The 288,358-nt window shown below is 42.9% G+C and overlaps 3 protein-coding genes across 11 annotated transcripts; 1 reads left to right on the top strand and 2 right to left on the bottom strand.

Annotated features, from left to right (window-relative positions):
• Positions 1–20,413: 20,413 nt before the first annotated feature.
• Positions 20,414–40,451, bottom strand: SGO2 (shugoshin 2). Its single transcript, XM_074966878.1, is given in 10 exon segments — positions 20,414–20,519; positions 23,056–23,203; positions 27,036–29,075; positions 33,460–33,698; positions 34,003–34,112; positions 35,094–35,171; positions 35,655–35,830; positions 37,046–37,203; positions 39,665–39,766; positions 40,383–40,451. Coding segments are annotated over 9 exon segments (3,156 nt in total). The 5' UTR covers position 39,766; positions 40,383–40,451.
• Positions 40,452–61,030: 20,579 nt separating this feature from the next.
• On the top strand, positions 61,031–77,864 carry KCTD18 (potassium channel tetramerization domain containing 18). Of its 3 annotated transcripts, none has more exons than XM_074967876.1 (7): positions 61,031–61,134; positions 62,747–62,949; positions 65,064–65,275; positions 67,039–67,232; positions 68,958–69,052; positions 69,366–69,465; positions 72,932–77,864. In XM_074967876.1, the coding sequence occupies exons 2-7, from the start codon at positions 62,793–62,795 to the stop codon at positions 73,485–73,487; spliced, it is 1,314 nt and encodes a 437-aa protein (XP_074823977.1). In that variant the 5' UTR covers positions 61,031–61,134; positions 62,747–62,792; the 3' UTR covers positions 73,488–77,864. The 3 variants fall into 3 exon arrangements, with proteins under 3 accessions (XP_074823977.1, XP_074823975.1, XP_074823976.1); XM_074967874.1 differs by having other exon boundaries at positions 69,357–69,465; XM_074967875.1 differs by lacking the exon at positions 61,031–61,134 and adding an exon at positions 61,587–61,702 and having other exon boundaries at positions 69,357–69,465.
• A 1,117-nt stretch (positions 77,865–78,981) lies between these two features.
• SPATS2L (spermatogenesis associated serine rich 2 like) lies at positions 78,982–210,166 on the bottom strand. 7 transcript variants are annotated; one of them, XM_074967868.1, is made up of 14 exons: positions 209,984–210,123; positions 181,267–181,336; positions 169,694–169,821; positions 135,923–135,984; positions 125,467–125,575; positions 121,849–121,898; positions 120,543–120,783; positions 113,547–113,747; positions 112,727–112,862; positions 90,567–90,625; positions 85,245–85,354; positions 83,890–83,992; positions 81,116–81,336; positions 78,985–79,809 (listed from the first exon to the last, which is right to left on the bottom strand). In XM_074967868.1, exons 4-14 carry the CDS (start codon positions 135,959–135,961, stop codon positions 79,411–79,413), a joined length of 1,668 nt encoding a protein of 555 aa, XP_074823969.1. In that variant the 5' UTR covers positions 135,962–135,984; positions 169,694–169,821; positions 181,267–181,336; positions 209,984–210,123; the 3' UTR covers positions 78,985–79,410. The 7 variants fall into 7 exon arrangements, with proteins under 7 accessions (XP_074823972.1, XP_074823973.1, XP_074823967.1 ...); XM_074967871.1 differs by lacking the exon at positions 125,467–125,575 and having other exon boundaries at positions 78,982–79,809; XM_074967867.1 differs by lacking the exon at positions 169,694–169,821.
• Positions 210,167–288,358: the final 78,192 nt, after the last annotated feature.

Genomic DNA, 288,358 nt, shown 5'->3' with positions numbered 1-288,358 from the left:
GCCTGACAGAGACTTTGATTTTTATTTTGATCTATTTTTTTTATTGATTCTCTCTCTGACTTCCATTCCAAGGGTCAAATATTGAGATTATAGGAGGAAAAGTTTCTCTGTGCCTGTTTCAAAGTTCAAGTCATTACAGTTAGACAAGCATCTACCACTGGGGAATCTGCAGTGAGATGTTTGTCTACAGTTAAGGTATGTCTACACTGGAGCTGGAAGGATAATTTACAACTTGAGGAGATATACCCATGTTAACTCTGATTGAGCTAATGTATTAAAAATAGAAGTAGAGCCACAGTGGAGTGATAGGCTAGCCACCCTGAGTACATACCTAGTGTCTCAGATGAGATCATACTCAGGGCAGCTGGCCCCTAGTTATGCATCCGGGGTGTAAGACAAGGCCATGTAATGGTATGAGGATCAATGATCTTATTGTAAAGTCCCTAAAGAAAGGAACTGTTGTGCTGTGAGTAAAACATACCATTAAAAGGTTAGACCCTTACTCTGCAAAGATTTATGTGCATGTGTGAAGTAAAGCATGTGTGTAAGTCTGTGGAATTGGGCCTTATTTAGTAATCATACTATTTTACATGATTAAACATATTTTAAAAGTGTTCTAATATTATGCAAAACACCATGAGTTTCTGTTTGGGGTAGAGGATCGTTTTTATTTTTAACGTAAAAAGCTCTACACAGTAAAGACAGAATTCTGCCCTCAGCCTCATGCAGGGCTTGTAACATGAGTTAAACATTTTAGAAAGAAACCAAACTCACTGTTCTAGTTCAACTAAGAGTGTTCTAATAATCAAAAATCATGTTGGTCAGGAGGTTATCGTGATAGTGTGTGCTGCTGAAAAGGGCTCGAATGTAGTGCGTAGTGCTCGCCACTCAAACAATTAATAGCAGACACTGGTTCTACAATCTACACCAGCTTCTTTAACATTCAGACATCTCATGTCTCAGGAGGGAAAACAGCCCACTCTTTGATCATGGGAATTTCAGCAGAGTAGGATCTGTTGTGTAAAATGATACAACATTAAGAATTAGTATGTTTAGGTAAGTTCAGCTGACTGACAGCAATACTAGCCTTACAATATACTTTCCCCCCATACTTCTTTTCCATTTGATCTCAGTTTTCTCTTCCCTTCTTGTCTCAACTTCTTTGGCCTTTTTCCTTTCTTTCTCTCTCTCTGCTGATGGGCTGCCGATAACAAGGGGAGCTCTCAAATATGATCTTTCTTCCTCTGTGTCCCAGAGGAGCATGAGCTCACAGGGAGAAATGGATGGAGGGTTTTACTGTCTCTGAGTACAGATAAAAAGAAAAGGAGTACTTGTGGCACCTTAGAGACTAATAAATTTATTTGAGCATAAGCTTTCGTGAGCTACAGCTCACTTCATCGGATGCTGTAGCTCACGAAAGCTTATTCTCAAATAAATTTGTTTGTCTCTAAGGTGCCACAAGTACTCCTTTTCTTTTTGCGAATACAGACTAACATGGCTGCTACTCTGAAACCTGAGTATAGATAATGAATTGTGGGGATATAGCAGAAGGCAAAAAGCACACCTTTATCCTGCACCTAGGAAGTGAATGTACAGCACGTTTACATTCATGAAAATGGGATCTCTGCCTGCCTTGATAGAAAACACTGAAAAAGATTTTGGGTGAGATAAAATTTCTTTGAATAGGAGCTTAGCCTGTTGTTTAGTCTCTAGAAAACATGTTATAATTTTGTTTTATATGTAACCTTATTCACTATCTCTTGAATCTTTGATAATAAACTTATTGTTGATTACACTATAAATATATCTAATTGCTGTGGTATTAAACAAGTTGCTGATCCTGAGCTGAATCATACAAACTGGTGTACTCTGTTCCTTTGGGGACAGCAGACCTGGTACTTCTGTGAGTGTCCAGTAGAGAAGGGGCTGGACACTACAGGGGAATGAATCAAAGCAGCTCAGGAATTGAGATACACCTATTATTAACCTGCAAGACAAAGTGATGACTGGCATAACCCAGAGGAGATTGTTTGGATGGCTGGTGGTGCCACAGAACTGACACTGTTAAGTATAATGAAGTCTCCCTCTTACTGGAGGCTGGGGGCTAAGAAGGTGACTCACAGTCTAGGGTACCCCAAGAACCATCACACTTCTGTTTTGTAGCAGAATTTTGATCTCAACACCTCCCAATCATAGAATCATATGACTTGAGGGACCTTGAGAGGTCATCTAGTCCAGTCCCCTACACTCTGGCAGGACTAAGGCTATGTCTACACTACCGCGGGTAAGTCGACCTACGCTACACAACTCCAGCTACGTGAATAACGTAGCTGGAGTTGACGTACCTTAGGCTGAGTTACCACGGGGTCTATACCGCGGGGGTCGATGGGAGAAACTCTCCCGTTGACCTACCTTACTCTTCTCGTTGGGGGTAGAGTACAGGGGTCAACTGGAGAGCGATCTGCTGTCAATCTGGCAGGTCTTCACTAGACCCACTAAATCGACTGCTGGTAGATCGATCTCAGAGCATGGATCCTGGCTGTAGTGTAGATGTAGCCTAAGTATTAATCACCTCACTCCAGCAGATCACACAGACTCTCTCTTTTCCTGCCCTCACTGCTCCTTCCAAAGACCACCTAATTTGTTCACAGCTGATCAGATTAATCAGAAAGTAGGATTTCTCAAAGTACTAATTTTGGGGAGTTTGGGGAGAAAAAACGGTTACTCACTTTCTCATAACTGTTGTTCTTCAAGATGTGTTGCTCATATCCATTCCAATTAGGTGTGTGCGAGTGGCATGCACACTCGTTGGAAAGTTTTTTCCTTAGCAGCACCCATCGGGTCAGCTGTGGAGCCCCCTGGCACCTCCATGGCGCTCAATATATGACACTGACGACCCGGCGCCTCCTCAGTTCCTCTTGCCAGCTACTCTGACAGAGGGGAAGGTGGGTGGGTTTGGAATGGATGTGAACAACACATCTCTAAGAACAACAGTTATGAGAAGGTGAGTAACCGTTTTTTCTTCTTTGAGTGATTGCTCATATCAATTCCAATTAGGAGACTCCCAAGCCTTACCTAGGTGGTGGGGTTGGAGTCATGGAATTGCTGATTGGAGCACCACTCTGCCAAATCTGCATCATATCTGGCATGCTGGATGATGGCATAATGAGAGGTCAGTGTATGCACTGAGGACCAAGTTGCTGCCCTGAAGATTTCTTGGATAGGGACCTGGGCCAGGAATGCCACCGATGAGGCCTGTGCCCTTGTGGAGTGTGCCATAAATGTTGGGGCTGGTGTCTTGGCCAGTTCGTAGCATGTGCGGATGCAGGATGTGATCCAGGAAGATATTCTTTGAGATGAGACCGGTAGTCCTTTCACGCAGTCAGCCACCACTATGAACAACTCGTTCGATTTCCTGAATGGCTTGGTGCGTTTGATATAGAAGGCTAACGCTCTCCGAATATCCAAGGAGTGCACCCTCTGCTATGAGGCTTCGGATAAAAAACAGGCAGAAATATGTCTTGGCTGGTATGGAAATGTAACACCACCTTAGGCAGAAAGGCCGGGTGAGGTCTGAGCTGCCCCCTTTGTGGAATCCTGTATAAGGTGGGTCTGAGGTAAGGGCCTTTAACTCAGACACCCTTCTTGCTTATGTAATGGCAATTAGGAAGGCTCCCTTCCACAATAGGTAGAGAAGGCAACAAGTCACCAGCAGCTTGAATGGGGGCCCCATTAATTAGGAGAGGACCAAATTAAGGTCCCATGCAGGAACAAGCTGTCTAATCTGGGGAGGTAGCTGTTCCAGACCCCTGAGAAACTGTCCTACCATGGGGTTGGTGAAGATGGAGTGTCCAGAGACTCCAGGGTGGAAAGCTGAGATAGCCACTAGGTGTACTTTGATGGATGACACTGCCAGGCCTTGCTGTTTCAGGTGCAGAAGATACTCCAGAATAAGAGGTAACAGCGCCTGAAGTGGGGGTGTATGATGCTGGTCACACCAGCACGTGAACCTCTTCCACTTCACCAGATATGTAGCCCTTGTGGAGGGCTTTCTGCTGCCAAGTAATACCTCCCTTACCTGCTCCGAGCACAGAAGCTCCATGGGGTTCAGGCATAAAGCTTCCAGGCTGTGAGGTGGAGGGTCCAGAGCTCTGGGTGAAGAAGACAACCGTGGTCCTGAGTGATCAAGTCGTGGAGGAATGCAATGTGATCGGACTGTTGACTGACAGATCCAGAAGCGTGGCATACCAGTGTTGTTGAGGCCACGCTGGTGCCACCAGAATTAAGGTCTGCAGAGACAGGGCAGAGATAAGTAGGACCTTGTGCATGAGAAGGATTGAGGGAAAGGCGTAGAGCAGACGGCCTCCCCAGGGTAGCAGGAATGCATCCACGGTTGAGCCCGGGCAACTTTTCTGGAAGGAGCAAAACACTGGGCACTTCCTGTTGCTCCGAGTGGTGAACAGATCCACCTGGGGAAACCCCCACCTTTGGAAGATGGAGCGTATGACATCCGGCCAGATGGACCATTTGTGATTGTGGAAGGACCTGCTGAGGTGGTCTGCCAGTACATTCTGGACTCCTGGCAGATAGGACACTTCCAGGTGAATGGAGTGGGCTATACAGAATTCCCAGAGTCTGAGGGCTTCTTGACAGATGGGCGAGGAACAGGCTTCACCCTGCTTGTTGATGTAAAACATGGCAGCGGTGTTGTCCGTCATGACTGCCACGCACTGGCCTTGCAGACGAGACTGACAAGCCTGGCATGCTAGTCGCACTGCTCTCACTCCCTTGATATTGATATGGAGAGAGAGCATGTTCTGTGACCATAGGGCCCTGCGTTTGGAGGTCTCCCAAATGTGCACCCCATCCTAGAGCTGATGCGTCCGTTACTAGGGACAAGGAAAGATGAGGGCTGTTGAAGGGGACTCCTTCGCAGACTACTCAAGGATCGAGCCACCATTGGAGGGACCCTAGTACTTGGTGTGCAGGGCTGGCCTTACCATGAAGCGAACTGAGGCGGCTGCCTCAGGTACCAGACTGTGGGGGGGCACCACTAGGACTCAGAGTGTAGAAAATTGTGTCTGTTGCTGGTGCCTATGTATTCTCTCTGCTCTAGATGCACAGAGATGGTGGAGTGCTGTGCTGGAGGAAGGAGGGCACAAGAGACATAACAGGCAGGCAGGAGAAAAGGTGAGAGGGAATAACAGAAAACAGCAGGAGCTGCAGGGAGAGAGAGGAGGAGGAGCCTCTTATGTACCTCTCTAGCACCCCCAGGAGCCCGGACTGATTAACACCTGCTTCTCAGGGAGCTTCCTGTTTCCTGCTCCTTCCCTTAACCCACTTGAGGAGAACAGGCAGTCAACTGAAGTAGTAGGAGCCAGTTAGCCCTTAAGACGCTGATATCTTCCCTTACTCAGGTCCTACTACCAGCCTACTTATTTGACCCCTTCAACTGAGTGTTGAGAGCCACTATAGCTGGCACAGAACAGCAGTCATGAGTGAAAGAAGAAAACGCTCCTCTGGGGCAGCCTTCAGAAAAAGAAAGAAAGCAAAGGAAACTTTTCTATCTAAGCAGGAAGGAGCTCTCCTGAGACACACAGACACAAACTGTTCACGGTGAGCCTTCTGGCCCCAGTGAGGATGTGAGAGGTGAGGAGATGCCTGATCTTCCAGTTAGTCAGAGTGCAGGTGACCTGGAAGCTACTGCAGCATCCATATCTCCATCTCAAATGAATGTAACCATGCACATTCCTGAAGAAAAGTGTAGATCAGAGAAGAGTGTGGTGGAGGCACAAGAAACAGCTGCTGCTGAGTTTAGTTCCTTAAGTCTAGATGATCCAGGACAGTTGACCCACTTGAGCAGTATCCTGAGGGACTTCCTTGTACTGCATGGGCCACAGCAAGTGAAAAACTTCATGTTCCCCAAAGACAATGAAAATAGAAGTTTTCATCCAACACATTACTGGCGTGAAATGCCCAATGGTGACAAAGTGGAGAGGCCATGGCTTATGTACTCAAAAACCCAGAATGCTGCATACTGTTTTTGTTGCAAACTCTTCCAGTCTAATGTTCCAGCCACATTGGGTTCTACAGGAACAAAGGACTGGAAAAATCTGGCTAGAAATCTGGCATGCCATGAGAAGGCAGCAAATCACCAGAGAGCATTCCATAGGTGGAAAGAGCTTGAGATGAGACTAAGGTTAAAGGCCACCATAGGTGATCAGCATAAAGAGAAGATTGCATCAGAGTCTCTTTACTGGCAAAATGTTCTGAAAAGGCTCACTGCCATTGTAAGAATGCTTGCTACCCAAAACCTAGCACTGCTTGGCACTTCAGATCAGCTGTATGTGCCAAACAATGGAAACTTCCTTAAAATTGTGGAGCTGATGGCTAAGTTTGATGCTGTACTCCAGGAGCATCTAAGTCACAGCCCAAGAAATGTATACACACCACTATTCAAAGTGAGAAAAACAATTCAAAGTGAGATCATACAGTTACTGGCAACAAAAGTCGAACAGAAGATTGTGGCAGATCTGAAGTCAGCAAGAGATTACTCTATTATTCTGGACTGCACATCTGACATCAGCCATATGGAACAAATGACTTTAATGGTGCGTTTTGTAACAACAACAGAACCTAGTGAAAATGTCCCTGCAATGGTGACTGTCAGAGAGCATTTTCTAGAATTTATTGACACTGATGATACTACAGGAGCTGGTATGACAAATGTGCTTCTTAAAAAGCTGGAAGATATGGGAATTGCGACAGCTAACACGAGAGGTCAGGGCTCTGATAATGGTGCCAACATGAGAGGAAAGAACAGAGGAGTGCAGACACGGATCCGAGAGTTAAACCCTCGAGATTTTTTTGTCCCATGCAGTTCTCATTCATTGAATGTGGTGGTCAGTGATGCAGCATCAGCTTCTAGTGAGGCTGCTGAATTTTTTAATGTAATTCAAAGCATCTATGTATTTTTCTCTGCATCAACTCATCGATGGCAAATTTTGAAGCAACATCTGGGAACATCCTCTCTGACACTGAAAACACTGAGTGCCACACGATGGGAAAGTCGAGTGGAGGCGATAAAGCCTATCAAACACCAAATTGGGAAGATAGATGATGCCATAGTTGCCATTATGGAGGATAATGCTATGACAGGAACTGTTCGTGGGAGAACAGTGGCAGAGGGAAATGGAATCACCAGAAACATACATAACTTCAAATTTCTGTGTGGCTTAGTGTTGCGGCATGACATACTGTTTGAAATAAATGTTGTAAGCAAGAGACTCCAAGGTGTTAACCTTGATATATCTGGAGCAATGGAACAACTGGACAAAGCAAAGTCATACCTACAGTCTTACCGGTCAGATGAGGGATCTCAAAACGTTCTGAAGAGTGCACAGAAGTTGGCAGAGGAATTTCACACTGAAGCTATTTTCCCACCCATTCAAGAATACAAGAGTCACTGAAGAAGAAGACATTTTGATTATGAGGCACGGGATAATCCCATAAGAGACCTCAAACAACAATTCAAAGTTGAATTCTTTAACCAGGTGCTAGATTGTGCAATACAGTCAGTTGAAGAATGCTTCATGTAGCTCAAGGAACACAGCAGTATATTTGGGATGTTGTCTGATATTCCAAAACTCCTCACTATACCTGAAGACAACCTACACCAGCAATGCAGGGCACTAGAGACAGTGTTAGAGTCATAGAATATCAGGAGTAGAAGGGATCTCAGGAGGTCATCTAGTCCAACCCCCTGCTCAAAGCAGGACCAATCCCCAATTTTTGGCCCAGATCCCTAAGTGGTCCCCTCAAGGATTGAACTCACAACCCTGGGTTTAGCAGGCCAATGCTCAAACCACTGAGCTATCCCTCCCCACCATGATGACACATGATGACATGCGTGATATTGATGCGAGTGATTTAGGTGAAGAACTGAAAGCCCTTTCAAGATACATTTCAGCAGGATCAACTCCAAAGGTTTTCTGGAATATATGTACACAAATAAGATGACCACCTCTTTCCAAATGCTTTTGTTGCTCTGTGCATACTTCTAACATGTCCTGTAACAGTTGCCAGTGGAGAATGCAGCTTCTCCAAGCTGAAGTTAATCAAAACACATCTACGCTCCACAACGACACAGGAGAGGCTGGTCGGCCTTGCAACCATCTCAATAGAGCATGAGCTGGCCCAGACTGTGGACCTTCAGCATGAAGCAGTTCAAATCTTTGCAACCAAGAAGGCACGGAAAGCACCACTTTGATTATTCAAACAGATAAAAATGCCAGTGTTTGCTATGCAGACAAGAAAAGTTACATTTGCTGTTCAGGCATTTGAAAGTTAAGTGTTACTTAAAATTTTTGAACAAGGCATTTTAAGTTGTTAGTTCTCCTTTATTGGAGTAGGTAGCAGAGCAGTACCATGAGAGGAGTAGAACAGGAAGAAGGCAGAATTGAGACCTTTCAAAGTTTTGGCCCAAGCAAGGGGGCCTGGGGGCATCATTTGAGCTCCCCGCCTCAGGTGCCAAAATGTTTTGGGCTGGCCCTCTTGCTGTGGCACAGTGACCACTGAGTTCAGGCTGTTGTGCCCTGGGCAGTGGGCCAAAGCGAACCATGCCTGCAGAGGCCTGAGCCTCAGCCTCAGCCTGGCATGTCGGCCCACATACGTGAAGGCAGCCATGTGTCCAAGGAGACTCAGGCAACTCCTTGTGTAGTGGTCGGATACTGCCTGAGGCTTTCAATGTCTGTCATGGCTTGGACTTGGGACTCCAGCAAACTTGCTCTTGCCTGGACTGAGTCCAACACCACCCCAATAAACTCTATATTTTGGGTCAAGACAAGGTTGACTTGTTCATGTTGAGGAGGAGACCCAGTCTCTCGAAAGTGGATCTGACTAGATGGACCTGAGACTCCACCTGCTACCTCGTGCTCCCCCTGAGCAGCCAGTCATCAAGGTATGGGTATACCTGCACCTGCCTCCTTCAGAGGAAGGCTGCTACAACCCACATGCACTTGGTGAACGCTCGAGGGGCTGACAACAGGCCGAAGTGGAGGACTATGAAGAGATAATGTTTTTGGTTGACCATGAACCTTAGAAAGTGTCTGTGTGTAGGCCGAATCGCTATGCGAAAGTACTCATCTTTCATGTCGAGGGCAGAGAACCAGTCTCCCAGACCCAGAGAAGGGATAATTGTACTGAGGGAGACCATGCGGAACTTTAACATCACCATGAACTTGTTGCTTGCAGGTCTAGAATGGGTCTGAGAACCCCTTTGGCTTTGGGGATTAGGAAATAGCGGGAATAGAATCCCCTGCCCCTGAGGAACCTCCTCCACTGCTCGCACGTCCTGGATAAGGAGTTGCTTGTGAGAAGGGTCCCTGAAGGGGATTGGGGGGGTAGGAGCAGAATTGGAGAGAATATCCCACTTCTACCATGTGGAGAACCAAGTGGTCCAATATTATTTGGGACCATGCACGGTAGAAGCGGGACAGACGATTCAAAAAACACGGGGAAGGATCTGGTGCTGAGACAGGTGCTCTGTCCTCAGGCGCACCTTCAAAATGCCTGCTTTGAGCCCAACGAAGGTTTAGTTGGGCCATGTCCCTGTCCAGATGGAGGATGGGAGGGCTTCTGCCTGCCATTACTGCCCCTACATCTGTAGAAATCCTGCCAGAGGATATGACTGCTGTTGCTGTGGTTGGGGCTTAAAGGGCTTTCGTTATGTTGCTGGGGTGTGCATACCCAAGCATTTCATTGTAGCCCTGGAATCTTTTAGGCTATGCAGCCTGGAGTCAGTCAGTTCAGCAAATAGACCCACCCCATTGAAAGGTAGATCCTGCATAGTCTGTTGAATCTTGGGTGGAAGCCCCAAGGCCTGCAGCCATGACCTACACCTCATGGCAATTTCTGAGGACAAGATGTGCACCGCTGAGTCCGCACCATTCAGTGAAGCCTGTAAAGAGGTCTTTGCCACTGCCTTGCCCTCATTGACAATCTCCCCAAACTTCTCCCTGGACTCTGCTGGTACCAGCTCCCTAAACTTCAGCATTGAGTTCTAGGAGTTGAAGTTGTGTCTACTCAGGATTGCCTGCTAATTGGCAATCCTGAGTTTCAAGCCCCCGTGGAATATACTTTGCATCCGAACAAATCCAGGTGCTTGGCATCCTTGGACTTAGGTGTTGGGCCTTGCTGTCCCTGTCTCTCCTTCTCATTCACCACCACCACCACTAATGAGCACGGCTGTGGGTGTGTGAATAGGTATTCATACCCCTTAGGGGACGAAATATTTCCTTTCCACACCCTTAGCGGTGGGAGGGATGGAGGCCAGGATCTGCCAAATGGTCTTTGCATTGGCCTGGATAGTGTTGATGAGGAGTAGAGCCACCTTAGATGGTCCTTCTGGTGCCAGGATATCAACCATAAGGGTCTTATGACTCTACCACCTCCTCGGCCTGCAGGTTCATATTCAGTGCCACCCTGCACAGGAGTTCCTGGTGGGTATGGCTATCTATAGGGGGCAGCCCTGAGGTGGAGGTGCCCACCACCGCCTCATCCGGGGAGGAAGACAAGGAGGCTAGTGGGGGAACTGGCTCCTCAGGGACTTCCTGACTTGTGTCTAATCCAGGGTCAGCCACCCCAGGGTCTGCCTCAGGAACAGGGGTGGGTTCCAAAGGCGGTGGTGTTGAACTGGGACCAGAGTTGACTTCTACTTGTTTATCAACAGACCCAGTGCCTGGAAGGTGACCTGGACCGTACTGATGCTGTGCTGCACCTGAGTCTGCGACTGACCTTTGATCAGACAGTCGTAGAGGTATGGGTACACTTAGAATCATAGAATATCAGGGTTGGAAGGGACTTCAGGAGGTCGTCTAGTCCACCCCCTGCTCAAAGCAGGACCAATCCCCAACTAAATCATCCCAGCCAGGGCTTTGTCAAGCCTGACCTTAAAAACTTCTAAGGAAGGAGATTCCACCACCTCCCTAGGTAACGCATTCCAGTGCTTCACCACCCTCCTAGGGAAAAAGTTTTTCCTAATATCCAACCTAAACCTCCCGCACTGCAACTTGAGAACATTACTCCTTGTTCTGTCATCTGCTACCACTTAGAACAGTCTAGATTCATCCTCTTTGGAACCCCCTTTCAGGTAGTTGAAAGCAGCTATCAAATCCCCCCTCATTCTTCTCTTCTGCAGACTAAACAATCCCAGTTCCCTCAGCCTCTCCTCATCGGTCATGTGTTCCAGTCCCCTAATCATTTTTGTTGCCCTCCGCTGGACGTTTTCCACAATTTTTTCACATCCTTCTTGTAGTGTGGGGCCCAAAACTGGACACAGTACTCCAGATGAGGCCTCACCAATGTTGAATAGAGGGGAATGATCATGTCCCTCGATCTGCTGGCAATGCCCCTACTTATACATCCCAAAATGCCACTGGCCTTTTTGGCAACAAGGGCACACTGTTGACTCATACCCAGCTTCTTGTCCACTGTATCTCCTAGGTCCTTTTCTGCAGAACTGCTGCCGAGCCATTCGGTTCCTAGTCTGTAGCGGTGCATGGGATTCTTCCGTCCTAAGTGCAGGACACTGCCCTTGTCCTTGTTAAACCTCATCAGATTTCTTTTGGCCCAATCCTCTAATTTGTCTAGGTCCCTCTGTATCCTATCCCTACCCTCCAGAGTATCTACCTCTCCTCCCAGTTTAGTGTCATCTACAAACTTGCTGAGGGTGCAATCCACGCCATCCTCCAGATCATTAATGAGGATATTGAACAAAACCGGCCCCAGGACCGACCCTTGGGGCACTCCACTTGATACCGGCTGCCAATTAGACATGGAGCCATTGGTCACTACCCGCTGAGCCCGACAATCTAGCCAGCTTTCTATCCACCTTATAGTCCATTCATCCAGCCCATACTTCAACTTGCTGGCAAGAATACTGTGGGAGACCATGTCAAAAGCTTTGCTAAAGTCAAGGAATAACATGTCCACTGCTTTCCCCTCATCCACAGAGCCAGTTATCTCTTCATAGAAGGCAATTAGATTAGTCGGCATGACTTGCCCTTGGTGAATCCATGCTGACTGTTCCTGATCACTTTCCTCTCCTCCAAGTGCTTCAGAATTGATTCCTTGAGGACCTGCTCCATGATTTTTCCAGGGACTGAGGTGAGGCTGACTGGCCTGTAGTTCCCCGGATCCTCCTCCTTCCCTTTTTTAAAGATGGGCACTACATTAGCCTTTTTCCAGTCATCTGGGACCTCCCCCGATCGCCATGAGTTTTCAAAGATAATGGCTAATGGCTCTGCAATCACATCCGCCAACTCCTTTAGCACTCTCGGATGCAGCGCATCCGGCCCCATGGACTTGTGCTTGTCCAGCTTTTCTAAATAGTCCTGGACCACTTCTTTCTCCACAGAGGGCTGGTCACCTGCTCCCCATGCTGTGCTGTCCAGTGCAGTAGTCTGGGAGCTGACCTTGTTTGTGAAGACAGAAGCAAAAAAAGTACATTAGCTTTTTCCACATCCTCTGTCACTAGGTTGCCTCCCTCATTCAGTAAGGGGCCCACACTTGCCTTGACTGTCTTCTTGTTGCTAACATAGCTGAAGAAACCCTTGTTGTTACTCTTAACATCTCTTGCTAGCTGCAACTCCAAGTGTGATTTGGCCTTCCTGATTTCACTCCTGCATGCCTGAGCAATATTTTTATACTCTTCCCTGGTCATTTTGTCCAGTCTTCCACTTCTTGTAAGCTTCTTTTTTGTGTTTAAGATCAGCAAGGATTTCACTGTTAAGCCAAGCTGGTCACCTGCCATATTTACTATTCTTTCTACACATGGGGATGGTTTGTTCCTGTAATCTCAATAAGGATTCTTTAAAATACAGCCAGCTCTCCTGGACTCCTTTCCCCTTCATGTTATTCTCCCAGGGGATCCTGCCCATCAGTTCCCTGAGGGAGTCAAAGTCTGCTTTTCTGAAGTCCAGGATCCGTATTCTGCTGCTCTCCTTTCTTCCTTGTGTCAGGAACCTGAACTCGACCATCTCATGGTCACTGCCTCCCAGGTTCCCATCCAATTTTGCTTCCCCTACTAATTCTTCCTGGTTTGTGAGCAGCAGGTCAAGAAGAGCTCTGCCCCTAGTTGGTTCCTCCAGCACTTGCACCAGGAAATTGTCCCCTACACTTTCCAAAAACTTCCTGGATTGTCTGTGCACTGCTGTATTGCTCTCCCAGCAGATATCAGGGTGATTGAAGTCTCCCATGAGAACCAGGGCCTGCGATCTAGTAACTTCCGTTAGTTGCCAGAAAAAAGCCTCGTCCACCTCATCCCCTTGGCCCGGTGGTCTATAGCAGATTCCCACCACGACATCACCCTTGTTGCTCACACTTCTAAACTTAATCCAGAGACTCTCAGGTGTTTTTGCAGTTTCATACTGGAGCTCTGAGCAGTCATACTGCTCTCTTACATACAATGCAACTCCCCCACCTTTTCTGCCCTGTCTGTCCTTCCTGAACAGTTTATATCCATCTATGACAGTACTCCAGTCATGTGAGTTATCCCATCAAGTCTTTGTTATTCCAATCACATCATAATTCCTTGACTGTGCCAGGACTTCCAGTTCTCCCTGCTTGTTTCCCAGGCTTCTTGCATTTGTGTATAGGCACTTGAGATAACTCGCTGATCGTAACTTGCACACCTCAATGACTGAGGAAGGCTGCTACCATCACCATCCACTTCGTGAAGACTTGTGGAGCTGCTGATAGGCAAAGAACGGAGCAGAGAATTGGTAATGGTGTGGATCCACTACAAACCTGAGAAATCTTCTGTGACCATGGAAGATAAAGATGTGGAAATAAGCATCCTTTAAGTCAAGGGCAGCGTACCAGTCTCCTAGATGCAGGGAGGGAATGGTGGAAGCCAGGGAGACCATGCGGAAGAGAAGGTTACTCACCTTGTGCAGTAACTGAGGTTCTTTGAGATGTGTGTCCCTGTGGGTGCTCCACTCCAAGTGATGGTGCGTCCCGGCGCTGTTGATCAGAGATCTTCGATAGCAGAGCCTGGTCGGGCCACGCGTGTGTAGCTGCTATCTCGGGACATCACTGGAGTCTGTTCAGCATGCGCATGGCATGACCCCCTCAGTTCCTTCTCAGCCATCCTTGGCTGAAGATAGAGTTTGGGGCAGTGTTGTAGCTTCTTCCCCTATTGACAGAAAAATTACATATGATTAACCCAGCTTTACCCTTCCCTTTAGATAAGTTCGTTAATAGTTAAAAGAAACAACAATTCCCCTCCCTCCTCACCCCCCCCCAGTTTTCTTCAAGTTCTCTGCTCCCCGTGAAGCGAAAACCCTACTATGTAATTTCTGGTCCACTGTGACCTCTCCTTTTTTAATTTCAACATGCCAGACTCTCCTGGTTTTAATAGACACAGTTTCTTGAGATATTTGTTGAGGTGATGCAGGTCCAGGATGGGTTGTAACTCCCTCTCCCCCTTGACCTGAGGGATTAGGAAATATCGGGCTTAAAACCTCTTCTCTCTTAAACCTTGAGGAACTTCCTCTACAGCCCCCACAGGTAGGAGGGCTTGCATCTTCTGGGCGAGAAGCTGCTTATGAGAAGGGTCCCTGAAGAGGGACGGGAGTGAAGGGTGGGAGGTAGAGGTTGATGAAAATTGGAGGGTATAACCCAGTGTTACTGTGTTCAGTGCCAAATGATCTGATGTTATATATGACCACACTGGTCTGAAGGGCGACAGGTGGTCAAAACAAAGGCGGGGATGGATCTGGAGGCGATCAAAAGGCCTGCCTGGTCCCGCCAGGGTATCTATGTGAGCCTGACTGGGAGGCTGAGGTAGGAGGGAGGGGTTAACATCACTTATAACCATTCCCTTTTCTTTTGTAGGGCTCCTGCCTGGGAGGTGCCATGAATCTGGGAGGCTACTGGGGCCTAAAGTGCTTCCTGGAAGCTGGAGGCGTGTAAAGGCCCAAGGAGTGAAGGGTAGCCTTTGAATCCTTGAAGCGTCAAGTCAGCCTGTTCAGAGAACAGGGAGGTGTCCTCAAAGGGGAGGTTCTGGGCGGATTGCTGAACTTTGTGAGGAAGGCCAGAGGATTGGAGCCACACACAATGCCTCATGGTGACTGCCGATGCCATAGTTCTGGCTGCTTAGTTGGCCACATCCAGAGCTGACGGGAGGGAGGTCCTGGCCACAGTCTTGCCCTTCTATAGGATGATCATGAACTCTTCCCTTGACTTCGGTGGCAGGGAGTCCTTAAATTTGGACAATGAGACCCAAAGATTAAAATTGTACCTCCCCAGCAGGGCCTGCTGGTTGGAGATAATATGTAACTGGAGACTGCTAGTCGAATAAACCTTACATCCAAACAGGTAAGTCTCTTGATCTCTATTTTTTGGGGTGGCACTTGGCTGCCACTGTCTGTCCCACTCATTCACCACCGACACTACCAGGGACCCAGAGGTGGTGGTGCAAATAAAGGTACTCAAACCCGCTGACTGGGACATAGTATTTCTTCTCTGTCCTTTTTGAGGTGTGGGGCAGAGAAGGAGGAGTCTGCTATAGTGTTCTTACGGGGCCCATCACTGCTTTGTTAATGGTCCAGGCCACTCTGGAGGGAACTACTGCAGCCAGGATGTCGATCAGGCTGTGTGCTAACTCCTTAAGTTCCTCAACTTCCAGATTCAAGTTCACAGCAAGCCTTTTCAGGAGCTCCTGGTGGGCCCTGAATTCATCCTGCGGCAGCGGGTTACTAGGGCCTGCGACCACCTTGTCCGGAGATGATGAGGCCTGTGCTGGAGATGGGGCTCCCTCCACCTCCTCTAGTTCCACCATGTCTATTAGGGCCATTTCTGGACGTTGGCACTGGGGTTGGTACTGGAGTCAGGGTCTGGTGCTGGATAGGAAGAGATAGTAGCCTACCTTTCTGACACCACTGAGTATGAGCGGTGGGAGGGCGGCCCAGTACCGTGCGAAACCCCCAAGGATTCCAGTACTGACACTGCATTGGACAGTGGCCTGGTGGCCAGATGCTGGCAGGAGGGCCAGTACCAAAGTCTGGTGTATAGTCTGGGTACTGGTAGGTTTTGGGTGTAGCAAAGGATTCCCCTTCTGACTCCAAGGTGCGTTGTTTCTTATGCTTCTTCCTTGGCACTGGGGATGGAGAGTGGTGCCAGGAGGAGCACAGTGCTGGGGGAGTTGAGGTGCTGGTCTGAGGGCCACCTCCATTGGAATGGCTTTCAGCCAAATGTCCCAATCCTTTTCTCATGCGAGGTCTGAAGTCCCTGCAGATAAAGCACTTCTCTTTAATGTGAGACTCCCCCAGACACTTTAGACAGCAAGAGTGTGGGTTACTCATGGACATCAGCTTGTTGCATGAGGCACACAGCTTGAAGCCCAGGATATGCCCAGACCCTAGAGCAAAAAGTCCCAGGACAACAGGGACAACTACTAACACTACTCTTCTTTGCTTTTATGAGTTTATATTAAAAAAAAAAAGGAGAGAGGGATCAGTTGTAATCAAAGAGGTTAAATAAACCCCTTCACTGATGATAGTTTCTAAACAACAGATTAATAAATATAGGCAATTAAAATATTAATAGATTTAATAACACTTTCCCCAAATCTAATTTACAGCCCTCAAGCACGTTATCTTTAGTGTGTATTCCAGGTAGAGTTTAATGCTATCATTTCAAATAAGCAAATCCTTAATCTTATCAACATCATCAATTTTTTCTAAAGCTGTGGTATATTATTCTGAATGTATGATTTTATTTTGGAGTCTGATTTTGACACCAATAGTATAAAATGTAGCTTGAAGTGTTTCTATTGTGGAGAAAATATTCTGAAGTGAATTATTAGGACTGGATTATGTTGAAGAAATAGAGTCAGATTTCTCTAACCACTGATTAGAATCCATTAATTTAAGGGACTAAAGAGAAAAAATCATTTCTATTCCCCACGGTATTAGCCCCAGCTGGAGTCATGGTATGACTGGTGATAAGTATATATACAGAACTTCCCCTTTTGACAGATAATGAAAAAATGGATCGGCGGTGCAGGGGAGAAAGATCCTTAAAGCCAAGAAAATTAGGTAGTAGGAGAATATCTCCTTAAAATTGTAATACTTGTCTATGATGTGCCTCACTGCAGAATTTTGTCAAAGACAAAAAGAAATACCTAGAAAAGGCAAAAAAAAGTAACAAAAGAAAATTTACATTAAAAATGTGTATAGCTCCAGGCAACAACAGTATAGTCTGCGTATAAAGTAGGTGGAGTATAATTAAAGTTTATTTTGATGCTTAATTACTGAAATTCTAACAGTATTTTGACCAGATGTGATAATGGTTTCAAAATTATTTGAATGGCTTTTGCTATTTACGATGAAATACAAATCTCTTAAATTGAATGAATTCTTTGTAAAGCAACCCATCTCAGAACTTTTTTATCCTGCCCCTTGTACTTATGTCTTAATATTTATCAAGAACACTCTCATGACTCCATTAAAAATATCCAGTGAAGATATGCATCCGATGAAGTGAGCTGTAGCTCACGAAAGCTCATGCTCAAATAAATTGGTTAGTCTCTAAGGTGCCACAAGTACTCCATTTCTCAAAAGGATTCAAACAATGAAGACCACATTTCACTTTGTTTTTTCTGTTAAGTAGTATTCTGTATTGCTTTAGCTGACATCCTGAAGAATATTTTTAATACTATATTTAATTGGAAAACTATCTATGACTTCCAAGGAATTGTTAGGGAATCCCAGGAATTCAAAATAAACTACAGGTTTATATTTCTTTTGATTTGATTATATGTTTTTGCAGGAGGAGTTTTGAAAGAGGTGCAACTCCCCTGGTTCAAGGCTTAATCTCTAGATAGTGTCAAAGGGCCCAAACCTGGAAGATGCTGTGCATCCTCAACTCCTGCTGCACTTATCTGGAGATAAGGGTGCACTGCATCCTGCAGGAGATGGTCAGCGTCTACTGGATCAGACTCTAAGTGAGCACATTTGTGATCACAATGAAGGGGAGAAAAGTTTCTGTTAGATTGTCAAGCCTGTCCATTTCATAATGGCCCAACCATTTGACACATAAAATTACATTTGGGAACTCAACTTTTGTCCTTCGTCTGTGACATGGAAAAAGTGCTTAGCCATGGAGGAAAGTGATATGGAACAAGTCGCTCTGGCAAACTTTCACATGTATTGGGTAAAAAGAAAAAAGAAAAGGAGTACTTGTGGCACCTTAGAGACTAACCAGTTTATTTGAGCATGAGCTTTCGTGAGCTACAGCTCACTTCATCGGATGCATAGACCCTGGGTCTGTGTTGTAGCAGATTAGTGTATCTGGCTCAACAAGACAGGGTTCTGGAGTCCCAAGCTGGCAGAGAAAACGGGCTCTGAGGTAGTCTCAGCACACCAGGTGACAGTCCCAAGGGGGTCTCTGTGATCGAACCCGTCACACAGAGCTCCAAGTATTGCATATTTATTTAAACCTTCTTTTCTCAAGAAGTAAGTTTACAATAATTATGAGGGGGAAAAAATCCCTCTAAGGCCCTAGATTCTGCAGTCAAATTTGTGTGTGCAGTCTCCTGTGCTGTTGCAGTGCCCCACTGAAGTCAGTGAGGCTTCTCAGGGGTACACATGCATGGATCTGATTGCAGGGGAAGAGAACGGTGTTTTTAGTCTTGTGAATTGTAAAGCCCCAAGAATACTGTCAGTGCTAAATAACAGTATGATACATACTGATCTACAACCTATCCTGGAAAACAATCCATCACTCTCCCAGACCTTGGGAGACAGGCCAGTCCTCGGTTACAGACAGCCCCCCAACCTGAAGCAAATACTCACCAGCAACTACACACCACACCACAGAAACACTAACCCAGAAACCAAACCTGTAGCAAACCTCGTTGCCTACTCTGTCCCCATATCTCCTCTAGCGACACCATCAGAGGACCCAACCACATCAGCCACACCATGAGAGGCTCATTCACCTGCACGTCTACTAATGTTATATAGGCCATCATGTGCCAGCAATGCCCCTCTGCCATGTACATTGGCCAAACACTATGTAAAAGAATAAATGGACACAAATCGGACATCAGGAATGGTAACACACAAAAGTCAGTAGGAGAACACTTCAATCTTCCTGGACATTCTATAACAGATTTGAAAGTAGCTATATTTGAACAAAAAAACTTCAGAAACAGACTTCAAAGAGAAACAGCAGAACTAAAATTCATTTGCAAATTTAACACCATTAATTTGGGCGTGAATAGGGACTAGATAGGAGTGGCTGGCTCATTACAGAAGCAGCTTTGCCTCTCCTGGAATTGATACCACCTCATCTATTATTGGGAGTGGACTACATCCACCCTGATCGAATTGGCCCTGTCAGCACTGGTTCTCCACTTGTGAGGTAACTCCCTTCCCTTCACGTGTCAGTATATTTATGTTTGCATCTGTAATTTTCACTCCATGCATCTGAAAAAGTGGGGGTTTTACCCATGAAAGCTTATGCTCAACTAAATCTGTTAGTCTTTAAGGTGCCACCAGACTCCTTGTTGTTTTAGTATGATACATAGAGCTTCTTACAAAGTCTTCAAACCTTGTCTAGCAACTCTCCCAAGCTTTGTACCCCACTCATCTGTTCACACATTTTAAAAAAATAATTAAATAATGAATAAATCAAAAAATTGGAGGACCAAGGACTTTTGCAATTCTGAACTAAGAGAGGAAAACAAGTGGAAAATCTTTGAGTGAAAAATTATATTTTTTGTATATGCTTTTCACAACTCTTTCCATCACAGAAAAAGGGAAATTCAATCTAAAACAATACAACACAATTCATTAAAATTTCATCAAGATTCCAACAAATCCACAAAAGTCAAGGAACTCCAACACATTTTGTTTTGCTCTATGTTTTATGAAAGGATTATAATTTTGTAATTAAAAAAAAAAAGAATGCATGGGACTGTCTCCACCAGATTTAGTCTGTGATGCCTGTGTCAGAATGAGAAAAAAATCTGCGTAGTATAGTGAAAACTCCACAATGGATTTCCCCCCAAAATCTAGTGATTTGTTATTCTTAGTAAAACTTCCAACTTTTTTTAAAATTTAAAGATGGTATGCAATCTTGAAACAGATTAAAGTTATTGAGCAAAAGTTCATAACACAAATGTGGGGTCTCTAATCCTACTTGCCTTACTCAGGGAGGTATTCTGCCTAAGGAGTGTAAGACCAGGACTTCAGTCACAAAAAACTCCACTTTGGAAGGTAAGCAGAACAAGCTTAGTTAAACAAAAGAACAGTAAGGAAAATTTATCCAATTTTGAAAAAACTGATATTATATATTTTAAAATTTGTATTATTCTTAAAGGCAGTTCTCTTCTTGCTTGTCTTCCTCAGATTAGTCTTGATTTACTTTTGAAACTTCTTTTATTTTTAACTTTGAAGACTGGGGAATTCAAAAATTCCATATCTGTAAACTGATCCCCACGCCTCAATTTACTGCAGAAAAGAAAGAATTAAAATATTAATGCCATTTAAATAATGAGAGGTTATATCACAACCCTTAAAATGGTAAACAACAGTTAGGGCTTGGTGCACTGAAGTTGCCCAGAGGCTTTATGGAAAGCACACATTTCTGAAATTCCAGTGTACAAACAAAAATTACTTTAGAAATTGACAACCCTCAAAACTTTAGTACATATGTATCTATATGGCACACATCACCTTAGCATCTGAGCGATTTCCAAGTATTTAAATGTAGAAATAATATTTTTCTTTTTTGCTTCCCAAACTGTAGGAGAAATAGCTTGATTAATTTAGGAGGTTCTTTTTATTTAATTATGTTCATGTCTGAGGGAGTGTGTGAACAACTTACTGGGGGAAGCCTAAGTCTAAAAAAGTGTTTTGCATTAAGTTATGAAAAGGGTGAGATGTGTGGTCTTTCTTTGGACTTATCTTATCTGTAGCTCTTCTATCCCACAGTTTAGCTGGATGTCACTTCCCTTTTTAGAAAAACTGGAACAAGGCTGTATTGCCACTGTGAGGGCTCTTTTGCTGCAACAGAATGATTGACACACAGTATGTCTACACTAGAAAGGTAAGTCAACCTATATTAGGTTGACTTACAGCCACAGCAGTAATTACTGTGGTGGTGCATGTCCATACTACCCTCCTTGGGTCTGTGGTGCATGTCCTCACCAGGAGCACTTCCATCGACCTAAGAGGGACAGTGTGGGGAGCTGAGCGCCTAGCCTCTCAGCTTTGCTGGCAGCTCCCTGCCAGGAGCCTGGCTGCCCCACAGGCTCTGGTGAGCTGCCCCTTTCCTCCCACCCCTGCTCTGTGTTCTCCACTGGGAGCAGGGGAAGCCACTGGAGGTTTCTCTTCCCCGTTCCCTGCCAGAAGCAAGAGGAAGCTGCAAAGTTTTGTCAATTTCATGGCTCACCTAGCACCTGACAAGGCTGCCCAGCTCCTGGCAGAGACCAGGCAGGGGCCCCTCAGACTTCTTGCCCGGAGCTGGGTCCAAAGACGCCCCAGCTTCTCACCCCGGGTCCCAGCCCAGAGCTGGGTTTGAAGCCGCCTAGCTCTCCAGGGTAGCAGGGTCTTTCTTGTCAATTTCAAGGCTCCTGCTGTGAAATTGACAAGACAATGGATGTAAGGGACACAGTGCCTACACAGACACGGTATCATCCTAACTACACTGACATAAGCCTTATGCCTCTCATGGAGGTGGAGTTATTACGTTGGTGTAGTAGGGCACTTACATCAGTGGGAGGAAGGCTGTAGTGTAGACAATAGCATAATTAGGTCAACATAAGCTGTCTTATATCGACCTAACTATGTAGTAAGAAAAGAAGGAGTACTTGTGGCACCTTAGAGACTAACAAATTTATTTGAGCATAAGCTTTCGTGAGCTGATATCTGAATGCATCCGATGAAGTGAGCTGTAGCGCACGAAAGCTTATGCTCAAATAAATTTGTTAGTCTCTAAGATGCCACAAGTACTCCTTTTCTTTTTGCGGATACAGACTAACACGGCTGCTACTCTGAAACCTGTAACTATGTAGTAGTGTAGACCAGCCCAGGCAGTCCTTTGAATATTAGAGAGAGTGCCCACACATCTATCCTGTTTAGTAAATACACAGAAACATTTTAATTGTTTTTATATATAAATTACATTTCAAAATAGCAGTGATGTTTTGGCCATCAATGCCCCAAGACTCACTGCACTTCTACTATAGTTAAAACCACTGGGACTTCAGTCTTATTATCATCTAAGTCATGTTACAATCAACCCAAAGTGACCTGCTCTTATGCAGCCTTAATCCTTACATAAAAGATGGATATTCTTTCAAAATGATCTTGGGTAGTACAATAGAAGAAATGGGAAGATGAAGCATCAAATAATTAGCTAATTAAACATGAGCTAGCTGAGAGATCAGATTTCCAAAAGCAGCAAATGTAAGATTGGACATAAAAGGAGCACTGGAGATGGTTAAAGGGTAAAACTAAACTCAAGACACTACTATATATTCTGAAAAAAAATCTAAGTTCAATAGGAATAAAAGGAAAAACTCTTTGCAATTCTTATTCACCAAGAAGTCATGTCAGCACACAATCTACTCTTGATATACTTTAAAATGCTAGCCTTCTTAATGAATACTGAAAGTCCAAATGTTAGGTATCTTCAACTATGTGTGTACACACCCTATTACTAACTGTTGGAAACATAGGGCCTGATTCTCTACTGCATTACTCCAGTTTTATGTTGGCAAAACTACACTGACTTCAGTGAGTTATACCAGCATAAAAGTGAAGTAACACAGGAATGAATCAGGGTCGTTAACTCTTCAATTAAAATACTAACTTGGGAGTTTAAACATTACCAATCTAGCTATTCAGTACAGTGTCCCAGACATTTTAGATATGACATGCATGTCAAGAAATAAACCAGAGAGATATCTGATAGGGATCTTTCAGTAACACTAATGCAATAATAATTTGCTGAAAGAAAAACAAATACTTTACTTATACCGACCTGCTTATTTTGGGTTCTTTGTAGCAAACAGTGGCTCGTCTCCGTCTACCTGGTGTTGTAGAGTTTTCTTCTAAAATATTCCGGAGTTTAGGCAAGGAAGCGTGGGAGTATAAACTGGTATTTGTCTGATTTTGTAGGGCCTTTCTACCTGTAAATACAGTTATGCTTCCATCTTTCATTTAAAATAATTTCTGAATCACTGATTAAACCTTTTAAAAACACCTGAAAGCTAATATTTGTTAACTGAAGTTCTCTGGGTACAGTTCCTATTTTGGAGTCACATGGACCTGATTCTCACTGAATCCAAGTTCCACTTAGCACAGGACTGATGGATAGGGATGCAGAAATATTCTGGAGCCAGTTGAGGGCTAGCAGGCTAGAAAAAGCCTCAGGGCTGCTGTAAATTGGGTTGGGTTGGCTTCCTATGACCCAAAAGGCTGTTGTAGCAGTTGGGAATTGCCAGAGTACTGCTGTGCTACACTCATGGCCTCAAATGCCTGGGGATGCAGAGGGATGGCATAGAATCACCATGTGGAGACTCCCCCTATTGCCAAGGGAATTCCCTGGATGCAGCATCTGCTAACTGTAATGTCCATACACGCCTACAGAGCTTCAGAAAGGGGCCATAGCAAAATGATGAATTGAGTCACATATTCTTAAATTGTGGAGAGACCTAAAGAGTTTGGGAAATTTCTCAGCTCCCTTCCTGCCATAAAGCATATAATAGGGAAACGTAAGTATTGTATCAAAAAATTAGACAGCTTTGGTAGGAAAATTATTTTTTCATTTGAGCTTCCCCATAGCCTTCTGAGTTTACTAAGGACATTTCAGAATGCCATTCAATCTTTTCAACAGCCACTTGCATTTGGAATCAGAAGATCAAACATTTTTAATAATTTGGAAATACTGAAATGATTTACATTTCCTTATGCAAGTTTCAAAGATCTTCACCATACATCATATTTCCTCTCAAAATCCCTAAAATGATTTAGCATATAAAGGAATACAAGTTGAAATAATGTAGAGATTCTCTAAACTCTTGGGAGAACTGAGAAACACACTAAACGTTTCTGTGCCTCCTCTGTGGTTTCAGACTCAATGCATGTAGATGGGTACATCTTATATCTTGCTTTAGAACTCAGATTGGGGCAGGAGTAAAAATTGTTACTTGATAATCACTTCCTGCAGTTTGAGGTCAGGGTTCACATAGCTGTGAGTGGTCAAGCACAGTGGTTGGAATTGGGAATGAGGAACTAGAGCCAGGGGTCAAAGATGGAGTCAGAGTCAGGAGTGAAGCCAAGGGTTGAAGCTGGAGATGGAGTTAGGGGTCAAACCGAGGGTAACCTTCCCAATCCATGAGGTACCAGAGTTTGCCTTGTCTGATTCTGGCATCAAGTATCTTGTGGACAATATACTCACTGTGGTCTTGAACACATACTGAAAAGGGGAGTGGTTGGGAGTGGTGAGGGAATGGGTTTCAGGAGTTGCATATGAAAATGGTGTATTAAGAGGAAACGGTAAGTCAAATTCAAAGGTGACTGAGTTAATTTGCCAGTGAACTCAGTAGGGGCCAAGGAACTGGTAGTCCAATTTGTGGGATGGCCTGTCCATGTGTAAGTGCTTCATCTACAGCCATACCCTCTGGCCTATCCCTCCTATCATTGATGCTCTGCATATTGTTTATAACTTTTCTTGGCATCCTCCAAGCTGCACTTTTTGGTCATCTTGGGTTTGGTGTATCTGTTGTACCCAGTCCAGGGCTGCTGGAAGTTGTGGTAGAACTGATGGTGGAACCCACAATTTGAAAAAAAAGGGTTTTGCTGCGTGTTCTGTGTTATTGTATTAAAGTTCTTCCTGAGGTAGCATAGAGGACCAGTTGTTCTGGTGGAAGTTTATGTAGCATCAAAGATACTGCTCCAGGATCTAGCTTGTTCTGTCCGATGACCATGAGAAAGTCTTGCCTAGATAAACTGTTTTAGATAAATCTGAGCTGCCTTCTGAGTGGTCTTGAACAAGAAAACACCTTGCATTACTATGTTAAAAACTGTACTGGCTTCCTACTCACGTCTAGATGTAATTTAAGGTAGTTATACTGTCTACTCAGGAATTCAGTCATTATCAGTCCAACATAAATTGAGGTTGCTGACCTTCAGTGCATGGGGGAAGCCCATCTGTTTTCTAAGACTATTGAACAAAGAAGTAGAACTAGGGAGTACTGATGTTATGTTTATTCCTGATTTATGAAGTCTAACTAGTTTAACAATGATTAACATAATTTGTTTAAACTGTAAAATTTGCAGAGACACTGATAAGGGGTGCATTTTTATTTATAAAAGAAAACCCACATGTATGAGTCAGAGCTGCTAGGTATGCCAGGTGCCCTTTGAACATATCTATACAAGGTAGACCTCAACTATATAGGCACACTTATGCTCTGAGACCTTCAAGCTAAACATTGTAGCATGTTTAAATATTGGCACAGATGGTTCCATTATATGACTATCTCCTGTAATGCAGAAGTACAACAGTTTAATGAGACTATAAATTGTAAGCAATTTCAGTATTCCTTCCAGACTATTGAAAAGTTTGAACTTCTTTTCTGTAAAGAATATTAGAAAATAGGCTGGTACTTCAAAGTATCCTTATAGACAGATATCAGAGAAGTTCTGAACAAGGTATTCTTTGCAAAGTTCTCAGAATTCATGTTGAAGTTAGGGTATTCTTAAAGAAATTTCATACTGGTGGGAACTGTAATAGCAGTAAATGGAAAATACTCTTGGCTCTATTGTCCATTTTCAAGATGAGTCTAATTAACCTTTAAACTGTTATTTGCCCCTTATACAGCAGTGAAACAAATGGCAGCTTGCCCTCCTGAACTGTTCCATTTTAAATATTCAAGAGCAAATCTTTCAGTGTAAGTCTATCATGTTCATTGCAAAGATAGTAGAGGCACTGATTATGGTTGATCTCTTGAGACTGTAAACAAGTTAAAGTTCCTTGGCCTAAACATGATCGTGGGATATATTATAAACCAGTAAGAATATTAGCTACTGTAACTGAAGAAAAACCCCTCAGTGGTTTTCAGTCCTTCCAATTCTACTCCTGTATTACTAAGCTTTGATGGTGCTTGGAAATTTATGACTAAGAGTGGGGATCTATACAGGCAATACTAAAAGAAGTTACCTTTCCTTTGTACAAGGCATTACACAATCACAGGGCTTCTCAGGACAATTTTTGGTGGCCTCAGAGTGCGGCGACCAACTCTTGCTGGTGGCAGCTCTCACATTTTTTTTCCTAAAATACTTGATTAGCTTTAGGAAAACCAAATAAATATGCACATATATACATCCAAATCATTGTAAATTATTTATTGCTAGCTAGTAAGTCTGTTGTGAAAAGTGATTCTTGTATGTTTGTTAATATCACTTTTCACAGCAGATTTACTCAGCCCTGGCAAGCCTGGGGACAAATTAAGCCCTGGACGGAGGGTTGGGGGTGGCAGTGGGGACCATGGGGGTGGGGGTCTGGAGCCTGAAGCCCTGTGGCCAGAGCCTGAAGCCCTGCGGCCAGAGGACAGGTACATGGATGGAGCCTGGAGCCACGTGGCTGGAGCCTGGGGCCTGCCACTGCACAGCCATAGTCCAGGGCTGGAGCCCGAAGCCGCACGACCAAAGCCTGCTGCCCTGCCACCCTAGGGCTGAAGCCCAAAGCCTGAGCCCCACCACCCACTGGCTGCCTGCTCCTCCAGCATTGTGCCTCAGGTGATTCCAGAGGGGGGCAGGGCCCAATCCCTGCTGCTGGCCCCAGCATCTAGGAGCAACAGAGGTGGAGTGGGCTCTACTTTGCCTTCCCCCGCCCCCATCACAGCCCAGGAGGTGTGGCCGCAAGAAAAGCCCCTGGTGGCCACATGTGGCCACGATGGCCGCATTTGAGAAACGCTGAAAAAATTTCCTTATCTCTTTCTCTACTCGAATACTTACCACTGCCTGTTCTTGAGAGTTTTTGGCAAGACCCTTTAAAATCTGTCTCCATCTTCTTTGCTCTATTAGCACACAATACTTCCTCATAGTTAGTTTTTTCAAAGATTTCAGAGTTCTTCAGTACAGGGAAGTTTTCTGATATTTTATGGAAGTCAAAAGCAGAGAGCTCCATGTGAGGGAGACCCTCCTCCAAAAAGTTGCATGAATTAAATGGCATATCCTTAGAACAGGTCACAGGTGAGAATTTTAAAAGGCATGGTTCTTCAATCGTAATGTTTGTTAATACTGATTTATTGATCAACTTGTTCATGAAGGGATCTCTTCCTGTTCTGACCGTTTGGTCACCTAAAATATTCTGTTCCACCTGGTCAACTTGCCTGATGTCACATTCTTCTAGCCTGGTCTCAGAACTAAGTCTCTCATTGCTTTTAATCTGATCATCTGGATAAATGACAACACAAGTCTTTTTATTTGCCTTTGATATACGGTCTACCCCTTTCTTTAACATATGAACATTATATTCATCCACCTTCTTCATGGAAGATCTAGCCCATTGTTTGTTTACAGTTACACTGCTCTTAATATCTGAAATTCCCTGAATTTGCTGAGTATTTGCAGTTTTATTTCCATGAACAATCTCAGTGTGCAACATGGCCTCATTTTTTAACTCTTGTCTTACAGAGAGTGTGCACTGGGTAAAATCTTCTGGCTGTATGTTAGTTTTCAGGCTACCTTTTGCCAATACATACTTTGAACTGCCCAGCGAAACCTTATTACTCTTTCGTTCTATTTTTTTTATATCTACACAGTGACAAGAAGTCTGTGTTTCTCTCCTGTCATTGTAATTATCTTCTTTGTGACATTCACTCTTCTGGTGTTTTGTCTTGCAATCAGGCTTGCATGCCTTTGCTCGAGGCCGTTTTGAACTACTTGCCGAATGCTCCCCAATTTCCTCTCTACGGTAATTTGTTTTGCTTATTGTAGAAGGAATTTGGAAAGTCTTGCCATTTCTTTTTGGTTTGATATGTTTCTCATTTACATCCACTAAGTCCTGCTGCAAAGACAATACACTGGAGATGTGGTTTTCTATACATGGCACACTTTTAGTACAATAATCTTTTGATGGGGCCTTGCTCTTAGATGAGCTAGAATCTGAGTTTTGGAACTTGTCCATATTTTCTAATCTTTCTGAGAGAGTTTGTTTATTTATTTTATGTTGTAAATAATTTTTTTGTTGTTTACTTGGGCTTGCTAAATTAACTAGATTTGTCTTTCTGGTAGCTTTATCATTGTATTGGGAATTCTCTACGTCATGTTTATTGGTCCTTTGTAGTGTCAGCTCTCCCAAAGCATTCCTTTTAGCCACTTGTTCTGCCTCCAACTGAAACTTTGGAGTGTCTGATTCATTAGTGTTTGAATCTATAATCTTTTCAGTATTTGTGTGTCTTTTTTCACTATGAAAATCTGAACTGCCTTTAGGATCGCTTTTAATTTTCTCTTTATCTTTTTTTCCTTTGTTTGAATACCTCACTTTTCTCAAATTTGCTGAAATTTTAAAAGTTTTGGCATTACTATTCCTTTTATTTTTGGCTTTTGATGTAATTGTGAGTATCTTACCCACATCACTGGCAGTCAGTTCCATTTCAGTATCATAAACAGTTTCCTCAGGCTTTAGCTGGTTACCAAAATGCACCTCATTTGAATTTGTCTTAAATTCACTGCTAGGTTGAAGTGGTGAACCAGGATGAGACAACACATTTGGTTTTGCTTGCAAACTCATTTCATTGGTGGTGTCGCCCCTGTCAATGCTCCAATCTGACATATTACTTGGGGTCATTTTTTTATTAAAATCCACTATACCTGCATGAGCGTTTGATCTACAAGATGTTGCATGTTTTTTCCTTTCAGTCACATTTCCACAGAATGGTAATGGACTATCATGTGGTTTTGTAAACTCTTCAGACTGTCCCACAGATGGCACATTATCCAGATCAGACATGAGGGCACTACTGGAGCTTAGTAATGTACATGGCTGATTTTCTGCAACCAAAGCAAGTGAAAGTCAGTGACTTTGAAAAAGAAATAAAAGTATCCAAAATGTGCATTTCACACTTACTTATAGCTTTCAGACTAGCATGGATTACTGAAGTTTGCACCAGAAATATGCAGATGCCCATTTTAGGTGAAGTGTTGTACTATACTTTATACATAGTATACTGTACCATATATAGTATACCACTCTCCCACAGAGTCTATCAACAGCCTTCCACAGTGTCAATCATGAGGTGCTGCTGAGTAACTTTTGAATTCTAGGGGAACAATGATGCTGCTTTAGTGTGACTTTATTCTTTTTCTCTTGGAGATATCACAATGGATAGTTATTGGCAACTGCTCTGTCTCTCCAAGGGCTCTCAAGTTAGGGTTGCCCATATAATTACCCCTTCTATTCAACAGCATAAAGCAGTGGTTCTCAACCTTTTTACCACTGTAGGCTGCATATGCATCTCTCTGTGTGTTATGTGAGCCACATCCATACAATATATATATTACCTGTATGGCCCCAAGGATGTCACATGGGCCGCAGCTGTGTGCTGACTGAGTCAAGAACCACTAGTATAGATCTTATAATATCAGTATGGACATCTGATCTTCACCCATTGCCAGAAGATCACAGACCAATACATAAAATGTGCCAAAACCAGGCGTGTTCCCAGAATTACCAGGGTCAAGGAGATTCAAGGCTCAAGGTGCAAGATTTTGGCATACAAATAACATCCAGCTTTATATCTCCCCCTTTCTCACTCATTCAGCCCAGATAATATCTCTGAACAGCACAGATAACATCTGGTTGAGATTGAAGTATAGATGGTCTAAAAAACCTCAATGCAGACATGACTGAAGTGATAATAGTATGTTGAGGAAAAAGATCTGGAGGATATGACAGAAGTCCTTGGGGGTCCTGTTCTACCATTGTTTGCCCAAGTTTGCAACTAAAAAGTGCAGTTTGAGCCCTACTTGCACAACAGCAATGACCTGGAATACATGCTTATATCTACATCTGCTGAAGAGGATACAACCTTTACTGTCAGAAGTAGATGAGTTTACTTACCTGTAACTGGAGGCTCTTCAAAATGTGTGGTCCCTATCTGTATTCCACTGTGTGGTTACACATGCACAACATGCCTCTGGAGTCGGAGAATTTGAAAGTAGTGTCTGTTGGTCCATGCATGCACCCTAGCTTGCCTTGTGCCTCCGACCAAGGCAATAAAGGGCAGGGCCGACCGATCGCCTCTTCAGTTCCTTCTCCACCATGAATCAGACAAGATCCAAAGTAAAGGATGCGGGTAACAATAGCAGTTGCCATGGCCCAAGAAGAAGACAGGCCACATTGACACCAGATTGGAGGGCAGTTCAGGATATTAACTTTCCTTCCTCTATCACAGCTTGGAAATGAGTATGATCCTGCTGTGGGAGGCTGTTGGTGAATTCCTCTTAGCATAGTTCAGGAAATCATATTTAGCCAATAGGTCTTGATAACTGGCTATCCTGAACTGAAGACTGGAGGACAAGAAAACCTTCCTCCCCGGGAGATCTAAGTGTTTACCCTCCTTCTCTGTGGGAGCAGATCTGGGGTGCTGTTGCCTGGACCTTTCCAAAGCAGCCTGAACCAACAATGAGTTGGGAGCTTGGTGAGAGAATAAGAATTCTGAACCTGTAGCCAGCACATAACAACGTCTCTCTGCCCCTTGAGGGGGGTAGACGTGCCAGTGGCATGGGTGTGCCACACTGTCCTAGCCGGCTCTAGTATGGACTCATTAATCAGTAGGGCTACTCTTGTACGTCCATAGGTGTGGAGGATGTCCTAGAGCCTGTGTTGGGAGTCCTGGATCTCCTCTATGCAATCTGAAGTCCCCCGGTGAGTCTGCACAGCAGATCTTGGAACTGCCCGAAGTCATCCAGAGCGAAAAGCGATGTCGACGTCACTGCTTCATCCGGCAATGATGATGGTTGTCCGGCCTGTTCTGGTGGAACCGCCAGAACTGGAGTGTAGCATTCCTCCTCCTTGATCAGATCTGGGGTTAAATTGATGGTTCCCTCACAGGGGAGGCAGGCAGCAACTCCCTGGAAGATTGGATAGATTCTGAAAGACGGCACTGGTGCAAGGGTCCCCAATATGGCCAGTAAGAGGGGTCAACAGGTGGTTATGGAGATCCCCATGGCATGGGATACCAGTGACTCCTAGTCACGTTAGGCGGTGGTTGGTCCCAGGGCATATGGGGCTCCTGGGAAATGGGTAAGGGTGGTACAGGAGGAGTGGTTCCTTCAATGGTTCCGAATCTCCCAAGTACTCCCAATCTTCTGGGAGTACTTCCTGACTAGGCCCCACCCTAGGGTCTGTGAGGGTAGATTCTCCAGCACCGGAATAGGACTTTGCAGCAGGAGGCGCACTCCTTGCTGATTCAGGCCGATGTACAGGGGCATTCCCCGGCCTGGGTCCAATTGGAGTCTCATGGCCACCTGCATGATACCTGCAGAGATGAAGTGCCTGCCCTTCCAGGGTAGGGTTGTGGAAGGCCTGGCAAATACTGCACCGAACTGCGATGTGAGTTTCTCCCAGTCACTAGAGGCAGCGTTGATGGTCATCGCTGACTGAGAAGGATCACGGGCGAGAGATGCAGGGTTTGAAGCTTGGAGTTCTGGGCATAGTCCATGTCAAGGTTCCTTCCCAACTCTGAACTCTAGGGTACAGATGTTGGGACCTGCATGAAAGACCCCCTAAGCTTACTCTTACCAGCTTAGGTTAAAAACTTCCTCAAGGTACAAACTTTGCCTTGTCCTTGAACCCTATGCTGCCACCACCAAGCGTGTTAAACAAAGAACAGGGAAATAGCCCACTTGGAGACGTCTTCCCCCAAAATATCCCCCGATGCCCTGGGGAAGGCTTGATAAGAATCCTCACCAATTTGTACAGGTGAACACAGACCCAAACCCTTGGATCTTAAGAACAATGAAAAAACAATCAGGTTCTTAAAAGAAGGATTTTAATTAAAGAAAAGGTAAAAGAATCACCTCTGTAAAATCAGGATGGTAAATTCCTTACAGGGTAATCAGATTCAAAACATAGAGAATCCCTCTCGGCAAAACCTTAAATTACAAAAAGACACAAAAACAGGAATATACATTCCATTCAGCACAGCCTATTTTACCAGCCATTAAACAAAAGGAAATCTAATGCATTTCTAGCTAGATTACTTATTAACTTTTTACAGGAGTTCTGAGCTGCATTCCTGATCTGTTCCTGGCAAAAGCATCTCATAGACAGACAGACCCTTTGTCCCCCCCCCCCCCTCCAGCTTTGAAAGTATCTTGTCTCCTCATCGGTCATTTTGGTCAGGTGCCAGCGAGGTTATCTTAGCTTCTTAACCCTTTACAGGTGAAAGGATTTTGCCTCTGGCCAGGAGGGATTTTATAGTACTGTATACAGAAAGGTGGTAACCCTTCCCTTGATATTTATGACAGTCTGGTTCACAGAAGAGTGGTCCGGAGTCCCCCCTGTTGCCTAATCTAACTCTAAAAGATACTAAAAACTATTAAAACTACTACATCTATAAAAGTTATTAAGAACTATTAAAACTATGAACTATTTGCAACTGAATTAATATTGTTTTTCAGAAAGACGTCAGAGAGCTGAGGACACTAAAGGTTAGGATCCAGACCATGTGGCGGAGAGAAGGAACTGAAGGGGCAGTTAGTCTGCCCCTCCCTTTATCACCTCAGTCGGAGGCATGAGGTGAGTCAGGGTGCATGCGCAGACCAACAGACACTACTTTCAAATTCTCTGACTCCAGGTGTATAGTGCGCATGCGTAACCTCATAGTAGAATAAGGACCATCACTCAAAGAAATAGGGACCATCACTTGAAGAAAAACTTGCTATTTCACAATAAGACTACTGCAATGTGCTCTACACCTTAGAAACATTTGGAAACTGAAGCTGGTGCAGAATGGAGCACCGCTCTATTTAAGTAGTGTTTCTTGTCGAGAAGACAGGATAACAATGCTCTGAGATGTACATTGGGTTTTGCAGGGAGTTTAAGGTGCTGGTTCTGATCTATAAAGCCCTAGATAGCCTGGGATTTTGCTAATTAAAACCATCTACCTCTTTATGTTGTATTACCACAGTTGCAGTCAGTGAAAGTGCTCAATTGTTGATTCACGCATAGGTGTGGATGGGCATCCTTGTTTGCAATTAAATGACAGAAAATATTAAGGCTTATGAAATCCCCAGAAGTCTCCACTGAAATGAATGGTGGCTTTTATTTATCATGTATATGTACTGTATCTCACCATAATTAATTTATTTTATATACTAAACATAGTAATTTCTAAAAACAAATTGATTACAAAAAATTAATACACCATACCTCTGAAAAATATATTTGAGTCAAAGATTGTTTCCATTTTGTCTATTTCATTTGACTTTTGGTTATTCTTCTCAGACTCTAACAACAATTCAACACTGATCTGAGCTGGGCAAATTTCATTTGATACTACAGAGGTGAGGTTACAAAGATCTTCTGATTTTTCACACAATAAAGGGCTGCCTTGCTGTTTTGCATTATGTACTGCAATTAATGATTCCTTCATTGGCATTCTTACAGATCTGAAAAGAGGAAGTTTTACTATGAAGGAGAAATATAATGTATAATGTATCACGTAAATATATAAAAGTGAGCAGAAAATGCTACAGAGAAATGACCAAATTTATGCAGACAACAGTTTTGCCTATTTGTATATTTTGCTACTAATTTGATGTCTCAAACCATCTTTTTCCAAACTAGACACAAAAGCTTTCTGATTACCTTTTTAAAAAAAATCTCTCTTCTTTATTCTAGAACAGCATGCAGCAATTAGGTCTATAAAAGCCCCTGACAGATTTTAGCAGAATTTCACATTTGCATGCTCACCCAGTTTGTGAAACAGACCCATATTACCTAACTGAATGATACGAAGTCTTGGACTGATGATCAACAGAGCTGCTTTGACCACTTGTCAGTGTAAGAGGATTCTGAATATGCTATTAAAAATAAGAAAAAAAGTGAAGTAGCGATGTTAGAAACTGCTCAAAGGTCTGGAGTATTATACATAGTCCCAAGGTAAATCAATCACTGGACAGAGAACAGGTGAGGTGATGAAAAGTGGATGATATATTGCAGTTTATCATAGAGCTATTACCATTGCATATGTGATATGCATATATATATATATTTATACAGCCTAGAGAACATTCCTTCAAAAGAATACAACTATTTCAAAGAAAAAAATGTTTTATGCCCAAACAAACCTTTTTTTTTTATATTTACAGATTATTTTAATCCCAAAGCACATACACATGCAGAAATTATTTCATACATCACTGAAATGCAGAAGCTATACAAGAGTGCACAGCAATTGAGTTCAATAGTTTAGAACAGAAAGTGAAAAAATATTGTGTTGAAACTATATAGGTATAAAGGAAAGCAAAATGTATGACCTAAATTGGAATTCTGCCACGATACCAGGGCTCATACCTCATTTTTCAGGCAGAGGTCTCATCTAAAAGGGGAGAATCCCCCACAGCACAGTTCCCTCTAACACCACAGGAGGTTAGAATAGTACTAGCTCTCTGAGGAAGACTGCCACCTGTTAATTTACCAACAGCACTTCTGCACAATGTGGCTTCATCAGGATAAGTAGCTAAGTAACTTTAGAACCAGGTTCTCGAAATACAAAGGGTGAAATCCCGGCTTCTTTGAAATCAATTACAAAACTCCCACTTACTTCACTGGGGCCAGGATTTCATCCCAAAAATCTAAACACTTGGGGTAAAATTTTCAAAAGCACCTAAATGACTTAGAAGCCTACATTCCATTGACGATCAATGGGTCTTAGGTACTTTTGGAAATTTTACCCCTGGTCAAAAGTTAAATAGTATGGACTATAAGACTAAGCAGCAGACACGATAGCCTTACCCCCTTTTATTTACAACATTGTAAATATTCAAACGAAAGACACTTACCTCAGAAAAACTGCTCATTTCAATTGCTGTTAAAAGGTTGTTATTCATAAATGCTTCTATTTCTATGAGAGTTTTATTCTGTATATAAAAATATAAATGAGGCCTTAAAGATGGAATTCTCTTTTAAACAGTTAAGCCCTTACATAGGAAGAAATCATAAATAACAGTAAAAATATTTTGTAACCTTTTCATGGTCAAGGCAGAGGAAGAAGCAATTTCTACATTTGATTAATTTGCTTACAGAAAAATACAAAAGTAAAACTGGGATTAAAATGGCCACACAGAGGTGTGTTGTTGAGTTCCAGATCAGTCAGAAGCATGAGGTGATCTTATAAAGGAAAAATGAATTCTGAACAAGAATTTTATTGAGAGATAATATATAGCCCCACCTTTTTCCATCCTGTTGGCAACTGTGTATTTGAAATAATTACTGTAGATAAAATATTTTTAAATGTTCTAGTTAAAAAAATTGAACTAATTTTCTCTGAAGTTTCCACTAAAATGTGATATTTGTTTTTTAGTTGCTCAGAAGGTTTAAGTATTATGGTAATTACAGCATACCAAACAGTTTAATTTTTGACGAAGCACGACATTATAAAAATGCAACTCCTCTACTTCTTTCTGTAGAAAGATCTTCTCATTCTTCAGCCTCCGAGTATTTTCCTTCTCCAGAGTCAAAGCCAGAGCCAATGCTTTATTATTATGTTTTAAAGATATCTTAAAAATAGAAGAGTTGTCTGTAGAAAGAAACAAAATAATCATAATTTTCTACTTTTTGCTCACTCCTCACTTTCTTCCAATCAGTCTGCCTCTGTCTCAGCTACAGTCTATGACATTACTCATAGTTCTGATGAAGCAGTAGCAATGGTTACAGTTGACCTAAGACACATTACAAACCTTTGTTTCCAGTTGCTTTATCACTTTTTGGCCTAACAAAAGCTGTTCTGGGCTGGGAGCAAGAAGACCTTAAGTTCTGGTTGCGCTTCTTCCAGTACCTATGTTACTAATTCTGTGACCTTCAAAATCATTACTGAGCAAGGCCTCACACTTCTGCCTTAGGAGACAGATAAGTATTTATGATTTTCCCACATTTTAAAGCTGAGATATTTGAAGATCTGAGAGGTTGCAGTGCTGGGAATAGAATCCAAGTTTCTAACACAACAAACCCGTCTCATTCATATATCTCATTGCACTGTCTCTCATAAAGAACATGCCAAAACTATGTGTTTAGCTATGGAGTCTGTAAAATGACGCTATTCTTGACTCATTCAGTGCACAGGTCAGATACTGTTCAGAGAATAATGCAGCTGTTCAAGAGTTTTGGTTATCCTCATCATTCAATTATGGCCCCATGACTTATTTACAACCCATCATATTTTGCAGATGAGGAAAAGTGAGGCACACAGAATTTAATGTCAACATTTTAAAATCCACTAATTTTGGTGGCCAATATGAGAGAACTACATCTTGACTGTAGACATGCTGAACAACCACAACTACATAAGAACATAAGAATGGCCATACTGGATCAGACCAAAGGTCCATCCAGCCCAGTATGCTGTCTGCCAACAGTGGCCAATGCCAGGTGCCCCAGAGGAGCACCCAGAGGGAGTGAACCTAACAGGTAATGATCAAGTGATCTCTACCACTGAGGCATCTGAAATTAGTGTGCACTTTTAAAAGGCTTGGCCTAGCTGACTTGCCAAAGGTCAAGGACAGAAAGTCTAGCAAAGAACCAGATAAAGAACACAACAATTGTCATTCCAAGTAACATGTTTTAGTCACAAGGCCATCTTTCAATTCTCAACCTTAATATTATATTAATGAAAATCCTCTTTATTTAGGCAATTTAGCAAACATTAAGCACATCCATCACCCCATTTACTTCAATGGTGTACACAGTATATGGATTAAATTGCTGTAACAGTTTACTTTAAAGTAATTACACTCACTTATTATTTTAGTTTTGATTTTAGATGCAAGACAGGCATTCAGTTTTGCAGCTTTTAAAGCTCTATCCTTCTTCTCTGTCATGTGCCCTCTAATGGAACCCTGTGTGAAAATGGAGGATGTTTCAGCAGTTGCTTTGTTCGCCATTGTCCAAAAGGCCCTGTTTATCACAAAGAAAAAAATTCCAAAAGGATACAATATAAAGATTGCTTGCAGGGTTGTTATAGCCATATTGGTCCCCAGATATCAGAAAGACAAGGTATGTGAGGTGGTATCTTTTATTGGATCAACTTCTGTTAGTGATAGAGACAAGCTTTTGAGCTCTGAATTCAAAATGGTACGCCCACACCTTGAATACTGCATGCAGTTCTGGTCGCCCCCTCGCAAAAAAGATATATCAGAATTGGAAAAAGTACAGAGAAGGCCAACAAAAATTATTAGGGGTATGGAACAGCTCCATATGAGAAGAGATTAAAAAGACTGGGACTGTTCATCTTAGAAAAGACATGACTAAGGAGGGATATGATACAGGTCTATCAAATCACAAATGGTGTGGAGAAAGTGAAGGGACATGTTATTTACCCCCTTTATATAACACAGGAACCAGTGGCCATCCAATCAAATTATAGGCAGCAGGTTTAAAACAAACATAAGGAAGTACTTTTTCACACAACACACAGTGGAAATCATTATCAGGGGATACTGCGAAGGCCAAAAGTATAAGTAGGTTCAAAAAAGAATTAGATACATTCATGGCAGATAGGTTTGTCAATGGCTATTAGGCAAGACGGTCAGGGATGTAACCCCATGATCTGGATGTCCCTAAGCCTCTCACTGTCCAAAAAAAAGCTGGGACTGGACGACACATGATTTATCATTCAATAAGTACCCTGCTCTGTTCATTTTCTCTGAAGCATCTAGCACTACTCACCGTTGGAAGACAGGATACTGAGCTAGATGGATCACTTGTCAGACCCAGTATGGTCATTCTTATGTTCTGTTCTTATCCACACTATAAAGACACATTTATGCTTGTGCTTTTAAAAATAAAAAGTAACAGGTCTCACTTTAGGGTTACTTATCCCTCTTAACCCTAGAGATAGCTCAGTTTTCAGAGATCTCAGGGCTCTCAGATAAAAATGTCAAGTTAGCTCAGTTGTCCCTAATGGTTTAAGAGTAGCAAAGTATTTAACAAACATGTAAAATGAATGTATCACAGTTTTTGGATCTTGCTAGCTCCACTTTATTTTCTGATTCACTCAAATTTACATTTAAAAAGAAAATATATTCTAGCCCACTTCACTGCTGAGGATTCAGAATGTAATTAATCAACTGCTGTTCTGTTAAACCAGCTTCACAAAATTCTGCCTTCATTTTAACAGCATTGGAGTTTACAGTATTTCCAATCTGAAGTATTCAAAAATCATGTCAGGGTTCCAAAAATCATGAGATTGGCTTAAAAATTATGAGATTTCAAAATATATTTCAGGTTTTGTATTTACCCTCTTGATTTCTGAGCCTCTAAAGGGCAGTTCAGTCACATTTTCAGGCTTAACTTTGTAACCACATGGGCTAAAAATCTATTTTTAAAAAAAATGAATGCTCACAGTCACACAACTTTAGAAGAAGGGTTTTATGAAAAACATCCAACACTACAAGACTTTGCTAAAATTAAAAGAGTTGGTAACTTGGGACACATTTAGTTTGGATGAGTGTCCCATCATGTTCTGACTGGTCGTTTGGGTTTTATGGATACAGTCTCCATGTACCAATTGACAAAGATGCACACTGGAACCTCACCACACACAAAAAAAGTAGGGAGACAGGTGAAATAATAAAAAGAATTTTCCAACTACTTTTAGCAGGATATTTTAAAAATGAATATTATACAATTTAAATACAAAAATCAATCAATTCCTTCATAAACCCACTTGATGCTGTTAGCATGTAGGTAGGCTCATTTAACCTTTTAAGCTAAATTTTAAAAAAACCCTGAATTAGGAGACCTAAAATAGCTCCCAGTTCAGCTTTATAACTAAAACTTAACGCAACCCTGACAGTGCGGAAGAACTGGAATTGGACTTGGGGGGAAATGTCATGGTCTCCTTTGAGGTTCATCCATTTGGAGGACATTTATCAATGGAGTCATCTTAAAAGATCCAGAACAGGGGCATAGCCACAGGTGGGCCACGGCCCACTCACTAGCATGCAGGGCCATCCCCCAGCCCCGGCTCTGCCCGCCCGACACTCCAGCTGGGGAGTGGGGCGGGGGGGCTTGCCCCACCCCACCCGGCACTCCAGCCTGAGAGTGGAGCAGGGCAAGCCCCCACACCCTGACAGGAGCGCTGAGCAGAGGGGGTGCAGCAGGCAGGGGCACCCATTTGTCTAGGGCCCCCCAATTGGCTGGGGCCCCTGGGCACACCCCTTTGGCCCAGTGGGTGAGCTTCAGGTGACCCAGTGGCAGAGTGTCCTTGGCCCCCCGCAAGGCTGGCTGGAGGAAGTGGGGGGGAGACTACACCACTGATCCAGAGACATATGAATGATCACAATCTCATTACATATTCCTGAAACAGAGATTAAAGGTTTACACAACAGCTGTTGGTATCCGATTGTGCTCACACCTTCCTGAGACTCCGTGATGATTGTGCTTCACATGCTGGGAAGTGCACCACGCCAAGCCCACTTGGGGGAGGCGGGGAGTTCCGATACCGCCCCAGGCCATACTGGAGAAGTAAAATATGCCAACTACAGCGATGAGCAGAGCAAGTGGCCGTGCACGGGGACCGGCGGTCCCGCACTATGTCTACCACTCCTCTACTCAGCAGAGCGAGTGCCCAGCTTTCCAGCCGCCCCGGGCTTGGCTTGCACCCACCACCCTCCGCCGAGCGCGCTAGTGCCGGGGTCGGGGCATCAGGCAGGCCAAAGCCCCTCTCACGGGGGGCAGAGCCGCCGGGGAAATGGGCTGAAGAGCACGGGGAGTCGGGGCAGCGGGCGGTCCCCGTCAGACAGCGCAGTGTCAGAGAAGAGCCGTGTGCGGCGGCGGGGAACCCTACGCAGCAAACGGCCGCAGGCGGGCCAGAGCTGTGAGGAGCCCCACACCCCTCCCTCCGGAGGGGAGCTGTGGGGCAGGCGGAAATCGGCCCAGCTCACGCCAAATCCCGGCCCTTGGCCAGGCTGGCGGGCCTGCCTCGCCCGGCAAAGCCTTTGGCCAGGGGGCGACCCAGGCGCCACTGCCCGCCCCTCTCTCCACGAAGTAACCTCCTTGCATCCCCGCACCCCAGACTGCAGGCGCAGCTTAGGCTGGCCGAAAGGCCGGACGTGAGTCCGTAGCCCCATCACCTGCTTCCCCCGGCCCGAGCGGAGCAGACTACAGCTGCGCGACCCCTCACGCAACTGCCGTTAAACTGCTGCTCCGCTGGGCGCGCGCAGCCGCCTCTCGGCACCGCGCGCCCGAGACCGAGCTGCCGGAGCGCGGGGACAAGGGAAGCGCGCGCGCCGCTTGGGTCGAGGCGGAGGTCTGAACGTGGTGGGGGCGGGGCGGAACGGAACTCCCATGGGGGCGCGCGGGCAGGGCAGGCGGCCTGGCTTGCTAAGTCGCAGAGCGGGAAGTAGCTTGCGCAGGGATCGTGGGGATGCTGGGCGCTGCAGGCTCCTCGGGGCTCGCAGGTGACCCACCTGCCCCCATAAGAGCCCCAGGGGTCCGTGGCCACAGGTTGAAAGCCACCCGCCTCGAGGAAGCAGCTGCTGTCTCCCTTATGCCTAGCAGTTGCCCAGATAAGAGATGCTATATAATTGAGAGGTGACTAGTATAGACGCTCAATGACTACACATCAAGTATTTTTTCATTTACTTTTTTTGTCATAATTACAAATTCATAATCTTCTGAATGTGTTGCTCTAAATTGTTTTGGGTGAATTTAACCAAGTACATTCTCCCCTGTTCAGCACCAGCTCAGTGAAAAAAGCTGCAGGATAACTATAAAGCAGAACTTGCAAAATAAGTTACAATAATTCAAAAACACTTCCTTTACTGTATTTGATTCCTTTAATACTGCAACACTGAAAGTTAAGAAAAGCAGTTTTATTGCCCTAGGTTAGAAATATGCAACTGGAAAAACAGTAGATTAAGTACTTTGGAATTAATTACAGAAGGAAAACAAAACGTGTTTGGGAGTTTTTTTTGGGGGGTGGGGAGAAAGACAGGAAGGATTGAGGGTACTTTGGAAATAAAAAACAAACTACTTAGATTATTATAATACAATAACATTTAACTATATAAAATATCCACAATAATAACCAGAACCATAAATATCCACAACAAATGGTTACAAATAGTTTTAGGCACAATAAATTATGTTGTGACACTGGAAACAGCACCTACTGATATTTTCATTCACCAGCTAGGTTAGGAAAGAACAGTATGGCAAGTGCAGAACATTTTAATACATCATACATAGTACATGCTTTCTGGATCACATGGACAAATAAATATTAAACAAGTACTGTTTAAATTTACTGAAAGTCCAAGAGAATGGTCTAATCCATAGATGAATTAAAACATGACTGCAGCAATATACTGACACATAGGTAAAGAAAATACTCATTAATTTTTTGTATGTTTTGTAGTACCAGTGCAATATTATATTGAAAAAGTAGTATTCTTGATTCATAATCTTCTGAATTTGTTGCTGTAATATAACTAAGTACATTCTCCCCTGTTCAGCACCAGCTCAAAAATCTTTGTGAATTTGTTCTCCAGACCAAAGGTAGTTGATTATTTGTCAAGGTCCAAATTTCTTTGTCAAGGCATAACCAAGGTCCAGACTCCAGAGAAAAATAAAAAAAAACAAGTAAATAAAAAGATTTTGGGGTCCATTCAAAAACATCTGGCAATCTTGATTTGGCCTATGGTCCACCTATGGACTACCCCTGCTCCATATCTAACTGGAGTTATTATCTATAATCAGACAGAAAATATTTAAAATGGAATAGAAAGTCATCTTTGTTTGAACCAAAGGCAAGATGTTTTCTTAAAGAGTTTGGAGATGATGCTCCCAATCCTACAACTTGATCTGCACAGGCAGTACTCCTGGTGGGGGAATTCTGGGTCACTATTCATGTATAGAATTCACGGCCCCTGCAGATTTCTTTGCTTCTCCAGAGAAAATGATGGGGAAGCAAAGGGAAGCCACAAGAGCAGTCACAAGCAGTGCGGGCGCATCATTTCGGGTGCCTGGAGCAGCCAGCAGAGAGGTAAATACTGACGAGGGGGGCATGTTTGGGGATGCCGCGGCCAGTGGCTTCTACCCTGCGCTGGGCTCAGCTGCTAGTCCCAGCTGGGGTGAGGGATGACAGGACTTCCTCTTCCCCTGCAAGGAGTGGCTGAAACTGGTCAGACTCACCCCCAGAAACCTCCCCCAGCTTCAGGAGGCTCCACACCCCCTCCTGCTTCCTGCCCCCATTGCTTCTCAGCTATGGAGGGAAGGATTGCTGTATGGGGAGCTGCTCCACCATCCACCCAACCCCTGTGCAGCCACAGCCCCTCTGAACCTGGACACTCCCCCCCCCCCCACTGAGCCCCACCCTACCTGCATCCAGACCCCCTTCCCCAAGTTCCACCCCCTGCATCTGGGCCCCAGTCCAGCTCACAACAGAGGCTTAATTCATTAATAGTTCTGGTAAAAGATCCATAGATGGAAGGTGTTATAGAAATGCAAAGTAGTGTTACCATTACCTTATTGTCTCCTGTAAGAGAGTCAATTTTAACCTCAGAGCAAGCAGTTCCATAAACAAAATATTCAAATGGTCCACCTTCCCTATATCCCAGTCCATATTTGGACCAGAACCTTTGATAGAGGAAACAGTTTTTTGGTAAGCCTTCTGTGAGTTTTGGAACTATGACTATGTGAAACTTATTCAGTGATACAAAAATTTCATAAAATCATGTTTCAGCATATGACAAATCAGCCAGTTGCTGCCAGGGCTGGAGTCACATATCTCCCAGCCGAGGTAGTTAACCTGAATAGCCTTCCATTCAAATGACCGCACATTTGAACAATGGAATAATGCTGCCTAGGGGAAAAACCAGTTCTACCCAGGTTGTCTGCAGGTGGAATGGTTGGAGCAGTGGAAAATACCCAGCAGAAGAGAAGGAAAAAAGAAACAGTGTTGGAACAGGCTTTCAAAAACAAAAAAAAAAAAACAAAACAACCTGTCATATGACCCAAGGGTTAAACTAAAAACCAGGGTACCCACAAGGGTGTTGCTCTGGGGAAGTGTGCTTGAGCCACTGGAGTAGCCTGGGAGCTGAACCATAAGGATCCATTCCCTAGAAGTGGCACCAGATAGTGAGTCTGTGCCCAGGAAGCATGCCTGAGAGGTCAGAGACTGGAACTGAAGCCTGTCCAAAACAGTGTTTCCTCTAATTTTTGACAGGCCATGTGCGCAAAATATTTTGTGCACACAACAATTTGCACAAAACTTGCACAGAAGCATGGTGTTTTGCCATGTGTGCGGCGTTTAGGATCTGTGTGCGCACACACAGCTTAGTGGGAACAGTGATCCAGACCCAAAGGAACCTAGAAACACACATCCAGTTGCCTGTGCCACAAGGGGGAACTCAGCCAGGACTCTGATGCCTTTATATTAACACAAATGTTAAATACCAGTAAACTGGATTTTAACAATTGTCAAAAATTTACACAAGTAATTATTTCAAAGTTTGTTTGCATTAATACATCAAATGCAAGTGGATATAATGTCCCAGGCATATACAGGTAATAGGCATGTCCTATGGTCACCTCCTCTATAGCCAAACACCCTAGAAGTCCTGGATTTCCTGTTCGTTTGGATGAATGGTCCATTCAAAACTACTGAGACACATGTATAGTCTAACAGCCCTTGACAGGGCAAATACATGGTCTAATCCACAACAGTGGGAGTGAGTACTGCCCAGGGAGTACAATAATGGCCCTTCAATTTCCACCCTACGGGTTTATAAGAATGAAAAGATCCTTCATTTTGACTAGGGAAAAATACTAAATGCTTTGTGTACATACTAAAAATAGTTTATAGGCAAGTGCTTGCTACTGTAGCTCAGTTTTATTCTGAATATGCAGTGGCTCCTCCATAGTTCCTATAATATCCCTTACTTTTGGGCATGCCCCCCAAAATCCTCAAATAGAGGACTGTCAGCATCAAACCACAGGGAAGGTAAATTTTTCTACAATAGTTGAGGTAAGTTGGTTAAGTGTTCCTTATTTATGATACCTTAAAAATTTGACCAAGAGTCCCAAAAGTCTAAGTATTTTGCCACTTCATAGCAAATCCTTTCCCTACCCTCCTTCCCCCTGAAAAAAGACAAAAAAAAAAGATAGGTTAGTGGATTCACCTAAGTAAAAAAACCTAGGTTACTTGGAAAGGAACAAAGGAAGGTTGAAATTGTCAAGGGGGCAGAATTAAAGTATAATATGTCTTACACTTAAGTGTTTTCATTTCTTGTACTTTTAATCATAACCTTGAATTTTCTGACTTTTTAATGTTTGCTTCTTGCTAACAACCTTCTTGTAAGGGTTCCCACCCCTCAAATATTAACTAGGTTTGTATATGGGAATCATAACTAAAGTCAACTGAAAACCTCATGAGACTTATGTTAAGTGACTTTGAGAACGATAATGAATTGGCCTAGTTAGCACTGACCCCCCCCCCCCCCCACACACACACGGTAAGGCAACGCCCATCTTTTCATGTGCTGCATCTATATACTGCTTATTGTATTTTTCCACTCCATGCATCTGATGACATGGTTTTAGCCTGCGAAAGCTTATGCCCAAATAAATTTGTTAGTCTCTAAGGTGCCACAAGGACTCTTTGTTGTTTCAACCTGCACAGACGTCTGAGGGAAGTTTACAAGGTATTGTGACAAAGTTCCTCCTCTGCCTCAGTGGGTCCTGCGCTTATTAGCAGATTTGCTTGCCTCAGAGATTCACGGCAGCCCTCAGTTTGGCCACTCTTGCTAGTGGCTCAAACCTGCCGTCCACCCGGCTAACCTCATCACTGGCCAGCACGGGGGAAAATGGAGAACAATCCCCGCAGCCTCTGTGTCCCACCTAGTGGGTTGGGGACAGGGCAGATCCCTTTCCAATTTAGGCCTTCCATTCTGGTGTTTCTCACAGACCAGGTCAACTCCTCCTGTGTCTGATCAGGAGTTGGGGCAATGGAAGAGAACCCGGGCCCACCCTTTACACCAGGTTCCAGCCCAGGGCCCTGTGGATGGCAGCTGTCCACAAGGTTCTCTGTATCAGCTGCATGACAGCTACAACTCCCTGGGCTACTTCCCCATTGCCTTCCCCCCCAGCACCTTCTTTATCCTCACTGCAGGATCTCTCTTGAAGCCTGATCACGCTTGAACTCTTCACTCCTGCAGAAGCATGCCTTCTCACTCCCTGCTCCTGGCATGCCCCCTTACTAACTGATGGAAGGTCCTTTTTAAACCAGGTGTCTCGATTAGTCTGCCATAATTGAATCTAGAACATTCTTAAATCAAGACACCTGGAGCCAATTAAGAATGTTCTAGATTCAATTATGGCAGACTAATTGAGACACCTGGAGCCAGCTTGCCTGTCTTAATTGGTTCTGGTAGGTTCCTGATTGCTCTAGGGCAGCCCCTGCTTGGGTCACTCAGGGAACAGAAAACTGTTCATCCAGTGGCCAATATATTTTCTGCAAAATTTTGAGCAGATCTATTCGCACCCAAACCCTGGGTCCTTAGCTGTTGCAGTGGTACAAGAGAAATCCAAGACAAAAAAAAGGTATATCCCAAGGACAAAGAACCCCAAAAGTTGGGCCTGTTTGGATGCAAAGTCTATTTGTTGGCCTTGCTGCAACTACAAGAGTCAAATCAAGCATTATTTGCCAAATACAATTTTCAGACATGGGAGAGTAGGAGACTTTTTTAAATTCAAGTTGCCTCAAAACTAGGAAGGAGCTGAAGAAAATTATATAGGGAGGCCAGAAGGTTGTCAGAACAAATCAGCAGGCAGACATGGACATCTTGGACACACCATAAGGTTGATGGCCAATGTTGTAGTCATATTGTAAGGCCTAAGGCCTTAGTCTGCAGCCATATTAGAAGAGCTGCCATCATAAAGCTTATACAGGGTAAACTCAAATTGTTCACCCTCCAAAACAGAGAGGCATGTACAGCTGTTTGCCCCCTCCACCCCCAGGTATTAATACATACTCTGGGTTAAGTAAAAAGTGATTTTATTAAATACAAAATGTAGGATTTAAGTGATTCCAAGTAATAACACACAGAACAAAGTGACTTACCAAGCAAAATAAAACTGAATACAGATAAAACCTCACTCTCAGCAGTTTCAATAAGCTATCCCAGACTGGATGCCTTCCTGGGCAGGAGGCGGTTCAGTCAGGGGAGCTTGGATTGGGGGGTGCAGTTAGTGGTAGGGCTGTACTGAGAGGGGGCAGTCAGGGGACAAGGAGCAGGGGGGGTTGGATAGGTCAGGGCTTCTGAAGGGGGCAGAGGCCAGGCTGTTTGGGGAGGCACAGCCTTCCCTACACAGGGGTAGTGTATTAAGTTGCTCCCCATAGGAATGTGCTACTTACACATGCCAGCCCTGGTGCTCTGTTAAGTACCACGTTCCTACAGGGAGCAGTTTAATCACTACACCCAGTGGCTCGCGCAGCCGCACGGCCCAGCAGGAGATCAACATCCAGAGCGCAAGCAGCACAGCGAGCTGAGGCTGTGGAGGAGAGACCAGGGGCTGGCTCCCTGGCTAGGAACCTGTGGCAGAGCTGCAGCCCTGAGCGCCTCTCCAGAGAGGAGCAACCATAGAATATCAAGGTTGGAAGGGACCTGAGGCAGTCATCCCCTGCTCAAAACAGGACCAATCCTCAATTTTTGCCCCAGATCCCTAAATGGCCCCCTGAAGGATTGAACTCAACCCTGGCTTTAGTAGGCCAATGCTCAAACCACTGAGCTATCCCTCCTGCAAGAGACAGAAACACAGAGGGAGAGTTTTTCCCTCAATTTTAAAAAGTTCAAGCCCAGTGTGCACTCATTTCCTCTGACCTATGCAATACAGGGAGACTTTTGAAATGTTTACAGGTAAACAAAGTAAGTAGAGAACAGCTACTAAGATGGCTGCCAGGGTGTCCATGAAAAGGGAGCTACCTCCCCGCCCCTTCATTTCTCACAACATCATTCTGAAACTGGTGGCCACAGGGGGGGGTGGGGGTGGGGGGCTGCTGCTGGATCTCAAGGTACACACAGTATTAGTATAGGGCAGCAAGAGTCACATGCAACGTAACAGGAATAAAGCCCCACTTTCGTCACATCTCTCCCCCCTCCAAGACCAAACTGCACTGAGCCACTTTAGCCAGTGGCCTGGGGAAGTTCCTGCCCCCCTCTCCGCAACAAATCGGCTCTAACCTTGGCTCTCCCCTTCACGTGGATCACCTCCATGGTATAATCCTGAAGCTGGAGCCTCCACCTCAGGAGCTTGGCATTGGCCCCTTTCATCTGGTGTAGCCTCGTCGGGGTGCGTGGTCGGTGTACATGGTGAAGCGCGGCCCAAGTAGATATTGCTGCAACTTTTTAAGGGCCCATACCATGGCCAGGTGTTCCTTTTCTGTGGCTGCAGAGTTCCGCTTCCAGGGCAGCAGCTTTCTGCACAGGTACCCGATGGGATGTGTCTCCCCCCTTCCGTTGATCTGCATTAGCACTGCACCCAGCCCTTTTCTGAGGTGTCAGTGATCATAATACAGGGCTTGTCAAAGTCTGGGTTTACCAGCACCAGGCCCTTGACCACAGCCTCCTTCAGAGCACAGAGAGCCCTCTGGCACTGCTCGGTCCAGACCACATTATCTTACCCCCTTTATGCCGAAAGGTAGGACCAGGAACTTGTCTAACCCCAGATAGGTGATAAAAGCAGATTTTAGCCAGGCATCCGGATCCAAAAGGTACTTGCTGGTAGCCCTTGGCGAGATCCATAGTAGTGAGATAACAAGCCCCCCCCCCCCCCCCCAAGCTTCTCTAGAAGCTCATCAGGCCTAGGCATGGGGTAGGCATTGAACTTGGTGATGGCATTAAGCCTCCAGTAATCCATACAAAACTAGATTGACCCATCCTTCTTGGGGGATCAATGCCACAGGAGAGGCCCAAGGGCTGGATCACCCCTAAAGCCAGCATGTCCTAGAGCTAGAGATCTCCCCCCCTCTGTTCTGGGCTGTTTCCCCAGTGACCCGGAATGGGGAGCATCTTACCAGGGGTGGGCTCATGTCTCCACCTGGTGGAGAGCCAGGTTAGCAAGCCCAGGCTAGTTGGAGAACAGCTGCTGGTAGGAACACAGCACCTCTCAGATCTCAGCCTACAGGGCAGGGCTTAGCTGGTCTGAGAGGGGAACTGATTCTGGTGAAGGGCAGTCCCTGTCCTAGGGAATCAATCCACAAGGGGGGTTGTCTCCCTGCTCCTTCCACTGGCCACACACGGCCAGTATCAGATTCTCCCCGTCAGAGTATGGCTTCATCATGTTGACATGGTACATCCGGTGGCTCTGAGCCCAGTTAGACAGTTTCACTACATAGTTTACCCATTCAGCTGCTTGATGACCTTAAAGGGCCCATCCCAGGCAGGCTGTAGTTTGTTCTGTGGATGTGACAAAATGGGGTTTTATCTATCTTGTTATGTTGCATGCGAGTCTTCCTGTCCTATACGACTACTGTGTGTACCTTAGTTTCCCCAGTCTACTGCACCAACACTTAACTGGTGGGAATTGGGTGTTTGATTTTGCTGAGGCCTTCAGGACAGGTGAGACTGCCCAGCTATTTGCACCTATGTAGCCTGAGACCCAGGAGGGGGATGTGACCAGGTCACATCCTTTGGCCTGGGAAGCAAGACAAAGAAGGGGCATCAAGGGGCATGTCTGAGGTCAGGTGGCTGGAGGCTGGCAGTCTGCGTTGGGGGACTAGAAAAGGAGAATCCTGGGCATCTGGCCCAGGATTCCCAAGATGGACTCGGCTGAAAGTCACAGATGTCTGTAATAGCAAGCTCTGTTCTACGCTGTGTTCCTGTTGACGAATAAACCTTCTGTTTTATGCTGACTAAGGGTCACCTCTAACTGTGGAGTTGGGGTGCAGGGCCCTCTGGCTTCCCCAGCAGCCCCGCCTGTGTATACTCACTATGGGAAGCGCACGGTGTGAAAAGGGGATGCTGAATGCTCCAAGCTCAGACCCAGGAAGGTCGAAGCTGTGTAAACATCTTGCCCTGGAGACAGTATGCTGAAAGAGAGGAGGCATGCTCCCACAGAGTCCTGACTGGCTTTGTATGGAGTAGTTCCAGAGCATTGCCCAGTGACTCCGTGACAACTGGTGGCAGAGGTGGGATTAAATTGCACCCCGTGGACAGAGCATCCTGCAGTGACTGGGGAGCAATAAAACAAAGCAGGATTAGCAAAAGACGGGTGTGCTGGAGGCTCCAAGAGGTGCGATTCCAGGAGGCAGAGGAGCCTACGGCTTAATCCCTGAGAGAGAGTGGACCCCTGAGAACGGCTGTCGCACTGAAGGGGTTCCTCCCAGGGACTGTGGGGAGCTGAGAGGGCACAGGCTTGTGAGTCCGTGACCCCTTGGGAACAGCATGGAGATGGCCTATAACCATCTCCTTAAGAAAGCACAGCTCTACAATGTCAGAGAGAGGGCTGTGCATTGGAAAATTCACCAAGGCACAGCTGATTGCCCAGTTGGAAGAGAATAATCGCTCTAAGGAGATGGTTCCTGAGCCAGCTGGGGCCACAAGAGAGGCTGGGAGCAGCCAGGCAGCCCCAGGGGTCATCCCAGCCACCGACCCAAATGGGGATGCGGGAGGGGCTGAAATCAGCCAGACAGCCCCAGGATCCACCTACCCGACCAGCAGGGAATCTTCCCGACCGAATTCCCCGTTGGTGGAGCTGAGACGGTTGGAGTTGGAAAAGGTACTGAAACTGAAAGAGCTGGAGGACTGTGAGAAGGAACAGCAGGACCATGAGAGACAGAGGCAGCATGAACTGGTGATGGCAGACCTGAGAAGCAGAGAGACCCCTACCATGGTGAGTGCGGATGGGCCCAGGGTGGCTAAGCCCACAGGGAACTCAGATATAAGAGTGCTGCCTCAGTTTAAGGAAGGGGATGATAGAGATGTCTTCCTCACTGCCTTTGAGAAGGCCTGCAATGTGCACCAGGTTGACCATGCAGACAGGCTTTGGCATCTGACCCCCTTACTGGGTCCCAAAGCCATAGAGATGTTCAGCCAGATGGATGAGGTGGAAGCAGGTGACTATGAACTGTTCAAACAAGCCCTACTGAGCAAGTTTGAGCTGACCCCCAAGGTGTACAGGAAAAGGTTCTGGAGCGTGCAGAAGACCCAGGGGATGACCTATCTGGAACTGGTCACGCTGATGGGGGAAAAAAAAACACCCGCAAGTGGGTAAATGGGGCCAGGGCCCAGACCAAGGAGGACGTGATTGAACTAATGGGGCTGGAGCGACTATATGAACTCTGTCCCCCTGACCTGAGGATGTGGTTTGTAGACAAGAGGCCGAAGGACCTGCACCGCGCAGGGCTGCTGGCTGACGAGTTTGTAGCTAGCAGGTCGGGACATGGAATGGAATCCCAAGGGGACAGGCCCATATCAGTGTAGAAGGGGGGTCACCCAGGGGCTTCCCTGAAGGGAGTCTTGGATAAATCCCTCCCGAGAGGCACAGCCAATACCAGAGCTGACCGACTTGCCCCAGGGGACCAACAGGACCTGAGGTGTCATTACTGTGGGCAGAGGCCACAGATGGGACCAGTGCCATAAGCTCAGGGACAGGATGAGCAAACCGAGCCCTCCAAGGGTTAACTGGGTGGGAGCCCAGCCAGAGGAGAGGCTGGCTCCCCAGGCAGGTGGGTCTGGCAGTTTAGCAATGGCCCAAGAGGTAGGAGTCTCCCAGGCCAGCTCCTTGAGGAGGCTTGATGCTCTGGATTCAAAGTTCTCAGTCTACAGGGTGGGTGTGGGGCAGCCCCTGAGGAGCAAGTGCCTCATTCCCCTGGAGGTGGATGGGAAGCAGGTCACTGGGACACAGGTGTTGAGGGGACACTGGCCTGGCTCAAGGTGGTGGCCCCCAAACCGGGTGGTGCCCGAAACCTACCTAACCCTGATGGGCGTGCGTGGGCCCCCATTTAAGGTACATTTAAGGCAAGGGTACATCTGAAATGGGGGGCCAAGGAGGGGCCCAAAGATGTGGAGGTGCACCATCAGTTGCCAACTGAGGTGCTGATGGAGAGTGACCTGGCAGATTGGCCGGGTGGCCCACAGAGCGCCTTAGTCATCACGCATAGCCAAAGCCAGGGAAGGGCATTCTGCTCTGACACCGGGGTAGTGCCCTGCCGGGGGTGCAGGTCCCTACCCCGGCGGGAAAGGAGTCACTGGGGACAGGACTTGGTGGGGCTGCAGCCTCGGACCCAGCCACTGAGAGGGAGCAGGTCCACATCCCTTCCCCAGCTGCTGAAGGATCCCTCCTTAGAGAAGCTAAGGGAACTTGCTGGCCACAGCACGGCAAAACCCCTGGGGGAAGGCTGCTGGGAAAGATTCCTGTGGGAGAAGGGATTCCTGTACTGGGAGTGGGCTCCCCAAGGGGAAGTGGAACCATGGGGGGGGGGGGGGAAGATCAGGAGACAGCTAGTGGTCCCCCAGAAGTACAGCCACAGGCTACTGTACCTGGCCCATGATGTCCCTCTCTTGGGACACCAGGGAATCCAGCGCACCAGGCAGAGGCTGCTACAGAACTTTTACTGGCCTGGGATCTTTGATGCCATCCAGCAGTACTGCAGGTCCTGTGACCCCTGCCAGAAGGTGGGGAAGGCCCAGGACAAGGGGAAAGCAGCTTTGAGGCCCCTGCCCATCATAGAGGAGCCTTTCCAGAAGGTGGCCGTGGACATAGTGGGACCCCCTCAGCAAGGCAACTCGGACAGGGAAAAAAAAAAAACCAAACATTCTGGTGGTGGTAGATTTTGCTACTCCCTATCCTGAGGGGATTGCCTCGATAGAGGACAAGGCCGATACTGTGACAAATGCACTGCTGACCATTTTCAGCAGAGTGGCGTTTCCCAAGGAGGTCCTTACAGACCAGGGCTCCAATTTCATGTCAACTCTGCTCCGGTGCTTGTGGGAGAAGTGTGGGGTCTGACACACCTGGGCCTCAGTGTGTCACCTTCAGTCCAACGGGCTGGTGAAGAGGTTCAATGGGACCCCAAATATGATGCTGAAAATCTTTATGAACCAGCACAAGTATTTACCCCTGCTGCTGTTCATGTACCAGGAAGCGCCCCAGGAATCAACAGTGTTCTCTCCTTTGGGGTTGCTGTATGGGAAGATAGTGAGGGGACCTCTGGACTTGTTCAGGGACGAATGGGAGGGGAAGGCCTCCCGCGATGGGAAAAAAAAAAAAAAAAAAAAAATCAGAGGTGGAGTATGTACTGACTTTCCGGGGAAAGCTTGCCGAGCTCATGGACTTGGCCGGGGAGAATTTAGCCAGGGCCCAAGGGAAGCAAAAGGTCTGGTACAACCACTCAGCGTGTGCCCACTCCTATGCTATCGGGGAGCGGGTGATGGTTCTCATTCCCATAAGAACGAGCAAACTACAGGCTGCCTGGGACGGGCCCTTTAAGGTCATCAAGCAGCTGAATGAGGTAAACTATGTAGCAAAACCCTTGTGGCCAGAGTCAGGCACCAGCACAATGAGAGTCCATGAAAACATTACATTTCTTCTGGGACGATTAGATCCTCAATAGCTGAATACATCTTTATGAAACTTATTCAACATAAGAATGGCCATACTGGGTCAGACCAAAGGTCCATCTAGCCCAGTACCCTGTCTTCCAACAGTGGCCAATGCCAGGTGCCTCAGAGGGAATGAGGAAAACAGACAATCATTTGATCCACCCTATCGCCCATTCTCAGCTTCAGGCAAACAGAGACTAGGGACACCATCCCTCTTTCCAGCAGATCTTGCAATTTAAAGCAGATTCACCCAGTCCCTTAACTGTCATCGTAAAGGCACACATACATATGCTGGACATGGACATTAGAGAAGCAATCTGCCACAAATAAGTGGAACAACTTTTACATTTCTACCTTTCTTGTATGACTCTCCGGGCCAAATGTTTAACAGATCTCCTTAAAGGCTTCCTCAACATTTGTAGGCAGATTTAGTTGCATAGCAAATTGGTCAGTTACATGTAGTTTCTGGATTTGCATAAGGCTTTGTGCAAATGCCGAGGTTTGGCCCTAAAAGATCTGTTAGCTAGCACTCAAACAGGAAACTAAAACCTACTTCTAAAGCAGATAGGTAATTTATTGACTTTGAAATATTGGCTCCACCTCTTCAGTATCTACCGCCTGTCCTTTGTCCTTCCCAGAAGGTCAGTAATAATATCCACTTTTATAAATAAGATATTCGCATGCCAAGAAGGGACACCATCAAGGTGAGTTGTCCTAACTGCCTACAACAAGTTATCATGGGTATGTTAAATTGAGGGGAAAACAATCGGTAAAGAAACAGATTTTTGTTTTGTACTTCCAGGTATGCACAACAGATGCAGGAAACAACCCCCCTGCCCATCCCAGATGAAGCCCTGGCTGCAGCAATACGTGCTTTTACTTCTACTCTACTTCCTCAATCAGTCCAAGCTAGATGAAGCTTCAACTGGTCCAGCACGCTGGAAGAACTCCTGACAGCATCACCTTGGCAACAGCTTATTCGGCCACGTTCAATGCACTGCAGTGTCTCCCCAGTGCAGGATTTGCTTTGAGGTCCTAGCCCTAATCTCTAAAGCCCCACTAATGTGAGCTAGATCAGGGGCTCTGTGCAACCCTTAAAGAATACACCAATCTGCACAAGGAATGAGACTGACAGAGCTTGGAGGGGGAAGACAACACTCACTGCTCAAGTTAACTTTCCCCTGGAGCTGAGAGCCCTTGCCCGTGGGGCATCCCTCTGCTGGAGATCACGAAGAGCCCATATATTTGACAAAATAAAATGCTGGAACATCCTTGAAGGCCTGCCCCCAAGAGAGGGCAATGGAGCAAACTGCAAAAATGTGTCTCATTCCATAAATGCACAATACATCCCATAGGGCTCATTTACTATACAGCAATGAACAATTCTTTTTTTATAAATAATGGTTTTAACCTATATAAAGTACTATGGTGATGATTGTTTTACTCATGGCTAGGGTGGATACATACTCTGCAGCAGTTGGACATGGCACCAGCTGCACAATTACCTAGTGCGTCTATTTTGTGAATTAGACTGCGGGGGGATGTGATCCTTTATTTGGGTTTATTTTCTTGTTTGGGGAATCATGGCTTGCTGTGCCAGTGAGCAAATGAGTCAGGTGATCTCAGGTTCCTGTGCGCATGGAATAGGCACATGCATACGAACGAACGTCTGCATGACTATGTTCTGCTTCACCCCACTCCCACTTCTTTTTGCTGTCCAGCATCTTAAGTGACAAACACACAAGCAATCCTGAACCATGCAGGTCATGGCCTCAAACAGGTAGTGAGCTGGTGAAAAAGGAGTATTTAAGAAAGCCTATAATTACAGGAAAATTTAAGTTACACAGTTTTTGGAGGGAGTAGCTATAGTGAGGCTAATGAAACGGAGTCATTTAGACATACATGCGTACCTGGTTGGATGGTCTCTACACTATGCTGTTTAAGACCCTCTAGCAAGACTTTCCAGGGCTTGGCATTTATACCTGGGAAGAGAAAGAGTTCTGATCTGAGGTTGAAATAATCCTGGGAAATGTCGTTTGGCAAGGGACTACAATCATTTTAATTAGCTGAATTGCAGCATCAAGTCTGCTCTATTATCCTGAGCTACAGTGTCTCAGAACTACTCTACATAAAAGATCCCACATTGCTTCTGCCTTTGAAGAACATAATTATGGCACTGAAACATTTAGCATCAGATTTTCAAAAGGCTAGAATGGTGGGAGCTGGCAGGTATGGAGCACTTTGAAAGGCCTGGCCACTTCACTAAAGCACCCAAATGGGAACGGAGCTCTTGAAAACGTGGCAACAAGGGATCAATTCTGCTGCAGCACACACTTTTAGTGTCTTATTAGTAAAGTTTCCCACTGAAATCAGGGGGATGATTCATGGAATGAAAGTACTGCTCAGTGAAAGTAAAGGAGAGAGGAAGCCAGCCCTTAATGCACAGAATGTGCCTTTTCTAGTTTGGAGTTTATTTATTGTTCCAAGGCAGCACAATCTCTGTAGAATTAAAAAAAAAAAAAAACAAAAACACCCCACAACCAAATTCAGGCTAGGCCAGGAGCTAAATCAATTCAAATCTTAGCAGCACAGTTATTTATATGACTTACCCACAATACTTATCCCATCTCAAGTCAGCAATCTTTGATTTCATTTTGTATGAAGTTTTTTCTAAAGGACTTACGGAAGTAAGAATTTCAAAAGCAAGTACAACCTGGAGTGATTCTCCCCCACCCCCTTAACCTTGTATCCAATATGGACAAAGTAAATCACTTTGTGTTAATTTGCTGCTGAAAGAATCCCTTCTGCAGATCAGGGTCTGGCAGCACATGTACTCATGCAATATAAAAGTGGCCAAGGACAGTCAGTCATTTACTGTTTGCCAAAGGTGCTATCATCAGCTGGATGTAGACTAGGGCTGAGATACAGTGCCTGCCATGAGGTGTAGGAAAAGAGCGAGGGGACAAGGAAAACTACAAAAATGGAATTGTTTCAGACACCCTGCAGTTAAAGTAATGTAAGAAAAAGCATTGTAACAGGGTTTACTCACCACTATGCACTTCCTCATGGCCAGGCATGGCATCACAGTGTCCTTGTGGGGTAGCAGCCCTTGTCAACAGTCACTCTGGGGCTGGGATGGTTTCTTTCAGAGAACTCATCCCACCAGCCAGGGCCCAGTCTTTAGCCCATTCCTTCCAGGGTCAGCTATCCACACTAACATTTAGAACTATTTTAACAGAAATAAAAAGCTTCCACCCTCTCTACAGCTCTTCTTCAGCGAGGGCACATTCAGCCTGCAGCCCCCTCGCCGGGCTCAGCTACCCTTGTGCACCGCTTCCTTGGGGCTGGTAGGGGAATCCAGTCCCCACCTCAATTCTGGGTTACAGCCCAAGGCCCTGTACTGCACAACTACATCAAATCCTCTACCCATATTGCAGTTTTCCCTGCACCATTTCCTTCCTCACCTCTTTACTTCCCTTCTAGGTCTCCCAATCTGTTCCCTGGGTGCTCACTCAAGACCCTGCAGGCACCTTTTGACTCCCTGCATTCTCTTGCCTCCAGCCCTTCCTCAGCTGGGCCCACTCAGTAGTTAAACCTGGAATCACCTAATTTCTCTCTGGTGGGGTCCATTCTGTAATCAGGGCTGGCTTAGTCAGGGGCTCTCTATTATCATCTCAGAGCTCCTGATGATCTCTGAGTGTTGATCTCTCTCTCTCTCTCTCCATATATATATATATGAATTTTATTGTCAGGCTCTGTCTCTGACTCTCTTACACCAATCACCGGAACTGACTTCTACTCCGAGTTATCTGTTTTCTCCTAATGATACTGGGCCAGCCAATGGTGCCAGGCTGCATTCCATGAGCTGAGGATGTGGCCCATTGTTCTCATGTTGGGTCAGATTCTGCCACCCTTACGTTGACTAGTCCAATACCCCACAAGCAAGCCCCATTAAAATCAGTGTTAGTAGAGAGAGGTATAACTCCGTGTGAGTAGGGGTGGCAGAATCTTGCCTATTATGTCTAACTATTCTATCTACACGTAGCAATGTAAATTAAAGGCTGTTTTCTGAATACTACACTTTTAAAAGTAGATTTTTCTCCCTGCCTAATGCAGCTGCCATCTTGTCCTTAAGACGCAGCATGTTACAGTCACTATGTTTTCTCTGTCATGGAAAATGTCTATTTGTTCAGTCTTTGGGCCCAATTCTGAGAAGTGCTGAGCACCCACTAGTTCAGTGGGAGTTCAGGGTGCTCAGTACCTTGCAGGAAGCAGTTAGTGCCTCTTAGGGCTAAGCCCCTTTCTTTGGTGTTTTTCCTTGACCTGAAATGAAAACAATCTAGCCTGAAGAGCATGTTTTACTCTGTGAGTATGAGCATGAATGATTTAGTTGGGATTGGTCCTGCTCTGGGCAGGGGGTTGGACTAGATGGCCTCCAGAGGTCCCTTCCAACTCTGTTATTCTATGATTCTATGAAAAACACCGTTCCTGCAACTTGGAATCACCTTTGCCATAGCCTGTGGAGGTTCTTTATCTTGTGTAAGATTTTGTGTTTAGGTAACAACTGTAGCACCTCTGTCTTGTCTATTTATGTCCTTCTGCTTGTACGTCAGTCTGTGTTGTGATCCTGTGTGTCATATCAGTGCACTTACATTTTCTCATACATTTTACAAAGAAGTATCTGACAGAGCATTCCATCTCCTGTGGTTTCACAGAAGGAAGATTAAATTGCAAAATGAAGGATATTGATGCAAAAAAGTTACAGGAAAATTAGGAAAGGGTTAGACCTTAAACATTGTTGACATTATGTGTTTCACAACCCTGTCAGCTCATGTTGGATCCACATACATACAGGCTTTTTATCATACCTTAATTTCTATAATTTAAGAAAATCATCCACAATTCCAAAGTGGTATGGAAAAGACCTCCAATTCGTCAGCCAGTGCACTTCCCATTCATATTCTCCTTCATCTGAGAGACAGAAATAGTTTAGGAATATTTAAAGTTTGCTAGGCATGGAGGAAGTAAATGTGGTAGGAAAGGGCTAGGCCTCCCCAAAATATTGGCAAATCTCAGCTTTAACCATTTCTTCCAATTTAGAAGGCACATTTAAAATGTAGACAGCACAAACCATCGGTATCTTCCTTCTGTGAAACCACAGGAGATGGAATGCTCTGAGAAAATGAAACCTTAACGTATTGTTTATTTCCAGGTCTTTATATACATACTGTAGCTGAGGAATAGATGCCGTTGGAAGGTGTGAATATCATGTCCTGTTGATCACTCCAAGTAGCTGACAATAGTGAAAAGTTGAGAATAATTCATAAAACAGGATGAGCAATTAGTATAGTAACACAGGCTACAGAGGTACCCACATGGATGACTATGATTTACAATGTGGTCAGAAGGAGGTTATGCAGAGAAGTCACATTATGTATTTTTTTTACCAATTGTGTCCCTCGGATGAAAGAATTCAAATAATTTTAAGGAGCAGATTTATACCACACAGATTTATACATGGGGAGAATTGATGCATTCTGACTTGTATATATAGTATATGTTTTTGAAAGTCATAAAATGTCAACAGAGAAGATAGTTTAACATTTTATTATTTTGCAAATGTCAGTTGCATACATGCTGCAATGATCTGTGCATTTGACCATCACCAGCATGAATACAGTCAAGTAATTAAAAACAATCACCCCACTAGATATGAAATGGTTCTTTTGTGAAAGGAGTTGTGCTGAAGGGTTGCCACGTTGTCAGAAGTTCAGACGAATATAGGTCAAGATGAGTTTGCCCTAGAGACAGTATGCTGAAAGAGAGGAGGCATGCTCCCACAGAGTCCTGACTGGCTTTGTATGAAGTAGTTCCAGAGCATTGCCCAGTGACTCTGTGAAAGGGGGAGAGACATCCCATCGTGTACGCGTGCAGAAAGCTGCTGCCCTGGAAGCAGAACTCTGCAGCCACAGAAAAGGAACGCCTGGCCATGGTACGGGCCCTTAAAAAGTTGCAGCAATATCTACTTGGGCCACGCTTCACCGTATACACCGACCACGCGCCCCAGACGAGGCTACACCAGATGAAAGGGGCCAATGCCAAGCTCCTGAGGTGGAGGCTCCAGCTTCAGGATTATACCATGGAGGTGATCCACATGAAGGGGAGAGCCAAGGTTAGAGCCGATGATTTGTTGCGGAGAGGGGGGCAGGAACTTCCCCAGGCCACTGGCTAAAGTGGCTCAGTGCAGTTTGGTCTTGGAGGGGGGAGAGATGTGACGAAAGTGGGGCTTTATTCCTGTTACGTTGCATGTGACTCTTACTGTGTGTACCTTGAGATCCAGCAGCAGCCCCCCACCCCCACCCCCCTGTGGCAACCAGTTTCAGAATGTCTTCAGAATATCTAGCACCTCTTCAGTCTTGCCGTCTTCCATTGCAGTTGCAAATTTCAATATTAAGATAGTTATGTTCTATTAAATCCTGTAATAAATGTGCAGAAATAAATATAGTTAGAGCCGATGATTTGTTGCGGAGAGGGGGGCAGGAACTTCCCCAGGCCACTGGCTAAAGTGGCTCAGTGCAGTTTGGTCTTGGAGGGGGGAGATATGTGATGAAAGTGGGGCTTTATTCATGTTGTTATGTTGCACGTGACTCTTACTGCCCTATACTAATATTGTGTGTACCTTTGGCACCTTAGAGACTAACCAATTTATTTGAGCATAAGCTTTCGTGAGCTACTGCTCACTTCATCCGATGAAGTGAGCTGTAGCTCACAAAAGCTTATGCTCAAATAAACTGGTTAGTCTCTAAGGTGCCACAAGTACTCCTTTTCTTTTTGCGAATACAGACTAACACGGCTGAAACCTGTGTGTACCTTGGGATCCAGCGGTGGGCCGGCCCCCCGATGGCCGCAAGTTTTGGAATGATGATATGAGAAATGAAGGGGGCGGGGAGGTAGCTCCCTTTCATGGATACTCTTCCCCAAATGTCCTGTGGGTCTTCCCCTAGTGATTTCTTTTAGAATCTTTTGTTTTTGTCATCGGTCTCTTTGTCGACCTTCAGTAACTTTCCACTTCTAATCCACATTCTCCTTAACACCAAGTTGGCCAAACTGCTTCCCTACTTAGCATAAGTATGTTGTCATTAGAACACAGTTTTAAAGTTAAGTGTTTCCCATTGTCCTCAGCCTAGTGAGTACCTGCTGTAGGTCCTGTCCAACAGGATGGATACACATAGAAACAGGTTTCCTATGATTAGGAAATTTCATGACAACAACTTCATAATATTAACTAGAATTCATAAGTCTTACAGACAGACCCCCTCCTCCCCCACCCGACACGCACACAAACAAATCAAGCCATGTGAATCAGGTTTGTGTACACTCAAGTCAGCAATTCTATCCCTCAGTTTTCTGACCAACTGGTGCCGCCCCTCCAGACCCTCCAAATCAGGCTTGTGTGCTCCTTGCCACCAACAACCAGTTTGATGTACAGAACATATTAAACTTTCAGAATTACCTAAATCCAACATTTAAAATTATAGTAATAAACCTGCTGGTGGCATCAGATCTAGTGAGGATCCACCTCTCTACCAAATTTTGTGTAGGTGGATCGTAGTTCTGAAAATACTACTTGGCACTGGAAGGACAGGGGCAGGGAATCTAATGGGACCAGAGCTGAGACAGATGCTGCAGATCTCTGTGTCTGGCAACACCTTTTTGATCAGTGCAGAAACCACAGAATCTGCTGGGTCTGCAGATGGAAGGACAGACTACAATTGCCCTGTTCTGCTCCTTCCCTTTGAAGCATCTGGCATTGGCCACTGCCTGAAGACAGGACAGGGGGCCAGGCAGACCATTGGTCTGATGCACTCTGGCCGTTCTTATGTTCTCAAGCATATAACCAGAGTGTCACTACAGGGACCTCGCTCCGCTGGAGTCTGCAGCTAGCCTGAAACTCCAGCGCTGAGAAACGTGACCAGCCCCCCTCAGCTCACTCCCCAGGTAGGGATGAGAGGGGTAGCGGATGGGGGGGTCACGACACAGTGTCACGCCCAGCACAGTTGGGGCAGATATGCTGTTGGGGAGTCGCGGTGCGGGTCCCCGCCCCCCATGGGGCATACGGGGCAGTTTGCTGTGCAGGGTGGGGGGTCCCTTCTCACTCCCTGGCCCCACGGCCCGGCTCCGAGGCGCAGCCGCTGGGCTCCCCGGCCGGCGGGGCCGCAGGGCGGCGCTGTGCGGACTACGGACAGTCCCTGTTGTGGCGGCGGCGGCGGCGGCGGAGCAGGTACCGACTCCTCTTCACGCCCGCCGGTTCGCGCCCCCCAGCCCCTCGCTGCGGCCGCTCAGGGCGGGCGCGGCCTGGCTTCTCCCGGGGGCCACGCTGAGAGGGCCTGAGCGGAGAGCCCGCCCGCTCCCTTGCTCCTGCGCTTCACCGGGGCGGCGCGCCCGTTAGGTGAAATACGGCCCTCGCCACGGCCGGGCCCGAGCGCAGGAGGCGCTTCGCCTCCTCCCGGGGAGCCGGGCCGGCGTCTCCCCTCTGGAGCCCGGCAGCGCCGCCGCCGCGCCCCGCTGGGCGTGCCGGGTCAGGCCGGCCGGTCTGGGCCGAGCGCGGCGCTGGCAGGCGGCCCGGCCGCGGGAAGCGAGGGGCGACCCCGAGCTTCGCCCGACTGCCCGGTGGGGGCGGAAGGCGGGAGGGGGCGCCCGAGGGCAGGCACCGCTCACCGGCGGCTCCCGCCGCTCCCTGGGGCTGCTTTGAACCCAGCCGCGTTCGGGGCGTGAAGGCAGCCGGGGACTCACGGATCTGTGTGCGATGCTGGGTGGTGGTCGGCCTGTCACATGTGGCGTTGCACCGTGTAAGGGAAAACTACACTCCCTGGGGGTAGCCCGGCAGCACAGACGCTGACCGGGTAAAAAGCACTTGGGACCCTCCGCAACTCACTCCATGAATAAAATACCATCGCAAAGGCTGGGCGTGCCGTGGCCTTTTCAAAACATTCCCCTCTTGGAGGCAGCTGCCTCGCCAGCCAGGGAGACTGGCAGCCTGGGAATCCCGTGGAACAGATGCCAATCTTGCTTTGCTAATGGCTGCCGTAATTAAAAGGGTTCTAATATGTCTTTTACCTGCTCAAGTGATCGTGCAAGGCCTAATCCGGTCATACTTGTGACTGACTGGAAGATCCTCAGAAGGGTTGAGTGTGAAGTATTAATATACAAAATGTATACTTTTAAAAACAAATATTGAAGTTTCTCTTCCGATGTTTATGCCAAAATCTAACTCATACTGGGCCCTCATCTGCAGTCAACTCAAGGCCAGTAGACGCTTGCATCCACAGGGAACCCCACCGAAGTCTCACGTTCTCAGTAGGAGAGGTGAAACCACGTTTTGACAACACCGACCTGTATTCAGCAACACAAATTAAAAACAGGTTTTTGAAGCGGCAAAAGGCACCACATCCCATTACTAGTCCTTTGAACTATGCAGTTTTTCACCAATGTCCAATTTTTAAATGTTTCCAAAAATACCTAAGATTTTTATTCCATAGTCTTCCACTACTACTTTCACATGATAGAGTGGCCAGGCAAAATTCTATGTACGCATTTGCATAGGGAGAGTAGTTGTGTGTGTGTTTGGTATTTTTTGTTTTTTTTTTCTGAGTTAGTGAGATACACAGGTTTTTTTTTTTTAACATTGGCATAAGGGCAGATGATTTGCTTTTGGGCACTAGTAAATTTTCAGGATAATTTTCAAGATAGATGTACGGTATTTTTTGGCTTTGTTTTATTGTGTTACATCAAGATGCCCAAGTTGAACAGAAATATTTACTTAAATGTGTTGTATGAAATATGCTTTCTTTGTATTAGAATTAACTATATTTATTTCTGCACATTTATTACAGGATTTAATAGAACATAACTGTCTTAATATTGAAATTTGCAAATGCAATGGAAGACGGCAAGACTGAAGAGGTGCTAGATATTCTTCGACTTAATGTGGGAGGTTGTGTGTACACAGCCAGACGCAAATCTTTATGCCGCTTTAAGGATTCAATGCTAGCATCCATGTTCAGTGGACGTTTTCCTCTAAAAATAGATGAGTCTGGTAAATAAATCTAAGTTGTACATATCTAACATCTGCTCAGGTGGGCTTTAGAATCAGTTTAAATTGTCAGTTTAAATACTTTATGTTATGCAGTATTCAAGTTACAGAGGTACTGTATTAGTTACTGTAGCTAATAGGCAGAAACTGCCATAATATATTCTTTCAATCTTGAGACACACCTATGAAAGCTCTGGTTACACACAGGAAAAATAAATAAAAGTAATACATAGAAAGGGACAAGAATACTTCTCAGGTAATCTGAGTCAAGTCTCCAGAATCAGAGAGACTGTAAGAGGATGGAGTAGTGATAAATTATAAAGCTGATATTTGGATACAATCCTACGGCCTGAATTGCAAAGGTGGTGAACACCTCCAGATTCTTTTAATTTAGTGGTTTCAGAGTAGCAGCCGTGTTAGTCTGTATTCACAAAAAGAAAAGGAGTACTTGTGGCACCTTAGAGACTAGCCAATTTATTTGAGCATAAGCTTTCGTGAGCTACAGCTCACTTCATCCGATGAGGTGAGCTGTAGCTCACGAAAGCTTATGCTCAAATAAATTGGTTAGTCTCTAAGGTGCCACAAGTACTCCTTTTCTTTTTATTAATTTAATGGGATTTGTGGGTGGTAGGTACTTCTGAAAAAATCAAGCCACTAGCCTTCAGTTAGGGACACCACAAAATTAGAGAACACTTTTTTTCTTTAAAAATTGCGTTTAGTTTTTAGGGATAAAATCTTTTATGATTGATTGAAGTTTTACTAGCTGCCTCCTTGTTTTTCAAAATAAAAATGCAGTGTAGTCATTCAAGCTTAGGTTGACGTCCAGGCTCTGGGACTTTTTCACCTCATTGCAGGATCTCAGAGCTCAGGCTCCACCCTGAGCCCCATATCTACACTGCAATTTTATAGCCCTGCAGCTCAAGCTCCTTGATTCAGACAGTTGACCTGGGCCCGCCTCAAGTGTTTTGTTGCAGTGCAGACATATCTCTGGACTTTATAGGAAAATGAAGTTGAGAATTAAAGAGTTCACGATAACATTATATTCAAAAGTTGGTGTAAATTAAGTGTTATCACTAATTTTAATAAGGCAATGGAAAACTTTAAAGTTAAATGCTAACGAATGATTTTCTGATATGGTTAATGAGTCTTCATACCATAAACATTGTTCGAAGGGATTGATTAAGGGTGCAAAATAACTTCCAGAATGCGTCATTGCCGGTAGAGAAGACTGCATTTTTTAACTAGCAGTGAAGTTAGATATGAAATATTGATTTAAACTATTTGCAGTGGATTAAATTCTGCATTAAGACATAGCTGTGCAGCCTCACTGCAAAGAGTGGGATTGCACTGCTGTAATTGGGGGTAGAATTAGACTCATTACTGTGTGTTCACTTTTATGAAGGGACATAGTCAACTTAAAAAATCACTTCTGTTTGAAATGTTTTATCTGTTTTTACATGTAAGATTACTGTAGCTGAAAGACAGAGAAAAACAGCACTTTGTATATACTCAGTTTAATTGTTGGCCTTGTACAGTCAGTTTCTCCTTTTGCTTGTGTGGATCTTAGAAAAAACAAATAAGAAGAATATTGTAAAAGCCAAAAAGGGAAACTTAGGGACAAGTGCAGTACTGCAGACAAAATGACCAAACTCTTTTTGAAGCAGACTGGATTTCAACTTGACATTGACTCCCTAAGATCAAGATTGGATGCATCTAGAGTTAGTGTGATTTTCTCATTTAAATAGAGTACATTTTTCGTGAGGTTATATTTGGTACAATCAGTTGAGCCTCTTTTCCTTTAAAGTGATCTGCACAGAATGACTCCAGATTTCTCATTAGGACTCCAGCTATCATAGGACTCCACCCCAGGATTGTAGGATTGGGAGTTTAGTTTGTTCATCTTCAAATTAAGAAATATAGTAGAGAAGCAAAGAAGCAGTTTTAAAAGAAGTGATGACATATTGCTGGGAAAAGGATACCACTCCCAAGCAAGATACCTGTTCTAAATAACTATTAAGGAAGTCTCATATATACACCACTTGATAATTTGGTAAATATAACAAAAATTCTGTCTTAAATTACAAACAGTATTTTAAAATATTTTATTTTATTTTCAGGGGCTTGCCTTATTGATCGAGATGGAAACCTCTTTGAGTATCTTTTAGATTATCTTCATGGAGAAGTTCGGATTCCTAAAGATGAACAAACACGAATTGCATTGCAGGAAGAGGCAGATTACTTTGGCATCCCTTATCCTTACAGTCTGTCTGACCACTTAGCCAATGAAATTGAGACACATTCTTTAAGGTCAAATATAGAACTTAAAAAGGTCTTGGCATTTTCTTATGTTTCTAAAAGTATTCCATAATTCATATTGTTCAGTTGGTACCAAATAATATTTGAATAACTTGTATATGTCATCAATCAACTCAGAGTTTTAGAGGAAGAAATCACTTGGTACTTATTAGAGTTGCTATTAGAGTCATGGTAATGAAGGATACACCAGCATTTCTCTTCATTCTGCACCCTCTATTTTTATGGGTTTGTATTTTTGTAAGTTAATTGTCAACATTTTCTGTAAAGCAGTACTCTAAATTTGACCTTCAGTTTCAAATGCAGGTCTTCTTTGAAAAGTGACTTTGTAAAATTGGCATTGTGAAGTTCCATGTTTGTGTTTCGGTGACTTCAGATTTAATTTGATCACTTTACAAGATGTTTCTTGTGTCAGTCTTGAAAACTTTTCCTGAGATCTGAAAGACAAACTGTGTATTTTAATTTTCTTCTATCATCCCACATAACCATTGCAGTGCCACTCTGCTAAATTCTATTTAGATAATGCAGTTCAGGGATGCATAAACAGGGACATCTCAGGAGTAAAGAGGTTATTTTAACTCTGTATTTGGCACTGGTATGTGCTGCTGTAACACTGTCCAGTTCTGTTGCCCACAGTTCAAGAAGGATGTTGATAAATTGGAGAGGGTTCAGAGAAAAGCCACAAGAATAATCAAAGGATTAGAAATATGTTTAATAATGATAGACTCATGGAGCTCAATCTATTCAGCTTAACAAGAGATGGTTAAGGGATGACTTGATTACAATCTATAAGTACCTATATGGGTAATAAATATTTAATAATGGGCTCTTCAATCTAGCAGAGGAAGATATAACATGATCCACTGGCTAAAAGGTGAACCTAGACAAATTCAGCCTGGAAAGAAGACATATATTTTTAATGTTGAGAGCAATAAGGCATTGGAACAGTTTACCAAAGGTCATGGTGGATTCTCCGTCACGGACAATTTTTAAATCAGGATTGGATGTTTTTCTAAAAGATGTTCTAGGAAATATTTTGGGGGAAGTTCTATGGCCTGTGTTATACATAAAGTCAGACTAGATGATCACAGAGGTCCCTTCTGGCCTTAGAATCTGTGGAAACTGAGGGCAGTTAGAATTTTGTTTATTCCACTGAGGCACAGAAGGAACACAGTGCAGCACTCACTGTTCACGAAAGCTTATGCTCAAATAAATTTGTTAGTCTCTAAGGTGCCACAAGTACTCCTTTTCTTTTTGCGGATAGAGACTAACACGGCTGCTACTCTGAAACCTTCACTGTTTTAGGGTTTGTCTAGAGGATATTTTTTACAATGCTTGATTGCTAATTAGCTCAAATTACCTATCACATTTAAATGTGAGAATCTCTAGACACCATGAACAGAAGCTCCCGATCTGTTTTCTCTAGACCATTATTTTATATACTTTATCATATCTCCTTTTATTCAGCTCCTATCTAAAATAAACAATTACAGTCTTTTCAATTTTGCTTCCATGCCTCTAATCTTCTTGTTGCTGTTCTCTGAATTTCCTCCAATTTCCAATATTCTCTGAGGTAGGAAGACTAGTACTGCATACACTCTTCTAGATGAAGCTGCACCATTGATTTACTTAGTAGAAAAAAGCCAAATAAATGTGACAAAATTAAAGCCAAAATTAAAGCCAAAATTAAAGCCAAATAAATGTGACAAAATGTAGTCATTTAAAAAAAATTCTTAGTATAACAACATGAAGTCCTACATTTTATATTTTTTTCCCCAGGCTTTGATAGACTTCTGTGATTCTTATGGTTTAGCCTGCACCAAGCCTACCGTTTGGGTTCTGCACTACCTCAACACATCTGGAGCAAGCTGTGAGAGTAGGATTATAGGTGTGTTTGCCACAAAAGCTGATGGGACTGACGTACTTGACAAGGAACTGGGAGGAAGAATAAATAATAAAAATATGTACAAAAGGTAAGATGATTGTTGGACATCAGAGAGCATACTGAAATGAGACTGTCAGTTCCTCAGGGCTGGATCCTAATTTCTTTTCTGTTTGGAAAGCATCTAGTTAATACATTGTTGTTGCTACTGGAAATTAGTAAAGTAAAGATCTAAAATTAAGCAGGGAGTACAATAATTAGAGAGAGCCCACAAAAGGTGGCCAGTTTACAGTTTCTGTAAATCCTCAGTTTGTTTTAAGAACTGTTTTAAAAACATCTTTCCCTTTTAAAATTACGTTTTCATTTAGGCAGATACTTGCATTAAATAGTGAAGAAAAATTGTATATATTAATACTTAGATCAGAAAACAAATGCAACGTTTGTTAGTTATTAATGGAGTCACATTTTAAAAGCTTATCTGACAAGACAGGAGGAAGAGATAGACAACAGGGGAATGAAGAAATGAAGGCAAAAGGAAACTGCCTAATTTATGCCCAGACTTATCAAAGGACATAGAATCCATTGTGGAATCTCCATCACTGGAGGTTTTTAAGAGCAGGTTAGACAATCACCTATCAAGATCGCACTCAAGGCAGAACTAAGTATTAGACGAAGGGACTGGAGTAGAAGACCTCTTGAAGTTCCTTCCAGTTCTACAATTCTATAATCATGTGCTTCAATACCACAACCGTAGTGCATTTTAAGAAGAAGAATAATGCTAGTTACTAGTACATCTACATTTTTTTTGTGGGTGGCTGGAAGCACTCTGCTTTTAACCTTGTACCTCAGGGTACACCCAAGGGGCGTGTGTTTTGTAACACTACACATCTTTTGATTTTTTGCTTAAAATAAAAGTTTTAGGTTTGTCATATATAAGTAAAGCATAAATTTAAATATACTGTAGAAAAAGCTGAAGGTAAAATTTAATACAGATCATTTAATTCTTGTAAAATACAGGTTTTCCTAAACTTTTTGTTAGAATAAGTTTAACTTTTCCTAAGTACTTGGGCATGTATGGATTTAACTGTCTGTTCCCCAGCATGTTGTCACTCTAAATAGTAATTACTCATGTCATTGAGAGTTGCAGGATCAGGCCTAAGTCATGAATTCTGTAACTTTTCTTTTGTGAAACAGCCACAGGATGAGATGAAGGCAAACAAACCAACAAAGTAGTAAATGTGGGAACAAAACCTGATCATATTGTAAAAAAATACTGGGAAAAAAAAAGCTGGGGAAAGTAGTCCTAACAGTCAATCAGTTACCTTCAGAAAACGTTGGAGTCAGAAGTCATTAGGCATGTCTATACAATAAATACCAGTTGCTGACAATTCATGTCAGCAGCAGGTGCAGTTAAGCTGGAGTTGGACACTTTTCAGCTACAAGTATAAGCACGGACAAATTTTGTTCAGCTCAGGTTTCTGAAACTGATAAACCATTTGTCCATGTCAGCCATTGCATGAAAACCATGTTCAGCATCAGTTCAGCAGCATGCATTGCTGATGCCCATTTTCAGCAGTGGGTATTTTTTGCAGAAGACAGGTGGATCAGAGGGGTACTGAGTTTTATAGAAATGAAAAGGATGTTAAAGTATAACATTTTCATATCCGCTTTGCAAAAAGCCTGCTAAGAAATCCTTGATTCTTTCTGGGTAAAGGAAGGGAGTGAAATATTGTTTTGAGGGTTTTGTACAACATATGTCATCTATAAAGTATTAACTAGATTAACTACCTAATTTTTACTTTTAAAATATTTCTAGAGAGGCTGGAAGTAATGTTCAATACATCTGGAGTTATTATTCAGTGACTGAACTGAAAAAGATGATGGATGCTTTTGATGTCTGGGAAGGGAAAGGTACAGTATTCATTCTTGTCTTCCATTTTAGTAGTTATATCTCTGTGGGAATGTTGAATGGAGATGAATTTCGAGGAGTACTGAGCTTCACATCCTACGAGCTACTATCTCAAAGGTGCGATAGACTGGCCAACATAAGGCACTATGGTGGAATGCCTAAAAGACACATAGTATTGAAGCACAGATACCTGTCAGTCATAATTCTAAAGCAGAGGTCTTGAATATAATAATAATTCTTAGCATTTACATATATACACATGCGTTGAGTATGCTCCCTCAGATGTTGTTAAGTATCTTGTCTTAGGAACTTCAGGTTTCAGCTATTGGAGAATGCCCCAGCTGATAGAATGTTGGACTCTTGAAGAACGCCCTTTGAGAGGAAGTCTCCATCATATGTCTCCAGTTCGTAAAAGGTATATTCACTGATTCAAACTCTGATTACTTGAGATGCACCGTAGAATGCATTACTGCTTTTATAAGAGAAAACAACTTCAGGCTTGTCTTCACTACGGGGAGATCAACGCAGCAGGGGTCAATTTAGTGACTCTAGTGTAGACCCACTAAATCAATGGCAGAGCGCTCTCTGGTTGACCCCAGTACTCCAGCTTTCCGAGAAGAGTAAGGTAAGTTGACCAGAGAGTTTCTCCCGTCGAGGCAGCGCAGTGAAGACCCCGGGGTAAGTCAGCCTAATCTACGTTGCTGGAGTAGCATATTCACGTAGCTGGAGTAGCGGAACTTTTGTCGACTTACCCCGGTAGTGAAGACAAGCCCTCAGTCTCTTTCTTAAAAATTTTAGATCCCGTTTAAGTAAGCTTTTGAAATAATTATGAACTTCAAGTTTCTGTCTTTCATTCTTCACTGTCTCTTCATTACACCTTCTTCATTTCTATAAAATCTGGTTTTTATCAGGGGGAAGAGAACTGCAAATCTGACCTCAATAGAAGAAATTTAACTTAATTTTGGCCTGTGGGAAGATCTTTCTTATTCTACAGTCCTTCTCCTGCCCCACAAACACACACTTTAAAATGGACCAGTGTACCCCAGTTTTGCCAGTTTACTTTAGACCACCAAACCTATAAATGACACAGCACTTGTGAGTACTTTTAACAAAACAAAATTAGGTTTACTGAATAAAGACTTAATTAGAAATGAGAGAGAGTGGTAGAAACAAGTGGTTACAACACTAACAAAACATAAAACGCAAACTTGGGTGTACACTTATCAATGGTTACCTTTCCTATGTAATAAAGTAGATTTTCTCCCAAAAGTTTGGTCTTTTGCAGAGCTGGCTGATTTCAGACAAACCAGGATGCAAATATTCATGAAAACACTCCCCCCCTACCCCCCCTGCACCCTATCCCCACCACAAGGGGTTTCCCTCAGTGAATGGAGGTCCTTCCCCTTCCCCTGTTATATTCAAAATAAACTTGTTTTCTATCCATAGATAGGGTCAACCCTGTCTCGTAAAGTTTCTTTTTTTCCCCTTCAAATGGTTTTGACTGTTTTTCATTGCCTGTGCTGGTTTCCCATTCAAAGTCTTAGTATTGAACAAGGTTAAACAATTGAATTTTGCATTGCATTACCAGCCAGACAGGGTGGGGTAACTCCCTCTTGCCCAAATTGCTGAGACATCCCGATGACTAATCTTTACCATTTTCCAAGTCTATAAAGCATACTTTCAGAATCGATACATTGTTCCTTAAATATTACCCGTAGGTACATCTCACAATGATTATGAATCTTGAAAAGTTAGACACTTTCTGTAGATACCTTACATGTTACTCTTTATGGATAAACATCAGGCAAGATATTTGGCATAATGAGTTTGTCAGGTCTGAGGTGAGAGTTGTTCATAAAAAACAGAGTATCCTTTCCAAGGGGTCTCTGTGTCATAGTTGAGTTATCTGTTTTCCCATTAGATTGCCAAGAAGCCTCCATTCCCTCCTGTACACTTCCAAATTCTGTTACCTTGTATTTGTATCTTCACTGTCTCCTTCACTTACCTCCATCCCTCTCTCATGATGCAGAAGTAGAGCAGTTTGAAGCTCAGTAGAATGGTATAATTGTAGTCTATTTCAGTGTGCTCTGATGCATCTTCACAGGTGCAGTCAATACGCAGAAGCACAAATGTGAGATTCCTGCTCAGTGGGATTTTGGTGCAAGGAAAGCACTTGATTCAGACACCCAGTTGAAACCCTTGATCTAGCCCATTATTCTGATGAAGCACTGTATAATTTATTTTAGTTTACATTAGATAATCCTAGTTATTCCTATGGGAATATTTCCTCTTAATTACTGCTGATAAGCAGTGGGTTGAAGATTTTAGGTCGTTAGTTTTCATTTCCTCCCCCTTCCTCCTTTTGTTCTGGTATGTATTATATGGACATTGAGGATACATTCCCCTCTCGTGTGTCTCTCTTTAAAACTGTACTTTGTCTCTTTACCTTACACTGGGTTTGCAAGTCAATCTGAATAGTATCGCCTTTATCCTTCATATTGACTTCTCAGTTTTACAAAATTAGTGAATAACGACCTCTGATACTGTTAATTCTTCCAGTGTGAATCCATGGGGCACTCCACAATTGCTTTTATTCCAAAGCATTAAGTACTTACAAGATCATCCATTGTTTTGTCATGTATCTAAATCTGTTCTTTCACTACTCAGGTAGTTCACAAACTTCACATTCTATTTATAGTACTGGCTTTCTAGTTGAATGTCTCTTGGTGATCACTACAGAAATCTTTCCTGAACTTCAGGTCAATTATATCTACAGCTTTCCTTTGTCAACTGCCCAAAGTTCTCCCTATGGCAAATACTTATAGTTTGTTTCATACTCAGTTTTCTAGGCTTTCTCCTGTTATCAATGAGTAACAATTTCCTTATCTTTTTCACTGTGGCAGTCAGCATTACAGATTAATAGTTTCCTGGCTTTTGCCTTAATACCTTTTAAAAGTATTGACAAAATTATATAGGCTTCACTGCAATCTCTGTGCTCCCCTTTTTAACCCTCCGCCCTGAGTGGTTTATATGTACATTTGCTAATTCTCTCTTTGACCTACTTTTGGCTCGGATTTAATACAGCCCTTGTTTTGTCAACCCTTACATGTTCTAATTTCTTGATCCGCTGTTTCAGTGTGACCTGGATTTCCACCAGTTTTATTTTTATTATATCCCTGATGAATTTAAATCTTCCTGGCATCTGTTCATTTTCCATTGCCACACAGACTGAGAGAAAGTGTTAGTTGAACATTGTAGAAATGCTAGCTACTTCTGCCAAGAACATAAAAGTGCCCTTTTTTTGGTGAGATCCTATTGTCTTTCCTTCACTTTACCCTTCATTTGTTCTCTTGAAAGTCTTTAGTGGAATCTTCTTTTCATTTGGGATCTTTGCTTTTCCTATAGCTGTTTTACATGCTTTAATTTGGTAATCTTGTCAGTGCTCCTGTGTACCTGAGGTCTTGCATTTTTTAATATATTGGGGTCTTCTTACTGGGTATCACAGGAGACCTTTGGCCATACCCTAATTTATCTGAGTATTTTCAACTTCCCCCAGTCTCCTTCACTACTCTCTCATGCAGTTTAATGTAACACTTTCTGTATGTCATCTCCTTTTAAAATATTCTTATAGTACTGTCTTAAAAACCTTTCATGCCAAGTTAAAATACGTGGGGGTATGACTGATAGGAAATGATGACTGCTAACAACTTTGAGTAGCATAAATGAGTAACTACAACTGACCTTGGAATAAACAAAATATCAGATTTGTGGATGAATGTTGGAGACAAGCTATTTCATAGTTACAGCTTAATTACGTGTGATGCATAGAATAACTAAAATACCTAGATTGCTCCTTTACGAGACAGTTCTTTGTTTTACAGACGATTAATAGACTTTACTGAAGAGGAGGAAGATGGTCCAAACTTTAAAGCTGGTCCTAAACCAATTAGATTTTCTGGTCCCTCAACAAGTACCCACATCAAAGTCAAGAACTCTGCTTCATTAAAGGTAGCTGCCTGTAACACGTCTTCACATTCTGTGGTAACTCTTAAACGACCCAGCAGTGATAGTTCGGTACAGCGCAAAGTAGTGCCAAAAACTGAATTTGCAGTATGCACATCATTGCCTACAAGTTCTCAGGCATCTTATGGAACTGAAGGTCCTGAAAATGGGGCAGCATATCAAACTACATTCAACATCTCAACGTCTAAGAAACCCATGACCACTCGTGTGGTAAAACTGAAGCGGACTCCATTGTGTATTGTGTCACCATCTCAGTCATCTTCCTCACTGAGTAAAACAGATGAACAGGAAGTTCCTGCTGTTGAAATTCCTACTACGTCTACATCGCTAAGAGAGAAAGAATCCGATATATCAACAGTGAATAGTAAGATCAAGAATAATTTGGAGAATGACAAACTGGATGATAATGTTTAACTCTTTAGCAGAGATTTCCTGGCATAATCTGCTAAACGAAAAGTTTCTGACCCTGGTGTCAAGGGACAAACTTACATCATGGATTATAATTTATTACTAGAGCTGGTAAGAAATTGTGGAGAAAAATAGTAAAATGTACATGGGCAAAAGGTTTTGAAATTTGTAGTAAGTTATGAGTTTTCTCGCTTTACTTTTAATTTTTTTTGGGATGGAGGCAGGGTGTGTGGATTTTGAAAAACATTTTTGCAACACATGTTGACCTTCTCTCAGATATTTATTTAAATCAAGCTGCCATGATGTTACTGTCTTTTAAAAATAGAATATACACGCATACAAGCAAACCAAACCTAGCTGATTCCGTTATTGATAAAGGTCAAGTTTTTAAAAAATTTGAGACCAAGGTTAGGTTCCTAAATTTATATTTTCAAATTGGAAAAAATAGGTCACGTTAATTAATAATGTGGGAGATCCAGACTCAGTCGTCTACTCTCCATATATGTAAAATACTGGACATTGCAAAGGTATCTGAATTACCAAGAGCAAGGAGCAGGGTTGCTGGCTTCAAAGTGCTTTTTGGGGAGAATATAGGAAGAGCAGTTTAACAGCAATGAAAGGAGCCATCCTCCCACCTGCCACAGAGGAGGGACTAGGAAATGTAAGGGGAAACAGAATTGAGACATACATGTATTACATTCCCAAGGGGGAGTGTTCTCCAGCAGAGAATTGAATGGGCGAGCTAGGCTTACATCGTATTCCTTAGAAATTGGAAACAGCCTGGCATTGCACCGTTACGGTCCGTCCTGTCCTACAATTGTAGTAAGGCTCTTATGCCAGACACACAGCTGTGATCGCTTTGTTCTCCCCTCACTCCCTTCATATATGCAGGACTCCAACATACGAGCAGGATAAGTTCAGCCTCTTTCAAGCCCAGACAACAAAACAGTAGAGTTTGAAAAATGGGTAAACAACAAAAATATGGGCTGAATACTGCTTTCAGTTGCACCAGTGTACATTTGTAGTAACACCAATGAAATCAATGAGTACTGCAGATCTACACTTGTGTAGCAAAGCAGAATTTGTGCCAATGTCTTGAAGAAGTGCCTTGATTCTTCTTGGGTGTTTAGACCAATGTTGCTTTATATGAGATTTATATAGTGCATATCTTTGCTGGTCTTGCTTGACTAAAAAGAGTTTTAACATTGCCAACCCCAAGTGTGCAAAAATCGCATGGTGGACTTAAATCATGAGACTTTTCAAGCTTTACTCTGCAACCATGAGGGCTAGAACTTAGATTTTATTAATTTTTTTTTAAAAAGTGAGATTCTCATGTAATAACGTGCCTCCTATAGCGGAGGTGCTAAGAAAAACACCAAATATCATGAAAGTCGGCAAAACTGCAGTTTTCTGGCCATCAACTTACATTTTGAAGGCCAGTTTGCATCTTTAATGGCCAAGATAGAAACTTGGATTTTTTTTTAAATGAAAGGTTGATTATGTAGAAAAGAACAAACATTATGGAAAAATGCAAACATTGTGTAGTCCTTTGTGTCCATTGGCCCTAGAGTCTGAAATGTTTTTAGAAGAGAGTTTGAATGAAAAATCAATTTTTTCATACATATTCAATTTTGTTTACTCATTACTTCATTGTTGTATAATGGCGCTGTTTGTAATGGACTTTTTATCTTTCTAAAATGAGTTTCCTAAGACTTAATATTTCCTTCCTACCTGCTCTTCAATGTTTGATGATTTTAAAAGATTTAAAAACATACACTAAAGATCAGCAATAGTCTGGAATTATTTTACACACACACACACACACACACTTTTCAGAAAAAATCTTGTGCGATTTTCTGTGATGGCATCAGTTCCCTATTTACTCTAGGTAATCTTCCTTGGTAGTAAAGTAATTTTTTGCAATATTATTATTATTAAATAAGTATTAGTGCCAAATCCATAACATGTCACTCAGAAGCCTGAACAGTCCAGCACAAGACAAATAAATGGCAGAAACTCAACCTGAGGGTGCTGGAGGAGAATTAAATAAATAAATAAAAATTACAATAGCCTTTAGAGGCACTGGTCAGGACCTCCATTGTGCTAGACATTGTATGTACTTGTAGTAAAGACAGGCCCCGCATCAGAGTTTACAATTTAATTTTTTGACATGATTCAACTGGTAGATGAAACAATCGAGCAGACTGCGGGTGGTGGGGAAGTAAAACAGGATTTCTTTTTAAAGGGATTGATCAAATTCCCTGTTGACATAACTGGAAGTTGGATCAAGCCCGTCATTAATGGAGTGGGCACAAACATGCTTTCCTTTAGTTGGAGACATAAATATCTATTTTGATCCATTTTTTAAATCTGTAAAGCTAGATATTGCACTCTTTCGCATAACCAGTGTGTGTATAATTTTGTGCTTGGATAGACTTGTTAACTTTCAAATGTCTTATGTATTAAATAGCTCCAACCTATAACTATCAAAAGAGATTTTTAGTGAGGAGCAGCAATGGCACTTAGCTGCATGCTCACAGGCAGGAGCTAACCTGAAACCAAAAGAAACTTCCCAGGTCAGTGAGTAGTTTCATGGCATGGGTCACACACTAGATGTTTTGGAGAAGAGGGAACATTGGGTGGAATCTTTGCAAGTTAAAGGTTTTTGTGCAGATTTTTTACATTCCCCTGGTTCCCCCCCCCGCCTCCAAAAATGCAGCATGGGGCCTAGTCTCTTGAAAATTTGTTACATTAAATCACAATTGTCTGTTTCAGCAAAGGAAGTCCTGTATGGCATTCTACATCTGCATTCAAACTCTTACGCAGATACAGGTAACATGAAAGATTTGAGGAAGTTGTATTAAACATGAGACTTGGTTCTTCATTTGGGATTTTACGTGTTTTATCAAATTGTGCTTAATAACTAGGGTACTTTGAAAAATGTACCAAGTTAAATCTATAAAAGAAACTGAATTCAGAGATGCTTCTCCAGGCATCTTAAGAAGTGGTTTTTTACCCACAAAAGCTTATCCCCAAATAAATCTGTTTAGTCTTTAAGGTGCCACCGGAATCCTTGTTATTTTTGTGGCTACAGACTAACATGGCTACCCCCGATACTTGAATTCAGAAAGTAACTTCAGTCTAGCAATCCATTGTGCTGACTACTAGCGTCCAATGGCCATGATCTCATGTATGAAATGTATTGCCTATTTAGTTTGATGGATTAAACACTGCTGTTCATTTTCTTTTTAACATTGTCACTCTTTCAGCCCTCTGTATAAGCAGAATTTTGTGTTTTCAAACAACTCAGTGTTTGGCAGTGCAAGTGTTAAGTATGCAGAAGAGTACCATTCCATGTTCATGCCTCGAAAATCATTCACATGTGACTGAGCATGGGGCTGTGAGACAGAAGCCTGTTATCACCAACAGTACGTGTGAGTCATACAGCTGTAATTCAATAAACTGCTTCAGAATATGGAGAATTCATTTGTACTTAATTGAAACAAATCAATGTTATTTCATATGATAGGCACATGTTCATTTTGAATGTCTAGGAAGAGAGTATTAATAGTGCTAAAAAGTTATTCAGCTAAGAGCCACAGAAATATTACAGAGTTAGTAACTGGTATTGGGTTCATCTAACTGTTAAAATAGCTTAGAAAGTTCTTCCACAACATGCAGTGCAAATAGTCATTTTTATAAACAAATACCATGTTACTTGAAGGGAAACTGCCTGTTTTCTGAACCCAGCATTATGATAGTTCAGTCTTGTTTTTTATGTCATCTCTTCTGCTCTGCTAATGACATCAGCTATGCCTGGCCATTTGTCTGCTTCTCCCACAAATATATACGTGCTTTCTTCCACCCTCTCCCTTATTCATGAAAGGCCAATTCTAAACTGATCTGTAAGGCCAATACTCTGTTCCATTTCAAATCCTTCCTTAATACCCACGATTGCTGTAACCCCCTGCAAGAAAACAGACAACTACTAATGGATAAATTGAGCAGCCAGATGGCATAGCTGATTGGGCTACACACTGCTAGGTTTTAGTTCCTTCTCTGCACTGAGAAGTCTTCCTCCTGGGAGAGACTGGGACGCAGAGATTGCATACAATAGGTATTTAATGTCTTGTCTCTTGTCTTTGTAATCACTGCAGTGGTCTCACTTTCGAACATTTTGCCAGAGAAGAGAGGAAACTAGCTTTAAATGATTTCTGTTTAAGCACCTAACTGATTAGTGAGATGTGGCTGCACTTCAGCCATGGCTGGGAAGAGTGGGAATGTTGTTTCCCAGTGAAAGGAAAATTTCACAGGTTTTTTTTTTTCCCTTCTGTCTTCAATTTATGACGTATCTTAGATCGACTTAGAATCACTTACTTCGCGGCACGGGATCGATGGCCGCTGCTCCCCCGTCGACTCCGCTTCCTCCTCTTGCCGTGGTGGAGTTCTGGGGTCGACGGAAGAGCGATTGGGGATCGATTTATCGCGTCTACACTAGACGCGATAAATTGATCCCCGATAGCTCGACCACTACCCGCCGATGCGGCGGGTAGTGTAGACATGGCCTTTGAAGTCAATAGAGCTACCTGTGGCTCAAGGTGCTATTCAGTGTGACTCAGGGTATTGGAATCTAGTCCACAACAGAAAGTAAGGGCCTGATCCAGAATCCACTGAAGTTAGTTGAACGACTCCAGTTGACATCTGTGAGGTCAGGTCCCAAATGTCTAAGATAAATTTCAACAAGCAAGGAATAAAGCCCTAAAAATCAACTGATAAAAGAGAACTGATCTTGGTGGGACTTTTACTTGAATAAGAACTGCAAGATTGGGCCTAAAGTGCATGTTGAGGGTGGTTGTTGCCGCAAAGGTGAATATAAACAAATGAGAAGCTCATGTGGTTTGGTACTGCAAAGCAGCAAACATTAGAGATTTTAGGGAGTGGCTTTTAATTTTTTTGGAAGAAACAAGCTTTTTGAAATTCAGAATCAGAACATTAAAACTATCTAGGATTTTTTTTAAATAGAAAATTCAGATGGATGTGATAGCCACTCAAATATCCCTCTCCACTTTCTGCTGCACGTTGCCATAACAGAGTTGTAAGAGTCATAGCTCTCCTGTGGGAACAGTTTGGATTCAACTGCAACTTTTCATACGAAAAAAATAATTCTGATTATTCATAGAAAAGTGACTGATAAAGGTGGCGATTTGGACTGTGCACCTGGATAACCGTGACTATATACATTCCAAACTTAAGAAATGAGCACTTTTCCAGACTGAGTAGTTTACCAATGAAAAATACTATGTTATGTATTAAATACAATTTATACTTGATCTTACAGATCTTTCACTATGGAATAACAGACAGAAATCAAATGCATTATGTTTTTTAATTTGTTTTGTATAGAGCAATATTGTGAGAGTATATAATATAGATATATATATGGAGAGAAAGAGCGCTGTATAGACTTGTACAGAAAAATTCTATAAGAGCATCTGTTTTCATTGCAGACCATGATGTATAAACTTTCTGTTATTTTTTCTAACATTAGCAGCTCTACAAACAACAAAGTGGACTGGTACAACCGCATATCTATAGCAGGCATCTTGCTACTATGCATTTAATCTTCAATTTATTTTTTTCAACCTAGATTTGATTTTTCTAAGAAGCAAATACTGCCTGGCTAAAATGCTGCATTGTCATGACAAAAATAACCTTGGGCACATTGAGCAAAGCCTTGAAAGTATGAGGTGAACTATTATTGATTATTTGGAATTAATAAAAATACCAACAGGTTTTTAAGCAGCAACTGATTTAAACTGATTCTGTTTTCTGACAGACTAGCTTTTTGTCAGCATTTCAACTAGCCTCTTGAGCGAGATACTGAAATGGAAAAAAATAAATCTGCTCTGTCTCTCTTCGTGGTGAGAATTTAAGCCACCAAAGTCACAGCTGGCACTGAAAGAACAGTGGCATCAGCAGAGACCTCTATTCTTGCAGGACATAAATTGCACTGAGATACCCTAGCAACGCTGCTGCGGAATGGTCTGGGCTCGGTGCTGTCTGGTGTACGATGCTTTCTTTGGGTTTTTTCTGTATGTGTGAGATTCTCTGTGGTCCTTGTAGCTGTGGACTGGACTTGATTTTTCATAGCTCCTTTGTTTTTAGGTCTGAAACTATTATGCTGTTGTCTTCTGTGTTCATATCTGGAACTGCTCTTTATATTATTTTGATCTGTTTCGTTACTGGCACCTTGTGACTTGACCGATCCATTGAGCCGGATGCCGTGATACTGTGAGTTAAATCTTCGTCTCTGGCTAGACGGCCCATTCTACCAAGAAAGAAAATGAATGATTGTTAGGTTGCATGCCCCCTTAAAAGATTTTGTTAAAAACAAATGTAACACAGTGAATATTAATAAGTATATGCAGAATCAAATTCCTTATGCATCCAGTGCATTTGTTTAACCCTGCACATAACAGAATATATAAGCTTGATCATTGCTAGAACTCTGTTAAAAACTGCTACATCTACAAGACCGTCACTACAGAGTTGGCACCTGAGCAGTCTGCAAATGCGCGTGCTGGTCAAAAGGCGATGATGTATTAGACAGCTCCACAGAAACACCAGCCGCAAAGCTAAGTAGCAGTAAAAACACGTGGGCCCTGACCCTCAAAGGTATTTAGGTGCCTTACTCCTCCTGTTGGAATCAGTGGGAGTGAGGCACCTAGATACCTTTGAGGGTCTGAACCCAGGTTCACTCTGACTCAGCCCCCCCGAGAACACAACTGCTATTTTTCTGGATAGTAAAGCGTTGTGTAAATAGTACGGTAAGAGCGGCAGAAAGAAACTGTGGAAATCCATGTGGAAAGAAAAGAGTTAAGAATCCAGAGGGATGGGGGAGACACCCATTTTGTTTACCACCTACAGAGAGCGAGTTTTTATCGGTTGTGGAAAGTGGTGGTTTTCCATGGAGTTGTATGACTGCTATGGCAGCAGATTCTATGTACACACGGAACTTATAAAATGCTCCTTATTTTCTCTTTATGGGTCTGTCTCATTTTGTAATCCCTGGTCAGGCAAAACTCAGCCTGACTTCCTCAGGAGCTTTACCTAAGTAAGCACTACAGGACAAGGATATTGCAGGGTGCTCCTGTAAATGAAACAGATATAAATATGCCACAATATAGTTAGCAGAACTACTGAACTTGTGAAATAATATAATTCTCTTGAAATCAGGCAGATTTCAAATTTCAAGATCTACCAGGTCCTGAAGGCATGAGCTGATCACTTATCAATAGGAATAAATATTTCCCCATAGCATAGTGTAGGGCAATTAGGTATCATGCAGGGTTTTGAAAACCTTGCTCTGAAGCAACTGGTAGTGGTCACAGGGCATTCATCTGTGCCTGGTACGGCAATTCCGATGTTCTCCCATCACTTATGTTCCACATAGTCATGAAACTGGATTTGGAAACCATCTACTAGTTCATTTTGTCCATCCCTGTCAGTGGCGAATTGCATGTGATGTATTGCAGAATGGTGTTTGGTTTGGTTTTGTTCACTTGGAATACCGCAGATTTTCCCATGAGTTTGTGACTGTTGAACTTCAGTCTAGCTCGTTTCTAGTTTCTCACCTGTTTATTTGTTGGGGTTACTTGGGGAGAGGATTCTGTGGGATTGGAAATAAGATGATTTGGCATTTTAGTGCTGGCCGTTTTACTATCAAAGTTCTTGATGTGACTAGAGGATTTTCGGGAGTGTGTACTTTGCTTGCCAGATGCCACATGCGAAGTCACTGACAGCAGCACGGAACTGCATGGTGTTCTTGAGGAGTAGTTGTTCTTTGGATGAGAAACTACAAAAGAAAAACACTCAGTGTTATCAGGTACATCATCAGCACCAAAACACAAGGCCCAGATTCTTATCTCAGTTACACCAGAATTCAGTGGAGTCATTTCAGAATCAGGTCCATGAGCTGCCACAGTGGAGAAAGGGCCCTCTCCTCTCCAGCCCAGGTGCTGCTGCGGGGGGAGAGAGCTGAGGGGAGTCCTCTCTCCCCACCATAGCCTCAGAGCACCCTCCTGCACCCCTCATCCCCAGCCACACCCCAGAGCCTGCACCCCCAGCCAGAGCCCTCACCCCTGCACCCAACCCTCTGCTCCTCATCCCCAGCCCCACCCCAGAGCCTGCACCCCCAACCAGAGCCCTCACATCCCTGCACCCCAACCCTTTGCCCCAGCCCTGAGCCCCCTCCCACACTCTGAACCCCACCACATGAATACTGTTATGTGCACCAATATGGAGGTGATGTGTCACACATCACCTCCATATTGGTGCACATAATGAAATTCATTCCACACATGGGTGGGAAAAATTAGAGGGAACACTGCTCACCATGGTGGAGGGATGGCTGGGCCAAATTTGAGTGAGTGGCGTTGTTACCTGGCTCATGGGGTTGTAGTGCCATTCAGATTTGGCCCAGCTACCCCTCCATCGTGGTGAGCAACACCACAAGTAGCAGCAAGATGAGCACTCAGTCCTGGTGAATCCAGAGCATGGCCAGCCTGGATGTGATGAGTGAATTGCATGGCTGTTCGGTAGGCCCTGGGCCTCCTCCCTGAATTTGGGCCCTAGGCATGTGCCTACTTTGTCTATGTGATAATCCAATGCTGTTTGTTTCCTTTACACCTTGGACTGAATTTGGCCTGGAAATTGAAGTGAATTTCATGCTGATAAAAGGCTGCTGAGATGGAGTTTTGACTCCTTCCACAGAAGAGGTATAGCATGGATAACAGCCATGCCATGCGAGCTTCCCTATTATGCCCCAACAATGTGCCTCTACTCTGATTTGCAAGTTGCAAAGGCCATCTCTAGGAGTGAGAGGATAGTCCAGTCTCCATGGCTCATTCAATAATTAGCCTCTATAAGGAGCCTGCCAACCCAAAGGCCTGATTCTGATATGGACACTTGTCTACTACTACCTTGATGGAGACCACAAACTCGTCTCATATATGCCATTGGAAAACTACTTGAGGAATTACCACTGTACAATCTCACATGTTTCTGTCACTTCTGCTACCACCCAATTCAAAGGGTTGCATCTCAAACACTTACAGATTTTGGCTTAAAGTTCACTAAAATCAACTCTTCATTTCTGGATTCCTATAGCACTTCCATAGGGTCTTCAGCCATCTGAGTTTCTGGTCCATTAGCAGTCTCAGAAAGGGCTCTGGTGCTGTAAATAGATTATGGCTGCTCCACCTCACTCTGTTCTGACTTCTGATTACAGAACTTCCTTGTCCCACCTTTGTCTTACAAGCACACATGATGCAAATATGCATCAAAAGCAAGAGATGGTGGACAGAGTCTTCAGCGTCCAGAGAGAAGGGAAGTTTCCAGCCAGATACATAGTTTTATCGAATGTTCAACGTTATTCAGGGAGGATTCCCCATCTCTCCACCACTAGGATGAAAAAAGGTTGCATCCTAATGCCAAGTGTATTTACAAACCAAGCACTAGCTAGTTTTGGTGGTGTTTTTTTAATCTCTTATTTATTTCCCTGCACTAGGTGACCTCTTAGCAAAAATAATGTAACTCCATATTGCTGAACTGCACAGAGCAAAACAGTGAAATATAGGTCTTTCTTTTGTAAGCAGAGAGGAACTTCCAAATCCTTAAGCTTTAGGGCATGAGATAGTTACCATAAGATCACTGTGCCCAATTAGATGCATTATTTGGAAATTCATGCTTTCCTCCAGCACATCTGGGATTGGCCACTAACAGAGATACTAGGCTAGATGGGATCCCTCAGACTGTTTTGCAATAGCAATTCCTGTGTTCTTGTATATTAAACTGTTTGTGACTCGAGGGAGACAATTCTTAGGCAATGGAATCACAAGATTCATTCTGGCAGATTCACGATTTGTTTTTCTTGCTATTTATAGTAACTCCTTGGAAACCTGAAGCTGGAAATTGTTTTCTTCCTGAAATCGTTTTTCCTCCACCATGCCATGTTTTTGTTTGCTCATGAGTGCTGGGGCTGGTGGAGTAGAGGCGGATGGCTGGCGGGAGGAGAAAAGCATTGAAGTATTTGTTTTTTAAAAAAACATACAAAGTCTTGCACAACATAATGAGAAATAAGAGAGGTCAAATTTTGCATCCGGGAAACATGACTTTTGAAGCAGACAATGGTTTGTGAGCATCTCAGTAAATTTACAGAAGGACAGGTGTAAAATACCTTGCACCAAATTTAGCTTCTGCAAAAAACAATACACATCATCTGAAATCAGTGCAGTTGCTCCCTCTTATGCCAGGGCTGAATCTGGTCCCTTGACATCATGGTAGTGCAGAGAAGTCAAGTAGTCGCTACATTCACACAGCACTTACTTCGAAAATCACCAGAACTTACTTTCTCCGCAGAGCTGAATTTGGGTCTTTAGCTGTTCTGTGTCACAGGAGAACCGGGCAGACCTACCCAGCTCTTCATCATATTTGCGTTCGCTCACAAAGTGCTACAAAAATACAAGGAAATTAACATTGACTAACATTCTAATGTAGCCCACTTCATTATATGGATGGTGAAGAAATCACCCTAATGTTAATTATCCCAAGGTCACTGTAAGGTCTCCGCTGTCTGTCATCCATCAGTGCTCAGGCTCTCTGCACAGAATCTGAGCAGATAAAACAGGAGGAGTTTCCCATCCTGTATTAAGCTCTGGCAGCGTAAAGGGACCTTAAAGTAGGTGTACATTACACTGTACAATATACCCACTTTAAGGCCCCTTTTCAATGCCAGAGCAGTACAAATGCACCTTTGTGTAAATGGAATCAGGCCCAAAGTGGCCTCATGATTGTTAGGCCTCTCAGCGGCCTTTGATTTCCACCGAAAGATTTTGTTGACTCACTTGCAGAACCTGATAGAAGTGGCTGGGAATGCCCTTCTGTAGCTTTGCTTCCTCCTCTGTGACTGGTACCAAAGGGTAGAAATAAGGCTCTTGGCTTCCTCCCTGAGAGCTCTGACATGTGGGGTTATACAGAGCTCCAAGTTGTAGCCCCTCCTGGTCACTGTATACGCCTCCACAGGGGGAGGGAGAGAGCAAGGTATTTTGGTGTGCTACAATAATATACCAGCAGTACTCTGTTCTGTGGGTTACCTGTTCACTTACAGGTGCACTTCAAGGTACAGGTTACAGTCCAAAAAGCCTCAGTAGCAACCATTCAGCAACCATTATTGAAGGGATGGCCTCTTTCCTGATGTCACATCACCCCCAGTGTCAGTTTCTGTGCCAAGGCAATCTCAGCAAAGCTGTCACCTGCAGTCTGAGTTGGTGTGCTTCAGAGCACAATACAAGAAGAACCTGATTGACTGATGCATCAATTTGATATTTGGGAAAAGGAGCTTGTGTCATTCTGCCACTGTGCAGAGGTTTTTGTTATTTGGCCTTTAAGCTTACAGGCTCAATATGGGCCGCAACTAATTGGGACTAATAACTCTGGGATGCACACATACCAGAAGTCCCTGCTACACTATTTAATAGGGTGCAGCTTGGACCACCTCCATACTAGTTTCTATTCATTGGCCAGAAGTACAGAAGCTTGCCCTGAGCAGGCGCCCCTCCCTGCCACACCCACAAATGGTCAGCAACGTTCTGGTCCTAAGCATTTATAGCACAGAATAGGGATACAAAGTTATGTTGGCAGCACAGGCTCAGTTTCCATGTAAAGAGAGCACACATCCAAATGGAAGTGTCTTGGTGGACTAACCTTGATTTCAGCCCTGAGTTCAGCCAGTTGTGTCTCAGCCATCTGACTAGCTAAGTCTGTCAGTCTCTTTAGCTCCTCAGCTCTTTTCTGACGAGCAGTCAAGATTTCCACTGCCAAGCAAAAAGGATAATACATTACTGCTAGGAACATAATCACTTTTTAACTCGTTACTGTCTGTACATTAACACTATTTGCCGCGTTGTTGTACCCGTGTTGGTCCCAGGATAGTAGAGAGACAAGGTGGGTGAGGTAATATCTTGTATTGGATCAACTTCTGTTGGAGAGAGAGACAAGCTTTTGCGCTTACACAGAGCACTTCTTCAGGTCTGGGAAGAAGAGCTCTGTGCAGCTGGAAAGCTTGGAAAAGGTATTATCTCACCCACCTTGTCTCTGTACATTAACATTGTACATCAACACATGGAAAACACACAACATGGCAAGCACATTTCCATCCATATGACCCTGTCTGCACCGATTAATCCAAATCAAAGGATTTAACTTAACCGTTTATTGTTAAAAAGATATGAAATTGATATGCTGTTAGAAAATCAAAATCCCCACCCAAAGTTAAACCTGCTCTTCAACATTTAGACAACCAGATGGTACACATGGTGTTTTGAGCTTTTTCCAATTATTTTTTTTAAAGCACAAAATCATCGAGGACTCAGCTGAGATGCAGGAAGTGACTTGAGCCAACAGCCTTACATCCGGTGCATGATGTCTTTTATTTAGATGTGACCATTTTATCCCCTTCTGAAAGAATTCTGTTATATATAGTTTGTCTAATTTCTAAGAGTTATGGTTTTGCTTTCAAGTACAGATTATGCTCTTATGCAGTTTAGCTAATGAAGCCATATTCCATTTATGTAACAAATTTTAAATGCATAAGATTTTTATGAAAAATATTAAATATAGAAGACTCCACATGTTGTATACACTGTATAAGGAAATTACTATTTTACACTCCCTAATCTGCTATTAGAAAAAATATTATGAACCACAATAGCAGTGGCCCACTCTTTCTTAATGCTTAGGATTATGTAATATGACAAATTGTGGAGGACAATGAAATTTGCATTGATGATCCATGTGTTTGCAAAATCTGATTCAGCAGTAGGGAAATGGTGGGGCTTGCATTTATGCAAAGGGAGGAAAGGTGAAATCTAAATGTTAAATAATGATAATAGTGTTCTTATGGCTGATGCACAGGACTGGGAGCCAAGAGACCTTGGTACACATCCTCAGCTGATGTAAACTGTTACAGTTGGTTACAGTTGGTTACTGTTACAGTTGGTTGACTTCCATGGAGCTCTGACAATTTACACCAGCTGGATTTACTCTCTAGTTTCTATGCTTGCTTTGCCACAGATTTCCTGAGTGACCTTGGCACTTAGGGTTTATGTACCCAGGGAAGTTATTGTGTAATAAGTTAGGATGTGACTTTAGAGTGTGGACACTCTTACCCTGTACTCAGATTTCAGAGTAACAGCCGTGTTAGTCTGTATTCGCAAAAAGAAAAGGAGTACTTGTGGCACCTTAGAGACTAACCAATTTATTTGAGCATAAGCTTTCGTGAGCTACAGCTCACTTCATCGGATGCATCATGAAAGCTTATGCTCAAATAAATTGGTTAGTCTCTAAGGTGCCACAAGTACTCCTGTACTCAGAGTGACTTTTTGTGGTTTAGCAAAATTAATCTACACAAAGCACTTTTAGTGCAGAATAAGAGGTCCATGCAGGGAATTAGTGTGGGACAGCTATTGTATTTTAAAGTTCACACCCTATTTTATTGCACACTAACATCCCATGCAGACAAGCCCTTATCCTCTTTGTGCCTCCTTTATACCATCATTAAAACGAGGTGTAATATGACCAAATCTTACAGAGGGTTTGTGTCGCTTAATTCCCTAATTTTTGTAAAGAGCTTTGAGGTCTTCAGATGGAAGGCTCTGTGGCAGTGCAGCGCACTGATAGTTATGCTAAGTGGTGGCCTTTTACTTTGCTCCTTAGCTGATCTTTTCACTCCACCCATCATCCTTAGCCATATGTGGAATATGGCCTCCAGCGTTGTTACATGGGGAATCCCTGTTGGTTTGTTAAACAAGTCACTACGTTTTATAGTGATCACCTTGTTTATACATTATTCCTTGCTGAAGGATTATTTTAAATTGTGCTAACTATGCTGTCTCTACAGGTTCAGGACCAAATTTTTCTAAGTGACTGTCCAAATCATGTGCTCAAATTCCACAGCTGCAGATGCACACTGGCATGTGGTGCACATGCAAATACCTATTTTTGCACACTGTTAAGGTTACCAGTTTGGGAAATTTGACCTATAGAAATAGTAAAAATGATCATCAGTTCAATAATCCTCCCATGTGGTGGAAAGATGTGAAGATAAATAATAACATAATTATTAATTAATACTACACACTTTTCAGTAATAACAGCAACCCAAAGATCTAAGAGCACTTTACAGACCCTAACTCTCACAATAGCCCTGAGCGACAGCAGAAGCTGCAATTTAAAGAAAGGCACAGAAACCTGTCCAAGCACATGTAGAGAGTCAATGGGAGAGCAGAGAATTGAATCCAAAGTGATATATTAATGCAGCACGAACCAATAGGTACATCCTAGGTTAGTATCTCTGTATAATATAACTAGTTTTACTTAACCCAAAAAGTGGATTCTAGCCTCAGACTAGATTAATGTGTAGCCCTCTGATAACATCAGAGCTATGCTGTGGATTTCTAAAATGTGGCTTTATTTGTGCACTGGATCCTGCTCCACTGACATCAATGGGAATTTTGCCATTGATTTCATTGGAAGCAGGAGCATGCCCTCCAGGTGATTATAACAATCTTTGCAGGTAACCAAGGAACTGCTGGCTTGTTTTTATCATTATCTTAAAAAAAAAAGTCCCCCCAGAACTCCAAATCCACATGTCTTTCACGTTTGTGTTAGAAGATCTCTCATAGGAAACATTTTAAGTGTACATTATGGTCAAACTTTGCTAGAATAATTTCTTCTCTTTTGCCTCCACACGTGTATAGTCACAAGGAACTTATCTGAAAACACAGATTTTTTGTTGTTTTAAACACCTGTCAGCTAACTCAAGAGATCTACATACAAATGCAGCTTTCAAGAACATGTGTATTTGTGACCCTCCCTCATAGCGCTTTAGGTTTATAAACCAGTGAAAGACTGATAGGATCTTCACCTGTGACAGACAATCTCCCTCCTGTGTTACTAATAATGGGACAAATCCTGAGCTCACTGCTCAGCCTTTTTAGTCCTTACTTAGACATACTCCCACTAGAGCTGGTTTAAAAGTGTGATTTCTAATGTGGGGTGTACCACTGCTGCTGCAGTGTCCCATTAAATGATTGGTGCGTGTTACCTTTTCCCCCACCAGAATATACCTATCTAGACAGCACCTATACAAGAGACAGAAGTTAGATGAAAGTCTGGAATGCTTCTGATCAGATTTGCCTCAATTAGGAAAACAGGTTTTGATCAACATCTGTTTTTTATGATACCTTTTAAATTCATGAGCATAATTACAACTTTCTCTCCTTAAAAATGATGTAAAGCCAAATATAGCTGTATTGCGTGATATTTCACTATATATCTTCATATATTAGAAGTCAGGTATATAGTACTATAGTGACCCGAATGAGATATATATATAACTGTTTCACCATTAGCAAAGGAGTGCAGGGATTGAGAAAGGAAAATGCAAGAAGCACTCTACAAGCTGTAATAGTAGGTTAAGTCTCAGCTTGGAAAACTCTAGATTACTTGGGATCCCAGGTTTAAATCTTAACTGGGTTGATTCAACCCTCCAAGGTAGATAAAATGATTTCCATGTGTGTGACAGGGTGCTATCAGCAGTTAAAATATATATGTCACAAAAGTCAGACGATATGTTTCTGAATACACACAGGGGCTGATCTGTCATAAGAAGGTGCCATATTTAGTCACTTTTCAGAACAGAAACATACTTTAAAAACTGAACTTCTGTCCATTCAGAGTCATTAAAAATCACATGGACATTTTCATAAGAGAAGGGGTTTGGCCGCGTGTATACAGGACTCAGTCCTGCAAGCCTGGTGCAGACGAAACTCCCATTAACATCAATGGGGATTCCATACATGGAATGCTTGCAGGACTGGATGCTTAGTCTATAAAAAGTGTGTTGAGGCATTCAGAATGGAAGGTGCCATATAAATAGAGAACACTAGAGAATTAGTGATGTCATCACATCCAAATATTCTGAAGGGTTAATAAGTTCCAAAGCAAAAGAGTGACTTCATGACTATATGAAATTCTGCAGCCAGCTTTAGATTCTGACATCCTTGCATTATTGACTATTATTAAGGCTATGTTTTAGTTATTTTTAGTACAAGTCATGGACAGTTCACGGGCGGTTAACAAAAATTCACGGCCAGTGACCTGTCCATGACTTGTCCTATATACCTGTGATGAAAACTTGGGCCAGGGGTTCTTTGGGGGTGGTGGTGCAGGGGCGCCGCTGGTGTGTGGGGGGAAGAGCCAGCAGTGGCACGTGGCCTGAGACCCTTGCTGGTGCAGGGGGGGAGAGGGTTGGCGGGGCTGGCAGGCTCCTTACAGGGCTCCGTGCAGCTTCCCGGAAGCAGCTGGCATGTCCCTGAAGCTCCTAGGGGAGGGAAGGCCAGGGGGCTCCACGCACTATCCCCACAGCTGCCATTGGCTGAGCCGCTCCCATTGGCAGGGAATTGTAGCCAATGGGAGCTGCGGGGGCGGTGCCTCCAGGCAGGGGCAGCTCGCAGAGCCCCCTGGCCCCTCCATCTAGGAGCTGCAGGGACATGCCAGATGCTTTCAGGGAGCTCCCCTTCCCAACATAAGCACCGCCCATCCCCAACCCCCAGGCCTCTCCCACACTCAAACTGCTCTAGCAACGGCTGGTGCGACTGGCCCAGGAGCTGTCTGATCTGCTCAGGCAGCCCTGGAGCCAGCTGCACTGGCCGCTGCAGAAGACATGGAGGTCACAGAAAGTCACGGAATCCATGACCTCCGTGGCAGACATGGAGCCTTAACTAATACATGTTAACACTCCAGCTGAATTTATAGGAAATATGTTAAACTTTGGTGCACAATTCTTTTAGACAGAACTTGTTCAGGAAGTGGTAGAGAATACCAGAGGCCCTGTATACAACAAACAATGCTGTAATGCTGCTAGAGGAACTGATTTACTACTTAGCTTTTCTGCAGAATCAAAAACGCATGTTCTCCCAACTCTTCCAAAACACACACAAGCACTCTAGTATGTTTTCTACTTACTGGCTTCTTCTTTAACTTTATCAACTTCTGCCATTAATGACACTTCTTTGTCTATGATGCTAAAAAGGAAAAAAAATGATTTAACCCAAGATAAAACTATGATGTGAAGCAGAACTAAAATATATCTTATACTAATAAATGCTATTATACAAAAGACTTCAGAATGCTGTTACTGGGAGTTTTGGAATTAATAAAGAGAAAAATTAAATGGAAAGAGATAAAATAACTAGAGACTAACTGAATACAGCAGCCAGTGCTAACTAATCTCTAATGAAAGTTAATACATTATTAGCCAGATACTATCCTTTTGCATTTATATGCGGATATCTCTGATCTAGCTGCACAAGTACTATCTGGGTGCAAGTCCATATTCTCACTTCTGGGTTAGTAAAATGCACCCTAGCTAATATCCATGTTGACCTGGTTTACCTCACAGTGCAGTTTGTTACAACAATGTAATTATGGCCACGAGCCAACAGCTTTCTCTCCTTAAGCGATCAAGCAACAAGTTTCTCCAGAACACGGTATTTTAATCGAGTAATTAGTCTCTCCTTATGTAAGGTACATAACCCTTGGCACATCACCCAGCAAGGTCACTAGCTGGAAGATTCACCCTCCTTGCCCAGTTTTTGTAGGATTTATGGGATGAGACAGGTACATGGTTGGCTTCCTTCCTGCCTTCTTCTCCTGCAGAGCTCCTGAGCTCCCCCACTCAAGCAGAACTCCTGCAACCCTCTGCCACAGCACTCCCCAGTCCCCATCTGTGCTTCTTAACTGGCAAAATGCAGACAGTTGGATCTGTTGAGAGTTAACAGTGGGTCAAAGGCACTTTTAACATAACGATGCAAATTAGTGAAGTAACAGCACTAGAGAGCTCTTCAATAGATGGCGCTTTTGTACATAGCTCTGAGATACTTTGTAAAGGAGTTCTTGTTTATTAACTATTATCAACATTAATTTTTCAGTTTTGCAGAATCAAAAGGGTTTTGGTCTTGCTTTAAAGAAAGGCATGGCAAGTAGGTCAGATCCCACAAGTGAAATCAGGCAGGCCACTACTGGGGGAAGTGGAAAGTTCAGCTCTTACAACAGAAACATCATAAAATCATAAGCCTTGGCACAGAATGCGATATTAGGAGTTCAAGACCTAAAAATAGCAGCATGAAATGTAGCTTTCTTTCTGAATCAAACCTTACTGATGTGAGGAGACTCGCAGAAGTCAATGGAACTGAAACCTTACATGAATAAGGCAAGGTTGAACAGGCCCTTTACGTCTGGGTTGTTATTCTTTCAGTATTCTAACATAACTGCATTGGGTGATGTGATTTTTATGAAAAGCAAGGGACAGTGCAGCTTCACACCACCCCCAGTGTAGGTCTGTTCCTGTTTGACACAATCTGGGCCATAACAGGAACAATTATATTACCAATTCATGTGAAAATACCGATATTAACGTACATGTGGTCCTACAGCCCAATAAAGAGTATAAACCAAGAGTATGTATGCGATGTAACAGCAACGTGAAGTGTAGTTACACATAGTGTAAGTCCAGAGTATGTATGTAACAGTAACACAAAATGTGGTATAGATAGGCTCACTTATAATTATAAAATTGCTTCCTCTTGGCAAAGACCAACTGTATGTGCTTTAACTGTGCATAAGTCCTTTGTCAGGAGTCTATATTCTGCATTGGCAGATGGATGAAACAAGAACTAGAGATGGGCTCAGAGTAAAACTCTGGATCTGAACAGTCCCTCCTTTTAGTAAGGTTCATATCCTAATCCAAACTTTGCACCTCTCCTCTCTCTACAATGAGCCAAACCAAAACCCCACATCCAAACACCCGCAAACTTTGGGGTTGTTCAGATTAGATCTGAACTTTGTACCTAGCACAAGTCTTTTCCATCTCTAGCTATACAGCCTGACTGGTATTAGGAAATGGAACAATCAACCCATTAAGTCTCAATCACAGCTTCTAAAACAGCATTGAAAATTGTTTTTTCTAGTCTACACTAACACACATAGATTTCATTACTGGTTCAGAGGCACCCATTGTGGATAAACAGTTTCAACAATTCAGTTTCCTGCTATAGACCAATCTTCTTATGATCCTAAATAACTAACAGGATACAAGGATATTTGTGTAAAAGCAAATACAGGCCATGATTCTGTCTCTCTTATTCTTACACTGAAATAACTTTACTGACTTCCCCATCCAGCATGCCCTTTTAGGCAGCTGTTATTTGGCCTGTAACATATGTAGTAGTTTACAATACCCGAGAGCAAGAGTTTGGTCCTGCAGTTTCAGTACTGTGAACGAAAAGCTCTCATAAAGTCAATGGGAGTTTTGTGGATAATGATAGGAGAACAAGGTCCTAAAGGATTCACCAGAGCACTGGAAACTGCAAGTCAGTTGTGGTATAAACACCTGACTAAAGTACAAGAATTCCAAGTGGAAATGGCTGTATGCAGTGCCGTTGTACCTGTGTTGGTCCCAGGATATTACAGAGACAAGGTGGGTGAGGTAGTATCTTTTATTGGCCCAACTTCTGTTGGTGAGAGAGCCAAGCTTTCGAGCCACACAGAGTAGTTCTTCAGGTCTGGGTTTCCATTTCAGACAGCTAAATTCAGTATCTTCCATTGTTGCATGTAGTGTAGTTGTAGCTGTCGGTCCCAGGACCTGAAGAAGTGACCCAATTGCTGCTCAATATTCTCTAGGCATATGGATAGACTTGGGATTCAAATGGGCAATTGATAATTCCAGCTTATTGCTCAGAAAAGCAATAGCTTCCCAGAATCTATTTCCTGTTAATCATTCATGACCACACAGGTATCGAACTTCCTTGGCTGAATTCTCCAGGTGACAACAGTGTGTCTTGAAAATTGCACATGAAACAAACAAAAAAAAGCACTTACAAAAGTGCATCCTCAGTACGCCACAGGTTATATAAACACAACCTTTAGATTGGAAAAAAAATGAAGAAATACCGAGCAATAAGTTCACATAAGCAGAGTGAACAAAAAGGCCTGGCCCAAACCACTTCAGACCTGCTCTCTCCCCATTCCAATAATAGATCTTTGAATATATGCTAAATTGCTTGGCCAGTTACATTATATTTTGATGCCAAATAAAAAAGCATTTATTACCAAAGGAAGAACGAGATCACAGCCAACCCAAATTTCTTGTATGTTGTACAATTAATCATAGTAATAACTTGCTATTTTCTAGATAAGTTTCCACTCTTCACCTATTCTGGTATGTGAATAAAGAACCCCTCAGGAAGGTGCTCAGATACAACACAGAAGTCCTAGATAAACAGGAATGATTTTGAAATTCCCTTCACAGCTATTACCTGTAATTGAAGATTGAGGCATAAACAAAAGTGACATTTCTGTGGTTCATTTGCCACCAGCAGAATAAATAATATGTTAAACTAAGCTAATTTAAGGACCAGATCCTCAGCTGGTGTAAACTGACACGGCTCCACTGAAGTCAAAGGAGGTACACTAATTTATACAAGGAGAGGATCTGGCCCCATATCTCTAGTATATAGAAGGAGAATGGTATACCTAATCCCAGCAGATGGCTATAAATCAACGGTTCTCAAACTGGAAATCACAAATCACCAATACATCATGAAGGATTTGTAAGGGGTCTATGAACTAATGAAGGAATATGCCTTTCCCCAGCGAATGTCTGACGCCAAACAGCACTGGAAGGTGGAGAGTCAGTGTAGTCCCTTTCTCATTCACTCATGGCAGGACCAGGGTGTGGTGTGAGTGAAACTGACTAGTCTGATTCAATTCCCCTTTCCGCAGAGCCCAGTGCAAAAGGAGGTTAGTGCAGAACTCTCTTAACTCTTCACCTACCAATGGAACTTCATAGAGAAGGGAACAAATGAAAAAGGGAGGGACAAACAGAGGGGAAAAAAAGATACAAGACAAATGTACACAGAAAGAAGAAAAATAAATAAGGGTATGTCTACCCTGAAATTGAAGGTGTGTTTGCAGCTGGGGAGGCACACCCGCAGCAGCAGCATGGACACTATACAGACTTGCCCTAAATGCTAGGTACGTCACTGTGTTGCTAGCCCACACTGTGGTCTGTGCCACCACATATTCACTGCCAGTTTTAGCCACATTAGCTAAATTAAACCAAGCATAGGTATGTCTATCGGAGCTGCAATCACCCCTCCAATTGCAACGTAGACATTACCCCCAGAGGGAGAAATGGATGTAAAGAAGCAAAAAGACAAGTGCATGCTCCTGGTGCTGGTGCTGAGGCAAACCCATTTCCCTGCTATCTTTAGGGTATGTCTACACTGCAAATAAAAACCGCCAGCTGTCCCGTGCCAGCTGGCTTGGGCTGTGGGGCTGTTTAATTGCAGTGTAGATGACCAGGCTCAGGTGGGAGCCAGGGCTCTAGGACTCTGCGAGGTGGGAGAGTCCCAGAGCTCGGGCTGCAGCCCAAACCACAATGTCTACATCGCAATAAAACAACCCCACAGCCCGAGCCTCACGAGCCTAAGTGGGCTGGCCCAGCCCAGCCGCGGGTGTTTACATGCAGCATAGACATACCCTTAGTATTCCAAGCCATTCTCACACGGAAGATTTTGCTGCTTGTGCTTGTATTGAACAGTTTCTTAAATTGTAAGTAGTTTAATTGGTTTCAATGAGACTTCTCAAGGACTAAGGTACCACTCACCCTAAGCAACGCCATTCGATTCTGGTCCCATAAGCTATCAACACTTAAGGCAACTCAGAGCATTGCTTACCAATCTCTGAAATGAGTCCACAGTATGACCGTTCCCTGTTGAAAATTGGCTCTCCGAATGCCTTTACATTATGCCTCAGTATTGTCACTTTCAGACCTCATCAGTCTCCACTGGATACCAAAGCTTACAGCTTACATGTGTTTTGCAGCTATTGGAGTGATGGGTGGGCGGGGGGCTGAAAGCTCATGTAGGGTCTTGGGGAGTTTGGGCCTATTGCAGGGTCATGGAGCGTGAAGGGAAGGAGAACTCCAAGTTTAGAGAGCTGAACATTTGGAGAGGAAGTCCCTTTTCCTTTAAAACCGAGCGAATGTGAGGCCACAATCATTCAGTTCTATATAACTTACATCTAGTTGAAAGAATGTTTGGTCACCAAAAATAAAAAAGGACAGATAAATAACAACAGTTAGCATTTATATAGAGTTTCTAAGTTGCAGATCTCAAAGCATTTTACAAAGACGTTATTTATCTCCATTTTAAAGATGGGAAAAATTAAACACAGAGGTTAAGAAACTTGCCTGAGGACACACAACAATAGAGTAGAACCCTGTTTTTTGATTCCCAACAAAGAGTGTTATTTTGCACAATACACAGCAGTCTCTTGGACTTGGTACTAAAGCCAAAAAGGTGTTGGCTCCTACAGCAGTTTTATAAAACTCTGTAAACTGATCAGCTAGGCCACATGTTAGGGACTCAGACTGGTTGAGCTCATAGATGGACAAATAATGAGCTCATAGATGGCATAAACTCTGTTTGCCATACTGAATTATATTTTTATAAAGATTAAAAGCACAACACACTTCCCAAAAGACAATGTGGGTCAGAAGAAAACTACAGGTAAATATAATGTCACTCATGCCACATCAGAGATGACTACTTACGTATGGAATAAGGTCTGCCTAGTTTTTGCACTTGCTTTCTCATATGCCTTTCCTGGGGCAGATAGAGTAAAAATTTTGGGGATGGTTTTGCACAAAGATTCAGTACAGTATTTAAATTACAATATTATAGAGTCACCTTTTGTTATTGAACATGAAAAGGATTTGACTCTATGGATAAGCAATCAAATAAAACATCCAATGAAACAGAGCTTATTCACATCCTTTTTCTCAAACAGCACTGGAAAGTCACAAAAATCCATATACAGTAGTTGCAAATTGCCATTCAGCATAGACGTTTGAGTCAGACTGTACTTCAGGGAGAGAACTCAGGATCTGACCCTGTGAGGTGCAAAATGTCTCCTTCAATCAAAAGGGACAGATCTTAGCACCATGGATTACACACATCCTTCAATCTCAACCCCTCTACCCATGGACACCCAGCTCCTTCAAAGCTTGAGAAAAGCTGGGCTTGACAACATGCCCAAAGGTCACCAAAACTGGGACTCTGGGAGAGCAGGGAGGGACACGCATTTCAGAGTTAAAGATTCCTTAAGGAAAATGCCCTGCTAATAACTTCTTCAGTAGCCATAGGCCTAAAGAAAGAGCACTGGTGTGAACATGGGTCACCAATCACAGACATTTCCTTAACCAGGGGTGCAGAAGTCACCTTTGCCAGTTTTTCGGGTTGGTTCAACAATAACATAATTTCAGTCATCAGCTCTCCCTCATCCATTCTCCACCTTTAACACTTGGCTGTTCATTTCACTGCACCATCTTGGTCTGATGTGATGGAAATGCAGAGCTCAGAACATCAGCATACTGCATACAACGCATCCCATGTTTCCTCAATAACATAGACAGGCTGGACAAGAAGAGGTGACAAAAACCAACCCTGAAGAATCCTTCATAAAAGGCACAAATGGGTGAACAGAGACAGGAGAAGAATTCAGCAAAGTAGCAGGGGAGAAAGCCATCTGGTGGTGTTTATGCAATGAAATTCAGGCAGTAGGTTAAGTTCTGATAGTCGGTTTGATGGCCAGTCAAAGCACCCTGGGTGCATAACCCTCATCTGTTAGGCAGTTTTATTTCAAATCAGCTTCCTTTTATGTTTTCTTAATGTATTTGTATTAAATGCAGAATAATAAAGTGGACTATTAGATATTTTGATAGCATCTTTCACAGAAGAATCCAAAGCAGTTACGTGTTTCACAAACAACATAGTGTACATATGCACCCACGTTGGAGTGGAGGGTGGCAACCAACTAGTGCACAGCAAAACAATGTAAGGAGGGGTATTTCAGCCAAGGACACCAGACAAACCTCTCATTTTTACCGAAAAGTCATGTGGGCCCTTACCATCCACCTGGAACAGACTGAAGTTCAGTTTTAAGAGTGTTTTCTGAAAGATTTACATAAAGTAAACTGCATAGCACTCAGTTTGTTGTGAATGTACGTGTGGTCACTACCCTTGGTCTTCGTGTGTTCCTAGAGACTTTAAATCTGAAGCAAGAAGTAGAGGTGACTTTTACTCTGTTAAGCCTGAAACTGTAGCCTCCAGAGCCAAACCCATGATGGTGTAACACCACATTACAAAATTCACTTTCAATAAAATAAAAGGCAACATTGTCCAGTACTCACTTTATCACAGAATTGAGATCTAATTTATCCCTGCTGGGAGTTAAGCATTTATTATGTGTGGTGTAAGAAGCTATGTAAGTGTAAGAATTTTGTTTTCTGCATACATCACCATTAAATTTCCAGGAGGTTTCTGAATGCACCTGCCAGTTTGTAAGGGGGAGCAGACGCAGCCTGTCCCAGAGAAGATACATACTGTACTTTCTTACAGAGGCTTCATTTTCATGTGTTCTTGTTTTGTTCTCTCTCTTAATAGCATGGATAATATAATAAAAAACACTCTGACAGTGTGTGGTTCTTCTTTGTATGTGTGAAAACACAGCAATCTGAATGCAATCAAAAAGTCCATATAATTAGAGAGGTAGGATTGAATGGGAAAAGGGGTTGGGTTATTTCCTATTTGATCTGAACCAAGATAATCATGTGTAGTTATAACCTCTTCCCTTTTTAACCAGTAGTTTGTGGTCAGTGTCAAATTATTTACTGTAATGAAGTCTGAAACTTGGTTCAATGGGGCTAGTTGTCAGTCCCTTAAAATCATCATCACACTCTGTTAATCAAAGCAGACTGAAGATGGTTCTGTACAGAGGATTAAAAGGCAGGGCTGTAGCATTGTTTGGTTACCAGAAGAAAAGCTGGATAAATGAAACTTTTCTGTGGCTGTGAACAGTGTGTGCAAGGAACAGGATTTTCTAAGTCATAACAGCATTACATTGCATTGGCTTAACACAGGGAACATCTACACTCCAGCTGGAGGCGTAATTTCCAACTCAGGTTGATGTACATGTGTTAGTTTTGATTGAGCTAGTGCACTAAAAACAGCAGTGTAGCTGCAGTAGCATGGGCAGCAAGATGAGCGAGCTGCCCCAAGCACAGTCTTGCCCTGGACCCTGCATACCTAGGTGGCTAGCCTGTCCCACTGCCCGTGCTGGCTACACTGCTATATTTAGCGCTCTATCTCAATCAAAGCTAACGCAGGTATGCCTACCCCAGCTGGACATTACACCTTGAGCTTGAGTGTAGACATCCCCATAGAGGAAATGCAAAGAGCCTCCCAGAATAGGCAGGGATGTCACAGCCTTGTCCGTGCATTAAGCGACATTTGATGGCATGGGAAGGATTCACATGGAAGTTCCCTTAGGTTAATTTTGCATGATAAGCACTATAAGGAAGAGCACAAATCCTATTCTTGGTGGAAGGGATTGTGACTGGGCTTTTGACAAGATTTCAAAATTCACACTAGAGTATCATGGCAAAACAGGCACAAATGCCACACTATAATGAATAGCTGGCACAGCACTGATACTTCTAAGCTATAGTGACAGCAGCCTCATTTCAGAATTTCATAACTTTGAATTTCTTCTGACTTCAGTGGGAACAAATTCATCTTTCCTGGTTTTCAGTAGTTCATGCAAAAGAAAAAGGACAGATGCTTGCCTGGGTTTTCCATAAGAATAAAAAGGACAGTGCTGTATTCTCTCTAAGATCCTTGAACGTTATTCAAACCTTTTCAGAACACTAGCTTTACATTGCCACACTGGCTGATTTGTGGTTGTGCTCTACTGATGAAGCTCAGAAAACTCCCAAGGTTTGCGGTGATTGGAATCACCTCTCTCTCTCTCTCCCCTCCAGCTCTAGTCATTATTAATAACCTATTATTCCTGAAGGTGGCAATAAAAGGAGGAAACCTGATGTACTCTTGAATGTGTGGTGTTCGCATAACATAAGAATCTAACCCACAAATGCTCTTCAGGAGGGCCATTAATACAAGGTGCTATTTATGCTGCCGTCCTGGCAACCATACTAAACCCAAAATAAGACTATTTCTGTACTGTGGGGTATGTATCAATCTTCCATTCCCTCATGACAACAAATTCATTTCTTACAGCAGCCCCTGGAGAGAGAGGCAGAAAAAGGAAAAATGAAAGAGAAGAAATTCTTGTTTCAAAGGAGAAGGCAATACCTGCTTAGAAAGGAAAGGCTTCACAAAAATCAGGCTATGGTATGACAGGAGGCTGGGTTTCAAGTGCAATGGGCCTGATTCTCCTATGATTTACCCTGGTAAAACTCCATTGACTTCATCAGAGTTACGCCAGCATGACGTTAAAATCAGGCCCCAGGAGCTACTCCAACCTGTGCTGGGGGACAAATCAGCATCTGGCAACCCCAGCATGGGGGAAGTGCAAAGGTGCTCCCTCCTCCCACCACTCACACAGTCCCTGTGCTGAACTCAGCTCAGGTGATTTTGACCCAAAGGATTTACTGTAACGATGGAGATGCTGAATTTCCCCAAGGAAACCAGCACCTTTTATAATTTTACGATGGAGATGGAATGTATTTCAGCTTGGAGGCTAAAGAAGGTGTGGTAAGAGGGAACACACTAGAGCATGGGTTCTCAATCTTTTTCTTTCTGAGCCCCCTCTCCTCACCACATGCTATAAAAATTCCATAGCCCACCTGTGTCACAATAACTGGTTTTCTGCATATAAAAGCCAGGGCCGGCATTAGAAGGTAGCAACCAGGCCAGGAGACAGCTGTCCGGACCACATGTGAATGTCTGGGGGGAAAAAATAGGTGTCAAGTAGAGGTGACTCTAGGTTAGGTGACACCTGTAGGTCTGGTGAATGAATGAACTGCGGTGCCAGAGAGCCCATGTGAGAGAAACCCTCTGTGAGGAGTGCCTGCGGCGCTGGAGGGCTGTTCAGCACTGACGTTCTCTGCTCCGTAGTGGTCAATGCATGCGCTGAGGTCGGTGGTGCTGGGGAGGTAAGCGCAGCCTGCCTCTGTTCCGGCAAGGTCCTCTCTGCTGGCACCGTGTCCATTGTGGTGCTGAACGGTGCCATGAGAGAGGCAGGCAACTGGAAGCCTGAAGCCTCAGCACCGGGAGCTTGCGCTGTTGCCACAGCCAGAGGCGGGATTAGCACGATGCCGGAGGAACCTGGCGCATCAAAGGTGCTGAGCCGAGAGAAGGTTCGCATAGAAGAAATAGACCTGCTCAGTGACCTTTTTGCGTGTAATGTTTCCTTTCTGGGTGAGGGAGGCGGGCGTTTTCTCTTTTGTCCTTTTTGGAGGCAGGAGGGCTGTGTTTCACTGAGGAGCCCGTACCTCCTGTACCAGAAGCAGGACCGAGTAACTCCTACCCAAGAATCATTTTCAGGCGGAGTTCTCTGTCTTTACGTGCCCTGGATTTTAATTTGGAACAATGACCACATTTCTGAAGAATGAGGGACTCCCCCAGACATTTTATACACTGGGAGTGACCATCTGAGATAGAGATAACGTCCCTGCATGTAGTGCACTGCTTAAATCCTGGGGAGCCAGGCATATTAGCGGGGGCTGGAAGCTGAGAGGAACAAGCGGGAATGGATTTTTTTTTTAAAGGGATGAACTTATCTAGTAACTAGACTGCTAAACTAAGGGAAAAAAGGATGTAGAATGGGTAAGAGAAAAAGTTTTAACGAGTCTGCTGTAGGTCCGACTCTGGACGGGGATGGTAGAGAAGGAACTGAGGAGTTCGGCCGCGCATGCGCACTATTAAGACAAGACTGGTATGTGAGGCAGGCTCCGCGCATGCGCGGCCGATATAGGTACAGATGCTCCCTGGGTTACGCAAGATCCGACTTGCGCAAATTTGCACTTACGGAAAAAGTTCTGTAAGCTAGAAATAGGAGGGTTTTTTTGGTTTTTTTTGGCATAACGGTCAGGTATACCAGGGGTTCTCAAACTGGGGGTCGGGACCCCTCAGGGGGTTGCAAGGTTATTACATGAGGTTTGGCCTCCACCCCAAACCCTGCTTTGCCTCCAGCATTTATAGTGGTGTTAACTATATTAAGAAGTGTTTTTCATTTATAAGGGGGGGGGTCACACTCAGAGGCTTGGTATGTGAAAGGGGTCACCAGTACAAAAGTCTGAGAACCACTGAGGTATACGTTTCCGACTTACGCAAAATTCGAGTTACACAAGGCATTCTGGAACAGAACGACTGCGTAACCTGGGGAGCAGCTGTACTGTAAAAATCTCCGAACAACGGCAGAGGGGCACACCGACACCTACAGTGGAGCACCCACAGGGACACCTCTCGAAGAAGAACAGAAGGGTCTGTTTTACAGTTTTAAAATTAGGAAAGCACAGAAAACTATGGCTTTGGGGGGGCTACTGGGCTAACCAAGAAATAGCTTTGTTTTTAAAGCTGAAATCTCACAGGTTATTAGCTCATAGTACAAGCCAGGCTCATTGCTTATATTTTCAAAGAAAGAAAAAATAGATGAGATATTAACACTGAAAAATAATCTATTGCCCATGTACAACAACTACTTTTTACCATACTTCTGGTATTCAGGAGTCTTAAAAAGCAAATCTGTGCTGTTGGTCATAGTTAAGGTAAGTTTTTGTCAGGGATATTTTTAGTAAAAGTCACGGACCGGTCATGGGCAACAATGAAAAATTCACAGAAGCCGTGATCGGTCCGTGACTTGTACTAAAAATACCCATGACAAAATGGGCAGCCTGGACAGCTGCAGTGGGGGGAGAAGGGACGCGGCTGGGAGCTCGAGGGTCCCCCTCCACTGGCGATTCCAAGCTGCGGGGGTCCCCCCCGGTCTCCCACCGTGGCTAGGAGCTCTGGGGATCCTCCCTGCAGCCTGCTGCGGTGGGAGCTCCCAGGGTCCCCCCAGCTGCTCCCCCAGCTGCCTGCAGCGGCCGTGAGCAGTGGGGATTTCCCCGGCTGCTGGGTCCCCCCTGTTGCCCACGGTGGATGGGAGTAGTGGGGAATCCCCCCGCCGCCCACAGTGGCGGGGAGCAGCGGGGGTCTCCTTTGCTGGCCAGGCATGGCAGATCCTCCGTCGCCCATGGTGGCGGGGAGCTGCAGAGTTCACTCCTGCCTCCCGCAGTGGCCGGGAGCTATGGGGGTAGCTGGTGCTGGCTAAAGTCATGGAGGTTTTTGGAAGTCATTGATTCCGTGACTAAATGACAGCCTTAGTCACTTTCTATGGGCACACCTGATGTACTTTGTCAGGTATGCAACTGTACGCTTGTATGCAAAATGGCATCCTCCACACAGCATGGCCTCACATGCATCATGTGTGCGAAGTGACGCTGTGCAGAGGACACCATTTTGTCTGAGGGCCTGAAAGAATTGTCCTGTGGGCACAGTCTGTCTTGGGGCATGTCATGCATGCTTTGCACACAATAATGGTGCCACTCATGGATTCCCAGAAATTGGAGCCACTACATCCATGGGTGAGAGCATGAATGAAATAACAACAACCCATAAGACCTCGCTACATCTTAACAATTCTATTGGCATTGGTTGAGTTATATGTCATCAGCACACTGAATAGGTTTCCTATACACTACACAGTGTGTTTCCTTCCTATGTATCTAGGGTATGGTCCCCATTACCATATCTGAGCAACTCACAATCTTACCTATATTTATCCTCACAACATCCGTGTGAGATAGGGCAGTGCTGTTATTGCCATTTTACAGATGGGGACCTGAGGCAGAGACAGAACAAGGGACTTCCCCAGGTCACACTGGAAACCTGCTGCAGAACAGGGAACTGTACCTGGCTCTCCTGAATCCTAAGCTCATGCCCTCACCATGGGTCCAACCTTCCTCACCATATACTGGATAAGTCAGACCCTTCTCAGCTTGTGACAGATGGTGAGATCATGACTGAAGGTGGGGTGTTTGCTGACTATGGCGCTGATTTTACACTGTGATCTGCGTGGGTACAACAATCTGCCTTTGTTGATCTCAATGCAGGATCGAGGCATCTGTGACTATTACTAGGGATAAAGTCACCCTCTCCATTTGGATAGCTATAGGCAAGAGGGAACATACAGGCTATTGAGGTGTGAATGATCTAGACTATAGAGATGACATGACAAACACTAGAAAACAATACTAATGGCTTAGAGATAGTGAGAAAATACAGGCTACAAGTCAACATCTCTAAGGCTAAAAGAATGAAACTGAGAAGGAAGAAGGTGCAAGGAGACAAACAGAGTTTCTACATCTGCCAAGGGAAGAAACAGAGTAAATAAAACTCTTCTCTCTTTGGGGTGTCAGATACCTCAGAATACCAAATGTAAGGCAAAGGTAAGGAGAGGGACTGCACACCAAACTCGGCACCAAACGAAAGCTATCTAATGAAAGCTTTCTGCTCCCCTTGCAACACATGTGGAAGGTAACCCAAACTGCCGGAATCTGCCAGAGGTAAGAGAAAAGAAACTAGGCACAAGCCCCTCTGCTGCAGTTCTGTGGAGTTTGGGATCTTCAGGCATTTCAGGGCATCAGCTTTTTGAGGCATGCTCCCCTCCAGACTTCACAGATATTTGAGCAAATAACCAACTAGGAGTTAATGCTGCTCCATTAACTCTTTCTGGGTCTCCTTTCACAGTTTCTACTGCACAGCTAGTAGAGACATGACTTCTTCCTGGTGTGATCCAGGGGACTGTGTGGAGGCATCAAGCACCAATGGGTTTTCCAAGGTTTGCGTGGATCTTACGGTATCCATGCATCTGCGATAAGACTGGTATCAGCACAAACATGAGAAGGAGCTCTGGGAAGATTTGAAAGAAAATGGTTCAAAGGAACAAGGAAGACAAAAATCTGGCGAAAAGGAACCTGGAAATACAGCCAAAAGGACTTCCTGGAAACGCTGGAAGTGGACACGAAGATAGTTCAGAGGCATTATCAGATTTGCTAAAGGAGCCCTGGTAATGCCTGCTCTTGCCTACCACACAGCCAGTTATTACCAGGGCATTGGGGTCGCCAACACCAGAAAGATCACCTCCTCTTTGAGGTAGCATCCTCATTAAATCCTACCAAGTCAGCAGAGCATGGCTGGGGCTATCTGAGTAACAGAGAACAAGCATCTTTAAATGCCATCATGTTAGAGCGTCAGGATGGGCATGCATTAGGTTCATTCTGCTGTTCTAAAGTTGGGACAGCTGGCAGCGCTACTTATCAGCCGACGCTCAAAGAGCACAGATACATCCTTTTAAATTATTCCAGCCTGTTTTTAAATGATGCCGAGAAGCTGCCTTTTCCTCCACATACATAGAATATATACTACCCATCTTTCCCCAGGATGTTTGAATACGTCTTTGTTTTCCCAACATTATTATGGAGCCAGTTACTATCCACCATATGGAAAAGCTTTCAAGTACTATTTGCTCACATCAAAAATCTTGACTGTAGTGTTTTTAGTGCTCACTTTAAGGCACTGGAGCTATGAATATGTTTGAGATGAAAAGGAGAGAGGATGTCTGTTTGGGCCAGTTCTGCATGAGATGTAATTAAATCTGCCCCTTATTATTCTCTACAGATTATTTTTCATTTGTGGTGGGAAGTGGATCATATGGGCAAATAGCAGATGGTTCCTTTTAGTTCTCCATATGACTTTGTGCATAGATGTTTGATATGTGAAAATGATTTTCTGGTGAAAGGTGTTATGAGGACTGCGGCTCCTTTTGTGCTTTCTACATTTCACTCTAATTTCCGGGGGGCTATTTTTAATCCCCAAATCCTTATTCAGCCTTTTCACGGGAAAGTGAGAACATGCTATTATAGTATACGAGTGTTAGCCCCAGCCACCGTGTCTTGATCAAACTCTAATTTGGGGGAGGGTGGGAAGTACATTCTGCTTTCCTAAATTCCCCCTGCAGTCTAATTGGCATATAGAATTCTTCTTCACGTATGTCCCAACCTGGTCTATAATGTGGCTGTGTGCTGGTACACAGCTGCACCCCAGAGTTGGCTGCATCTGAGTAGTGGATGAATTGATTTTTATTTATATTTTAGGGTCAAGTATGCCTGATAGACACATGCCAGTGTTGGGTGTGGTGAAGAACCAACTGGCCAAGGAGGCACTCCATGAGGGATGCTCTGTAATGAAAAGTGCAATGTAAACCTGTCTTGATGGCTTCCAGGTGCATGTTTGGGGCACAGTGGGCATGTGCTTAGGGTGTTTTCTTTGCATCCAGCCAGTTCTGCCTGCTAGGGTGGAGAAGGGATGAGGTCCTGGCTTTGCCTCCCCACACCCTCTTTGAGGTTTGCTAGTATTCTTGAGGAAATGAGCAGGGCATAATCCCTGTGCTCCTCCCAGGACAGGGACTGGACGAGTGCCTAGTTGCTGCACAAGAGAAGACATGGGGACAAGGCACAATCAGGACAAAGGAGGCATGGTACACTGTGCACCAGGGAGCAAAAGGGTAATACATAGTCTAGCCCATGGTCTACAAAGTGCTTTGGATTCTTTGGGATGAAATGCACCATATGAAAGTACGTCATTATCACATTATCTGGGGCTTAAGGGAAGAATTACATCTACTCAAGTGCCTCTTAAACTTCCTGTCCTGTGGTGTTTGTTTATTTTTAAACTGACATCTTAGGATTGTTTTTGGCCCGGTTTCATTACAAGTTAAATGAGGAAATAAGCACTGCATTCCTCCAAGATGTTATAGCGCGACATACCACATCTGCTCCACATCATTCCTTTCAGTTAAGATGGGGGGAAAGCACCGTTTTGTCACATAGGTGACTTTTTAACAGCAGCCTTGACTGAGCTCATTCAGGAGTAAACTTCTGCCATTAGTTAAAAACACGAGGTGATTTACAAGCTGGCTGGAGACATAAGACTTCCTCCAGCTGTTGCCACTCCTGGCCCTGTGGTCTCTGCTGCTAAGGACAGAAAACACTCTGAAACAATCCACTGAAAATCTCAAGATGTCTCTGACCACATGCAGTGTTAATTTCCCTTTGTAATAATGGGACAAGTTGCTGCTTAGGGGCAAGAAGCAGCCATATGAAGTTGTCTCTGCACTCCTTTGCTCCTGCTGCAATTGGTAAGCCAGTGAAGTGAAAAACTAGTTACTCCTTCTCAGAAAGAAATATTGGAATACCCTAAAGACCTGATTTGATACTGATTTCAAGGGGAACTTCTCAGTTCTCATTCTACACTGCTGGGTAGTGTTGCCGAGACCCTTCCCACCCCGTAGGTGGCTTTGCTTCTGCGGCTGGGAAGTGAAGTGATTCCTCTACAGTTTGTAAGTGCTCTGGAATCACCAGCATGAAGGAACAAGATAATATTACAGGTTTCAGAGTAACAGCCGTGTTAGTCTGTATTCGCAAAAAGAAAAGGAGTACTGATGCATCCGATGAAGTGAGCTGTAGCTCTCGAAAGCTTATGCGCAAATAAATTGGTTAGTCTCTAAGGTGCCACAAGTACTCCTTTTCTTTTTAAGATAATATTATGTCACTAACATTCCTCACTAGCTCAGGCTGCTCTCCTCTTGGCCATGGAAACAAAAGTCTGGGTAAATTACTTACTTTTTACCGGACTGATAAATATACTGAGCTACAATGAACGGAACAGTGATAACTATTCAGTAGTCTGAGGGCTCCTCTTAATTACCTTCTCCTCTTTCCACCAGCTGCTGATGATTTCTTTAACTTTATATTCAGGAACATGGGACATCAGTAACATAAGCAAAATCCCAAAGCCTGGTGCTACATGCTGAACATATGGGGCCCAACCCTGCAAACACTTACTACCAGTCACATCAGTTACTATTGTGACTAGTCCCATTTAAGTTACCACATCGTGGAGCAAGTGTTCACACGATCAGGTCACTTCTTATTGCACACATAGGATATACAGTGCATACAAAGTTATCCCAGGAAGGATATTTATTTCCCAGGAAGGCTGACGGAATGACAACGGATTAGTAGTTAAAACAAAGAGATTCATGGATTTTCTACACATTCAATCAGGCAAAAATTAGGCCTATCAACTGCCTAAATCAATTGCAAGATGATGCACCACATCACTGAGATTTTCACCCCAGACTTCATCCCATTAGGGTATCTGTGCTGTAACATTGCGATGTATGAAGGAAACTGTTCTGTGGGGCCTGCAACTTGAGAGGCATGGACCTGCCCTATTGCATTCTACAGTTTTTTATAGATTAGCTGGCACTTCTGTAACCTAATGAGCATGATCCTGCTCCCACTGAAGTAGATGGGAGTTTTACTATTGATTTAAATGGGAGCAGTAGCAGGTTCCATGTACCTTTTGAACTGATTTCTTATCACTGTAAATATATTTTGATGCATGTGCTGTCTAGTGTAGCAGCTCTTTATAAGCTAAAAGATAAATAAATAGAGAAATGAATACTCATGTTTCTCAATCTGCTAACACACTAATATGGGAACACAGACCATTTGCAGGTGGACTCCTGGAGACAGACCCCTACAGCTCATGCTTCATTTTCACGATCCTAATGAATATCATTTACAAATCTAACTAAGTGATTGCAACCCCCTAAACATAAAAATGTCATTAATTGCATTTGCAAAACTGCCAGCACAAAAAGGAAAAGGAAGAGTGGGTTGAAGCTGAGCTGCAAATCAGACCCCTACTGTCACTTTACTTAGTTAAAAGGCATTAAGGCTTCCTAGCAAAATCTGTGAATGTGTTTTATAATGCAAAGTTCCATGCAAAATATCTATGAGAACTAACGGCGATGCAACGGGTTAATGAACTCACCTTTCATCTGTATGCACCTGGGTTTGCAGCTACTGCAGCTTAGGCCATAAACAAATATTAATATGATGGCTTCAAAGCATTTTTATCTGAAAACATTAAACAATTTTGCATGACTGGCAATGGCAGTCTCTGTTCAACAGAGCTCCTAGGTTGCCACAAAAGGGGTTGTTAATGGTAAGCACTGAGGTGCCTTGCCTGCACAGAGTGGGAGAAGCTGGCATGGCACCCTGCTTTGTGATGCCTGGATTCTAGTACCATGAGGACCTCACTTTGTGTGTCCTGAAATTCATTCTAAACATGTGGCTAAGCATAATGAGTGCCCCACTTACTGTTTGCCACCATCTATTTGTAAGTGGCTACTCTGAATTATAATCCTGAATGAGGTTATATGGTACTCTCTGATAGAGAGCTAAAAAGAAAAAAAAGAGAATGATCAGACATGTAGATAATACAATATGTTGGGGGAGAGACAACACAGCTTTTGTAAAGGGAAATCATGCTTCACTAATCTATTAGAATTCTTTGAGGGTGTCATTAAATGGGGACAAAGGTGATCCAGTGGATATAGTGTACCTGGACTTTCAGAAAGCCTTTGTCTAGGCCTCTCTCCAAAGGCCCTTCAGCAAAGTAAGCAGTCAGGGGATAAGAGGGACTGTCCTCTCATAGATCACTAACTGGTTAAAAGATAGGAAACAAAGGGTAGGAATAAATGATCAGTTTTCACAGTGGAGAGAGGTAAACAGCAGCCCAAGGATCTGTACTGGGGCCAGTGCTGTTAACGTATTCATAAATTATCTGGAAAAAGGGGGTAAACAGTGGGGTGGCAAAGTTTGCAGATGATACAAAAGTACTCAAGATAGTTAAGTCCAAAGCAGACTGTGAAGAGTTACAAAGGGATCTCACAAAACTGAGTGTCTGGGCAAGAAAATGGCAGATGAAATTCAATGTTGATAAATGCAAAGTAATGCACATTGGAAAACATAATCCCAACTATTCATACAAAATGATGGGGTCTAAACTAATTGTTACCATTCAAGAAAGAGATCTTGGAGTCATTGTGGATAGTTCTCTGAAAACATCTGCTTAATGTGCAGAAGCAGTCGAAAAAGCGAACAGAATGCTGGGAATAATTAAGAAAGGGATAGATAATAGAACAGAAAATATCATAATGCCACTATATAAACATACAGTGCACCCACAAGTTGAATAGTGTGTGCAGTTCTAGTTGCCCCATCTCAAAAATGATATATTAGGATTGGGAAAAGTACAGAGAAGGGCAACAAAAACGATCAGGGGCATGGACCAGCTTCCACACGAGGGGAGACTAAAAAGACTGGGACTGTTCAGCTTTGAAAAGAGAGATATGCTAGAGGTCTATAAAAGCATGAATGGTGTACAGGAAGTGTTATTTACCCATTCACAGTACACAAGAATCCATATGTCACCCAATGAAATTAATAGGCAGAAGGTTTAAAACAAACATGAGGAAGTACTACTTCACACAAAAACACAGTCAGCCTGTGGAACTTGTTGCCAGAGGATGTTGTGAAGGCCAAAAGTTTAACTAGGTTAAAAAAATAATTAGATAAATTTATAGCTATTAACCAAGATGGTCAGGGATACACCACCATGTTCTCTGGATGTCCCTAAATCTCTGATTGCCAGAAGCTGGAACTGGATGACAGGATGATGATTGCCCTGTTCTGTTCATTCCCCCTGAAGCATCAGGCACCGGTCAGTGCCAGAAGACAGGATACTGTGTTGGATGGACCCATTCTTACATTTTTATGTAATCCATTACCACAGGAAATCGCTGAGGCCAAGAACATAACAAGATTTAAAAAGGGATTGGCTATCAAGAACATCCATTATTACCGCAATTAATTATGACAAATATTTTGCAACGGGTATGAAACCTCACATTTTAAGGCGAAAATCAATCTCTGCCATTAGAGAACACGATGATACCTAGGCAGGGCACAGATTATCCCCCATCTACCTAATGTGGCGTCTTTATACCTTTCTCTGAAGCATCTGGTGCTAGCCACTGTCACAGACAGTACACTGGCTTATATGGGCTGTGAGTGTGATCTAGTCTGATACTTCCTGTGTTCTTTCACTGAGCCAAAGTGTGTTACAATTTCAGAAGAAAGGTGACCTGCTCTGTCTTTGCTATTTAGATGGATTGGACAATTATTGCCATATAAACATTTAACTTTACGCGTGGGATCATCTTCCCTAGGCCTGTATACAAATACAATTTTAGACAAACAGAATAATTAGAAGAGAAAAAAGACCAGAACTGCAAAATTCAGCTTTTTTACTTTCAAAAAGTTATGAATTTATCAACGAGTAGTTTCTAACTTTAAGCTTATTTTCCATACAGCAAAGCCATTGAGCAACCATCAGATGGTATCTACTCAATAGCCTATTTGCAGTTTCATGAGACATCAAGTCCCTAGGCTTTCCTTGTGTTTACTCCCCTGCTTTTTCCTAGCAGACCTGCAGCAGTTGCAGGTATGCCCCTCTAAAGAATACATAGTACAGGACTGGGTCCTGGATTTAGAGGATGTCTATCCTATTAAATATTTTCATTTCCATTCCCATCTGGGAGGTGAGGTGGACCTTGTTTTCAAATGATCTAAAATACATGGGGATTTACAATGAAGGTGATCTGCCACTGTACATTGCTTGGTGCAGATTCATTTGTTTTGTCAAATCACAGAGTCTTGTCAATGCTATAGTCTGAAAACAACAGAAAGGCAATAGTTGGCACAGTAACTTATGTACAGTACCCACCTATTGTACACAGTATCACTGAGGACTCTGGGACTAATTCTGTTCACACTTATGCCAGTGTAAAAGAGATGTAACTCTACTGAAGTCAAAGTACAGTGCTGGAAGTGTGAGCAGTAGTAAGACCACTGATTACTATCGTAAACAGCAGAGACTGCTGAATAAATTAATGGTATGAGGTTGTACTTTCAAGATTGAGTTTCCTAGGCATTCTAGGATTTGATGTTATAATAAGACTGTTTGTCTTTGTTCTTACCCTAATGTATTAAATTACAAGATATAGAACTCCAGTAGCAAGCACCAGGAACTAGAGTCTCTGCTCAAAATAAGTGTTCACTTCTTGAGTTCCTACCACTTTTGCTGTCAGAATTTATGCAGTAGCCCCTTGATCATGGAGAGTCTGCTTGCACAGGGAATAAAATGCCACAAGCTACACACAATCCTTCTCCTCCCAGGGGAGGGACATAGTGCAGGCTGAGACAGCTCAAGAAGTGGGTGAAGCTAACTACAGACCAGGCATGACCAGGGGACATGAGCGAGGCACTGTTCTGGCATTGCTTTTAAACTGTCTCACTCCATTAGTGTGGCTCCCCACAGAATAGAGATCAACTCACTTTTACGCCCTTGACACAGCAGTGCCTCCAAGAGCATAGGGTATTGGTAGGGCACTAGATATTAACAGAAATCCATATCTGATATACTTGGAAAAGCCTTAGGGCCAAATGATCATTTCAGTTATTTGGATGCAACCCCATTAGCTGCACCCACATAGGTGAAAGCAGAATTTCACCTTTACTCTTGGTTATTTTTATTACATTTATTTTATCCTTGCTCATGAGTGATCCCTTAGTTAGACCTTTCACTCCCTGACTCAAGACACTATTTGAGCACATTGGACTGTGTGCCTGCTCCTGCTCCTCATGAAGGAATAGGAAATACTACCAATGACTTCAATGGGAGCTGAAGCAATCCCCATGAGATACCATAACAGATCCCTCGCAGAATATCATCATATTTATATTGTTATATATCTGTAGGGCCAGCTCCTTCAGATGTGCGCACAACACCTCCATTTGAGTCACTGAGCATCACACTTATCCCTCTGAGGACAGAATAGGGCCAGTAAGTTTTGTTATACACTATATGGATTATTTTGGGAGAACTTTAATGAATTCTATGGGTGGGATTTTCAAAAGTGTTCAATATTGGCCTGACTCTGCTCCCACTGAGGTCAATAGGGCAGATTTAGGCCAAAGCAAAGGACCTTTCAACTCCCACCCTGTATGTTGGTTTATTTTATTATTAGGAAATATGACTGGGCCTGTGTGTCTCAATATATACTATTTTTTTTTAGCATTTTAAGGTCTGAGAGGTGTGACTTACTGACACTGTATCTTTTCTGATTAAAGACAAATGATATACACAAACAGGATTTAAACAAAGTTTCCCTGAGATGTTTGTGGCCTGCATGAGCCCCTTTTTGCCCAGGATTTGCAGAGGTCTTTCCCACACTGATTTACCTACCAGTTGTGTAATTCAGCAAAGGCAGCTTTGATTTTCTTCACTGAATTATCCACTTCCTCTTTGATCATCATGCGGTATCTAGTTAAAGAAACAGTGCAACGTTGCAAATCTTTCACGGACTTTTCAATGTTTGGACCTAAAAAAACAAACAAACAAAACAAAACAAAAATTGTACAAAAGTGAACAACCACGTCGCTGTCTAATCTGGTGGGGAAAAAAATCTCAAAGTGCTTCTTGTAATGAATGGTTAGAGTGAAATTCTGGCCCTACCTAAGATATTGAAAGTTTTGTCATTGACTTAATAAGGTCCCAATTTCACCCTTAACATTTCTATGGTGCTTCCACTTCTAAGAACATAAGACAAAATTCACCCCATTCCAGCCCCTGGATCAAAGCTAGGACAAACACTAGTTTTAGACACTGACAACACATTCTAAAATTCCTAAATGACTCTTTCTTTGTGAACAAGCACTTCAAATAGAATATGGATACTCCTGCCCACGTTAGTTACACTGAGTCTGATTCTGGCCTCGCTCATACTAGAGTAGCTTCATTAACTTCAGCGAAATTACCTTTGATTTATAGGAGATCAGAATCAGACCCACTAAACCTATGAACCCCTCAGAATGATGAGGAGAGTGAAAAAACCCACACACTGGTCTTCTGTAAAGAGCAATATTCCCTGGTATCCCATTCCCAATACATTGCCTCTCCTCCTCATGTCAGCTCTTGATGCAGTCCTCCTATGATGCACTGCAAATCTGATCACCTTCCTGAACAACAACTGATGAATTGTAATAGGAAAAGAAATCAGTTTTACCTTTTTTCTTAATTGAATCATCTGGCTTTGTTTCAAGATGGGCTGCAGGGACGGATGCTTTAACTGTGGACATTTTTGACTTTGGCCTGCCTACATTACTCTGCGGTTGAACTGATGACTGAAAAGTATCTTGCTGTTCTGTTACACTTACAGACTTTAGGTTTAAATCTACAGATATTTTCTTGTGTTCCAGGTTTTTGTCTGAAAGAGAACATCAAATAGTGAGTAGGAAGTTACTCCAATTCATTGTTATTGGATCAGAATGTTTCTACATTGGTAAAATGAAGTTTCTGTTTCAGCAATGTGCATTCTACAGAAAACCTGAAAGACTGACAGAACAGAATTACAATGGCTTTGTGATTAAAAACCAATTTGAGCAGATTTTTGTGTTTCACCAGTCTAAAAAAATGATAAAGAGATTTGACTTTTCTATGCTGAAATGGTATAAATATCTTACTCCATAAGCTGAGTACTTCATTCATTTTAATCTTTCGTCAAATATCATAGACGGGGTAAGACTGCATAAGACTGGAGTAGCACAGGGGAGAAACAGGTCCCAAAATATTTGAAGTATGAATGTGTGGTGTGCAGAATGCTGTGATCATTTTATTTGTTTATAGAGGATTAGAAGGTATATTGAAGAAGATAAAGAATTAAACATACACAAAAATAGCAAAGTTAGAAAAATCTGTAGGTGCCTGTGGAAACAAGAAATATCAGGCCGTCAGAGTCCTAATTATGCAGAATGTAAATGCAAATTTTCACCTTCTCAGTTCAGATGTAGTAGTCTGTATACAGGAGTTGGAGCCAAGAACTCAACGCTTATATGACTACCTTTAACCTTCTGCAAGTCTTAATAGGTAGTTAAAGCAACCAGTCTATCAGCTAAAGCTGCAGACAGGAAGTCAGCACTCCTGGATTCTATTCCCATATCTGTACCAACTTGTTTTGTGACATTGGGCACATTGTTTGTAAAGGGCTTTGATATTCTTTGTTTAAATGCAAAATTACTATTATTGAACTTAATTAACTGTTTTGGACATTCATGAAGAAAAATGACAAATCAAAAAAGCCTTTCCTCTTAAACAAAGCCACCTTGACCAGTAGTTATATTTTAAAAATAGTTTCTACCATTTACATATATCATCTGTTATTTACCTTGGCATCTTGTTTGAAATGTCAGATATTCTACAGTGGAACACCAGAGTTACGAACACCAGAGTTACGAACTGACCAGTCAATCACACACATCAGTTGGACCCGGAAGTACGCAATCAGACAGCAGAAGAGACAAAAAAAAAAAAAAAAAAAAAAAAAAAAAAAGGCAAAAAAAAAAAGCAAATACAGTACAGTACTGTGTTACACGTAAACTACTAAAAAAATAAAGGGAAAGCAGCATTTTTCTTCTGCATAGCAAAGTTTCAAAACTATATTAAGTCAATGTTCAGTTGTAAACTTTTGAAAGAACAACCATAATATTTTGTTCAGAGTTATGAACATTTCTGAGTCACGAACAATCTCCATCCCTGAGGTGTTCATATCTCTGAGAGTCTACTGTACTTTGAAGCCCAGTAGTAAGAGATCGACATAGCCTAGCAAACAACATCTAAACATGTTGCAAGAAGACTTTCAAGTTCGATTGAGAAAATTCGGAAAAATTAAAGTAGTTTGGGGAAGTCTGCATCAAATCCCCACAGAACTGTGCCAGCTCAGCAGCACTTACAACAAAGATTAGGGATCTGTGACTCTAACAAACATCTAAATGAAAAATCAATGAATTGTGTAATAAGAGCTAACAGAGTAAATTTTTGTGGCATTCTGTATTTCATGAGGGCTTGGAACACTAACACTCTAGTCTAAGATGTGAGCTCTGGTGTATTGATGGTTAAGCGTTTATCAGACCTGCTAGTAACAGAACCTGCTCACAGAAACTCACTCTGAGTCTCCAGCTGTGCCACAGACCATGGAGTGTGTTTTATCTTTTTATAACACCTTGACATTCAAAACCTTTAAAAAAAAACTGCCTTGACAGAATCGTTTGCTGAGGAAAAGCTCTCTTGAGATGTGAACAGGTAGTTTGGGGGAGTTAGCACAATCGCCCTACGTGAAAAACAGCTGAGAAAAGTGGGACTCAAAATGGAATGTGCGTATCCAGCCTCACAAAATCATAGAAATGTAGGGCTGTCCTCTAGTCCAGCCCCCTGTGCCAAGCCAGGCCCAGGCAGGTTTCAGCTAAGTCCCAAAACCACAATAATGGGGCAATATGGCGCTTTAAATGTTTCAGCCTGATTTAAGTTTAGTATTAAATTATAGTGCCTAAGAGGTTACATGAGCTGATAGTTAGCTATTTTTAGGATAAAAAGAAAAGGAGTACTTGTGGCACCTTAGAGTGCCACAAGTCCTCCTTTTCTTTTTGCGAATACAGACTAACACGGCTGTTACTCTGAAACCTATTTTTAGGATATTATTTTAAACAGTGGCGGTTTCAGAGTAACTGTTAACACCTTTGCCCTTGGAAACAATGCCATAGGATCTTTAATTGTGTGTGATCCAGAACTGGGTTTAGCTCTCACAGGAAAGATGGCACCTGCAGCAGCACAGTGCCCCTAGTACCATGCTGGGTTTTATCTGACAGTTTATTTCTAAGTACTGTCTTGACATGACCATATTTAAACTGTGAGTTTTTACATGATCATAGGAAAAGGTGGTATGGCTGCAGAAAGATATCACTGAAAGCACCATGTTAGAGAAAGATCATTCATTAAATGGACACATTCAGCAAGGTGCAATTAGTGTTTATTGGGCAAAGCCTTTTCTAAAAAGAGAAATAACAGCTGCTTAATGTACAGTACCAGTTATAACTGTTCCCAGGTGTGTCTCAACTGCAATGGGATTCCCTATCCCCGCTCTGGTAAATGGTTGAATCAGAAGTATTTTAAATTACACAAGGCCAAATTGTGGCTGGATGTAAATGGAGAAAGGGCACGGATGGGCCACCTAGCATCCTGGTGCCTGAACACAGCGGGTGAAAACTACTGGGAAGTATTAGCCACCAAATACGTTTGAGGGAGACACTCCTCTGTGATGGGGCAGCCCCCAAGGTCTCAGAGCAGCAGGAATAGAGCAGTGATCAATAATGATTTGACAGGAGACACAGATCCTGGGACTCACAAAAGTCACTTTGTGCTGCCAGAGTGACACAAAGTGACCTTAGAGCTGCCCTGGTATGAGGGAATCCTGTGTAAAGCTGACAACAGACCTTCCTGGGCCACCTGCTAGCAGGTGTGTATCAGGGCTGGCAGGGGGCAGGAAGATGGCAGATTCAGGGTAGGGAGCACATTTGATGGAAGCCGTAAGGCAGGGGTTCTCAAACTGGGGGTCAGGACCCCTTGGGGGTCACGAGCTGTCAGCCTCCACCCCAAACCTTGCTTTGCCTCCAGGATTTATAATGGTGTAAAATATATTTAAAAGTGTTTTAAACTTATAAGGGAGGGGTCACACTCAGAGGCTTACTATGTGAAAGGGGTCACCAATACAAAAGTTTGAGAACCACTGCCATAAGGCATTCCTGGCTGACAGAAAGGTCCCCAGGGGACCATGTGGCACAACTCTAACTTGCTTGGGAATTGGTTGGGCCCCTGACTGTGCTCATGGCTGAAGGAAGCGTAACGGTAACTGACAACTATCTTTGCTTCCCCCACCTCAGCTGCCTCAAGCAGGTACTTAGGACAGCTGAGAACTTCTGAGCCTCAGATGTACGCTCCAGGAGTAATGCTGTGAAGCAGCCAATGGGAGGACATATCCAGACCCTCAATGACCAGCTATAGAAGCTGATCCAGTCTCAATCCCTCAATTCCTCTAGCAGGTCAATGAAGGCCAGGACCCAATTAATCATTGCTGATTATATAGCATGTGAAATGGAAACATTAAGACAATACAGAGTAACGGGAGAGTGCTGTGGGTTTATGTTCACAATGTTTAGTGGCCAGCCAGGTAAGAAACAAGTAAGCTGGACTTCACTCTAAACCATCTCTTAGCTTTATAATCTGCAGACCGTTATCTCACAACTCTCAATTAAACAAAAGTTTCGTAAAGAAACAACCAAAAAAAGGTACTTCAACTAAAGAGCAATGGACTGTGTCCAACGGTAATAGCATTACCACTAGGTGAGCAAATGTCAGGTAAAGACAGGTCAACGGGTTACCCTCCACCACAACAGGTAGGATAGTAGAATGTGGTGTGAGGGGAGACAACCATCTTTGCTGCATTCTCCCTTCTGGTCCCAGAAACCCCTCTGTGTGTTGAGGATTTCATGGCTCAGGGAGCTAAGTCCAGGAAGGGGAGGCAGGGGAGCTAATGCTGCAGCCTCACCCACCTCATGCTGAGGGGAGCCTAAAGAGCTGTAAGGAGACATATGAATCTGGAGCAGAAGCCAATGTCCTTATTAGATCATGAGCATCTGATGGTTGCGGAAGGGAACTTCCACAAGCCCTGCCTAGACCCATGCCTCTGACAGGATGATCAGAGGAAACTCCATGAATAGGAACAGGGAGTGTATCCTAGTCCCTATGTCAGAAAACCTACATAGGCGCACAGCCTCTGGCCTAAAAGTGTGGTCCACAAAGTCACACCAGGCTTGTCATTGCCTAAGTTCATTCATTCAAATGATAATTTTTGGGCTTGAATAGCTGGAAATACATTTAAAATGCCCACTCTCCTGAAACTGACCCTGGACCCATTGTCCAGGAAACCAAATAAATGGACCTCTCAGAGCAGAGCTCAGAACTGATAGAATTAATAAATGTCTGATGGAAAAGGAGTGCAAGAACACTGGAAAACACAGAAGCAAGTGGAAAAAAAAAAAGGCAAGGACAAACAAAACAAAGGAGATTACAATACAAAGGGAACATTTGAAACCAAGATGCTTAGAAATGCTGGACTGAATTCCAAACTGTTTTCCAGCTCTTCAATGCAAGCCATGTATCTCGATCAGAAGCCACAAGGGTATGGCAGCTGACCTCGAAGGGATCCTACTCAACATTTTGATGTGTACCATTCCTTTAACTTCTACGTGTTTAGCAATATGTATATATATTGCTTCTTTGACTGTAACAAGGCTGCTACTGCACTTTTCTGTAGAATCAACATAGGGCTTTTATTTCCTCATGCTCAAGTTGAAAGAGAACTAAAGGAGAAACTCTTTCCACCACCATTTCAGAATGTTGCCAGGAAGATATTTTCCTAAATTTGAATGTTGCAGTGACATAGTAGAATTAAGCAAGTATCTGCTTCTGCTGCAGAAAATTTGCAATTATACTTTTGTTTATTAAATAATTAATACTATTTGGTATGGTTAATACTTTCATTTATATTAACAAGTAAAATTATAGTAGAATTGTGAAACCAATCTCATTAATTGCTATTGCCAGACAGAAGGATCCTTACATCTTTTTACATGTTTTTATTTTATACGTATAAAATTTTTGTTTGCATCAACTGAAAGAGATGGAAAAAACACCTAACCCTCTGGCCACACACACAATGTCCCAAATAATATAGGCACTCTCCTCAAAGCACACAGCTACCTTGCACTCACATCCACCATTTTTTTGAAAATTTCATGGAAACTTAAGTCCCATTTAGGCAAGTGTATCTGTATTCACGCACCTCGCCAACTTTGAAAATTCCAGCCTTGATGACACCTCCAAAACAGTTACTGATGCAGCTTGATGTATTTGTAGCCATTACCAGATATTGCAGAGAAAATAATATGACATGAATATTTATAGACTGCAGAATAAATGATAATTATACTCAGATATGGAAATTTGGAACTTCTTAGTCGTAACACATTTCTAGCTATATGAATTGAGAGCATTTTTTGCTGAAACATAAGGACATTACTGCACCTTACTCATGCATCTCTTTTTCAAGACAGAGTTCCTTGCTCAGCTATTCTGTTTTGCTGGAATTTGTATCTAGCTGGCCAGAGGTTGGCACCACCACCAAAGTATTCTATAAGTAGCACAGAATCAGTTTCAGGACAGCTATACATTTGGCATAAATCTTTAAAGTTTGGTTTGAGTAGCATGTTTGTAATCATGAACAAAGTGACTTCAAGGAAAGCTCCTTTAATGCAATGCAACTTTTATATATTACTTAAGAGTTAGCAACAACAACAACAGTGGCATTGATCTAGGCCCTTCAGAAGTTTTGAAATGCTAGGAGTTGAAAAATGTAACAGCAAGAAGTACAATTAAAAATAAACATGAACTTTATGGAAGGATATGGAAGGAAGGCAAAGGCATATAGGCTTTCACTGAGTATCCTCCCCAAAAGGGTAAGGTTCGTTTTCACTGATGTTACAAAAAACCAAACAAACCTCATTTCAAAAGAGCCCCAGGGAGGCATACTGCAGCTTTCATCACTGCCTCCAGGAGTTCCAGAGACACCATGCAAATCCCGGTTGAACAGCATGTATTCAGAGAAGCTGCCAGATTGAATCTCCAAGCAGCAGGGCCAGGGGATGGTCCCAGGGAAGTCACTGGGAGTTTTGCAGCTATTCACCTAGATAGGGACTACAGTATGTAAATAAAAGCTGTGACTAAGCAATAAGGGAATCATCCGACATTCCATGAATCCTTAAAGCCAGAGTCACTTTGGGCTGTTTTGTGGGGCCTTGTCACTGCTGTCTCTCTCTCATACATTCAACTGCCTGGTGATGGGGCACGTTCAACTAGTCTAATTAGACTTTAGTCCTTTTTTCTCTTGAGATAAGGACATTTAGATCTTGATCTTGCAAAGAGAATTGTTCCCATGTGGGGTCCTCCTGCTTGGTTCTCCTTGTAAACTAGGGCCTATTTTGCCCAAACACAGCTGTCTGCTTGATTTTTAAAATTAAATTTTACATTACTTCAGTAAAGGTGCCAAGTTCTTTGTGCATGTTGGCTTGGCCCAGGTATGGCTATAAAGGTACCTTCTGCAGAGCACACTGACCTGTGATTTCTGGATGTGCTTGCACCACCTCCTCGAATCCACAGCTTTTGTTCTCATGAGAAATGACTTCTGATTTCTCATTGGCAGAGTCACTGGAAGAGTTATCCTTGTCACATCCATTCAGATGGCAGCCATATATCTCTTGGGGCTCTAAGGAAACCTTTTCAGTTCTATCATTCTTCTCTTTCGTATCTTTATTGCCTTGATACTGTTTAGATTTGCTTCTTTTTCTTTTATTATTCTAAATTGAGAAATATTTCAAGGACAGAAACATTACTCAGCATAGGTCAGACTAACTCAAAATACGAGCAATAAATTGTTCATTCTCTTCAGTTCTGAAAAAAGCCTCACAAGCTATAATCACTGTAATGATATTTACAGACCATGGTGTACTGTGATATGCTTTATCTGTTCAACTGAATATATACATTGTTTGAAACAAAAATAAAATGAAATATCAGCAGAAGTTAGAGTCCTATACCACGTTTATTTTTTCACTGCCTGGAACGTTTGCATTTTTAAACCATGATAGCATCATAGTACAAGAAGCTTCTTTTCAAGCACCTGCTTTGAACTGTGCTGCTTCCACAAAAGTTTGCAATCACACTGGCTGAGCAATTCATAACTGTCAAAAGCAAAAATACTGACCTCATAATGTGACTAATTCCTTGTGGAGCATGTTTAGCGAGTATGTATACAATGGCATTTTGTTGTTTGCTTTAAATAAACAAAACCCGTAGGATTCATTCTGGCAGGTGCCCACTGGAGAATCCATGGCCACAGGTAATCCGTGATGGAACCCTTAGAGAACCAATTTGGTGGTGAGGGTCAGTCCTAGACATCTGGGGCATGATCTACATGATCCTCACTTGGTAATTATCCTTATACATTGCCCCAACACAGATTATTCGTACTCCTGGCAGCCATAGCCTATCTTGGGTGGTTATTGGAGATTCTGCAAGGGGCTGCTACTGGCCAGAATATACATATATATTAAAGCTTCTTGTGCAGTATATGGGTACTATTTTGGTGAACCATTCTGTGTATTTCTAGAGTTTGGTTCCCATGTGTGTACCCTGCTGACCTGGAAACCCTACCTGAACAGCAATCCGGAGAGATAACAGAGGTGAATTAGAAAATAAGGTGAACATTTACTTTGAAGCCTTTTGAATACAGATGTGGATCAAATCATTTATCATGTTAGCAAATTAGCACAAGATTTGGCAACAATGATTGCTGCTACACTCTACTACAGAACGCTGATAAATGGTGTTAAATGTTTTAACTCTCAAGAGTGAGTCCTTACCTTCTTTTTCCCTGTCATATTCCATTCTTTTAGTACCTGAACTGCACTACCTACAGTAGGAAAAGATAAAAATACTTCAACAAATGTTCAGCTGTGATAAAGAACAACTGTGTTCAGAAAAGATTCTCAGTCTCCTAGGTAGGTGATGTTTCTTATGTTTCCATTTGTTTTGAAAGTGTTTCACATGTTGGTGAAACAATTTATCTGCTGTATTTCATTTTTTATGTTCCTTGATGTCATATTTATTTGATTTACAGTTCATGCATAGTTTTATTATTTGCATCTACCTGTCTCCCTATCATATAACTTGTATTTTTTCATCATTCTATTTTGGAGATTGGAAAAAATTTCTTAGAAATTCTCTAAATTAGACAAATTTATGGTAGGAAAACAGTGACACAAACTTGTATATGGTGAGTATCTCTATATAACGTATCTATAATCTTCTGGTTTGAAATCTCTTATGCTTCACATTATACTATAACATGCACGCTGCTTAGCATATGTGCTCTTTGTGGCCCTGAATCAGCAAAGCACTTAAACAGGTGTTTAATTTTAAGCACCTGCTTAAGTCCCATTGAAACCATATGCTTAAGTGCTTTGCTCATGTGTTTTAAATTAAGGATGAATTGCGGCCAAAGGTACCAAGGTAGCCTAGTACATTACTAACAGTACTTACCTCTCTAAGACAGCCTAGCTGGTTAGCTGGTGGAGGATTATTTAAAAAGAAAAATATTTAAAAACTTAACATTTTACTCCAATATCTCCTGTAAAATATCTGTCATATTCAGAAGACATGATGGTGAAATAAAAAGGCTTTATTGGCACTCTTAGGATGATCTGCCTAATTCACTCATCAAAATCATGGTCATCCAAACATATGTCAATGAACTTTTTATAACACACCACACAATTATGTGCTTTCTATGTATACTCTGGACAAAACTTAAAAAAAAAAATCTATAGATGGAAAAGGCCTTTCAGTTCATCTAACACGTATCCTTGTAGATGTAGGATTGGTCCTTAATGTATACAGACTAGTACTGGGCACAATCTAATTTTACATGACTCAAGCAATGTCACACACATTAAATTAATCCATCATGTTCGTGGTAGATTGTATGACTGGGTAAAAATAAGTGTCATTAGAAATTAAAAACATTTATTTGCTTTATTTCTTTGGATTTCCAAAACGACACCTCCTCAGCACTCTAGATGCCTCTGACAATTATTTAAAACAATGTTTCCCAAACTTGGGAACCTTGGGAAACTTGGGAGGCTGCTTGTTCAGGGAAAGCCCCTGGCGGGCTGGGCCGGTTTGTTTACCTGCCGCGTCCACAGGTTCGACCGATTGCGGCTCCCACTGGCTGCAGTTCCCCGCTCCAGGCCAATGGGGGCTGTGGGAAGCGGCACGGGCTGAGGGACGTACCAGCCGCCGCTTCGCACAGCCCCCATTGGCCTGCAGAGGCGAACAGCAGTCAGTGGGAGCTGCGAGCGGCCGAACCTGCGGACGCGGCAGGTAGACAAACCGTCCCGGCCCGCCAGGGGCTTTCCCTGAACAAGCGGCGTCCCAAGTTTGGGAAACTTAATAGGTCCACATAAATAAAATAAACAGCAACCTCTCAATGTAGAATACTGAATAACCATGAAGCACAGAAATAAAATAAATTCCCTACTTTCCCCAGGCCACAAGTCAACTAGGAAAAATTGTAGCTAGTAAAAATTTAAAAAATTTTATAATTAGATTTAATTAATTCACCCAGATCCATGTTGGGGCAGATATAGACTCTGATTTCCTGTACCCGCTAAATATATCAAAATCCAACTGTTGTCAATGGCAGTGATAAATGGAGAATAGGATGCCTGTATCAAGATGCACCATATGGCTCTGATGGAAGAATTTTGATGCATGTGTTTATAGTTTTTGTGTTTACATTTGCTTTCTGTATCTTGGCATATAATTTCTGGCCCAGGCGGACTGATGCTTCTTGGACCAAATATTTTAGACAGTTATTCTAAAACAGAAATAAATATTTATATCCCTACATCTATAAATATCTCCTTTTAAAACAACATGTATATAAAGTGTGTAACACAGTGGGATACTCATAATGTCTCTATGGGTTATATTGAAATCAGGCTACATAGACCACCCAGCTGCGGCTGTTTGTTTTTGAATATGCCTAGGCCTTTTGAAACCAGTAAACATATAGTAACTCTTAAAGCAGTCCTAACACCCTGAGGTTTGACAGGATTTCCTACTGGTCCACCAAGCATAGTAAAAATTGTTTTTTACAAATCAACGGACTTAAATGAGAACTCAAATATATTAGTGTTACATTTTTACAAGGAGTGTTATTTAAATACAAATGACTTCATTTATCATTAGAGATGGTCAAGCTGTAAAATTTGAAGCTGGCTCCAGATTTGGAATGCTCCAAAGTTTCACTGGAGACTTGGTTCAGCCCATTATAAAAGGTAAAGACTATTAGCAAAATTCAAATCTATGTTTAAATTTCAGTACACACACACACACAAAGTTCAGGGGATCTTGGCATTTCCTTCAGAAACATCCTTGCTTTTTATCATTGGTAACCTTCTTCTGATATATTGACTTTTATGCTTTCATTCACTTTATATTTAGAGACATTGTAGCTTTTCAAACCACACATTTTATCTTCTTTATTGGTCAATGTTTAGAAGCAATCTCTGAAAGGCTGAAATAGGATATGAAAAACAGAATTATTTCCACGTATTGCAGTAACACCAAAGGATCCTGTCAGCGTCAGGGCCCAACTGTACAAACACACAGTAAAAGACTGTTCCTTCCCCAAAGATATTATTGCAATCAATCTATCCATCCTATTTATTTATATGCCCCCCATTACCATAGTACCTGAGCACCCCACAATCTTTAACGTATTTATCCTCACAACACCCCTGTGAGGTAGGGAAATGTTACTATCCCCATTTCACAGATGGGGAACTGAGACCCAGAGATACTAATTGACTTGAACAGCATCATACAGGAAGTGGTGGAGTGTGGAATTGATCGTGGGCTCCCGAGTCACAAGTTAGTGTCCTAACCACTGGACCATCCTTTCTCTCTAATTTAAGACAAGATGAGACAAATGAATGTAGCAAACAAGAGAGGCAAGGAGGGGAAGGAGAATGCGTGTAATATATATGGACTGTATGTGCCTAAATTAATCATTCAAAAAAAATTAAAATATAAATAAGTAAATAATTACCAGCGATCCCCACTGGCCTTCATCCTAGCTACTACTGGGCGGCGATTTCCTGTAAGTGTCAGGGTGGAAGTGGATTTTGAGGAGGGATTTAAAGGAGGGGAGGGAAATGACTTTAAAGAATAGATTGAGGAGGAAATCCCACACATAAAGAAAGATGTGGCAGAAAATGGAAAGACAGGGAGAAATAAATAATTAGGCAGTTCAGGCTAGCAACACTGGTGGAGTGAAGATGAAAATGACTAGCAATTAACAGAAAATGTACAGACAAGCAGTCATTTCAACAGAATTACAGCCCACATTTCAGGCAACTAGAAAGTATTTAGTGTTAATTCCTCATGCTTTAGTGAGATATGTACAGTATACTCACCATCCATAAAAGCTTGAACTGCCTTATCTACATTGTTATCAAATTGCTGTAACACCAGAACTATTTCATTATTGCTTTTGTTAGGAACAATTGATCGAACTGCATTGATCTGGGGAAAAAAAGAGGAAAATATGCAGTTTTAGCATATTCCTTTAGATGAAATAAAGTCATTCAGAAAAAAAATGCACATGTATCTGAATTGCTTGCAGTTTTGTAATAGGTTATTTGTACAAAGTAACACTATTCATCTTCTGAACCACTGCGTGCAACCAACATATGCAATTGCTTCTAGTGATTAGAACTGGTAGTCAGGACTCCTGGGGCCAAATCCTGCTGTCAGTTACATCTGGTGTAAATCTGGAGTAACTCCATTGATAGAATTTGGTTTCTATTCCTGGACATACCATTCGGATGCCTTGTCTACACTACAAATGCTTTGCTGGAATAGCTATAGCAGTACAGCTGCACCAGTGGAGATCCCTAGTGTAGACATACCACATACCAACAGGTGTCCTTCTGCCAGTGTAGAAACATCACATTTCTGAATGACGTTAGCTATGCTGACAGAAGCCCTCTTCTGTTGGCATACTTGCATCTACACAAGGGGATTTGCCCGTATAGCTTTGTCGGCTGGGGGCATTGTTTTTTTACACTCCTAACATAGCTATGTCAACAGAACTTTGTAGTAAAGAACTGGACTGATACCGTGTGACTTTGAACAAGTCACACAGTTTCTCTGTCCTCTGGTTTACCCATTTATAAAATGGGTTTAAAATACAGACCTACCTTGCATAGGGGCGTGGCAAAGGTCTGTTAATTCACATTTGTAATGTGCATTGGGATCCTTGGATGGTTGCAAAGTATTCTAATTAATAAAAAAAGTCATATGCTAAAACAAAGAGAATGTATAAAGCTTGTCCTCTGATTTGTCACTCATAATAAATGCAGTCTTGAGAGCAAAGATTTGAAAACTTTTAGTATTAAATATCTTACTACTGGTATTTGAAACAACGACATGGTGGGCCAAAGACATCCCTGCTGCACTCTACTGAAGTCAGTGGAACCCTCAACCTATGTAAAGTGGTATTACTCCATTGACTTCAGGTCCAATTTACACTAAGAATCTCTTCTATTGGATTTTGAATACAATATTTCCGCTGGAAACCATCTTGATGTTTTAATTTCTTATTCCCACACAACATAACTAAAAGTAAATAAAAATTATGTCAAACACATAGCATATGTCTCTTGTTTATGCTACTCAAGCTTTATTGGGCATTTAAATATAAAAACTCAGAAAAACAAACTAACATAGGCCACTGGCAGCACTTTCAGAAAGAGAGGGATCAGCTCCAAAAAAATCTGATTGTTCCCAATCAGTTTTCTGAGCTATTTTATTGAGAAATCCTGCATTCATTGATTATTGCCTTATTGCAGCGTAAGCATTATCTGACACTCATTACTAGCCTGCCCTCTAGGGGAATGAATCTTAGATCTGTTTACACCTTCTTTTTGGATTAGTAACTAAAAGCATATGCTGTTGCATGGGTGTAATTGGTAAAATCATGTCTGTAAAAAAAAGCCAAAAATGGAGGGCTCTCTCTTGTTTCCATGCGCTGTGTGGTTGTAAGCAATGATGCTGTTTATACATGTTCCCCAAGGTTTGTGTACAGAGCTGCAACCTTGCCGGAGGCATGACCACCTCTATTATGTAGCTTCCCACCTTCTCTGATCAACTGTCACATTCCAACTGCCACAGAACCTTTGGACTTCAACATTCCATCGGAATCATCAGTGATGATTCAAGCTGGTGATATTCTGCCCCCAAAATGCTCTCAGCCATGCTTGTAGTTGTTTCCATCACTGCACACGGACCCAACAGATATTCTAGGCTTATGAGTGACGCACAGAGAGTGACAATCGCATCTGTTAGGTCTCAGCACTCTGTCACACTCCTCCCCCTACCCAAGAGCATTTTTTTCCCTCATACCCTCCCCTTGTTGTAGGAAGCACTTGACTCTCTACATTCCTGTTTGTCCCAGGGAAGTCTTGTAGGATCCCCTTTCTGGATCCTTCCATCCTTGACCGACAGAAATCACAAGGAATGTCCCCATAATTTGGTCTCAGTCCATGGATCTTCACACCATTGTACAACTTGTAGGCCCACGTGCCTCATTTCCTTCCCCTCTGTCTTGGGGTCAGCCCTGTTGTTGATCCCACTCCTTCCCCAAAGCTTCTGGTTCTCCAAGTCCCATGAACTGACCCTGAGCTCCTCCCCATGCCCTTTCTGAGGTGCAGGATCTCAGGACTGTCCAACTCTTGGAGGCTTGGGCTGCTCTTCTCCCCTGAGCCTAGTTCTACCTTTTCCTTTTTCTCACCCTTTCCCCATGGGGTGGTTCTATTCTCCTCTTCTCTTGTATTGTTCCATCTAGGGTGGTCCAATTCTATCAACTCGGTTAAAAAAAAAGGATCCACTTGTTTATTAGTCTCTTCTTCTGTACTAATGAGTACTATATAAGAAGTCATGTTGTATGTGCCACTTTCCCTCATCTTACAGAGTTATGAAGAGGGTCAATGCACTGGGTGGGGGGGGGGGAAAGGGAGGTGATCCCTATAGTGTGGTATTAAAACCTGCTATTTCCCTTCTCTCGCTTGTGTTCCTCAGCCTGCCAAAATAATAGCTGATCATGTCCATTCTAAAGAACACAGCCCGTGTCACTGCCAAAGCAGCAGCAGCACCACATGCTACACTGGGAACACTGGGTTGCTACCAGAGCAGGAAGACAGCTCGCCCGGGCTGAGCCAGGCCAGACTCTCCCGCCTGGGACCATACACCTAGACTTGGCACATGGCCCCAGCATCCCATCCCCCTCTCAGGGGGACCATATGGGGCAGCAGTCCCCAGCCAACTTCCCAGGAGAGAAGAGAGCCAAGCTGGGCTCCCCCACCCACCCTGGACCCTGCATATGGTGTCAGTAGTCTATCTACCACCCTGGGATAATAGCCTTTTCCTGATGCCAGCTAATGTAGTTAGTCCTGTAGCTCAAGTGGTAAAGTCTATGCTGAAGCTTCAGGGTACAATGATCCATGATGGGCTTTTACAGCTATACATACTGAAATTTGAGTTTCATCTTTTTCTTTAAAAAACCCCTAGGAAATTAAAGACAAAAACACTATGCTGCAAGAACAATATTCAGGTTGCAAAGTAATGCACTCAAAAGTTAGGAAATGCCAAATTTACAGTTGCCCCATTATCTTAATTTGTCCTCCATGTGCGTATGCAATACACTAGTCTTTAATTACATGATCACTTGCTTTTTTTCCATAGAACCCAGTGTCTCATATACTGCACAGCATGGAAGCACCAGGGTTGCATGGGCAGCCAGAAATCTGGCATGTCTTAACTTTTGAATGCTTGGCTTCACAACCTACATTGTTTTTTAACAGATTTTGTACATAATAATGATGTTTGGGTTACAATTTTCACAATGATCTGCTTAAAGTGATTAAAGAATCCCACTCTCATCTGGGTATGATTTGATTCAGCTGCTGTACTACTAATACCTTTATGACAGCACTGTGTGAATTTTTGGGGGGAAAGAAATGCTCTTCGCAGTCTAATACTCTTGCATCACTGAAATTCCATAATTTAGTTGCCATTTTTACGATCTGTTTTCTGTCAGCAAGCAGATGTGTCTCAAGTGTGACCACATTCTCATTGGATTATAATAGACTGGGGTTTTAAATTGAAACAAAACACTTTCATGCCTGGCGCTGGGATCTTGCCCTATGACATACATATGTAGCAAGGGACAGAATAGTTTGAAACTATTTTTTATATGATTTCACATCAATAAGCATAGTAAATTAATTTTATTATACTTGTCACTGAAACACAGGATAAAAATTGGTACAAGAAATTGGAAATAGTTTGTTTCATAAGCACTGAAATAGCATTAATACCTGAGAGTCTGCAAAAACAAACATTTACAGTTAGTCTGTATTAATACTGGTACGTCCTTGTTTTATTTGAGAGAACTCAAAATATTTTCCTATTCAACGGAACCCGACCATAAGGTGAAAAAATATTAAAAGTAAGACTAACAGAAAGTCAAATATTCGTAATGACTCCATGAATCACCACAGAATCATAGATATGTAGAGCTGGAATGGACCTTGCTCATACAGTCCATGCTCATGCAGGACCATGTAAACCTAGACAATCTCTGACAGGTGTTTGTCTAACCTGTTTGTAAAAACTCCAATGACAGGGATTCCACAACCTTCCTTGGAAGCCTGTTCCAGTCCTTAACTATCTTTATAATTAGAAAGTTTTTCCTAACACCGAACCTAAATCTCTCTGGCTGTAGATTAAGCCTATTACTCATTTTCCTATCTGCAGTGGACATGGAAAACAATTGATCACTATCCTCTTTATAATGGTCCTTAACATACCGAACAAAACCACTGCACTACAAGAACATTATTCAGGTTGCAAAGTAAAGCACTCATAAGTTAGGAAATGCCAAATTTACAGTTGACCCTGCTATCTTAATTTGGCACCTTTGTGCTTATGCACTATTCAGCAGTCTTTAATTTCATAATCATCTGTCTTTATCTGGTCTAGATGTAAGGACTTCAAATATTTTTAATGATTCCATGTCATCATATGGTTGCAGAACAGGCAGTCTAGGGCATTAAGGGGTTAGTTAACAAACTTGCTGAACCACTGACAATTATTTGTTAACGTGTTCCATCTTGGCAGATGAGATCAGGTGGGATGCTCTCGCTGACAGTAGCTACATTTGTACATTTGGGGCCTAGACACAGAGCAGGTTTCCACATTGGTTTGAAGGAGCCTGAGTTTGCTCTCCTTGAGATTATGCTGCAAGAGCTAACTACTCTATGTTTCAGTTTAAACCACTCCCCTAAAAACAATCAAAACATAAAATACAAACCCCGAGTCCTACAAGTGAATGCACACAGACAGACCCCTGCATCCATACACAGTCCCATTTAAGACCCTGATTCAGCAAAGCACTTAACCACATGCTTAACTGTAAGCAAGTGTTTAAGTCCTGTTGGTTTAAGTGCTTTGTTGAATAGACTTAAATACATGCTCAGAGTTAAGCATGTTTATATGCGTTGTTGACTTTGGGCTTTAAGCATGTGCTTAACTTTAGACATGTGCTTAAGTCACACTGAAGTCAATGAGACTGAAGCATATGTTTAAAGGTTTTACAGAATCAGGGACCAAGTAAATGGTGGTCCATGAAGGCACAGGGGTTTGTGCACACTAAGTAATATGCAGAACTGAGCCCTAATTCAGGGATTACTGGGGATGTGCCAACAACTAGCAAAGAGCAGATGTGGCAACAAAATTCAGAAAAGGGGGAAAATGTTATCAAGACCCTTCAAGGTAGCTAATTTCTACCCCAGTTTTATAAAGAACAAATCTTGTCAGACAAATTTAATTGTTTTTCATAGGATTTTTTTTAAATATGGGAAATCCTTCTGAAGACAATCCTGAATCAACTGAAAGAATAGTAAACTGATTTATTTTAAAGTAGGTACAGAACAACTGTTAACTTTGATGAGTGAGACATGCCCAGAAAGGGCTGGAGGACACTGAAAATTTGGCCATACATGGCTTCTGTCCACCTAAGAACCTCATGGAAACAAGATGCATGTCTCATAAGGCTATCCCAATAATCCAATCTTGCAAATACATAAATAAGCATAAACTAGCAGTGAAAGCAGTCTAGTAGCAGTAAATGTCCATGTCTCCACCAGAAACCAATGGGGACATTTTCATTTATTCATTTGGATCCTTCGGGTTCCTGTCAAGTCTTGACTGGTCTCCAGGTAACTTTAACAATACTGCTGTTAACAAGCATTAGGCAGTAATTACTGCCTGTTTTCTTCTCTCTTTTCTACCCCCTCCCTCATGGCATCTTCCCCAAAGAGGAAGTTTTTGATGAATAAGTAACATCTCTGGGGTTCGCTGAGTTAGTTTATACACTCCTGACAAAATGACAAACTAAACTACTTAGCTGAAAGCTCATACTTCACTGCTGTTGTGAAACCTCTGTACATAGCTGCTGCAATTCCCATGAGAAAAGTTACTACTATGGTCAATTAATTTAAAGTATTCACTTACCATCCTGATATATGCCTGATCTTGATAACTAACAAGCCAGTTAACAATCAACTTTGTTTCAACCCCATTGAACAGTGCTAAAATTAATACTGGATTTTTTTTTCACTTTAGATATAAAATTAAACTCAATAGATTCTCCTAGATATGAGCTGAACTAATTTTTAAAATATGGGTATCTGAGAGTACAGAGGCATCTGTCTTCCATATTTATTTAATGCCATGTCAGTGACAAGGCTGTGTGGTTCAGACGAACGCCCCAATTTTTGCAGTGGGATCTTCTAGTGGGGACCCCTGCAGAGTTCTACTGGATTCCAGAGTCCAGGCATTTTAGCCATAGTGCAGGATATGATAACACTTTTATAGCGACCATTTTTTAAGGTCACGGATTACTCCTACAAAAGTCAAATTAAACAGAAATGTGCAGGTGCTGCGGCAGCTAGCATCTGACCCTAAAGCAACATGTGCACATTTCTCAGGGTAGAGGACTTTTCCAGCAGCTTAAGTATATGAATGAGTTTATCAACAAAAGAAAAGCTTTGATAGCGTCCATACTCATTTGACATTTTTCTTCACTCAAAAAAACTGTTCATCACACTCGTGACACTGGATTGTTTGTTTCTGGTAAATACTGAGCAAATTCTGCTTCACACAGCAATAGGTCTTCAACAAATATTTTGGGTTTATAATAAAACCAAACATTTGGATGGATGGAATGAAACATTGGGACATTTCAGGTGAAAAAAAAAAAAAGGACTTTCTCAGTAAAACTGGGTCACTCTAAGGATGGAAATCTATATATACACACTTTTTAAAGGCCTGATTCTTCAGCATCATTGAACACAAAGCCTGATCCAAAGCCCAGTAACATAACTGAAAGTCTTTTCATTGACTACAATGACTTTGGATGAAGCCCATTGAAATCAACAGAAGCACATGAAACAGATGCTAAGTTAGGTCTTAAAAAGCCACAGTGAAATATGAAAATGAAAACTGTCTAACTTTTCAAAGGCAGGTTTCACTCTAAACACTTCTCTTACCACTTTCACTTGTGATGAGCTCTCTTCCACCCCTGCCACCTCACAGCCCTTTGTTCACATTCTTGTTACATTTTAAATACCAGCAAATGTATCTAAATACATTTATTTGTTGTGCTTTATCACACAGACACGCCTGTTTGGTACTGTGGATGCCTCTGATATTTTAAATGACAAAACAATCAAAACTAAACTGTGACCAAACCCTCAGAAAAACGTCAGCAAAACTCTACCCTCAACACAACCCCACAAGAGATATTTTGCCTCACCAAAACCTCCATTCCCCAGGAACAATTGCATCCATCTTGCGCTAACCTCTTCAGCTACCGGGAGCAACAGGAAGAAAAGGTGGGCCCTGGAGCATGCCCTGAAGGTTAAATAATCCTGACTATTTCAGATCAAGAACAAAGTGAGTCCCTGTCATGTAGAATGGTCCTCTGCAAACTTCCCCTCGGTTAAACCCAGCTTGAGCACCTCCACTCACCCATGCTGTGGTAGTACCATATGAACACACTACGCATTCAGTTGTACCTTCTATTCTCATTCCTTCCTGCTCAGAGGGCTCCATCACCCCAGAAACCGAGCGTCTGTTTCTTCAAAAGGGGTTCATTGGCAGTGCACTTTGCTTTAGTGTGAGTGTGAGTGTAATAATTCTCCACTAAGGAATTAATATGGAGTTAAAGCAATGAGACAGAGCTGATTTTGGCCCAGTTTGCCCCAAATGTGATTAATTAAATCAGAACAGCTTTGGAATAGCACAACTGCAGCAGTCTTCACTAGCTATGGAAATTTTCATTAGGCTGCCTGGCTTTGCAGGCCAATGCTTACGCAAATCTCTCAGGAAAAAATGTTATACAATAAGATGTGTAACAGACTAAATGTACAAACTATTTTGGCTGAAACAGTAGGAATTATTTACAGAAATATCACAGTGTATCTCAGCAATGGTAACATTCACTCAGAACTCTGAAAATCAGGCCCTGATTATCATCTTTAGGAGCCCATATGTATTTAATAGCCTTACTTTAGGTACCCTGCTTTGAAAATTTTGGTCTTAGTCTCCAAACAACTTGTAAAATGGCAATAAAGATGGTATTTCCTAGAAGAAATGAATGACTGGTCATGGAGACAGCACTTTTCAGGCGGATGGACACCATTTGGATTAACCATTTTTAAACCCACTACTGCTAAACCTCATGGGTTTTGGACTATATTTTGGTTGTGGGGAATGAAATGTGGAGGCAACAGGCTTAATGCTGCTATCACTGACACCTGTATTTACTTGTATACCTGAAGTCACCTGTATATGCCTGGAGTATTTTCCTGACAGCAATGGACACTACTGACTTTAACATCCACTTATTCCTGACTTGAACCTGTGTCACAGAGAGCCAGATTTGTCTTAATGAAACTACACACAGGGTATAAATCAGGCCACAATTTGGCCCTTTCTGCACTTCCCCAATTTAAAGCTCCACCTCACTTTTCCAAATAGTATCCCCCCAAAATATTCTGATATTAAAGGGGCACTGCCAATCTGAACTTTTCAAAATGATTAATTTCTAAAAAATCTAGTTTCTCTTACAGCATTTTTAAAAAATTCTGTATTTTTTTCCTGCTTTCCTATTGGTATTGGCTAAGTCCTTCTAAGTAAAAAAAAGAAACTGACTGACTATGGGCTAGATCCTCACTTTATAACCTGACCTGTGGCAGTGTATATTTATGCTATCCCAGACGCAGACTGTGACTCCGAGAGTCAGACTGTCTCCTGGTCTTCTCTGTGCTACATGTAGGAAGTGTCCTGTGCTGAGTTTATACCAGGCACAGCATACATCATTTCCACCCATCAAACATTGTGGGAAACAGAGACAGGACTCTATCCAGCCCTGCCTCTTCCTGCCCATCTGTGGTGGAGGAGAGATGTGAGTAGCAGCTCTGAGCCTTCTTCCCCTGCAGTGCTAAAACATGTGTACAGATAACCCATGCAAGAGAGTAATGATGTACCTTATAAAAAGAAAAGGAGTACTTGTGGCACCTTAGAGACTAACCAATTTATTTGAGCATAAGCTTTCGTGAGCTACAGCTCACTTCATCGGATGCATACTGTGGAAAGTACAGAAGATGTTTTTATACACACAAACCATGAAAAAATGGGAGATTATCACTACAAAAGGTTTTCTCTCCCCCCACCCCACTCTCCTGCTAGTAATAGCTTATGTAAAGTGATCACTCTCCTTACAATGTGTATGATAATCAAGGTGGGCCATTTCCAGCACAAATCCAGGTCTTCTCCCCCCCCCCAACACCCCCCGCCAATTATCATACACATTGTAAGGAGAGTGATCACTTTAGATAAGCTATTACCAACAGGAGAGTGTTTTTTGGGGGGGGGCGTTGGGGGCAGGGGGGGAGAAAACCTGGATTTGTGCTGGAAATGGCCCACCTTGATTATCATACACATTGTAAGGAGAGTGATCACTTTACATAAGCTATTACCAGCAGGAGAGTGGGGTGCGGGGAGAGAAAACCTTTTGTAGTGATAATCACCCATTTTTTCATGGTTTGTGTGTATAAAAACGTCTTCTGTACTTTCCACAGTATGCATCCGATGAAGTGAGCTGTAGCTCACGAAAGCTTATGCTCAAATAAATTGGTTAGTCTCTAAGGTGGCACAAGTACTCCTTTTCTCTTTGCAAATACAGACTAACACGGCTGTTACTCTGAAACCTGATGTACCTTATGGTCCTTGGTCCCTTACAAAGGGGTGCAGGACTAGTGAGGATCTACCACTAAGCAGGAGAAACAGTGAAATTGACTTATACATACACAGCACTGTCAAATGCACAAACTGACAAACAGGAAAAAAATTTTTTTTGCTAACTTTTTAATCATCGTAACTTTAGACATTGGCTGTAACTATAGTAGGAACATCACTTTAAAACAGAAACATGATTTTCAAGGGAATGGTATCCCTTCATATGGCAGTAAGGGAGTTTCCGAGGGTGTGATGTCATGTATAGGAATAACAGAAATCTAAATCACAAATATTGCTTTCTCACAGAAAAATAAAGATATTTTTCTTCAGCCAACATTAAGACCTGACCCTACAAACACTTGTGTCTGTGCTTAACTTTATGTATGAAGTCAATTTATGGTAAAGTTAAGCATGTTGAATAGATATGTGCAGGATCAGGGGAGCAATAAATATGTAAATATAGTTTAGGGTTATACAGATTGCACTGTACTAATTATTCAAGCCTACCTTTTCCTTGATATTTGCAGGAGAACTGATTTCTGCCATCTCTATTCAGATGAGAATAGTCTCTGTGAAGAGGAGAAACATTAAGAAAAAGATTAATTTTTAGGTTTAGTGATGACTTCTCACTAGAGGGCAGAACCTGCAAAGACTTACACATGAGCGTAACTTTAAGCAGGTGAACAGTCTCTATGACATCCCGTGGGCAGGATGGGAAACTGGGTTGGTCTTAAGGCTTCCTGAACGATCACACACACTCTCACCAACAACTTCTGCTGCACATCACCCAAATTAGCTTTAAAAATGTGCTACAATATATTCTATAGCTCATTTGATGACCTACATCTGCTGTGTAATACCCTAAGAATGGCCAGTATGGACATAGACAGATGGAAGAATGATCCCCAATCTCCATCTTTTGCATCAAATTAATTGTTGCCATGCATCTTCAAAGCTTTAAACACAGGGTATATCTAGGGCATATTCAATTGCTCATATTTTGTTGGTCAGCAGTAGTCTTTGTTTTTGCCAAAATAGGGTTCCATAGTCTACAAAATCCAGTCTTAACAAGCTGATGCATCTTGGAAGTGCTCGGAGGCACAGCTGAAAAGTACTCCATGGCTGAGCTCTCCAAAGCCAGTGAGGGGATTTAGCCATATAACTCCCATTAAAATTAATGGTGACTGTGTGGCTAAATCTCCAAATCTGCTTTGAAAATCTCAGCCTAGGAATGGAATATGCCTGTGGTTACAGATGCCAGTGGTGCTCTTTCATTTACACATCCACTTAATTAAAACAGACCATAATTGCACACACACAACACAGGACTGAAAGAGGGATGGGAGTTTGAAGGCTATGTCTACATTTCAAACGCTACAGGCAGGGCCGCTGTAGAGCTTCAGTGTAGACACTCACTACAGCGACAGGAGGGGTTCTCCCATCATTGTAGGTAATTCACCTCCCTGAGAGGCAGTAGCTAGGTCGACAGAAGAATTCTTCCATCCACTTAGCACAGTCTACACCAGGAGTTAGGTCAGTTTAAGTAACTTGAGACGCAGCGATGCTGATGTAAGTTTTCAGTGTAGACCAGTCCTAATGGTCTAATCCTGCTTCCACTGCAGTCATTTGCCTCTGATTTCAGTAGGGGACGGAACTGGACTTTACATTTCAAAACAAGTCTTACAAAATACATATATATATATACAAATAAGTGTTTTGGTAGAGGAGAATTTAATTACAACAAGGGCTTGGCCATAGGGAATAAGAGCTTGATCACTCACAAAATCCCTATTCCAGACTGTATTATACATTTATAAGAAAACAAATGGGAAGGAAGCATTTTCCATTTTTTCAAGCGGTAACATTCCCTTCCCCCTACCTCCCTTTCTTCCTGTTCCAGCCCTTTGTTTGGCACCTCAGATTTCCCATAATTTTATTAAGGGCATGGCTACACTTGCAGATGTAGAGTGCTGTGAGTTAAACCCGCCTTCGGAGAGTGCAGTAGGGAAAGCGCTGCAGTGTGTCCACATTGACAGCTACAAGCGCACTGGCGTGGCCACATTTGTGGCACTTGCAGTGCAATTGGGAGTGGTGCATTATGGGCAGCTATCCCACAGAGCACCTCTTCCCTTCCTGGAGCTGTGGCTTGTGGGAAGGGGGCGGGGAGTGCGGGGCATTCTGGGTCCTGTCCCAACGCCCTGTGATGCATCAGTTCACATCCCAGCATTCCCTGTGCTTCCGTCCACATTTGGCGCCATCTTTCAACGGTTTTTGTACTGTGTGCTCTTGTCTTCCCTTTCGGTCTGCGGGAATGGAGCCCGAACTGCTGAGGAGTATACTGACGAGTCTTGCCAGCACGTCACGTTTGGCAGTTGAGTTATTCCTTAAGATCCAAAGTGACAGTGAGGGCTCCGACGATGATATCGACTCGAGTAATGCAAATGACATGAGTTTGCTTGTGGCATTCACGGACATGTTCACCACCTTGGAACGCCACTTTTGGGCTCAGGAAACAAGCACTGAGTGGTGGGATCACATCATCATGTAAGTCTGGGATGACGAGCAGTGGCTACAGAACTTTCGGATGAGAAAAGCCACTTTCATGGGACTGTGTGAGGAGCTCGCCCCCACCCTGCAGCGCAAGGACACGAGATTGAGAGCTGCCCTGACGGTGGAGAAGCGGCTGGTATTGCAATCTGGAAGCTGGCAACTCCAGACAGCTACTGATCAGTCGCTAACCAGTTTGGAGTGGGGAAGTCGACCGTTGGAATCGTGTTGATGCAAGTTTGCAGGGCCATTAATCGCATCCTGCTCAGAAGAACTGTGACTCCGGGTAACGTGCATGACACTGTGGATGGCTTTGCACAAATGGGTTTCCCTAACTGCGGAGGGGCAATAGATGGGACACATATTCCAATTCTGGCACCAGCCCACCTAGCCTCCGAGCACGTTAATCGGAAGGGCTATTTCTCTATGGTTCCCCAGGCGCTTGTGGATCACTGTGGGCGTTTCATTGACATTAATGCAGGCTGGCCCAGAAAGGTGCATGATGCACGCATCTTTCGTAACACAGGCCTGTTCAGGAAGCTGTACCCGCTATAACATTTGTGAAGGGAAGGGTAAAAGATTCACTCAGGCATGGAACTCGGAGGTTCAACACCTGGAGGCTGAATTTGAACAGCCAGAGAGCAGGGCTATTAGAGGGGCCCAGCACAGGGCTGCAAGGATTAGGGATGCCTTGAGGGAGCAATTTGAGGCTGAAAGCCAACAGTAATGTCTGGTGTGGTGCCCTGCACGGGAGTGAAGTGCGATAGGAATCTGTGTTTGCTACGTATGATACACTGACGAGCGGTGCCTATTGCTTTCCTGGGCTAAGGTTTCTTTTACGTTATGCAATAATAAAGAATGTTTTCAAAGCCAAAAAATCAATTTATTGAAAAGAAACACAAAGGGCAAGGAGGTGGGGTGGGTGGGGAATGGTACAATCACAGATTTGCATATGTCCTGTCTGGAGTGCTGTACAATGCGTGCTGCACTTCAGGATGGCTATACTGCATGGTGATGGGGGTTGAGTGCAGTGGGTAAGGCTCGTAGTTTTCAGGGCTGGGTGGTGAAGCTACAGGTGTTGGAGGCAATGGGTGGCAATAAGAACCCGGATGTTGGGGAAAGTGGCTTGGAGGTGACATGGTGGCACAAGGGAAAGAGTTTTGGGACAAGGGCTGCACGGGGTGGGGCGGGCGTGGTAGTGCTCCGCCTGCATGGCTACGAGCACCTGGATCGAGTCCGCTTGGCGCTCCATGATGCTTATCAGCCGCTCTGTGTTTTGGTGCTGGCGATCCACATTCTGCTGGCGGACCCTCCTTTCACTCCCCTACCACTCCTGCACCTTTTTATTTTCATTAGTTGAATGCTGCATGACTTCATGCAACATGTCCTCTTTGCTTCTACGTGGCCTCTTCCTGATTCTTTGCAGCCTCTCAACCATTGATAACATGGACGGCTGAGATCTCAAGATTGCATCTGTAAAGGCAAAATGCAACACTTAACAGAGGCAGCATTGTTCACACCAGACAGATCAATGATTCCCCCATACTCAAGGGCAAGCACAGTGTACACAATAGCATAATTTGCCCATCCCACAGCAAGTGCACATAACCCATGGGAGCCCCAAAATGGTGAGTGAGCACAGGGTCAAGCGTGACTGATTGTTTCACAGCTGTACTGTCCTCTGGGTTTCTGTGCCTTGGGGAGAGAAAACAGCGGCAAGGGGCCCCTATACTGAACACTGTCCCCACATTTTCCACAGGAGTTCGTCCTGAAAGATATCTCGCTGCTGAGGGTGACCTGGGAAACAAGGGAGGGTCTTCTACTGCAATGCGGCTTCCGCCCTGGCCCATATGCAGCTTCCCCCGCTCCTCACGGCACAGTGGCGCGGACAAGTTAGCCTGACTGGGACAAGGACCACGGTGGCTCTCCTGAAAAACCTGCGCAAGCGCATTGCCCAGCTTCTGCATGAGACCTTTGAAGAGATCACTGAGGCCAAATACCGTGATGTGAGACAGCACATCAACGTCCTATTCCGCATCTAGGCATGCATGCAGCCCTAACCCTCCTCGCCCCAAGAGCCCGCACCAAATAACTTCCTTCCCAAAATAAAAGCCGCTTACCAGGAACCTCCTCTGGTGTTTGTCCTTCCCCAAGCACTGGCCGCTGCGACTGGCTACCTTCCTCCTGGCTTGAGAACAGCTCCTGGCTGCATGCATCTAGGGATTCCGGGGTGTCTTCCTCCGCCAGAGCACCCTTGCTCCTGCTTTGCGGCTCCTCCTCCTCCTCCTGCCTTGTTGTATTGGCCTCTGAGGTGTCCATGGTGGTCCTCAGCATGGAGGTGGGGTCGCCCCCACGTATCACATCCAGCTCTTTGTAGAAACGGCAGGTTGTGGGGACAGCACCGGAGTGGCTGTTTGCCTCTCGGGCTTTGCAGTAGGCATTCCGCAGCTCCTTCACTTTAACCCTGCACTGCAGTGCGTCCTGGTCATGGCCCCTTTCCATCATGCCCTTGATATCTGCCCGAAGAGATCGTAATTCCTGTGGCTGGAGCGCAGCTGGGACTGGACAGCTTCCTCCCCCCAAACACTGATGAGGTCCAGCACCTCGCCATTGCTCCATACTAGGCATCGCCTGGCGCGTGGAGGCATGGTCACCTGGAAAGATTTGCTGAGAGCACTTCATGCCTGGCTGAGCACACAGGAAGGGGATTTTCAAAATTCCCAGAGAATTTAAAGGGCGGGTCTGATGGTTGGTCATAGATATTTAGGTCAGAAGGGACCATTATGATCATCTAGTCTGACCTCCTGCACAATGCAGGCCACAGAATTTCACCCACCACTCCTGCACCACTCCCACTCTCACCTACATCTGTGCTATTGAAGTCCTCAAATCGTAGTTTAAAGACTTCAAGGAGCAGAGAATCCTCCAGCAAGTGACCCGTGCCCCATGCTACAGAGGAAGGCGAAAAACCTCCAGGGCCTCTTCCAATCTGCCCTGGAGGAAAATTCTTTCCTGACCCCAAATATGGCGATCAGCTAAACCCTGAGCATATGGGCAAGATTCATCAGCCAGATACTACAGAAAATTCTTTCCTGGGTAACTCAGATCCCACCCCATCTAATATCCATTCACAGGCCATTGGGCCTATTTACCATGAATATTTAATTACCAAAACCATGTTATCCCATTGTTATTAATCCCTAAATGCATGACCTTACACTTCTCACTATTCAATTTCATCCTATTACTATTACTCCAGTTTACAAGGTCATCCAGATCCTCCTGTAGGATATCCCTGTCCTTCTCTAAATTGGCAATACCTCCCAACTTTGTATCATCCGCAAACTTTATTAGCACACTCCCACTTTTTGTGCCGAGGTCAGTAATAAAAAGATTAAATAAGATTGGTCCCAAAACCGATCCTTGAGGAACTCCACTGGTAACCTCCCTCCAGCCTGACAGTTCACCTTTCAGTAGGACCCATTGTAGTCTCCCCTTTAACCAATTCCTTATCCACCTTTCAATTTTCCTATTGATCCCCACCTTATCCAATTTAACTAATAATTCCCCATGTGGCACGGTATCAAATGCCTTACTGAAATCTAGGTAAATTAGATCCACTGCGTTTCCTTTGTCTAAAAAAATGTGTTACTTTCTCAAAGAAGGAGATCAGGTTGGTTTGGCACGATCTACCTTTTGTAAAACCATGTTGTATTTTGTCCCATTTACCATTGACTTCAATGTCCTTAACTACCTTCTCCTTCAAAATTTTTTCCAAGACCTTGCATACTACAGATGTCAAACTAACAGGCCTATAATTACCCGGATCACTTTTTTTCCCTTTCTTAAAAATAGGAACTATGTTAGCAATCCTCCAATCATACGGTACAACCCCTGACTTTACAGATTCATTAAAACTTCTTGCTAATGGGCTTGCAATTTCATGTGCCGATTCCGTTAATATTCTTGGATGAAGATTATCTGGGCCCCCCGATTTAGTCCCATTAAGCTGTTTGAGTTTCGCTTCTACCTCAAATATGGTAATATCTACCTCCAAATCCTCATTCCCATTTGTCATGCTACCATTATCCCTAAGATCCTCTTTAGTCTTATTAAAGACTGAGGAAAAGTATTTGTTTAGATATTGGGCCATGCCTAGATTATCCTTGACCTCCACTCCATCCTCAGTGTTTAGCGGTCCCACTTCTTCTTTCTTTGTTTTCTTCTTATTTATATGGTTATAGAACCTTTTACTATTGGTTTTAATTCCCTTTGAAAGGTCCAACTCTACTTGACTTTTAGCCTGTCTCACTTTATCCTTACATGTTCTGACCTCAATAAGGTAGCTTTCCTTGCTTATCCCTCCCTTCTTCCACTCCCTCTATGCTTTCTGCTTTTTCTTAATCACCTCTCTGAGATGCTTGCTCATCCAGCTTTGTCTACAACTCCTGCCTATGAATTTTTTCCCCTTTCTTGGGATGCAGGCTTCTGATAGCTTCTGCAGCTTTGATTTAAAATAATCCCAGGCCTCCTCTACTTTTAGATCCATAAATTCTTCAATCCAATCCACTTCCCTAACTAATTTCCTTAATTTTTGAAAGTCAGCCCTTTTGAAATCAAAAACCCTAGTTGCAGATTTATTTTTGTTAATCCTTCCTTTCAGTTTGAACTGAATTAGCTCATGATCACTTGAGCCAACATTATCCCCTACAACCATTTCTTCTATGAGGTCCTCACTACTCACCAAAACCAAATCTAAAATGGCATCCCCTCTAGTCAGTTCAGCAACTACTTGATGAAGGAATCCATCAGCTATCGCATCTAGGAAAATCTGAGCCCTATTATTATTACTAGCACTCGTCCTCCAGTCTATATCTGGGAAGTTAAAGTCTCCCATGATCACACAGTTTCCATTAGTATTTACTTTATTAAAAACATTAAAAAGGGCTCTATCCATACCCAAATTAGATCCCGGCGGTCTATAACACACCCCAAGCACTACCGCAGGGGAGGCTCTAATAGTTTTCTTCCCCAATGTAATTTTTGCCCAGACGGACTCAGTCTTATCCATTTCATCACTTCTTATTTCTTTACATTCTACCTCATCATTGATATACAATGCTACTCCACCACCTTTACCTTTATTTCGGTCTTTCCTAACCAGCACATATCCTTCAATACCTGTAGTCCAGTCATGACTACTATTCCACCATGTTTCTGTTATCCTTATAATATTTGGTTTTACTTCCTGCACCAGTAGCTCTAGTTCCTCCATTTTGTTACCGAGGCTCCTCGCATTGGTGTACAAACATCTTAATTTTTGGCCTCACTCACATTCTGTACCCTATTAGGCACGGTCATTCTACAGCCAGTATAACCTATTAGACTGGTATCTACACTGCCCTTCCTCCTACCCATGGCTGTATCCTCTCTTACTTCGTTTTCACCTGGTCACCTGAGGGCAGGGCAGTAGAGTTCAAAGTGATGACCAGAGTAGCTAGAACAGGCATTGTGGGATATTTCTGGAGGCCGATCAGAGCGCACTAACAGACCAGGGCGTCCACACTGGTGCCTCGGCGCTCCAGCGGGGGCGCACCGAACATTATTCCACTCACCGAGGTGGAGGACCAGCAGTGCTGTAGCTGCTGAGACAGAGAGCTCTATGTGCCTTGCCAGTGTGGATGGGGAGTGAGCTAAGGTGCCCAGGGCTCCTTTATTGAGCTGTACCTCGCAAGTGTAGCCAAGCCCTAAATCACTCTCACCACTGTGAAATGCAAACAATCATCTATAAACTCCTGCTCTGAAGCACAACACTTCACTGGAGTGTGAACTCCAGAAACTAAGTGCCTCCACTGTAATATTGGCTGATTGTTGCCACGTTTTGTGTGCATCTGTGTCCTAATTAAAAGGATGAGATTTATGGAAACATGTTTTCAAAGATAGCATGGATTTGGGTGGTATATATGCTGAGAGAAGGAAGGTAATAGGAAGAAAAGTGAATTAACTCTTGAGTTGCTCATCTAACAAAGAGGGAATGCTGGGTTAGAGATTAGGGATTAGTGTTAGAAATTGTCTGGAAACAGTCCCAGAGTCCCAGGGCAAAAAGAGTTAACGCTTTCCAATCCTAATTATAACAACAGGGCTCAAAATGAGGACAAAAGCTAATTGGCTCCTACTTGCCCCCGCCCCCTAGCATCACAAGCAATGCCATCATACAATTCCACTCATAAGTTTGTCCAGCTCTTTCTTAAGACTAATTACGTTTTTGTCCCTACAACTCCTTTTGGGAAGACCTGTAGCGAGGAGGCGTGGCCTCCCTCAGAGAGTGACAGAGAGGGACCACAAGCAGCCCTCTGGTGAGCTGAAACAGGAGAGCCAAGTCTGCTCTGTCGGAAGCAGAAGGGTGGGACAGGAGGGGTAAGTACAAAAGGTGAGCCCTGCAGCTCAGTTTGGCTGGAACCACCACAGGAGACAAACACATCCTGCTGGCTGCTGGAGCCTGCAGAGGAGCTGGTGGGGTTGCCTCCTGAGTACTGGCCAGAGCTCCCAAGACCACTGGCCGACCAAGACGCTGAGGTGTTGCCGGGACTGCTGCCTGAGGACTGGATGGATCTCCCTGGGCTGCCGGTTGAGCGAGACGCCGAGGAGCTGCTGGGGCTGCTGCCTGCGGACTGGCCAGACCTCCCTAAGATGACAGACACAGGTACACCCAAGGGGGAGAGTAGGAAGCAGCCCAGGGAACCAGGCAACAGTCTGGTTGGGGCTGGGCTGACACAAGGTTGCGGGTGGATCCCCCACTATTAGGGCCCTGGGCTGGGACAGAGTGGAGTTTGGCGGGCCTATGTTCCCCCTGCCACCCCATTCTGTACTCCCCGTCCTTAGGCCAGAAGGCCTGTGTTCCTCGGGCACCCTTACCTGAGCCCCATTGACTGTGCTTGGTGCTCACCCTTACCTGAGCCTCTAGACTCCCTTGGTGCTCACTCTTACCTGGGGCTCATAGATTGCTTAGCCACTCTTCCTGATTGCAGGCCAGAGTCTACTCATTGCTTTGCTGCCCTGCTCTGACTGGGACCTGGGGTTCATAGACCTGCTCTGCCCTGATTGCTAGCCAGAGCCTACTCACTACTTTGCTACCCCACTCTGGCTGAGGGCCTGGGGCTCAAGGATTACTTAATCGCTCTGTCCTGATTGCTGGTCTGAGCCTACTAACCGTTTGCTGCCCTGCCCGAGGGCACGGGACTCAGATTACCATACTGTTCTGCCCAGCTAGGGCACTAGGTGTAGCTAACTCCCCACTTTGAGCTCACCTTTACTGATACATGACAGCGAGGAGGCGTGGCCTCCCTCAGGGACTGACAGGAAGGAATGGCCACGTATTCTACAGTTTCAACATACCATAATGCACAACATAACAAAATCCACTCTCTCCCTCCACCGCAACTTATTTTGCATTAGAAATTCCCCTTCCACAATCCTCCACCAAACCCAGAGCCATAGCCCAGCTGCTGTTCTTGAGATTTCTTCTCCGGCTACCGGGCCATTTTGAACACTCCATTGCCTATTGAAGACAGCTCAGATAAAGAGTCAGTTGTTTTAAAGTGATGCTGGAGGGTTCAGAATGGCCTGTCTGCCAGAGCATCCTAAAGTCTACCGGTGGATGGAGAGGTCTGAAAGGCTTGGGAACAATTGGAGCAGGAAGAAGACAAATCTAGACAGGCTTTGGGCAACTCCATTTTGAATACTGAACAAATTAAAACAATTGGAGTAAAATGCTGGGAAATAATTTTATTGCACTTCCACCATGTTTTCTTTCACTTTTTGCCGTGAGCTATTTTCTGTATCCCATGCCCATGTTGGATGAAATACACAAAAACCTTTCCCCTTCAGTTGTGGGGAATTTAAAGACATATGATATCACTAAGATTTCCCAAGCAGCCAATCAAAGCATGCTTTGGACAACCCATGTCCAAAATTATTTTATATCCAATAAAAATACCCAGTCCTGTTGCTTTTCAAAATTTCTTTTTTTAAACTCTAAATCATTTGCTTACCAATAACAAAACGCACAGTAGTTTTGATTTCACTTACATTTTTATGGAATATCATACAAATAATCAATACCTAAAGAGCCACTCTGGCTGGTGCAACAGCCCTGAGTAGAGTGTGTGCGTTTGATGATAATGAGCACTGTTCTCTACTTTGCCTACCAAGTTTGATAATTATTTATAAGTTTACTGGACAGAAAACTTCTCTTGTATCTTGGTTTAAACGTATATATGCTAAAGCTGATATATTCCTTTTAAAAAAAAAAAACCCACTGTTTGAGGGAATTGTACCGACATATACTGCAGAGATCATACACCCTGTGGAGTAAAACCAGGTGTTTTTATTGTGCTATTCAGGAGGTCAGATAGTCCCTTCTGGGCTAAAAAACTACAAATCCATGAAAAATCAAATGAAGGGAAACAAATTCTTTTGTCGTCTTAAATTTTCAGAATTAAGCATAAACGAAATCTTTTCAAAATGCAGCTTACTAAACTGTTGCTAGTACCATACCATTATGACTATGACCAAGGGTTGCCAATTTTGGTTGGATGTATTCCTGGGTTTCATCACATGACAATCTTTAGTTCCCGGAGACTCCAGAACAATCCTAGAAGGTTGGCAACCCTACTATGGCCATTAAAACTGCAACCTGTTGCCAAGCAAATGAATCAGAGTTCTTTTAAGGGCTGTTGATTAATCGCAGTTAACTCATGTGATTAACTCAAAAAAAATTAAATGCAATTTAAAAAATTGTGATTAATCGCAGTTTTAATTGCACTGTTAAACAACAGAATACCAACAGAAATTTATTAAATATCTTTGGATGTTCTTCCACATTTTCAAATACATTGATTTCAATTACAACACAGAATACAAAGTGTACAGTGCTCACTTTATATTATTTTTATTACAAATATTTGCACTGTAAAAATGATAAACTAAAGAAACAGTATTTCCAATTCACCTCATACAAGTACCGTAGTGCAATCGCTTGATTGTGAAAGTGCAACTTACAAATGTAGATTTTTTTTTGGTTACATAACTGCACTCAAAAACAAAACAATGTACAACTTTAGAGCCTACAAGTCCACTCAGTCCTTCTTGTTCAGCCAATCGCTAAGACAAACAAGTTCGTTTACATTTACAGGAGATAATGTTGCCCGTTTCTTCTTTACAATGTCACCATAAAGTGAGAACAGGTGTTCACATGGGACTTTTGTAGCCGGCATTGCAAAGTATTTACATGCTAGATATGCTAAACATTCATATGTCCCTTCGTGCTTTGGCCACCTTTCCAGAGGACATGCTTCCATGCTGATGACTTTCATTCAAAAAAAAAAAAAAATGTGTTATTTAAATTTGTGACTGAACTCCTCGGGGGAGAATTGTAGGTTTCCAGCTCTGTTTTACCCCCACTCTGCCATATATTTTGTGTTATAGTAGTCTCGGATGATGATTCAACTCAGCACATGTTGTTCGTTTTAAGAACACTTTCACTGCAGATTTGACAAAAATGCAAAGAAGGTACCAATGTGAGATTTCTAGAGATAGCTACAGCACTCGACCCAAGGTTTAAGAATCTGAAGTGCCATCCAAAATCTGAGAGGGATGAGATGTGGAGCATACTTTCAGAAGTCTTAAAAGAGCAACACTCCAATGCGGAAACTACAGAACCCAAACCACCAAAAAGAAAATCAACCTTCTGCTGGTGGCATCTGACTCAGATGATGAAAATGAACATGCGTCGGTCCGCTCTGCTTTGGATTGTTATTGGGCAGAACCCGTCTCAGCATGGATGCATGTCCTCTGGAATGGTCGTTGACGCATGAAGGGACATATGAATCTTTAGCGCATCTGGCATATAAATACCTTGCGATGCCAGCTACAACAGTGCCATGCGAATGCCTGTTCTCACTTTCAGATGACATTGTGAACAAGAAGTGGGCAGCATTATCTCCTGCAAAATGTAACAAACTTGTTTATCTGAGCGATTGGCTGAACAAGAAATAGGACTGAGTACTTGTAGGGTCTATGTACAAAAAAATTACTGCATTCAAAATAAAACAATGTAAAACTTTAATTCTACATTTGTAAGTTCAACTTTCATGATAAAGAGATTGCACTACAGTACTTGTATTAAGTGAACTGAAAAATACTATTTCTTTTGTTTTTTACAGTGGAAATATTTGTAATAAAAATTTAAAGTGAGCACTGTACACTTTGTATCCTGTTATAATTGAAATCAACATATTTGAAAATGCAGAAAACACCCAAAACTATTTAAATAAATGGTATTCTATTATTGTTTAACAGTGTGATTAATCACATAATTAATCACGATTAATTTTTTTAATCGCTTGACAGTTTTAGTTCTTTTTATTTATTTTCTCTTTAAACACCTCTTTTTGTTTATATTGCTTCAAAGATGTAAGCTAAACAAAGTTTTTAAATTTAAAGGAATTAAATCAGCCGATTCAATTTGCTAAAATACATACCCAGTATTTGTTCTTTGTAGCAATGTCCTGATTCAATTTTAAACTAGTTAAGAAAACTTAATACAGCACCCAGCTAGTTCCCCCTTGTGTCCCCTTTGCTGTGTGTTTCATGTATTTCTATGATTATCAATGTCCACTGACAGATGTGATGTTGATTCAGCTATTTTGCAATCGCAAGTTACTTCAGACAGGCATGGCAAGCCATATAAAACTAACATGCCCTGAAAAGAGGATTTAAAAAAACAAACAAATCATGAACTATTATGATACTGACTTTTACAAGTGGAATCATTCTTTTGCACTTTAGACTTTTCATTAATATGCATGGTACAGCTGTCAAAATGAAGATACTAAAATTGAGTTTGAAGTATTTTTCATTCACTCTCTCCAGAGACAAATAGCTGAAATAACATGTATAAGAGACTTGTCCATCTAGTATTACTTGTTAAATAAGTGAAATATGAATGATATATTTTAAAGGGAAAATATACTATAAAATTCATGGAGTTTTAAAAAATATTCTTTATTCATGTTATTAATAGCAACTTACGATAGTAAAACTTCTTTCTGTAGCATGGGTTGATTTATTTAACTGAAAGATATTTTTGTATGTGATGACTCTGTGATTGCAGACATTGAAAAATTGCTACAGTCCCAATTCTGTAAGAAAAGACAAGTAACTTTATGCTTGTGAATAGGCCTACTGAAATTAATGAGACTTCTCGCATATGTAAATTTACACACACACTTAGACTCTGCAGGATCCTTGGGGTCCTTGTTTGTAATTTTTTCAAAGGACTAATAAAACTGAATTGGAAAAACAGATTAGTAGGGGCCTGATCCTTCAAATACATCTACACATACTTAACTGTAAACATGGGAGTAATCCCCATTACTTGTACACTTAAAGTTAAGCACAAGTGTATTCTTTGCAGGATTGGGGCCTAAGGCTGTAAGAAGTTGAAAAAAAATCTAATTTATGTTTCACTATTTGTGCCTTTCATTTATTTTTGCATTTCACTCAGCTCAGACAATTGAGACAGACAGGTCGGTTTCACTTTACTTTAGTCAGTTTTATTTTCTGGATCTCAAGCCCTACTCCAGTGATGTTGTGAATTTACAACTTTGCAAGACAATGTTTACGTTAAAATAACCACTTAATTTTTTTTTTCAAGCAGTGTTTCCAACTCCAAGCATTCAAATATAATGAGTTGGGCCCCCCAAAATTATGACATGGGTTTAAAAATCATGAGGTTTTTTTTAAAATGGGAATCTTTTTATTTGCCTCTTGGGGTTGGGGCCTTTAGGATTCACATTTTCAAGCTTTTCTCCACAACTCAGAGAGCTAGTAACTTTCACTAAAAAAAAAAAAAAAAAGAGTAAGGCCAGATATAATCACATGACTTCAGTAGCTGGGGCAGCAATAAAAGAGCATGAGAATTGCACCACTGCATAAGCAAATTTTATTTATATTGGGCCAAAAATTGAGCTGTGCCAGGTGGCTGTGGAAAGGCCAAAAGTAATGAAAAAGAGGCAAGGTACAGGGTACAGAAGGAGCAAAAGACACGCCCTTCCAACTTATTTTGGAAGATTTCACCTCCATGGATCTCTTTGCTGCAAATTCCACAGCTCACCACAGAAGGAGGAAATACAGTGTGCCAGACATCTGGACAAGACAATGCAGCACTGATCCACTTGGCCACAAACTTGCATATGCTAGGAGAACTGTGTGGCCTGCTAGCTATGCATGTGGCCAAGGTATCTGCAGGCTAGGGAGAAGATTCCATTTACCCCAACTCTCTCATAGTTCCTATAGGCAAAACTTTTGTACTTTGGCTTTTCTTGCAGGCTCGGAATTAGGTCCATAAGATTCTCTAAACCCTTTGCATGGGGGGGGGGGGGGGGAAGAGGGGGAGGAGTCAGTCCTCTTGAAATAAAAGTTTCCACTGAATGCAAAGAGGATTTTTCCTGCATAGGGGCTGCAGGATCAGGTTTAAATTCCAAAGGCTAGATTCTGATACCCTATTATCAAGAAGCACCATACTATACAAGGATCTCAGTGATCCCAGTGCTGCTTCTTGTATAGTAAGGGCAGCAGAACTGGCCCTAAATTTGGGGGCTAAAACTAGTTGAGAGTGTTGCTTTAATTACCAGTGACAGCACAAAAGAAACACAGTTGCAGCAAGACCTTTAGTAAAGATTTTTCTGCAGTAAAAAAGTATATTGTTTGAGTTCACACAAGCACTGAATATTAAATGCACTAAAAATACAGTATGAAAAGTGTGATGGAAAAACTTTTCAGCCTGAATGTCAGTGTAAATGCTTTGCCTTTTCACAGCATCTCTCACTCATATTTCTGATTCTGAAATGTCATTGCATATCTAGCCATACTTCTTCTAAGAAAGAAAGAAAAAAATCTCTTATTTAAACAGGTCATTACCTTCCAATATTGGTTTCAAAACATATTTCCTGAAATAGAAAAATGCTCTCCGTCACTCATTGTATCGTGCCCTTAAATATATGGAGTAAGATGGCAGGTGTCTATAGTATTTCTATACCTGTTGTACACTTTCAAATGAGACAGCAAATTCTAGCCTTGTAAAATGGAGCATTTTAATACAACAGTCACAAAAGGAAAAGGTCAACTTCAGGAGACACTTCAGGAAATGCTCCAAAGCCTTCATATTTGATAAAGCTTTTCCGGCACTAACCAGAATGGCATTCAAAGCCATGCCCTTCATTTCTTCCCTCCCCTCTGAAACAAACAAAAACAAACGACTTCACACCAACTAGAGTCTTCTGTAACCCCTAAATGGAGAAAAGTAAGAGCCTTTGTAACATCCGCTAGGGACTTTAATTACTGCCCATCTATTTCACATGGAAAGAGTTCAGATTCTGCGGCGATGGGCAGCAGGATAAAACTCTAAGAGAAATAGACAGGAGAGGAACTTATCTTTATTAAATACATATAGACACACAAAGTAAATCCCAGTACAAAGCAAATCTCATGGAAGGCATAGTTCTGCATTTGAGTACTAGTAAAGATTTATGGATTACGGATCATTGTTTTGACAAAACATTCTGAAACCCTTTCAGCCTATCAGTAGAGTGGAATTAAACACCAATGAAAGAAAATGCATACTATAGCTAAAACCAATATAAACAGACCCTGGCCAATACAAGAAATGCAAAAAAGGAAAACCTCATTAGAATTAATTTTTGTTCAATTCTGTTATTTAATTTGGAATGATTTTTCTATATGGGCCTATTTCCACACACCAATGTTCTCATTCTTCTTTTGTGTTTTGTAGCTTTGGGGTTTCTGTTACTTTAAACATTTTTCTCTTCAACTGAAAGGTTTTCATTTTGAAAAATTAAAAAAAAAAGTATTGTTCAGATAGGAACAAAAGTGGTTGCTTATGTGTTTGGTTTTCTCTCTAAAACTTAACGCACAGCTACTGCATATGCTGGCCAGACATCCCAGTAAACAGAATCAGCCCACTTCTGCCCCACTGCAGCGGTCCCATTGGCATGGCCAATTACATTGAAACAGTTTTTCCACCCAGCTTCATTATCATTGGCTGACGGCTCATCCTGTCCTTGTAGCCGTTTCCTCTCTCTGTTTTAAAGGAACTCAGGTCAGACTGTCCTGTGCTCAGCCTCAGTGGTGCACCATATGCCTGCTGGCCTTCTAATTAAACTGTGCAGGTGTAATGCCTTTTGGGGCTTTCCAAATCATAGAGCACTCCAACTGGGCAGGTCTAGGGTAAAGCTACCAAACATCATGCATTGTGTGTGACATTTCCGCATTGGGCAGTTCTGTGATGGCTGCCTGCATCTCTGGGAGAATGAGAAGCCCCTATAGTATGTCACCTCTGCTGTAAAAACTTGGTAATTACTATCTAGTAAACTGAAACTTCAGTCCCAGCGCTAATCATAAAAGAAAAGAAAAATGCAAACATCCCTTGAGGGTAAAGGAACTATGATCAATAAGCTGCAGGAGTTTATAAAGAATGAATCTTGTCAGACACACATGATTGTTTTAGCTGAGAGAATTACAAAAACATCCTGACAACGAGTGCGATTAGAGTGTGGATATCTTCCAAAGGGATGTGGCGGATGCCCCACTGGTTGGGTCATTTAAAACTAGACTATGCAACTGAAAATACAATGGACACAACGATCTAATACTGCAGGTTTTCCCATTTCTAGTTTTGTGATTCTACAACAAGCTCCCTCAAACATACTTCCTCTTCTGCCCAGTGACACATGTCCCCAAACGGGCCTCTTTTCCACCATACAGACCTCCCTTTACCTCCTGAGTGACAAGAGTTCCTCGTCTAAATCCCTTCTCCAATTGTCAAACCCTTCCATATCCACACCACTAATTCACTCCCTCTCTGAGGGCATTTCTACCCTGGGGCACTCAGGAGAGTTAAGGTGACTCAATTAAAGGTGTGAAGTAAATGCACAGAAATTAAAATGTATTAAACCCTGTGACCCTAAAAGCATCCCTATGCCAGAAGGCAAGGGACTCCCTGGTATCTAACAGTAAGTTTCAGCTGGCCTGATCAGCTCAGTGTATCCAAACTCACTATTGTTGTAATCTGTAGCTAAAAGGCAACATGTAATATGTCACTGAAAAACAAATAACTCACTGATCAATCATATTCTTGTGTGATGTGCGTAGGGTGTTGCAGGGTAGGTACACCCTGCCACGGGGTATCGGATCACATGTGGTCCAAAAGAAGGGAACAGGCTGTACCGCAGCCAGTTAGTTCTTATACTAATGACCTTTACTATGGCCGCCGTAGTTTTGCCTAGCGGCTGGCATCAATAAGGTGACCCTTCCACTCAGCGTAGTGTGGCCCAATGGCCAGAGTCAGTAGACAGCCTTTCTACTCGGGGCAGTGTGCCCCAAGGGCCAGGGCCAGCAAACGGCCCTTCTACACGGGGCAATGTGGCCCAGTGGCCAGAGTCAGTAAACAGCCCTTCTACCCAGGGCAGTGTGGCCCAATGGCCAGAGTCATTAACCTGCCCTTCCACCCAGGGCAGCGTGGCTCAATGGCCAGAGTCAGCATAGTAGCCCACCTCTGTGGGATTGCATGGCCTGTTGGCCCACTGGGGGAGTGGGGCACCACTCAGGAGGACTCAGGCCCTCCCTGCTCCTCTGAGTCCCAGCCCAGGGCCCTATCGCTTGTGGGGGTGCTCACCACTGAGTCAGCAGGGAGCTTCCCGAAACATACTGACTGGTTCCCTGGTTCTTTCACCGTCAGAAAGTTTCAGTCCCCTGGGCTGCGTCTTACCCCTTCCCCCTTGTCGGAGTTCCCCGGTTCCTCTGAGGCACTCAGATGGCTAGGCTCTCACCAGTGCGGCCCCTTCTCGGGGCTCGTTGGGCAGCCTGGAGTCTGTCTGGCACTCTGCGAGCTGTGGTCCTGCACTCGGGGCCTGTAGCAACACCCAGGAGACAGCTTGCATCCTTCCCCTCCAGCAGCTTGCCCAGCCTGAGCTAGGCTGCTACCTTTTATGTGCTGCCTCCAGGCTGAGCATGCCTAGCAGGGGCGGAGGGGCGGGGCTTCTTCAGCCTGCAAGCAGAGTTACTCCTCTCAGGGCTGGTGCAGGGTAGGTATGCCCTGTCACATATGGTCAACCCGCAAAGAATTATACGGATATGCTGAAATTATAGTTAAAATGTGTTTAAACCAGGCATGCTGGGGGAATTGATGAACAAGTTTTCTCCAGACAAAGGAAAGAGGCCAATACCTCAAACCAGGTGTGGCTATATTCAATGCACTATTCATTTGTATCGGAAATTGCAGGAAGAAATCATTTGCATCGTAAAAATCACCAGCATGGGAGAAGACAGCATGGAATCTACACCAGACAGAATGATGTCAATACCCACAAGGAAAAAGGAACTTGATATGGGATGCATTTCGGAAGAATACATTTCAAAGATTTACTGCAAGATAAAGAGAAGGGGATCAAGCTCCTAAGTAATCCTTTGCCTGAGGAGACAAGGATAATCAGCGTCTTGGTCTCTGTGGGGATCCTGGCTAAGAGCTAGTCAGCCATTGCTGGAAAAGAAAGATTGGTGAGGAACCTACCTGGAACAAAGACTGTAGCTTTTTAAGTCTTAGCTATTATAAAGCATATTTTACTTGTGTTTTATTTTATTTGTTTATTTGGAATCCTTTATCCCTATCTATCTTCATTCCTTACACTTGAACTCACATAAAATCTCTCTCATTGGTTAAATAAACTTGTTTTACTTCTTATCTAAACCAACCCAGTGCTTTGATTGAACTGATTAACTCCAGAAACTGCTGTTTCTGTCTCTTTAAAGGAGAGTGAACATACTAGCTTTTGTGAATGTATGGTGAGAGGGGCTGTGCATTGCAGAGAGACATCTCTGAGGAACTCGTGGCTGGAGTTCACTGACTGTTACCTGGTAGGCAAGAACAACAAGGAGTCCGGTGGCACCTTAAAGACTAACAGATTTATTTGAGCATAAGCTTTCATGGGTAAAAACCTCACTTCTTCAGGTGAAGCGTGACCCCTGACACTGAACAATGGGGAGACCCAGGAAAAACCCTGACAGCACAGCCTCACCTCGTCAGGCTGCAACTGTGCCCAAAGCCACCCCAGCAGCACCCCGTTCCTCTGGCTCCTCTACCCAGGCCAAGACAACACCCACAGCCAGCCAACCAAAGAGTGCTCAGGCTGCTGGGAGTTCAGGCACCAGCAGGGCACAGACAGACAAACCAACCAGCAGCACCACCGCCAGAAGAGCCGGGCAAAGCTCTTCCCAATCAAGGGCCACTGCAGCACATGGCAGTGATCAAGGAGACACCAAGATAAGCTACAGAGTGACAGCTAAGAACCCCTCAGTGACTAGTGGAGGGAAACCTTGCTCCACAGCAACTAAAACACCTGCCGGTGCCGACCCCTGCCGGAGAGGGACTCAATCCAGCCGCTCTTGGGCCAATACCACTGGCCAGGGCAAAGCAAGCAAATTTCCCTCCCTGCTGACAATAGAAGATGTGGTGAAAGTGGAGAGGGAAACCCGGGGCCAGAGGGACAATCCCAAGTGGTATGAGTGGCAGGAAAACCGCATCACAGCCTCAGTCGCATCCAGGATCGCTAACAGCAAGTTTGTCAATGGCAAGAGCTCAGAGGTGCCCCAGTCTTACCTCAAGGCTGTGGTGAGCTCTGGTTCCAAAGTGCAGACACCAGCCATGTCCTGGGGCACCCAAAATGAGAAAAAGGCAGTGCAGGCATATAAGGAGCTCCAGTCCAGGAGGAATGGTAGGCCTGTGAAGGTGGAGGAGCGTGGCCTCTTCCTTCACCAAGGGAAAGAGTGGCTCGCAGCCAGCCCAGACGGAATTGTCAGAGAAGCAGATACAGGGAAGCTGCTGGAGGTCAAGTGTCCCTATAAGGTTTGGGCTGGAAGAGCGCTGAGGAGTTTGCTGGCAAGGCAGACAAGCTGGTGTATCAGGGAGTTTTCACACATCTTAGCAGCAGCAAAGCTCCCACTTGCTGAGGCAGAGAGGGGTAACACACAGTGGCTCACAGCTCTGGGTATCTGCAGCAGTTTGTCACAAACCACCTTCTGGATGCTCGCTCTCATTTAGGAGTAAAGCAGCATTTGTTTGCTGTAACTTAATTCTAAATTACAGTGAACTAAGGCCACTTTACTCCTGAATGAAAGCATCCAGGTGGGTGTTTAACATGCTTGAATTTGGCAGTGAAAAATCAGCTAATGCGATCCTGGGATGCATAAATAGGGGAATCTTGAATAGTAGCAGAGAGGTTATTTTACCTCTGAATTTGACACAGGTGCAACCACTGCTGGAATACTGTATCCAGTTCTGGTGTCCAGAATTCAAGAAGCATGCTGATAATTTGGAGAGAGTTCAGATAAGAGCCATGAGAATGATTAAAAGATTAGAAAACTTGCCTTACAGAGATAGACTCAAAGATATCAAGCTATTCAGCTTAACAAAGAGGTTAAGGGATGACCTGATTACAGTCTATAAGTATCTACGTGGGGAACAAATATTTACTAATGGGCTCTTCAGTCCAACAGAGAAAGGTATAACATGATTCAATGGCTGGAAGCTGAAGCTAGACAAAGTCAGACTGGAAATTAGGCATACATTTTTAATGGTGAAAGTAATTAACCAATGGAACAATTTACAAAAAGGTTGTGGTGGAACCTCCATCACTGACAATTTGTAAATCAAGATTAGATGTTTTAAAATGTGCTCTAAGAATTATTTTGGGGAAGTTCTATGGCCCGTGTTATACAGGCGATCAGACTAGTCACAGTGGTCCCTTCTTGCCTTGGAATCTATGAATTTATGTGCACTGATTTCAAATGTTATTTGATTTGCTTTGCCTCTCCTGAGTGCCTGCATCTAGACAAGCTCTCAGACACCTGCTGCACTGTGTGTTAGCCTAACCCCTCTTTCTTCCAGCTAATTTCTTTTGCACGTCCTGTGACAAAGCATCTCCCATTCCTGGATGCCACCTAGGATAACTTCCTCGCTGCCATCCCTGGTCCTTCAATAACAATATCAGACTGCTGTCCTAGTTTTCCCTTTTAAAAGTCTGATCATCTATTACTGCAGTATCTCTTATAAAGACAACTGGCAGGAGATAACAAGTTTATCAGCAGCAGTGCAATAAATCCATTCTTCAGTCCTACCAAATGGGACAGTACAACCTCTGAAAGTCAGAGCAGTTGCTTGTGCAGATTTTCACCATTCACTGCAGAGTGCAGTCTTTGCAGTTTTATTATTCAGAATGTGCTCAAGGAAGGACTGTAGTGTATTTTCACTAAGGGTCATTTAATCATTTCCAAGTTACTCAGTCAAAATCCCCCTGCTGGCACACAATGTACAGGAAACCAAAGTAATCACAGTTTCAGAGCCCGCTTCAAAATACAAGACACAATGTACCAAGCATCTAATGAGATTGGAGTGGCCTGAACTGTGCTCTCTTCTTCTGCATGCTACTTCCTCTACAAAATTAGATCCCCTTTTTAAATGAGTTTGCTATCTATCCCAGGTGTATTGTATTACACTGTCTTCTCTGTAGTCTACCATATGTTTTAGGTAATAACAAAAGGCAGCAGAGTTGGAGACATAAGTCCTTCAATTCACATGCATAATTTCCGTAGACATTACCTTTGAGAGGTATCTGCCAAACTGGTACAGAATTCCAGATAAATATGAACGTGGGCCTTTGGTGCAATTTCTTGTATACAATCTTTGTTTAGAAATCTATCAAAAAATCTTATAAAATGCAGCCAAATGCACCTGCTATTTCAAAATGATACAGGGGATCACTGCTCAGTTCCCCACCTCTATTTTGTTTAAATAACTTAAACAAAATTATCCCTTCATGTCCAGATCTAAATGCTGACCTGTATGTGACTGTTCTTGAATTCTCATGTTTGAGCAAAAAATATAGTTGTTACTCAATGGTACTGTCATTTTAAATGCAGTGGTGATAAAAAATAAACAGCTGAAATAGGCAGATCTTCCTTTTACAATTTCACCTTTAAAGTAGTACTTTAGTCAGTGAATGCAGTGAATACTGTGAAATGAGCAGTATGGTAATAATAATTAAATAACGGCATTGACTTATTTTGTTTAGGAGAATCCATCCTCAACAAACAGGATTCTGAAGACTATCCACTTTCAAGATCACCATCGTTTTCTATAGTTTCAGAGTTATCTGCCAATGATCGTGTTTCAGTCACATCCTGTATGTCACATAGCCACAGTAGCAAAAAGAAAAAAAAATCTCCATCATCCAGAAACAACCACAGACAAGTTTCATAGTAGCAACCATGTTAGTCTGTATCTGCAAAAAGAAAAGGAGGACTTGTGGCATCTTAGAGACTAACAAATTTATTTGAGCATAAGCTTTCATGAGCTACAGCTCACTTCATCGGATGCATTCCGTGGAAAATACAGTGGGGAGATTTATATACACAGAGAACACGAAACAATGGGTGTTACCATACACACTGTAACGAGAGTGATCAGGTAAGGTGAGCTATTACCAGCAGGATAGCGGGGGGGGGGGGGGGACCTTTTGTAGTGATAATCAAGGTGGGTTATTTCCAGCAGTTGACAAGAATGTCTGAGGAACAGCGCGGGGGGGGGGGGGGAATAAACTGGGGAAATAGTTTTACTTTGTGTAATGACCCATCCACCCGCAGTCTTTATTCAAGCCTAAGTTAATTGTATCCAGTTTGCAAATTAATTCCAATTCAGCAGTCTCTCGTTGAAGTCTGTTTTTGAAGTTTTTTTGTTGAAGAATTGCCACTTTTAGGTCTGTAGTCGAGTGACCAAAGAGATTGAAGTTTTCTCCAACAGGTTTTTGAATGTTATAATTCTTGACTTGTGATTTGTGTCCATTTATTCTTTTATGTAGAGACTGTCCAGTTTGGCCAATGTACATGGCAGAGGGGCATTGCTGGCACATGATGGCATATATCACATTGGTAGATGTGCACGTGAACGAGCCTCTGATAGTGTGGCTGATGTGCTTAGGCCCTATGATGGTGTCCCCTGAATAGATATGTGGACACACTTGGCAACGGGCTTTGCTGCAAGGATAGGTTCCTGGGTTAGTGGTTCTGTTATGTGGTGTGTGGTAGACAAGTTTGTGATAAGAACCAGCAGATTACAAAAAGAGGTAATTGATGAAAAAATTGCCCAGTTTGTTTATGCAACAAACTCTCCTTTCTGTATGATTGAGAACCCACACTTCATTAACATGGTTCAGTCATTAAGACTAGGATACTGTCCACCCAACAGAGCAGATGTCGCAGGCAAACTGCTGGATAAAGTGTATGAAAGAGAAATTGAGCAGTGTGCAAAAGGTCTAGAGGGTAAAATTGTTAACTTGAGTCTTGATGGGTGGAGCAATGTCCACAATGATCCTGTTGTATGTGCCTGTGTGACAAAAGAAGAAGGGAATGTCTTCCTTACAGAAAAAATTGACACATCAGGAAATGCACACACAGCAGAATACTTACAAGAAATTGCAGAAAAAGCTATAACAAACTGAAAAAAATTCAAATGTCTAGTATGAAGCTTGGTCACAGATAATGCTGCAAATGTATCCCAGATGAGAAGAAATTATTTAGAAGAGAGTCCCAACCTAATAACATATGGTTGCAGTGCTCATTTGATGCACCTCCTAGCCAAAGACTTCAGTGTTCCAGAAATAAAGGCTAATGTTGAAATTGCAAAATACTTCCGTAACAACCACTTTGCAGCAGCTGCTCTGAAAAAAGAGGGAAGAACCAAGCTAACTCTCCCACAAGATGTGCGATGGAACTCAGTAGTGGACTGTTTTGAGCACTATATCAAGAACTGGCCTAATCTGATGACAGTTTGTGAACAAAATCGTGAAAAAATAGATATCACTGTCACAGCTAAAGTTCTCAACATTGGGCTTAAGAGAAATGTTGAACACATGCTGAATACCCTGAAGCCTATTTCTGTAGCCTTGAACAAAATGCAGGGAAATAGCTGTTTTATTGCTGACGCTGTTGAAATTTGGAAGGAACTGAGTGAGATCTTAAAAAGAGAAATATGCAATGACAGAGTTAAATTACAAGCATTAAAAAAACGAATGGGACAAGCACTATCTCCAGCTCATTTTCTTGCAAATATTTTCAATACTCGATACCAGAGTCAAAGCTTAACTGCTGAAGAAGAGGAGTTGGCTATGACATGGACATCCAGCAATTATCCCTCCATAATGCCAACTATAATAAACTTCAGAGCTAAGGGTGAACCATTCAAGAAATATATGTTTGCTGATGATGTTTTAAAGAGAGTCACACCAGTGAACTGGTGGAAGTCACTTATGCACTTGGATTCAGAGACTGTTGAAGTGATAATCTCACTATTAACAGCAATAGCTTCTTCTGCTTGTGCAGAAAGAATATTTTCTTCCTTTGGACTAATTCATTCCAAATTGAGAAATCATTTGGGACCTGAAAAAGCAGGAAAGCTTGTTTTTCTTTTCCAGATTATGAACAAACAGGAAAATGAAGGTGAAGACGACTGAGCTAGCTGCAGAAGCCAATATTTTAAATTTCTCATGTTGACCTGGCTGACATAGTCGATTTAATTTTTGTTTTGTTTTTTAAAAATATTTCATCTATTTTAGTTAAAAACAATTTAAACAAAAACAAACCTGATTTTAAAAAACTTTAATGTTTAACCAAATTCAAAAATTCATATGCTTGTTTTGTTAAAATATTATATGTTTGCTGTTGAAGAAAATAATCCAGAATACATAACCTTGTTGTTTTAGTTAAATAAAACAATTTAAATGTCTGTCTGGTGATGTTCTCCTAATACAGCATGGCAAGAAAATCATCCAAATATTAATGATTAACCTGTTGAATTGGAGATAGTTCACCTCCCAATGACTTCATAAATATCTACTTCAATTATCTTTGGTAAATGAAATAACCAAACATTTATTCATTTTCTGACATAGCTGTAAAACTATCTGAAAAGTTTTCAGAATAAATCACTTTAAAAATGTATAGTGTGTACCTTCTAAAAATGAAATCTACATCTATCTCTGAGTTGTGAAGAATATGTATTAAGGTTATAACAACCAACAAGAATGCACTTTTATGGAGAAATCCATGATTACAACGAGTCTTCCTGACTAGTGATTTAAATCATGATTTAAATCAAATCCACGCTCCTCACATATCTGCGCAGAGCATGTGTAATTTATCACCTTTCAGAAAATAGTTCAGGCCCCTAATAAATTAGTCGTACCAATTAGCAGGGCACATTTCCCACAAGTAAAAAAATACATATATACGCCCTTACTAGAAGATAGTACCAATAGACCTGGAGCTCACGTGCAGATTTCTGCCAAGGGTCGGGTTCAAATTTACAATATAGGGAGGTAGCTCAGGTTCCATGACCACACCCAGTCCCCTCGAGCTATCCAGTTACTAGGTATGTCTCCAGTGCAATGGAAGGTGTGACAGAAGCAGGGGTAGGCATACCTGCAATAGCTTTAATCTGTCTAGCACAGCTAATAGTGAGAGCTCCAGGGCAGGTTAGCAACACGAGTACATAATCAGAGGCTAGTACTGCCCACATTGAAGCCTACGCCAAGCATATTCCCTGCTATTTTTAGCTGTGCTAACTAGATTAAAGCTAGCGAGGGTACGTATACCCGAACTGCAATTACACCTTTGACTGCAGTGTATACTTATTGCTACAATAGGCTGTTTGCAAACCCTCTTATCTAGTCTTGCTACACATGCACATTTCAAACTCTTTGGAGAGCTAAACTCTTTCTTTAATAATTTTTTCAGCATTACTTCCACAATGGGCCAGTGGGTACCCTACACTAGCTGAGATAAATGTCTTCCATTGGGGAAGAATTAGAGCCATGCTTTGTGGCCCTGGTCTGCACAAAAAACAACAGTAGAAAAAGCTGCTGTATCTCAGGAATCCATTTTTCAAATGACCCCAAATTTGGACCACTAACGCTACCCACTACTCCTGTGAGGCACATACATTTTCAAGACAATCCAAGTAAGCATGTGAATTTCAGAGCACTTAGAAGATTCAACCTTTAAACAGAAAGCACTGCTCGACCTTAAAAATATCAGAGCTGATGCTCTGCTATAATAAATCAATAAAAATCATTCTCATGAGCTTTTATCTCACTAAGGCAGAAATCTCATGAGAACAGCCAACCTCAGGAGGATGCAAAATATACGTTTGCATTTGCAATAATAAAAAACAAAGGTAACAAATGGCAACACATAGTCATTATTCATCTTGCACTTGTGCAATTGGCACAAAAACAAAGGTGGCTTATGTATTTATTATTTTTACGAATACCTGGAATTAGAAATTACTTCTCTTTTCACATTTAATTGTAAATACTTCAGTTCAAATTCTCACCCTTATGTCTCTGCAACCTTTCAGGCTCTTTTAGGGCAGAATTTTGGCCATTATTCTTGCCATATTTGTATTTTTTTTTTTTTAAACTATGGTACAAGAAACCTGAAACACAGCACAGGCACAAGGCCAGATCCTGCAGTCATTTGCAACCATTTACTTGAATGCAGAAGCTGGCATACAATATAATAAAAGTACACGTTTCCCTATACAATTTAGAATACTGCAAGTACATATTTATAAACACACACACATAGATGCATTATACACACACACACTCAGATATTTTGTTTGTATAAAATTATGCACAACACCTATGTGAATCTCATTACTGTTATCCTCATCTTTCCTATTGCTTGTTGCTCTCACTTGTTACATCTTGCTGGAAGTTAAACTGTAAAGGGTTTAGGTAGGGAACTTGTCTACTTGTGTGTTTGTACAGGCTCTAGCATTATGGGGCCCTGATCCTGATGTGGGGGTTTGAGTGCTGCTGTGATATAAATAACAAAACACCCCCGCCACCATGCAGAGTCATTAGTGGAATCTGAAGTATGTGCAACAGGTTAAAGCAGGGGTTGGCAACCTTTCAGAAGTGGTGGGCCGAGTCTTCATTTATTCACTCTCATTTAAGGATTCGCATGCCAGTAATACATTTTAACGTTTTTAGAAGGTCTCTTTCTATAAGTCTATAATATATAACTAAACTATTGTTGTATGTAAAGTAAATAAGGTTTTTAAAATGTTTAAGAAGCTTCATTTAAAATTAAATTAAATTGCAGATCTTATCAGTTTAGTGTGATCCTTGCCCTTGCTTTTCCTTGCTGAGTTTTCCAACGTCTGGCACGTATTAGGATACTTTAAGCTGCACACAGGCTTCTGAGTAATCAGTTGTTAACCGGCTCCGAGAGGGAGAGAGGACAGATTTCATGTGTGAAAATACCTGTTCACACAGGTATGTGGATCCAAATGCTGAAAACATTGCAAACAGTTAAATTTCACTGGCAAGGACGTCCAGCAGGTCAAGAGTAGAGGCCCCATGATCTCTCGGTAGCTTCAAGTGCACTCCGCAGATCTCCAAACTTTGATGCCCACAATTCTGAGCTTTTTAACTGAATGATCTGCATTTTGAAATCTTCAACACCCATCTATTGAAATACAGACAAATCCAAGTCGCTGTCGTTGAACTTTTTAGGTTTAATTAGAAAAGAAAGCCTTGGGCCAAATCGCTGGAAATCTTGAAATCTGTCAGAAAATTCTGATTCCAGTTCTTGCATGTACATTCTAATCTCAACATCAAACGCAGTGCGCTGTTCCATGTGGCGTGATTAGTGATGTAAGCAACAAATCAGGACTTAAAAATATCCCAGCACAGTGGTGCTGGAACAATTTTTAAGGTGGGGGTGCTGAGCTGTGCCCCCTCTTGCCCCTGTCTTCACCCCTCACTGCCCCAGGCTGGGGCCAGTGGGCCACAGCTGGGGTCGGCTGCAGAGCTCTGGGCCAGCAGCCAGGACCCCAGGCCATCAGCAGAGCCCCCCGGACCAGTGGCCGGGACCTGGGGCTGGCAGCGGGCTAAGCGGGGCCGGCAGATGGAACCCCAGCTGGCAGGGGGCCGGCAGCCAGTACCCCAGGCAGCAGCGGAGTCCTCAGGACTGCTGGCCAGGACCCGGGCAGTGTGAGTGCCACTGAAAATCAGCTTGCATGCCGCCTTTGGCACGCGTGCCATAGGTTGCCTACCCCTGGGTTAAAGCATAAAAAAGTCTGTTAGTACCAGGCAGAATGCTTAGAATTGATCAGCAGGTCAAGTTAACCTGCCCCTGTCATTCTCAGTGTTCTGCTCCAGTGACCAAAGTCACAGTTAAGATAACTTTTGTGAAAAAAATATACAGCAGACAGGGTTAAATCACAGATAAAAGGTAAAAACTGTATTGAAGGTAGACATAAAATTCATCAAGCTGCATTTTATCTTGTACCCCATATAATGATATCTAGATGAATGGAAGGCAAGAGACTAGAAATAAAATTTAAATTCAACTGAGGGGGTTCTAATGATATTGTAAACATTAAAAACTGACCATTTATGGTATCATTAAAAATGTGGTAATCAATCTCTCTCACTCCCTGTCCTTTTTCAAAAATACATCTATAAAATATGGAGTTCAATCTTTATACGCTTATAAAATATTTTATTATAGAAAAATTAATCAAGCATTTGTTAAAGAAGGGACACACCTAACATTTAGTTAACACACTAAATGTTTTAAGAAACCATATTAGAGTCAGTTTAGGCAGAGCATGATTGGTAGAAACTCTGTCACTCTCTATATGGGTTGAAAAAGGAGTACAAATGATCCCTTTAAAAACCCCAAAATTTTATCCATCAGTCATTAAGAAAGCATACAATGCTATTATGCTTTCTGAGCAAGTAATGGGAACAGGGAACATAAGAACACTACAAGATTTTTGGAACAGTCCTTTCATTAGGTAACACTGGGTAAGAGTCTGAAAACCACCTAAAGCCAGATCCTCAAAGGTCTTTTAGGTGCCTAAGTCTCACTGAAATCTATGGGAGTTAGGTGCCTAAATAGCTTTGAAGAGCTGAGCCTAAGTGACTCATGAGCGTCAACAGGACTTGTGCTCCCAAGTCACATAGGCTCTTCTGAAAATCCCTCCTGTTCTGTTTCTCATCCTGACTTTTAAGAGAGTTTCACATCTCCATTCATCCCAGCCAGGAAAGGTTACACAGAAATGTCCTGTTCAGAGCAGTATGCAAAACCTCAGTTGTAGGAAACTGATGCACAGAGTGAGATCTTCTCTTATTTCTGTATTATTTAAATCATACTGTACCATATTTAAGCCTCATTTTTACTTTGGTTTTGTATCCACTTCCAAGGTATATGATCATGGATTTCTGCTTGCCTCCAACAGCCATCCAAATGTGCCTGGGAAGACTCCCAGGCAGTGACTAGAGCAGAGGTGGACAAACTACGGCCTGCGGGACCGTCCTGCCTGGCCCCTGAGCTCCTGGCCTGGGAGGCTCGCCCCCGGCTCTACCCCTGCTATTCCCCCTCCCACACTGCCATGTGGGCAGCAGGGTTGCAAGCTCCTGCCACTCTGAACGGCATGGTAAGGGGGCGGCGGTGGCGCGCATGCGGTGGTGAACAGGTTGAGTAGTGGGTCCTGGGGGGCAGTCAGGGGACAGGGAGCAGGAGGCGGCTGGATGGGGCGGAGGTTCTGGGGCGGTTGGGGAACAGGGTGGGTTGGGTAGGGCATGGGAGTCCCGGGGGGCCTGTCAGAGGGTGGGGATGTGGATAGGTCGGGGCAGTCAGGCAGCGGGGAGGGTTGAATAGGGTGTGGGATCCCGGTGGGGGGGTTTGGGGCAGGGGGTCCTAGGAGGGGGCAGTCAGGGGATGGGAAGTGGGAGGGGGCGAATAGGGGGCGGGGGCCAGGCTGTTTGGGGAGGCACAGCCTTCCCTACCCGGCCCTCCATACAGTTTTGCACCCCGATGTGGCCCTTGGGCCAAAAAGTTTGCCCACCCCTGGACTAGAGTGTAGATTTAGTTGGTTTAAACTGAGGTGTCAGTGCTTTCAACCACCCCTTCACTGTAGACTATTCTTTTTCCTTATGGACCACCTGATCCATTCATTCTCTTCCACAGCTCTTGTGCAATGCCTTCCATCTAAGGAAAAGAGCAGTCTCCAATGAAAATGCAACACTACTTCATAGTCAGTCACTAGCAGGTGCCAAAATGTGATGAGTTATATCTTGTTCTCCCAAGATCTCTTCAAGATAATATCCTAGAACCAGTAAAGAAGGGGCTGGTGATGATGTAACCATTGCCCCTACCTCTTCCCTGGGGTTCTTGCAGGGAAGAGCAGCTTTAAATTCCTGCACTACTCCAATAACATCCCTACTGACAGAGGCTACCTGAGATGAATCAATCATCCCTTGGTTTACCAAGCCCTTTCCCTCTACCAGGGAAGGCCCATCCACTGTAGGGACTGTGCCAGCCAGTACTGGGCCCTGTAGCAGAGCAAGAGTTGTGAACAGCTTGCATTGATGATGAACCTTTTGTCACTAGGGTTTAGAGTATGGGTTCTCCTGGCTTCCGCTCTATGAGTGAATCTGACTCACTGTATATTATTCAGCATGAACTGGATGTGTCTCGAGTCCTAGGATTAATATGCAACTCTCACTAATATAACTGTGTACAACTAGTGGCTGGACTCAGCTACTCAGAGTAGATAAAACAGTCCTCTCTCATATGCAGCGTGAAGAGGATTTCTCCCAGCATTTTAGAAAGAACCAGCTTTGAAAGAAAATTCACTTTCCATAGCAGAGTTTGCCAAAATAAACATTTGAATCTCACTCTTCACTAAGTGTCTGGAAGAGTCTTGCGAAACATGGTGATAAAGAGCAGTGAAATATAAAAATCCGCTCTGCAAAAACTACACACTCCCTCTAACAATTTTTTCCACTGTAAAACCAGAGTTAACTTCCAATTTCCACAAACTGTATATTATCTACTAGTCATTCTAGCCAGGTATTTGAGTCATTCAAAATAATTTACACTGTCTCTGATTTTAGCTTAGCACAAACTGTAGATCAATTTATTTCTGCTGCTGCCCAAATTTGTACTGCTACATGGACTGTGGCATGTCTGAATACTAATGCCTGAACTAGCAGGATAGCTTTTTCTTTTAATCACAGTCGTATTTTTTAGGGCTGTCAAGTGCTTAAAAACATTAATCGCGATTAATCGTGTGATTAATCACACTGTTAAACAATAATAGAATACCACTTATTTAAATATTTTGGATGTTTTCGACATTTTCAAATATATTGGTTTCAATTACAACACAACACAAAGTGTACAGTGCTCACTTTATATTTATTTTTGATTACAAATATTTGTGCTTAAAAAACAAGAGAAATAGTATTTTTCAATTCACCTCATACAAGTACTGCAATACAATCTCTTTATCATGAAAGTTGAACTTATAAATGTAGAATTATGTACAAAAAATAACTGCATTCAAAAATAAAACAATGTAAAACTTTAGCGCCTACAAGTTCACTCAGTCCTATTTCTTGTTCAGTCAGCCACTCAGACAAACAAGTCTGTTTGCATTTGCAGGAGATAATGCTGGCGACTTCTTGTTTACAATGTCACCTGCAAGTGAAAACAGGTGTTCATATGGCACTGTTGTAGCTGGCGTCACAAGATATTTACGTGCCAGATGCATTTAAAATTCATACATACCTTCGTGCTTCAACCACCATTCTAGAGGACATGCATCCATGCTAATGATGGGTTCTGGTAGATAACGATCCAAAGCAGTGCAGACCGACGCAGGTTCACTTTCATCATCTGAGTCAGATGCCAGCAGCAGAAGGTTGATTTTCTTTTTTGGTGGTTCGGGTTCTGTAGTTTTTGCATCAGAGTGTCACTCTTTTAAGACTTCTGAAAGCATGCTCCACACCTCGTTCCTCTCAGATTTTGGAAGGCACTTCAGATTCTTAAACCTTGGGTCGAGTGCTGTAGCTCAGGGGTTCTCAACCTTTTTCTTTCTGAGGCCACCCCAACATGCTATAGAAACTCCACGGTCCAGCTGTGCCACAACAACTGTTTTTCCTGCATATAAAAGCCAGGGCCGGCATTAGGGGGTAGCAAGCAGGGCAACTGCCCGGGGCCCCACACCACAGGGGGCATCGTAAAGCTAAGTTGCTCAGGCTTTGGCTTTAGCCCCAGGTGGTGGGGCTTCGGGCCCTGGGCTGCAGTTCTGCCCAACGGGGCTTTGCCTTTCTGCCCTGGGTCCTAGCAAGTCTAACACCAGCCATGCTTCACGGACTCCATGAAACCTGCTCGCGACCCTCCAGGGGGCCCCGGACCTCTGGTTGAGAACCACCGCTGTAGCTATCTTTAGAAATCTCACATTGGTACCTTCATTGCGTTTTGTCAGATTTGCAGTGAAAATGTTCTAAAATGAACAACATGTGCTGGGTCATCATCCGAGACTGCTATAACATGAAATATATGGAAGAATGGGGGTAAAACAGAGTAGGAGACATACTATTCTCCCCCAAGGAATTCAGTCACAAATTTAATTATTGCATTTTTTTTTAATGAGAGTCATCAACATGGAAGCATGTGTTCTGGAATGGCGGTCAAAGCACAAAGGGGCACAGGAATGGTTAGCCTATCTGGCATGTAAATACCTTGCAATGCTGGCTACAAAAGTGCCATGCGAATGCCTGTTCTCACTTTCAGGTGACATTGTAAATAAGAAGCTGGCAGCATTATCTCCCGTAAATGTAAACAAACTTGTTTGTCTTAGCAATTGGCTGAACAAGAAGTAGGACTGAGTGGATTTGTAGGCTCTAAAGTTTTACATTGTTTTGTTTTTGAGTGCAGTTACATAACCAAAAAAAAAATAAATCTACATTTGTAAATTACACATTCATGATAAAGAGATTGCACTACAGTACTTGTATGAGGTGAATTGAAAAATATTATTTCTTTGTTTATCATTTTTACAGTGCAAATATTTGTAATAAAAATAATGATATAAAGTGAGCATTGTACACTTTGTATTTGGTATTGTAATTGAAATAGAGATATTTGAAAATGTAGATATTTAATAAATTTCAATTGGTATTCTATTGTTTAACAGTGCGATTAAAACTCCGATTAATCGCGATTAATTTTTTTAATCAGGATTAATTTTTTTGTGTTAACTGCGATTAATTAACAGCCCTAGTATTTTTTTAAAATAAATTACAGGGTCAATATAAGTATCATGGCGATTTAGGAGCCAGATTTTCAGAAGTGCTCAGCGTCCCAGAGCTCCCATTTACCAATGCTGTAGTGTCTACAAGTTCAGGCTGCGATCGGGGCCTTGTTTACTGTGTGTACGTGGAGCATGTGGAAATAACAGTCCCTACCCCAAAGAGCTGACAATCCAAATAGGCCAGATTTGCAACAGTGCTCAGGCCATATGGGAGCTGTTGGTTGCGGAGTACTTTGGGGAAATCTGGCCTCTTCATTGTAGATGCTTTGGTAGGAGCTGAACTCTTTTGAAAATCTGGCCCCAATTATGGGTGCTGATCACTTCGTTCTGTCCCTAGAACTATACTCAAAATTGCAAGAAAGCAACTGGCAACAACAAAACAAGGGCTACACCATTTCAAACACAATCTGTGCCCTAGGCCATACCAAGAGCTCCCTGGACAGGGCACTGGATGGAGACTCATGAGACCGAGGCTCAATGCTTGGCTCTGCCACTGCTTTGCTGGGTGGTCCTGTGAAAGTCACTTCCTTCTTGGTGCCTCAGTTTCCCCCATCTGTAAAATGGAGGATAAATGATACTGATTTCTTTGTAAAAGGTTTTGAGATCTATGGATGCAAAGCACTGTATAAAGGCTAATTATTATTATTGTTGTATACAAAGCTTCATGCAAAGCAACCTCAATTTACTGTGGTTTTGCTTCCCCAGTTGCAAATGAGATTTCTCTGTATTTCAGCTGTACATTTTTCCACAGGGGAAGGGGACAGACAGGCAGGCTATACTAGGGAATTTTTGCACCCCCTGCAAACCTTGGAGGGGGCAGTTTGGAGCAGGACAGAGTAAGGGCTAAGGATCCATCAGAGGCCCACAAAAAGAGGTGCAGAAGGGCAGCAGCTGCTACTTCAAGCTAGGGATCCAATGCCCACTGAATTCAATGGAAAGACTCTTATGGACTTCAGTGAGCTCTGATCCATGGCCTTACATTGTAATAAAAGCTAAAGAAGGGCTGCACTGCAGCCCTAAGGAGGTATGTGAGGGTGGGAGGAGGTGGAACTTTAGACCCTCACCTCCCACTTAATCCCCAAATAACTCAGAGAGTATGTGGGGATGGGTGAATTTCACCAAACAGAAGAATGCAGTTCCAGTGCTCTGTAGAGTCTTGGCAGCAGCCCAGGCTCCCCACCTTCAAGTACGGACCTGTACCAATACTTCACGTTTTCTCATTTGGCTCAAACTGCTGCTGTGACCCTCAATACACATAGATTCCTCTTAAACACAACACCCAGCAAGTACTATTTTTGAACTGTGACAATATTCTAAGCAGTTTGTAGTAATTAAAGTCTTCATTCACAACTAACTGTCCTGGCAGACAGGACAACAGGCTTCAGCATGTAGTAAAACCACTTTGTCAGCCCTGCCATGAGTTTGTATCTATGGTTTAGCCACTTCTGAGTTGTGCAGCCCTAGCATCAGGCAGGCATCAGACGAGATCTGTGGTTAGATTCAGAACAGAACAGAGCTGTGTTGCTCGCCTCAATGGACCCAACAATTTTGGCTGAACAGAAACAGCTCTCTGTGGTTACTCCGTATGTGGACTTTCTCCCACTAACACACTTGAAAAAACAAGGCACACACACACAAAGAAATTTACTTGGGATAAGATTCTGCTCCTATAGCCACACAGCAGCTCTTGACTGGTTGCCGCTCTCCTTAGATGGGCAGAGGTCTCAATCATGAAAAAGTGGGAGAGGAATGTGGGACAGCGGATCTGAGAGCAGAACTGCATCCATGGTAGTTTGTCAGGGGTTTTCCTCGCTATTGGGGACCAAACATTAGCCTCCTCCCTCACATCCAGAGCTGAGTGAACAATGACTGGTCTGTTCATTCCATCTCCCTGTTGTCAAACTGTGTGCAAGCACACTGAGCTTGCTGGAGGGAAGGTGCAAGGAATGTTTCCTCCCACTAACGCCTTGTGCACCCTGCATTGGGACAGGGGACAAATCACAGTCCAGGCACTCTCGGAATCGCTCCTTGCTACTGCCCCTATAGCTATACTCCCTTTGCATTGTCCTGCACAGTTGGCTTGGTGCACTGGGATGAACAAGTGGCACAATCCAAAGGAATGGTACAGCATGCCAGCTCCCTCTACATGGCAAGGAAGGACTGGGCCTCCTAAATCACAACCCCTCTGAGAGCTCCCCTAGAGGAGAGGTGCAGCTCCCAGTCTGGCAGTTTGACTTGCTGTATTTCTACAAATAGGTCCACTCATCACAATTTTTCAATGAATCTTTTCTGCAAAGCCGTGTTTCAACCTGTAGACTGCTTGCAAATTTTTCAATGCGAGTATATGTGAACACATTTGATATTCAAGATTTGATGTTTGCACTGTGTGAATTGGTTATCTGTGTCACATGGCATTGTTTTTATTCCCCAACTGGATGATCTTACAACAATAGACCCACTAAGAGCTTTAAAATGCCCAAATTGAGCACTTATGGTGCAAATTCTTGGGCAACAATACATTCACAAAGCCATTGGTGACACTTTCTGTTGCCAAGAACAAAAACTTATCTGTACTACTGTTCATAGAAAGAAAATAAGAGGGGCCATGAATAACAATGGAGCAAATTCTCAGTGTACATTCTAAATATAAAGCTCATCTTAAAGAACTAAGAACTTCATTAACCTTTGTGACTTCCTAATAAAGTGTTTGTGAAACCCCAGTTCAAGTTCCTATTTTGATGTAAGTGTGATCAGTTAAATCCGACAGGAGAAGTGCTTATTGTGTTTCTTGTGTCACACAACCCCAAGTGTAATTTTTCATTTAATGAAGCATTTAGAGTCAAAAATAAAACGTTGCCAGGAAGAACAGAGATACTGATAAGGAAGTGACTCATCGAAGTTCTCCACAAAGCTGAACTCAGTTTTTCACCCTGCTTCAGATTTTTTTTGATATTTCATTTCCTGAGGTAATCGCACAACTTTAATTTTTAACGTATGTTAGTTTTGGAAGGACTTTATCTGGCATTCTGATAAACACAGGCTTTTGTGTTTCAAAACTAGAGTAGTTCCACACTATTAATGTGGAAAACTGCACAAGAGATCAGCCAACAATAGCTGCGTGTTTATAAGTGGTCACAGAATTACACATACTTTTCTTATTCAGGCCAAATGGCCACCTTTAGTTCAGACTTCTACTCCCAAATCCACATAGTGGAACTCTGACATGATCTTCTCTCTCTGTCTCCAAGATAGCAAATTGCTTAAACCCATGCCGAAGTTCTACTGAATTCTGTGGGATGTAAATAAATGCTTAAATAATTTTCCACATAGGGATTAATTCAAGCATGTGCATTAGTGCTTTTCTGAACTGTGCACAAAACTCACAGTGATACTAATGAGAATCTCACACGGAGGGAGAACACCGTAGCCAAGAAATTGCCACGACGAAGATCCGAGAGCAGAATTTTTACCTACTTGAGATTCTTTTTTAGAGTGACATTCAACTAAAAAATCACCCCAAAACCATTCTGAAATAAAGCAATACGCTCATCTTAAATATGTGAGGTAGAGCTTGCCTCCAATATTCACTGTTCCCTACTTCCTATTATTTATCTACCTACTTATATGGCCCCCAGCACCGTAGCATCCTATAATTATAGAACATATCCTCACAGGAACCCTGTGAGGTAGAGAAGTATTCTTATTCTCATTGTACCAATGGGGAACTGAGGTACAGAGAGATTATATCCAAGATTTTCAGACTAATGTTTTTGGAAAAGATCTGATTTTCAGAAAGTGCTGAGCATCCACCCTGTGAAAATAAATGCTTATGAGGTGTGGGCACCCAAAACCACTACTCACTTTTTAAAATCTTGGTTTACGTGATTTGTCCAAAGTCGTATATTGACAGAATCCATTGATTTCAGTGGAGCTACACTTATTTCTACCAGATGAGGACCTGCTCCACAAAGTCTACAGGAGGCAAAGCCAGGAACTGAACCCAGAGCTTCAGAGTCTCAGTTCAGTGGGTTTTTGTCTGTGTTGCAAACTTGTGGCTAAGGAAAAGGTCTTAGCCACAAGACTGCTCTTCTGCCCATTTCTCAGCCTCAGCCATGCAACACAAACACAAAGCCAGTCCCTGCCAAGAAGTCTTGCATTCTACAAAACAGACACATTAATCCTGCCTCAGCGTGGGGGATGCACTAAATGACCTCTTGAGATCCCTTCCAGCCCTACACTTCCATGATTCTAAGACAGGAAGCACTGGGGAGCCCAGACTCGGATATAAAGGTAGTTTTGATTTTATTGAAGACATTATAAGATCTTCTTGTGCGAATTGTGGAAGGAGTGGATGTTCAGGAGGGATCTGGATGAGATGAAGGATGGTGATTTGATTAACACAATGAGGGATGTCATCCCTTCCATGGGGTAGAAAATGCCCAGAGACTGGAGTAGAAAATGTGTGTCTAAATCTCCCATTTGAGAGCCGAGAGCACAAAATTGCTCATGAAGTGAGAGTCATTAAAAGACCTGCCCAGCTTTCATAATGCAGAAGTTCATGTAAATTCATGTGCGCCTTTCAGGGTATGTCTGCTAGGTGGTGTGATTTCCAGTGCAGACAGACAGACTCCCACTAGTACTGCTCCAGCTAGCATGCTAAAAATAGCATTGTGGATGATGCTGCATGAATAGAGGCTCAGGCTAGCTGCCAGAGTCAAAGGCTGCTTAACCCTCTGGGTCTAAGCTCAGGTGGTCAGATCAAGCTGCTGCTGGTGCTACAACGTTCATATTGCTATTTTTAGCATGCTAGCTCGAACAGAGCTAGAGCAAGTCTATCTACTTACGCTGGGAATCACATTCCAGTTGCAATGTAGACATATCCTTGGTCTATTTTCAGCACCCACAAGGTGCAGAAGCTAGGGGAAACTTCTAAGGCCCATAGGTGTCCAGGGTGGAGGCTGAGTGCTGAAGAAATCATAGAATCATAGGACTGGAAGGGACCTCATCTAATCAAGTACCCTGCACTCAAGGCAGTATTATCTAGACCATCCCTGACAGGTGTTTGTCTATCCTGCTCTTAAAAATCTGCAATGACGGAGATTCCACTGCCTCCCTAGGCAATTTATTCCAGTGCTTAACTACCCTGATGGTTAAGAAGTTTTTCCTAATGTCCAACCTAAGCCTCCCTTGCTGCAATTTAAGCCCCTTGCTTCTTGTCCTATCCTCAGAGGTTAAGGAGAACAATTTTTCTCCCTCCTCCCTGTAACAACCTTTATGTACTTAAAAATGGTTATCATGTCCCTTGTCAGTCTTCTCTTCTCCAGACTAAAGAAACCCAATTTTTTTCAATCTTCCCTCATACGTCTTGTTTTCTAGAACTTTAATCATTTTTCTTGCTCTCCTGTGGACTTTCTCCAATTTGTCCATATCTTTCCTGAAATGTGGCACACAGAACTGGACACAAGACTTTAGTTGAGGCCTAATCAGCACAGAGTACAGCAGAAGAATTACTTCTTGTGTCTTACTTACAACATCCGGCTAATACATCCCAGAATGATGTTCGCTTTTTTTGCAACAGTGTTACACCGTTCACTCATATTTATGACCCCCAGATCCTTTTTCACAGTACTCCTTCCTAGGCAGTCATTTCCATTTTTTATGTGTGCAACTGATTGTTCCTTCATAAGTGGTACTTTGCATTTGTCCTTTTTGAATTTCATCCTATTTACTTCAGACCATTTCTCCAGTTTGTCCAGATCATTTCGAATTTTAATCCATCCTCTAAAGCACTTGCAATCCCTCCCAGCTTGATATCATCCATAAACATAGGCTAACCTGTAGAGGCTCTTTGATCCCTTTCCACCTTGTGTACTCATGCAAGGATGGGCCACAATCTGGCCCTAAGTTTTTAAATCCTAGGAGATATGTTCTATAAGAAATGAGAAGTCCCTTTTTTCCTTTTTCTTTTGTGGGGTGTGGAGGAGACTACCAGCTTAAACAGTTCCAGTCACTTTACAAACCACAACTCCACCAGGAAAATTCAACTTTTAATACTGTTGATTTCTGTCGGACTCAGCTAAATGATCAAATCTGGCCCGCTCCCCATTGTCAATGTGCAACAGCAGGAGACAGTGCTAGAATCAGCTTTACATCTGTTTAGCTTAGGCATTTTGTGATATGCCCATTGCCACAACTTCTATGTGCCTTGTACACAAATTAGAAAGCAGCAGTTCCATCCAAAATGACCTTAATCTCCATCTGTCTGTTATGTATGCTATTTTCTTCAAAGGAGTGGCACAAGTCTGTGTCTGTGATATGATCCAGAATTCTTATTAAGTAGTAGAGTTCTGGTTAAGTTAAGTACACTTGATGGGACATATTATTTTGCTACAGATATGATTCACAGTTGTCACCATGATGCACATCACAATCACTTAGCATTTCACTGCTGCAGCAGGGATAGGACACAGATCTTCCTTCTCCAAAAGCACAGGTCCATGCTGCTTGAGCTAAGGGATGATCTCCATTAATTGTAAGCCATACAGGGCTTGTGATGCTCAGGGAACGTCTACAAAGGAGCTGAGAGGTGTAATGCCCAGCTTGGGGAGTCATACATGGGCTAGCGCTGCTGGAGCTAGTGTCTAAAAATAGCAGTGTTGCCATGGTAACATGAGCAGCAGCTCAGGCTAACCTCCTGAGTACAATCCTGTCCGACACCCCCCCGGAATATACTTTGGTGGCTAGCCCAAATCGCCACCTGTGCCATCAAAGACACATTGCTGTTTTAGGAGCTAGCTTGAGCAGAGCCAGCGCCTATACATGAAGCCACGATGGGAATCGCACCTCCCAGCCGCCGTGTAGATGCATCGTCAGTTGCGCAGTTCCGATTCCATCCAGTGGAGGCAGTGGTACATATCTTGTCATTTCATCACAGTGTTCTATTTAATGTGAAACAACCTTCGGCTTATGGTGAGTTTGTTAAGCTGTCATGGTAAAGCTGCATGGAAAATCTTGTCCTCGTCTATATTTTATGTGCATATAGGATAGAAATTGGAGTGACAAGGCATTTCACTTATCTGCAGATTACAGCACTGTGAAACCTAGGCCTGGGCAGTTTTCAGAGTACCCATCGCCACAGCACAGCAGCTAGTAGGAACAATTTTGAAACTAAATTGATTTGTGTTTTGTTGATTGTATGGATTCTTTCCCACTTGGTTTCATTTCTGTTTATCTGAGTTGTTAGCTCCTTACCCATTGCCTTACGATGATACCAGAAATAATTAGCTCATATTATATTGCCTCATTCCTCGCCCCATCCCTTTTTTCCTACGTGTTTGAGTTTCTGTGAAGGTCTATCACGGTTTGCAGCTCAATGACATGCTGAATTTATATTCTGAGCTCATCCAGTACTTTGTGCAAGATGATCCTTTGAGGAAGATAGAAAAGGGCAGCTACTTAAGAGGGAGAGAAAATGAATTTGATCAAGCTACAAAGTAAAATGCAGTAAAGGTTCATTTTTGTAACCACAAAAATTCAAAGGTGACCAGAAGCCAGTATTTTTCTCTCTTTCAAGAATATATTTGTTTAAACATATCAAGGATTTCTTTCTGCTAATCAGTATCTGAAAGCAGCAGGTCCATTTCTGTCCTGTATGTATGAGAATGTGAGCTGAAATCTGTAGCAAACTGGACTAACTGTGAGTACATGATTCCAATGGGGTTTATAGGTTTTTAATATTTTCAAGGTAACAGAGGTGAAAATTAAATAATTTAACAATAGTCTTCAAGACTGATACATTGACTTGGAAATCAGTGCATCTGGGTGCACGTCCCCTCTCTGTCACAGACTTTGTGTGTAACCTTGGGTAATTCACTTATAATCTCCCTGTGCCTCAGTTTTTGCTCTGTAAAATGGGGAAAATAGTACTGCCATCCCTCACAGGAGAAATATTTGTGAGGCGCTCAGATACTATGGTGCTGAGGTCCATAGGAGACCTTCTTTCTCAAACATTTGTGCAAACACACCCCCGTGTGCTCTTCCAGTACATATTCAGCTCTTGTCAAGATCTGTAGAACAAATACCTAGATTCCGCGTGTTGAATGAGTTATAAATCCAGTTTTTGCTTTTTTGCTGCTGTATTTACCAACATATCAAGTCTTTTTTATACTATAGTCAACTAGGCTACCAAATTTTACTAATTTTATAAAGGAGCCTCCAATAGAATTCACCTACTGTGCCTTGCAAAGTAATTTTTCTTTGAAAATGTGCAACAGGCTTAAACAGAGAGTTGTTACATGGCAAAACTACAAAGCCATGTACAGCTGAATGTTTAGAGAAGGTGGTATCGTAGACACATACGCCCATTATTTAACAATTTAAAACCCAGTGGCCATAAACTGTAGCTGTCACAGAGGAAAGAAAAAACAAATAAAACATGGTGGTGTGAAGCAAAGCCTTCTATAGACAAATTCTCATACATTTGCAACCCAGGAGTATGGCCAAGTATATGGTAAATAATTACTTGTCTAGCTATTAGCTCTACCAACTAGAGTTGAGTGAATGATCAAGTCAGTTTCTGACCAAGCTTTGAGCTGTCAGAAACGATGGCCTGTCTGTAGTGCAGGATATTGTGCGGCACATCTCCATCCCTCTTAGGAAATGGTATAACACAAGAATTTCTCAGTTGAGTACTGCTGACTTTTCACAATTCCATTAAGAGGTTATTGACTTCCTGCTATAGTTGTTCTTCCAAATAAGAATCATAACTTGCACCTTTGTAAAAACAACGTTTGTCCATGGATAATCTGTGAAGGATCTAAATTTGTGAAATGGATTGTCTGCCCAGCTCTGGATGGCAGTATACCAGAGCACACAACCCATTACAGGAATCTCCTTGTTAGAATCCAGCTGGCTGGAATTCCAGACCAAAGGTCTTACCCATGGAACAGTGTGTGAAAGTACATGGTTTAGTTCGCAGGATTTATGCAACTGTTCTAGTTTTGACTTGTAGTATTTATAGTGGATGCCTCCTAGACCTCCAGAGGTAGTGCGCTCTCATGAAATTAGCAGACTCCCTCAGAGAGGCTGCCCAGCTAGTGTGTATAAAGATGGAATAGCCATCGTCTCACTTCCTCCCCACCCTCTTTGGATCACCATGCATTAGCAAGCAGCTGACCCTATACCCTCCTGAGGACAGAGACAGCACTTGTGGTTGGCTGAGGTTGGCTGTGCCTGGGAAGGAGGAAGATTTGGAGCAAATAATCAAGCAATTAGTTTGCAAACACCTAGAAGATAATAAAGTGATAAGTAACAGCATGGATTTATCAAGAACAAACCTTGTCAAACCAATCTAATAGCTTTCTTTGACAGGGTAACAAACCTCGTGGATGGGGGGAAGTGGTAGATGTGGTATATCTTAACTTTAGTAAGGGTTTTGATACTGTCTTGCATGACCTTTTCATAAACAAATTAGGGAAATACAATCTAGATGGAGCTACTTTAAGGTGGATGCAAAACTGGTTGGAAAACTGTCCCCAGAGAGTAGTTATCAGTGGTTCACTGTCAAGCTGGAAGAGCATATCAAAGGGGTGCCGCAAGAATTAGTCCTGGGTCTGGTTCTGTTCAATATCTTCATTAATGATTTAGATAATGGCATAGAGAGTGCATATCTGTAGCAAAATAATGTGTCCCATCAAGTGTACTTAACTTGTTGTGGCAATGGGCATATCACAAAATGCCTAAGCTAAACAGATGTAAAACTGATTCTAGCACTATCTCCTGCTGTTGCACATTTACAATGGGGAGAGGGCCAAGACTGATCATTTTGGGGAGTCCGACAGAAATCAGCAGTATTAAAAGTTGATTTTTCCTGGTGGAGTTGTGGTTTGTAAAGTGACTGGAACTGTTTAAGCTGGTAGTCTCCTCCACACCCCACTAAAAGAGGGACTTCTCATTTCTTATAGAACATGTCTCTTAGGATTTAAAAGCTTAGGGCCAGATTGTGGCCAGTCCTTACATGAGCACACAAGGTGGAAAGGGATCAAAGAGCCTCTCCACGTTAGCCTATGAAGCGTCTGCCAGCTATTACAAAAGTGCAGAGATAGCTTAGGGCTGCCAGCATTAGCACTGCCAAAGGAGCAGAGAGGACGCAGGGCTGCGGGGAAGTACACACTGCACCCTGTTTCAGGGTGATACAGTGACTGTGACCCTTGAGAGCTCCAGAAGACACAATGCTTCCTGGAGCTTCTGGTAGGGTAGTGAGCAGGCACAACACCCTCAGTTCAGGGATTGGGTTTAATGTTGCCATTTTGCCCTTTGTGTAGAAAAGCTTGGAGCAGACATTTAAATTTCCTGCATCTGCCCCCAATGACTGGGGGCTGCATTAATGGATTTTTCACTGTCAGCAACAGCACTTGTGGTAGATCATCATATAAGAACGGCCATATTGGGTCACACCAAAGGTCCATCTAACCCAGTATCCTGTCTTCCGACAGTGGCCCATGTTAGACGCCCCAGAGGGAACAAACAGAACAGGTAATAATCGAGTGATCCATCCCCTTTCGCCATTCCCAGCTTCTGGCAAAGAGAGGCTAGGGACACCATCCCTGCCCATCCTGGCTAATAGCCATTGATGGACCTATCCTCCATTAATTTATCTAGTTCTTTTTTTAAACCCTGTTATAGTCTTGGCCTTCACAACATCCTCTGGCAAAGAGTTCCACACATTGGCTGCGCGTTGTGTGAAGAAATACTTTCTGTTGTTTGTTTTAAACTGGCTGCCTATTAATTTCATTTGGTGACCCCTTGTTCTTGTGTTAGGAGAAGGAGTAAATAACACTTCCTTATTTACTTTCTCCACACCAGTCATGACTTTATAGACCTCTCTCATTTCCCCCCTTAGTCATCTCTTTTCCAAGCTGAAAAGTCCCAGTCTTATTAATCTCGCCTCATATGGAAACTGTTCCATACCCCTTGTCATTTTTGTTGCCCTTTTCTGAACCTTTTCTAATTCCAATATATCTTTTTTGAGATGGGGCGACCACATCTGCACACAGTATTCAAGATGTGGGCATTTGATGTTGGAAAACATCAGGAGAACACTGATGGTCTAACAGGGCAGTAAAATGAAAAATAAATGGCATGGCAATGGGATAGAGATAATAATAAAGGAATTATTATTATTAGCAGATTTCTCTATCATTGGGCTACTTGTTTATCACATTGATATATCAAGGGCCATACAACATTCCTACATCTCTCGTTTGTAGGACTTAATGGGATAATTAGACCAGCAATCATCCTATTCACTTGTGCATGCAAATTCAGGCTGTGTGTGTACACTAAGGATATGTCTACACTGGGAAAATACATCATGTTAGAACACTTGTTAATTGACTTGATTTTAAACGTGACTTAAGGTACAAATTTCAAAAGTGATTTAGGAGCCTAAGTGCCATTCTCAACGGTGACTTGAGGCAATTAGGTGCCATGGGTCACTTTTGAATACAGAATTTAGATGCTTTTGAAAATTTTATGCTTTGCCCTTAGTGTGGACAAGGATAATTGTATTTTAAAACATGTCAACTGGCCTCGGTAAACGTTAGGGTCCCCCCACAACCAACCACACTTAGGTTAACCAAGACCAGCTAACATTCTTAAACATGATTGTCCTTGTCCACACTATGGGCTATGTCATGTTCAACATTGTGTTAACGAACATGTTTTCTAACAGGATGGACTTTCCCAGCATAGACATATCCCGAGTTCTTATTATCGGATGTGCTGAGCACCATCTACAAAAGAAGTCAGCAGACATAGTAGGTGTTCAGCATGACTGAAAATCAGTCTCTAAATGGATAGCTTTGTAAAAAACAAATGACAATAAGTAATTAGCAGGAGAGGATGACATGAATGTGGAGTCAAGAGTCTCAGAGACCAGTGATCTATAACACTATGTAAACTGTAAGGTGGTTAGTGAGAAAAAAATTAGATGTCTCACCAAACCGAATGGCTCCAGTTTCTCTCCCTCGTTTTCTAGATAATCCAGTTGCCTGTATCTTCTGTAATAGCTGGAAATTACAAGAAGAATTATTAGTTACACTGTTTCTGCTTATTGTTCTGGCTCTCTTGTCATGAGTGAGCTTTTCTTGAGCAAATCTCAAAACCCGATTGCAGTTGCCATCCAACCCCTTACGCAGACAAACACAGTGCCTAAATTTTGATATGTTGGGAGCCACATTGGCAGTTTGCCAAGAGCCCACAGCTCTTGCCAATTTGCATATAAATGTACACAAGAAGTTTCTCAAAATCAAATGTACACAACCACAATTTGCCTGTACTTGTATGCCTATTAACAGATAAATTGAAACTGATTTCCTGCACTGGCAATGAAAACCTGTACTTTGTCAGTTTCGTCCTTCCCCTGCAGTTAGAGCAGGAGGGCAGTCCTGGGCTACAGTTTGGGACTTCATTGCCCACACTCCGGACACCTTTGGTTGTACTGTGATTATACTGGTCCGATCACCACTTTAGTCAGACACTCATACCCTTGTCATGACTTGCTCTGGAACAGCCATTTCAGCAGAGATAGCAAGTTCTGCTCACTGGCATCTTAACTAGCCCTTAATTCTTGAACTTTCTGAAGAGCAGACAGCCTTTGACAAATCTAGCTGGTTTGCTTTGTCTTCCTGGACTCATTTTTCCTTTGATAATACGAAATACTCACTCTTTATTACAGAATGGGAATATATGACTGTTCTCATATTTCACCCTTTTTATACACAGGGAAACAATACATTTTTCACAAAGGCCCCAGAGAGCCCTGTATGACATGAGTCCCACCTGAGCCGCAGCTTTTCTTTCAAAGCAGGATGCGAAGTTAATTTCTCCAGCATACAAAATAGCATGGTTCTCACTGAGTTACTGCCCCTGCAAAGGGTTTTTGCAGGTTAGATTGGAAGGGTCCTTTACAATCTAAACACATACTTTGCATGGCTTGCTGAATCTTAGATCACAATTACATTCAAAATCTAGTGGAGGAGTGGAATGCTTCAGAGTCTGATGCTTCACTGAGGAAATACGAAAGTCGTTAAGCTTGTTACAGTGTAATAAAGCTCTTCAGGGGTCAGATTGTGCATGGTAGGCATTCGCTTGAGTCTTAGGGGAGCCACACAGAGACCCCCGGCCCACAAGGGGAGTATGCCCATTTCTGTAGCCCTGAGAAGGGTGCAGAATGCTCCACTTCGTGCCTCCAGAAAGCTCTGGGAGGTGCATGAGAGGGGGCAAATGCTACGGCCCCACCTCCCCTCTGCCACTTTGGTGCTGGGAGGGAATATTCCAGGCCTCTGCCCAGTGAACATGGGTGGGATGGGGAGAATGGAGAAGGCTCATCGTGTCCTCTGCCTCATTTGTACGCCTGAATGGAGGCCTGGCACAATCTGAGCCCAAACAGACTCACCTAAAGATTTACTAGAGATTCAAAGTCAGCCTATGTAACTTCTCTTTGCCATTCTATAGATTGGCATGTACTGTGCTGGTTATTTTAGCACTCTCGTCTTACACAGAGGGGAACAGTGCACAATTACAGTCATTGCACATTGGAGGATTAGGGTATGTCTACACTGCACACTCCTTTCAGCGAGCATACAGTACATACACTGTGCGCCCCCTAGCATAGGTATAAATAGCAGTGCAGAAAGTGAGGCACTGCTTAGGTGTGTACAGACACACCTGAACCCCAGGGTATATACCCTACATGGCGCTCAACATGCCCAAGCAGTGCCTCCCCCGTTTATACTGCTATTTTTAGCAGTGCAGCGTCCCACTGCTGGAGTCTTTCCTACCGCACGACAGACTTTGGCAGCGGGGAAAGGCTCAAGCAGGGGGAGGCAGTGGGGAAAGACTCTGGCAGCTCCCTGCTGCCCAGCCTTTCCCTATTGCTTTCTCCCTGTCAGAGCCTTTCACAGCCACTTGTAGCTACACACCATAGTATTGTTGGTCACTGCAGCGAGTAGCTACATGTACCCTACATGCCACCACCAGTGGTGTCCAATATAGACATAGCCCCAGAGTCATATCAATGGTTCTGTAGTCATGGTTGTAAGACACTTTATATTCTAAGCCCCAATCTTGATTCCCTCTCCCGCCCAATCCTAAATCTGTAAGGGCGGGGGGAAGGGAAGGCTCCTCTCAGTCTAGGTATTGCTTACTCTAAGGTCAGGAGAACGTTTGTGGAAAATTCAAAATAAATCCAACAAGCCATCAAACAAGTTCCTTGACTTAGAAGAATGAATGGGTCTGTCTTTCAGCCAATTGTTCTTGCTGTTTTTGTCCTACTGTATTTCAGGATTGGTTTGGGTTAGAAAATTACAAATAGTCTCATGTGCTTGTTCTCAAGGAGCACTCATGAGTGCACAGGATCACATTCATGAAGTGATTCAAGTCAGAATTTCAACTCTTGTGCCTTGAGGTTTCTCATGGAAGTGGGCTATTTTTAAATTAGAGGAATAGTACAAAAATAATTTGAACTCACGAATCTCCTTATCTTCTGGACTCTCATAGCTTTAAAATGGTGAACGTGATTTTAAACAAAACAGCTAGATACCATTTTTAAAGTTTGCACAAAAGTAAAGTTTTATGGATATTGCAAAAGTTTTCTCCCTGCAGTAGCAGTGGCCAGAGCTCCGGGCCTTTTAAATCGCTGCCAGAGCCCTGCTTCCGGAGCCCCAGGGTAGCAGCACCATCCGGGAGCCCCCGGGGCTCTGGCAGCGATTTAAAGGGCCCGGGGCTCCCGGCCGCTGCTACTGCAGTGGAGCCCCTGGCTCTTTAAATCGTCGCCAGAGCCCTGCTGCCGGAGCCCTGGGGTGGAGACGGCGGCCGGGAGCCCCAGGCCCTTTAAATCTCAATGTAAAGGGTCCAGGGATTTAAATCTCAATGTTGAGGCCCTGTCCCCTGCTCAGGACTCTGGCATACTGGTAAGTCCTTTAAGTTACTTTCACCCCTGTTAGTATCTAACAGTAAATCATTCTTATAACTCCACTGTAAAATACTGGAACCACTGGAAGCTCAAAGATAGTTTAAAGGATGAATTGTAGGTTCTGCTGTAGCACAAGGCCTCAGAAAATTGGTGTTAGATAAAACAAATTCTACCTACTTCACAAGCTCCTACAGTATCATACTTCCAACACCCAGGAGTAAATTTGTTCATGACTGTGATGTTTACTTGCTATCTAAAGGCAGCTTAGCCGTTTTCTGTTTGTTTGTTCATTTGTTTGTTGAAGAAAATACAGTCCGGGTTTTTTTTGGCATCCATTACCGGTGTATTATTAATAATCCTGATGGGACAGACTAATTCCCCATCTCTCCCAGATGCATGAAATCACTCTTTTTCTTCTCACCAAGAAATCTGGTCATGCATTGAGCTCCCAGAGCAGCAGCATTCTTTGGGGAATTTTTAAAAATAAAACCATGTATAAATCGTATCAATGGATGCACATATCTTGGAGCAGTTACCTCTTGCAGCCTACTTGCAGAGTACTGTTTGCAACAGGGCTACATTAACTTGTACTAGGGAACTTTTAGTGCATGCCAGCAGGGTCCACGTGGGCCAGTTAGTGTACAACACACTTCCCTGCACTAGAATTTACACCCCTCTAATGTAGACTATGACACTGTATAGACAAGCCCTAGGTAGATGTCTACACTGTGTTCATCTTGGTGATGCCTATGTACCATATGGCTGAATCAAGATCTGCTAACTTGATCCACGGTGAGAATTTCTGCAAAGAATACAGGAGACCACACTTCTGGATGGTTCCCTCTATTACTGTGAAGTTACATGTCTTAATATTTGTAAAGTGCTTTGAGATGCTCAGGTGGAGGCTACATAAAATTGCATAGTATCGTTAATAATTACTGTTACCATCCCAGATATGCCAGAGCACATCCACAGCAGTTTAAGCATATACATTTCCCTTCCCGCTCCAAAAAGAGTATATATATATACCCACTTCCAGGGGTGTAGCTTTATCAGTAACTAAAATAACAAAGCAAAGCTCATTTTAAGCTTCTGTCTCCAAGCTGTGGCTGCCTCAGAAAGACACTCCACTCTTTTTACATGCTGTTTGGGAGGTAACTAGAGCCACCTCCCAGCATGAACCAGCAGAGTTTGTATCTTTATGTAGGATTCCAATACCTGAATTCAGGGTGTGTCAGCAGAGGAGCCTAGCAAGCTGCAAAGAGGACTAGAAACTGCTTCTGCACACAGATAATACAATATACTGGAAAACATCTCTTAAAAGAAAGCTTATCTTACTACCCCAGTGCAGTGCTTGAGGCAAAAAGAGAAGGCCATTACGGAAGCTGCAGAGAATGAATCGTTTTGTTTTATTTGGATCTGTACAGTAGCTCAGCCTATAAATAGAATCCAGTATTTACATTTGCTTTACTTTATTTGAAAGTTGTGGGATTGACTGTAATCAAGCAACACCACAGAGCCTGGGAGAGCTAGTTAAGACAACCCTTAGGTACCCATATTAGCCACCTAGTGCTCAATGCTGAGAGGTGCAGTGTGCCCCCAATTCTTACTTACTTCATTGGGAGCTGAGGGTGCACAGCACCTTTCAGGATCAGGCCCTAATTCTTTTAATCTATAGGTCTGGTTTAAATCCCGATATGTCAAGTGTGGCCAGATAAATGTCCAAAGAAGTGTCAAGGTTCACAGTTAAAATGGATTTCTATGACCTATGTTAAAAAACGTTCCACAGTGTAATCAGAAAATCCCTAGAACGTAATCTAATAATTATTTAAAATTATTTTTAAGAAAGGTTCATCAAAAAAAATTAAAGTGTGTTCCAACAAATCCCCACAGTGGCATTATTCTGGGCACAAATGATCACCCTATCCATCTCTAGCAAGCCAGCATAATTAAGCATTCTACATCTACTATGATTAACAACTGGAGTTATCTGATTCACGGTTAACAATGCAATTGCAACTATTTTCAATGGGAAAGTCCTCCACTTAATCTGTCCCTGGCCTCCCAACGGAATAATATGAGTTTCTGAATATTTCATATCTTTCCCAAGTGGAACTAGTTGTGCCCCCACTTTGTTGGTCGGGAAGGGCTACCAGAAGTTACACACTGACTTTTTCAGCTGCCCAAACAACAAACTAGAGATTTCCTTAATAATTATCCCAATAGGCTTTCTTGTTTGTTCATTTTTAAATCACTCCACTGTACCTTGAAACAGTATGGCAGGCACATTCAGAAGATCCTTTGATGTCAGGATATGACTCTATAGACAGTGCTTTTCCTTTTTTTTTAAAGATAAAATGAATTACTAATCAAAACAAACGCTAAACAGAAAACGTAGGTCTGAATAGATAAAGTGCTTTAACTAAGCATGAGCTGGAATTTTAGGAGACAAAGCAAAGTGTATATCACACATACAACAAATAATGTGTGATGTAAAAGACACTAACACCTTATATACTGAGATTGTGGTGCACTTTAGCAGAGGGAATTACAGTGGCTAAATGTAATGGGCATATATATGTTGTTAAAAAACCCTGGAAGATATACAAAATATTACAGATATAGTGAGTACTGGATAGCTGAGGGGACTGGCAATCCAATTCACAGCTTTGGCTTTCCTGGTCACCATTTTAAATCCAGGTCAAGTCTGTAGGGACAAATAATCGCACTGTTCAATACAGTCCCCAACGGACAAGTAGCCACATACTGAAAATTATCGGCACAGTCAATACTGTTTTTGCAGGGTCATGATAAAAGCCGAAGACTGTATTAACACAAAAGTCACCCCTAGCAGCAGCGGTCCTTCCATGTCACACTGAAACGCACGGACAGGGTGGTTTGGGGGATTTGTACTTTGGCTGCCTTTGCTGTGCTTGTTCTGTTGGTCAAGGGGAGACTTCAGGCCCCATGGACGTCAAGTCAGCACCTTCCAACTGGACTAAGTTCTCCTATATATATACAATTGCATAATCAGGCACAAAGCTTAATGGAGCTTAATGGACGATCACTTAATGGGATGATCTCTCCCAGGGCTACTTGGTGTGCAGGGGGAGGGAAATGATCGCTCTACACCATCCACAGGACTGGTGCATATTACTCCCAACAGTGCATCAGCTTGGGTCCATGGGCCAGTGTAGTGGGAAATGGGGCATGGCCCCACCTCCTCCCACCCTATCTAGGTGACGCGTTCTCTGGAAGGAGGCAGGACTGAGCATTCTCAGAGACTGCTGTTGTGATCTTCCCTTGCACACCTTCCAGTCCCATGCATTCATGCAAAGGCAGATTACGGTCTGACTCACTGTATTTTTTTCTGTACAGTTTGTTTCTGTGCTTGGGTTTTTACATCATGAAGCTCTCTGGGTTACAAATTTTCCCTCTGATATAAAGCCCTGAGCACACTGGTCTTTATTAAACACTCCATTTAGAAGACAGAAAAACTCTCATTCTTGCATACAAATTCTAAGAATGGGGTTGTAATGGAACTACGTGATGTTTGTACAGATTTGTACAGAGAAATGAATACTGAATTCAATTTACACATGTAATGATAGTATTAGACTGATGTTTGTCATACAGAGTAGGAGCAAAATTACCAGTGAGACCTTCAGTGGACTTAATCATGAGTGTAATGAGAAAACTCATTCCCATGTGGTCAGTATTTCACATCACAAAAGGAGTCACACATAGCTCTCAAAGCCAAAGAGAGAAGGCTCTGTGAAATAATAATTTGTGCATCAAAGCAGCAATTTCATGGGAATTATAAACAAATAAAAAAGTTGGGAGCAAACTTTAACTTTGGAATGTATCATTTCTTTTGATGTTCTTCAAGCATTTTTTTCCTGGGAATAAATAGAATCACTGGTTTCACTCTTCCAATGGCATTGGTTGGACAACATATGTATTTGGAAGGGAAACAGCATGAAAAAATAAATTCTTTTTTAAAATAGTGAGTTTGGATGACATTGAGCTAAATTCTGCTCTCATCTACTTTGTTGTAAATCTGAAGTTATTCCAATGAAATCACATTTACCCCAGTCCAAAGGAGATCTAAATTTGGCCCAGGGTCTGCAGACCAGTACCTTTTACACTGGTAATTTATTCAGGATTTAAGCATTTATTTACTTTTTTAGGAACACATGTATATTTACCGCTGTGCCCCAGCAACTGACATATGACTTGGCACTTCTGCTCTGAGTGTCTTTGATCCAGCAATGTGCACTTACTCACATGACATATTCTGCATATTTTATGGTATGCTAAAAAAAAGTTATGTTACAGTTAACAAGGGAAAGCTGAATGGAAAATGCTACATGTATGTGACATGCCTGAGTTGCCATTGCCAATGCAACCTTGCCTTTCGGAATTTCCTGACTTCTGCAAATTTAATCCTGCAAGCTCAACACTACATTTATGTTATTTATTTTTAATTTAATTTCCTAGTGGTTCTGTTTGTTTGTTTTTAAGAAAAAAGGGGAAGAGGATAAAAAATAAATCTGGCTGTAATCAGCCTGCACTGCTTACAACTCTACAGGCTTCAACAGAGGACTCTACATGTTATTTTAACTAATGTGTGACTTATAGCTTGGATTCTGCTCTGCATATGAGCTGTGCTCATTTCAGTCAGTATTAAGCAATCTGCATGACCGTCCTGAGGTGGGCTTTGCCTTTACTAGGAAAAGGTATGTTTTTAACATGGTAATAAACCCATATAAAATCCTGGCTGAAATCCTAGGTGTACTTCACCTTGACTAGTTGACACTTGTTAAAACTACAACTTGCTTGTCTACACTAGGATTTTAACACACGTTCACTAAAATTAAAACACACATTTTTTCCTAGTTTTCGCATGGCCAGTGGGGCCAGTCAGCTAGCGGGGCAGTCCCTGACATAAAGTAAAGCAGCTCTTAGTGTCTATTCAGCGCTAAATAGGTTCATATACTAGGCTGAGTTGTTTCCTATGTGGTTTGCCCAACTGAAGTGTTTCCCAAAATGGGAGACATGCCCCGCTGGGAGGGCACAACCAGACTTATCAATTATTCTCCAGAGTCTGATCTTTCATTTTTTAAAAAGAGTAAGCCTCTACCTATTACTGTTGTGAAGGAAACCTTCAAAATGTGACCTGAATGTAACTGAAGCAAAGACATCTACCTGAATTTGCAGAGCCTGAAACACATTCTGAGGTATGGACTGTCCTATTCCTTTTTATGCTAACTCAGATGCCAATGGTGATACCTTAAATATCACCATTGTTAACTATTTAATTGCTCATTAAACATGGAAAAAAGGTGAGGAAGCATCACATGATGAAAATCTACACAAGTGTTTCCCAAAGTGGGAGCATGGGTGTGAAGGACTAGCTGGGGGCAGGGCACAGATGATGTAGTCTGCGTAAACTGACTAACGTTAGCTTGAGCTAGTGCACTAAAAATAGGGACATAGTAGGGACATTGCAGCAGAGTTGGCGGCTAAGACTCGCTGCCTAAGTCCAACCCCATCTGACCCCCTAAGTCCGAGCTCCAGTGGTTAGCCCGAGCTGCCGCCTTTGTTGCTATGTGCACACTGCTATTCAGTGCTAGCTCAAGCAGAACTAACACAAGTCTGTCTACCCGGGCTCGGAGGCAGGTTCCCATCTGCAGTGTAGACATAACCTAAGATCCTCAAATAAAAAGGCAGTACATTAAGTGCATATTACCAGGTGCTCAGAGTCAACAAGTATGGTGTAATTGAGTTTGGTCATGGAGCCGGATGTAGTAATTATTTGGGTACAATAATCCCAATGGAAGTTGCCCAAATCAGTCTTTATAACAACAGGATTCCACTGTGGATTATGAAAAGACCATCCCTGAGATGTCCAAACAAGGATCAACCATTAGGTCAATATGCTTTTCAGTCCCATTGACTTTACTTATATTTATAAGTAAAGGGCCCGATCCTACACACCTTAAACAAACAGTCTTTATTCATGTGAGCAATACCACTGACTTCTATGGGACTCTTTACAGTAGTAAGTATTACTCCCATAAGTAAGGGTTGCAGGATTGGGCTCAAGAGGCATAACTGGGCAATGGCCAAAGTATTTTTTTTAATTATTTTTTTCTTTATTTTTGGTAGACATTCAGCAGAGGAAATGTCTGTAGCAAAAGGGTGACAGTTATTAGCTTTCTCTTTCATTGCAGTGCTGATTCAGAATACTCTTCCATTTTCAGAAAATCTGAAATTTTCTATCAAAAAAACAAACTAAATTTTTGGAGCTAAAATATGATATAAAACAAACTTTACACATGAAATATATTGTTGCTGTGACTGGGATGTATTCAGCAATAAATCTGCATCACAAGACAAAGATCTGTTCTTTGCCAAGGTAAACATACAAAGGCAGTACGGTAATATCCATTTCTGGCAAAGGGCTGACACACCAGAATCCAGTGATAAATATCTTGCTAAATCTCTTTACAGTGGAACTTCTTATGAGAAGTGCAGGGGGAAAAAAATCTATGACATAGAGGCGCTGGGTAATATGATGCTATACCAACTGAGGGACTGATCTTAAATTTATCAGGCAGTCAAGAGTGCTCAGCGTCTGACAAAATCAAGATGATGAAGCAACAACATGCTGTTTTGAAAGAGAGAAACGTCATTTCAGAAAATTCTCCACAATACAGATACTGCAGATAAACCTTACCGACAACGGGGGGGGGGGGGGGGGGGGGAGGGGGGAACGACACGACGACAAAGGGTTCTCTCTGTCTGTGTGTTGCTTTTGCCGGGATCAGAGCAGGAATGTAGGTCAGAACTCCTGTAAAGGGCTAATAAGCAATCTAGTTAGATATGCGTTAGATTCTGTTTTGTTTAAATGGCTGATAAAATAAGTTGTGCTGAATGGAATGTATATTCCTGTTTTTGTGTCCTTTTGTAATTTAAGGTTTTGCCTAGAGGGATTCTCTATGTTTTGAATCTGATTACCCTGTAAGGTATTTACCATCCTGATTTTACAGAGGTGATTCTTTTACTTTTTCTTCAATTAAAATTCTTCTTTTAAGAACCTGATTGCTTTTTCATTGTTCTTAAGATCCAAGGGTTTGGGTCTGTGTTCACCTATGCAAATTGGTGAGGATTTTTATCAAGCCTTCCCCAGGAAAGGAGTTGTAGGGTTTGCGAGGATTATGGGGTGAAAGACGTTTCCAAGCGGGCTCTTTCCCTGTTATATATTTGTTAGACGCTTGGTGGTGGCAGCAATAAAGTCCAAGGGCAAAAGGTAAAATAGTTTGTACCTTGGGGAAGTTTTAACCTAAGCTGGTAAAAATAAGCTTAGGGCGTTTTTCATGCAGGTCCCTACATCTGTACCCTAGAGTTCAGAGTGGGGAAAGAACCTTGACACAAGCATAGCCTGGCATGTAGGTTGCAGAGGGCAGGTTTTATCCTCCAGCGTAATAATACAGAGAACTTAAATACAGACCTACTGTCAAGGTTGTACTAAAAGAGCTGACCTAAACCAGAGCCTCATTCATGATCATCTACATAGAATGACTGGCAATGAGCATCAGGTTGAATTCTGGCAGGGAGCAAGCTGAACAGCAAGGCTGAGAACCAAGTGACATACCAAAACCTTGACAGAATAAAAATGTACACTTCACAGTGTAAAGATGTCCAGCTGGCCAGATCTCTTTAGGTACCTTTGGTGCAATAATCTAACTAATAACTATGGCTCAATATACAGAGAGAGGTACAGCAGATCCATCTTTATCAAGATCTTTTCCCCTTTAAAGTTTCTAAGTTATACAGTTATTATCTGGGACTTGTCCACACAAATTCCACTTGTCCACTTAATTCACAACAAGCTGGGAAGTAAATCTACCCTGCACTAGCTGCTGTGCAGTAAGTGGACAGGGGATGGATCACTTGATGATTGCCATATTGTGTTCATTCCCTCTGAAGCACCTGCACTGGCTACTCTCGGAAGACAGGATACTGGGGTAGATGGACCATTGGTCTGATCAAATACTGACATTCTTATGTTCTAAGTGTTTTTGTGGACCATGCTGCCATGCACTAACAGTTCCTTAGTGCGATCCTGATCCACAAACATACAGGCCTGGTCTACACTACGAGTTTATGTCGGATTTAGCACCGTTAAATCAAATTAAGCCATCCACACAACGAAGCCATTTTTTTCGACATAAAGGGCTCTTAAAACTGATTTTTGTACTCCTCCCCAACGAGGGGATTAGCGCTGAAATCAACATCCCCGTTTCGAATTAGGGATAGTGTGGATGCAATTCGAAGGTATTGGCCTCCGAGAGCTATCCCACAGTGCACCATTGTGACCACTCTGGACAGCACTCTGAACTCGGATGCACTGACCAGGTGTACAGGAAAAGTCCCGGGAACTTTTGAATCTCATTTCCTGTTTGGCCAGGCAAGCTCATCAGCACAGGTGACCATGCAGTCTCGGAATCTCAAAAGAGCTCCAGCATGGACCGAACGGGAGGTACTGGATCTGATCATTGTATGAGGAGAGGAATCCGTGCTATCAGAACTACGTTCCAAAAGCCGAAATGCCACAACATTTAAAAAAATCTCCAAGGCCATGAGGGACAGAGGCTACAGCAGGGACGCAACACAGTGCCACGTGAAACTTAAGGAGCTCAGACAAGACTACCAGAAAACCAAAGAATCAAATGGACGCTCTGGGACAGAGCCCCAGACATGCTGCTTCTACGATGAGCTGCATGCAATTCTAGGGGGGGCCACCACCACTACCCCACCCCTGTCCGTGGACTCCAATGATGGGGTACTCTCCACCATGCCTGAGGATTTTGCGGACAGGGAAGATGAGGAGGAGGAGGATGAGCTTGAGAGCACACAGCACACCTTTCTCCCTGACAGCCAGGATCTTTTGATCACCCTGACTGAAATATCCTCCCAACCCAACCAAGCCGAAGAAGGGACCTCTGGTGAGAGTACCTTTTTAAATATACTACATGTTATAAAAGCAAGCGTTTTTTAATGATTAAGTAGCCCTGAGGACTTGGGATGCATTCGTGGCCAGTACAGCTACTGGGAAAGTCTGTTAATGTGTCTGGCGATGGAGCAGAAATCCTCCAGGGACAGCTATCCTGGGGGTACTCTAAAAGCATTTGCAGAAGGTTTCTGGAGAGAGCATCCTCCATGGTAGGACACTTTACCACATCATACTAGTAGCAAGTAATCCGGTATCATTGCATGACAAAGCCTGGCAGCGTATGGTCCTGGTGTTTGCTGGCATTCAAGCAACATCCGTTCTTTATCTCTCTGCGTTATCCTCAGGAGAGTGATATCGTTCATGGTCACCTGGTTGAAATAGGGGAATTTAATTAAGGGGACATTCAGAGGTGGCCGTTCCTACTGGGCTGTTTGCCTGTGGCTGAAAAGAAATCCTCCCCACAGTTAGCCACGCAGTGGGAGTGGGGGGGCCACTGGTGCTGAGCTATTCGCGTTTGGCTAGAAGGGATCTTCCCTGATACCAGCCACACGGTGGGGTGAGGGGTAAAGTGATCATCCCAGAGAATTGGATGGGGGGGGTTACTTTGGTTTCTGCTGCGGCACGTTAACAGGAAAACCGCAGCACTAAATGGCCAACTCAACGTGTTTTGCTTGGTATGGGAGAGGAAGGCACTGCTGTTATGAAGGTTGTTTGCAGAAGCCGAAAGACTATGGCTTACCATGGCCGCCTGCAAGCCGAATTTTGTTGCCTGGCACTGCGTGTGTGATCTCTAACACCAAAGCCGCAGGCACTCAATATAAGATGCAAAATGCGACCTTGTACCAAAATCACATGTGCAATGTAATGTGAATAGTGTTGTTCACCGTGAAAGAGTATAGCCATTGTTCTCTAAAATGTATCTTTTTAAATACTTCACTCCCTTTTTTAACTCCAGCAGCTGCAAATGTTTTAAGCTTCCCTCCTCCGTCCCAAAGGCTATCTCAGATAAGGCGGCGAAAAAACGCACGCGCAATGAAATGTTCTCTGAGCTCATGCAGTCGTCTGGCACTGACAGAGCTCAGCAGAATGTGTGGAAGGACACAACAGCAGAGTACAGGAAAGTGGCCAATGAATGTGAGGAGAGGTGGCAGCAGGAAGATCAGAGGAGGCATGAGGACACGCTGGGGCTACTGCGGGATCAAACGGACATGCTCCGGTGTCTGGTGGAGGTTCATGAATGGCAGCAGGATCACAGACTGCCGCTGCAGCCCCTGTTTAACCGCCCTCCCTCCTCCCCAAGTTCCATAGCCGCCTCACCCAGATGCCCAAGAACGTTGGGGGGTGGGGGGAGGCTCTGGGTACCCAACCACTCCACCCCAGTGGACAGCGCAAGCAACAGAAGGCTGTCATTCAACAAGTTTTGAAGTGGCCTTTTTCTTCCCTCCTACCCTCCTCCCACACCCCACCCAGGCTACCTTGTGAGTTATCTCCCTATTTTTAAAAAGAAAAGGAGTACTTGTGGCACCTTAGAGACTAACCAATTTATTTGAGCATCAAATAAATGCTCAAATAAATTGGTTAGTCTCTAAGGTGCCACAAGTACTCCTTTTCTTTTTGCGAATACAGACTAACACGGTTGTTACTCTGAAACCTCCCTATTTTTATAATCAATTAATAAAGAATACATGTTTTTTAAATGATAGTGACTTTACTTCCTTTCCAAGCAAGCTGTGATCGAAGGGGGGAGGCCGGGAGGCTTACAGGGAATTTAGAGGCAACCAAGGGGGCAGGTTTTCATCAAGGAGAAACAAACAGAAGTGTCACACAGTACCCTGGCCAGTCATGAAACTGGTTTTCAAAGCTTTTCTGATGTGCAGCACTTCCTGCTGTGCTCTTCTAACCGCCCTGGTGTCTGGCTGCACGTATTCAGTGGCCAGGCGATTTGCCTCAACCTCCCACCCCACCATAAACGTCTCCCCCTTACTCTCACAGAGATTGTGGAGCGCACAGCAAGCAGTAATAACAATGGGAATATTGGTTTCGCTGAGGTCTGAGCGAGTCAGTAAACTGCGCCAGCAACCCTTTAAACATCCAAATGCACGCTCTACCACCATTCTGCACTTGCTCAGCCTATAGTTGAACAGCTCCTGACTACTGTCCAGGGTGCCTGTACACGGCTTCATGAGCCAGGGCATTAAGGGGTAGGCTGGGTCCCCAAGGACAACTATGGGCATTTCAACATCCCCAACAGTTATTTTCTGGTCTGGGAAGTAAATCCCTTCCTGCAGCCATTTAAACAGACCAGAGGTCCTGAAGATGCGAGCGCCATAAACCTTTCCCGGCCATCCCACGTTGATGTTGGTGAAACGTCCCTTGTGATCCACCAGTGCTTGCAGCACCATTGAAAAGTACCCCTTGTGGTTTGTGTACTGGCTGCCCTGGTGGTCCAGTCCCAAGACAGGGATATGCGTTCTGTCTATAGCCCCACCACAGTTAGGGAATCCCATTGCAGCAAAGCCATCTACTATGACATGCACATTTCCTAGAGTCACTAACCTTGATAGCAGCAGCTCAATGATTGCGCTGGCTACTTGCATCACAGCAACCCCCACAGTAGATTTGCCCACTCCAAATTGAATACTGACTGACCAGTAGCTGTCTGGCATTGCAAGCTTCCACAGGGCTATTACCACTCGCTTGTGAACTGTGAGGGCTGCTCTCATCTTGGTATTCTTGCGCTTCAGGGCAGGGGAAAGCAAGTCACAAAGTTCCACGAAAGTGCCCTTACGCATGCGAAAGTTTCGGAGCCACTGGAAATCATCCCCAACCTGCAACGCTATGTGGTCCCACCACTCTGTGCTTGTTTCCTGAACCCAGAATCAGCATTCCACGGCATGAGCCTGCCCCAGTAACGCCATGATCTCCAAATTGCTGGGGACCACAGTTTTAGAGAAATCTGTGTTCATGTCCTCATCACCATGCTGCCGTTGCCTCCTCACCTGGTTTTTCAGGTGCGGGTTCTGCATAAACTGCACGATAATGCGCGAGGTGTTTACATTGGTCATAACTGCTGCGGTGAGCTAAATGGGCTCCATGCTTGCCATACTATGGCGTCTGCTCAGGCAATCCATGGAAAAGGGCGTGAAATGATTGTCTGCTGTTGCTTTCACGGAGGGAGGGAGGGTTGACTGACGACATTTACCCATAACCACCCGCGACAAATTTTTGGCCCCATCAGGCATTGGGAGCTCAGCCCAGAATTCCAATGGGCAGCGGGGACTGTGGGAACTGTGGGATAGCTACCCACAATGCACCGCTCAGAATGTCAATGCTTGCCACGGTACTGTGGATGCACACCACCGAATTAATGTGCTTAGTGTGGACGCATGCACTCGACTTTATATCATCTGTTCCCCAAAATAGACTTCTCTAAAATCGGAGTACTTTCGTAGTGTAGACATGGCCACACAAGAAGGTGAAGTGACTTGTCCTACATCATGCAGCAGCTCATTGGCAAAGCTGGGAAGAGAACTTGGGTCTCCTGACTCCCAGTGCAGCCCTCTCCACTAGACCACACTAGGCCTGAGTTTGACAGACCTTTTGTGCAAACTTTCAATATATGAAGGTATAGGAGGCATTTAAATGTTACAGTCTATTAAAGGTTACATTTGATACAACCTCAGTTGTAAAAATATTGCGTTTTATATTCATCCTTCCAAAACTGTCATAAAACTTCACTACTCCATTCACAAAAACTATTCTCCCATCCATCATCATCATTCATCCTCCACAAAAACAACACAACAGCAACAACAAAAATCCTGAGTGGAATTTTGCAAGATTGTATTTTTAGAGTGTTTATAGTTTAAGGTTTCTATCTGATTTGCATAAAACAAAAATACTGTTACATATTCATATAAATTTAGTTTATAATTGTATTGTATTTCATCCTTACAGAGTATATTTTATCTGTTGTTTAAGACAATAAAAATTAATCTAGAAAGAAACTTGTGAGGAGTGGTTCTCAACCTTTTCCATGCCATGGCCCCGTGTTACAACAGAAAAAAGTTTTGCGATCCCCATTCCCATCTAGCTATAAAGAAAGGGAGGGTTGTCATGACCCCCTGAAAGCTGTTTGTGAATCCCCGGGGGGGTGCAATTCCCGGGTTAGAGAAATGGTCACAAATGGAAAAATTTAAACAGGAAAAATTTTGAAAATGTCAAAGTCGTTTTTGTTTCACAGGTTTGGAAAAAACGATTTTTCGGGTATTTGACATTTTTCAGTAAATGCTTCATTTTTTCTGTCTTCCAAATCCCCCTTTTCTGTCACTGACAGGGCGGGGGGAGAAAGAGAAAGTAAAGGGAGGGGGAATGATCAACCAAAAAGGAACCCCTCTACAAACAAGACTAAATTACTACATTTTTCAATTTTGTCAAAAGGGAAAAATAAAAAAAACTATTTTGGGGGATGAAAAGTACAGATTTTTTTTAAAGGTATGTTTTTTCAATGTGTGTGAAGAAGCACTACAGGAAAACAAGCAAGCAAACAAACAGGTTCTCTATGACCTTTGTTAGAATTTCCAGTAACAGAGAAGGAATGGGAAGGTCCTAAGGAACAGGGGTATCTCATGTCACAACAGAACTGTCTAAACCACTTGAAAGAAACTTAGGAGAGCACTAATATGGAGCAAAGAGAACTGTGATCTACAGTCACTATCAGTGGAGGAAAATAGCAGCAAAAGAGTCACAAAAGGGAAGCTGCAGCTAAGCCTTTCACCAGCTAAGATAGCCTGTGGGTTAACAAAGAGTTAAGCATAGGGTTCAGATAAATTTAAGGAAAGCCTTAAAATTTTAATTATGTCTGCACATTTGAAGCAGAGCCAAGACAGAAAATGGCATTCTGCCAAAGCAGAAAGTCCAATGGATTTCTAAAAATGCCATTAGCTGATATCCACAGACCCCAAAGTCTCTCATAAATCTGGTATTTGTGTGAGACCAAGACTCTGGAAAAGGTGCATCTTCTCCTTATGCTGCCACTTTGATCTACATGTTGCTACTATGGTATCATACTCATGGAAGGTTGAAAGATAACGCACATTTTTCTTAATAAGAATTCAAAAGCCTGAATACCAAGATAAAGCCTAAGACCTAAAGGGGGAAAATGTAGACTTGGTTGTCTAACCAGTGCTGGTCAGATCCATTACAATGGAGAGCTGCTCAGCCAAGTAATCTTTCATGATTTACACAAGAGAATGAAACCTATGAACTGGGAAATCAGTTCCTACACAACAGAGTGGAATTTCCACAAATTTAATGATGTGAAAAAGTTACTGTAAAGTACACTACACTTACCAGAAATACATGCAAGTTTTCAGTCATGAAGCACCTATCTTGGCCTTAATATTTTATTCTATGTATTTTGCATACAAAATGGAATGGCACATTGAAGAGGCTATTTACAAGAATTGCTGAAAGGAGTGTTCTGGGTATGAGTGATTCTATTCTGAAAGCCTGTCATTTGGATGAATAAATCTTTGAGAGTTCAATATACTGGAATTCTTTATGTTGCCCACTGAGGAATGCTCACATCTGTCAGTAATCACACTAATATTATAGTCTTGCTTCTAACATGCAACAGTTAGGATTTGTCAGCATTTCTCTTGCTGAGTTCTATTTTCAAGGAGTTGCTATAGATCATTCATATCAGGCTGAAGCTTGGCATACAAGTTATTAGCCTGGATGCATTTTTTAAAATTGTATAGATTGGTTTAGTCATTTTGAGGTTAAAGGGGATACGATTTTTTTTCCATTTGATTTGCTAAATTCTAGGTGAAGGCAGATAATCCTTAATATAGACAAAGCCTTGTTTGGATTCTGGGGGAATATAGTTGGAAGAGCCAAAATTATGGTCCAGATTCTGCTCTCATTTATGTCAATGCAGAATCAAGCCCTAAGAACATATATTTGATATGTACTGTCACTACACTGTAGACAACAGAAGAAACCTACACACAAAAGCTCTGTTAAAATAGCACTGAAATTCTGACAGACACAGAAAGCACAACAAGTCAGCACTGAGAAACGCACAACTTTCTCAGCCACGCAGCATCCCTGCCTTACAGCATATATGGCATACACAGCTCTTTGACCTCCTGTGTACCGCATGTGCTGTAACTGGGAAGTATAAAAAAGCTTGTTTAGGGTTCCTGTGGCTGATATGATTCCAAACGTCCTCACTTCTTTGGGTTCATGGCCATCTCTCACATATGGTAATGCCCAGTATTTTTTTTTTTATTACAGCAGCAAATATCCATTTCTCCATCTCCACTAAAATCCCCCAACGTTGTATTTTAATATTTTGGGAGCATGTCACATACACACACCCCGGACGACTCCTCCATGTCCCACTCTTCCTATCACTTACCTTTTAATGCAATTTATGAGAGCTCCCCCTTCCAATGCTCACAGAACATTCGGGCAAATCATTGCTGGTGCCAATCCTAGTGTCTGAAGAGGGCTGGACACAACTCTCTTTATAGTCCATCAAGAAGGGATGCAGCTCAGCAAGGCTCTCTCACCTGTGCTTGCCCAGTGTATTCTCTCCACAGCGTTCCTGATTTACAGTGCAAGAGACCAGGACTGCACCCTAAACCTGGTCTCTTTGCATGATAGTGAATAATAATAATGATAATAGCTAACATTAGGTCAGAAAGTGCTTTATGGAGGAAGGTCAGTATCATTTCCACCATTTTACAGATGGGGAAACTGAGGCAGAGGACGGTGACATGACTAGCTCAAGGTAATCCACAGACCAGTGGCAGAGCTGGGACTAGAAGCTAGATCTCCTGTGTCCCAGTCCAGTATGCTATCTACTAGGCCACACTTACCATCAAGCCACAAGATGATTTTTTATCTGTTAAGCCATTTCTGAAGACTTCAGCAGCCAAAATGGGCCCTGATGCTGCAGTGAGCTCTACACAGGCACTGAGGTCTGTCTGCATGCAGTTCATTCCAGGACTGAGGCCTATACCATGGCATTAGATGTTCCTTTTTTGCCATACTCTACAGTAACCTTGGCTTTATTTTGATAGAATTTACAGTGAATGAGTATTTAACATGAACCAAGCTGCCCCCTTCTAGTATTATTTTGAAAATGAAAGTTCTAAAATGTTCAAGCTAAAAAACATGCTATTGAGTCTGATTAACTGTTGAGTTTTCATTGATTTATTTCTTTTTTAATAAGAAGCAATAGCAGAATAACTAACCTTGTTAGGGTTTAACACACCTTCGCAACTGCATAATGATCCTTGTTCAATATAACAAACCCATTGCTATGGCTTACAAATCTGGTTTTGATCTTTGGCAAGTCTCATTAAAATGCTTTGGGAAGTACCACCATTTGGCTAGGCCTGAGTTTCAGAGGAGCTGAGCACACGCAGTTCCAATTAACTTCAGTTAGAATTGTGGGTGTTCAGCAGCTCTGAAAACCAGGCATCTGAAGGGCAAGTAGAGGCTGCCTACAAGGAAATGAATGAAGAGAATCAAAACAACGCTAAGGGTCAGATACAGTGTAATCTAAAGAAGCAAGGGAGTCATGAGTCAAGAGAATCTTAGCTCACCCCGCTAGAGTAAAGAATGGTAACACATCAGTCTCTCTCACAAGGTGGAAGATCAATGGATGAATTTGCATACAGTACCATTGGTTGCCAAAGTAGGCAATAGCAGTGTGAATTCAGAATGTTGAAACTGCCTTAATTCAGCATTTCCTTGCTTTTGCAGCTTTATTTTCCTATATATATATATATATATATATATAGCATTGATATAGCATTATAGCATCTTCCATCTCAAAGCACTTTACAGATTATTGGCCCAATGGCAAAACTGCCACCTCTGTCAAAAAGAGCAGCACTGAACACTACATAAACATAGGCAGCATACAATACACAGTATGCTTTATGCTGCATAGCTGTGTCTGTGGGATGGTATTCTTAGCTAAGGGCAGTGAGACAAATCCCTTTTTATGAACCGTGCCGTGAGATCTCTAATATATACAGGACACTGAGAGGACCTCAGTTTGACAGGTCTCTTCCAAAGTACCTCATGCAGTGAAAAGAAAAGGAGGACTTGTGGCACCTTAGAGACTAACCAATTTATTTGAGCATAAGCTTTCATGAGCTACAGCTCACTTCATCGGATGCATGTGGTTTCACCTACTTTGGACATAACAAGGGCTGAGTCTATCCTGACATGAATCAAACCTGCAGGAAGTGTACAGTACTGCAAACCCGATACAAAGTACTACAAGCCATTTGGAAGTTTCAAGAAGTCAATCAAATCTAGCATGAGAATTTACAGTAGGGGGTTAAAACCAAAAGCCATGCTTTACCACAAACATTAAAAAAGTCACAGAGTCAGCTAATGATCTTGCACCAATTTCAGACCAAGGTAACTCCACTGATGTCAATGGACTCACTTCTGTTTTATACCAGTGTGAGAGGAGAATCAAGCCCAAAGAAATTACAGTTCATCACCATAATTATTATAATAAATTATCTGCATTATTGTAACACCTAGACTCCCCAATCATGAACCAGGACCCCATTTTCTACTCCCTTTTAGGCAAATAGAGCAATGTTATATGCCAGCACCCTTGTGCTGCAACAGACACTGTCAGGTCAACACATGACCACTATACCATATTGTATTTGGACAATTACCCTTTTTATGATTTAGCAGTTACTACCATACACAGAAAAGTCAGTGCTCCTATTGAGATTTACTCTTCTTCCAAACAAAACCATTTTTTGTCTTGCTTTTGTAAAACCTTCTGATACACCTACAGTTTTGTTAAGAATGACACTATTAAATAAGCGTGTCCATCAAGGATCAATTATGTGTATAAAGATGGATGTTACGAAGACCTTTCATAGGTTTAGTAACACACAATCAGGAGATGACAATTTGTGCAGCGATGGGGAAAAAGAAGATACTGGGCTAAATTCTGTGCTTGCTTCCATAACTCTGCACCCCGCTGGCCCCAGCAGGTGTAAGCCAATGAAGAGTTGGGCTCTAAATCAGCAACAAGTGACCTGCTAAAGGTTCATTGGTTCAAATCGGAATCTTAACCAAGAGTCCAGACCTGTGGAACATCCCTAGCACCCATTTCTACCATCCGCATGCAATTTTACATCCAGTTTCAACATTGCCTCAAACAGGCCCTCCCCCAATTCCCAACACCTTCTCTGTAGTCCCAGAGATAACTACACCTTAAATATAACACAGGGGAGCATTACAACATAGCAGAGTTATTCCCCATAAATATTGTAAAGAAGAGTCCAAATAGTGATACAATGTTGGTACTTGTAGGTTTTCCCAATAGTGAGTATAAACCACAGACTTTCAGTCAAGAGAGCATCACATTCATGGTGTGTAACAGCATTTAGCATGTTGAACTCTGCTGACATTTTCACACGCTATTGGAATCTACATATTAAACTTGGCTGACTTAAATGCAGCATGAAAATTTAAGACACATATTAAATATAGCTATGGCCTAATGTGTTTAGGAAAGTTATGCAGATTTTTTTGTGTATAAACTTTTTAAGAGAAGAAGATATTCAGTTAACAAAAATTACATATCAATAATGTAAATGCTTTGGGTTTAGACTCATTATGTGAGGAGTGATATAAGAGTGCTTAACAACTTTGTGGCATGGCTGGAGAAGCAGAAAGAATTTACAATATGTATAACACTTCTCTTGCTGATGCGGTGGTCGAAAGTATGAGCACAATTATAATTTGCCTATATAGTTAAATAATTATACAATCATAGATATTAGAGATGCAAATGACCTGTGAGATCATCCACTTAATCCCACAGAGGCCATTGCAGAATTGTGTCCTATTTACTGCTGAGCAGCAAACCTAGCAGGCCTAATAGCTTGCAGCGGATTAATGGTGAGGATGTTTCCTACTTATAATTAGGTTTTTCAGGTCTGAGCCTAAAGTTTATATATTTCCTTTTGAGTGGTAGGTGAGGAGGTCAAAATATTCTACTGAGAGAATATTCCACCATGGTATTTCTAACAACTATTAGGAACTTGGAGTAGACACAGATATAATGATTGATAAATGCAATTCAGAGGTACCCTCCCTGCGGAACGTTGCTTCACAGTTCTTTTACTGGGGCCAAATAAATAATTAGCATTTTCATCCTCCAGAGTCTATAGAAATTAATTAATCCTCATGACACCACTGTGAGGTATCCCCATTTTAAAGAGATTGACACTGGATGAGACACATAATCACTTAGCCTCAAGTACTCAAAGTAAGTCAACACTGAGCCAGCATTAGAATTTAGGACTTTCTGACTGCCAATCTTACATTCATATAACTAGACTATACCCCTCCCTTGAGGTACCATCCATATTAGATACCACAAGAGGTACCATAGATTGTATAAATAACTTGGAAACAACTACCTACATGGTATACTCTGAAGAGCTAAGAAGTCATTCCAGTGTATCAGTGTGTATATATAACACACTCCATAAGAATACTCTGTTTTAGTTTAATGCAAACCTGTCATTTAAGGACAAAACATCTACCATATTTTTCCTAGCTTTTGTTGGTTATTATGACACTTATGATATTCAAGTTTCATTGAATTCTTAGTAAATTTGACCAAGGTGTGTGCATGCGTGCGCGCGCAAACACACACACACATACACTAAGTTAAGCTACCATAAGGTATAAACCTATATTTAATCATGTTAAGTGTACAACCTGATGTTTTCAGCAGCAACTGTGGTGGGAGTATTTTATACTGGCTAGACCATGGGACTGAATCGGGACACCTTGATTCATTCTCTTGGTTCTTGATAAATAATAACTTGCTCTGTGACATTTGCACATCACTTAACTTCTTTGCTCATCAGTTTATCCATATATAAAACTCTGTCTCAGTGGTGAGATGAGTCTCAGTGTTTGTAAAATGCTTCAAGGCCCTTGGACAAAGGGTGCAATACAAGTATTACCATGCAACTAAAACTAAAATCTCTTCAAAAGCTGACTTGAAAAGAAGCATTCTGAGACCAATATGACTGAATTCCAGCCACTGCACAGGATTGTGAGCAAGACAAGTCTCATCTTTAAAAGGTTGAACAGGTGGCTTCTGTGGGCATGGATCACCACAATTCAGCATACTAAGGAAGCCTGCCTCAGTTCAGTGTAACCCATTGGTGAGTGAGCTGAGTATATGCTAAGTATAAAACAGATAATATTGTCTGATCCTGTTCCACATGTTCTAGAATAGTGAGATTCATCAGCCATTTTCTCTGAGCATTATCCTGCAATATGCCAGTAACATCATGTCTAACCCAAATGTAAAAAGCTTTCTTAGAGCCAGATCTTCAGCCAGTGTTAATTGACTTCAATGAAGCTATGCTAGTTTACACTGGCTGAGAATCCAGCCCTTTCTGTTCCACTGCAGAGAGACAGCATTTCAGAGCACATAGAGCTGCTTTACCATTTGAACTGTTACCCTTTCAATACTTGAAAGATGAGAATCATCAGTAATTTAAACACTGGATACAGTATGCAGCCATAGGCCTTTTTTTCAGTCAGAAATTAGACAGAGTGAGTACTGGAAGGCCTACCAAAAAGACCAATCAATACTCATTCCTTGAATGACCACTTGAAAATCAGTGACCATACAACACTAGACTGAAAAGGACTATTTCCTGAAGCTGTCATAAAAGAATAAGGGGACATGGAGTCTACAATATTCTACATACATTTGTAAATCATAGTTTTTGAAGAAAATCTTTAGTTTTATCTAAGAGAAGACTTGTAAAAGAAAGGGCATTGTCAACATTATACCACAACCCAGCTCCTTACATGCAGACTATGTATTTTTAGATTAGTCTTTTTGTACTTGAAAAAGGATTGATTGACATTTTCTATTATTGTTGTTCTTCTACAGAAGAGATTAAAACAAATGATGAGAGTCTTGATTTTATTCCAAAACGCTAATTAGGGACTGCAGCACTATTTGCCTTGTCTAAGAAAAAAATCATTAGAGGATTTTTCCCAGTTCAAAACCCAAGAAAAGCACAGCTACATATGAATGATAACTTAAACATTGTGACTGGTGCCTAGTAATCACTTTAGTAATTCTGTGCAATTGCCTTCATCCACATAACATAAGGTGTCTCCTTCATCAGAAAGTCACATTTCATATTGAATAATCAGCGTGTGATCCTGAACAAATCTTAAAGTCTCTGTTTTCAAAGTCTCTCTCAAAAAGGGCCAATTTATGCTGGCTGATTTTTTTCTGTTGATAAACAGGAAAATGTCTTATTTTTTTTATTTATTTTCCCAATTATACTTTTGGTTCTCAGACTACAAAATAAACTGGGAGTTGTACAGAATAGTTCATCAGAGATTCTGAACAAGCTTTGCATTGCAGAACTTCCAGAAAAAAAAGCCAGTGCAGACTCTTAAGCACTAACAGATTTATCCTAATCCATATCTAGGAATTACTGGGAATCACTGCACTTTCCTTCTCAAAGTAAAGTTACTGCTGTCTGACTTGCCCTCCTCACCCCTCTGTTTCTCTCACATGCTGTTAACCAAAACAGTCCAAAAACATCAATTTATACTCTATTGCTTCTACAGCATACTAGATCCTGCATTCCTTGTGCTCCCAAAAGTCCTACTGGAGGTTTTGGTGTATAATCAAGAGGCCAGATCCTCAGCCAGCGCAAATCAACATAGCTCCATTGACTGCTATGTCAATTCATTCCAGTCAGGGCTCTGGCTCTTAGAGTATTACACAAGATACATATCAGGGCCAAATTCTTTGACAGAAAAATGCTACAAAATGTTGCTTTCAAACATGTACTAGAGATGGAAGTCCTTCACCAGCCGAGCCAAACATCTGGTCTGTGTGCTAGGTCTGGCCTCCCTGTGTCCCATCTGACATATTCAAATTGTGCAGAATCTCAACTTTCATTTAAAAAAGTGAGTTTCTAGACTTCATGGCTGTGCAGAAAAGCTTCCAAATGCAAAGTAAAGATAAACTAATGCCACGTTGTCTGAGACTGCAGCCAGCCCCAAACAATGTCTTAGAAAGGTGTAAACTCCTCTGTCCCCTTTTAATGTCATTTAAGTGTTACCTAAAATGATCACATTTTAATGTCAACATTAACTACTGGACATCTGATCATTTTAGCTGATGGAATGGGAAGCTGCACGTGGAAGCCCATCTGGGTGGTAACTGAGAATTTCTGTGCAGGGAAGGAAATGCAAAAGGAAGAACAGAGAGACACAAGGACAAATAAGAGATTCAGAGAAAACAGGATGGGGAAGGAAAAAAATCAAAGGGAAGAAATACCCATGGCTCAAAGGGAGGGAGCATATTTTCCCACTGATACTGACAATAAAGCCCTTAATAAATAATAGTAACCACATGTTACTACATAAACGCCAGATTTTTTCCTTCATCTTTGTGCAAACCTCCCATTGACAGTGGGCATTCTGCTCTGGATGGAGGGGGTTATACAGGGTCCTAAATTTATCCTCTGGCCAACAGTCCATAACTAGACGTGGAATTCAGCCCTTCTCTCCAAATGAGTTTGACACCTCTGTCCCAGATAACACGATTATTTAGGGGATTAGGCTGGGTTGTTCTGCAAAAGATGTTGACTATTTTTTAATTCTGCATGCATATTATTTATATATGTTTTTTGTACTACAGTAGTACCCGAGAGGCCACAACCAAGATCAGGATCCCTTTGTGTTAGGAACTGTACAACTAAATAGTGAGAGACAGTCCCCAGAATGAAAACAGTGGCAATGAATGTGTATAAACCTGAACACAACATAATCTTGCAAATTAATACTAAACAGGGACATAAATTAACTGGCCTTTGTATTTCCAGCACTGAAAAGAAAAGAACTTGTTGAAACAATGTAACACACATTTCCTGCCACAAGGAATCTTGTTGTACTTTCTTTTAAAGACAGGCCCAAACCACAAATACCAGTTCTGGATGTGATGTTTCCTAAAGTTTAGAGTGAGTGTTTGGATCTAGTATTTTGCTTCAACCCCTTTTAGAGATAGGGACCAGGTAAGACGTTTGGATCCAGACTGAAACTTCTCTCAAAATTCAGTGTTTGAATATGTGGAGGTTTGGTTGGGGTCATCTCTCGGCTCATTGAGTAAAACAATAACCCTTAGGCATGTGCTTCTTCTAAGGGCCCCATGGATTTCAGAGGGCATTTCAGAGGGATAAGGACTCAAGACCTGCCTCCACAAATAAGGTTAACCATAATAGACTGTGAATTGTAATCCTTTCCCTCACCCTTTATATGTCTCATAGAACTTTAGGACAGAAGGGACCATCATGACCATCTAGTTTGACCTCCTGCACACTGCAGGCCACAGAACCTCACCCACCCACTACTATAATTGACCCATAACCTCTGGCTGAGTTACTGAAGTCCTCAAATTATGATTCAAAGACTTCAAGTTACAGAGAATCCACCATTTACACTAGTTTAAACCTGCAAGTGACCCATATCCCATTCTGCAGAGGAAAGTGAAAAACCCCAGGGTCCCTGCTAATCCGACCTGGGGGAAAACTCCCTTCTGACCCCCAAACATGGCAACCAGTTAAACCCCGAGCATGTGGGCAAGACCCATCAGCCAGACACCTGGGAAAGAATTTCCTGTAGTAACGCAGAGCCTTCCCCATTTAGTGTCCCACCACTGGTTGTTGGAGATATTTGTTGCTAACAGTCTCAGATCAGCTACTTGCCATTGTCACTTGACCTCTTAGAGAGTAAACTCCTCAGGGCAGAAACCATGTCTTCATACGTATCTGTACAGTGTTTAGCACAATAGGGCCCTCATTCTGATTAGTATCTTTGGGTCTCTTATTAAAACAGATACTGGCATTTCTCAGGGACTTGATCCTACAATATGCCAGGAGGCATCGAGCACCTTACAGGATGCAGCCTTTTCCAGGTATTGTAAAAATCATTCACACATGAATGACTGTTGTCCCTATTAATGTGACTAGTCCCACATTCCCTTTAATCGGACAACTCACCTGAGAAGTCAGAGGGGCATAGGCACAGATATCTGCCCACACAGAGCTCACTGCAAAAGTGAGACCTTTGTTAGGGGTATTAACTACCATTCCATGTGTTCATGTTCCATGCCTGGTGCACACTTTAATCTGATAAGATTGATAGTTGGTATGGTGCGTTCTTGTCTATTTTTGTTTAGAAGCCTTCCCTTGATAATCACCTTTGCTGAATATTTCATGGATGCTTCAGTTATTCTGAGATAAGAGCCCGTCAGAAAAAAGGAGAATAGCACTTTATAACATAACTGGTAATTTGGGGAGGAACTTCCCAAGAAAGACTGTTAGGTTTTTTGAAGTTGAATAACACTTCTACACATTTTCAAGATCAAAACATTTATCACCCAAACAAACCCAGGGAAGTGTGACCTAAAATGAGGGTGCTGTGTTTTCTGTGAGATCTTAGACCACTAAAAGAAAAGAAATCCAGTAGCACAAGCAATCAACAGCTGGGGGGTTGGGGGGGGGGAGAAAAAAAGTCTTTCACTGTTAATGCGCAGCTCCTCCACAAAGGAAGTATGATAAAGAATACAAGACTATTGCCAGCTGTAATTGTATATCAGAGGATCTCAAAATAAACAATTATTTCAATTTTTCATGCACTATAAGAAAGACACTGAATGTAAACCACCTTGTTGCTTCATTCTCGGTACAGGTGAAATCATTCCTCAAATCTCTGAATTTGTGTGGAAACCGCAACTTCAGAACATTAGCGCTCACCCCTGCCTGGTAATCACAGTGTAATCTTTCACAGTTCACCCACACTGTAATGCAACATTTCATGAAAAATTTAGGGCTCGCTCAGCATATTTTGCTGCCCTGGTAGATGTCGACACACAGCTGCAGGTTGGAAATGATCTGGCTTTATCATTTTTTTTTTTTTTTTTTTGGTCTGCTGCTGCTCGTTTGTGATCAGGGCTGTTACTGGACAGAGCTGTACAGGGCCAGGCAACTTCAGGGCTCTAACCAGCGGGGGTGCAGGCAGGGGGAGCGAGCGATGCGGGCTGTGACAATCGCATTCCCCCTGCTCGTGCTTGCAGAGCTCCGGACCAGGCGAACGCTGGCTTTGGCGGGGGAATATCGGCCACCGCCAGCACAACGGGCTCAGCCGCGGCTGCCTGGCTAGCAGGAGGGGCCCGATCCTGCCTTCCTGGGGCACCCGCTGAGGGCAGCTCGGGGCGGGCCAGGAGGATCAGATCGGGCCCCACCGCTGTCGATGTTGCACACCTGGCGGCTATCAGAGGCACCTCTCGAAAGGGGTGAAAGAAGCTGCAATTCGGCTCCTGGGCTCGTGGCATTAGCACAACGCGGGGGGGGGGGGGGCGGGTTGTCCGCTTTGAACCAGGACCGATCCTCCCGCAGGAAACTCCAGGGACTGCAAGAGGACAAGTCCATCACCCCCCCTCACCCCCCCCCCCGGCAGCCTGCAATCTGGAAATGGCACATGCAATGGCCCGAAAGCCCCCAGCCCCCAAGAGAGGCGCCCCCACCCCGCGCTGCTAGGCGCGGCAGAGCGCGGGGAGAGGGGGGCGGTGGCGGCGTGGCGCCCCGCCGGGTCCCTTACCGCTCAGCCAACGGTCTGCTCCCCGCGGGGCCCGGGCAGCGCAAGGCGGCTTCCCGCTGGTGCCCAGCTCCGCTCTCCCCCAGCGAGCAGCACATCCGCGCCTGGCCCTGCCCCCGCCTGGATTCCTACACTCGCTGCCCGCCCGCGCGCTCTGCTCCCGCCGCGCGCGCCCTTCCCCTCCTCCCTCCGGGCCGGGAGCGGCGGCGGCGGCGGCAAACCCCTCCCCGCCGCTGCCCCCTGCTTCCCGCGCCCACTGAGGGGACCGGGGGTGTCTCCCCGCAGGCGGGCTGGTGGCGCTCCCTGGCCAGGGGCTGGCCGAGGTGGGAGCTGAGCCGGGTCGCCCGAGAGCCAGTGTGAAAAATCCGGTTGGGATTAATAGTTGGGTACAAGACAAAGCCCCTAACGGGGGATGGTCCCCATGAGAGCTGGAGGTCCGGTCCGGTCCGGTCCCCCCCGGGCTGAGGGGGGTGCCTGTGACAGAGCCGTCAGCGGGGCCCCGCCCGCAGAGTCGGTGCGTGACTGAGGCAGCCCGGATTTGGAGAGGCGCACAAAGGAAGCCTCCCCGGAGCAGCACCCCGCCACGGTCCCTTCTCTCCTGCACCTTCGCTTGGCCACTGTAGCCTGCTTCGCGGGGAGGCTGGCTCGGGGACCCATGCCTGCCTCCCAGCTGATTTTAAAATGTCCATGATTTTTAAGCCCTGGGGATTTTTTGGCTGGGCGGTTGTGGGAGAGCTGCCTGGGTGGCTAAAGGGAAGCAAGAGAGGGCAGGGGGGTCAGTAGTTAAGCCTGCTAATTGCGCAAAGGATCAGAGCATGCGGCTTTCACGGGACAGCCGTTTCAGTTCCCAACAGGGAATGAGGCTCTCTCCCAAGGCCCCTCGTGAATTAAAGACATTTAGAAATAATAGGGAAACAAGTTAGGTTTGCCAGGGATGGCTCCCCTATGGCAACTCCAGGTTCAGCACACTTGTATTAGCATAGCACAGGCCATGATTTTGTGAGTTGCCATAATCATGGGGGGAAATAAGGATTATTTTGGATATGAAACAAGCCCATGCGGTTAGATTGCTTAATTTTCCAGTATTTTCATGATTTATGTATGCCCTTGTAACCATGGACACATAAATTCCTGAAAGTGTAAGGATAACACTGTAACCCTAATCATAAAGGGCTAGATCAGGGGTCGGCAAACTACGGCCCGCAGGCCGGAGCTGTTTTAAGGCGGCCTGCGAGCTCCTGCTGGGGCACTGGGTCAGAGGCCGCACCTGCACTCCAGCCAGGGCGCCAGGTTGGGGGCCGCACCACACGGCTCAGCCCGGCTCTGGTGCTCCAGCCGGGGCACCAGGTCGGGGGCCACACCATGCAGCTCCCAGCAGCTGTGGCATGGCCCCACTCCAAGGGTCAGGGGCCGCTCCATGCATAGGAGCCAGAGAAGGGACATGCCACTGCTTCCGGGAGCCGCTTGAGGTAAGCGCTGCTCAGACCCTGCGCCCCTGAACCTCTCCCCATGCCCCAACCCCCTCTCCCACCCCTAATCCCCCTCCCCCACTCTAAACCCCTCGATCACAGCACAGAGCACTCTCCTGCACCCCAAACCTCTCATCCCCATCCCCACCCCAGAGTCCACACCCCCAACCAGACCCCTCACCCCTTCCTGCATCCCAACCCCAATTTTGTGAGCATTCATGGCCCACCACACAATTTCTATTCTCCAATGTGGCCCTCAGGCCAAAAAGTTTGTCCACCCCTGGGCTAGATTGTGGTATTTTGAGGTTGAAGAGTGCCTTACTCTCCATTTTTTTAGTGAATCCCCCTGAAGAATAAGGTACTATACTTATAGTGAATAACGGTGTCACAATCTGGCCCAAAGTTCTTTAAGGTTAAGGCTCTTTTTATACTATGAACTGCAAAAACTGTTTTCATGTCTCAAGTGTGATGTAGCTACTTAATTGCCAAAAACATTTTGTTTTGAGACATTAGGCCAAATGAAACCCTTCCATTGCATGGCACAGCGGGGAGAAAAGCACAGTAAAGAGGTGAAGTGAGTCTGGGAATTCTACATGCTGTAGTACTTTCCCTCCAAGCCAAAGAATCTCCTGTACTTGGTTTGTCGTTACTTATTTTCATTTGCATTGCAGCAGTGCCTACGAGCTCCAGCAGGATTGGGTCCCATCCTGTTAAGGGCTGTACAAACAGACAGATAGACACAGTCTGCCAGCATCCATGGGTTTTGCTCCCAGATAGGTAGGTAGGAATGTGCAGAGGAGCTACAGCATCTCAGACACTATAGCTCAGGATGAATGCGGATGTTATCATCTGAACTGCCTAGGAATATGGGGCTCCAGCACTGTGCACAGGGCAAATGTTCCACTGAGATCATGTTGTATCTGTTGTTCTCCTCAGGGTCCACGCCACAACCTGTGTCCCTTTTGAGCTGCTACTAAAGGTAATCAACAATTTTTAAAATGTTTTTCTGATGAAGAATAATATTTTTTTTCTAAAACAAACATTTTTGTGAAAAAAATCCTTTTTAAAACATAAATCTCCTGATGTTTTTGACAACAAATGAAAACCAAAATGTTTTCAGAGTTTTGTTTTGTCTTCTGCCCACACCATTTTGCAGTAAAGGGATGAAGGGGAAAAAGAAGGGAGAGGCAAGGGGAAAGCCAATTCGGGAAACTGAAACATTTTCATTTTGGGTTTCAACAAATGAAAAAAAAAATCACCAGGTTTTCTTGGGAAAAAAATCAGAACATTTTAAAAATATTGTGAACATTTTTGAGCAAATAAAAATTAAAAAATATTTCCCCAAACACGTTGACCACTTTTCAACCAGCTCTAGCTGCTACCAGTTGCAACACTTCTCCTCCCTCTTAAGCATATGCATCATTTTCTTCTATTAGTATTTCTTTATATTAGTATTTCTCCTTCCAATCACAGTAAGAAATTATTTGGCCTATCATTATTTGATACAGTTTACATCATGGACATTTAAAAAAAAATTTCAAAATATGGAATAAAGATTGAAAAATACTCTGGCCTATTCAACAGTGTTGCAATGAGCAAAATGGGATAAATTACACAAGTCACAGTTACTACATGAATCTTCTTGCAAATATTCTTGGCAAACTCTCAGAAAGAAATGTAAACATTTACAGCAAGTTTTCCAGGGATAAATATTTTAAAATACTTTCTAAAAAATTGAGTTAGGAATTCTTAGTCCAAATTTTTGTAAAGACAGGGTTAAAGATGTAATGAGTAAATATCTATTAAATTAAAACATCAGAATGTTATAGATATAAGTTAACCAACAGTTGATTTACCCACTCAGAGCCAGAAAACCTCCCACACCTTCATAAACAGTTTGGTTTATAGTACCTATTATAGTGTCCATTCCTCAATGAATCAAAACCCCTAATCAGTCTCATCTGCCTTGTACAATATCTACTGATTGGAAGAGTCCACATATTTGAAAAATTATGGCATGAAATTAGGTACTTGGTTATTTTATGTTGCATAATGGGCAGGAATAATGGGTTAGAATTACTTTGCTTTTAGAACCTTAACTATGAATTTTCTGATCTTCATTCACATTGGTTTCTTTCATTAGTGTTCTACTAATGCCGTTTTAGTTTAACTGACATTTATTTACATCCTGAACTATACCTTTATGGCGATTTTTGTCTGGGAATTCTGGAAATAATTTTGAAATACAAAAGAATAGTTCATTATGCTTATAAAACAAGGATTATGCTCACCTGCTGGCAGAGGAGAATACATGTAAATCTTGAGTTTGGTACTGGCTTTGTGGGACACAGTGGGTACACATGTGAGATGAAAGGCTCCAAAGGCTTTACAAATTATATTTGGATTTCGGAGAGGGAAGAGAAAGAGAATGTGGGAAAGTGAAACGGGAACCTGCTGTTTAGTTCATGCATAAACTATCCGTTCAGTCAAAGGTCACTCTTTTTTCCCATTAATTTAAAGGATCGCATATGAAGTGCAATTTAAAAATAAAAATACAGTCAGTCCTGTTTTAGGTTTGTCGTAGCCATGCAGGAGTGAAATAAAGGCTGAGATGGGACTTAATTCTAAACCTCTATTTAGATTTGCCTCCAACTTTCTAACAGAAAAAGATATTTGAAGATTTTTTTTATGCATAATCTTAATTGTAAAGTCATTTTTTGTGAAAGTTGCAGACAAATCCATTTGGCCACTTTTGATGCACTTTCCAAGAAAAACAGTTTTACGCCTTCTTTGGCAATTTGAGAGTTCAAAGAATGAGGTGTTTGCACTTCTGGAAAATTTTGCTAACTTTTTTATGGCTTTTTATAGCTCAGAACTGTTTAGTCTAGATACTCCACATTTTATTTTCATCTATTGGTCTTGGTGAAGACTGGAGTCTTTGGACAGTTTTAGTGGTGAGCTGTTTAGTTATTAAATACAACTGATACAAACATTAAAGACTCTGAAGAGTTAAAAAGGTACAAATGGAATGGATGCTTTGGGAAGCCTGTAGGTGTACATAAAAGTTGATGTGAAAAAATTGCCATGTACAGCAACTGACAGAATAGGAAAGTAGAAAGAACAATAAATATTCTGTATGGAGCACCAGCAATGGCTGTTTCAAACCATTCTTCAGGAAACCAGGAACCATTCATTCAAGGACTGGTCCAAATATCTGCCAATTGAGATCTTTGGTTTTTACTTTTATTTTTTTAAAAATTACCAACTCATCACTAAACTATGTATCACAGACTACACAAATTTGTTGACAGTCTTTTGTGTTTTTTAGAAGCACCCTATTAACCTTTTTATTTTGTAGTAAATTTTAGAAATCAATATTGACTGGTTCTTTGCCCAGGCTGCATATAGAGACTTCCATAAAAGGAAGATAGTTACTTTGGGTCCAGTTCTCATCTTCTGTACATGTGGAAGTATAAACTTTATGGACACCCATGTAGGGATAGTTCTGTTTCCTCCACAGAAATCTGTCATTTATAAAGCTATGTGATAAGCAGCAATACTTACAAACTCTCTGTTGAAAGACAGAATCAGGAGTCTATGAGTGGAAAAGATAGTCCAGTGGTTAGGGTACTAGCCTAGGACTCTGGAGGCCTGCGTTAAGTCCTTGCTTCACTGCAGACTTCCTGAGTGACTTTGGACAAGTTAGTCTCTGTGTGCCTTGGTGCCCTTCTATAAAATGGGGATAATAGCATTGCCTTATCTCACAGGGTGTTATACGTATTGTGAGATGCTCAGATACTACAATAATGGAGAACTACAGTTGCTTTACAGTCTGTCTACTTAAGGTACCAATATATCCCTCAAGTCATGTAGATTCTGAGCTACAGTGGAGCACATAGGCAGCCCAGGTAAAGCAGGAAAAGCACCTCCCTCTGGGCTGCCTCTTCTGTGTTGTGTCTTTTGAGAGACAGCCTCTGAATCCATTAGTAGCTAGAAGTGCAGGAAAAATGCAAATGTAATGGTCTGTAAAATGTTCCATACAGATAAAAGATCATTCAGGACCATATTCTCCTGGTTCTTGCACAGCTATACAAAGTGAGGATGGAAAGGATACAGGGAGTGTCTCTTGTGTAGGGAGCAGCCAAAAGCCAGCTGCTTGCACTCTTTCAGAAAGAAGGTGTGGGAAGTGTTAACACTGCCAGCAATGCTACCTGGCCGAAAACAGGTCTGGGAGTGGGTGAGATTATAATTGTGTCTAGCAGTCCCAGGCAACTGGTGCTACGGTAATTTAAAGCTACTCTTCCGAAATGGAGATAAAACCTCCACCATCCTTCATTAGCAGGGATTTAATCTGTGAGCTTTAGCACCAAAAGAGCAGAGCTCTACCATGTGAGCTGAAGGAGTATTTCCATTAGCTGGTTGCAGTAGTAGGTTCTTATCTACAATTTGGACTAGACACTACATAGGGACACAATCTACTTAGCCACTACTTGCAGGCAAGCTTTCCCCAGCACCTCAGAAGCATTTTTCCTCTTTCTGCACCACAGGCAAAACACATCCGATCACTGCGAAGGTACATCTCCATGCTCTAAGGGGGGCTCAGCCCTTAATGACTTTTGTGGTACAAGATTGGGGCAATAACCACAACAGAACCCTCCATCTTCATAATAAACCACTCTTTTCTGGTGTTAGTAAGTAAGGCTCTGTGAGACTCAGTTGTTTGGCCACAGAGGGACTTGCACGCACTTCTCCCCATTTTGTTTTGCTTTGATTTGTGCACCTCTTGCATCTTACTCTGAATGCTGTGGTCAAATGAAGATCTGAACAAAATTCATCCAAAGACTTCTTGGTCTCTAACATCATTTCACCTTTAAACTATGCAACTCCAACAAAACTATTTCTGACCAACATCATCCCACAACCCAGGTAGGCTTTGGTATTTGCAAGCTTTTGAGTGAACCTGACCTGAGTTTCAGGGTTGGTTATGAAAGTTTTCTGCACCTCTGTTAAAATCTCTAATTTATTCATCACTACATTCTTGGGTATTTTTTCAAGTCTTGTTCTTCTTTCCCCTCTAAAGTGAATTTAGTGTTGGTGCCCAAATAGCTCCAATGGAAGATGGACTGAAACCAAAAAATCAGATCAAGGGAAGTTCAAATACAGATTTAGATCCAAACTTTGTGGTTTGGGCTGATCTCTTATGGAAACTGTATAAAAAGTTCCTTATGTATCCATTGAGCAGATAGCAGAAAGGAAGCAAAAATACTTCCACACACTTTTGTCCATGTGCCTTATACCTGTTCTGGGAGGAATGCTTTAGCAACAAAGTGGTGCTTCAGTCTTTCCCATGTCATTTTTTCTGAAACTGCTAACAAAGCTGGCATTTACAAAAGTGGTTTCTGTGTTTACAGTGGCTGGCAATCAGTTGAGAGATGGCAATTTACTTTACAGTGACCTGCAATGGAGTCAAACTAGGGATCTTGAAGTGAAAGACACCATATCAATTACTAGTCACCTGAGCCATCCAGTCTCTCTTGAATATTGATTCTGATCACTGAGTAGTCTATTTTCATCTTGAATTTGTGCATATGTGAGTTTAACTTTCATTAACTTTAGTGGGCGTTAAACTTATGTAGCAAGGGGACATCTGAATCAGAGACTGCACTCGAGAGCTATGTTCACATCCAGACCCTAACCTGATCTTTACAGGGAAAAGATCATGAGTGTAAAATAACCCTGGCCAAATGAGTATGAGGAGCAAATGAGAATAGCAAAGCTATGCATGGTTTTGGAGTTTGCTTTGAAAATCTAGAAATTAACACGAAACTTGTCTGAAAAGCAATATAAATATTTCAAGACAGAGGTGACACATTTGCTGGCAATCTGGGTCCTGGAATCAGGAATCTGGCAGCTGAGGTTATGCTGTTGATATAGTGGATGTGTTATGCTTTTGATAGAGTGCTTGAAAAGAGGTTGGTTGACAGGCAGAAAAAGCTGTTATCAAGTGGAAAACAGTGGATACAATGACTAGCGTTTCATTGTCATTACAAGATGGGCAAGGAGTAAAGAAATGGCAAAGATTAGATAATACAAATAACTAGAAAAAACAGGAAAGGACCAAAAGCAAGTACAAAAGAGATGCTGCTAAACTAAAGTTTGGTCAATAAATGACTATTACAGCAAATAAGGAAGTGATGTGGTTCAGATTAGTCAGGGCCCAGTCCTGCTAGGTACTGAACAAAACTTCATTTTGTTTGTATCTATTTAGAGATACCCATGGTCCCCTACACTATAGTAGCTGAGCGCCTCATAAACATACATACATTTATTGTCAGAACACCCTTGTGAGGTAGAGAAACATTACTATACTGTATTAGCAACTTGCTCCAGGTCACATGGGAAGTCTGGCGCAGCCAGGGGATGGATTGTGGATCTCATGAGACCCATCCTCACAGCAACTAGTAAGGGAGTGATGTTGAGAGGTAAGCCTTACCTACACCCACATTTGCACTGGTTTAAATAAATTGGTTTAAACCTCCACCTCTTCCTCCTGGGGAGGAATAAATGTGGAACACACGAATGCCATTTTCTGAGGATAACTGCACTTTAAGGGTCTAATTTTGCCCTTTATAGCACAACATGCAAATAGAGGATCAAGTAAAACTTAGGGCAAGCAGTTGCTGGAGAAAAGTTATACAAAATCCAGCAAGCGTCCTATGTTGCCACTGCCAACAGACAAGTGCAGGGATATGTAGGCTGCTGCTGCCCACAGAGATTGTGTCTAATGAGCGGCGGCATGGCAAAGTGAAAAGAAGTTGTGGTCATCATGGTAAAGTGTAGTGCAGCATGTGATGTACAGCTGTGTATATATCTAGTATATTAGTAAGTATGAACCCCACAGCATGAACAGGAGAAGGCTGCTAAGGCATCAGAATTACATTGTCTGGCTCATCCTGTCACTTTAGATTCAGTACGATGTGTTTGGAGAGTAAAGAGCCGAGAGAGGTAAATTTAAAGAAGAATTATGTGATTTGAGTGAGAGTTGGTGGCATCAGGATCAGTTACAGTGGGCACCCTTTGCAGACCAACATGTTTGGGGGCTCACATCCTATGAAATTATCCCCCTAATACCCACACTTACAGAAGCTGTACGTGTGAAACAGTGGCCATAACATGCTTATGCAGACACAACTATGTAGAGGTAGAGGAGCAATCGGACCATGTAGGTTTGGGGGGAATGAGTAGCTGAGGGTAGAGGGGTGCTCAGGTAGACAGGCTGATTGGGGGACACTGTGAGGAATCAGGAAGGCTGGGGTCTAGGGACTGAGAGGAGAGGGGACACAGGAGGAGAAGAAAGCAGCATGTAGCAGGGAAGTTGTGGGACTAGAAGAAGCCCCCAACAGGGATAGCAGGAAGCCACTGAGGGAGAAAGCTAGCTGATGGATCAGGAGCAGATGCAAGGCAAGGGCAGGTCATGGAGGAAGCTGTGTAAGGCAGGAGAATTTGCTGGAAGATAGGAAGTGGGAAATCCTTGTCTTCTCTCGTCTCACTAGCTTGGAGGGTAGGTTCTCAGCTCTAGGTAGTTTCAGACCCTTGACCAGCTGTGAGGACTTTGGCTCCATGAGGCAGCAACAGAGAACTCAGTGTGATATGCTCACACTCACTCCTGGTATGGTAGGAGGAACTGACCAAGCATTGGCTGAAATTTGCCTCCCTGTGGAGTCTTCCTGGCATATTTTCTGGGACTTCCTCTGTAGGACACCAGCCCACTGCATCATAGATGTGTTGCTCAGTCACCATAAGCTTGAAAACCTCTGTGGCATATGTGACTGGCTTGCTACAGCTAGCTTGGAATAGCATGTCCTTTTGTTATACCAATAAATTAAAAACCAGCAGGATCTTATTAAAGGGAAAAAGGCAAAATACCACATTTATTGTGAATACAGAAAGAATCATAGTAAGCAGTTAGTTATAGCTATAACATTCCATTCAATCTCATATTTCTTCACACATTCATTCATATACACACACACACACACACACAGGTTCTGCAAGGTTGTTATCATAGTTACCAGCCTTAGAGTTGCTCATGCCAAGCCACTGGCCAGGTGGCCTGGACATGAGGAGGGAGCAGGGCCTTGTCAGATGCTCATCTGATGCTCCTGGAAGTTGGTTTGCAGAATCAGACCCCAAAGTTCTCACTTTTTTAGAGTCTATTTTTATAGGAATTTCTTCCTATGCCAGTCTATGGGAATTGCTTCATCATGCTGTTGCTGAATCAATCAGCAGATAGCACATTCCTGACGGCTCCGTGCTGCTAGATGTTATCTTGTTCTTTGGTTCTCCCATTCTTGAGGCTGTTGGGTGGATTCCAGTCTGCCCTCCGGGGTCCTCTGGTTATTTCCACTTGACGCCTTCTTCAGCCGATGGACACTGGATTCTTAGGCTGGCACCTCCCTGATCATTCAGTTCTTATCCACACCAAGCATCCATCCACATCCATCCTCTATCTCTATTTTAATCACAGTTGTTAATACAACAAAAGGGCGGGGAGTCTCTGGGTGCTGTGTCTGTTGTTAGAGTATTGCTTTGAGTCTCTCTCTGTGAATTGCTTTGAGAACAGACTCTGTCTTAGAATGTACTAACGCAATTAGCAGCTTGCAAGTTTCACATACAGAGGGAGAGAAACAGTACCAAAAACCAAGAGACCTCTTAATTAGTAATACCCTGGAATTTAAACTATGGGGAATCAAACTCATTTGTGATTTTAATACAGAACTTCTTTAATATGATCCAACACTTTTGTCATTCAGGAACCTCCAGGATTGTTATGTCCTCCAAAATGTGGAATGTCTGAAAGTACTGAGAAACCTTCAGTAGTAAACCATGGCACTCTTCGGGCTACAAAGGTCTACAATTTTTAAACATATAGCGTATGTAAATTTCACCTACCATTGTGTGTGCACTCTTTTCACTCTGCTTAACTCAGCTATGTCGACGGAGCTCCTGGGAACTGAAGTGTTCCTCTGAGAATATAATGAAGCTGAATTATGCAAAATATCATACCATCAGATTCCACGGGCACTTTTCTCTGAGGATGCACTGAACCTCTTTTAAAGTACTGAGACAACAATGTACTATTTGATGTCTGCTTTCAGGTCCTTCCCCCTCTGCAGCCCAGACACACACCAGCAGGACCTGGGATTCCGAACTGTCATGGAGCAATCAAAGAGGAAGTGCTTCCATGATGAACTTATGGTGGACATCCAGGACAAGGCCAACAAACCAGTACAATACCAAAGGGAAAAGGGTTCATGGCAAGTGGAAAGGCACAGACAGGCTACAGAGCACTGGGAGTGAATTGCAGGAAAACCCTGGCATCATGAACTTGTCCAGTGCAGCCCACTTTGGCGTCCATAAATCAGGCTCTGTGATTCACAAGGGCCTGTATAATAATGGACTAGTACCTTTTGTGGTTCATGGACTCATGTGCTCCTTGAGCGGGGCAAACTGTGTACACGTGATTGCCATCAGTGGCCCCAGTGAAGTTTGGAAACCCCATTCTCTCAAAACCAGCTATTTTGAACACCAAAAAATACAGCATAGATTTCAAGATGACACTTCTTGGTAACAATAAACAATACGCTCTGAAAAGCAGTCAACTGTAGTGAAAAAAACCTTGTCCAGTTCAACATTAATGATTAAATCTAGAAATAAAAAAAACAAAAAGAACTTCTTTAGCATGCAACCTAATAAAATAAATTATCAAATTTTACTATCGATTTGCAGTAGACAAAACATGATTCACTTAATGTTTGTAACATGCTGGGGAGGAGAACTGCTAAGTATTTTATTATTAAACATGGTAAACTCACTAACATACATTGTGGCACCATTGAACTTACAGATAGTTTTAGGTTAGGGATCTTTTACTGGTCATGCCAGTAAACAAATATTGCTCAAGTCATTTAGGAAATGTTGTTCCCTGTGACTAACATCCACCAGCAAATTACACAGGCCTGCTATTTATTACCACTTAGGTGATATTATGTTCTGCACAGTTTAGCCTGTCTCCACACTAATCCTTAAGGTGTGTTTGTTTTTTAAACATCTATTTTGAGTTTAATTCAAGTTGGCTGTAGTGCTACACAGCTGACAGCATGGCAGCGGGGGGCGGCTGATCGTTACCAAACTTGTGCCTGTAACGTAGTGTACTGTACGACTGCGACTCACATATGCCAGCTTGAACTGACTAAAAAAATGTATTGTCACGTCAGTTTCTTTATTGTCAAAATGTGGAATGGAGGGCCCATAATGAACCTTCTTTCTGACTTTTGTGTGTCAACAAAATCTTCAAACAAAGGAAGGAAAATCTGTTGTGGACAAGTAAATGCTATGTATAGTTGCTAAATATTGGTGGAAAGTGGTCTTCCCTCTTCTGCCCCTGCACCCATCTACAGTTTATTTTCACTATCATGCAATCGTGCAAATAAACGTTTATTTTTTTAAACAGAATAATCTCTAAAGGTGAAGCCTGGGGAAGCTTGGCTCTGGATCCAAACTTGGCAGCTCAAACCACATCTACTCTTTTTGTTTGTTTTTAAGAATTTGCTTCTAATGGAGCTCTTGAAATGAGGGTCAAAGTTCAGAGAGCTAGGCTGGAGGACTTTATTAGTATTCTCAAGACCCTGTCTTGAAGTTTAAATGTTAAATGGGAAGTGTGACATTTCCAGAACTCTTTGTGGGTTCAGTTGTACTTGAATCTGAATCAGAATTCCTCTGTGTTCATCTTGCCTATCAGAATTAAAAGGCCACAGTATGCATGCTGTACGCTTTGTATACACCCTTCATTTGTAAACTGAATGAAGTACACATTCTGCAGCCATGCTGCTGTGTATTTGCGTTTCTGCAAGCAACAGTCTGAATTATCAGATTTTCAGTCCTAGAATACTGAATTGTAATGAAATGGCCGGCAACCAGTTGTGAATTTTAAGCAAGCTGTGTAAAATAATCAGCTGCATCGTAAGGAAAGAAGCCAAAAATCAGATATTTTTAAGTTCTGTTAAGATTTCTTATCTAGCCCTGTTAGGGAGTACACTCTAGATTCAAAATAAAAATCAAATTCTAGGTTGGTAATTCAAGGTCAAGTAAAACTTAATGCTAGGGTTTATTTCAAGAATACCACCAATTAGCTACAATCACCTTATCAAAATGTTGTGATTAATGGAATAGAAGCTGCACTCTGGGCAAGGAAGATCAATGCTGACAGTTTCAGAGGGTGTGGGTTTAGTAAGATATCATTTGTCACACTCAGCAATGCTATTCCAGAATTATGCCAAGATCAAAACCCTGATTGGAATCTATCAAACCAATAACTGCAGTTAGCCAAGTGACTGAGCAGTTGTGACAACAAAGCTTGCTGTGGGTACTGTACTATGAAATGAATATGTGAAGCTGCTGCCAGTGTGTGACAAGCCCTGGGACAAGAGAGTAGCAGCATGGTAAGTGCAAACAACAATAGCACAGGAATAATATAAAAAGTTTAGGAGGTGAAATTAACAGGCCATTGATAGATATTTATTTCTGATAAGAGACATTCAAGCAACATTTAGGTCTACTGCTTGTGATTTAAACTCTCAAAACATATGCAGGGTAGTTTAGATATCTGCTCATCTAATCTCATTTTAGAAGCTCAGTCCAGCTCCCATTGAATTCAAAGGAGCCTTGTCCTCACTGAGATATTCACAATTCTCCCATTGTTGGTCTAGCATAGACCTAACAGAAGCACTGCATTCTTTATTATTACTATTTGCTTGCTGGTAGTGCTGAAGGGCTGCAGCCAGGAATCATAGTGTTAGACACTTTACAAACACATGTTAAATAGAAACTCCCTGCCCACAAGAGTTGACATGGTGGTAGGTAAAAACACTTATCCCGAGTCTACACTAGTGATTCTATCATTGCTTGCCTCCATGGAGCTACACTGGTGTTAAACAGTTAATGCTGGTGGACAACAGCATTGATTCTCAGTGGGGAAGCAGCCTGGTGTTTCTGTGTCAGTGGAAGTAGGTTCTAACCTACGGTCACCTAAAAAGAACTGTATCCTTCCTAGCTTCAAGCCTTGTTCTCCTTGTTCAGGCAAGTTGTCCCATTGAAGTCTTCAGTGTTATTGAAATCTTGTAATGTTGTTCATCTCGTTGTCTCCTTCGTCTTTCCTACATGCTTTTAACCTTTTATCTTCATTCTGTGGGATTTTTTGGCTCTTCTGTACCTTTATTATCATCTAAATATAGTAGCACTTCAGACTGTCTCTCTCACTACTGTAACTTTGGCTGTCATTAATTGATTCTGCATGCAGTTATACCTAGCTTGCATTCTAATCAACTTTGGCAGATTATGCTTTTAATTAGTTCTTTAATATTTCTCCACTCTCATTTGCAGTGATGGTGATGCATTGTAAGAACCCTTCACATGTGTCATTGTGGTTGCATCTTGAAAGAAAAAAAGTCTTCCAAATGGTTTGGGTGTGAAAAATCTACCCAATTTATCATAAATCATGTTTTTATTTGTAAAAACCTCCTTATAGAAACACGTGGTTCATTAAACTTTCACTGGTAGCTATATTCCCTGTCAGTTCTTTACTGTTTGGATTTAACAGTAATTAGAATGATCACTGCTGCAGACATTACCACTGTGAAAAGCACATATCCTGAGGATATCAATTATGCCTAAAATTATGGCTCATTTTTGTTTAAGACATTATTGAGATGTGTTTTCACATCACAACAGACATATGGTACTGCATTAAATACACTGGCAAATAGTTCTGAGCAGTGGGGGAATGTATTCATGGTAATAAGGCTAATATTAATTCACATATAGAATTCTGAATCTTTTTAATTTTTACCCATACTAGTGTATTTGAGCACAGTATATATGTTTGAGTTCAGGGCTTGTGATGTCAGCAGGGTTTCTTTTTTGAAGTTACCTAAAATAGTTTTTCATGAGGAAGACAAAGAAGGTGAAATCCCAGCCCCACTGATATCAATGGCCAAAATAACTTTGTCCTTGGGTTGGTGGAGATGTCTTGGATCAAGTGCTTAATGTTACAGGGATCAGCCCTGCAAAGTGCTGGACATTCTGACCCTGATCCAGCAAAGCATTTCAGTATGTTTTTAACTTTAAGCGTGCTAATTGCCTTGATGGTTCTGGACCAGAGTGCTCAGCACCTTGAAGGATCAAGTTCTTAAGCCAGAACCTTTTGGAATAGTGAGGAAAAAATTACAGCTGGGACTGGAACTAGGCAGGAATAATTTTTGCAGTGTTGTATTTGTTGTGAGGTGGCTACAGTTTGAGTATGCACAAGCCTAAACTGTGCTATGTTTTTGCTGTTTACGAACCATCTCTGTTCAAAGCCATATTCTGTATGGTTATTGGGCCAAATCCTGGAGATCTTACTCATTCTATTTAGGCAGAGTTCTCATGAACTTTAGGGAATGTCTATACTGCAGTTGGGAGGTGTGATTACAGCACATGTAGACATACCCAAGTTAGTTTTGGCCCAGCTAAATTCTAGTCCCCCAGCCTGTCCAGGACCATGGATACATACTTGAGCAGCTGCAGCCTGTGGTACCTTGACTTCACTGCTACTGTTACTTGAGATAGCTTTTCTCAAGCTAGATCTCAGCTTAATAAGGCATGTCTATATGTGCTGCAATCATACCTCCTGAGTAAGAACTGCAGGATTTGGCCCACTGTACATTAAACAGATGAGGATAATTTATTGTATCTGTGTCCACGCTTGTAAAAAAGGAAATAACCTTACTCCTAGGGTGAAATCTTGGCCCCACTGAAACCAATGGTGAAACTCCCATTGACTTCAAGAGGGCAGGATTTCACTTCTAGAGTCCAAAGCTTCCTGACTGCTCAGAAGTTGTGACCATTTTGAGTCACTGCCTTTTGCATAGTTTCTTGGGACACAGGTTGAGGGACGTACAGAAGTGTGAGGACCAGAGCTTCCTACTGAGTCATTCTGGCTGTTGAAAAAGAATAAATAATGGGGAGAGGAAGTCAACTCTTCAAGCTAATGCTAATCTCTGTGTGCATCTAGTATTCAAATAAAAAGAGTTATAACTGCAGGGTAGTCCAGGTTCTAAGAAGGAAAACTAACATATCATGTTTGGCTGTTCCTTAGGAGCCCAGGAACCAAATAACTTAATATGTGTTTAAAGTACTTTCCTAATATGATTTCCCCATTTTTCTAACCATAAAGTGCAACTTCAATATAGTAGGAATGTTCTGGGGCCCATTTTGAAATGTATTCATTGAAAAAAAGAGTTCCTTTAAAGAGAGAATTTACTGGAAACAAACAACATATCTTTAAAAATCAAAGTTATTTAAATCAAATGAAGAGTTGCTTTCAGCAGCTTGTCCTTATCCCCAGGTTTTAATGAAAGCAACCCACATCAGTTTAATGTTCTTTCCAGTTACAAAATCTCAGCCCTGGCAGTCTTTTCCTCTACTTTACCACGAACTGCCAGAAATGAAAGATATTTCCCATTTGCTGTCTGAAAACTGCAAACGAGAAATCGTTTGTCACTCAGCTCTCATGTCTGAAGCATAGGCACAGTAGAGCAAAATATTTTAATGCCGCCTTCATTTCAGACCTATGTATTCAGTACTGCCAATGCCAAAGGCCCACCAAAACCACAAAATTAAAAAACCCCAAAACTCATAATTTTTAAGCCAATCTTGTTTCTTTTTAATTTGCCTTCTCATTTGTGAGTCTTTAAGGTACATTTGGGTAACATTTTCAAGCTTTTCTCTGCAACCATCAGAAATAGAAAGTTGATTTTTTTTTAATTGCTCAAAACTGAGTTTCTCATCTAGTTTAGGTGCTGGAACTTTAAGGAAAATGCCAAATATTGCAAGGATCCCAATAAAATTGTAAGAATGGACAATAGTATTAACTTCCATTAAAAAAACCCAATTGTGTTAAAATCACTTTGCGACCACATTGCAAAGTCAAGCTCTCAAAAGTTAGGACAAACGAAATTATAATGCAACCTTAATAAAAGTGTTGCTACTACTCCACCTGTAACAATTGCAATAATCAGATTTAATTGACTACAGAGATAGGGCAATCTACACAGAATACTAATCAGAAGAGTCCTGCTAATACTTTGTCATTAAGAATAACTTTAGTACTTAATAAGAAAAGAGAGCTGTGTTAGTTGTGTTCATCAACATCGCTCCAGTTCAGTTTCTATCAGTATTTCTATTACAACCCCCTAATTCCAATGACTTCATAATTCAAGTTTTATACAAAACTTTCACAAAATCCTATACTCTATTTTACATGTAAATAAAAAGGAAACACAAATTAATCAGTGGCATAAAACTAAGGCAATGGAAAAGGGAGATATTGCACTGTAATATCAAGATGCAAAGGTTAGCCTTCGAAGTGACAGCACTGCCAGCATAACTCTCCTCCCAGATGCTGTCATCCTGTTTCCTGTTCTACTTGTATCACTTAGACTTTAAGCATTTTGGGGTAGGAAATCTGTCTATATCTTTTCTGTAATGTGATTTGCACATCTATGGCATGAGATGAATAGTTTTGGTTTGAGTAATTTTGGAATCAACTGACTTGCTTCATTTTCTGGTAGCAGCTTCTCAAGGAAAACAATCCCCTGGCTTAATTCCCAAACATCATCAAGTCAATGGAAGCTGATTGCTTTTGATCATTCATTTTTGATCATTCACACAATTATGTAATGGGGTGGGAGCACATTTTGTAAATCGAAATATGTATTTTTATTATTAGGGCTGGTCAAACTTCTCCAAATTTTTGATTTTTCAGTGAAATTTTTCATCAAAATTTTGAGAGATGATTGGAAAAACAGGATGATTTTTGTATAAATATGCTATGAAGGAGTCATCTTGTTTTTTAACCAGCTATGGGACCGATCAAAGTTTTCTGAATTTTGAACTTTCAATGAAAAATTTTCTCAATGTTGACAATAAAAGGGAAAATTTTTGCAAATATTTATGTGAAATGTGGTCTCATTTTTTTATCAGCTCTAATTATAATATAATTTTTTTCTTCCAGCAGCAAATGTTATCTCTGTAAAATATAATGTATATATAATGGGCCAAATTCACCTTCTGTAGCTCTGTAGAAATAAACAACAGTTTTAACTGTGCATGTCTCTTCATGATGATTATGACAGCTGGAAAACAACTTTATGAGTATGGAGTTTTGAGAAACAAAACAGTTACTAAGTATTTTCACACATAGCTGTATTTCAGAGAGTCACTGTTGTGACTCAATAGCTTCCATGATAAAACTAATTTTGACTCCTCTCCATTAACTACTTTTAACTGTTAAGTATTTAGGGTAGGATCCACAAAGGTACTTAGGTGCCTAAACCCCAGATTTAGGCACCCAAGTCCTGAATTTAGGTACGTAAGTCCCAGTTTTGGCTCCACTGTGATTCACAAACTCCCGCTGAACCCTGTAGGCACCTAAACTCACTCAGCACCTAAGTTTTCAGGGTAAAAGTTCCTTCAGCTCCTACATTTCTGCCCTTGAGGATACACATTGCTACCTCCCTCTAGGCGTCTGGATGCCTTTCTCCCTCTCTGGCAGAGAGGGTGTTGTTGAAACTGGGTCTCTCAGATCTTTGGTAAATGCTGTAACCACTGGGCTAAAAGTAATAAGGTAGGCACCTCTTCCTCTAACCATTTTTGTGTGGCTGGAGACAGGCACCTAACTTATTCCTGCAGGAAACAGTGTAGGCACCTAAGCTGCCTGACTCCAAGAGAGGAATTCCCATTTGGGGATCGAAAGCAGGGATATGTGCATCCCTGCAGCCCAGACATAGTTTCCTATCTTTGGTAAGAGTGAAGTACGTAAGCACATGCCTAACTTTAAGCAGGTGAGTAGTTCAAATAAAATAAATGCTTAGAGTTAGGCATGGGATTATGTTATTCACTGAATTGGGGCCAGGGTGAGGACTGAGGAAAATCTGAGTGAGGACTTGAGGAGTTGGCTAGCTCATCTTCTCATTCCATTATGGGGCCAGCTGCAAAGTTCAGATCCACATCCAGATGCAAAGTCTGAGGGTACTGAGACACAAGAGAAAAGCTTGAGACAAATCCCCAACTACATGCAAAGGATGAATCGTCTGCATATCTTCTGCCACTGGAACTGGTTGCAATTCCAGTGAAGAGAAAGGGCTGTGAATGCTAGAAAATGTCTTTAGTGGCCTAGCCTAGACTGTAAACCTCATATTTTGAAGTCTTCAGTGAGCTTCCTTTCCCCATAACTGATATAGGAAACTGTGATGCTTCCCAGGGATACCCAGGGTGGTGAATCACCTGACTGCCATTTGCCTTTAAAGTGAGGAAGTCTCGTCTGTGCCAGCTGTGGATCAACTCCCTGAAGCCATCAGCCTTTGGCAAAACAAGCACTGCCTTTCAGGCCTTTGCAGGCCTCACTCTGTCTGTATGGGTTAGTATAGGCATGCACCAACCCCCAAGTCCTCTGTGCATCCCCCCAGAACTGCCAGATTTACTACTCCCAAAGGAAGAAGACACACCAGCTTGCTAGTTTTAATGCAGGATCACCACTCTGCATAACACACAGCCCTTAGATAGATTTATAGTGAAAAGAATAAGTTCATTATCAAAGAACAGAGGTTCAAATGATAGTAAGAATATCAGAAACAAATGGTTACGTATCAAACAAAATCATAACAGGCTCTCTAGAACAGTGGTTCTCAACCTATTTATCACTGTGGGCCGCTATGCAGCCCACAATGTCTTACCTAGGTCACAGGTTGAGAACCCCAGTGCCCCCACAGATCCCTATGCCCAACAATCCGGCCCCTGCTGACAGACCCTTCCCCAGAGTGGGACCAGGAATGGACCCCTGGCTCAGGGCCGATCAGCAGCCCTGACCCTGGACACTGCCACAGGGCAGGGCAGCCCAGACCAGGCAGCGTTTTCATTTAACTCATTCTGAGTATCTCTTATTGTAGTGTGGTAGCTACCTCAGAGTTTTAGGGGGACACCCCAGCCTTAAAATAAAACCATTTGATACTACTAAACAAAACAGATGTGTCCCACAATGATCGATTCAGTTCTATATATGCTGCAGAAATGAATCATCCATATAAAAAAAAAGAGACTCCATAAACATGGAAAGACTAATAAAAATTGATTCATTGACTGCAAGTATATATCACTGCAGTACAAGAAGTAAAGTAATTTAACATGAACCAATTGGGATATGTTTACACCAAGACACAGACATGACTGAGAGTGTTTTATTTAATGCTAGCATTGTAGAAATATATATTTATACTGTTAACAGGTTAATATTTTGGCACAAATAAGAGCTGTGCTGTTTTGGGGGGGGAAGGGAGGGAAGTGAGAAACAGATTAACAAGCTTTTAAATGCCAGGAAGCTGAAAAGTAGTGCATCTGTTTCACCATTATCCTGTACATAATACTCTCAAAGAAATCCAGGCTAAAAGATTCAATATCTTAGATTTCATTCCAGCAAATGCCTTTGAGCTACTAATGTAGGTCACATACATTTGGCATCCTGTGCAGGTTTCCAGCTGTCAGCTGAATACAGAAAATGGTGGAATGTGTTCAATTGCACAGTACTTTGGAGAGTGTATTTCACAGTGGAACTATGCGTTGCCAACTTTTAAAGAATGATTCAGACTCTCCCATTCCTAGGCTGTTTATCTGAGCAGTTGCTTTCCCTGGCTGGCTGATAAAAAGTAAAGTTTCTTCTTAACCCTTTTAGTTTGTGGATGGCACATATCCTGAAGAATGTGGCATTCATGTCCTGATTTTTAAAATACTGTGTACATTGATGTCCTCATTAGTCATCTAAATATCAAGTCATTTTAAAATCTTACTCTGCTCTTGGCCTTAATACCTTGTGACAATGAATTCCACAAGTTATATTTGTGAAAGCATATTTCCTTTTATTAATTTAAATTTGTTGCATTTCTATTGCATTGGATGTTTCCTTGTTCTTGAATTTAGAGTAAGGTAAAGAGCAGTGCCTGACTTGCCTTCGTTAAGTTTTCATTATTTCCACTAAGGCTGGATAAGAGTAAATAGATGAAACCCTAGTTCTTGCACTCCTTGGACACTAATTTTGGAGCAGTGTGGGTTCTACATGAACACTAATTGGCAGGCTTTCATTTAAGTAGCCTAATAGACACAATGTAGGAGTGATTCATGTCTGTGCTAGGTTGCTCTGGATAGATGGTCACACTGGGTTGGTGTTGATAATATTTCCAGGAAAACAAGGTTTATTTGCAATGTAACTTCTAACATACAATATGTGTTACAGTGCCTGTTTGTGGTGACACTGTGGTTGAGGATTTTCAAAGTTTCGTTTACTTTCAAGTGTGTCTCTCTCAGCTGCACAGAACAGTAAATTGGTAGATAAGAAGAGCACTTCTCATTTGAGTAAAGTTTGTGCAATCATTCTTCAGAGTTACACATACTTAATCAAAAGATTTTTCCATGATAAAACCCCGCTGAAGAATAGCTTGCTTAGGAAAACTACTTTGCACTTCTATAGATCTCACTATGAATATCATGCCTTGCAAGATGCCCATTAGATAGGCATTATCTCTGTTTTACCGATGGAGAAAACTGAGGCATAGTAAGGTGAATTGCTCAAGTTCACATAGCAAGCCAGTGGTACAGCCAGGAATAGAAGCCAGGAATCCTGGTCCCATGTTCTAACCACTAAACTACTCTTTTTCACAGAAAATGTGGCTGTGTGTTATTTCTTTAGAATTTTAATACTGTGTATAAGGTAGAACATGCAGATTAATGGTAAAGAAGCATTTTAGAAGAAATGAGTGTTGAAGAGGGATTTGAAGGAAAGAACCCAGGGACTTGGGCCCAGATAGATTTCAATGGAAAGGAAAGGGATTTACCAAAGGGGATTATTCAGTAGAAGTGTGTTGGTGGTCTTGGTCCAGTTCCAGGGGGTGTGCTTCCACAACACAATTGGTCCCTTTGTTGGCATTCTCCACAGAGGCTGAGAATTGAATGATTTGCTCCTCTCACATTTTGAGATGGGGTCCTTCCCAAGTAGGATGAAGACAGATTAGTCAGACAGAGTGGCGAAGTTTGCACAGCCTCTGTCCAAAGTATGTCAATCTTGGGGCTAATTAGAGGGCTTCATTTTCCAGCACTCTCAACCTTGTACCTTTAATGAGTGCTGAATCCACTTTCAAAGGTTTTCAAAACTTGATTGAAAAACACAACTGGGGGATTTGTTCTGCTGTCACTGTTTACTTTCAAAGTCAACATTGAGTAACATACCAGGCCTTGGGCCAGCTGTTGGATTCTTTCTTCCTACTAGTCTGGGATGGAAAACCCCAGGGTAATTTGCTAAGTGATCCCTCCAAGGACAGGGGACTTCCAGTTCCTCAGCACTATCTGTACTGTACATGCAACACTATACTTAGTGCTTTAAATCCAGGTGGGAATAGAGGTGGTTGAGCCATACCCCACTCGTCACTGTTATAAAAAGGGGAAGTTGTAGGGTGCAGTCCTAGAACACTCCCCCTTGTGGCATGGCACTGCAATCCCCCTGCCTCACTTTCCCTCCTGGCTGAGATTCCCCAATAAAATAACTCACAGCCACGAGTGTTTAAAATTAACATTCCCCCTTTTGGGGGCCTAATTTATTCAGGCCTCTTAACAGACAGCTGCTTTGACCAACCCAGGCTCAACCTTTTCCTGCAAAGAGACGTTTGTGTCCCAGTTCTCCTTTGCTGAAGAGCTTTGGGTCCCAATGCCCTCTTAGCCAGGCAGCTCTGCCATCCCACCCTGTCCCCTGGCCCTCTCAGGAGAGTTCTTCCCACCCCGCCTGCCCCCACATCCTTTCCTGGTCCTCATAAATGATCCTAACTGCAGCACTGTTCTTTACCTGATGAGCATCTTTAGTTATCTGACTGAGACCAGCTTGGAATGGGGCCCAAGTGTCTGCTGGTCCCTCCCTGGATTGCCTATCCTTAGCGGGGCCGTGCCTTGGAACTGGGATGGCTGGCCCTGGGCCCCACTGCTCCTAAAGGAGGCTGACAGGTCACCCTATTAGCAGAAAAAATGAGAAAAAGTTGGAGCAAATATTGCCATAGTGGGTGGCGTCCTGTACCACCGTTGTAGGACTCTCAAAAGGGCTCCCTCCTTCACAATCCTCATGTAGATATTTCACCTTGCTTTAGATTTCTCCATTGTTTTCTGTTAGTAAATCAAAGGCCCAACCTGACAAACCCTGCATGCATAGAACTTGTTATTCACATTGAAGTAGCAGCCGGACGCCTAATCAGGGATCAGAGACCCATGGCACTAAGTGCTGTAAAAAATAAAGAGTAAAAAAAGAGTCCCTAGTCCTCCGCTCTGACAGTCTAGCATTATGATAAACAGCCTGATAGACTCTCCAGCACACAGGCTTTTCAGTATTCTCGACATGCCAGTCCTCAGTTGTGCCTGGGAAAGAGTTGAGTCAGAAATAAAGTCTACACCAGTGAAAGCAAAAGCCTTTCCTCCACATTGACTGTTCTGCTCTCAAATATGCAAGATTTGATTAATCAGTGTAGCAAAGGGCTCCCTACCCACCTTATATGTTGGTAACCCAAACAGGATGGCAATCCATTGTTTCTCATGTGTATTGCAGGTCTCTCTCTTAGGCTTTGAACATTTTGTACTTGAATAGTTTGTTTGTACTTGAATAGTTAATATTTAATTCCTGTTCCTCTGATTTCTCTCTGTTATTTTCAGCTCTTTATGCCTCTTATTTTCTGGAAACCTTTTCACTGTCCTGTAGAGCTTTCAGGACTTCCAGACTTTAGTGTACACAACTTCATTCAAGATTTAAAATTCAGGGGAGAAACAGTCTAGACACTCCTTATTTGTGAAGTGTAAGTGTGCTCGTTTTTTCCACAACATTTGATGAAAGGGACATGAGCAAGTGAATTAGCCATGTTTTTACACACTGATTCTCCATTAATCAAGATTAGCAATTCATGAGTTCAGGATAAGCCTGTTTTTGTTCAAGCTGATCTTTCACCTTCCTGTTTAGAAGTTGAATTAAAGGAAAATTACTTGCATTATGCCACTTGTGACAGTGTGTGAGCTGATTAGCTTGTAGAGTACTGATTAGTTTGAGGCAGTCCTAGTAGAAAACTATGAATTATAATAGGATATGCAGATAAGCCTGTAGTGATATCTTATGGCATGGAACCAAATGAACATTTTTTTTAAAATTCAAATGACAGACTTTCTTAATTGTAACCTGTAATAGACTGGGTACATGGCAGTATCTGAATGATTATGCAAATCTCTCCTCACATCCAAACAACTCACATAATAGAAATCATAGAAACGTAGGACTAGAAGGGACCTCGAGAAGTCATCTAGGCTTGGTCTACACTACAAAGTTAGGTCAGCATAAGCTGTGTTAAGTCGATCTAATAATGTATGTGTCTACACTACCAAGTCAACTTCTGTACTCCACCTCTGCAAGAGGCATAGCACTTGATTCAACATCCACAGGTCGACATGGGGATAGTGTAGACACTGCGTTCTGTAATTCAAATGTGTTGGCCTCCAGAAAGTGTCCCATAGTGCTCCGCTGTGACCACTCTGGAGAGCACTTTCAACTCCACTGCGCATCAGCCAGATACACAGGAAACAACTGCTCCCCTGTTAAAGCCCCAGGAACTTTTGAATTTTCATTTCCTGTTTCATCAGCATGGAGAGCTGGCCAGCTGATCATGGAGACTCAAGAGTGCAAACGCGCTCCAGCATGCAGTACACAGGAAGTGGTGGATCTTATTTCTGTATGGGGAGAAGAGTCTGTGCAGGCAGAGTTCCGATCCTGCAGAAGAAACTCTGACATCTATGCCAAGATCACATGGGGTAGAAGGGCTACACCAGGGACACACAGCAGTGCCACATGAAAATAAAGGAGCTTTGGCAAGTGCACCAGAAGACAAGGGAGGCAAACGGTTATTCTGGTTCTTCCCCACAGACATACTGCTTTTATGAGGAGCTGCATGCAATTCTCGGCGGGAGACCCCACCCTACCCCAAGTTGCTCCATGGATACCTCTCAGGCGCCCTGGGCGACCTTGAGCAACAATGAGGAGGACATTGTTGACAAGGAAGAGAAGGAAGAGGAGGAGAATGTGAGGCAGGCAAGCCGAGGATCCATTCTCCCTGACAGCCAAGAACTGTTTTTAACCCTGGAGCCCATCCCTTCACAGGACCAGTTGGTGGCAGAGCGTGATGCAGGGGAAGGCACCTCTGGTGAGTACACATTTCCAATCAAACTGTAGGAGTTACATGCTATTATTTTTTATGTTTAATCTGAATAAAAAAGTGGGTGTAGTGGGTATTGATGGCCATTCCAGCTACGCAGAAGGTGCTCTCAGAAAAAGACTGTTTATGTACATGGGGATGGCCCAGGAATCTTCGATGGAGATCTCTAGGAAGCTTTCTTGGAAATCTTTGCAGAAGGATTTCTGGGAAGAGCTGCCTTATTTTGTCCACCACGGTAGGACACTTTCCCATGCCACTCCAGTATTAACTCTGCTGGCATCATTGCAGCATAAGGACCAGGTCTGTACCCAGACGCTTGCAGCATCTGCTCCTTTGCCGCCTCTGTTACCCTCAGGAGAGTGATATTGCATAGGGTCACTTAGGGGAAATGGGGGAAGTTTTCAATGCTAGCCCTTAAACTGCAAACAATTCAACAAGCAATCCGCCCCCAAATCTGGGTCACACAACCACGCTTTCCCAAACGTGCCATGGATGTGATTGGAAGGGATCAGCGTGTATTGCAACCAGCATTGAAAAAATGGGTGTGTGTGGTGGCTTCTTGTTTGTCTCTCTTCCCCTACAACCCGGTGCCGCTTTTGTAAAAAACAAACTATTGGGGGTCTTTACACTGGTGCCTGTTCTCAAGCACCAGCCAGGTTGCTAGGGCTAAGGGGGCTTTTCTCAAGTTGCAACCTGTGATCCCAAGGATGTCTTCATAAAAGCAACAGCACAAGACCTCTCGCTCATGCCTCGTGGCCTTACTCACCATGGCTGGAGCAGCAAACAGACTCTTGCAATAGCCAGTGGTTTTAATTATGTTGTGGCTTGCAGGGAAGGGTATTGAGGAGTGGGTTTTTTTTATAAAAAAAAATAATAATCTTGCATCAGAAACAACATATACACTGTCAATGCTACCCTTGTGGTTTGCATTCCTTGCAGCTGAAACGTTGTCTGTTGATGCATCCTCAACACTTGGACAGAGACTTTCACAGATTAGAAGGCGGAAAAGAAGATTCGGAAGGACATGTTCAATGAGTAAATGCGCACCTCCAAGAATGACAAGATGGAGCTCAGAGCATAGAAGATTATGCTGTCCGAGCACATGGACATGGGCAGGGAGGACGGGAAAGCATGCAGGAAGGGATGCTGTGGATTACGAAGGAGCAATCAGACATGTTGAGGCGTCTGGTTGAGGTTCAAGAAAGGCAGCTGGATGCTAGAGTCCCTCTTCAGCCTATAATGAACGTGCTGCCATCATCACCCTCCAAACGTCCTATGTGGGGGGAAAGGTGGGAAGTTCGGTATCCCTTGCACTCAACACCAGGGGAGAGTACAAGGACCAGAAGTTGCCCATTCCTACACCTTTGATTGTTATTGCAGTGCATCTGTAAGCAAGCTTTCCTTGTTCCCCCCCCCCCACACACACACACAGTGTTATCAGGCCTTTTGCCCCAGGTTATCTTACTTTTCTTTGCTGTCTCTGTGTGTTTGTGTGCATAATAAAACTTAACCGATTGATGAGAAAAGGCTCTTTATTCATTCAGCACATGGTGGTTGGTGGGAGTGGAGTTTATAGGGGAGAAAATGAAATGGAGGGGACAGTTTGGTTAGGAACAACACAGATAAGTGTCACATTACCCTGGCTTATTGCTGAAACTGGTTTTCAAAGCCTCACTGAGATGCAGAGCCCCTCGTTGTGCTCTTCTTATTGCCCTGGTGTCTGGCTGCTCAAAATTGGCTGCCGGGCAATCTGCCTCAATCCCCCACACTGGTGAAACTTTTCTCCCTTTGTTTCACAGATATTATGGAGCACACAGCAGGCAGCCATAACAGTGGGGATATTGCTTTCACTGAGATCTAAGCTCGTAAGCAAACAACACCAGTGACCTTTTAAATGTCCAAAGGCACATTCCTCCATCATTCTGCACTTGCTCAGCCTATGATCAAACCAGTTCTTACTGCTGTTCAGGCTGCTGGTATATGGCTTCATGAGCCACGGGAGCAAGGGGTAGGCTGGGTCTCCCAGGATCACGATTGGCATTTCAACATCATCAGTGGTTATTTTGCAGTCTGGAAAGAAAGTCCCTTCTTGCAACTTTCTGAACATACCTGTGTTCCTAAAGATGTGTGCGTCATGCACCTTTCCTGACCATCCCACATTGATGTCGGTGAAACAGCCCCTGTGATCCACCAGCGCTTGCAACACCATTGAGAAGTACCCCTTTTGGTTTACGTACTCTTTGCCAAGGTGGTCTGGTGACAAGATAGGGATATGCGTCCCGTCTATCGCCTCACCACAGCTAGGGAACCCCATTGCGGCAAAACCATCCACTATGTCCTGCACGTTGCCCAGAGTCTCTACACTTCTTAGCAGAAGTCTGTTAATGGCCCTGCAAACTTGGATCACAACAGATCCCATGGCAGATTTACCCTCTCCAAATTGATGCCCCACTCATCGGTAGCAGTCTGGCTTTGCAAGCTTCCACACAGCTATCGCCGCTCACTTCTCCACTGTCAGAGCAGCTCTTATTTTAGTATTGCTAAGCTTCAGGGCTGGGGAAAGCTCTTCACACAGTTCCTGGAAAGTGGCCTTACACTTTTGAATGTTCTGCAGCCACTGCTCATCATCCCATAGCTGCATAGTGATGCAGTCCCACCAGTCAGTGCTCATTTCCCTGGCCCAGAATTGGCGCTCAACTGTGTCAAGGTGATGTGTGACTGACGCCAGCAACTGTAAATTGCTCCGCTCTATGTCTTCCAGCAGGGGTGCTTGTATCACATTGTTCCACGCAGCGGCTCCTGTATCAGCTGTGTAAGTACTGCAGGATAAGGCACGAGGTGTTTATAGTGCTCACAACCACAGTGTACAGTTGAGTGGGGTCTATGCTTATCGTGCTATGGCATCCGCGCGGGTAACCCAGGATTACGAAAAGAGGCACGAAAAAGGCTTGGTTTGTTTGCTGTTGATTTCAGGGATGGAAGGACGTAAGTGCATCATGAGAGGCTAATGCCATGTTCCAATCGCCACCCATGCCAGTGTTTTGGTCCCATAAGGCATTGCAAGCCCAACCCAAAATTCCACTCGGCTACGTGCATTGTGGGGTAGCTAACCACAGTGCAGTGCTCCGTTTGTCAATGCAAGTCCTGCTAGTGAGGGTGCCAACACAATGAGCATAGTGTGGACACACAAGATTGACTTGCTTAAATCGGAGGCTCGATGCCAACTTACATAAAGTCAGCTGAACTTTGTAGTGTAGACATGGCCCCAGTCCAGGCCCCTGCACTGAGGCAGGACTAAGAATTATCTAGACCATCTCTGACAGGCATTTGTCTAACCTGCTCTTAAAAACCTCCAATGATGGAGATTCCACAACCTTCCTAGGTAGTTTTTCTGGTGCTTAGCTACCCTGAGAGTAAGGAAATTGTTTATAATGTCTAACTAAACCACCTTTGCTGCAGTTTAAGGCCACAATTTCTTGTCCTGGCCTCAGTGGTTAAGATGATCATGTTACAATCCATCATGACTTTCTATTTTCCATTGTGGAAATTGTGATTAGAATAAAAATGACATTTCACCTGGGATTGTAGGCATAGAACCTACATTAACAGGCCTGATCCTGCACTCCTTGCTGAGGCAGAACGTGTATGGGCTTTAATGGGAGCTTTACCTAAATAAAGATTGCAGGAGCCTGGCGAAATTATGGAGGCACTACAGAAAGCTTACTTGTGAGATGCTCAGTGCCAGTGGGTCAGTACTGGGGTTTATTAATGAAGGGTCAAATTAACTCGATGGCACCTGATTACATCTCCCTGTATCAGTGTGTACCCCTTCCTCTAAAGGATACATCCGAGGGAAGGCAGGCAGTGGTATTTGAAAACCTCCACTTAAGGATTTCCACAAAAAGGTGGGGAAGCAGCTGCATGTTATGGACAGGGCTTCATAGGAACCATTTTGGCAAAGGATGACGAACCTGCAGATCTAAGCCTGTTGCATCTGCCATCTGGTGGTGACATACTAGGGCCCAAATCTTCAAAAGGGCACAAGCATTGTGAATTTTCAAACGTAGGTCTCCCTCAATCTCTCCTATTGAAGTTCTGTTTTAATTAAATATTAATTGGGCGAGAGCTAAAGTTAGAATGACTATAGACTAGTGGTTAGAGCACTCAACTGAGAAATGGCAGAGCCCTGTTCAAATCCCTTCTCATCAGGCAGAGCAGGGCCTTGAACTAGGTGTCTCACCCATTATAGAAGTGTAGGACTCGAAGTGACCTCAGTAGGTCACCTAGTCCAGTCCCCTGCACTCAAGGCAGGACTAAGTAAAAACTAGGCTGTTCCTGAGAGGTGTTTGTCTAACCTGTTCTTAAAAACCTCCAGTGACGGAGATTCCACAACTTCCCTACACAACTGGCTCCAGTGCTTAACTACCTGTACAGTTAGGAAGTTTTTTCAAATGTCCAAGCTAAACCTCCCTTGATGCAGTTTAAGCCCCTTGCTTCTTGTCTTATCCTCAGAGCTTAGCGAGAACAATTTTTCTTTCTCCTCCTTGTGACAACCTTTTACGTACTTGAAAACTGTTATCATGTCCCCACTCAGTCTTCTCTTCTCCAGACTAAACAAACCCATTTTTTTCAATCTTTCCTCAGAGGCCATATTTTCTAGACCTGTATCATTTTTGTTGCTCTCCTCTAGACTTTCTCCAACTTTGTCCACATCTTTTCTGAAGTGTGGTGCCCAGAACTGAACACTGTACTCCAGTTGAGGACTTATCAGTGCTGAGTAAAGTAGAATAATTACTTCTCGTGTCTTGCTTTCAACATTCCTGCTGACATATCCCAGAATGAGGTTTGCTTTTCTTACAACAGTGTTACACTGTTGCCTCGTATTTCGTTTGTGATCCACTTTAACCCCCAGTACTCCTTCCTAGGCAGTCATTTCCCATTTTGTATGTGTGCAACTGATTGTTCCCTCCTAAGTGGAGTACTTTGCATTTGTCCTTATTGAATTTCATTCTGTGTACTTCAGACCATTTCTCCAGTTTGTCCAGATAATTTTGAATTTTAATCCTATCTTCCAAAGCACTTGCAACCCCTTCCACTTGGTATAATCCACAAACTTTATAAGTGTACTCTCTATGCCATTATTCTGGGTGAGTACCCTAACAACTTGGCTAAAGGTTATAAAGGAGGACTCCTCCTCCAGCTGTTTGGGGTGAACTCTCTTGAACAGCCCAATCTGATAGGTGGTCTCTGAGCGTACCTAGTGGATCAGGTCATGCATGTGACTGAGGTGGTCGAATACCTCTCTTCCCCAGTTTGTGAATTGCTCTGGGGCTTGAACGGGAGATAGGTGCTTGGACATCTAAAGTGAGGCAGCACGGCACAGGCTCAGAGGCAGAAACAGGCCCCTGCAAAAACTTAGGCATTGAGCAATTTAAGGAGCCTCCAGGGTTACGCAGCAGCTGAGCTGGAGTCTTGTGGATCACAGTGGAGGCTAAAAATGGGACTTAGGTGCCTATGTACTGTGACAGGGTCAGGCCAGATGGCTACAGGAGAGTGATAGAAGGCAGATATATTAGCTCCAGATTAAGCAGGTCCTTTTTCCCTGGGTAAGGTAACAGGGGTTGTTCCAGAACAATCAGGAACTTGCTGGAACCAATTAAGGCAGGTAGGCTAATTAGAACACCTGGAGCCAATTAAGAAGCTGCTAGAATCAATTAAGACAGGCAGGCTAATCAGAGCACCTGGTTTAAAAAGGACCTCACTTCAGTCAGTGAGGGGCGCGCAAGGAGCTGAGAGTGAGAGGGTGTGCTGCTGGAGGACTAAGGAGTACAAACTCTATCTGGCATCAGGAGGAAGGTCCTGTGGTAAGGAAACAGAAGAGGAGGAGGCCATGGGGAAGTAGCCCAGGGAGTTGTAGCTGTCACACAGATGTTACACGAAACGACAGCTGTGATCCACAGGGCCCTGGGCTGGAACCCGGAGTAGAGGGCGGGCCTGGGTTTCCCCCATTCCCCCAACTCCCTATTGGATACAGGAGGAGTTGTCCTGGACCGTGGGTCACACCAGAGGGGAAGGTCCCTGGCGTGTCCCCCAGCCCACTAGGTGGACCAGCAGAGACTGCAGGGATTGTTCTTCTTCCGTTTCCCTATGCTGGCCAGTGATGAGGTTAGCTGAGTGAATGGCAGGTTTGAGCCACTAGCAAAAGTGGCCAAACTGAGGGCTACCGTGAACCTCTGAGGTGAGCAAATCCACCAATAAGCGTAGGACCCACCAAGTCAGAGGAGGAACTTTGTCACCGTACCTTTGTGGATCCCACCCTAATGCATTTGTGGCCATCTGGCAGAAGCCCTCATCCAGTAGCTGAATTTACTGTGTGCATGTCCTGCATGCTAATGCAGCACAAACTCAAACTGGGACCTGTCTATTCCAGAGGGGACCACCCAACTGCTGAGACAAAAGGTTTCCTCTTGCTGGCTGAGGCAGAGCCAGGTGGGCTAAATGTACCTCTGCTGGAAGTGACTTTTTGCAGATCTTACAGGGCAGTAAACGGTGTAAATTCCTAATGCAATCTTTACAAGAAGGCGTGGCAGGTAAACCTGCCTCCCCTTATTCAAACAAGCCTTTTATTGAATTGCAATTTCGGAATGTCTCATTCATGTCGCTGCTTCGATATAGCATGAAAAACAGTATGTGCCATTTATCATTCCATCAACATGACTAGCTCAGGAGATTTTTTAAAAGTTAGTTGAATAAAAATTAATGGTTAAACAGTAGTTGTGGATTGGAGTAATGGGTCTTTAGAAATGGTTTTCAATTTTTCCATTGAAAAATTGCAAGGTGGTCATCAGCCTTGGGAAGAAGTCATAGGACATATGACAGGTTTCAGAGTAGCAGCCGTGTTAGTCTGTATTCGCAAAAAGAAAAGGAGTACTTGTGGCACCTTAGAGACTAACCAATTTATTTGAGCATAAGCATCCGATGAAGTGAGCTGTAGCTCACGAAAGCTTATGCTCAGATAAATTGGTTAGTCTCTAAGGTGCCACAAGTACTCCTTATAGGACATATGGTCTCTCATGGCCCAGTTCTGTCACCCTTACTCCCACTGAGTAGTGCCATACTCATTGAGTAGCCTCAGTGAAATCAGTGGGGTTGCTTCCAGAGTAAAAGACTATCCATCATGAGTAAGGGTGGCAGAATCTGGCTCTAAGGGATTCAGCACTGCTTATGCAGCGAAAATTCACTTTGACTGAGGAATAAGGAAAATCCTTATTCTTTGGGTACAGAGCTAATGACTCATTGCTCCATGTTTCTTGAATTATTTTCTTTCTCTGATTTCAGATACCCAAATGAGTTTCTCAAACTGCTATGTACTATAGTTTAGAACACTTGGTATTTCCTGTGGAATTGCATATTATTTCCATATGAATACGAAGAGACTTTATGGTGATTCATGTTTTTACAGTAATACTCAATGACTGAATGATTCATGGCTTTGACAAAGTGATGAGTTTATTATTGCCTCACCACTAATAGTAGCTCTTCACTTCCAGGGTAATGGCGGCACACTACTGGTCAAGGGAAAACTTGGAGCCTCTTTACTTGGCAAAGCCTATTTACTTTTTACTGATTTTCCTTGAAGTCAACAACATTTCATGTCACTTACATGCCCAAATAGACACTTAAAACAAATCTACTATCCAACTATAATTTATAATGGTAGATCTATAATATACCATGAACCAAATCCTGTTCTGTGTTGGTTGGTTACACTAGAACAAGTTCCCAATCTGTGAGGTGCGCCAAGGAATGTTTCGGATGGCATGGCTGGGGCCTGGTCCAGCCCTTGCTGGTGGCATGGCGACACCCAGCTCCGGCTGCTGGCCCTGTGCCCAGGGCTCTGCTCCTGGCCCCAGCTCCCAGCCCCAAGCCCAGGGTCCTGGCTGCCGGCCCTGTGCCCAGGGTTCTGCTCCCAGCCCCAGCTCCTGTCCCCGCACCTGGGGTCCCAACTGCCAGCCCAGTGCCTGCGGCTCTGCTCCTGGCCCTGTGCCCAGGGTCCTGAACTGCTGGCTCCACACCCATGGTTCCGTGCCCACCCCTAGATGTGGCCTCAGCCTTGGCCCCCTTTCCCCTGTGCGCATTCCCGCCTCCCGGAGCCATGGCCCCACTCCCAGCCCTGGCTCAGGGGTGGGAGCGCAGACAGGAGTAAGGGGGGGCACAAGGTAAAAAGTTTGGGGACCACTGCACTAGAGAGTGGTGGGAAAACGGATGCAAAAGGAGACACCTCTTGCCCCATCTGTACCACAGACATGCATCATTAGCACAAGAATCCTATAACACATACTGTGCTGGGAAAGGGACCCCTTCCTGCATCCACCTACACACAAATGCTGCAAGGGAGCATGGTCTGATGGCAAGGGGACATGATCCTTAATGACCATATATATTTTAAACAATCCATCCTGTTTGCAAGGATTGAGCCCTGCATATTTTCTTTATTTGTGTCAACTCCTTCCTTTCAGCCTCAAGTCCTAGCAAAAATATCTTGAGACAGATCCTCGGCTGGTATAATCATTGTAGCTGCTCTGAAATCAATGGAGCTACACTGAATTACAGAACCTGAGGCTCTGGTCTCTCGTTTCCTTGATGGTTAACCATTGCTGCTTCTTGTCTGCTGCAGACTAAATACTCTGGGCAAAATTTGCAAATGTGTGTTCCTGAAGCTAGGCTCCTAAATCCATATTTAGGCACTTCAATAAAATGGCCTTATTTCCAGAGATGCTGAGTACCCAGAATCCTACTCAAGTCAGTGGGAGCTTCAGGTACTCAGAATCTTTGGAAATAAGTTCACTTTTATGTAGGTGCCTGAATACACATTTCAGGGCCTAACTCTAGGGACCCCCTGTGGAGAATTTTGACCTGCAATTATGCAGTCATCCCCTCCGTCTCACAAATGTTTCAGGGTTAGTTTTGCAGAAGGGGCTGGATGAAGTTTTGGCAAAAGTTGCCTTTCTCTCTTATAAATGTACTGCAATTTTTGCTACTAATATTAGAGCAAAAAAACTGGAACATTTGGGGCCAGATCCTCAGCTGGTACAAGTCAGTGTAGATCCATTGACTTCAATGAAACATAGCTGATTTTCACCAGCTGAACAATTGACTCTCTATCCTCCGGAAGCAACTTGCCTGAAGATCAAACACATAAATACTCAATACCATATCAAGCATCACTTGCACTTCTGTTTTAAGCTATATCCACGACTCTCACTGAGTTCACAGTAATCTCTTATAGCTGGTAAATGCTACGTTATTTTCGATATATACATATCTGCAGTATAAACTAGGTCAGACTACTGCTAAATAAAGCTTTTATCCAGGACTAAGGTTAGGTTTTGAAATGCAGATGAAAAATTTGTCAGGAGGTGCTGGCTTACATTTACAGAAATCCGTATGGATTTGTCTCAGCAGCCCTTTCCAACAATAGCTCATGATTTGGGAAGGAAAAGTTACACTCTTCATGTGCTTCCCCACCCCCCACACACCATTTAGCTAACAGCATTTGAGGATTTCATCTTTAAATCTGACACCAGTTAAATAAACATCTTACCCTTGAAACAAATGGCTGGCACTTTTCCTTTGGAAACCCAAATGAATACATAGCTTCACTAGTAAAGAAGTCACTGTACGACCTGCGGTTCCTTTTTTTAAAAAAACATCGAACAACAGTAAAGCTTTCTGTTTTATTTGAAAAGCTGAGTAACCATCTGGTTATTTAACATGACACCCAGTCCCAAATTTAACAGTTACTTCTTTAAGGTCCTGAGTCAAAGCTTGCTGATTGAGGTCAAGGGACCCTGGATCAAATCCATAGCTCTGTTTGGTTTTCTAGTGACTTACTGTTTGTCACTCAACATAACTGTGCACTTTTTGGTTGCACAAGGCAACAGAATTCAGAAGTTGCTGGTCAATAAGCTAGTTAAGACGTAAGCAGAAATTCAATGATTGCTTTTGCAATATTATATTGCATACTTAGTATTTGAGTGATAGGAATCTGTAGGGTAATGCAATCTCATTATAACTATTTGGTATAGTAAGTCAGTCCCACCTCCATTAGTATAATTACATTAATTTCAAATGTTTCAGAGTAACAGCCGTGTTAGTCTGTATCCGCAAAAAGAAAAGGAGGACTTGTGGCACCTTAGAGACTAATTTATTTGAGCATAAGTTTTTGTGAGCTACAGCTCACTTCATCGGATCCATGCAGTGGAAAATACAGTGTGGAGATTTTATATACACAGAGAACATGAAACAATGGGTGTTACCATTAATTTCAAAGTTGAAGTTCTATTTTCTTACAGGCAAACGATTTGCTGCTAAATGCCTGCATTTTCCATTTCCCTAAATGGGCAAAATATTTTTCTCACTACTCCGAGTGGCTGATATTATCCACAGTAAGATGACTGAGGTTTTTTCCTCTTCTTGAAATCTCTGTTCCCTTGCAGGATTTTACTTCTCCTTACTTACACCATCCAGAAAAGAAAAGTCTTTGGGATGGAAAGAGAGAGGTTAGAGTTTGATGGGCCTAATTTTTCATCAATTTCTCCAGTGAACAAAGACATGACCAACAGTTTGGAACCTGCATTCAATCTATTGCTACTCACATTGTATTCTCTGTGATGGACAACTTAAAATGATCATACAAGAAGAAGGTGTAATAAATACAATGAAAGTACCAGGGCAGAATATTACTTGAATGCTCTACAGTCCTACTGCTCAGACCTGTGGCTATAGCTCTGAAGACAGTTTTCTTAGGACCCAATCTTGCAAGCCTTACTCCAGCAAAACTCCTATTGTACTTTGATGTGTTTTGTGCCCAAGGATTGCCTGCAGGATCAGGCCCTTAAGCGATATTGTAAACATCCTATGCCAGTTACGTTTCTTGCACATAAAACTTCTTTAGACTAAAACATGATCTTACCTTAGTTCACCCACTGAAATACTACAAAGGAAACACTGTTAACATCATCCATCCATTTTCTTTACCTGGCATTCAGTTCAGCAGTATAATCTTCTTTAATTATTAAATCATCTTATCAATCAAAGCATGGTACTGTTACTAGTCCCTTATCAGTTACTCCATGCTAATGTTTACTAGTTTTCCTTTCTCTCTCTGACATCTCAAAATCTATGCTCACACGCACACAGTCCAAAGGAAAACAGGTGTTCAGACACGTTTTAAATGTGTTAATTTATCTTTCTGTATGTCATTAGTGAGCTAGTTTGCCAGTAAAACAGTCCCTGTCAATACAACGTTTTTCAAGGAAAGTATCCCTCATGCAGCACACTATAGTTTTGGAGCGCACAGTAAGCAAGCTGTGCAAATGCTGAGATGCTAAGTCAAATACTTAAGAGGAAATTTAAATTAAAATTACTGGCAGGGAAAGTAGCTTTTAAAGGGTATATACTCAGTTTGATATATGGGTAATTCGGAGCATAATGCCATGCCCACTGAGATAGGAAAATATATATAGTTTGTAAGCCTTTAAAAAAACCTAAAAATAGAAATATATATAGTACACTTAGTACTGTGCATTATTCATCTCCTCAATCCTTATTTCATGTTCTCTAAAGACTAAACCATATCCTTCTGATATCACAACTCAAAAAGAGTCCAGCAGAAAAATAAGAAAAATATAAAGTAATCAGCATGCTCTGCATGGTCAGCTATGCTAGACTACTAGCTTAGTAGTTTACTGGTTTTCTCTTCTGAAAGTACGAATCTGCTGTTTTCTTCTGGTACTTCACATTCATTGCAATTTTTCTTTGATTTTTTTTTCTTTTTAACTGCATCATCTTTAACAACTGATCTTGTCTGCAGTCCCCCTCAACCTCTACAAGGTACATTAAAAGCCACAACCCAAACTATATAACAAACGTTTACATTAAAAGACCCCTTTTCCAATGCCCAGGCACAGCACCTGCAAAGTTATAGTGCTGCCTAGTTTGGCAGGAGAGCTAGACCCAAGCAGCAAAAGTTACGCTATGTTTCAGGCCTCTGGAACAGAGAATTGCATTTAGCTGTTTGAACTCTTGCTAATAAACCCTCTTACATAACTGTACTTCAGAAATCATTTGCTGGTAAGTCAGTTTAATTTGGGAGCTATAGCATTTCCAGCAGGAAAATACAAAAGCTGTTCAACTACCTAAATATTTTTTTAGTTATCTGGCCAGTATCATGAGCCAGTAAAGACTGTTTAACAAGAAGAGCCCGTGAGTAGACTAACAAAGTTTACTAAACACGTTTTCTTTAAAACTTACCTACTAGACAAGTTTTGCTACGCTCTTCCTTCGCTGTCCAGAAATGTATTTCCATCTCCACTCCAGTTGCACTGCCTCGGGGTATCTGGTATCAACATGACTGTTTCTTGACCTGTTGACAACATGGTTGCAACTTCAGTGTAGATGTAACCATAATCATGGCCTATAACAGGGTAGAAGCCTTGAACAAGTTATCCTTTTTTTATACCCAGGGTGTTTAACAAGAATAGCAAAAAAGTCTGCAGTCTTTTTCTGGATCCAACTTTCTAAGCTAAACCTAGCACTAAGCTAAATGGATACTTGTACTAGCCTGATTTCAGTAATTAAAAAAATACTCTTGCACATGGTACAGTACTAAACTGATGAGAGTTAGAAATATATTTGTGGACATATGTGAATACATTCTTTGGTTTTAATTAAATAAACAGCAGCAATTAAATTTCTTACCTTTTGAAAAATTAATGATTGGAACAAATACAAGTTACTTATGGGATAGCTTTATGTAGTTGTGACTGCAGTTCATTATGTCAAGATTCAAACAAAAGGTAACTGAATTTTCATTTCCAGTAGTATGTGGTTCGATGTGCAGACATACATGAATTATCACACATTACATGCACATACACCTAAAATAAAGTTAGAGCATGGTTTAACAGACCAAAGGCAGGTAATTCAAAATTGAGGCTGAAACAAAGGGCAAAATACATCTCTAGTGTAATTCATCTGAAGTTACTGAAGCCAATAGAACTGACCTGCCAGTAGATGAATTCGGAGAAGTGCATGGAATTTACAGCTTTGAGCCTAAATATTCAAGGTGACATGAAATGGGACTCATAACAAGGCAGGATAGGGAACATTGACATGACACCTGATAAATCTCTATATCCTACATTGACATGAAGATGGGCTTTTTCAGATCTACATTCCATGAAATCAAAAATTACCCTCTAGTGTCAGGTGTTCTAATTAGACAGATTAGCTCCAATTTCTAAGCACAATGAACGATGGTTAAAGACACGCTTCATAACTCTAAATCCATGTGTGATGGGATGTAGTCCCCACACCAGCCATTCAAGAACTGAATTAGGCCAGGTGCACCCAATCAGCCAATTAAGATGCAAATGGGAGATTTAGGCTATGTAGAGGTTACTAATTAGGAGGAAACTCACCTGTGAGGGAACAGGTGGGGCTTGTATAAAGACAGGAGGCTGGCAACAGTGTCAGGGAGGAAGCCTATAGCCCATCTACCTGTGTAATAGGGTGGGGTAGGGCGGGGCGGGGCGGGGCGGGGCGAGGCGAGGCGAGGCGAGGCGAAGCGAAGCAGCACAGTAGGAAGTAGTCCAGGGTGAAAATAGTAAGGTTGGTGTCAGTGCTTCTATATTGTGATGCCAACTTTTCCCAACCTAGCGCTAAAAATTTCCCAAATCTGGTAAAAAAAAAAAATTCCCAGCAATGCTTCTATATCCTAGGAAATTTCCCACAATCTGGGAATTTTTGAGTAAAATGTTTCAGCTTGGGAAATGGGAATTTTCATTCAAAACATTTTACTCAAAAATTCCCAGATTGTGGGAAATTTCCCACGATATAGAAGCACTGGTTGGTATGGATGCAGACCTTAACTGCTCGCTACAGGGCCCTGGACTGGAACCAAGAGTAGAGGGTGGGCCTGGGTTCCCCTCCCGACCACTGCAGAGTGGTATTGCTAGGGGAAGTGAATGGCAAGACTGCATGAGTCGCTGCAGGAGTGACATAGTCAGAGCAGAGGGTGTGAGGACTGCCTGATGCTGCTTGTGTGCAGAGACATTGAAAGGCTCCTTCAGAAGGGGAAATCACAGTGTGACCTGGCTGGAGGGCTGAGTCATGAAGCAGCTGTACTGCGACTCTGTGTGTGGGAGAAGAACAGTAAAGGTGGAAGAGCAGAAAGGGGATGCTGAACTGGACAGAGCTAGTCCACAGAATTGCCAGAAGAAGGTGCCACCCAGCAGTGAGTAGAGTGCACCATGACACCATGTTCCTTGTACCTAGATTTAAAATATGGGGTCAAATCCTAACCCCACGGAAGTAATTGGGAGTTTTGCCATTGACTTCAGTGTGACCAGGATTTCACCTTCCATGTGCAAGTAGATAAGAGAGATGGGTGGAAGTTGCAGATTTACCAGGAGCTAATATCTACATTTCTGGGTCAATCTGTATTAGCTCATCTGCACACTTAAGAATCATTTAGCCCTTTTAATGAAGAGATTCCAATGAGATTACCCAGCATCTCTTTGGCCTGTCTGGTTTTCATGTACTAGATACAGGTACCAAATATGTTACAGAAGATGTTACCTAGTAACACATTCTTTACATGCTAATTAACCTTACTGATCGCTAACTGAGATGTTGAAAACTTGTTATTCAAACCCAAAGACAATCAACTAGTCTGCAAAAATTCACTAGAATTCTCCAGCTCAATGAAATTCTACTTTTTTACTTGTTCTGACAATTCCTGGAAAAAAAAACAAAGCTTCCCATGCTAAGGAGGAGTGTGCAAGACAGGAAAGACAGATGTTACATATTCATTATTAGTAAGAGTAACATTTCTACAGGCCCAAATGAGAGCAAGGACCTAATGTGCTAGGCACTGTACACACACATAGTGAGACAATCCCCCCCCCCACAATCTTACAATCTAAATGGACAAGATAAACAAAGGGTGGGAAAGAAAACAGAGGCTTAGAAAAGCGAAATGATTTTCCCCAGATCACTGGCAGAGTTGGGAATAGGACCAAAATCTCCTGACTCCCACACGACTGTCTTCTCCACTAGACCATCTCTGCTCAAGTAAGGAGAATTTTTTTGGGGTGGATGGATGTGGTTTTCTTTCAAGGTATTTTCTAAAATTGGGGGGGGAGGGGAATAGAATTAGAGAGTAAACAGGAAAATTCTAGTAGATCTATAAGTGTACTCCAAACCTCTCCAATCAGCTTCCTTCTAAGTTACTGTTCTCTGCTAAGGAAGCAAAAGAGGTGACTGATAACATTTTCAAAACTTGTTAAGTGACTGAGGAACCTAAGTCTCCATTTTCTAAAGTGACTTAGGCACTTAAGAGCCTAAGTTTAACTGAAGGTCACTTAGGAGCTCTTGAAAATGTTACCCAACATCTATTTACCATATGCATATTCATCCAAGTAAAATGATTTGCAGGAAAACATAACACTGATCTCTGCATCTTTAAAGGCAGCAGCGAAACCTCTCATTCACAAGGTACAGTACAAACAATGGTTCACGAAAGGATGTTCTTGTAAGCAAGGAAACACAGCTCTTCATCTTCTTTCCCTCCTTCCCCAGGGTGTGCAGCACTGAGGATAAAACTAGTACTAGCTAGCTGACCTCTTACCTGTGAACCTGAAAGATTCAGAGATATATCATAAATCAAAGGATTCACCAAGACCCATCCAGCACCAATATCCCTGCTGGAGACTAGTGGCTAGATCCAGAGTACTAGACCCATCACTATGGCTAGATGACATACTCCGATAAGCTTCTCCTCCCCTGCTAGAATTGCTACTGCTTGCTAATCCAGAATGGGAAGACTAATGGCTTTTCCATGGACTTGTTCTGTGAGGCCAGGATTTTGCTCCCCAGTCCTTACTCTGCATTTGATGACAAGAAGTCTTGAATCCTACCAGAAAGCTCCCCAATATCCTGTGTGTGTGGCTGGCCCCATGGACATCAGGGGGAGGGTTTAAAAAGCCTGCCCCCCAAATTATTTAACTGTGTTTTACTACAGAACTAGGAGAAATGTGCTGCAGCTACAGATGCATATAGGAATTTTTTCTGCTTAAAAGTAAGTGTCTCCAGATGTCTTTTAAAAACAGTATACAAATCACATGAGAAAGTTAAAAGACAGATGTACAAGTGAAATAAAAATATAACTAACCTATTAAAAACTCAGGATAAAAAAACCTTGATTTGGCATCTCCGAGCAGTTGTCACACATTGCTGCCGGATTCAAAATTAGCAGCCATCCTGTTTCCAGCTATAGTTTTATTTATTTATTCGTACATACATACTTATCTCCTGAGGCCAAATATCCTTATTTAATTTCTGGCTAGGAAAGCTGCTCCTTTTGGTATCCATCAGTTTTGTATCTTTCTTAATCCTTTTCCAAGTTCCATGGTGGACATGTCTCTGCCCTCCAGCCTTCTGGCTCCCAATCCAGGACTGGCCCTGAACGCCTCACACTGTGACCCAAACATCGCATCCTTTTTTCACAGAAGGCTTATATACTCATGGGCTCCCTTCTTTCCAGCACAACATTGTAACATTTCCCTATAAACTAGTAGTTCCTTCTGTACAAATAACCCTTGTGACTGTGATCCTCATGATGATGAATAACAGCTCCCTGTTTGTATTTTCATAGTTCTAGTAAACTACTCTAGGTCCTCAGCTGTCGGACAGAACTCGACCAAGAATGTAGTACCAAGCTTGGTGTTGTCAGCCCCTTAAAGCCAATCTTAGTAACACATGGTACTCCTAGAATCCACTGAACTCCAGTATAAAAGCTTACACTCACTTGACATATTCTTGTAATAAATGCAAACAATTTGTTTTCAGTCTCTTGTTACAGTATTTACCATCATAGGGGTTGTTGGTTTATGATAAGTCATTATCCTTGTCATGGAAAATATTATTTCTAGAATGCTGTTTTTCATGCCCTTTCTTCTGTAGTACTCTGTCTTTCTCCAACCATTGCTGGACGTCCTTCCTGTCTCTTGGCAGGGCCGCATTAATGCAGGGGCTTTAGGGGCTGCAGCCCAGGGCCCCAAGCTAAGGGGGGCCCTGGTGCAGCAGGACTCAGGCAAGCTGCCTGCATGCCATGGCCCCACGCCACTCCCAGAAGCGGCCAGCTGCTGGCATGTCTCTGCAGCCCCTGGCGGGGCAGGAGGCAGCTCCATGCGCTGCCACCGCCCCCAGAACTGTCCCCGCAGCTCCCATTGGCTGGTTCCTGGCTGAGCCCTGAGTCCTGCTGCACCAGTGGCTGGGAGCTGCCTGTGGTAAGTGCCTCCTGGCGGGAGCCTGCACCTTGCACCCTCTCCTGTACCACAACTCCTTGCCCCAGGTCAGAATCCCCTCCTGCACCCAAACTCCCTCCCAGAGCCTGCACCCCTCACCCTCTCCTGCACCCCAACGCACTGCCCCAGCCTGGAGCCCCCTTCTGCTCCCAAAGTGCCTCCCAGAAAGAAACTAATATAACAGCTGTTCTAAGGTAAGAAGTAGGCTATTTTGAATTAACTTAACTATATTCTACATATTTTAAGACTGAAATGTAACCATAGAACGACTTTATGTTAATTAAAAGGCAAGCTTAGTATAGCATTAATAGCCTCAATGCCATAATTGTGATCATTTTGTTTTAAATTAGGAAAAAGACTTGTATAGAGGGGCCCCACAAAATCTAATAGCCCTGGGCCCACAGGAGAGCTAATCCGGCCCTGTCTCTTGGCATCAAATTGTTTGAGGACAAGTTCAAGGTCACATTTTCCTCCGTTAACCTCCAGATGTTTACTAAGATGCTCAGACACCGACTCAGACTTTAAGGCCAGAAGGAACCATCATGATCGTCTAATCTGACCTGCACATTGCAGGCCACAGAACCTCACCCATCCACTCTTGCAGTTCTAGCTGAGCTACCAACGTCCTCTAATGATTTAAAGACTTCAAGTTCTAGAGAATCCCCCATTTACTCTAGTTCAAACCAGCAACTGACCCATACCCCATGCTGCAGAGGAAGGTGAAAAAATCCCAGAGTCTCTGTCAATCTGACCTTCTTTATTCCTAGCTTCTTCTCAAAGTGATGCAACTGCCTATAGAAAGTTGGGAGTGAGGAGTGGGAATGGGACTGCACAGTTGAGCGAGGCTTTCTTCAGGTTATTAAGAAGTTGGGGGACATTCCTCCCTATTGGTTGTACCTAAAGCATCTCACTTCCCATCTAAGCCTTCATATCCCAAAGTGTCACCAGACTTGGACCTGCAGCTACTGGACTTTAAATACATTGTTAAAACTCATCTGAGCTCTTTAGCAGCCTGACTGGCTGAAGCAATGCAGTGTATGACCATTTTGTCTTGAGTGGTGTCTACCCTGAAGGGCATCACTGTTGATCAGTTCAGTAGATGGGCAACTCTAAAACAGCCAGCCATTCTCATCACTTCTTCCAGGTACTGAACGCACACTTATTCTGTCTGTAACTTTCACAAACTATTCAAATCCAACATATTTTGCTGTCTAGCAGAATACCTTTCTTGACCCACAGGTTTCTTCAGTGCCAACACTTCATACAATAAAAATCCATACTGCTTTTCAAGTTTTTTACTTGACCTTTGAAAAGGAAAGGTCAGAACACCAGTTTCTACATGTGCAAGTTTGCTGATATTAATCATAAAAATCATGAAAAGAGTTCCTGTATATCTCAGCAAAGGGGTATTTCCTATATCTCCATTCAACTGAATTGTTTCTATAAGAAGTGAATTCTTAGAGGGTGAGGCACTTAACCGTCTAGATCTACTTCTTGTCAACTGTGTTTTGGGTTGCCTTTGACCCATTTCCCTAGCAACAGGAACATGATACAGTAAAGGCCAAAATAAAATCAATGAGGTCTCCAAATAAATTACAAGCACACTAAATGCAGTGCTCTGAACTTTAAAGGTCAGATTTCTGTATTGTGAAAATTCAACCAGTGCAATGGGAACCTCATGTGTAAACAGTGTTTTCCACTGTATTCCTCTAATTGCCATGGCACAGAATACATCCATCCCCTGAGGCTGCTATACTTTGAAACTGATAGCAGTAGCAGTAAAAGCAAAATAGCGTTTGGAAAAAAAAAATCCGCATTTGCCAGGAGTTAAGTCAGATGGCAACCATGTTGAAGTTGGGCAGAAAGCTCAGCCCAAATAACAGGAATGGGTTATAAATCATTGACACCCAGTATTAAAATACAAATTGACTCTCTAGTCTATGAGCCTAAAGGAAACATTTTCAAAAGCACCTAAAGGCCAGATTTTTTAAGGTGTTTAGCTGCCTGAAAATGCAGTCAATGGGAATAAGACACCTAGGTCCTTTTGAAAATCCCACTAGGTGCCTATCTGCATCTCTTGGTGCCTAAATGCATTTTAAAATCTTGCCCAAGTGACTTAGGGGCCTAATCCCATTTCAAAAACGACATCTGTCCTGGAAAGTCATTGGGACTTAGGCTCCTAAGTGTCTAAATCAGTTTTGGAAAATGGGACTTATTTCCTGTGCAGGGCAATAAGAGGGCCCTTTCACTCCTGTGTGTCCTGTATTCAAGGTGGCTAAGGATAGAGCCCTATATCATCTGTGGTAGGCACATCTTGTGATTAACACACACTTTTTCTACAGTTCAACCAAAACTTGCATTCACCATCAAAAGCACAGTGAGAGATCTCGGCCGCCTTCCTTGGTGCCCATTCCATTAACATTAACAAGACTTAGGGGATTGTGTCAAGAGAAGAATAGATCCATAAATTCAAAAGGGAACTACCATCGATACCAACTACAAGTATCTTCAGCTGGGAAGCCATTGCATATACAGTACCAAGAAACAGACTGGCAAATGTTGCTAAGTTTTAGGAAAGTAAAACGATTTTGTCGTTAGAGATTCTCTTCTACACACCTGCCATACTTTCACATCAGTTTCACAGCTCCCAGCAGTTCCTTTTGATTACATGTATTCTCAGAACTATCTTTTCTTCAACTGCAGATTTTACAAAGTTTTACCAAGTTATACTGCAGAAATTCAAATATATTGCACAATCCATGTCAGAAAATGTATTCTTTTGCAACTATATTTGTCCCAAGTCCTCTTAAAAAATTGCTACTCATCACTGGCCTAATTCCATGCACATCAAAGATTCCCCATTGGCATCACTGGAAGTTTGGATGCAGAACTGATTTCCAATTCTATTAGGAAAATATTTTGCAATTATTATAACTGAATGGTCTTCCTTATAATGAAATCCATCTAATTCTAGCTGCCTTCAATGCCAATATTTGTTTACTTCATTAAATCCAAGCAGTTTACCATTATATCAATAATTTTAAAGAACAATTTGCAAGGCACAAATTTTGTCTCCCCCCCATTTTAATCTGCAATATTTAGCAGCACCTAGCACCCCTTATATCAGGTATTACCAGATGATAATTTTAAAAAACTAGTTAATCTTGTAAACTACCAGAGACAATAGGATTTAGCCTGCTTCTGTTGAAGTGACTGGCAAAACTTGTAATTATTTTAAGTGGACCAAGAATGGGCCCAAATATTTTAACCCTCATAAACAACAACTTCTGTATTTTAAGAGTTGCATGCTATAGAGCTACCCAACTCCATTAACATCTCTAGACCAAAATCCACCCTGGCCATAGAAATCAGTACCCATATGCGAGTGCAAGATCTCACCCCAAGATAGGATTTATGAGGCTGTGTACCAGTGAACACTTTGGTGCAGGAATAATCAGTAAAAACAATTTAGTTTTTGCACTAGCAACAAGGATTTCATGGTACTAAGCTGCAATGTATTTAACATTATTCCAACTACAGCAAATGCTGTATCTGATGAGACTGAATTTCAAGAACTCCCCAACTCTTGTTGTCAAGGGACTAAATGCAATATAGGTATTGATTTTAGAATAAATGACTTTATGGATCAAACAAGCTCTTGCTCCCTTTCCCCACATTTCTTTTAAATGTTACAGGCCAAATTCATCTCAGATGTAAATCCACTGAAGCTGGTGGAGTTATATCAGGGATGAATTTGGTTGCATGCCCTTTGTATTTGTCATAAAATGCAATGACTGTTCTAGCTTTAGTCCTGTGCCTAAATTGTTCACTGTAGAACTCCATACATTTACATTGAATTGGTGGCTGTTAGTCAAATATTTTTCCTTGAGGCAGTTTCTCCATTACCAAACACAATCAACTTGCTCAGTACATGGCTTTGAGCCCAATCTCACAAGGTGCTGAGTTCTCTCATCACCCGCGGTACTGTTTGATAAGCATTCATAGTGTTTGACCTTGGAGACTTGTTGTTTGCATTACTGAGGAAAGAGGTACCACCCAGAAAGGTTGTTTAAGAGTTAAATCTTGAGTTCACAGATCCCTGGGGCAGCAATCCCATCAGAATTCAACCAGTGAAATATGGCGAGGTGCAAGGTAAGAGTTTCCTTGGAGTCATGCAAATAACTGGATTGAAGACAGGATGGTTAAATTGCATATGAATAAGGATCATACATCATGCAAAACAACAACAGGCATCACTGTGAACTTGAGAGGGTGGCTCAAATTGGGAGTATCCCTCACGCAGTGCCCATCCTAAAATGTATTTGAAACTCCAAATAGGGTTCACACAAACACGCCATTTACTACATTCTTATTTACACCTAAAAGGAACATGCTTTTGTCTCAGAAATCTCTAGGGTCTTGTTCTGTCAATCTTGCAAAGAGTGACTTGGAGCACTTTGCAAAATTACTAGCGAACTAAAAAGAGTGAGCCAAGCCAGAAAAATTAAATAATATAGAACTATGGGTAACTATTTGCCCTTTGAGTGAAACATGTAAACAAAGATTCATTGCAGAGAAATTGTCAGGAAATACAGGCTCTCTTTAATGATTTGTTATCTGAATAGTACTTTTCTACTGCTAACTTGTATCTCGATGCTAATATTTTTACATTCAGCTCCAGATGGGCCCTAAGCAGCAGTGGCTTTGTAAGAAAAGAAAATTAAGGGTAGGCCAGAAAGGATTATTGAACTATAGCACCAAACATCCTGTGGCCAAAGACTGCATCTGAAGAAGTTGCGGTACCAAGTCTGCATTGGTTGGTAAAATAATGAATGGATTTCCATAAAGCTGCTTGTCATATTTCCATGACAGATGTTGCTTTCCTTCCTTCCCAAGAAGAGGAAATCATCCTAGCTGAGTGAGCTTTCACAGCAACTGCACAATGAACCCCTTCCACCTGGTCAGCCTTTGGCAAATCAGATCTGTTTACCAGGGTGGATCATGGTACCTTAAAAAGTCATTTTAACACTTTGAAGATATGAACTTAGATCATCTTCTTTTGTTCCATCAATGCAAGACTTTAAGGTCCAAACCACATGGAAGAAATAATATAAACATTCCACCTGGAGAGATGGGTTAGGGAATAAGAACACAGAATTCTCTTGGTTAATGTGAAAGCTGGCTTCAGTTTTGCGAAGGAAATGAGGAAGAGCCGTAAAAACTACTTTATTGCTATGACAAGTAACATCAGGAGGGACAGTTACCCTGACCTACAAGTGGAAGTGGTGGCTAACAGAAGATGACATTAAATGAAGAACTATATTGATATTATAGTTACAGGAGGCCAATGCAACCTTCTCAAAGCATAGTCAACATTTCAGAAACAGAGCCACACACATGAACTTGGTTTTCAGAGATCCTGAGCTATCACAGTTTCTATCAAAATCAATGGGAGTTGAGGCTACTTAACGCCACTGAAAATCATGCCACTGGATTTTAAATGGCTCATTGCACTACAGAGAGAAATATTTTGACTAAGTGAGTCCTAGATGTAAAATCCCTAATAACGTACACACTCTTTACATATGTATTTAAGTAAACTTCATCCACCCCTGGAATGCAAAGAGCTGTTGATGGAACATAGCAGCTGTTTAACAGTACACAGCAAACCACACAAGAGTGTAGGACAGGAAGTTCACAGCATGTAATATAACTGGAAAGGAAGGTGCCTGGTAGTTAATAGCTTTTGTTAAACAGGTATGTGCACTGACATTTCTTGTGCATTGGATGACATTTCAGTATAATGTTAGACAAATCACTGATGTAGGGTACCTCACTCAATACCTGTGTAAAGCAGTCTAGCAGATTTTCAACTTGTACATAGTCCCAATGGTCTGATACCTTTTTATCACTAGGCCCTGCCTGCTGTGTAGTTGAAGCAATGAAACCATGTCAATAGTTACTGCTGTCAGTTGGCAAGTATGGTCTGTCTGTTTAGTGGCAGCTGCCAGCATATAGTTCTGATTTTTCCGCAGCTTTGCCTCAAAACACACACACGTTTACCTCTTCAAATATGCTATTTGTAAGGATAAGTGTCAGATTGAAAGGCCATGATTGCTTTCATTTTCTAGCTTTTTGCAAAATATCAAGCAATAAAAGATCTTCTCCTTGAAAAGAGAGAGAATTGAATCATAGTGGCAATTGTGCCCATCATGAAATACATACCTGCAAATCTGGCTGCTTAGAACTCCTGAAGAATGCCCCTAACCCAGGCGACATCTGCCCTTGACTCAAGTTCTGCTGTATATTCCAAATGGATGGCTGCTAAATAATAACTTTTGCTCATTGCTGATAGTTAACGCTAAGTTTTTGTCATGGATATTTTTAGTAAAAGTCATGGACAGGTCACGGGCAATAAACAAAAATTCGTGGAAGCCTGTGATCTGTCCCTGACTTTCACTAAAAATATCCCTGACAAAATGTGGAGCCGGGTTCAGCACCCATTGCTGCTCGGGTTCCTGGGTCCCCTACCACTGCAGTCAGTGGGAGCTCTGGGGTCCTCCTTCCTGCAGGGCTGGGCAGCTGCGAGAGGGTCCCCCTTGCCGCCCACCGCAGCTGGGCAGCTGCGGGGAGTCCCCGCCACTCCCGGCTGGACAGCTGCAGGGTGTCCCCACCAGTGCAGGGGCTGGGAGCTGCAGGGTGTGGGGGATGGCTGCGAGCTCCAGCCTGGGGGCAGAAAGTGTCATGGAGGTCAATGGAAATCACGGATTCTGTGACCTCTGTGACATAATCGTATCCTTACCTAGAGTGTTTTGGCCTGACTAGCAACCCAGCATAGATACCTCCAAAATATCTCGCTGTTGCCTCAAACACAGCAGCAAAACCAAAAAGCATCATCTTTTGGGGCTTAACTAGCAAAACTAGAAAGTGTCCTTTAAATAAAAATTTCTAGAGATAGGCATAGTCACTTGAGATCCAGTATGTATAACTCAAGATTGTGATTACAGCTGATGCAATCAGGAGCAAGAGGAGTGTCTAAACGTATCCTGCACGCCTGTATTCACTGCTGCACTAAATTCAAGCCAACCAGTTTTGATTTGTCTTCTCCATCCTGATCCTCCCAACTCCTAAAGCTGTTTCATTCCCTGTGGTACCATCATTGGCCTCTTATTAGTTTACTTTGGCAGCAAAAAGCATGCAACATTCTCCTGTCCTGTACAAACTAGCTGAGCAGGAGTCAGTGTACAGCAGCCAACAAAGATTTCTGAAGGAATTTCTGAGCCATGTCCTTGGAAGACTATGTAAATTCCTATATAAAGTCTTTCACTCTGTGGGTGTTAATACTATTTGATCCCAGAGTAAGGCCATTTTTGGTTGCAAAAATTTGATGGAATATTTCAAAACCTCTAAAAGTCAATCCGTGTTTAACAGCTGTTAAACAAGGTAACAAACTTTTGGATCTCCTTATGTATCAATTTATGGGGAAAGCTAGTATCAGTACCTTCTTGTAGACAAAGTGACACGATTTTACTTTCATGCATTTCACGGGAGCAGCAGAATGGACATATACATATCGGTAATCAGTTCTAAGGGCAAAATTAATCCATGCATAATAAGAGGACCAACCTTGTCAGGCAGGATCTTAGGCTTTCTACAAATTATGCAAAACATTTTGGCCCAGATCCTTAGCTGGTGTAAACTGGCTCCGTTGATCAAATTGGATTATTCTGACTTACATTAGGTGAGGATCTGGCCCTTCATCTTTTGGACATGAAATCCATGTGTCATACTTTATTCTACAAGTTTACACTGATAATGCTAAGTGATTTTTCTCTCTGGAGAATCCCCTCTTATGTCAGGAGCTCTCTACTTTCACTTCTCTACTGCTTGCTTAGATTTTCCTATTTCCTCCTCCATTTTCTAAATCTGCTCTTGGAATTGTCACTAGTAGGGAAGATTGAAGGGGGGAAAAACCATAACTAAGTGCTGAACTCATTTTACCATATGGGATTATAGTAGGCCAAAAATTGCTCATTGAGCACCTGATCCAACACTCATTGAAAGCAGTGGGAAGATTCCCACTGATTTCAAAAGGGATTGGATCATGGCCTAAGACTTGTGTAATTCCATCTGGAAAAAAAATTGCATGGGTCTTATTGCAAGCAGAAAACTGGCCTACACTGTACTTTAATCAACCACATTTCAGTGCTAACAGTAACCGTTTCATCTTATTGTCTATGTAAGTAGCATCTCAAGAGGCACTGTTCTTCCAGGTTCTTGGGGGAAAAGGCTGTTAAAAGTTTAAAAGCATGTAAGTACATAGCTTAAAAATATTATTTGTCGATCATACCGCACAATAGACTTGACGAACAACCACCTGCACTTCTGAAACTATGGACAGGGGACCCCAATAAGTGTTATTTCAACTCTCAGGTATCAGGGAAGTAAGTTACCCTAGAAATACACCTTGTGACACAGACATCTCCAACTCTTTGTCAAAGAAGTGTTGCAGAACATCTTTTGTGCTTCCTGGAATTCATCGAAATTAACCATATCCTTATTGCGCACGGAATAGAATACCTGGGACACTCAGGTTTTGGACAAAGCTTGGAGGAATGATTCTACACCAACTAAAAATCATCCAATGGATGATGGAAAAAGCCATTCAAACGTCACCTGAAAGGTTGACGCAAGAGACCTCCCTGCTTCCCTCTGACCAAATTCTATCTTTCTGACAGTGTTTATTGTTATTCAGGCAAAGGTCACACTGACTGCAATGGGAGTTGAAGGTGCTTGGTGTCTCTTAGATGGCAACTACTGAGCTATGAGACTACTCGGGTGAGTCCAGGTATTCAGGATCAGGGCCTTAATGTGCATCAATAGTAATTAAACAGCTTATATAGCCACAATTCAAAGTAAATTCGCACACAAAGACCCAGATCCTCAGCTGGCATGCATTGCTGCATCTCTACTGAGTCCCTTCAACTCTGCAGTGTACTCTAAGTAAAGCTATTGTCATGTACTGTAGGGTGTACAGCAATTGTATAAACATGACATGTAGGCATGACTTTTTAGTTGCCAATTTTGCTGTCATGGCAAGGCCACGAACTGATTTGCAAGATGGACAACATTATTCAGTTAATTGTGAAACTAGAGCAAAGGAACAGTATTGTGGAGAATGTGGATTTGATCTGTAATAACTCTGTGAATGTGACATAGTCATTAACATAATCAGTGTATGGTTATATTGGATTATTGCAATGTGCGACTGCATTGGTTCAGTTTAATGGTTGGCTGCTGGGAAACAAGCAGGAAGGCCACACAATAGTCCAGCAGACACTTGAAATACAATAGCCAAGCTATTAGCTGTGAGGAGACAACTTCCAGGGTTTAACCCAAGTTACACAGCTGTTTTGCCAGGCCAAGAGCCCAGAGATCAAACGGACCTCTGGAGAAGAGGAGAAGGATGAGTTGTCAGTGACTACTTGGTGGGAAATGCTGACAGAAGGAGAAACTGCACCAAGGCTGGCTGTTTCCTCCAGCCCAGAGGTGGGATACCTGGGTTAAGTGGAACCTATCTAAATTAGCAAGGAAAGACTAAGATTTAGGTAAGATCAGGTTGTGCAGGCTTTTGTTGTTGTTTAACCCTTTTCTCTGGTTGTTTTATGTACCTTTGGGTGAATAAGCAACACATTTGTTCTGAAGAAGCTGTTAGAGTCACTCTAAGCAGTTGCTGTCATAGGCTCCGGGAGGGAAATTTGGGTTTGGCACCTGCAACAATCAGGTCTGTTGGGTTAGTATGGGTGGTAAATGGGAGCTGTGGCCAAAGAGCCAGTCTAAGTGGTACAACCGCAGGAGAGGGAGGGGGTGAAGGTAACGAAATCTCTCGCCAGAAAGGTGTACTCCAGAGGGACTGCAACTGGGGGTCTTTGGCACCACTTGGCCTGTAACTATTGCAGATGTTTTCAGAACTTCTCTCCTCTATGAGGGGGAAGGGGAAATTTTTAGTTACTGTTTACTTATATTACAGTAGCCTCTGCAGACCCCAACCAAGAACAGGGCCCTGCTGTACTAGGAGCTGTACAGACAGCTCAAGAAACAGGCACTTCCCCAAGGAGCCTATAGTCTAAATAGAGAAGACAGGCAAAATATTATTCTTATATTTACAAAAAGGAAACTGAAGTACAGAGATTAAGTGACTTACCTGCAATCACACGGGAAGTCTTTTCAGAGACAGAAAATGAACCCAGATCTCCTGAGCCTCTCTCTTCTGCAAGCAATTCTAAGACCTGGTTAATCTAGAATGGCTAGGACTGAATATCCTAGAAATGGCAATTTTTCAATTCCTGCCTCCCCTGCCTCTTCTGGGAATGATAACACTGAAGAACCATCACCATCCACTTTTTTTAATATTCTGCAGAGCAAAAGCCTTCTGAAGTGAATTTGATTTTCTTGAGCTTTTCCTTTGACTGGATGGCAGTAATATTGCTAAGTGGCACTTTCAACACTTCAGCACAATTTCTAGCAAAAACTATCTCAGCCTCCTTTCTTACTAGCAGCTTTGGTTTGCTTTTCCCTACATTCCCCTTTTAATAAACGGAATAAATATGCATTCCTTTGTTTCCATGTAAACAATCAATGGTGCTTTAGTCAAATTCACTGCCTATGTTTGGCCCAGCCAATATTCTGTATCTGTATTAAACTATTTAAATGTATTGGACCAAATTCTGTTCTTGTTACCTGTGCAAGCCATTTGGGCATTGAACTGAATGGATTTATGACAATAGTAAAAGAAATCAGAATCTAGACCCAGTATAGGGACAGAAATTACATCTTTTTTTAAAAGTGCTTTGTATAGATCTATTAGTTTTCAACAGCATGTATGTTCCTTCCAGAATTCTAGGCTGAGACATTTATTTCGATTCCGGTAAACCATGATTTTAGAGGAAGCTACATTAGCCAGTTTACATTTAATTGCAATATAATGCGCAGAGCATGTGAATTGCTCAATTAAAATATTCCTCGGATAAGATTCTACCCTGCATCCTGGATGGAATTAATACTGACATCATTGGCTATTTTGTGTAATGATTAAGGATTAAATGTAATTATTAGAAATTCATTAGCACCAATGAAATTATTAAACTCAAATCTGTGGTATTACTGCAGATTTTCATGGATGTTACATGAAGGCAAAAGTTGGCCCAGATACTCATATTTCCACAGGAGGATCATATGGACTGCTGGAGTAATGGGCTAGATTTTCAAATTTATTCCTTTTTAAAGAAGTATGTAAAAGCAGCATCTAATCCAAAGCAGAATAAAAGTAAGTAGAAAGGTAAACAATAACATCTGGAAGGTATAAGGTTCTGTTTATTTTTTTAAGGAAGGAAGAAAGAGGGAGCAGTTGCAGTACATGTTACCATGTAAAATTGTTACCAAATGGGTAAATTGAAACTGGAAATTTTAAAGGGGAAGAGTTAGAAAGCAAATGTTGCCTGAAAATTAATATTTCTGTTGCTGCTGACGTACCCGCAGTGTGGGGGCAGATACAAAGGCAGCTTTAAAACAACTTTGTGCTTTTATTCTTGAACAGTCTGGAGGCCCACCTAATCTGCACCATAAGTAAAAGCAGCCTCAGGACTGCTTAAATTTACATCTGGCCACTTTGGTTATAATGTGCATTCTCATAGCCAAGAACAGCCAGCAGCAGAGCATCAACCTAGCTTTTGTTTCCCCAGGCCAGACTCCCTACTTACCATCTCCACCAGGAGCTACAAGTGTGTGTTTGGGATGGGGTGGCTTAGAGCCATCCCACCATCTATACACTACCCAGGGATTCCCCCTATGCTTGGCGACTTCTCCATGGGCCAGAAACATCAGCTTTATGGCCCGTGTGCCCTGGTATGGATACAACACTATGGAGAATTGGGCCTAAGTGTTAGAACACACAGTGAAACACCAAGAGACAGGAGAACTCTTCGATAAATCCTCTTCCAAAGTTACAGAAAGATAGTCATTCTATGGGGTCATTTTAGATGTAAACTTCTTTTAGGGCTATGTCTACACTACAGTTTATGTCTGCATAACTTACATTGCTCAGGTGTGTGACTAAACCACCCCCCTGAGCGACATAAGTTACACCAACATAAGTGCCGGTGTGGACAGCGCCATGTCAGCGGCAGAGCTTCTCTCACTGACAAAAGTGCTGCCGCTTGCGGGGGAGGTTTTATTATGCCGACGGGTCGGCACTAGATGCGCTGCAGTAGCGCAGCTGCATTTGTAGTGCTGTATGTATAGACAAGCCCTAGGACAGCAGACTCTGACCTGCATTCAGTGACTATAGATTCAGGGTTAATCATCTCCAGCTTTCTGTGGGGTGTCCCCGAGTGTATAGGGAAGTCAGGAAACAAAAGGATAAGTTGACACATGTAGCAGATGCTTTCCAGCCTGCATCTTGAGAAGAATATCTGCACGTGAGATAGGAAGGACAATGGTTAGCCTCCTAACTCCTAGGACTTATATACCTCAGCAGCAGTTCCTCTGGCTCTTCTTTATTTACTTGGTTTTAGATGTTTTCTGCACCTATAATAGATCTGATTTTATTCCAGTTGTAGTTCCAGAAAATCTCACATTGCTTTCATTATTTCAATTTCATTTTCCCTTCCAGCAATACTATTAGTCTGTGACTTCTGCTCTTATATGAACTAGCAATAGTCTCTAGCTCATGATGTGAAGTAGTATTGTCCTTAATCATTAAAGCAGAAAGGTTTTTAGGGCTAATTCACTTCTCAACGTTTTTTCCACTTTGACATCCAATATCACCAGCTGTGATGTATACATATCCAGTTTAGCATAAAATCACTGCTTGCAAATTTAAGAGAACTTAATAATATGCTCAATGAGGTGTCAGGGGTTGAAACTAGCTTCTGACTGGTACCTGAATTAGACACTGCATGGTGCTAGGGGGAAAGTGGACAGTAGCAAGATAGTTTCCAGGCAAGGTTCCTTTCCCTGTCACACCTAAACCTGACTTACAAAGGTCCCACTTGCCTGGCACGACAGCAGTTTTTTCTCAGATGCCTTTCTTCTTTCTGGAGCTACATCAGCCCCAGATCCTTAACGTTCTGAGAACAGCCATTTTTTTTTCTAGAAGGAAAGCAAAACTGCAAGACTTGGGCTTCCCTCAGCTGGTGTTTCACATCTGACCACGTGCCAACTTAGTACCTGCACATGAGCGTTTAATGCTGCTGGTTGACCAAGTTACACTCATACAGGTAACAAGTTGTTGAATGCTACTGGCTGGCTCTCGTTATGTTTTCTTATGGTGAATTAATAGGTCACTTGGAAGGTTTTGGTATGGGTTTTTCATTGTTCAAATCTAAATAAATAAATAACTTCCAGCTGCCATGTTTACTTCTTGACTCTCCCTCTTTGTCCACTGAGAGCCCAGAACTAACGCACTGAAGCACTGTCAGCAGGATTGGGCTGATGAGCCTCCCCAGCAATCAGTCTCCATAGCTCAGGACAAAGAGCACGGCTGCCAGAGGATGCCTCTGAGCTGTTTTCTGGTCATTAATGGGGGCGGTGGTGCCAGAACTGGTGGGGGGCCAAGGGGCCATAGCCCTCTCACTTTTTGAAAGTGGACGGGCCTGTCCTGTCCACTTTTCACCAGGGTGGGCCCCGCCCCCCCCAGCCAGGCCAGTGTGGAGTCCGGCTGGGGAGCTGGGCAGTTGTGGGAGCTGTGCATACCCACCACCTGCCCGCAGTGTGGGGTGGCTGAGAGCGGCCCCCATCCCATGTCCCCATCCCCGGGCTCCCTGCCCGGCTCAGGGCAGGTGCAGGTGGAGGGTCCGTGACTCCGCTTCAGCTCACCACAGCTGCCTGACCCAGCTGCAGCTGGGGTCGGAGGGAGGGACTTGGAGCCACAGTCCAACCATGGTAAGAGCCCTGTGGGCAGATAATGTTCTGTGGACAGCAGCTTCTAGGATCTGGACTTAACTAACAGGGAAAGCAATGAAAATGACTATAGATTTATAGGCTTTAAGACCATTGTGAAAGGACCATCATGGTCATCTAGTATGGTGTCCTACATTTAACACAGGCCCATAGACCCTCAACCAGTCATTCCTGCACCAAGCCCATAACTTCTCTTTGAGCTATAGCATAATTTTAGAAAGATATTCAGTCTTGATTTAAAGACTTCAAGTGATTTAGAACCCGCTACATCTTAAGGTAAATTGTTCCAGTGACTAATTACGTTCACAAATTTTTGCATTGTCTTTCCAGTCTGAATTTGTCTAGCTTTAGCTTCCGGCCACTGGATCACATAATGCCCTTTACTGATAGTAGATGGATCTTAATTTAGCAGAAATCTGTAAATATTTGTAGAAGGTGATCAAGTTGCCTATTAAGTTCCTCTAGGATAACTAATCAATCAATTTCAATCGCGCTATTAAAAACATCTTCTAGTTCTCTAATCATTCATATAGCTCTTTTCTGAACACCTTCCAATTTTTCACATCCTTTTTGAAGTGTGGACACCAGAACTAGACATAGTATTCCAGTAATGGTCTCACTATGATGTATACAGAGGTGATATCACCTTCCTATTCCTACTTCATATTCCCCTGCTTATCTATCAAAGAATCACATTACCCCTCATAGCTAACGCATCAAACTCAGAAAGCATGGTCAGTTGGTTATCGACCATGACTCTTAAGCTCTTTTCAGTGTCATTGCATTCCAGGATACTGTCATCTTTCTTGTAAGAATGCAGGTCATATTTTCATCCTAGATGTAGGACCTTGCATTTGGATGTATTAAAATGCATGTTGTTCAAATGAGCCCACCTTACCAAGTGATCCAGGCTGTATTGTATTACTGACCTGTTCCCATCGTAATATTAATATAACTATACGCAAAGTGCTATCAAAAGGCACAGAGAAATCAAAGCAAAATATATTTTTCCACTAACTTCTTTAAGTTCACAGTTACTTTTGACTACAGTAGGTACAATATTTTTAGATGGAAATATGCTTTTCAAGTTCCTTAAAATTCTTCACTGTAATACCTATATACTACAATCTGTGTGTTTTAGACCAGCATTTAGAAGTCCACAAAAACAATCAGCCTTGTTTTATTGAGGCATTAGGAGTAGAACACACAGCCACTCTATTGGAGAAAATACCCAGGTTGTTTTGCCTGGATGTGATTGAGCTGGATTTAAAATCCTGCTAATGCTGCTAACACAGAGGGAACAAAGAGAAGTAGTAGCAATAGTCATTCTGCTGAGATTATCCAGTATTGTAGGTAGCAGTCTTATCTACAGGGTTCAGTCACTGAAAACATTGGCATTGCACAGGTCATACACACTCATCATTCTGCAAACATCTGTTGCTGGTCAGCTGTTGAATGTTAATCATCCAATTACTTGTTCAATTGGTGGTCTAGATTTTAATCTCTGCTCTGTGATAAAAATCACACGTTTTCAGGAAGCTGGTCAATTATTTGTACAGCAGACGTGATATCTCCTCAAGCACTTTAGTCACATGCAATCTACTCCTATCAACTAGTGAGTAGCAGAAGGGAAAATGGCAGGTTTCAGAGTAGCAGCCGTGTTAGTCTGTATTCACAAAAAGAAAAGGAGTACTAATGGCACCTTAGAGACTAACAAATGACAAATTTATTTGAAAGTCACTGAAAGGAGGGTGGGATGGAATTTGTGAATGTTACAAATGATGTGACCTGTCAATGTGCATTCCATCCCCATATGCTGTATAGCCCAAACTCTGCTCTCACTTTCAAGGGTATAAACCCACAACAATGTTTGCACAGGTACAGTAGAAGAGGATTTTCCCTCTGTATCTCCAAATTCTCACTCTCTCCCACATGAACCTGTTGATTTTTCTAACATTGTTAGGCACATGTTGTACGGGCATGAGCATTCTCTTCATAGTTCTGCAGCATATGTCCACTCTTAAGGGAATATATGTTGGCAATGAATGAATGTGACCAGGGTGTTGGCCAACAAACTAAATCTTCACTGCACTGCAGCCTATAATGCTGTGGGGTGATGGACACTCATATTGAATTCGACTTACACTTTGGGAATCCTTATGTTTATTTCAGTTCCTGGCTCATTTCTTTATATCTATATCCAAAAGGATCAGATCTTGCAGTCCTTACTCAGGCAAAACTTGATGTCAGGCTTTCTTCAGAGTCCCTTTCTGAGCATGTGTCTTGAGAGCTGGGATCAAGAGCACAGCCAGACAGCTTCTCTGGATTCTCATGTAGAAATTTCTGTGGGTTGTGTTTTAAATCCAAGTTGAGATGGAGTCTATTACGTTGAGCTGTCTTTTTTCCTACTGTATCTCCATTTCTTTACTCCTAAAATGAGTTTCACTGACCAGTGAATGTCACAGCAGAGGGTGTGGGGCAAGGGCACAGAGACATTCCTAACTTACAAAATAACCTGATTCAGATCTGTAATATCTATTGAGATACCACGGTGACGGGCAGGGATACATAAGGTTGAATTTTCCCCATGGTAGTGCTCTGCCTTGCCCTAGTGGCATCAAATCATTTCCTTGCCCACTGATGTCAGCATTCTCTTTGTAATGCCTGTCTCTTCTCAATATGCTTCACCTATAGATTTCTGAGCTAGCCTGCCTACTATGAAGCCCACCATTTCGGAAGCAAGTTTCAGCTAAGTTACAGAGTATTTTAGAGCAAGTCACTTGGGCCTCTCTCTGAGGGTAAACAGCTCACCTTCAAACCATTCCACTGGCTTCCCCCTCACCTCCCTTTCCTGGTCTAGTCTCTGGGGCTTCTTCTACACTGCCCCATGTGCTTAGAACCTCAACCTTGACCTGGCCCAACATGCCTTCACTCTTCTTACTTCAGCCCCTCTGGAAACCTGTTTCTTCAGATGGCCCATCAATTCTGGCCCACCTTCTTCACTCCGCTGACCTGAGTGTACAGAAAAAGCTGTGTGGCTTAAAATAATAAATGGAAGAGTTATGGAACTAAGAAGACATGTATTTAAATTTCAGTGATCAGATACTTTCACACTGTTTCCCTCCTTTGTTTCTGTTCTGCTTTATTTAGATTGTAAGATCCTTGGAGAAGGCAACTTCTCTTCATATCTATCTGGAAGGATCTTAACATGTTATTAGGACAAATAAATACAGAGACACTTTCCACAAATAGAAATAAGAGACGTGATTTACGTAAAGAGATGAAAAGCCTAAAACCTACAGACAGAAAATCCAAATGGCTGGCTGGCTGCTACTGTTGCTAACACCTTTCAGCACTGTTGTATTAACATTTGTTTCACATATGCACTGGCTTGGCAGGCACCAGATTTACATTTTCACACTTTGTACGGGCTTGTAGTCTAATCTATTCATGCATTAGATGCCACTGTCATACTTCAGTGCACAGTAGTGTGTGATATAACCAGGTTATCACAAAGGGTACAGATCTTGCTGTGAGAAAAAACACCTGCATTAAAAAAAAAACATGGTATTCGAGGCAATATATATTAAATTGTGCTTTTTTTAAAAAAAATCCATTAATTTAGTAGTAATTAGCTTATTGTATTTAGAGATTTCTTGCTATTGAGTATATAGTGCGTAAAATCCATTAAATATTTAATATCCATGGGACCTATTCAGAGCTGGTAACAAACTAACAAACTAAACTACCTTGACTTGAATGGAATTGAAGCCACTTCCACCAGCCTGTATTTGGCCTATGAGTTCCAAGGCTCACTCTCCCTTACTGTAATACTGAGGTGGAGTTGATTTGCAGCAGAAACTCCTCTTCATGTTCATAAAGTGACCTTACAGTGAGCTGGCATCCAATAACAACTATTCTGAACAGTATGTTTACTAGCCATGAGGGAGACAGTGGTGGTAGAAAGGTTTTGCAAGACGTGCGGCTGTGTGTGTAAGAATGACAGACTGGTAAAAAGGCAACTAGATTTCTAGCTATTCTCTTAAATAATGATATAAACTTACCTTTCCTACTAATCATGTAGATCTATCGTTAAAAGAAGTGTCGTAGTTTTTAAGGGCAAAGAGTTGCCTAGGCACTCAGCATTTAGAGACACCAGGCAGAATCGTGGGGGCGAGGGGGGATTGTGCTAGGCACTGTACATAGTAAGGGACAGACCCTGCCGCAAAGAGCTTACAATCTAAATAGAGGAGACAGACAAAATATGTGAGGGGAAACTGAGGCACAGAGGTGCAGTAACTTGCCCATGTTCATGCAGCAAGTCAGTGGCAGAGCCTGGAACAGTCCAGTGCCCTAGCCACCAAACTGTGCCTCCTCTCAAGGTCTATCTCTTTTAAGGTTTGGCTCTTTTTGCACCATAAGGGAGTTTGTCTGATATTCAGTAGAGCTTTCCCAGCTGCACCTCAGTCATACATCTGATGGCAATGACCAGGTTACTAAGTTTAATAACGCACAGCAAGGCAGGAAATATTAGCAGTGATTTGTTACCCAAGACTCCCTTTCTCAGCCAGTTTATAAATCGTCTGTTCTTCAGAGGTATGAGACACCTTAATAAAACGTGATACAATATCCAAACCCTAGAGCAGGCGGTATGATGGATGGCAAGTTTGGGAACAGAGAGAGGCAATAGGGCCACAGTAGTATGGTATTGATCATGAGGACTGGGAAGACCTCAATATGTGAAAAGATATGGGAAGAGATTGCCAAATAACTGGGTGAAGTGCACGAATGGATGTTCAGGATAAACTTGCCTAGCAATAATGGCTACATTATGGAACGAGAGCCCCCCTAATTCCACCACATTCTTGCAGATAGCCACAAAAGGGACACTTATGTGGGAAGCACAAAAAGCCAATTGCAAGGCATCCTCAGATTAAGCAATTTATCAAAGTGCTTCTGGATTCAGTGGTCTCTGTGCTCCAGACCAATCATCTTGTTTTGGAGAGAACAAATTTAGAAATTACTAACCAGTGAGCAGTTATCACTGACTACCAGAGCTAACTACACTCCCCAGCATGACTGAAATAGCTGACAAGTTTAGGGGAGAAACATTTTTAACCAGTTTCCATTTGGTATTAGATTATCACCATATCATAAGGAAAGCATACAAATCCAACCAGAGAAAACTGGAGCCAATAAGAACCACCTAGAGCAGGGGTGGGCAAACTTTTTGGCCCAAGGGCCACATTGGGGTTGCAAAACTATATGGAGGGCCTGGTACAGAAGGCTCTGTCTCCCCAAACAGCCTGGCCCACACCCTCAACCCACCCCTCTCACTTCCCACCCCCTGACTGCCCCCCTCAGAACCCGCGACCCATCCAAGCCCCCCTGATCACCCCCTCCCAGGACCCCTGCCCCTAACCGCCCCACGGGACCCCACCCCCTATCCATCCCCCCGCTCCCTGTCCCCTGGCTGCCCCGACCCCTATCCACACCCCCTAACAAGTCCCCCGGGACTCCCATGCCTATCCAGCTTCCCCGTTCCCTGACCCCCCCCCCCAAGTACCTCCGTCCCATCCAACTGCCCCCTGCTCCCTGTCCCCTGACTGCCCTCCGGGACTGCCCGCTCCCTGCCCCCTTACCATGCCGGAGCCAGCCACGCCGTCGCACTGCCCGGCAGGAGCAGCGGGCCAGAGCACTGGCAGTGTAGCACGCTGAGGCTGCCGGGGAGGGGCCGGGGGCTAGCCTCCAGGGCCGGGGGCTAGCCTCCCCAGCCGGGAGCTCAGGGGCCGGGCAGGATGGTCCCGTGGGCAGTAGTTTGCCCACCTCTGACCTAGAGTAATTGGTAGATTCTTAGGCTGGTATGGGTTTTTACTGGATATTTATATAGATTCTGCAGATATGAGAGTTTCACTGTTTGAGCTCATAACTGGGAAGTACCCATGGAATGAGCAGAGTAATCTAGCCTAAGAGAAAATCAAATCAGAATGTAACCATGCAATTTTAGAAACAACTGCATCCAGATTATCCACTTTTCAGTGATGCTTCTAAAGTGGCTCTGGATTCATCTTAATCATTAGTTTGATTCATTGTACAGCAAAGGAGATAGATGGCCATAGATTCAGCAGCAGCAGTTAAAGCCAGAGAGATTAATCACTCTGTCGTAAAGCGAGAATGTTTGGCAGTGGTAGATTCTCTGACATATCAACCCTATTTGTTACTTAAAACCTTTGTTATAGGTGGGGCTGCTAACAGGTTGCTTGATGCTTCCCATGATAAGACCCTGGTTTCAGTTGCTTATAACTTTAACTGTTTGGGCTGAAATTTTCCACGCTAGTTGCCTTTTTTTGAAAAATTTCAGCACAAACAGTTCAGCCATTTTCAAGAACAAGGTTAGAGAAAAATATGTTTTTTCCTTCTTAATTAAATTCTTGCGATCTTTTGTTTGAGAAGCTCTAGAGCCCCCATGCTTTGGAGCAGGGGTATGAAATTTAGTGGGATGAATGTGGGGGGGACTTTGAATCAGAGATGTGCCATTTGTTGTCCATAGGAAAATCCACCCACATTTAGCTAAAAAATAAACATTTGAAAAATCATAGTTTGCATATGCTCAATAAAGACATGCCAGAGTTTTGCAGGTAAGATCTCCGACCACACTTTGCATGCTCCAGCCTGGGGATGCAAGGACTTAACAGGATTTTTCCTGAAATTACAGTTCCCATCCAGGTTCCAGAACTGAGACCAGGGTGTTGTTTCTCCTGTGCTCTCAATGCTGGCACCCAGGCAGTGAGGAGGAAGATGCCAGATTTGAATGCAGAAGGGACGCAAGCTGAACCTGGGGGGTAGGGGGACAGACATGCCAGTTGTGTACTCCTCATTTTCTGGGTGTCTGAGACCAGACCCTGGGGTCTGATTTGCAGAACTGCTGAGCACTCACAGCTGCAACTGAAGTCAATGGAGCTGTGCTTTGAACATTCAAAGTGCTATATAATGCTAAGTACTCTGAAAAAACAGGGAAAAAGTGTCTCAAATTGGGCACCAAAATCAGTGGATACTTCTGACCTTCATCTCTTTGTACCTCAGCTCCCCAAGAGCAGCTAATACCCCCTCATCTCACAGGGGTGTTGTGAAAATAAATTCATTAAATGTTTGTGGAGCATTCACATACTATAGTGATGAGCGCCATAGAAAAGCCCATGAGGAAATTAATAATTTTGTCTGCAGAGCCAGGATTTGATTAGGATGCAGTAAATAAGCCTGGGGCCACACATTGCAGAAAGGAGAAAGCAAAATATTGAATAGCTGCTCATTAAGTCTGTGCAGTGAATGAGGCAGAGGTGTTATGGAAAAAGTAGTATGTAACCATGTAATTAAAGATTGTATCATAATGCATACACACAAAAAGCCCAAATAAAATTTGCCCAGGCAACCTTAATTCTGGCGTTTTCTAACATTTGAGTGTTTGATTTTGCAAACTTAATAATGTTCTTTTAACATAATGAGGGTGTAATTATAATGTATTCTCCTGTAAGAGGGCTGGTAGGCCCCACACTGGCAGTGATGGGGTTAATGAGGCAGGGAGGCTTCATGCTGGGGATGAGAGGATTAAGGACTATGGACCCAGTTGACTCACCCCACTACACCTGCAGCCAATATCAGGCATGGAGAGGATCAATAAAAGGAGGAGACCTAGCCCAGTTCAGGGCTGATCAGAGTAGAGTCCTACATCTCTCTCAGGGAGGGAAGCCTGGTTCCAGCCTCAAGCCTGAGGCAGCATGCTACCTGGAGGAGCCTCCTGGTGGAAGGGACAACTGGGCCCAGGGAAGCCAGTCACACAAACTCCTTGCTGAAGTTTGCCTTTGTTTTCTTGGACTTCAATGGCCTGGAAGAGGTTGGATTCAATTGTGCCCAGCCAAAGCATTGAGGTACTACTACACCATACCAGAGAGATGTGTCAGGCGACCCTTGAAGACCCACAGCTGGGTGAGTCATGCACCAATGAGCCATGAGGGGGCAATGCTTAGACAGCCCTGTTATGTTGCCCATCGAGCTGTGCAGGAGGATATTAAAGGATGATTCTCCTGGATGCCTATGGAAATGGTTGCATAAATCCTCAGAATAAGAATTCACACCTGCTGTCTATGGAGGACTTGACTCACTGCTGGTGTGGCCCCCTCATGGCTGGGGCTAGGCAGAACCATTCTCCTCATCACTGCCCTCTGCCAACACCTGCTCTGGTCTTGTGGTGGTCTGCCCCATTCTCGTGACTCAGCCCGCTGGCCAGATCACTTATCATCACTCCCCCGTGCTCCCCACAACTTCTGGGGTAACACATAATCCAACAAACGAAAGTCCAACAAATAATTCCATCTTGTGTCAGGTCTCCAGGCCCAGTGGTCCTTGCTCCCTTGCCTCAGGGCTTAACAACCCCGCTATCTTCCCAGACGCCATAGCCTCTCAAGATTCATACTTTTTTCAGAGCAAAGGCTCCCCTTGGACTCCCCCAACAAATCCCAAATGAAAATACAAACTTCATCCACTTCTGCCTTCCTCAGGCAAAACTGTCATTCTTCTTAAGGTTCTCCTCTCTGCTCCGTTCCTCACTTGAATGCCTACCTGAAGGTCTGAATCCCATTCTTTTATCAGGGCTCATAACCTGAGCTCTGTTTCTTTCTGGTGGCTGCTCTGTCTCTCTCCTGGCCTCTTGCCAGAGCTCTTTACTCAGGAGAGGATCCCAGGGCCAATTCTCCCCCTGGGTTTCCTCTTCAACCCTGCTGGTCTCTCCACTCTCTAGCACCAAGACAGGCACTGCAGAGCTCTTGCCCTCTCTGTCTTATGGCCTCCTTGTACGTTGGGCCTCCTCTTTTTATAATAACCACCCAATTCCTCCCCCAGCGGGGACTCAGCTTTTATTAGGCCTGGACCAGCCTTTTGGTGCAATTAGGTGCCCTAACTGAGCTCTCCAGCTCAGTGTTGGATTTACATCCCATCATAAACCAAGAAAAACCAGAATAATCGTAGATGAGTTGAGTCTTACTTGAGCTCTTATGTTGGGATCTGGGCTGTTGATCCAGGATGTTCTAACCAAGGGAAGTTTCTAGAACTGATGACACCTTTTGGACCTATTTTATAAGCATCAACTTCTCCTAAACAGGCATTCCAGCTAAAAGAGCCAAATTATGGTTGGATCCTGCAACCTACTTCTTGGCATGTATTAGTGCTGTTGGTAACATCCTTGCAGTTCATTGCTCTACAGCATTGACATGACAGTTCTGTGCCAAGGCATATGGGAGGTGAGAAAATGTTAGTAAATACATATTTTTTCTAGTTAGGCCTGAAGGACGTTGCTGAAAATATGACTCATCTGCCAGGATCACAAGGCAGCACACACAAGATGCTCTTTTGGTGAAGATGCCACGGTTTGGGTTGGCCTAAAGAAGCTCTTGCCCAAAACACCTGTCAACAATCATGCATTGATATGGAATTATGACTGCTTTTCTCAAGCACATTATTGCTGCATCTATCCTCAGCAAAAAAAATCTTCATTGTAACATAAATACTCCCATTCTTCTTCCAGTGCTGTCCCTGTGAGTGCTCCACTCCAGGTCACAGTGTGCCCTGGTGCCATTGATCAGAGATCTTTGGTAGCAGTGCCTGGTCAGGACGCACATGCTCAGCTGTTGTCTCAGGGCATCCTTATGGTCTGTCTGTGCGCGCGCCTCCTGCACCCCCTCAGTTCCTTCTCAAGCGTCCTCGGCTAAAGCTGGGACTCGGGGCAATGCTGCGCCTCTTCCCCTGGTCACTGAAGGAAACAAGTAGAAATATTTAGCTGGAAATATCCCAGTTCTTTCCCTTCCTTTAGAATAGTTATTCATTGTTCGTTAGTTTAAAAAAGAACAACAAACAACTTTTTCTCTTTCAAGTTCGTCTCCTGCTGAGACTCCCCCCCTCCCCACACCCAGGCAGTCATAGCTTCATGATGCCGGGGTCCCCTGGATTAAAAAAATGCAGTTCCTTCAATGAGTCTATGCCACGGTCTGATGGACACTCACGTATGTGACGTATCTAGGCGAGACACATGTCCCCGCAAAGTGTGTTCATTGTAATAGCCTGAAAGCCAGGGCTCACCGCGACAGAGACCTGCGGCTGAAAATGCTCCTTATGGAGAAATCCCTGCAGCCAACAGCAGAGATGGGCACAAGTAAACCCTCTCCCTCACGCTCCCTTGCCAGGTCAGAACCGACCAGGAGTGTGGCTTCACCCTCTCATGCAAGAGGCAGGAAGCCCCAACCTCTCCACACAGGGACCTAAATAAACAAAAAAGGTCTCCGGCAAAGTCACTTCCCGCTGTGCTGACAGCACCAAAGACCGGCACAGAGGACTGTCTCAGCACCTCAGGCACAGCACACACGGGTGCAGAAACAAGGACTTGACCCCCCACAGTGGGCAGCTTTCCTTGGCACCACGGCTACCGGCCAAAGCTACCGGCGCGATGGACGGACTCGGTACCGGCTGCACGGTCCACCCCGGTGCCGACAAGACCGTCGGCAGAGAGACCGACAATAACCCTCGCTGCAGATGCACCACTACCAGAGGGCGCCTATATGTAGCCGCCGGCGCCCTCCAAGGCTAAGCAGAAATCACTGCGGACATCAGCCCACACTCCGAGATCCGTGGCACCGCAGCCCACGGAGCAGCAGCAATTCTTAAACCATACTGACATCTCTGGGACCCCAGAGCCTGACTCTCCTCTCCTCAGCACCGAGCACGCACTCTTTGATCAGCCATTCTCGCCACCTGACTTGGCCTCACTGACAGTGAGAATGACATACCATGGCAGGCAGAGTTTTCCCCACCTGACTCTCCTCCCCCTCGGAGCCATACCTATTTCGAGGCACTGTACCCCGCAAGAACCAGCCTCAATTTCCTTGTTTTGTTCCCCCATGGGCAGGACCCCACATTTCATATCCTATGCAGTGACTACAGTGGTACTCATGGTCTGCCTATGATGCCAATCATTCTCATGGACCTTCCACCAGACTGCAGACCCAGTCTGCACCTCTATCTCCAGCTCCATCTACACCCAGAGCTCCTGAGCCCCCCCTTGAAGAAGTGGGCTACGAACCTTTCCCTGAATCATCCAGTCATAACTCTCTGTCAGCTGCAGCTGAAGCTCTCATGCCACCACCACCACAGAACATGAATGATTTTAAGCAATTCCAGGAACTTTTTAAGAGGGTGGCAATCAGCCAGGACATTCCATTAGAGGACGTGCGGGAGACACAACAACGACTCCTGAAAATCCTCCAACCCTCTGTGCCATCAAAGATCGCACTACCTATAAATGAGGCCCTACTGGAACCTGCTGACACTCTATGGCAGACCCCTGCCTCCATCCCACCAACATGTAAAAGGGCTGAACGTAAATATTATGTACTGGCTGAGGACATAGACTTCTTATTTTCCCACCCACAGCCCAACTCTCTTGTGGTTGAGGCAGCGACCCACAGAACAAAGTAACCACAATACCGGCCCACACCGTAAGATGAGGACCTCAAACAACTTGACCTCCCGGGCCACAAGGTTCACCTCTTCCACTCTGCAATTCAGAATGGCAAATTACTCTGCCCTCCTTGCAAGCTACGACTATGACAATTACAACAAGTTATTTGACTTTACCTCCCATATCCCAGAGGACAGAAGATCAGATTTTAAATCAGTCCTCGTCGAAGGTCAACTGGTGTCTAGGATGGCACTACAAGCATCCCTGGACATGGCAGACACAGCAGCCCATACTACTGCCACTGCAGTGATGTGCGGGTCTTCCTGGCTGTCTTCTGGCATCCTAAAGACCTGCAAACCAAAGTGGAGGACCTTCCCTTTGATAAGGATAAACTTTTTTCCAAAAAAACGATGAAGTCCTTCACACCATGAAAGACTCCAGGGCCACTCTGTGCACACTAGGGATATACCCTTCCCTCCCCAGAAGGCAACAGTATCAACCTTATCAGAGGCCCCATGCACAACAATATCACCGGCCCCAGTCGAGACCGTATGATGATGGGAGGAACCACAACAGACCTCCCAGGCACAGACAAAACCAAGCGCAACTAACTACAATCCCACACATTGGGAAACAAACAACAATTTTGAAGCCTTGGTCGGGGGTCTGCGCGACCATCCCTTGGCACCACCGCTTACTTGCCCATCTGGCCACCGCCTCCAGTTTTTTCACCATGTTTGGCAACTGGTCACACAGGACCGCTGGGTCCTGGAAATAGTACAATCGGGCTACTCCATCCCTTTCATTTCATGCTCACCCACCTTTCCCTGTCCCTCTTCAGGGACCCCTCTCACGAGCAGCTACTTCAAGCAGAGGTGACTCATCTTCCACAGCTAGGTGCAGTGGGACCTGTACCGGCGCAACATCGGGGAATAGGGTTTTACTCTCACTATTTCCTGACCCAGAAGAAAGGCGGAGGATGGTGACCTATACTAAAAATACGAAGACTGAACAAATTCGTACGCATACAGAAATTCAAGATGGTCACATTCCACACACCAGATTCCTCACTATCGCACACCTCATACACATGTTATCCATTTGCCCCAGAGTAGAGGCAAGAACATGCCTGCAGCTTTTTGGTCACATGGCAGCCACCACCTTTGTGGTCAAATACTCCAGACTACATATGAGGTGCCTTCAGGGTTGGCTCAGTTCTATATACAAACCCAGCAGGCACAGCCTCCACATGATGCTAACTCCTCCAGCAAATGTATTAGTCTCCCTACAATGGTGGACAAAAACGGGAAACGTATGCACGGGTGTCCCCTTCCATCAAAATTCCCCTGTGCTCATGCTCATGACAGATGCTTCCCTGATAGGCTGGGGAGCACACCTGGGAGATCACACAACACAAGGCAGATGGTCCCTGTCAGAGACGCGTCTGCACATAAATCTTCTAGAGCTCAGAGCAGTCAGATATGCCTGCCTCCACTTTCTCCCAATCATAAGGAACAAATCTATTCGGGTCTTGACAGACAATATTGCATGCATGTTCTACATCAACAGACGGGGGCACGATTGCACTCCCTATGCACAGAAGCCATCCAACTATGGAATTGGTGCATACAATATTGCATAGAGGTCACTGCTTCCTACCTGCCTGGCCATCAGAGCACTACCACCAACACACTCAGCAAACACTTCTCACAAGAACACGAATGGGAATTACACCCCACGATACTGCGAAAGCTCTTCTCCCACTGGGACATCCCGTCTTTAGATCTGTTTGCCACAACACAAAACCACAAATGCCATCTATTCTGCTCCAGAGTGGGACTCGGGACCACGTCCCTCAGAGACGCGTTCCTCATTCCGTGGAACAAGACACTCATGTACACTTTTCCACCGGTCCATTGCTACTTTGCGCAAGATCAAAGAGGACAAGGCCAGGGTCATACTTATTGTCCCAGGCTGGCCCAGATCGACATGGTATCCTTACCTGCTGCGCATGTCCATCCGCCCTCCAAGAACTCTTCCCAACAGACCGGATCTGCTCTCCCAGGGCAACAGTTGGATTCTCCATCCACAACTGCAGAAGCTCCATCTGATGGCATGGCTCCTTCATGGTTCCAAACACACAAACTAGCTTGTCCTCCTGCCTAGTAGACAAGACTCCACTCATAAGACTTACCTGCAAAAGTGGAAACGGTTCTCCATATGGTGCTCCAACAGAAACTTGCCATCCCACCCCACACCTCTCCCTGATATCTTGGACTACCTCTTACAACTAAAAAAAGACTGACTATCTCTCAGTTCTATCAGAGTACACCTCGCACCTCGCGTCAGTTAATACCTTCTATGACACACTGGATGGGTTTTCAGTTTTCACCCACCCCACCATAAAACGCTTCCTCATGGGCTTTCAAAACCTTTACCCTGAGATTCACCTACCCACAGCTACCTGGAATCTGAATCTAGTTCTCTGGGGTCTCATGAAACTTCCCTTTGAACCTGGCTACCTCCTCCATACTACACATGTCCATGAAAGTGGCTTTCTTAGTCGCCATAACGTCGGCAAGAAGGGTCAGGGAAATAAGCGCACTAATGGCCTACCCTCCCTACATGATTTTCTTTAAAGACAAGATTACGATGCGACCCCAACCCAAATTTCTTCCCAAGGTGGCATCCACCTTCCATCTCAATCAGTCAATACACCTACCTGCATTCTACGCCGAACCTCATAAGAATCCACAGGAAGCGGCATTACAAACTCTTGATGTCAGACGTGCAATTGCCTTTTATTTGGACAGAACTAAGGCATTCTGCAAATCCCCTAGACTATTTGTCCACTACCGAACGACCAAAGGGTGCTGCTATTTCCAAGCAACAACTCTCCAAGTGGATATCTGAATGCATTAGGTCCTGCTACCAGACCCAGAATGCTCAACCCCCCAAAGGGCATCAGAACACACTCTACTAGAGCGATGTCAACATCCGTTGCATTCCTGAAAAATGTACCTATTACCGACATACGCAAGGCGGCCACATGGACATCAAACCACATGTTTGCCAAACATTACGCTATCACACAGGACACTACAGCAGACACCATAGTAGGCCACACAGTACTGTCTACAGTTATCAGTGACGCAATTCCAAAGTCCCACCAACCATAGTGGGTACTGCTTCACATTCACCTGGAGTGGAGCACCCACAGGGACAACACTCGAAGAAGAAGAGAAGGTTACTCACCTTGCAGTAACTGAGATTCTTCAAGATGGGTGTGTCACTGTGGGTGCTCCACTACCCACCCTCCTCCCCTCTACTTTGGAGTACGAATCAGATGACTCTATGGTAGAGAAGGAACCGAGGGGGTGCGGGACGTGCACACACAGACAGACCCTAACGCCGCCGCAAGATAACAGCTGAGCGCATGCATCTCGACCAGGCACTGCTACCAAAGATCTCTAACCAACAGCACCAGGACGCACCGTCACCTGCAGTGGAGCACCCTCAGGGACATACATCTCGAAGAACCTCAGTTACTGCAAGGTGAGTAATCTTCTCTTATGTGTAGTGCTGATGCTAATTCAGAGTCTCCTTGTCTGTACTTGTGCAATGGCTAAGAGCCAGAACTACAGTACCACTGTCCCCAGGAAGTCAGTCACTAAGGACATGCAATGCAGAAAATGAAGACAAGGCTGATAAGCAAAAAACAACATGTGTGGGCATGGTGCTTTATGCAAAGATATGATCTCTGATCAGAAGATCTTCTAATCTAGATTCATTGGGGCAGGTAGAGGGGGCTGAGTGGTGAAACAGAAGGAAGTGTAGTTATGTGATTAATTAAAATACAGCAGTGAGTCAGAAAATCTGAGTTCTATTCCTGGTTCTGCAAGCGGCTTCCAATGTGACTTTGGACAACACCGCTTCTCAGCTTTAGTTTCTTAATCAGCAAAACAGGGATAATGGCTTTTACCCATCTCACAGGAGTGTTGTGAGGCTAAGAGAATGCACTTTGAGTCACAGTAGCATGGGGGTACACAAGTGTAACATGTTAACAGCACATTAGGTTTCATTTTGGGAATATTTTTAGGAAAGACCAGTTTGACTGGGATGAAAAATCTGCCTACTTAAAATGGATTAACAGAAGCAAACATTTATTACTACAGTGTTTTTGCCCAGGAACTTATTTTTTGCCTTCAGCAACTCTGAGTGTAGCTTCACCTTTCCAGTACCGCAAACTCAGGTTGAAAGTTCAGGTGGAGGCTTTACATTCTTATACTGTAGATTGGAGGTTTCTTTTGATGAATTTGCTCAAGAAATGGAATGAGCTTTATGTTTCACAGGCCATATTTGTATAGGAAAAGAACTCTGTATGTGCCTTTTTAGGAGGTTGTATATCTGTTGACTGAAGACAGAGTCAATACACTAACTCTCACTACTCCGTTCACTTCAAGGTTATTATTTATAAAACTGCTGACTCTTGTAAGAACACATACCTCTCTGTGTCTCCTGATCCTGCCCACATCTCAATATAACAAACTGCAGACAGGGTAAGTGACCAGGGCCTAACCCCCCAAAATCTCTCCTTTTGCAGAGGATCACATGTAATACAAAATAAGTGCTGCAATGTCAAAGCAAGAAACCATTTGTAGTACAACCTAACCCTGCTGAAGAGTTTTGTGGACCCCAAAGAAGAATGTCAGACTGATAGCTACCAGCAGTGAGATTATACTACCTCCCACCAGGTAGGAACTCTGTCTTCCAGAGTCACAATGAAGTGGCTCTCTGGGTGAGGATGGAAGTGCCATGATGCTGGGTTACAGATCCCAGTCCTACTTCTGATGTGAGCAGCTAACTTCCTCCTGCAGAGCATCATGAACCTGATGTAACCCAATCCAACCAGTAGGGATGAACAAGGAGACTGACCTAAACCAGACACTGAATTGATACATCATAACATTTGCTTGCAGCTCCCATTTGGGATGTCACTAAATGCAGCATTCTGGGGTACAGAGTATTTCCTTACATTTCAAGGAATGCTGGGGTGGGGTGGGGAACAGGAGCAAGTTATTCTGAAGGGACACCATTCCCACACTGTTTTGTTTGTGGTACAAAATCATACCTTTGTATCACAGCATGTGATCCTTTGCATGATTGTTGTGAAATGTGGCATGAAGTATGTCCTAAATTGACTTGAGAGCAGGACAATAGGCAACCAATAAGGGACAAGTGGTCACCTTCCTGGGATGGATACCATTGGTAAACCAGAAAGTGCCAAGTGACAGTTAATTAAAACCTTTTCCTGTGCAGAAGACCCCATAGCCTCTTTCCTTTGTGTTCATTTCAGTTTTGAGACTTCACCATTAAGAAAGATTATTTACTCACTAAACCCAGGGACAAAGAGTTTTCTGTACTTTATGCAGTAATGAAATATCTTAGCTTTTGGTTGCCCTGAGATGTGGGTCACTAATAGAACAGACTGCTGCCAGCATGACAGTTGATATCATTGCTGGCACACCAAAAACTATGTTCCATAAATGTATGACCGTAGGATCATAAAGAGACATCCAATTCTAGGATAAACCAAGCGCTGTGTGTTTCAGAAAAATATTAACATTCTGCAAGTGAGAGGCAAAAGAAAGGGTTGCCTGAGGGACTGGTGAACGGCTGGTTTTCTAATTTCACCCCATAGTGTTGCTATCTGAAATGGGAAAATTGACATCCAAGAAAAATGTTCTAATACATAACTCTAAAGTCTGTTTCGATTATGGAATGGCCTTCCCCCTGAAGCTGGAGCTCCCTTACTGGAATTATTCAAAATCAGGGTGGACAAAACATGTAGAACAGAGACCATTCATTCATGCCCGCACATGTCAGAAAGACTGATTCTATGACTTAATATGTTTTTCCAACCTTAATATTTACCATATGATTCTGTGATCACACAAGAATCTGAATTATGATGCTGTATCCAAAACTACACTGAACAAAGAATTAGAAAATATACTGAAGGGAACAATCCTGCCCTGGATTGTTCCTAAGAGTTCTTTTCCATTTCTGATTTCTGTGATTTAGTTCCAGTTACCAATTGGTTCCAAGCTGTAACTGCTTACACTTGGAGGCAGTCTATTGTTTGTGGCTTTTACAGAAAATAGGTTTCTATATCATCCAGTCACATGAATCAGATGTTAATGTATAGAATATAACCAGAGCCCATGCCTCTCAAATGTTCCTCACTTCAAGGGATGTTGCTTGTTTTAGTCCTAACTTCCATATGTTCCACACACAATTGGTGTCCCCTCACTACCTCTGATTAATATTGTTTGCAGCAGAAATCACTCATGAAACTTTGACTGAATTATGGAATGCATTATTCATGGGAACAGAATTAATCCCACAACGTTTTGACTCTCCTGAATGAATTATTGCTTTTGTGTCCTTCATTTTATCTCACATTGCATCCCCCACGTGGGCTTTGGCACAGGGAGAGGCATGCCAGAGCCCTGTGGATCCATGCTGTAGCTGAGGTTTTCATTTTGTTATTGTATCAAGAACTTGGATGTGAAAGGGTGCCTCTCGTCACCCTAGGTACGTATTTTTCAACTCAAAAATCCTTTGAGACTTCAATGCAGAGGAAAGGCTGGTGAGGGGCTTTCGAACCCCAAATTCTAGCTTCCAAGCTTGAAGAATACCTTAGCTCACTGATACTGAAACTGAGGCTTGTGAGCCACAAGTGGCTGTTTAATGTGTCTCCTGTGGCTCTTTGCGGCACATGGTATTAAAACACTGATTTAATTATTAACCAATCAGGATGCTTTGACTATGTTATTAACCAATTATAGATGATAAAATAATAATTCTTGGTCAGTGTCAGGGCTGATTCTTGGAGTGCAGAAGGTGGGGGCCCGCAAGGATTCTAAAAATTAATACTGGCCACTCCAGGCTTGTATTAAACTCCCAAGGTTACAGCTTCTCTCTGACCTTGGATTGGTAGATGCTGTCATCACCCAAGTGCAGAACCACTTTGAGAGCCCAGGAAGGCACACTTAGGAATTCCTTCCTGTGGAGTACCCTGAAGCCCTTTCACCCCCACCCCCACCCCTACCCCTCGGGGAAGAGATGAGAAAGAGAAAAAAAAGGAAATCAGCTGTTCCCACCAGCTAATTAAACAACATGTGTACAAACCTCTTAAGACACAAAAATCCAGTTGTGTTCTTAAAAAAGGTAAAATGTATTAATAAAAAAAAGAAAGAAAATACATCTGGGAACTCTAGGTTATTGCTAGATTTTAAAAGAGCAACTACAAGGATTAAGCACCAAGAATAGCTTTCTTGAGTTCCAGTTTAAAGGTCACAAGCAAAACAAAAGCACCTGGGGTTAGCACAGAGGAATCCACAAGCCCTAATGAGATAAAAGGGATAAACTTAATTGCATCTGCCTAGACATTTCCTGATCTACTTACATATCTGGGGTTTTAAATGAGTAGTTTCTAGGTATGATACTGATTATTTTTTTATACCTGGCCCAAGCATCTTACAGCATAGCTGCTGCCTTGTCTGCCTCTCCCTGGGAGAACAAACAGACAAAAGGGCGGTCTTTTTAATTTAAAAAAGTTCTAGCCTTCCCATTGGCTCTTTTGGCCAGGTGTCCACTCACTTCCTTTTACCTGTGCATAGCAGTGAGACTTTTTAACCCTTTACAGGTAGAGCAATTAGAGAACAGCTCCTAAGAGGGATTCTATAGCTACTGGCTGGCTGGGTGTCCATAAAAGGGAGCTACCCTGCCCCCTTCATTTATCACAGTCGGTCATTTTGCTTTGAGAATAACAAATATATCTAAATATTTCCCCATCATGCTGTTTAAATACAAATATGTAGTAACTAAAATAATGAATTCACGCTACTGTGGCTCTTTGGGTAATGTTGATCGCTAATTTGGCTCCTGAACACTGAGGTCTGAATATCACTGCCTTAACTGAACAACATCTTTGTAGTAACAGGAGTGAAATCTTTGAAAGACAATGAAGTACAAAAGTATTATGATTACCTCTTGTATCTATACATCTCCTCTTTCCCTTGTAAGGCCAAAGATGCCCATTGTGGCCTCAGTCCTGCAAAGAGAACTGTGGGTCGTTCCCTGTACACAGATGGTACCCCAGTAGGGTTTTGGGGTCGGAGTGTGTTGTTCTCTTTGCAGAATCTAGGGTCTGTATTTACCTACTACTATTTAAAGTGAATACACAGTAATGCAGGTTGCTTTAAAAATGACATTTATTCACTGAGATTTATCCCAGAGCTTCCCAGCGTGAAAAACGATGCATGCTGTGATCTGTTTCCACTGGACAAGTTTGAATCAAACATCTGTTAGTTTTCCTTTTTCAAACGCCCTGATGAAATCTGAAATGCCTGTACAGTGCACATTCCTTTGCTAATTAAATTCCTGGAAGGTTGTCTCATGAATCAGATGCTTTGTGGGGAAAGAACACAGACCATGCTTTGATGCAGCTGGAAAAAGGACTGAAGACAGGTATGGAGCTGTTCATGCACTTGATAACTTCTGGCTCCACTGAGACTTTCAAAAATATTTAATTACCCTTGCTCTTTACCAAGATGCTAATTTCCTTCCACCTACCTGTGCTGTTATGTGGAAAGTAAACTGAAAAAGAGATTTTTGCTATTTATTCAACTCATCTGAAAGCAGAACTTAGGTGTCAGCTACCAAGTAAAGAGTATTTTTGCAGCCTGCAGAGGGAACTATATGGCGTATCAACTCTGTTTTTCTATATAGCTACATGTATTCATTAAAATAAAATTATGGGGTGATCTCTTTTGCATCCTCCCTGCAGTTATACCCCCTTGAGCTACAGCAGTGGTTTTCCACCTGTGGTCCATAGAACCCTGGGCATCCGGAGACTATGGCTAAGATTTCCAAATGGGTCTGCACCTCCGTTTGAAATTTTTAAGGGATCTGCAAATGAAGAAAGGTTGAAAACCACTGAGCTACAGCACTGTCAGAATCTCACAAGCTAAATAGGATCAGGCCTGACTAGAACTTGGATGGGAAGTTGGTGGTGGTATTCTTCCCTCTGAGTCACTAATACATTAACATGGTACAAGGAGGTTCTGTCCTTTGGGTAAAATATGAAATAGGTCCTGATCCTAGAAGGCCCCCTGGGGGCCTAGTCAAATTCAACTTGTTTGATTACATTCAGGCTACATAAATATCTCCTGCAGTTTCAGCTGGGGATGATATTCTTCATTGCCTCTCCTAAACTATGGAGCAGTTTTGGTTTGAGCTATCCTTATACTTAGAACATTTTTCTAATATCTAACTTAAATCTCCCTTGCTGCAAACTAAGTTGAATACTTCTTGTCCTACCCTGAGTGGACATGGAGAACAACTGAGCATCATACTCTTTATAAACAACCTGTTACATATTGGAAGCCTTACGTCCCCTCTCAGACTTCTCTTCTCTAGACTCGGCATGCCTAGTTCTTTCAACCTTTGCTCACAGGCATGTTTTCTAAACCTCTTATTTTTGTTGCTCCATCTTTCTGAAAGATGTTGTTCACATCTTTCTGAAAGTGTGGTGTCCAACTGGACATTGCACTCCTGCTGAGGATTCTCCTGTGATGAGCAGAGCGGGCTCAGCAGGGATACAAACTCCTCATGAAAAAGAAACAGATTCAAGTATATGGTCTGACTTAGGACCCATGGATAGCTTCATTGAAGCAGGCACAAATGGATAGTCATGCATAGGTGATCCACGTTCCTGCTTTTAATCTGTTTGCAGACAGTTGAGATGTTTCTTGAAAATCCCAGCTACTCCACAGTAGTGTTACTATCACTATGAGATGAACATGCTAAGAGGGAGATGGAATATGCATGGAATGCATATCTACCGTGACCCATGGAATACATCTCATATTACTTCTGGGGGAATTCTGTGCCAAAACATTAAAAATTCTGCACCAAAAATTTAAAAATTCTGCACACAATATTTAATAATTCTGCATATTTTATTTGTCAAAATAAAGCAATATAATCACACTGGTTTCAATTATTTTGGTAATTTATTTAAACTACAATACAGTTGATGGAGAATGGGAGTGGGAAGCATTGGAGGAAATCCCCAAACCCTCTTTGTCTAATAGTAATGTAGCTAGGTTTGACCCTTTATTTCTAGTTATTATTCAACAAATATATGCAGCCATATGCTCAGTGTTCCATCATAGGCAACTTAAGAGCAAGTGAGGGCTGGGGAATCAAACTCACAATTTATATTGGCAATTGACCATCTCTAGAAAGGTAACAAACAGTTCATGGAGCACATTTTGAGAGAACATTTTTTCAATCCAAAAATTTAGACAAGTTCTAATTACTAAAGCACCACAAGCATTTATAAGGCCATACTGTCCTTTACACCACTCTGGCAATGTAAAGGAGCCTTTTTACACCTGTTTTATACTCCTGGGGGAATTCACAAAGACAATGGGAACAATTCACTAAGCAGGCAGGCTGCTACATTCTGCTCTGCCTGAGGGGATAGAGCCTGCCCCACACCTAACTCCTCAGAAATACCCCAAAGTCCTGCCACTCCATGCCAAGTGTGCCATAATAGCAAGCAAGAGTAACAGAGTAGCTCTCTCACACACACACACGATTGCCCAGCCCCTCCCTGCAGTGATTTATGT

The sequence above is a fragment of the Natator depressus genome, chromosome 11 (genome assembly GCF_965152275.1).
Source record: "Natator depressus isolate rNatDep1 chromosome 11, rNatDep2.hap1, whole genome shotgun sequence".
NCBI lineage: Eukaryota > Metazoa > Chordata > Testudines > Cheloniidae > Natator > Natator depressus.
This window is presented reverse-complemented; position numbering and strand designations above follow the sequence as displayed.

Excerpts from the sequence above, each read along its gene's own strand:
- SPATS2L (XM_074967866.1), bottom strand. The coding sequence starts at position 210,078 with ATGTGCTGCTCGCTGGGGGAGAGCGGAGCTGGGCACCAGCGGGAAGCC. Across the intron at positions 90,626-112,726 it reads TTTGCTGAATTACACAACTG|CATCATAGACAAAGAAGTGT; the intron begins GTAGGTAAATCA and ends TTTCCTTTTTAG. Across the intron at positions 85,355-90,566 it reads TAAAGTTAAAGAAGAAGCCA|TGGAAATCTTGACTGCTCGT; the intron begins GTAAGTAGAAAA and ends TTTGCTTGGCAG.
- KCTD18 (XM_074967874.1), top strand. The coding sequence starts at position 62,793 with ATGGAAGACGGCAAGACTGAAGAGGTGCTAGATATTCTTCGACTTAAT. Across the intron at positions 69,053-69,356 it reads TGATGTCTGGGAAGGGAAAG|GAACTTCAGGTTTCAGCTAT; the intron begins GTACAGTATTCA and ends ATCTTGTCTTAG. Across the intron at positions 69,466-72,931 it reads ATGTCTCCAGTTCGTAAAAG|ACGATTAATAGACTTTACTG; the intron begins GTATATTCACTG and ends TTTGTTTTACAG.